Below are 288,358 nucleotides of genomic sequence, written 5' to 3'. Positions count from 1 at the left end.
GTAAAATTATTCTAGAACAAAATCTAGTGAATATTCAGCTGGAGTCAAATGTCAAAAAACTTTATTATGAAATGGCAGGAAATAATTAAAGCTTTCCCCCAAAAGCACATAGTTTATCCTTTCAGATATTATATTCATTTAGTAGAGCCGGGATACTTCTCTTTCTTATTTGAAAGAGAAGAAACAATTGCCAGGGAAGGGATTAATGGCTAGTACTGTCTGGTTTGAGGGCCCTTCCCCCCCCCTTTCCCCCTCTATTCCCTTCTTACATTTGAGTGATTTGTTTCATTGTGTTTGCTAGGCTTCAATAGTGAAATTTAACAGTAATGTATATATGTCTCTTGCATGAGACTTTGCTCTCTTGATTTGCTTTTCTTTTTCTGTTATGATGTACATTACTTTATTATTCTCCAATAAAAAGATCTGGGTGGGCTTCCATGTAGGCCTGGGAGACTCAGTTTTCGTAACTTCTGCGTTCCTTTGATTCGAGAACATCCCGCCAGACAACCCTTGGGCTTAGACTTATTATCCCACGGTAGGAAAGCTCTGTTTCCACCTGTGACTGTGGCTATGATAGAGTCCTGTCCCGGACCAAACAGGGACTTACCCTTGAATAACAGCAGTTTAGATTTAGACATGTTATACACTGACCAGGATTTTAGCCACAAGGCCCTCCTAGCCAGAACCGCAAAGTTAGAGTTTTTTATGTTAATGCAGATAATCTGTAGAATTGGCGTCCCTGATGAAGGCGTTTTCCAACCGTAGGGATGTATGTGATCCTGAATCTCCTCTAATGGCGTTTTCACCATAATCAGGTCTCACCAGAATTTGGCAGCCCCCATAACTGCAGCAATACCCACTGTAGATTAAAATAATGTACCAGACTAAAAATACAGCATCCTGAGGTATCCCTCAAGCTTTCTGTCAAGAGGATATCTGAAGGAAGGACTGTCCTTAAGCGGGATAGTTGTGTGCTTGGCTAGTGTGGATATAGCGCCACCCACCTTAGGTACACTGTTTTAGACCACCACGTAGGTAGGTGGAACAGGAAACAAACTCTAAAAAGCCATCCAAGGGGAAAACTGAATGCCTGGCTTCTCTCATTCCTTGGAGATAATTTCAGATATAATGGGTGGTACAGGAAAAACATCAGGGTCCCTAGGCCTAAATACTGATTCCAGTCTCTGGACCTGTTCGTCCTCAGGCAGCTTTGCCACTGGAACGCCTAGGGTAGATAGAACCCTCTTCAACAGGAGCCTGAGCTGCTCCACTTTGAAGAGGAGTTGGAAGAAGACTTGAAAGATGATACTATTAGGTTCAGAGTGGCCAGAGGAAGGCAGTTCACCTTTAGAATTAAAAGGGATAGTCTACTTGAGTATTGTTATTGTTTAAAAAGATGGATAATCCCTTTATTACCCATTCCCAAATTCTGCATAACCGAAATGGTTATATTAATATACTTTTTACCTCTGTGATTACCTTTAATCTAAGCCTCTGCAGACCGCCCCTTATCTCAGTTATTTTGACAGACTTGCATGTTATCCAATCAGTGCTGTCTCCTAGGTTACTCCACTTGCATGAGCACAATGTTATCTATATGTCACACATGAACTAATGCCCTCTAGCTGTGAAAAAACCCTGTGAAATACATTCAGATAAGAGGCGGCCTTTAAGGGCTAAGAAATTAGTATATGAGCCTAACTAGGTTTAGCTTTGAACTAAGATTAACAAGAGAACAACGCAAATGTGATGATAAAAGTAATTTGGAAAGTTACTTAAAATTGCATGCCCTATCTGAATTATGAAAAGTTTAATTTTGACTAGACTGTCCCTTTAAGGGTTCATCCTCAGAAGCCTGCCCATAACTGTCGGTTGTGGCCTCCACACCTGGGCTACGTATAGGAGAATAATGTTTAAAGTGATGGTAAACTTTAAATAATCAAATGCAATAAATGTAATCTTTGCCATTAAAAAATGTGTACCTTTTTTTTTGTTTTTAATCCATCTGTGAAAGGATTAAATTAGTGCATATAGTAATGTTTCTATTACAATGTTATGTCGGCCCACATGAATTCACTTTTTTTTTTATGACAATTCCAGTGAACATCCAATCAACATATGTGTCATTTGACAATCTTGAAGTTCAGCCCCTTTAAAGCCCATACAAAGCCTATGTAGAGTGTGGGTGGGACTGCTCTATACAGCACAGTACAGCCAAAAGAGGGAATGAAGGAGGGAGGAGGAACATACAACACCAATTAGGATTATAAACCTTTTATTATAAATTATATATATATATGCACATTTTAAAAAAAATAATAATGTGGTTTTCTTGCAAACTAATATATTTTTTATTGCAACATTCTTATAGTCTGAATTTTACCATCACTTTAACCTTTCTTTTCCTCTTCCCCGACACCTGACTAGTGCTCAGGGCAGTAGACACAGCAGCCTGTATACGGACTGTGAGGTTATCAGGTAAAGTGCCTACCCAAGCCAGATTCGGGCCACTCTTTGCACAGCACTCTGGAGCAACTGAAGTTACATTAATGGGCTGATAGACAGGAATATCTGCATCGGCCAAAACCTGAGAAGCTGCAGTAGGACCTGCAGGCGATAGAACATGCGAAAACGTATCCGCAGTTTGACCGCTTGGGCCTCCTAAATAAGATGTCAGTACATAAGTCAGGCAGCAATTGCATAGTTGCATCAGGGGATAAACAGTGATAATAAGCATAGATTTACTAATTTTCAATAGAAGATTCCTCCAGACTCTCTATTAAGATAGTCATCCATTATAAGTGCCATGAAATAAATGTGTAATAGCACTCGTGAACCTTACAGCCGGGTATTTGGGTCCCAAAGCACAAAACACTGTTCCTTTGAAAGGCCCTGTTTAGGGTGTCTTACCACCTCTGGATAGACCAAGTCGAGTTGCAACCACTCTCCCACAGGATTGTCAACTTATCCTCCAAAAGAATAGTGGTTCGCCTGGCCAAAGTGGAAAAAGCTGCATCTACCTTAGAGATAGTTTCCCAGATCTCTGTATTAACAAAAATCCAGCAAAAAAAAGCGCTCTTAGCCCATAGATAAAAAAAAAGTCCAAAAAGTATTTATTAATCCATAATAAAAGCAGAAAATCGGTCTGTATAAGAAATACAAACAGTTCAGGTTGATGAACAGGTACACAGCGCAGACGCGTTTCGTGCACATGCGCACTTGATCACTGCTTACCTGTGCACCTGTTCATACTAGAATTTTAAAGAGATTTCACAATATATATTACAACAACCTGAACATACGCCTAAAACTTTGGTATGGCTTGTTTAAGAGTCTGAAAATCAGCTCAAATGTTATCTGAAAATAAGCAAAACTATACATTTTTAAAAAAACACACCCAGATGGGCTATACAAATGGATCATCTAATGTCCCTTTAACGGCAAGTAGCAAGCAAGCTAAAACCTCACTCTTAGAGTGAATATAATCCTTAAGTTTTGGAGAAAGTTCAGATGAACTATCCTGGGAGCATCTGTGATAGGGTAAAAACATGTGCACAATATTTCTAATTGCTAAAACAGTAAACAGGATTTTACTTTGCTTCAGACTCTGCACACGATCTTCAAAGATGAGCAGACACACACCAGAAAATCATTACAAAGCAAACTGGAAGGTGTTAAAGTATCAGGGTCTCCCTTCTAGATGATCGGCTGCCAAACCAAAGGCCTGAGCTGCACCAGTTTGCTCCATATTACCAGTAAGGAAATAGCTCAAGTATCACAGATCGACTAAAGCAAATAAGCAGTATAAAGCACAAAAATATTTAACCCCGAAGGGAAGACAAGACACAATGTAAAACTGATTAATATTCAATTAGGTAAACTGTAACCTAACGTAGGTCAAATAAGCACCAGAAAAACAGCAAACCGCACATAGGGCTACCCCAATTTGAAGCCAAAGTCTGATGATCAGACTGTCTTACCACCTCCACCAGTCCTGAGAGCCTACCTACATGCTGAAAATGTTACAGCTATAGAAAAACAAACACACAGAGGCGGCTCATTAGCACACCTGAGCTACCAGCGAGCGCTAAAGCCAATAACTTAAAAGTAACAAATAGAACTTGCTTCTGAGCTGTACACAGAATGTTCTTTCACCTGCGCTACATTTCTGAGCAAGCTAAGCCTACCACACTAAATTTATACACCAAAATAAAACCACCTTTGGTTTTTAATGTTAAAGTGCAACAAACTACTATTATAAGGTTTATTGTGTATAATTATGTCCCCAGACTGAAGCATGTGAACATTTTTATACAAATAGCTGGTGGGCTATGATCAGCTGCTTGCTTCCAGTAGACTAGCCCATCCTAGTCAGTGCGAGCACAATGTCAAGGATCCAAGTCCGGGGGATAGGTGGGCAAGTCAACATTTCACCTGGGAAGGGCTGTGAATCCACAAGGAGCAACTCACTGCAGACCAGGTTTATTGGTGGACATCTCACTGAGAAAAGAACTTTCACCTCGTGGCCGATTACTCCTTGTCTACCCCTCTAAACGACAGGTTACTGCAAGGAGGAACTGGGCCTCAGACCAGTTAGAGCACTGGTTTTCAAACCTGTCCTTAGGCATCCCCAAAAGGCCAGGTTTTTTAGGATTACCTTGGATGAGAGCAGGTAAATTAACCATGTTTACTAATCAGCTGATTTTGTCTGTGCTCCAGTTCAGATATCCTCAAATTGTTTCCGGTTCGGTTTTCAAACCTGTCCTCAGGCCTCCCTGTGAGTAAGAGGGCCCCTTTTTAATATAACATGTCTGTGTGTTTAATGCAATGTTTAAGAGTTTCCTCCCTTTAACAGCTTCACAGAATTACATACAATTCGGTGACCCAGAGTGCGGATGTCCCAGCTATTATTTAAAAACTCAATGAGGCTGTCTAATAAGAAATTTGTAAAACTACTTAATGCTTTTAGCCTTACATGGCGCAAAAAGATTTTCATGTTCCTTTCATCTATTGAATTAGTGAAGTACTATACTTTGAAACATGGCTGTCAATAAATGTTTTAGCACAGATAAGTGGGAATAGGTATGCAGCCAATCCCCTGAAACTACTTGCCCCAGCTTTCAAAAGGATTGCATGGTATAAAATAAAAAAAAAATGTATGCTTACCTGATAAATTATTTTCTTTCCTGGCATGGAGAGTCCACAAATCCATTCAATTACTAGTGGAAATTCAACTCCTGGCCACCAGGTGGAGGCAAAGCACACCCCAGCAGAGCTGTTAAGTATCACTCCCACTTCCCATAAAACCAAGTCATTCAGCCGAAAGAAGCCTCAGCTGAAGCAAAAATATAAAAAAATCTATTTTTTTTTATTGCAACGAGGACTCAGAGTTACCTAACAAAACTGATTCACAGAGGTCTCATCTTTAAAGGCCCATGAAGAGGAGACAGCCCTAGAGGAGAGAACCGAGAGTCTCTCAGAAGAATGTTGTCCAGCTGACTCTTATGCCAACCCAATAACACTTATCAGCCAAAAGAAAAGAAGCAGCTCTGATAATCAGAGAAAATATATATATATTATATATAATATATATATATATATTATATATAATATATATATATATATATATATATATATATATATATATATATATATATATATATATATATATATATATATATATAAAGCAGTAGATTGACAAAAGTCTTTAGTTGCCTGAAAATGAAATCTCAGGGCACGCACAACATCCAGGTTGTGAAACAAACGTTGCTTCTGATAAGAAGAATGAAGATAGAACAAAGGTACAACAAGCTCCTGAGCAATATCGCGGACCGGTACCACCAAAGGAAGAAAACCTAATTTGGTACGAAGGATAGCCTTATCCACATGAAGGCGGATCACACTGCAGAGCAGCTATAGAGGTGGTCAAGCGCATCACCTTTGCAATGGCATACAAGCAGCTAAGTCACACTATAAAGCAAGTTTTTACAGTTCTAACATAAGCAGATAAAAAGAAAAAACATTTTCAAATTTTTAGCGTTTTTCAAGATGGCTGCCAAACCATATGACTAATACTTTCAACACAAACAGATAACTCTAGGTCACAATATATGGTTATACAGCAAATTTCACAGCTTTAACATAAGCGGTTGCAAAGAAAACACATTTTCAGAATGGTCACGTAAACCAATATGGCTGCCACAGCTTGTGACCAAATCCTTCAACATGAACAACTCTGACCCTAGGTCACGATATAAGGTTATACAGCAAGTTTCACAGTTCTAGCATTATCGGTTGCAGAGAACATATATTTTCGAAATTTTCACGTAAAAAACAAGATGGCTGCCAGATCTTATGATATACAGCCTCCATATTATGCACAATAGTCCTCACCATAGATGTCAAAAAAACATGGCAAAAATAAAGCATTCTTGTAAAAGGTTTTTTGTTTTATTATTAATTAAAAAATATCGTTATGCATTGTTGAACAATTCAAAATGGCTGCCAAACCACATGACGTATCAACTTCTCAAACAAATCTGAATGTTAGTCATAAGGTAACTCTATAAACAAAATTTAAAGTCTGTCCCATAAGCGGTTTCAGAGATTTTTTGTAGTTTTTAAAAACAGCGGATACAAAACAAAATGGCCACTATAGACCTCTACAATTTCCAGAAGTTTCATGAAAATTTGCAAATATTTAATTTCACGAAGGCGACCGCACAATGCGAATTTTTACTGCAATATTGCCTTTAGGGGTCATGACTGTGTAATCATGTCTACTACACTGTAATAAAATTAAATAGTGTAAACATAATGCATAAAGTGCAAATTTACGCGGTTAAACAACGAGAAAAATCATAGCAGCCATGTTTATGGAAAAATCGTAGTTTGAACAAACTTGGTAGAGGACCTTGCAAGGAGCACATGTGCAAAATTGCGCTTCATTGCACTCAGCTGTTTCAGAGAAGATGATGTTTGAATATTTTCACAAAATTCAAGATAGCTGCTACCCAGCATGTGACTGAGGCACTTCTTTTGAGCAATAGCAAATCTAGGTCATAGCAGCACTAAGCACAGCAAGTTTCAAATTTGTAACAAAAGCCGTTCCAGAGCTAAAGATTTTTTAAGCGTTTGACCAAATTAGTCGCAAAAATCAATATGGCTGCTAGACCATGTGACCTATGAGTTCAGTGTTGCATGAGATTTAGCAGAGTACCAGCATACTTTACCTGTACCAGCATACTTGATTTTTAAGTGATTTGCACTAACAGTTTAAAAGTTATGGGCAATAGAAAAAGCGGCGGAATAATAATACAAATTATAATAATCCTGACAATAACAATAGGTTGTCCAACAACTACATTGCTTGCTACTTAATTAATATCAACAGAGTGCAGATACTCAAACGGAGCTTGTTGCAGAACCCTAAGAACAAGAATAAGGCTCCATGGAGGAGTAACCAATTAGATACAGGCCTGATCAAAACTTGAACAAAGGACTGAACATCTGGCCAGTCCGCCAGACGTAGAATCGAAAGGGTAGCAAACTGACCTTTCAGAGAACTGACAGACAAGTCCTTCTCCAGGCCCTCCTGAAGAGAAGACAGATGTAGGAAAAATTAGCACCTTGGCGAGCATAGCGTCTACCCTCCTAATACAGAGGCCCCATTTCCACAAGAAACCGTGGAAACGATTCAGCCAGAATAGGACCAAATACAGGATTAGCTGTAAGCCACCGGGTCCCACTAGAAATATCCTTGAGAACGCTACATGAAAAAGAAAATTTATGCTTACCGGATATATTTATTTCTTTTTTGACACGATGAGTCCATGGATCATCTTAATTACTAATGGGATATTCACCTCCTGATCAGCAGGAGGAGGCAAAGAGCACCACAGCAGAACTGTTAAATAGCTCCTCCCTTCCCACCCACTCCAGTCATTCGACCGAAGTTAGGAAGAGAAAGCAAAAGTCAAGGTGGAGAGGTGTCTGAAGTTTACAATAACCCACATCCTGTCTAAAAACACAGGGCGGGCCGTGGACTCATCGTGTCAAAAAAGAAATAAATTTATCAGGTAAGCATAAATTTTCTTTTTTTAAGACACAATGAGTCCACGGATCATCTTAATTACTAATGGGATTCAATACCCAAGCTAGAGTACACAGATGATACGGGAGGGACAAGAGAGGGAACCTAAACTGAAGGCACCACTGCTTGAAGAACCTTTCTACCAAAAGCTGCCTCGGCCGAGGCAAAAGTGTCAAATTTGTAGAACTTTGAAAAAGAGTGGAGAGGACCAAGTTGCAGCCTTGCAAATCTGTTCCACAGAAGCTTCGTTTTTGAACGCCCATGAGGAAGCAATAGCCCTTGTGGAATGAGCCGTAACCCTCTCAAGAGGCTGCTGTCCAGCAGTCTCATATGCAAAACGTATGATACTCTTCAGCCAAAAAGAAAGAGAAGTAGCCGTAGCTTTCTTTCCCTTATGTTTTCCTGAGAAAACCACAAACAAAGAAGAAGACTGACTAAAGTCCTTAGTCGCCTGCAGGTAAAGCACGGACCACGTCCAAATTGTGCAGAAGTCTTTCCTTCTGAGAAAAAGGATTAGGACACAAGGAAGGAACCACAATCTCCTGATTAATGTTCCGATCAGAAACAACCTTAGGAAGATATCCTAGTTTAGTACGTAAAACTACCTTATTTGAATGGAAAATAAGATAAGGAGACTCATACTGCAATGCCGAGAGCTCTGACACTCTCCGAGCAGAAGAAATAGCAACAAGAAATAAAACTTTCCAAGATAACAACTTAATATCTAAGGAATGCATAGGCTCAAACGGAGCCCCTTGAAGAACTTTTGAGCACTAAATTAAGACTCCATGGAGGAGTAACTGGTTTGAACTCAGGCCTGATCCTGACTAAGGCCTGACAGAATGATTGAACATCTGGAACATCCGCCAGACGTTTGTGTAATAAAATAGATAAGGCCGAAATTTCCCCTTTAGAGAACTTGTCGATAAACCTTTCTCCAAACCCTCTTGGAGAAAAGACAAAATTCTAGGAATCATAACTCTAATCCATCAGTAGCCCTTGGATACACACCAATAGAGATATTTACGCCAAATCTTATGATAAATCTTTCTAGTTACAGGCTTATGAACCTGAATCATTGTCTCTATAACAGAGTCAGAAAACCCCCGCTTGGATAAAATTAAACGTTCAATCTCCAAGCAGTCAGCTTCAGAGAAACTAGATCTGGGTGAAGGAAGGGCCACCGAATCAGAAGGACTTTCCTCAACGGAAGCCTCCAAGGTGGTATAGATGTCATCTCCACCAGGTCTGCATACCATATCCTGCGAGGCCAGGCCGGTGCTATGAGGATCACCGAGGCCCTTTCCTGTTTGATTCGAGCAATGACCCGAGGAAGAAGCGCAAACGGAAGAAATAAGTATGCTAAACTGAAGGTCCAAGGAACCGTCAGAGAATCCATCAGTTCCGCCTGGGAGACCCTGGACCTCAACCCATATCTCAGGAGCTAGGCAATCTGTCAAGATGCCATGAGATCCAATTCCGACTGACCCCACTTGAGAATCAGGCTGGAGACCACTTCCGGATGGAGTCCCCCTCCCCTTAGAGAAAAGCCTGCCTGATCAGAAAGCCTTCTCCCATATGTCCATCCCTAGGTTGTGGATCGTCGACATGTAGCTAGAATGGGCCTCGGTCCACTGAATTATCTTGGTTACCTCTGTCATCGCTAAGGAACTCCTCGTTCCTCCCTGATGATAGATGTAAGCCACTGAAGTTATGTTGTCTGACTAGAACCTGATAAACTGGACCAAGGCTAACTGAGGCCAGTCCAGAAGAGCATTGAAGATCACTCTAAGCTCCAGAAAGTTGATAGGAAGAACAGACTCTGAGTCCAAACTCCCTGAGCCTTTAGGGAACTTCAGACTGCTCCTCACCCTAGAAGGCTGGCGTCTTTTGCACAATCACCCAAAAAGGTCTACGAAAGCAGGTTCCTTGGGAAGATGATCCAAAGACAACTACCATGGAAGAGAATGCCTGGTCTCCTGATCCAGTAGTATTCATGGAGACAAATCTGCAAAAACTCTGTTCCATTGCCTGAGCATGTTTAACTGCAGAGGTCTGAGATGGAACTGAGCAAACGGGATGATGTCCATTGCCACCATCAACCCTATTACCTCCATGTACTGAGCCACTGATGGCCGAAGAGTTGATAGGGAATCTAACATAGATCCCAGAAAATGACCTTAAATTTAGGACCCAGGAATTCTTTCCCCGATTTACCTTCCACTCGTGAGAACGCAGGAAGGAAATACCATGTCCGTGTGCGAACTTGTTTGATGAAACAAAATCACCTGGACTGGGATGACAACTAAATATGATGCTGCAACGCACCATGAAAATTCTGTAACTGTGGCAAGACCGAAAAAAAGAGCCACAAACTAGAAGTATTCGTCCAGAAAGGCAAACCATAGGGACTTGTGATGATCCCATAGATGGGAACATGCAGATACCCGTCCCTTAAAACTTGTCAGAAATTGATTCTCCAGGATCAAAGGAAGTATTCACAAATAAATTCCACCTAGAAGGACGGTACTGTTTAGATTTCAGAAATCTAATGTTGGTCTGAAGGTTCCCTCCTTTCTGGGAACCACAACCAGATTGAAATAAATCTCAGACCCTGTTCCTGAACAGGAGTTATCACTCCCCGAGACGACTCCTAACCAATAAAAGGAACCCTTTCTCCTATCTGATTCCAGATAATAAATATATATATATATATATATATTGGGTACTTGTAAAACATGGCTAACCACCCATAAGGGTCTCAAGATGCTGTTCATTTTATTGACCTTACTGGGGATCAAACCTGCAACCCTTGGGTTGATACCGAATACAGCCACAGTGCCCAAGCATGCAGAGCTATCTGCCCTAAGCACCATCTGTCCGAATAGATCCAGACCACGTATGAACTAGTATGCTGCCACAAAAGGTAGCAATACCAACCTGGGTATTACTTTGAGCAAACCCACTACCCAAACATCTAAAGAATCCTGAAAGAGAATAGCTATCCTTTATAGGGATAGAAGTCTCCTCCTGAGGTCCTCTAACAAAAACCTCTCAGTCAAAATAGGAAATGTACATAAAAGGGATTTACCCAATTTTAAAATTAACAACGACCGAAATGTCGGTCCAGAGTAGCTAAAAACTCCTTAGTAATAACTGGAGAAGAGCAAGCTTAAAACTGAAGATACTACTTTAGTATCAGCGTGAGTTATCATACCGTCAGAAATGAGATCTTACTACCGAAGTATCCCATTTCTCATGTAACTTGGAGGGAACCTCTAAGAAAGTAATCTACAGTGACAGAAACCTCACTCACGGAATATTAATTCTTCCTCTTGCGCTCTCCCTGCAGCATGGGAAAAGCCGACAACACACCTGACAAGCACAGATGGAAACGATGTCTTGCAAGATAATCCCAAGAGGAGTCATGAAGGAAGCGTAGGGCACTGGATGAATGGACACTAAGATTTTAGGACACTTGAGGAGAAGGCTGCAGAAAATGGTGAACATTGCCCGAATGCTTCTGAAACATCCAAGGCAATGTTGGCTCTGAAAAATCTTTTTTTTTTTTTTTTTAAACAAAAATCTTATAATACATGGGGAACAGAAGACTTTGGTCGTTCCACAGAAGTATCAAGACATAACGTGTGAATAATCTCCTTATTCGCTTTTTTTTCAATAAAACTGAATATCAATACAAAAATTAGTGACTTTAAATGATAAAGGAAACGTTCTAACCTTGTTCCCTTACATTGTGCATACCATTGATAAGGAGAAAATGCCTCTTGGACCTTGTTGAACTAACAATTTGTTTTATTAAAAACGGATGGTACTGTCTCTTTAAATGTTACATGCACTGTTTTATTTTTAACAAATAAAGATTCTTTATAGATATAAAGATCTCCAGACCTCATTTAAATTTTGTAGGGAAATCATCCAGACATCGGATGAAACCTAAATAAATAGTAGTCTTCCTGACTACTGTAAGCATAAATTTGGTATTGCATGTAAAGCCTCTCTGCTGTATTAAACAACACAGCAGAGAAGGCATCCTGACTCTCAACACGCTAGACCCGTACTGTGTGTGAAGCCTCTCTGCTGCATGATTCACAATGCAGCAGAGAAAGCATCCGTAACACTCAATATACTTAAGTCGTAGTGTCTATGAGAAGCCTCTCTGCTGCATGATTCACAACGCAGAATCCTCATTAAACAATTTCACTTGAACCATTTCACTTGCATGTAGTATTGCCGCAGAGTGGAACAGCGCAAACAGTAGGTCCATACCCCCACAAGACAGCCAATCAAAGTGTACCTTAGGAGAAGGCACGCATTTGGGGTTAACCGCTGAAGAGACGCTGTGGATCAGAGATCGCTCCAAGACCGGCAGATACTGGCATTTCTACCAGCGGGCTGCACACGGATGCAAAGCCGACAAAGAAAAGGAGCAGCAAAGTGACCAAGAGTACTGGTCGGAAGATTACAGAACAGAATTCATCGGAAGGACTTTCATCAGAAGGAAGGAGATAAAAGTTAGATACCTATACATACAAACAAGTGCACTTGTTAGCTAAGCATAGACACCGCAACTTGGCTGAAAAGCCCAGACCGCAAAAAGACATGCTTTTTTTCTAGCATCTCATCTATATATTTTTCCAATACAATTGTTGCCACTATTTCTTACGTGGAATACAAAGTTGTCTTCTCTTTTTTTTTAATCAAATGTATGAACCATTGTTTGTCCTTTTTTAACAAGACGTTAACCCCCCAAGGGACTCTTTAGAGTACAGGTTGCCCTCAGTTTACGCCGGGGTTAGGTTCCAGAAGGAATGGTTGTAAATTGAAACCGTTGTAAATTGAAACCCAGTTTATAATGTAAGTCAATGGGAAGTGAAGGAGATAGGTTCCAGGCCCCTCTCAAAATTGTCATAAATAACATCTAATACATTATTTTTAAAGCTTTGTAATGAAGACTTTAAATGCTAAACAGCATTATAAACCTAATAAAATAATCACACAACACAGAATATATAATTAAACTAAGTTAAATGAACAAAAACATTTGCTAAACAGCATTATAAACCTAATAAAATAATCACACAACACAGACTTCACTTGCATTTTTCTGCAAACGGTTCTTTCTATGCATTCCAATCTGGACTGATTTATAGACAGGAAGATCTTGTTCCTTTGAAATCTGCTCGATAGCTCAGGTCTGGTTAAACTGATTAATTTCAGCTTGCTTGGCTTTGCTGCAACACAAGCGGACAGCTCCACCTACTGGCTATTTTAATAAATGTACTGCTTCTCAATGCTTTTCAATAGCAGTCACATGACTGGAAAAAAAGGTTGTTATTCTGAAACGGTGTAAATTGAACTGTTGTAAAACGAGGGCCACCTGTATTCATATATTTTAGTAATTATTATATTATCCATACAAATTTTTAATTTTTATAGACTATATAAGGTTGGCCAACTGATTAGATTGCATCCATTAAGGTGTTTAATTTTGTTTGATCTGTAAAATTTGGGAAATCGTTTAAAGATTCTATTTGACCTGCTTTTAATGTCTCCCTAAAAACATAATTTATGTAAGAACTTACCTGATAAAATCATTTCTTTCATATTAGCAAGAGTCCATGAGCTAGTGACGTATGGGATATACATTCCTACCAGGAGGGGCAAAGTTTCCCAAACCTCAAAATGCCTACAAATACACCCCTCACCACACCCACAAATCAGTTTAACGAATAGCCAAGAAGTGGGGTGATAAGAAAAAAGTGCGAAAGCATAAAAAATAAGGAATTGGAATAATTGTGCTTTATACAAAAAAATCATAACCACCACAAAAAGGGTGGGCCTCATGGACTCTTGCTAATATGAAAGAAATGAATTTATCAGGTAAGTTCTTACATAAATTATGTTTTCTTTCATGTAATTAGCAAGAGTCCATGAGCTAGTGACGTATGGGATAATGACTACCCAAGATGTGGATCTTTCCACGCAAGAGTCACTAGAGAGGGAGGGATAAAATAAAGACAGCCAATTCCGCTGAAAAATAATTCACACCCAAAATAAAGTTTAAATTTTATAATGAAAAAAACTGAAAATATAAGCAGAAGATTCAAACTGAAACAGCTGCCTGAAGTACTTTTCTACCAAAAACAGCTTCAGAAGAAGAAAACACATCAAAATGGTAGAATTTAGTAAAAGTATGCAAAGAAGACCAAGTTGCTGCTTTGCAAATCTGATCAACCGAAGCTTCATTCCTAAATGCCCAGGAAGTAGAAACTGACCTAGTAGAATGAGCTGTAATCCTTTGAGGCGGAGTTTTACCCGACTCGACATAAGCATGATGAATTAAAGATTTCAACCAAGATGCCAAAGAAATGGCAGAGGCCTTCTGACCTTTCCTAGAACCGGAAAAGATAACAAATAGACTAGAAGTCTTTCGGAAATTCTTAGTAGCTTCAACATAATATTTCAAAGCTCTAACTACATCCAAAGAATGCAAAGATTTCTCCTTAGAATTCTTAGGATTAGGACATAATGAAGGAACCACAATTTCTCTACTAATGTTGTTGGAATTCACAACCTTAGGTAAAAATTCAAAAGAAGTTTGCAACACCGCCTTATCTTGATGAAAAATCAGAAAAGGAGACTCACAAGAAAGAGCAGATAATTCAGAAACTCTTCTGGCAGAAGAGATGGCCAAAAGGAACAAAACTTTCCAAGAAAGTGATTTAATGTCCAACGAATGCATAGGTTCAAACGGAGGAGCTTGAAGAGCCCCCAGAACCAAATTAAAACTCCAAGGAGGAGAAATTGACTTAATGACAGGCTTTATACGAACCAAAGCTTGTACAAAACAATGAATATCAGGAAGATTAGCAATCTTTCTGTGAAAAAGAACAGAAAGAGCAGAGATTTGTCCTTTCAAGGAACTTGCAGACAAACCTTTCTCCAAACCATCCTGAAGAAACTGTAAAATTCTCGGAATTCTAAAAGAATGCCAGGAAAAATGATGAGAAAGACACCAAGAAATATAAGTCTTCCAGACTCTATAATATATCTCCCTAGATACAGATTTACGAGCCTGTAACATAGTATTAATCACAGAGTCAGAGAAACCTCTTTGACTAAGAATCAAGCGTTCAATCTCCATACTACATATAATTTAAGGATTTGAGATCCTGATGGAAAAAAGGACCTTGCGACAGAAGGTCTGGTCTTAACGGAAGAGTCCACGGTTGGCAAGAGGCCATCCTGACAATATCCGCATACCAAAACCTGTGAGGCCATGCTGGAGCTACCAGCAGAACAAACGAGCATTCCTTCAGAATCTTGGAGATCACTCTTGGAAGAAGAACTAGAGGCGGAAAGATATAAGCAGGATGATACTTCCAAGGAAGTGATAATGCATCCACTGCTTCCGCTTGAGGATCCCTGGATCTTGACAGATACCTGGGAAGTTTCTTGTTTAGATGAGAGGCCATCATATCTATTTCTGGAAGTCCCCACATTTGGACAATCTGAAGAAATACCTCTGGGTGAAGAGACCATTCGCCCGGATGCAACGTTTGGCGACTGAGATAATCCGCTTCCCAATTGTCTATACCTGGGATATGAACCGCAGAAACTAGACAGGAGCTGGATTCCGCCCAAACCAGAATTCGAGATACTTCTTTCATAGCCAGAGGGCTGTGAGTCCCTCCTTGATGATTGATGTTTGCCACAGTTGTGACATTGTCTGTCTGAAAACAAATGAACGATTCTCTCTTTAGAAGAGGCCAAGACTGAAGAGCTCGGAAAATTGCACGGAGTTCCAAAATATTGATTGGTAATCTCACCTCCTGAGATTCCCAAACCCCTTGTGCCGTCAAAGACCCCCACACAGCTCCCCAACCTGTAAGACTTGCATCTGTTGAGATTACAGTCCAGGTCGGAAGAACAAAAGAAGCCCCCTGAACTAAACGATGGTGATCTGTCCACCACGTCAGAGAGTGTCGTACAATCGGTTTTTAATATATTAATTGAGATATCTTTGTGTAATCCCTGCACCACTGGTTCAGCATACAGAGCTGAAGAGGTCGCATGTGAAAACGAGCAAAGGGGATCGCGTCCGATGCAGCAGTCATAAGACCTAGAATTTCCATGCATAAGGCTACCGAAGGGAATGATTGTGACTGAAGGTTTCGACAAGCTGATATCAATTTTAGACGTCTCTTGTCTGTCAAAGATAGAGTCATGGACACTGAATCTATCTGGAAACCCAAAAAGGTTACCCTTGTCTGAGGAATCAATGAACTTTTTAGTAAATTGATCCTCCAACAATGATCTTGAAGAAACAACACAAGTCGATTCGTATGAGATTCTGCTAAATGTGAAGACTGAGCAAGTACCAAGATATCGTCCAAATAAGGAAATACCACAATACCCTGTTCTCTGATTACAGACAGAAGGGCACCGAGAACCTTTGTAAAAATTCTTGGAGCTGTTGCTAGGCCAAATGGCAGAGCCACAAACTGGTAATGCTTGTCTAGGAACGAGAATCTCAGAAACTGATAGTGATCTGGATGAATCGGAATATGCAGATATGCATCCTGTAAATCTATTGTAGACATATAATGCCCTTGCTGAACAAAAGGCAGGATAGTCCTTACAGTTACCATTTTGAATGTTGGTATCCTTACATAACGATTCAATATTTTTAGATCCAGAACTGGTCTGAAGGAATTCTCCTTCTTTGGTACAATGAAGAGATTTGAATAAAACCCCAGCCCCTGTTCCAGAACTGGAACTGGCATAATTACTCCAGCCAACTCTAGATCTGAAACACATTTCAGAAATGCTTGAGCCTTCGCTGGATTTACTGGGACACGGGAAAGAAAAAATCTCTTTGCAGGAGGCCTTATCTTGAAGCCAATTCTGTACCCTTCTGAAACAATATTCTGAATCCAAAGATTGTGAACGGAATTGATCCAAATTTCTTTGAAATCTGCCCCCTACCAGCTGAGCTGGAATGAGGGCCGCACCTTCATGTGGACTTAGGAGCTGGCTTTGATTTTCTAAAAGGCTTGGATTTATTCCAGACTGGAGATGGTTTCCAAACTGATACCGCTCCTGAGGATGAAGGATCAGGCTTTTGTTCCTTGTTGTGACGAAAGGAACGAAAACGATTATTAGACCTAAATTTACCTTTAGATTTTTTATCCTGTGGTAAAAAAGTTCCTTTCCCTCCAGTAACAGTTGAGATAATAGAATCCAACTGAGAACCAAATAATTTATTACCCTGGAAAGAAAGGGAAAGCAGAGTAGACTTAGAAGACATATCAGCATTCCAAGTTTTAAGCCATAAAGCTCTTCTAGCTAAAATAGCTAGAGACATATACCTGACATCAACTCTAATGATATCAAAGATGGCATCACAAATAAAATTATTAGCATGCTGAAGAAGAATAATAATGCTATGAGAATTATGATCTGTTACTTGTTGCGCTAAAGCTTCCAACCAAAAAGTTGAAGCTGCAGCAACATCCGCCAAAGATATAGCAGGTCTAAGAAGATTACCTGAACACAAGTAAGCTTTTCTTAGAAAGGATTCAATTTTCCTATCTAAAGGATCCTTAAAGGAAGTACCATCTGCCGTAGGAATGGTAGTACGCTTAGCAAGAGTAGAGACAGCCCCATCAACCTTAGGGATTTTGTCCCAAAATTCTAATCTGTCAGATAGCACAGGATATAATTGCTTAAAACGTTTAGAAGGAGTAAATTAATTACCCAAATTATTCCATTCCCTGGAAATTACTTCAGAAATAGCACCAGGAACAGGAAAAACTTCTGGAATAACTACAGGAGATTTAAAAACCTTATCTAAACGTTTAGATTTAGTATCAAGAGGACCAGAATCCTCAATTTCTAATGCAATTAGGACTTCTTTAAGTAAAGAACAAATAAATTCCATTTTAAATAAATATGAAGATTTATCAGCATCAACCTCTGAGACAGAATCCTCTGAACCAGAAGAACCATTATCAGAATCAGAATGATGATGTTCATTTAAAAATTCATCTGAAAAATGAGAGGTTTTAAAAGACTTTTTACGTTTACTAGAAGGAGGAATAACAGACATAGCCTTCTTAATGGATTTAGAAACAAAATCTCTTATGTTATCAGGAACACTCTGAGTATTAGATGTTGATGGAACAGCAACAGGTAATGTAAGTTTACTAAAGGAAATATTATCTGCATTAACAAGTTTGTCATGACATTCAATACAAACAACAGCTGGAGGAACAGCTACCAAAAGTTTACAGCACACTTATCTTTGGTAGCTCCAGCACCAGGCAGCGATTTTCCAGAAGTATCTTCTGACTCAGCTTCAACATGGGACATCTTGCAATATGTAATAGAAAAAACAACATATAAAGCAAAATTGATCAAATTCCTTAAATGACAGTTTCAGGAATGGGAAAAAATGCCAGTGAACAAGCTTCTAGCAACCAGAAGCAATAAAAAATGAGACTTAAATAATGTGGAGACAAAAGTGACGCCCATATTTTTTTAGCGCCAAATAAGACGCCCACATTATTTGGCGCCTAAATGCTTTTGGCGTCAAAAATGACGCCACATCCGGAACGCCGACATTTTTGGCGCAGAAGAACGTAAAAAATGACGCAACTTCCGGCGACGCGTATGACGCCGGAAACAGAAAAAAAATTTTGCGCCAAAAAAGTCCGCGCCAAGAATGACGCAATAAAATGAAGCATTTTCAGCCCCCGCGAGCCTAACAGCCCACAGGGAAAAGTCAAATTTTAAGGTAAGAAAAAATTGTTTCAAATGCATTATCCCAAATATGAAACTGACTGTCTGAAAATAAGGAATGTTGAACATCCTGAGTCAAGGCAAATAAATGTTTGAATACATATATTTAGAACTTTATAAAAAAGTGCCCAACCATAGCTTAGAGTGTCACAGAAAATAAGACTTACTTACCCCAGGACACTCATCTACATGTTGTAGAAAGCCAAACCAGTACTGAAATGAAAATCAGCAGAGGTAATGGTATATATATAAGAGTATATCGTCGATCTGAAAAGGGAGGTAAGAGATGAATCTCTACGACCGATAACAGAGAACCTATGAAATAGACCCCGTAGAAGGAGATCATTGAATTCAAATAGGCAATACTCTCCTCACATCCCTCTGACATTCACTGCACGCTGAGAGGAAAACCGGGCTCCAACCTGCTGCGGAGCGCATATCAACGTAGAATCTAGCACAAACTTACTTCACCACCTCCATAGGAGGCAAAGTTTGTAAAACTTATTTGTGGGTGTGGTGAGGGGTGTATTTGTAGGCATTTTGAGCTTTGGGAAACTTTGCCCCTCCTGGTAGGAATGTATATCCCATACGTCACTAGCTCATGGACTCTTGCTAATTACATGAAAGAAAAGGGATTAACATCAATGTGATCGTGATAAACCTCTACTACAGGGAATATTCAACAACAAAGTAATTTAATTATATGTAGACAAAGGGGCTTCTTTATACATACAAAATTTGTTTTAAACATATAGGTATATATATTTATATTTTAACAAACTAGTATCCATTGTTACAATACTCAAAGATTTTATAATCATTTTAATAAAAGTAATTTTTTGAAACACTTGGTGATTAACAGCATTTTTTCTCTTCATATGGGGTATTAGCTTAGAGTGCTCGTTTCTTTTCTCCCCTAATTTTGAAAATGATTCACAACGCAGCAGAGAAAACTCCCTCTCTTGTGTAAAGGGAAGGAGCAGACTTAACTAGTACCCAAAACAGGTCCTGCCTGTCATCTAGGATACAACGTATCCGCCAAAACACTCAAGGGCTAAACAAATTCTTAAATTCCAGCAATGCTAGAAAAACTGAGAATAAACAAACTAAGGAGTATACACTCCGTGGCTTAAATTTTGTCTCAAAATTATCGGGGGAATAACACCCATAATGTCCCATGTGACAAAACGTCTTCTAAGAGTTTCTATAACAACCCAGAGCTCTAAAAACTGAAAACTATTCGGAACGGAATAGAATGCAAAAGAAAATAGGCAAGTGCCCAAATATGTTAGCTGAAAAGGGAGCGTACAAACCAAAACCAGGTCCAGTCTGTCTCACGACACAATCCCCCATAGAGCTCGGAACTGGGATTCTAATAAAGAATAAAAAAAAATGTAAATCAAGACGATAAGGAATAGTAACACCACTCCTCTCCACTCGTCTAGTCAAGATTGTCATCTGATTTAGAGGATTGAGATTCAACTGACTGATCAGTACTGGGAACCACCTCCAACATCGCCAATACCTCTCTCAGAAGCAAACGCAGGCATGCCAATCTAAATCTAAACACTATGCCCTCTGCAGTCGGAGGATTCAAGTCTCAGAGGAAATGCATCCCCAGAGGAATGATCAGACACAATCGTCATTTTACACGACGGTCCTTGGGCAGGAGAACCTGGATTAACCCTTCGCTTGCACGCAGAAAGAAGAGGTAGCATCGCTAAGGCCGTAGAGATAGCCATGCAGAACTGCGTAGTAACCTCTGGTGGAAACAAACCCCTAACAGGCGAAGGGAGAGCGGAAAAACTGCATATGTAGGAACAGAAGAATCTAGGGAACTGAACTCACTGGATTCAGAATCCTCAGAGGCGGATGGCTCAGGGGTCTCTGACATCCCAACATTGGTTGATGAGAACACCATATTGCGGCATACGGAACATAATTGAGAGGGCTGGAATACCTAGGCCTCCTCACAATATACACAGGTATCATTCTGTCTCGGAGGGATCCCCCTCTAAAATATCAGAATCCTGCATAACTAAGTTATATTATTGAAAGAGAAAAAAAAACAGCTGGCACCTTATACCCCAATGGCTGGGGTACTCACCACCTCCTATGACCCAGACAGGTAGAGAAGACGCTCCTCTCCGCAGACACCTGGTCAGGAATTTAAAGCGGGAATAAATGTGACCACTCCTGGTTACACGGTGATCATGCAGGACCGCCCCTGCTAAGAAAAGGCGTGCCAGCTTAATAAAAACTGTGCAGCTCTCAAAATGAAAGTAACCTGTACATTTCGTATCAGCCAGTGAACCCAAACGTTCTTACACATAAGCAGTCAAAATCATAACAAACATGATTAAAAAAATCTCCACTGAGCAAGTAACCCCACTTAGGAGATATTAACCCTTGATTCCATAAAGATAAAGGAGTCCCACTGAGACCCCCTATCTTCTGTTTTCTTCCCACTGAGACCCTGTCTATCGTTATGAGTGAAAAAATCAAACAATCTTACAGCAACACGGTCCTTCAAGTTTGACAAATTGTAGCAGCGCCTCTGACATGGACTTGAGTGAAGAAAAGCAGGCAGCAAAACTTGTCAACTTCGACTTCCTAAAGGAAGAATCCGACAAAAAACATGAATACAAAGAACAAAACATGCCCTCCACAGAGAGAGAGTATCGAATATGAGAGACATAAATAAAAGCGCTACTCTCAATAAGAGAAAAACCATTGCTCCTACAGTATATATACATAAAATATAGAAGGCGAAAATAAATATATTGGTGTCCAAAAAGACACTTTTAAATTGCATCTAATACAATAGATGCAAGGTTCAGAAATAGAGAACAAACTCTCTATTAAAGACATATTACGTCTACATACTAAGACAAGGAGAAAAACATAATTTATGTAATAATTTACCTGATAAATTCATTTCTTTCATATATTGGCAAGAGTCCATGAGCTAGTGACATATGGGATATACAATCCTACCAGGAGGGGCAAAGTTTCCCAAACCTCAAAATGCCTATAAATACACCCCTCACCACACCCACAATTCAGTTTAACGAACAGCCAAGCAGTGGGGTGATAAAGAAAGGAGTAGAAAGCATCAACAAAGGAAATTTGGAAACAATTGTGCTTTATAAAAAAAATCATAACCACCATAGAATTTATGAGAAGAACACCATGAAATGTAAGTCTTCCAAACTCTATAATAAATCTTTCTAGAGACAGATTTGCAAGCTTGTAACATAGTATTAATCAATGAGTCAGAGAAACCTCTATGACTTAGTACTAAGCGTTCAATTTCCATACCTTCAAATTTAATGATTTGAGATCCTGATGGAAAAACGGACCTTGAGATAGTAGGTCTGGCCGAACGGAAGTGGCCAAGGCGGGCAACTGGACATCCAAACCAGATCCACATACCAAAACCTGTGTGGCCATGCTGATTGTTCCATGATGATTTTGGAGATCACTCTTGGAAGGAGAACTAGAGGCGGGAATGATAACACCAAGGAAGTGTCAGCGCATCCACTGCTTCCGCCTGAACATCCCTGGACCTGGACAGGTATCTGGGAAGTTTCTTGTTTAGATGAGAGGCCATGAGATCTCTCTCTGGAAGACCCCACAACTGAACAATCTGAGAAAACACATCTGGATGGAGAGACCACTCCCCTGGATGCAAAGTCTGGCGGCTGAGATAATCCGCCTCCCAATTGTCTACACCTGGGATAAGCACAGCAGAGATTAGACAAGAGCTGGATTCCGCCCAAACAAGTATCCAATATACTTCTTTCATAGATTGGGGACTGTGAGTCCCACCCTGATGATTAACATATGCCACTGTTGTGATATTGTCTGTCTGAAAACAAATGAACAAATAAAATATTAATTGGTAATCTCGCCTCTTGAGATTTCCAAACCCCTTGTGCTGTCAGAGATCCCCAAACAGCTCCCCAACCTGAAAGACTCGCATCTGTTGTGATCACAGTCCAGGTTGGCCGAACAAAAGAAGCCCCTTGAACTAAACGATGGAGATCTATCTACCATGTCAGAGAGTGTCGTACATTGATTCAGCATACAAATCTGTAGAGGTCTCATGTGAAAACGAGCAAAGGGGATTGCGTCCGATGCTGCAGTCATGAGACCTAAAACTTCCATGCACATAGCCACTGAAGGGAATGACTGAGACTGAAGGTGCCGGCATGCTGCAACCAACTTTAAACGTGTCTTGTCTGTTAGAGACAGAGTCATGGACACTGAATCTATCTGGAAGCCTAAAAAGGTGACCCTTGTCTGAGGAATCAAGAAACTTTTGGTAAATTGATCCTCCAACCATGTTTCCAAAGAAACAACACTAGTTGATTTGTGTGATTTTCTGCAGTACGCAAAGACTGAGCTAGTACCAAGATATCATCCAAATAAGGAAACACTGCAATACCCTGTTCTCTGATTACAGAGAGTAGGGCACCCAGAACCTTTGAAAAGATTCTTGGAGCTGTTGCTAGGCCAAATGGAAGAGCAACAAATTGGTAATGCTTGTTTAGAAAAGAGAATCTCAGAAACTGATAATGTTCTGGATGAATCGGAATATGAAGGTATGCATCCTACAAGTCTATTGTGGACATATAATGTCCTTGCCGAACAAAAGGCAGAATAGTCCTTAGTCACCATCTTGAAAGTTGGTACTCTTACATAACGATTCAAAATTTTCAGATCCAGAACTGGTCTGAATAAATTTTCCTTCTTTGGTACAATGAATAGATTTGAATAAAACCACAAACCTTGTTCCTGAGGAGGAACTGGCATGATTACCCCTGAAGACTCCAGGTCTGAAACACTTCAGGAAAGCCTGAGCTTTTACTGGATTTACTGGGATACGTGAGAGAAAAAAATCTTCTCACAGGAGGCCTTACTCTGAATCCTATTCGATACCCTTGAGAGACAATGCTCTGAATCCATTGGTTTTGGACCGATTTTATCCAAATATCCTTGAAAAACCTTAATCTGCCCCCTACCAGCTGAGCTGGAATGAGGGCCGCACCTTCATGCGGACTTAGGGGCTGACTTTGGTTTCCTAAATGGCTTGGATTTATTCCAATTTGAGGAAGGCTTCCAATTGGAAGCAGATTCCTTGGGGGGAGGATTGAGTTTTTGTTCCTTATTCTGACGAAAGGAACGAAAATGGTTAGAAGCCTTAGGATTAAAAACCTAAGGGTAAATCTGAGGCAGAAAAACTCCCTTCCCCCAGTGACAGTTGAAATAATAGAATCTAACTGAGAACCAAATAAATTATTACCTTGGAAAGAAAGAGATAGTAATCTAGATTTAGATGTCATATCAATATTCCAAGATTTGAGCCACAAAGCTCTTCTAGCTAAAGACATGGATCTAACATCAATTTTGATAATATCAAAAATGGCATCACAAATAAAATGATTAGCATATTACAGTAAGCGAATAATGCTAGATAAGTCAGAATCCAATTCCTGTTGCGCTAAATTCTCCAACCAGAATGCAGCCGCAACATCAGCCAAAGAAATTGCAGGTCTGAGAAGATGACCTGAATATAAATAGGCCTTCCTTAGATAAGATTCAAGCTTCATATCTAAAGGATCCTTAAAGGAAGTACTATCTTCCATAGGAATAGTGGTACGTTTAGCAAGAGTAGAAATAGCCCCATCAACTCTATAGATTTTGCTGGTAAAGGATACAATTTTTTAAACCTTGAAGAAGGAATAAAAGTACCTGGCTTATTCCATTCCTTAGAAATCATATCAGAAATAGCCTCAGGAATGGGAAAAACCCCTGGAGAAACCACAGGAGGTTTAAAAACAGCATTTAAACGTTTACTAGACTGAACGTCAAGAGGACTGGTTACCTCAATATCCAAAGTAATTAACACTTCTTTTAATAAAGTACACATATACTCTATTTTAAATAAATAAGATTTGTCAGTGTCAATGTCTGAGGAAGGATCTTCTGTATCAGATATATCCTGATCAGAGATAGATAAATCAGTATGTTGTCGGTCATTTTTCTGACCGTTTTGGTTTCCGGCTGGAGGCGGGGCGTACAGGTATCTGCAGGTGAAACTGCAGGTGAAACCGGAGCTCCGTGCCTCATAGCATCGCCAGCACATGCTTTTACCCTTGGCCGGTTACAGGCTTGGGTTATTGGGAACTTTGTATCCTGCATACGGAAGCTAAACTATATAGCCTAATTGTGCACAATGGCTAGTGCACGCCATTCCTTAAGGCATACCTAGATACTTGGCTAATCAGTTCCAGAGCATCTCAACTGAAGCACAGCGGTTCCTGTCTGTTTGCTGCGGGAGAGTTCCAGTCCCGCGCTCCTGAGGTGGACTCTACTGATAATCCTGGCTACTTGAGCCCCACAGTTACTATGCTTAAGCTTTTTGGTTATACTCGCTCAGAGGTGCGTGGTTACACCTGGAATTAGGAGCGATTTACCTAGCCTACCGGGTCTGGCGAAAAGCTTAAAGCAGTACTCTTACCTGGAGCGAGACGGGGGAGCGGCTGTCCGCACTGCAGAGGATCCCCGCCTGCAGGACTGCTCTTTGCTCCGGGGTGCCCCACGGCAGTTGATCTTGTTCCCGGTCGGTGCTGGGTGCAGAGAACGCTGACTGAGCGGGTGCCGGGCGACGTCACAAGCAAGAAGCCGTTTTTCTTTTTCCGGAGTTAACAAGACGCTAAGCTCCTGCCACGGATATCAAGCACAACGAGAGGCCGGAAGGTAATAGAGGTTCCCTCAGTCATTTGGGAGACTGCAAGAGGCCATAAGTCCACAGAAGATTGGGAGGTAGTGGCACATCCCTGCGCCCTGGGTCTGCAGACACTCGGAGGTCTGCCCTAAAACCAGCACACAGCACACGGATATAACAGCTGAGAGCAACACTGTGGGAGATCGAGGCTGGATGTCGGGCCTTGAACATAGGCTACAGGTGAGCTGTTTGGCTCTGTTTACAGACTTCTGGGATTTTCTATAAAAGTGTGCCTATGTGGTCCCCTGAAGGCTGCCGTTGCCACTGAAGCCGCTTATATTAGTGATAAGACTCACTCTTGCTTGTTATAACCATTTGACTGGCTGTCAATGAAACATAGGTTATACCTGGTACAGCAAATGCCCTCTTTCACCAGACTAGGTTGTGCAAATACAAAAGGCTTTATGGACAGTTTGTTTCTATAAGAAAAGCCTATAGACTTTACCTCTGCACGCCTGGGACCACCTAATAACTACTATATAATGTCTGTTATTGCTATTAATATTTGATGTGGGTCTGCTTTAACTGTGCCGCATATAAATATAGTTGGGGCAATATATGAAACCCTAAACTTGTATAGATATACGGCTACTATAGTATTGGACGACTCCAATTTTAATATAAGTTACTGTAGCACAGAAACTCTCCTGTAACACTGTTCTACTATATACAAAGTTCTAAATTTTATTGTTTTTAAGGAGAGGAGGGAGGGAAGGGAGGGGCGGGGAATGGACACTTGAAATTTAAGCACTATAGCCCTTTAGAGCAAGTAGCGCTACACTTGGTTTGGTATAAACGATAGCACTTAATAGGTTTCCAGAGCACTATAGCACCTTAGATCAGGTAGAGTTACACACCTGGTTTTATACAAAAAGCTAGCACTTATAATTTTTACATTTATTTCCACCATAAATTCACATGTTTTATTAAGCTTAAAATATTAGCTGTTTTGTAAAACTTTTTCCCAAACATGCAGCGTTAAATTTAAGGACACTGAGATCATTTACTACGTACACACATATCTATTAGTAAAGGTATATATACATAAGCCACTGGTGGTAGCATTTCTTACTGGACTAGTATATAATTAGAAAACTCTTACTTAGTCTCAAAGGGCGGAGCCATAAAACTTAAATGTTACGCCTAAACCAATTTTGGTGCAGAATTAGAGAATACTATAACCTGTGCTGAGTCAAATACTACACTCAGGAAACTAGAATCGTTTTTTTTTTTTTTTTTGAACCCTGACTGGTTCTCCATATCGGCCTAAGCTACTATAGTTAGTAGAAGAGGTAATTTCAAATAAACATACGTCCTGTTCATGGACAAATATACATATCAAAAGAGCTCTCCTTCCAATATGCCTCCCAAAGCTAAGGAAAAAAAGGGGAGCGGTAGGAACCTGGACTCTAGTATTGCTTCCCCCCCAGACAAAAGTATTTCTAATCTGCCTTCTATTAACTTAAAAGAATTTGCAACTGAAGTTGCAAAAATCCTGACACCACAATTTGACATGATTAAACAGGAGATCAGAAACGAGATATCTAGTCTCACCTTAGAGGTCAGACAGTTTTCATAAAGATTAGATGAAATGGAGACTAGAATCTCGGACCTGGAAGACAGACTTAATGTAGTGGATCCAATTTTGGATAATCACAATAAGATTATTACCTCCATGCAAGCCAAGATCGAGGATCTTGAGGATCGCTCGAGACAAAATAACCTTAAAGTGATTGGTCTACCTGAATCTCCAGAGTATCAAGATTTAATGAATTTTGTCACTACTACACTACCACAAGCCTTGCAGATTCCGGTTCCTGCCGTTCCCTTTCAGATTGAAAGGGTCCATAGAATAAGCCAACGACGGGATCACAATGAGACTGCAAGACCTAGGCCAGTAATCTTCAAATTTATGAATTTTCAAGACAAATTACTATATCTCAAACATTACAGGAAATGTGGTTCTCTCTCTCTAGGCCCCCATAAACTACTCATGTTTCAAGATTTCTCTTCGGAGACACTAACAAAGAGAAGAGATATGTCTTTTTTTATGGGAGACTGCAGAGAGACAACTACAACATAAGGTTGATATATCCGGCAAAGCTAATAGTTTTGAAAGATGGTGCCACACACACACTTAACAATGTCATGGAGGCGGAGAATTTCTGTAGGGAAGCTGGGGTACCATGAAGAACTATATAGCCCTAGTAGGTAGATGCTTGAAGTGATTAAACCAGAATACAGGCTTTTAAGAGTTACGCATTTGTTAATTACGCAGTTGCACTTCCTGATTGGCCTTGTAGCAGGGATGGTAAATGTGGGGAGGGGGCGGGAGGGGGGGTGTTGGGAATGTGGTGTCCTTTTTTTTTTTTTTTTTGTGTGTGCCTGTTTTTCTTTTTCTCTCCTCCCTTTACTCTTCGCCTCTTACCCCCTTACTTTAGATATGTCACTCTTCGAGATGGGGTATTGCGATTCCTCATAGAAATGATATTATTACGAGTCACCTGCTCCCGCTTGCTAGGGATTTAGATGAGTAGTGCTATTAACCTTAACTTACTATCTTGGAATATAGGTGGTATTAATTCACCTATCAAAAGAAAAGCTATAATAAAATATTTGGGGAAATTTAATCCAGACATAGTTCTTCTTCAAGAACTACATCTAAATGCCATTGAAGTACCCAAACTTAAAGCTAAATGGGTGGGGGAAGTGGTGGCAGCCTCATTTACCTCAAGGAAGCGGGGGGTGGCAATTCTATTAAATCGGAATTTAGAATATCAAATAATCAACATTGAATCTGACCCTGAGGGCAGATTTTTAATATTGGAAGTGGAAATTAGGAACATTAGATATATACTTTATAATATATATGGACCCAATCAAATCGATCACAAGTTCTGGGCAGCTCTCACTGTGAAACTACACAGATTCATAGGGTTAAATTTAATCATTGCGGGAGACTTTAATCTACTAGCTGATCCCATCCTCGATAATTCTAAGAAAAGGATATTAGATAGTAGAAGCAGGAAAGTGAGGATTTTCCAGAAATTGTGTTCCCATCTAGGCGTGGTTGATTTGTGGCGGGTACAAAACCCGGATGTCCGTGCCTATACATGTGTCTCTCAGGCCCAACGTTCCTTTTCTCGGCTTGACTACTTTCTAGTCTCCGAGGCACTATTGGTCCAAAATTGGGTTACAAGAATCGACGACATAGTCATTTCAGACCATGCGGTTATAGCGCTGAAATTAGTTTCGGGTCAAAAACATATCGGCAAGAATCATATTTATTTCCCCAGATATCTGTCCAATAACGTCAAGTTTCAGAATCATCTACGTTTAAAGTGGGCAGAATATTGTAATAACAATGGGGACTATATAGACAAAATCGAGACATTTTGGGAGGCCTCTAAGGCCGTCTTGCGTGGTGAGATTAAATCCTTCTCTCGCTATTGGACAAAAAGCTGCAGCTTAGTGTCCAGGCAGTTAGCCAATCGTGTTAAGAACTCATACCGAGCGTATATCCATAGACATACTAGAGAACACTGGGAAGCATACATTTCAGCTAAGGCACTGCGAGATACACACATAAAACAGATTAATGCCCAGGAAGAACTTAGATTGAAAGCAAAATATGGAGGTTTTACAGGCAGATCGGCCAAGTTCCTAGCTAGATTGGTTAAATCCTCGCCCAGACATGTAATAGCTTCTATTAAGCAAGGAAATAGGAGATACACGAATCATGCTGATATAGAAAAAGTATTTTTTGAGTTTTTTAAGGATCTATATAGGCAAGAGTCAATTAAACCTGACAAAAAAGAAACTTTCTGGGGTAAGATTAAAGTACCACGTTTATCTATGGAGGCCAGAGATGCCATTAATGCGCCTATTACCGGGGAGGAGATATTGTGGGCAATTAAGAATGCGAAATCCAATAAAGCTGCTGGACCAGACGCGCTCCCTATTGAATATTATAGAATTCTACAAACCGAGATAATGCCTATACTAATTAGACTATTTAATTTCTATTTTTCTGACAATACGAAATGTTCCACATCTTTTACAGCAGCAAATATCTCATTGATCCCGAAAAAGGGCAAGGATCCCGAGCTGCCAAGCTCTTTCAGGCCTATCTCGATCTTAAACACCGATAATAAGCTGCTCGCAGCAATTGTTTCGGCACGTTTGAAACCCCATATGGGTGACTTAGTTCATGAAAATCAATCAGGTTTTATGCCCGGCCGTAACCCCGTAAGGAATATGAGGAAATTATTAATCCTGATTGAGTTCTACTGGAATAAACATAAGGCTACGGTACTCCACGAGAATATAGATAAGGCCATCTTAACGGTCGATGCGGAGAAGGCCTTTGATAGGGTAAGCTGGGAGCATTTATTCGCCACGCTGGATCAATTCGGCTTTACGGGTTCATTTAACAATTATATACGCTTAATTTATAGCACACCCTCTTCCGCTGTGATTATTAATAATGTATCTACCCAAAGTTTTGACCTATTCAGAGGGACTAGACAGGGCTGCCCACTTTCCCCCTTCTTGTTCAACCTTAGTGTTGAACCATTGGCAATTAGATTACGGCAAGAACTGGATGGGATCTCCCTTGCAGGGGAGAAGCTGGTCCTTTTACTCTACGCGGACGACCTCCTAGTATTTCTGTCTAACCTTGAGGTCTCCCTGCCCATCTTACAGAGTATCACTCAAGAATTTGGAGAAATCTCTGGATTTAAGATCAATATGTCTAAATCAGAACTAATGTGGCTATACAAGAAACCCACACTGGATATTACCCACCCTTTTCAAGAAGTCTCCCAGATTACATATCTTGGACTAAGACTATCTAGTAACTCGGAGGACTGGTATAGGTCAAATCATAGGTTTGTGATAGAGGCTTGTAAGAAAAAGCTGGAGGAATGGACCATGCTTCCAATATCCCTATCTGCTAGAGTGACCCTAATTAAATCAGTTATCTTTCCAAAACTTCTATACATTCTGCAGAATATCCCCTGGTTTTTGCACAAGAAAGATATCACTATATATAACAAGGCCTGCTCCAAGTTCTTGTGGATTGCCTCACATAGGCTAATGAATTCTAAGGTATCAGCTGGTTTGGCGCTTCCCAACATTCAGATATATAACTTGGCCATCATAGCTAGATTTGCATTGGATTGGTTAACGGGGAAGGGACAAATTACCTTGTATACCTGGGAATCTAAGATTGCGGCCCCCTTCCAGCTGAAGGCTCTATTACACTGTCCATTTACCTCAATTCCATCTAATATATTCTATCTCGGTACTTTTAAGAATGTCATTGGGGCTTGGCAAAAACTATGCGTTGAAGCAGGTAATTCACCTTATGTTTCCCAATATCTACCTATTGCTGGTAACCCTGAGTTTGGTCCAGGTCTCTCTAATCAGGTATTTAAGGAGTGGGAGTCTAAAGGCCTCCAAACAATGGGGCAAATACGAGATATAGGGGGTCACTCATTACTATTTCAAGAAATTGCAACGAGATTTTATCTAGGTGCGCGCGAGTTTTACGCCTATCTCCAAGTTAGACACTTTCTTCAGGAACTTTGTAGGAAATAATTGGTCCATGGGCGACCTGCAGGCTTTGATCTCCGCTTATGCGGCAGGCATATACGCAGTTTCCCCTTTGTACCTACTTTTAAATCAGAAAGTTTCCAATCTACAAGTGAGTGAGATGGTAGCCAGGTGGAGGAGTTATTTTCCGGATATAAATGAGCAGACCATTGTGGGGAGCTTTAAAATAATCCAACAGAGCTGGGTCCCGACATCATGGAGGGAATCACAGATGAAGATTGGATTGCAGAGGTATCTTACCCCTAAGGTTTTATCCAAATGGTACAGAACAAGAGTTACCTGCTCTAGATGTCTATCTTCAGAGGCTGATATCTTCCACTGTTTATGGAGCTGCCCAAAATAAGGCAATACTGGGGGAAAATTATATTTTGGATGATGAGGGTCCTGAAATTAGATCATAAAATAACTCCAATAGAGGTTTTCTTTCGGGTCAAATTTCAGGGTAGAGTTAAGAACTATAACCTAATAAATACCATTATAGTAACAGCACGTAATCTAATTTTTAAAACATGGAAAGCATCCGTTGCACCTACAATGGCGCAATTTAAAAAGGCATTGAGTAGCCAACTTATATCAGAGCAATTTAATGTACCATACCCACAAGAAAAACATGTAACGGGATTCTTTAAAAAATGGGAGATTTTTGTTAGATCTCTACCTCTCTTACAGCAAAAAAAGCTCATTAAGCCATTTAGAAATCTGGAATTTGTCCAGATGAACATATTAGCAGGCCATTTTCCCGTAGAATGGGCGGAGACCAGTGACTGAGTATCTGTCGGAGGGGGAGGGGGGGAGAGAGGGGGAGGAGAAATTCAGGTACCCCTTTTTTTTTTCAATTTTGTTTTGCTTTTATTGTATTGTTTTGTTTTGCATTGTTTTGTTTTTGCATTGTTTTGTTTTGCATTGTTTTATTTTGTTTTGTCCTTGTTTGTCTGGTCTTGGTCAATTGTCCAATGGTCGCAGTTGTTTGTGGGGGGGGGTGATATAGAAGAAAACAACAAAGATATAGGAAATAATCCACTGATAAAAGTTATGTGGTCACTATATGCACGTTTTTTTTTTTTTTTTTTTTGTTTATGCATGTATATGCCCGACTTAAAGACTTTGGAATGACTTGAATTGATGTACGGGCCTTTTAAATATTTACACACTTATTTATTTATTTGTATATTTGGATTCATTGTTGTTAATTAACTTTTTTTTTGCTCATCTGATATAATGTGACACCTATTGGTTAAATGTGATAACAATTGTTATTGTAGTAAATCCCTATGTCTTTGATATAAATAAATACTTAAAAAAAAAAAAGATATATCCTCAGCAGAAGAGGATAAATTATTATGTTGTTGGTCATTTGAAATTTCATCAACTAAATGAGAAGTTTTAAAAGACCTTTTACGTTTATTAGAAGGTGGAAATGCAGACAAAGCCTTCAGGATAGAATCAGAAACAAATTCTTTAAAATTTACTGGTATATCATGTACATTAGAAGTTGAAGGAACTGCAACTGGCAATGTACTATTACTGATGGAAACACTATCTGCATGTAAAGGTTTATCATGACAACTATTACAAATGACATTCAGCGAAATAATTTCTACAATTTTACAGCTTTGGTAGAACCGATGTCAGGCAGCAATGTTCCAGCAGAAACTTCTGAGGCAGGATCAGATTGAGACATCTTGCAAAATGTAAGAGAAAAAACAAAGCAAAATTATCTATTTCCTTATATGACAGTTTCAGGAATGGGAAAAAAACAGAATTTATGTTTACCTGATAAATTACTTTCTCCAACGGTGTGTCCGGTCCACGGCGTCATCCTTACTTGTGGGATATTCTCTTCCCCAACAGGAAATGGCAAAGAGCCCAGCAAAGCTGGTCACATGATCCCTCCTAGGCTCCGCCTACCCCAGTCATTCGACCGACGTTAAGGAGGAATATTTGCATAGGAGAAACCATATGGTACCGTGGTGACTGTAGTTAAAGAAAATAAATTATCAGACCTGATTAAAAAAACCAGGGCGGGCCGTGGACCGGACACACCGTTGGAGAAAGTAATTTATCAGGTAAACATAAATTCTGTTTTCTCCAACATAGGTGTGTCCGGTCCACGGCGTCATCCTTACTTGTGGGAACCAATACCAAAGCTTTAGGACACGGATGAAGGGAGGGAGCAAATCAGGTCACCTAAATGGAAGGCACCACGGCTTGCAAAACCTTTCTCCCAAAAATAGCCTCAGAAGAAGCAAAAGTATCAAACTTGTAAAATTTGGTAAAGGTGTGCAGTGAAGACCAAGTCGCTGCCCTACATATCTGATCAACAGAAGCCTCGTTCTTGAAGGCCCATGTGGAAGCCACAGCCCTAGTGGAATGAGCCGTGATTCTTTCGGGAGGCTGCCGTCCGGCAGTCTCGTAAGCCAATCTGATGATGCTTTTAATCCAAAAAGAGAGAGAGGTAGAAGTTGCTTTTTGACCTCTCCTTTTACCGGAATAAACAACAAACAAGGAAGATGTTTGTCTAAAATCCTTTGTAGCATCTAAATAGAATTTTAGAGCGCGAACAACATCCAAATTGTGCAACAAACGTTCCTTCTTTGAAACTGGTTTCGGACACAGAGAAGGTACGATAATCTCCTGGTTAATGTTTTTGTTAGAAACAACTTTTGGAAGAAAACCAGGTTTAGTACGTAAAACCACCTTATCTGCATGGAACACCAGATAAGGAGGAGAACACTGCAGAGCAGATAATTCTGAAACTCTTCTAGCAGAAGAAATTGCAACTAAAAACAAAACTTTCCAAGATAATAACTTAATATCAACGGAATGTAAGGGTTCAAACGGAACCCCCTGAAGAACTGAAAGAACTAAGTTGAGACTCCAAGGAGGAGTCAAAGGTTTGTAAACAGGCTTAATTCTAACCAGAGCCTGAACAAAGGCTTGAACATCTGGCACAGCTGCCAGCTTTTTGTGAAGTAACACAGACAAGGCAGAAATCTGTCCCTTCAGGGAACTAGCAGATAATCCTTTTTCCAATCCTTCTTGAAGGAAGGATAGAATCTTAGGAATCTTAACCTTGTCCCAAGGGAATCCTTTAGATTCACACCAACAGATATATTTTTTCCAAATTTTGTGGTAAATCTTTCTAGTTACAGGCTTTCTGGCCTGAACAAGAGTATCGATAACAGAATCTGAGAACCCTCGCTTCGATAAGATCAAGCGTTCAATCTCCAAGCAGTCAGCTGGAGTGAAACCAGATTCGGATGTTCGAACGGACCCTGAACAAGAAGGTCTCGTCTCAAAGGTAGCTTCCAAGGTGGAGCCGATGACATATTCACCAGATCTGCATACCAAGTCCTGCGTGGCCACGCAGGAGCTATCAAGATCACCGACGCCCTCTCCTGATTTATCCTGGCTACCAGCCTGGGGATGAGAGGAAACGGCGGGAACACATAAGCTAGTTTGAAGGTCCAAGGTGCTACTAGTGCATCCACTAGAGCCGCCTTGGGATCCCTGGATCTGGACCCGTAGCAAGGAACTTTGAAGTTCTGACGAGAGGCCATCAGATCCATGTCTGGAATGCCCCACAGCTGAGTGACTTGGGCAAAGATTTCCGGATGGAGTTCCCACTCCCCCGGATGCAATGTCTGACGACTCAGAAAATCCGCTTCCCAATTTTCCACTCCTGGGATGTGGATAGCAGACAGGTGGCAGGAGTGAGACTCCGCCCATAGAATGATTTTGGTCACTTCTTCCATCGCTAGGGAACTCCTTGTTCCCCCCTGATGGTTGATGTACGCAACAGTTGTCATGTTGTCTGATTGAAACCGTATGAACTTGGCCCTCGCTAGCTGAGGCCAAGCCTTGAGAGCATTGAATATCGCTCTCAGTTCCAGAATATTTATCGGTAGAAGAGATTCTTCCCGAGACCAAAGACCCTGAGCTTTCAGGGATCCCCAGACCGCGCCCCAGCCCATCAGACTGGCGTCGGTCGTGACGATGACCCACTCCGGTCTGCGGAATGTCATCCCTTGTGACAGGTTGTCCAGGGACAGCCACCAACGGAGTGAGTCTCTGGTCCTCTGATTTACTTGTATCTTCGGAGACAAGTCTGTATAGTCCCCATTCCACTGACTGAGCATGCACAGTTGTAATGGTCTTAGATGAATGCGCGCAAAAGGAACTATGTCCATTGCCGCTACCATCAAACCGATCACTTCCATGCACTGCGCTATTGCTCTGCGCGCCACAATAGCAAACCCAGAATTCTTAGCCGCTAACCTAGCCAATTGCAAAGTGGCGTCTAGGGTGAAAGAATTAGCCAATTTGAGAGCATTGATTCTGTCCATAATCTCCTCATAAGGAGGAGAATCACTATCGACCGCCTTTATCAGCTCATCGAACCAGAAACATGCGGCTGTAGCTACAGGGACAATGCATGAAATTGGTTGTAGAAGGTAACCCTGCTGAACAAACATCTTTTTAAGTAAACCTTCTAATTTTTTATCCATAGGATCTTTGAAAGCACAACTATCCTCTATGGGTATAGTGGTGCGTTTGTTTAAAGTGGAAACCGCTCCCTCGACCTTGGGGACTGTCTGCCATAAGTCCTTTCTGGGGTCGACCATAGGAAACAATTTTTTAAATATGGGGGGAGGGACGAAAGGAATACCGGGCCTTTCCCATTCTTTATTAACAATGTCCGCCACCCGCTTGGGTATAGGAAAAGCTTCTGGGAGCCCCGGGACCTCTAGGAACTTGTCCATTTTACATAGTTTCTCTGGGATGACCAACTTTTCACAATCATCCAGAGTGGATAATACCTCCTTAAGCAGAATGCGGAGATGTTCCAACTTAAATTTAAACGTAATCACATCAGGTTCAGCTTGTTGAGAAATGTTCCCTGAATCAGTAATTTCTCCCTCAGACAAAACCTCCCTGGCCCCATCAGACTGGGTTAGGGGCCCTTCAGAACCATTATTATCAGCGTCGTCATGCTCTTCAGTATCTAAAACAGAGCAGTCGCGCTTACGCTGATAAGTGTTCATTTTGGCTAAAATGTTTTTGACAGAATTATCCATTACAGCCGTTAATTGTTGCATAGTAAGGAGTATTGGCGCGCTAGATGTACTAGGGGCCTCCTGAGTGGGCAAGACTCGTGTAGACGAAGGAGGGAATGATGCAGTACCATGCTTACTCCCCTCACTTGAGGAATCATCTTGGGCATCATTGTCATTGTCACATAAATCACATTTATTTAAATGAATAGGAATTCTGGCTTCCCCACATTCAGAACACAGTCTATCTGGTAGTTCAGACATGTTAAACAGGCATAAACTTGATAACAAAGTACAAAAAACGTTTTAAAATAAAACCGTTACTGTCACTTTAAATTTTAAACTGAACACACTTTATTACTGCAATTGCGAAAAAACATGAAGGAATTGTTCAAAATTCACCAAATTTTCACCACAGTGTCTTAAAGCCTTAAAAGTATTGCACACCAAATTTGGAAGCTTTAACCCTTAAAATAACGGAACCGGAGCCGTTTTTAACTTTAACCCCTTTACAGTCCCTGGTATCTGCTTTGCTGAGACCCAACCAAGCCCAAAGGGGAATACGATACCAAATGACGCCTTCAGAAAGTCTTTTCTAAGTATCAGAGCTCCTCTCACATGCGACTGCATGTCATGCCTCTCAAAAACAAGTGCGCAACACCGGCGCGAAAATGAGGCTCTGCCTATGATTTGGGAAAGCCCCTAAAGAATAAGGTGTCTAAAACAGTGCCTGCCGATATTATTATATCAAAATACCCAGAATAAATGATTCCTCAAGGCTAAATATGTGTTAATAATGAATCGATTTAGCCCAGAAAAAGTCTACAGTCTTAATAAGCCCTTGTGAAGCCCTTATTTACGATCTTAATAAACATGGCTTACCGGATCCCATAGGGAAAATGACAGCTTCCAGCATTACATCGTCTTGTTAGAATGTGTCATACCTCAAGCAGCAAGAGACTGCTCACTGTTCCCCCAACTGAAGTTAATTGCTCTCAACAGTCCTGTGTGGAACAGCCATGGATTTTAGTGACGGTTGCTAAAATCATTTTCCTCATACAAACAGAAATCTTCATCTCTTTTCTGTTTCTGAGTAAATAGTACATACCAGCACTATTTCAAAATAACAAACTCTTGATTGAATAATAAAAACTACAGTTAAACACTAAAAAACTCTAAGCCATCTCCGTGGAGATGTTGCCTGTACAACGGCAAAGAGAATGACTGGGGTAGGCGGAGCCTAGGAGGGATCATGTGACCAGCTTTGCTGGGCTCTTTGCCATTTCCTGTTGGGGAAGAGAATATCCCACAAGTAAGGATGACGCCGTGGACCGGACACACCTATGTTGGAGAAATGCAAATAGCATAGCCCTCTGATAGAGAAAAAGGCAAGAGGCAAACATCAATGGGGTATTGAAATAATGAAAAAGTTTGGCGCCAAGTATGACGCACAACGTAACAAACTTTTTTTGGCGCCAAAAATAACTGGAAATTACACACTCGTGTCACTAATGACGCAACCGTGGGAAAGCTCTCGGCGTCAAGTATGACGCCAGAAATGACAAAGTTGCGTCAGACGTATTTTTTCGCACCAAAAATATTTTTGCGCCAAGAATGATGCAATAAAGTTTAGCATTTGACACACCCGCGGGCCTAATACCGCCCGCAATTTGCAAGAAGTAGTCAATTGAAAAAAAAAGACTAAACCCCAGGTAAGAAATACATTTAAAAAAAAAAAAATTTATGCTTACCTGATAAATTTATTTCTCTTGTGGTGTATCCAGTCCACGGGTTCATCCATTACTTGTGGGATATTCTCCTTCCCAACAGGAAGCTGCAAGAGGACACCCACAGCAGAGCTGTCTATATAGCTCCTCCCCTAACTGCCACCCCCAGTCATTCGACCGAAGACTAGCAAGAAAAAAGGAGAAACTATAGGGTGCAGTGGTGACTGTAGTTTAAAAATAAAAAAACCTGCCTTAAAATGACAGGGCGGGCCGTGGACTGGATACACCACAAGAGAAATAAATTTATCATGTAAGCATTAATGTTGTTTTCTCTTGTAAAGGTGTATCCAGTCCACGGGTTCATCCATTACTTGTGGGATACCAATACCAAAGCTTTAGGACACGGATGAAGGGAGGGACAAGGCAGGAACTTAAACGGAAGGCACCCCTGCCTGTAAGACCTTTCTCCCAAAAATAGCCTCCGAAGAAGCAAAAGTATCAAATTAATAGAATTTAGAAAAGGTATGAAGCGAAGACCAAGTCGCCGCCTTACAAATCTGTTCAACAGAGGCCTCATGTTTAAAAGCTCATGTGGAAGCTACTGCTCTAGTATAATGAGCTGTAATTCTTTCAGGAGGCTGCTGGCCAGCAGTCTCATAAGCTAAGCGTATTATACTTCTTAGCCAAAAACAGAAGTATTTTGGCCTCTCCTCTGTCCAGAGTAGACAACAAACAAAGCAGATGTTTGACGAAAATCCTTCGTAGCTTGTAAATAAAACTTTAAAGCACGAACCACATCAAGATTGTGTAATAGACGTTCCTTCTTTGAAGAAGGATAAGGACATGTGAAGGAACAACAATCTCCTGATTGATATTCTTATTAGATACCACCTTAGGAAGAAACCCAGGTTTGGTACGTAACACTACCTTATCTGCATGGAAAATCAGATAAGGGGAATCACACTGTAAAGCAGATAACTCCGAAACTCTTCGAGCCGAGGAGATAGCTACAAAAAACAGAACTTTCCAAGATAAAAGCTTAATATCTATGGAATGTAAAGGTTCAAACGGAACCCCTTGAAGAACCTTAAGAACTAAATTTAAACTCCATGGAGGAGCAACAAGTTTAAACACAGGCTTGATTCTAACTAAAGCCTGACAAAACGCTTGAACGTCTGGAACCTCAGCCAGACGTTTGTGCAAAAGGACAGAGCAGAAATCTGTCCCTTTAAGGCACTAGCTGACAATCCCTTCTCCAATCCTTCTTGGAGAAAAGATAATATCCTAGGAATCCTGACCTTACTCCATGAGAAACCCTTGGATTCACACCAATGAAGATATTTACACCATATCTTATGATATATTTTCCTGGTGACAGGCTTTCGAGCCTGAATTAAGGTATCAATGACCGATTCGGAAAAACCACGCTTTGATAGAATCAAGCGTTCAATCTCCAAGCAGTCAGACGGAGAGAAATTAGATTTGGATGTTTGAAGGGACCTTGAAGTAGAAGGTCCTGCCTTAGCGGCAGAGTCCATGGTGGAAAGGATGACATGTCCACCAGATCTGCATACCAAGTCCTGCGTGGCCACGCAGGGGCTATCAAGATCACCGAAGCTCTCTCCTGCTTGACCTTGGCAATCAGACGAGGGAGCAGAGTAAACGGTGGAAACACATAAGCCAGGCTGAAGGACCAGGGCGCTGCTAGAGCATCTATCAGCGCTGCCTTGGGATCCCTGGACTTGGACCTGTAACAAGGAAGCTTGGCATTCTGACGAGACGCCATGAGATCCAGTTCTGGTTTGTCCCATAGTTGGATCAACTGGGCAAATAGCTCCGGATGGAGCTCCCACTTCCCCGGATGAAAAGTCTGCCGACTTAGAAAATCCGCCTCTCAGTTCTCTACTCCTGGGATATGGATAGCTGAGAGATGGCAAGAGTAAACCTCTGCCCATAGAATTATCTTTGAAACCTCCAACATTGCCAGGGGGCTCCTTGTTCCCCCCTGATGGTTGATATAGGCAACAGTCGTGATGTTGTCCTACTGAAATCTGATGAACCTGACCGCAGCTAGCTGAGGCCAAGCCTGAAGAGCATTGCATATCGCTCTTAGTTCCAGAATGTTTATCGGAAGGAGGGCCTCCTCCTGAGTCCATGAACCCTGAGCCTTCAGGGAGTTCCAGACTGCACCCCAGCCCAGAAGGCTGGCATCTGTCATTACTATAGTCCATTCTGGCCTGCGGAAACTCATTCCCTTGGACAGATGGACCCGAGATAGCCACCAGAGAAGAGAATCCCTGGTCTCTTGATCCAGATTTAGTAGAGGGGACAAATCTGTGTAATCCCCATTCCACTGATTGAGCATGCAAAGTTGCAGTGGTCTGAGATGTAGGCAGGCAAACGGAACTATGTCCATTGCCGCTACCATTAATCCGATTACCTCATACACTGAGCCACTGACGGATGAGAAGTGGAATAAAGAGCACGGCAGGAAGTTAGAAGTTTTGACAACCTGACCCCTGTCAGATAAATCTTCATTTCTACTGAATCTATCAGAGTTCCTAGGAAGGAAACTCTTGTGAGAGGGGAGAGCGAACTCTTTCCTTCGTTCACCTTCCACCCGTGAGACCTCAGGAATGCCAGAACAATGTCCGTATGGGACCTGGCGATTTGAAAAGTCGACGCCTGTATCAGGATGTCGTCTAGGTAAGGGGCCACTGCTATACCCCGCAGTCTTAGAACCGCCAGAATGGACCCTAGAACCTTCGTAAAGATTCTTGGTGCCATGGCTAACCCGAAGGGAAGAGCCACAAACTGGTAATGCCTGTCTAGGAAGGCGAACCTGAGGAACTGATGATGATCCCTGTGTATCGGAATATGTAGATAAGCATCCTTTAAATCCACGGTAGTCATATATTGACCCTCCTGGATCATAGGTAGGATGGTTTGAATAGTCTCCATCTTGAAGGATGGGACCCTGAGAAATTTGTTTAGGATCTTGAGATCCAAGATAGGTCTGAAAGTTCCCTCTTTCTTGGGAACTATAAACAGATTTGAATAGAAGCCCTGCCCCTGTTCCTCCTTTGGAACTGGGTGGATCACTCCGATAACTAGTAAGTCTTGAACGCAATGTAAGAATGCCTCTCTCTTTATCTGGTTTGCAGATAATTGTGAGAGATGAAATGTCCCCTTTGGAGATGAAGCTTTGAAATCCAGAAGATATCCCTGGGAAACAATCTCCAGAGCCCAGGGATCCTGGACGTCTCTTGCCCAAGCCTGGACGAAGAGAGAAAGTCTGCCCCCCACTAGATCCGGTCCCGGATCGGGGGCTACTCCTTCATGCTGTCTTAGAGGCAGCAGCAGGCTTTTTGGCCTGTTTCCCCTTGTTCCAAGCCTGGTTAGGTCTCCAGACTGGCTTGGACTGGGCAAAATTTCCCTCTTGTTTTGTAGAAGAGGAAGATGAGGCTGCGCCACTCTTGAAGTTTCGAAAGGAACAAAAATTAGTCTGTTTGGTCCTTAACTTGTTGGACCTATATTGGGGAAGGGCGTGGCCTTTTCCTCCAGTAATATCAGCTGACCATGATTTAAGCCATAGCGCCCTACGCGCCTGAATGGCAAAACCTGAATTTTTAGCCGTTAGCTTGGTTAAATGAAAAACGGCATCAGAAAAAAATGAATTGGCTAACTTAAGAGCTTTAAGCCTGTCAAGGATATCATCCAACGGGGTCTCTACCTGTAGAGCCTCCTCCAGAGACTCGAACCAGAAAGCCGCTGCAGCAGTGACTGGAGAATAAAGAGGCTGGAGAATAAAACCTTGTTGTATAAAGATTTTCTTAAGGAAACCCTCTAATTTTTTATCCATAGGATCTAGGAAAGCACAACTGTCCTTGACAGGAATAGTTGTACGCTTAGCTAGGGTAGAGACTGCTCCCTCCACCTTAGGGACCGTCTGCCACAAGTCCCGTGTAGCGGCATCTATAGGAAACATTTTTTAAAAGCAGGAGGGGGAGAGAACGGTACACCTGGTCTATCCCATTCCTTAGTAATAATTTCTGAAAACCTCTTAGGGATTGGAAAAACATCAGTGTAAACAGGCACTGCAAAGTATTTGTCCATTTTACACAATTTCTCTGGGACTACAATGGTGTCACAGTCATCCAGAGTCGCTAAAACCTCCTTGAGCAACACGCGGAGGTGTAAAAGCTTACATTTAAATGCTGACATTTCAGAGTCAGACTGAAGTAACGCCTTCCCTGAATCAGAGAAGTCACCCACAGATAGAAGCTCTCCTACTTCAACTTCTGCACATTGTGAGGGTATATCAGACATAGCTACTAAAGGGTCAGAGAGCTCTGTATTTGTTCTAGCCCCAGAGCTGTCTCGCTTTCCTTGTAACCCTGGCAGTTTGGACAATACCTCTGTGAGGGTATGATTCATAACTGCCGCCATGTCTTGTAAGGTAAACGCATTGGACGCGCTAGATGTACTTGGCGTCCCTTGAGTGGGAGTTATAGGTTCTGACACGTGGGGAGAGCTAGATGGCATAACCTCCCTTTTGTCAGTCTCAGAAACCTCAGGTGATATCTTAAAAAGCCATAATATGGTCTTTATAACTTATAGAAAGGTTAGTGCATTTGGTACACATTCTAAGAGGGGGTTCCACAATGGCTTCTAAACATAATGAAAAAGGAGTTTCCTCTATGTCAGACATGTTTAACAGACTAATAAATGAGACCAGCAAGCTTGGAAAACACTTTAATAAATGTGAAAAAAGCAATAATATAAAAACGGTACTGTTCCTTTAAGAGAAATAAACTAGCACATAAACTATGAAATTTTTACAGTGTGTATAAGGGACTAAAACAGCATTGCACCCACTTGCAAATGGATAATTAACCCCTCAGGCCCAAAAACGAATTAGAAAAACATTAAACCTGTTAACAAACAGTCACACTGCCACAGCCCTGCTGTGGCTCCTACCTGCCCTTAAATATGATTTTTGCAGGAACAAAACCCTCTATAGAGGTCCTATAAGCCAGAGGACTCCTTCAGGGAATCTGGATGTCTCAGACTGAAAACGAAAATAGGCCCCTCCCGCCATGCACTCAAAGTCAGAGGGCCTTAAAAAAGTACTCCTAGGAGTAATCTAACAAGCCATGTGGAAACTAGGCCCCAAATAAAGATTTATCACCCTCAGAGAAAAAACGTTTTTATTTATAAATCATGCAAACGTTTTTACACTAAGTAATATAGGTATTAACATGAATATTATCCCTTTTTGCAAGCATGATCCCAGTTGTTGTTAAATCACTGTATCAGGCTTACCTTAAATATACCAGGCACTGTCAGCATTTTCTAGACCATATCATCTCTCTAGAAATAAATATACTGAACATACCTCAAAGCAGGCAATCTGCAGACCGTCCCCCCAACTGAAGTTTTCTTTCCATACTCTTCAGTTATGTGTGAGAACAGCAATGGACCTTAGTTACAAACCGCTAAGATCATCAAACCTCCAGGCAGAAGTCTTCTTCCAATTTCTGCCTGAGAGTAAAAACAGTACAACGCCGGTACCGTTTAAAAATAACAAACTTTTGATTGAAGGTAAAAACTACACTAAGTCACCACATCTCTCTTGATACTTCCTTTCTTGTCGAGAGCTGCAAGAGAATGACTGGGGGTGGCAGTTAGGGGAGGAGCTATATAGACAGCTCTGCTGTGGGTGTCCTCTTGCAGTTTCCTGTTGGGAAGGAGAATATCCCACAAGTAATGGATGAACCCGTGGACTGGATACACCTTTACAAGAGAAATGTTTATATTCCCCAAATATGAAACTGAAAGTCTGCAGAAGGAAATTCATGAACCTGACTCATGGCAAATATAAGTACAATACATATATTTAGAACTTTATATAAATGCATAAAGTGCCAAACCATAGCTGAGGTGTCTTAAGTAATAAAAAATATACTTACCAAAAGACACCCATCCACATATAGCAGATAGCCAAACCAGTACTAAAACAGTTATCAGTAGAGGTAATGGTAAATTGAGAATATATCGTCGATCTGAAAAGGGAGGTAGGAGATGAATCTCTACGACCGATAACAGAGAACCTATGAAATAGACCCCCGTTAGGGAAAATCATCTTATTCAATAAGCGATACTCCCTTCACGTCCCTCTGACATTCGCTGTACTCTGAGAGGAATCCGGCTTCAACAAGCACATATCAACGTAGAAATCTTAGCACAAACTTACTTCACCACCTCCATAGCAGGCAAAGTTTGTAAAACTGAATTGTGGGTGTGGTGAGGGGTGTATTTATAGGCATTTTGAGGTTTGGGAAACTTTGCCCCTCCTGGTAGGATTGTATATCCCATATGTCACTAGCTCATGGACTCTTGCCAATTACATGAAAGAAATTTGCAAATGTTTTATTTCACAAAGGCGACTGCGCAATGCGAATTTTAACTGCAATATTGTCTTTAAGGGTTATGACTATGTGTAATCATGTGTCTATTTTTACAATATTTAACAATATTACAGTGTAATAATGTATAAAGTGCAAAATTACGCAATTAAATGGCGATAAAAAGGTTAATGTCTCACCAACAAACTTGGTAGAGGACCTTGCAAGGAGCATATGTGCAAAATTGCGCTTTATTGCACTAAGAGGTTTAAGAGAAGATGTTTAAAGATTATCGCAAAATGCAAGATGGCTGCTACATCATGTGACCAAGGTACTTCTGATGAGCAATGGCAAATCTAGTTCATAGCAGCACTGAGCACAGCAAGTTTCAAAGTTGTAACATTAGCAGTTCCAGAGATAAAGATTAAGCGTTTCTCGAAATTTGTTGCAAAAAGCAATATGGCTGCGTAACCTTATGACCTGAGTTCAATATTGCATGATATGTAGCAGAGCAATCAGCTGTACCAGCATACCCGATTTCAAGAGCTTTGCTTTAGCAGTTCAAAAGTGGCGGAATAATAATAAAAATAATAATAATAATTATAATCCTGACAACAATAGGTTGTCCTGCAACTTCGTTGCATGGCCACCTAAAAATTATATTTCTATAACAGTGTTGGTTAGGCAAAACTGGGAAATGGGTAATAAAGGGATTATCTTTCTTTTAAAACAACAATTCTGGTGTTGACTGTCCCTTTAACAGCTCTGCTGGGGTGTTCTTTGCCTCCACCTGGTGGCCAGGTTAGTTAGGCTAGTATTTGAATGGATTCATGGACTCTCCATGCCACTGGAAAGAAATTATACTAAAGGGGAACAAGAGGTGAGCAGAGATTTGCTGCTGACCTTCGTGGTCTAAGGAGGAAACCCATCTTTAACCTCTTGCACCTAAACAATGTAGATCTATATCATGCGGTACATAGCCAAGCGTACCACATAACTTAGATCTACATTGCAGCTTCAGGAAGGCCCCATCCAGCAGTCTCCACTGTTTTGATCTCTGCATGACAGGAAAAAAAAAAGTTGGAGGCTCCTAAAGAACGATTGTAGGGGATCCCAGAGAAGCTATTACATGCCACCATTTTGCTGCCATATGCAATCATAAAAATTTTGTTTTCTACAAACTGGGTTTCTCACTGAAATTATTTACATTCTACTCGTGCAATCATGACACAAATGATTGTACAAGTAGAATGTAAATAATTTCAGTGAAAACCCAGTTTGTAGAAAACAAAATTTTTATGATTGCATATGGCAGCAAAATGGTGGCATGAAATATACCAAATTGGACCTTAAACAATTACCTTGAGTTATTTACTTAAAAGGCACAGTCTACACCAAAATTTTTATTGTTTTAAAAGATAGATAATCCCTTTATTACCAATTCCCCAGTTTTGCATAACCAACAGTTATATTAATATACTTTTAACCTCTGTGATTATCTTGTATCTAATCCTCTGCAAACTGCCCCTTTATTTCAGCTCTTTTGACAGACTTGCAGTTTAGCCAATCAGTGCCTGCTCCCAGATAACTTCACGTGCACAGTTTTATCTATATGAAATACATGAACTAACACCCTCTAGTGGTGAAAAACTTAAAATGCATTCTGAAAAGAGGTAGCCTTCAAGGTCTAAGAAATTAGCATATGAACCTCCTAGGTTAAGCTTTCAACTAATACCAAGAGAACAAAGCAAAATTGGTGCTAAAAGTAAATTGGAAAATTGTTTAAAAACAGAATTTATGCTTACCTGATAAATTACTTTCTCCAACGGTGTGTCCGGTCCACGGCGTCATCCTTACTTGTGGGATATTCTCTTCCCCAACAGGAAATGGCAAAGAGTCCCAGCAAAGCTGGTGCCATGATCCCTCCTAGGCTCCGCCCACCCCAGTCATTCGACCGACGGACAGGAGGAAATATATATAGGAGAAACCATATGATACCGTGATGACTGTAGTTAGAGAAAATAATTCATCAGACCTGATTAAAAAACCAGGGCGGGCCGTGGACCGGACACACCGTTGGAGAAAGTAATTTATCAGGTAAGCATAAATTCTGTTTTCTCCAACATTAGTGTGTCCGGTCCACGGCGTCATCCTTACTTGTGGGAACCAATACCAAAGCTTTAGGACACGGATGAAGGGAGGGAGCAAATCAGTTCACCTAAATGGAAGGCACCACGGCTTGCAAAACCTCCCAAAAATAGCCTCCGAAGAAGCAAAAGTATTAAATTTGTAAAATTTGGCAAAAGTGTGCAGTGAAGACCAAGTCGCTGTCTTACATATCTGGTCAACAGAAGCCTCGTTCATGAAGGCCCATGTGGAAGCCACAACCCTAGTGGAGTGAGCTGTGATTCTTTCAGGAGGCTGCCGTCCGGCAGTCTCATAAGCCAATCGGATAATGCTTTTAAGCCAAAAGGAAAGAGAGGTAGAAGTCGCTTTTTGACCTCTCCTTTTACCAGAATAAACAACAAACAAGGAAGATGTTTGTCTGAAATCTTTAGTAGCCTCTAAATAGAATTTTAGAGCACGGACTACGTCCAAATTGTGTAACAAACGTTCCTTCTTTGAAACTGGATTCGGACACAAAGAAGGTACAACTATCTCCTGGTTAATATTTTTGTTGGAAACAACTTTCGGAAGAAAACCAGGCTTAGTACGCAAAACCACCTTATCTGCATGGAACACCAGATAGGGCGGAGAACACTGCAGAGCAGATAACTCTGAAACTCTTCTAGCAGAAGAAATTGCAACCAAAAACAAAACTTTCCAAGATAATAACTTAATATCTACGGAATGTAAGGGTTCAAATGGAACCCCTTGAAGAACTGAAAGAACTAGATTTAGACTCCAGGGAGGAGTCAAAGGTCTGTAAACAGGCTTGATCCTAACCAGAGCCTGAACAAATGCTTGAACATCTGGCACAGCTGCCAGTCTTTTGTGAAGTAAAACAGATAAAGCAGAGATCTGTCCCTTCAGAGAACTTGCAGATAATCCTTTCTCCAAACCTTCTTGTAGAAAGGATAGAATCTTAGGAATTTTTATCTTGTTCCATGGGAATCCTTTAGATTCACACCAACAGATATATTTTTTCCATATTTTATGGTAAATTTTTCTAGTTTTCTGGCTTTCTAGCCTGAATCAGAGTATCTATTACAGAATCTGAAAACCCACGCTTTGATAAAATCAAGCGTTCAATCTCCAAGCCGTCAGTTGGAGGGAAACCAGATTCGGATGTTCGAATGGACCCTGAAAAGAAGGTCCTGTCTCAAAGGTAGCTTCCATGGTGGAGCCGATGACATATTCACCAGGTCTGCATACCAAGTCCTGCGTGGCCACGCAGGAGCTATCAAGATCACCGAGGCCCTCTCCTGATTGATCCTGGCTACCAGCCTGGGGATGAGAGGAAACGGTGGGAATACATAAGCTAGGTTGAAGGTCCAAGGTGCTACTAGTGCATCTACTAGGGTCGCCTTGGGATCCCTGGATCTGGACCCGTAGCAAGGAACCTTGAAGTTCTGACGAGACGCCATCAGATCCATGTCTGGAATGCCCCATAATTGAGTTATTTGGGCAAAGATTTCCGGATGGAGTTCCCACTCCCCCGGATGGAATGTCTGACGACTCAGAAAATCCGCTTCCCAATTTTCCACTCCTGGGATGTGGATCGCAGACAAGTGGCAGGAGTGATCCTCCGCCCATTGAATTATCTTGGTCACTTCTTTCATCGCCAGGGAAGTCCTTGTTCCCCCTGATGATTGATATATGCAACGGTCGTCATGTTGTCTGACTGAAACCTTATGAATTTGGCCTTTGCTAGTTGAGGCCAAGCTCTGAGAGCATTGAATATCGCTCTCAGTTCCAGAATGTTTATCGGGAGAAGAGACTCTTCCCGAGACCATAGACCCTGAGCTTTCAGGGATTCCCAGACCGCGCCCCAGCCCACTAGGCTGGCGTCGGTCGTGACAATGACCCACTCTGGTCTGCGGAAGCTCATTCCCTGTGACAGATTGTCCAGGGTCATCCACCAACGGAGTGAATCTCTGGTCTTTTGATCTACTTGAATCGTCGGAGACAAGTCTGTATAATCCCCATTCCACTGTCTGAGCATGCACAGTTGTAATGGTCTTAGATGAATTCGTGCAAAAGGAACTATGTCCATTGTTGCAACCATCAATCCTATTACTTCCATGCACTGCGCTATGGAAGGACGAGGAACAGAATGAAGTACTTGACAAGAGCTTAGAAGTTTTGTTTTTCTGACCTCTGTCAGAAAAATCCTCATTTCTAAGGAATCTATTATTGTTCCCAAGAAGGGAACTCTTGTTGACGGGGACAGAGAACTTTTTTCTTTGTTCACCTTCCATCCGTGAGATCTGAGAAAGGCTAGGACGATGTCCGTATGAGCATTTGCTTTTGACAGGGACGACGCTTAAATCAGGATGTCGTCCAAGTAAGGTACTACTGCAATGCCCCTTGGTCTTAGAACCGCTAGAAGGGACCCTAGTACCTTTGTGAAAATCCTAGCAGTGGCTAATCCGAATGGAAGTGCCACAAACTGGTAATGCTTGTCCAGAAAAGCGAACCTTAGGAACTGATGATGTTCCTTGTGGATAGGAATATGTAGGTACGCATCCTTTAAATCCACGGTAGTCATAAATTGATTTTCCTGGATAGTAGGTAGGATCGTTCGAATAGTTTCCATTTTGAACGATGGTACCCTGAGAAATTTGTTTAGGATCTTTAGATCCAAAATTGGTCTGAATGTTCCCTCTTTTTTGGGAACTATGAAAAGATTGGAATAAAATCCCATTCCTTGTTCTCTTATTGGAACTGGATGTATCACTCCCATCTTTAACAGGTCTTCTACACAATGTAAGAATGCCTGTCTCTTTATTTGGTTTGAAGATAATTGAGACCTGTGGAACCTTCCCCTTGGGGGTAGTTCCTTGAATTCCAGGAGATAACTGAGAAACTATTTCTAGCGCCCAAGGATCCTGAACATCTCTTGCCCAAGCCTGAGCAAAGAGAGAAAGTCTGCCCCCCACTAGATCCGGTCCCGGATCGGGGGCTATCCCTTCATGCTGTTTTGGTAGCAGTGGTAGGCTTCTTGGCCTGCTTACCCTTGTTCCAGCCTTGCATTGGTTTCCAGGTTGGTTTGGGTTGTGAAGTATTACCCTCTTGCTTAGAGGATACAGAATTAGAGACTGGTCCGTTTCTGCGAAAGGGACGAAAATTAGGCTTATTATTAGCCTTAAAAGACCTATCCTGTGGGAGGGCGTGGCCCTTTCCCCCAGTGATGTCTGAAATAATCTCTTTCAAATCAGGTCCAAATAATGTTTTACCTTTGAAAGGAATGTTAAGCAATTTTGTCTTGGAAGACACATCCGCTGACCAAGACTTTAGCCAAAGCACTCTGCGCGCCACGACAGCAAACCCTGAATTTTTCGCCGCTAATCTAGCTAATTGCAAAGCGGCATCTAAAACAAAAGTTAGCCAATTTAAGTGCTTGAACTCTGTCCATAACCTCCTCATACGAAGATTCTTTACTGAGCGATTTTTCTAGTTCCTCGAACCAGAAACACGCTGCCTTAGTGACAGAAACAATGCATGAAATTGGTTGTAGAAGGTAACCTTGCTGTACAAAAATCTTTTTAAGCAAACCCTCTAATTTCTTATCCATAGGATCTTTGAAAGCACAACTATCTTCGATAGGAATAGTAGTGCGTTTGTTTAGAGTAGAAACCGCCCCCTCGACCTTGGGGACTGTCTGCCATAAGTCCTTTCTGGGGTCGACTATAGGAAATAATTTCTTAAATATAGGGGGGGGAACAAAAGGTATGCCCTTTCCCACTCTTTATTTACTATGTCCGCCACCCGCTTGGGTATAGGAAAAGCGTCGGGGGGCACCGGAACCTCTAGGAACTTGTCCATCTTACATAATTTCTCTGGAATGACCAAATTGTCACAATCATCCAGAGTAGATAACACCTCCTTAAGCAGTGCGCGGAGATGTTCTAATTTAAATTTAAATGTCACAACATCAGGTTCAGCTTGATGAGAAATTTTTCCTGAATCTGAAATTTCTCCATCAGACAAAACCTCCCTCATGGCCCCTTGAGATTGGTGTGAGGGTATGTCAGAACAATTATCATCAGCGTCCTCTTGCTCTTCAGTGTTTAAAAACAGAGCAATCGCACTTTCTCTGATAAGTAGGCATTTTGGATAAAAGATTTGCTATGGAGTTATCCATTACAGCCGTTAATTGTTGCATGGTAATAAGTATTGGCGCACTAGATGTACTAGGGGCCTCCTGTGTGGGCATAACTGGTGTAGACACAGTAGGGGATGATGTAGTATTATGTTTACTCCCCTCATTTGAGGAATCATCTTGGGCAATATCATTATCTGTTGCATTACTGTCCTTACTTTGTTTGGACACTATGGCACAATTATCACATAAATTTAAATGGGGAGACACATTGGCTTTCATACATATAGAACATAGCTTATCTGATGGTACAGACATGTTAAACAGGCTTAAACTTGTCAACAAAGCACAAAAAACGTTTTAAAATAAAACCGTTACTGTCACTTTAAATTTCAAACTGAAAACACTTTATTACTGAATATGTGAAAAAGTATGAAGGAATTGTTCAAAATTCACCAAAATTTTACCACAGTGTCTTAAAGAGCTTTAACCCTTAAATTAACGGAACCGGAGCCGTTTTTACATTTAACCCCTATACAGTCCCAGAATGAGGCTCCGTCTATAACTAGAAAGGCCCCCATCTGAAAAAGGTGTCCAACACAGTGCCTGCCGTTTTTCTAAACGTTCCCCAAGATTATAATACCAATAATTAGTTAGAATCTGCATAAAATGCCTAGTAAAGCAATTGTTTTAGCCCAGAAAAATGTCTACCAGTTTTTAAGCCCTTTTTGAAGCCCTTTATTCTTTTATGTTTAACTAAGAAAATGGCTTACCGGTCCCCATGAGGGGAAATGACAGCCTTCCAGCATTACATGGTCTTGTTAGAAATATGGCTAGTCATACCTTAAGCAGAAAAGACTGCTAACTGTTTCCCCCAACTGAAGTTACTTCATCTCAACAGTCCTGTGTGGAAACAGAAAAGGATGAAGATTTCTGTTTGTAAGAGGAAGATGATTTTAGCAGACAGTAACTAAAATCGATTGCTGTTTCAGAGTAAATAGTACATACCAGCACTATTTTAAAATAACAAACACTTGATAGAAGAATAAAACTACATTTAAACACCAAAAAACTCTTAACCATCTCCGTGGAGATGTTGCCTGTGCAACGGCAAAGAGAATGACTGGGGTGGGCGGAGCCTAGGAGGGATCATGTGACCAGCTTTGCTGGGACTCTTTGCCATTTCCTGTTGGGGAAGAGAATATCCCACAAGTAAGGATGACGCCGTGGACCGGACACACCAATGTTGGAGAAATTACATGCTCTATTTGAATCATGAAAGTTTATTTTGGCCTAGACTGTCCCTTTAATATAATATTTTGAGGGGGAACTTCAGGGCAGCGGCCATGACTGGTCGCAATATTGAATGCTGCTCCAGCTATACTTTCTTATTTTTGCTTCTTTTAGATTCTTAAAGGATTACTAAGTATTCTCTACTAGATACTGAATTTTCTCAGATTGCTGACAGCAAAAATGCTCTGGAGCTTTAGCTGAGCTGTCTGTCTCAACAGATAAAATGCTCTACCTCACTCTTCTGACCACGAGCAGCAAACGCAGAAACTTATGCTTAGTTTAATGCTGCCCCATTATCACATTTGCATCATATTTATGTCCACTTACTAGATGTTTATCTGATGCTTGTAATATTTACCAACGTTCACGCCTTCTCTGCAAACCACATGGAAGATACAATGATGTCAGAGACTAATTTTCAATAGCAATGTTAACCTACTTATCCTGTATGCACCCATAAGGTCGTATTGGTTTGTTTCATGTGTGCTATGAGGTAGCTACTGCAGGTGTGTCAGTTTATGTGTATTAATATTTTCATGCTCTAATGCTGTTGCTAATGATTATATGGTGCTGCATATTGGAGTATAACTCTAGTGATACATCTTGTACATCAAAGGACTATGTGTTTATTCTTTTTTGTAACTTTTATGTAGTGTATTTACTTCTTTATATGACTAATTAAGTGATAAGTCTAGAACTAAGCTGTCTGCTTTACTTATATAGTTCAGATATACAAAGGTAAACTTTCAATAGAGCACTACCTAGCAATGAGGCGAGGTTATATGTTCCTAAGATTATAATTTTGTTAGAGATGTAAAATCTTTGTCAAACCACTTCAGCCTATAGATAGCAATGCTTTTGGCAATGCAGTGTTTCCTAGACCCACATTACTTCATGCAATGCACTTGCTTTACTTTGGATGTCAGTATTTCACAAATATGGTATATACATTTATGTTATGTATGGGTATGTGTGCTCTATGTATATAAACCGTACACTAAGCATCATAGTATAATCTTTTTCTTTTAGAAAGGGTTCCAAGAGTGAGGGCCACTTCACTCGAAGGTTGATATCTGTCCCCAATCTCTACCCCTTCTTTATACTTGTAGCCAGTGGTCCAAGAGTGGCCACTAATTTTGATTTGGGATATTTAACTACTAATTTTTAAAATATTCCTGGGGGTTTCTTTTAAGGTTCACTTAGTTTAGTTCTGCATATACCTCTAACCAATATAAAATGTATAGACCATAGTAAGTCTTTGTATATCCACTATTTATGGAATGTCTTTTTTATAGATGTCACATATAGCTGGACATACAATATTCATGGCTCAGTTGATATTGAAGCAACCAAGAACACACAAACTGAATGCACACAAAGAAAATGAATTTGTTTAATTATCTTTATTACTTTAATCAATCATACAACATTAAGTCAGTGTTTAAAGTGGAGACAGGGGATTAACTATTTCAATTACAAGTGCTTAGTTGTAATCAAGCTGCATTGACAAGTGTGAAAGTTGTAAAAATTGTAAAATGTGCTATACAGGGAATTGGCAAGACAGATTCCAATCTGATATTACTAGTTAAAATCCTTTTTAAATGTCTATAGTGATGTAGGAAATACATACACACCTAATCAAAATCTGAAAATTGAATACAAAACCCCCTTGTTAAAATTGTCAACACTTGAAGATTAAAAAATAGGAGTTTGCAACTTAAGGCTTTTTAAATATTCTAAAGCAAAAAAAAAAAAAAAAAAAAAAGTAATAATTTTATTAATAATTCTTCCCACAAAAGCCAGTCTTTTTTTTTGTTGTTAAAACAGTTAAAATGGATCAAAGTGGACTGGTCATAAAATAGGCAGAGTTGAGACATAGAAAACAAATAAAAAGGAAACACATTGATAATAAACACATTATATAGGTTCATATTATATATTTAAATAAAAACACATGTGCTGTATTATAGAAGTCCAAACTACTCACACTGGTAGACTGGCACTTTCTTTTAAATGAAAACTATAACCCTATCAAGTGCAACAAGTGATTAGAGGGTAAACCTTGTGACTGAGATTAGGCATGGATAGAGAGAAAAAGAAGATTTTTTTTTTTAAAATTGCAACATGTTCAGTTAATTACAAATTCAATTTTGCAAATGTGGCATCTTATGTCCTTTTACACCCCTTCCTCCTCTGAATCCTCCTCGGATGCTTTGGGAAAGAGAAAAATAAAATTAGTGAACGTTCCAGTCTGAGGTGATCTGTGCCATAAATCTTACTGCTAGTTTGTAATGGGGGGGGGGGGGGGAAGAGATATGGGTGAATACACACACCACAAACTCACTTTCAAGATCATCCATATGAGCCTGGAGGGTTCTTGCAAGATTTATAAACTGAAAGGGAAAATAAAATTTATATATGCATATATACTTTTATTTATTTAAGTCCGATAATGTACTGTGTACATTTACTCACTCTGACTCTGTTGCTGGCTTCATTTGCAGCTCCCAGCATATCGGAAAATCGCTGCTCACATAAATGCAGCAACACAACTAGGTACAGCCCAGAGCTGATAAATTCATACTCTGCCTACAGAAAGATTATACAATATTAAGAGGATGGAAACAGACACACAAATATATAAAACAGAACATAAATATATAAGAACACATAAAAACAAAATGTATGCTTACCTGTCAATGTCTTTCTTATCGGGCATGAAGAGTTCACAACGTCATTCCAATTACTAGTGGGATATTCAACTCCTGGCCAGCAGGAGGAGGCAAAGAGAACCACAGCAAAGCTGTTAAGTGTAACTTCCCTTACCTATAATACCCAGTCATTCAGCCAAAGGAAAATGGAAAAAAGAAACACATGGGTGAAAATGTGCCTGTGGTTACTCAAAAAAAGATAAATTATGCTTACCTGATAATTTTATTTCCATCGAGGGGAGGAGAGTCCACAGCTTCATTCATTACTATTGGGAATTAAGAACCTGGCCACCAGGAGGAGGCAAAGACACCCCAGCCAAAGGCTTAAATACCTCCCCACTTCCCTCATCCCCCAGTCATTCTGCCACGTGAACAAGGAACAGTAGGAGAAATATCAGGGTAAAAAAGGTGCCAGAAGATATCTTTAGGGCCGCCCAACGGAGATACGGGCGTGAGCCGTGGACTCTTCCCCTCAATGGAAATGAAATTATCAGGTAAGCATAATTTAGGTTTCCCATCTAAAGGGGAGGAGTTTCCACAGCTTCATTCATTACTATTGGGAACATATACCCAAGCTCTAGAGGACACTGAATGAAACCGGAAGGGTAAAAGGCAGACCCTAATCTGAGGGCACCACAGCCTGCAAAACCTTTCCCCCAAAAACAGCTTCTGCAGAAGAAAAAAACCCATCAAATTTGTAAAACCTTGTAAAAGTGTAAGGAGGACCAGGTAGCCACCTTACGAATTTGCTCCATAGAGGCCTCATTCTTGAAGGCCCAAGACAAAGCCACAACTCTAGTTGAATGAACCGTGATCCTCTGAAGAGGCTTATGTCCCACTGTCTCATAAGCCAAGCGAATTAAGCGCCTCAACCAAAAAGACAGTCGCAGAGGCCCTTTGCGCTTCCCAAAATACACCACAAAGCTGTAGACTGTCTGAAATCCTTTGTAGCCTGAAGGTAGAACTTCAAGGCACGAACCACATCCAGGTTATGAAGTAACCTCTCCTTTGAAGAAGGGTTAGGACACAAAGGAACAACTATTTCCTGACTGATGTTACGGTTAGACACCACCTTGGGGAGAAACCCCAACTCAGTGCGAAGTACAGCCTTATCCGCATGAAACACCAGATAAGGAGGATCACATTGCAAGGCAGCTAGTTCAGATACTCTGCCGATGCAATAGCCAACAGGAAGAGAACCTTCCAGGACAGAATCTTAATGTCAATGGAATGCAGAGGTTTAAAAGGAACCCTCTGCAAAACCTTAAGGACCAAGTTTAAGCTCCAAGGTGGAGCCAACTATCTAAAGATAGGCCTGATTCTAGACAGAGCCTGAACAAAAGATTGAATGTCAGGGAGCTCAGCGAGTCTCCTATGCAACAAAACTGATCATGCCGAAATCTGTCCCTTTAAAAAGGAACTAGCGGCAAGACCTTTCTCCAAACCATCTTGGAGAAAAAACTGAATCCTGGATACCTTCACCTTATGCCAAGGATATCCATGCTTCTCACACCAGGACAAGTAAGTCCTCCACACTATATGGTGGATGCGACGAGTGACTGATACTCTCATTCAGGCAAGGAAGCCAATCACACTTTCTGAAAAGCCTAGGCGTTCAATCTCAATGCAGTCAGCCTCAAAATCTAGATTTCGATGTTGAAAGGGACCCTGTGAAAGCAGATCCCTGCGACAGGGTAACCTCCATGGCAGAGAGAATGACATCCCCACCAGATCCGCAAACCACATCCTCCGCGGCCACAAAGGAGCAATCAGAATGGCCGGGGCCTGTTCCTGTTTGATGCATGCCACTACGCAAGGTAGAAGTGGTAATCCCCAAGGAACCACTAAGGCATCTATCAGCTCAGCCTGGGGATACCTGGACCTCGACCTGTATCGAGGTAGCTTGCAATTGAGTCTGGACGCCATGAGGTCTATTTCCGGTGCTCCCCATCTATGACAAATCTCCACAAACATGGGGTGAAGAGACCATTCCCCCGGATAGAAGGATTGTCTGATGAGAAAGTCTGCTTCCCAGTTGTCCACACCTGGAATGTGAATCGCTGAAAGCGAGCAGTCATGGGATTCCGCCCACTCCAGAATCCAAGACACCTCATGAGGAAGCTCATCGTACCCCCCTGCAATAGATCTGAATGATCGCCGTTCCACTGTCTCAACATGCACAATTTAAGAGGTCTGAGATAGAACCTGGCGAATGGGATGACATTTATGGTTGACACCATGAGACCCATCAGCTCCATACACTGAGCAGACAGGCTTGCGGAGGACTGAAGGGCAAGACAGGACGCAAATTTCCTGTGCCGCTGGTCTGTGAGAAATATCTTCATGGACAATCTATTGTGCCCACAAACTCCAGCCTGTTGCTGGGAACCAGGGAACTCTTTCCTGAGTTGATCTTCCAACTGAGATTGAAGCAGAAGAGCCCTCGAATGATCCTCTGCAAGGCTGAGCGACGGCGCCTGAACTAGGATGTCGTTCAAGTAAGGCGCCACCGCAATGCCCCTGGATCTGGCTACTGCAAGCAGCGCCCCCAGAACCTTTGTGAAGACTCTAGGGGCTGTCGCCAGACCAAAAGGAAGGGCCACAAACTGGAAGTGTTGGTCCAGAAACGCAAATCTTAGCAACTTGAAGTCTAAAGTCGTCATGAACTGTCCCCTCTTGAACTAGGGGCAAAATAGATCTGATCGTTTCCATTTTGAACGATGGAACACTCAGAAACTTGTTCAAACACTTTAGGTCCAGAATCAGGCGGAATGTGCCTTACTTCTTTGGAACGACAAAAAGGTTGGAATAGTACCCAAGACTGTCTGCTAGGGTTACTGGTACGATAACCCAGAGAGAGGCGAGATCTCTCACACTCTAGAAAGGCCTCTCTTCTCTGGTCTTGAAGACCGGTTTGACAGGAGGAATCTGCCCTCGGCAGATGGGATCTGAACCCTATCCTGTAACCCTGAGAGGCCATTTCTAGAAGCCAAGGGTCCTGAACGTCCTGCAATCATGCGTCTGAGAATAGAGATAATCTGCCCCCTATGTGATCTGGAGACCGGTCTGGGGCCGCCCCTTCATCCCGATTTAGTCTCAGCTGGCTTCTTGCTCTACTTGGACTTGTTCGAAGATTGAGCCAGCTTCCAAGATCCCTTGGACTGGTCCGCTTTCGTGGAAGGTTGCTGGCGCTGGGCCTTGTCCGCACGAAAGGGACGAAAACATAATTTATGTAAGAATTTACCTGATAAATTCATTTCTTTCATATTGGCAAGAGTCTATGAGCTAGTGACGTATGGGATATACAATACTACCAGGAGGGGCAAAGTTTCCCAAACCTCAAAATGCCTATAAATACACCCTCACCACACCCACAATTCAGTTTAACGAATAGCCAAGAAGTGGGGTGATAAAGAAAGGAGCAAAAGCATAAACAAAGGAATTGGAATAATTGTGCTTTATACAGAAAAAATCATAACCCCCATAAAAAGGGTGGGCCTCATGGACTCTTGCCAATATGAAAGAAATGAATTCATCAGGTAAGTTCTTAGATAAATTATGTTTTCTTTCATGTAATTGGCAAGAGTCCATGAGCTAGTGATGTATGGGATAGTAATACCCAAGATGTGGAACTCCACAGAAGAGTCACTAGAGAGGGAGGGATAAAAAATAAAGACAGCCAATTCCGCTGAAAAAAATTAATCCACAACCCAAATCATAAGTTTTAATCTTATAATGGAAAAGAAAAAAACTGAAATTATAAGCAGAAGAATCAAACTGAAACAGCTGCCTGAAGAACTTTTCTACCAAAAACTGCTTCTGAAGAAGCAAATACATTTACTAAGTTCAACCATTTTGATGTATGCAAAGAAGACCAAGATGCTGCTTTGCAAATCTGATCAACTGAAGCTTCATTCTTAAAGGCCCAGGAAGTGGAAACTGACCTAGTAGAATGAGCTGTAATCCTCTCAGGCAGGGATTTACCCGACTCAAAATAAGCGTGATGAATCAAAAGCTTTAACCAAGATGCCAAAGAAATGGCAGAAGCCTTCTGACCTTTCCTAGAACCAGAAAAGATAACAAATAGACTAGAAGTCTTCCTGAAATCTTTAGTAGCTTCAACATAATATTTCAAAGCTCTCACCATATCCAAAGAATGTAAAGATCTTTCCAAATAATTCTTAGGATGGGGACACAAAGAAGGGACAACAATTTCCCTACTAATGTTGTTGGAATTCACAACTTTAGGTAAGAATTTAAATGAAGTCCACAAAACTGCCTTATCCTGATGACAAAAAAAAAAAAATCTGAAAAGGAGACTCACAAGAAAGTGCAGATGATTCAGAAACTCTTCTAGCAGAGAGATGGCCAAAAGGAACAACACTTTCCAAGAAAGTAATTTAATGTCCAAAGAATGCATATACTCAAGCGGTGGAGCCTGTAAAGCCTTCAAAACCAAATTAAGACTCCAAGGAGGAGAAATTGATTTAATGACAGGCTTGATACAAACCAAAGCCTGTAAAAAAAAAAAAAAAAAACAATGAATATCAGGGAGTTTAGCAATTTTTCTGTGGAATCAAACAGAAAGAGCAGAGATTTGTCCTTTCAAGGAACTCGCAGACAAACCCTTAACCAAACCATCCTGAAGAAACTGTAAAATTCTAGGAATTCTAAAAGAATGCCAAGAGAATTTATGAGAAGAACACCATGAAATGTAAGTCTTCCAAACTCGATAATTCTTTCTAGAAACAGATTTAGGAGCCTGCAACATAGTATTAATCACTGAGTCAGAGAAACCTCTATGACTAAGCGTTCAACTTCCATACCTTCAAATTTAATGATTTGAGATCCTGATGGAAAAACGGACCTTGAGATAGGTCTGGCCTTAGTGGAAGTGGCCATGGTTGGCAACTGGACATCCGAACAAGATCCGCATACCAAAACCTGTGGGCCCATGCTGGAGCCACCAGCAGTACAAATTGATTGCTCCATGATGATCTTGGAAATCACTCTTGGAAGAAGAACTAGGTAGGTTGATAATTCCAAGGAAGTGTAAATGCATCCACTGCTTCCGCCTGAGGATCCCTGGACAGGTACCTGGGAAGTTTCTTGTTTAGATGAGATGCCATCAGATCTATTTCTGGAAGCCCTCACATCTGAACAATTTGAAAAAAAAAACACATCTGGGTGAAGAGACCAGTCTCCCGGATGTAAAGCTTGAGGACTGAGATAATCCGCTTCCCAATTGTCTATACCTGGGATATGGACCGCAGAAATTAGACAGGAGCTGGATTCTGCCCAAACAAGTATCCGAGATACTTCTTTCATAGCTTGAGGACTGCGAGTCCCACCCTGATTGACATACGCCACAGTTGTGACATTGTCTGTCTGAAAACAAATAAATGGCTCTCTTCAATAGAGGCCAAAACTGAAGAGCTCTGAGAATCGCACAGAGTTCCAAAATATTGATTGGTAATCTCGCCTCTTGAGATTTCCAAACCCCTTGTGCTGTCAGATCCCCAGACAGCTCCCCAACCTGAAAGACTCGCATCTGTTGTGATCACAGTCCAGGTTGGACGAACAAAAGAGGCCCCTCGAACTATACAATGGTGATCTAACCACCAAGTCAGAGATAGTTGAACATTGGGATCTAAGGATATTAATTGTGATAGCCTTGTATAATCCCTGCACCATTGGTTCAGCATACAAAGCTGAAGAGGTCTCATGTGAAAACGAGCAAAGGGGATCGAGTCCGATGCTGCAGTCATGAGACCTAAAACCTCCATGCACATAGCTACTGAAGGGAATGACTGAGACTGAAGGTTCCAACAGGCTGCAACCAATTTCAGACGTCTCTTGTCTGTTAGAAACAAAGTCATGGATACTGAATCTATTTGGAAACCTAAAAAGGTTACCCTTGAGGAATCAAATAACTTTTTGGTAAATTAATCCAACCATGTCTTTGAAGAAACATCACTAGTTGATTCGTGTGAGATTCTGCAGATTGTAAAGACTGAGCAAGTACCAAGATATCGTCCAAATAAGGAAACCCCGCAATACCCCGCTCTCTAATTACAGAGAGTAGGGCACCGAGAACCTTTGAAAAGATCCTTGGAGCCGTCGCTAGGCCAAAAGGAAGAGCAACAAATTGGCAATGCTTGTCTAGAAAAGAGAATCTCCGGAACTGATAGTGATCTGGATGAATCGGAATATGAAGATATATGTCCACAATAGACTTACAGGATGCATAATGCCCTTGCTGAACAAAAGGCAGAATAGTCCTTATAGTCACCATTTTGAATTTTGGTACTATTACATAACGATTTAAGACTTTTAGATCCAGAACTGGTATGACTGAATTTTCTTTCTTTGGGACAATGAACAGATTTGAATAAAACCCCAGACCCTGTTCCTGAAAAGGAACTAGCACGATTACCCCAGCCTGTGCTTTCTCTGGGTTCACTGGAATGCGTGAGAGAAAGAAACTTCTCACAGGCGGTCTTACCCTGAAACTTATTCCGTACCCCTGAGAGACAATGTTCTGAAACCAACGCTTTTGGACTGAATTTATCCAAACATCCTTGAAAAATTTGAATCTGCCCCCTACCAGCTGAGCTGGACTGAGGGCCACACCTTCATGCGGACTTGGGTGCTGTTTAGATCTCTTAAATGGCTTGAATTTATTCCAGATTGGAGGAAGGCTTCCAATTTGAGACAGATTCCTTAGGGGAAGGATTACATTTCTGTTCCTTATATTGTCGAAAGGAACGAAAATCGGTTAAAAGCTTTAAATTTACCCTTAGATTATTTTTTTTTATCCTGAGGCAAAAAAGCTCCCTTCCCCCCCAGTGACGGTTGAAATTATAGCCTTGGAACTAAAGATGACAATGTTGATTTAGAAGTCATATCAGCATTCCAAGATTTAAGCCATAAAGCTCTTCTAGCTAAAATAGCTAAAGACATATCTAACATCAAATCTGATAATATAAAAAAAATGGCATCACAAATGAAATTATTAGCATGTTGAATTCATTTAACAATGCTATACACATTATGATCTGATACTTGTTGCGCTAAAGTTTCCAACCAAAAAGTTGAGGCAGCTGCAACATCAGCCAAAGAAATAGCAGGCCTAAGAAGATGACCTGAACATAAATAAGCTTTCCTTAGATAAGATTCAAGCTTCATATCTAAAGGATCTTTAAAAGAAGTACTATCTTCCGTAGGAATAGTAGTACGTTTAGCAAGAGTAGAGATGGCCCCATCAACTTTGGGGATCTTTTCCCAAAACTCCAATCTATCAGTAGGCAAAGGATACAATTTTTTAAACCTTGGAGTAAAAGTACCCAGTCTATTCCATTCCTTTGAAATCATATCTGAAATAGCATCAGGAACTGGAAAAACCTCTGGAATAACTACGAGGTTTATAAACCTAATTTAAACGTTTACTAGTTTTAGAATCAAGAGGACTAGTCTCCTCCATAGCAAATGCAATCAACACTTCTTTTAATAAAGAACAAATATACTCCATTTTAAATAAGAGGATTTGTCAGTGTCAATATCTGAGGCAGGATCCTCTGAATCCGACAGATCCTCAGAGATAGATAAATCAGTATGTTGTCGGTCATTTGAAAATTCATCAACTCTGAGAAGTTTTAAAAGACCTTTTACGTTTAATAGAAGGCGGAATAGCAGACAAAGCCTTCTGAATGGAATCAGAAATAAATTCTCTTAAATTTACAGGAATATCCTGAGCATTAGATGTTGATGGACCAGCAACATGTAATGAACTACTACTGATGGAAACATTTTCTGCATGTAAAAGTTTATCATGACAACTATTACAAACCACAGCTGGAGGAACAGTTACCACAGGTTTACAACAAATGCACTTAGCTTTGGTAGAACTGATATCAGGCAGCAGGATTCCAGTAGTAGATTCTGAGACAGGATCAGATTGAGACATCTTGCAGTATGTAAAAGAAAAAACATAATTTATGCTTACCTGATAAATTCCTTTCTTCTGTTGTGTGATCAGTCCACGGGTCATCATTACTTCTGGGATATAACTCCTCCCCAACAGGAAATGCAAGAGGATTCACCCAGCAGAGCTGCATATAGCTCCTCCCCTCTACGTCACTCCCAGTCATTCGACCAAGAATCAACGAGAAAGGAGAAACCAAGGGTGAAGTGGTGACTGGAGTATAATTTAAAAGATATTTACCTGCCTTAAAAAAACAGGGCGGGCCGTGGACTGATCACACAACAGAAGAAAGGAATCAGGTAAGCATAAATTATGTTTTCTTCTGTTATGTGTGATCAGTCCACGGGTCATCATTACTTCTGGGATACCAATACCAAAGCAAAAGTACACGGATGACGGGAGGGATAGGCAGGCTCATTATACAGAAGGAACCACTGCCTGAAGAACCTTTCTCCCAAAAATAGTCTCCGAAGAAGCAAAAGTGTCAAATTTGTAAAATTTGGAAAAAGTATGAAGCGAAGACCAAGTTGCAGCCTTGCAAATCTGTTCAACAGAGGCCTCATTATTAAAGGCCCAAGTGGAAGCCACAGCTCTAGTAGAATGGGCTGTAATTCTTTCAGGAGGCTGCTGGCCAGCAGTCTCATAGGCTAAACGAATTATGCTACGAAGCCAGAAGGAGAGAGAGGTAGCCGAAGCCTTATGACCTCTCCTCTGACCAGAGTACACGACAAACAGGGAAGACGTTTGTCGAAAATCCTTAGTTGCCTGCAAGTAGAACTTGAGGGCACGAACTACATCCAGATTGTGTAGAAGACGTTCCTTCTTTGAAGAAGGATTTGGGCATAAAGAAGGAACAACAATCTCTTGATTGATGTTCCTGTTAGTGACTACCTTAGGTAAGAACCCAGGTTTAGTACGCAGAACTACCTTATCTGAATGAAAAATCAAATAAGGAGAATCACAATGTAAAGCTGATAACTCAGAGACTCTCCGAGCCGAAGAAATAGCCATTAAAAATAACACTTTCCAAGATAACAACTTTATATCAATGGAATGAAGGGGTTCAAACGGAACTCCTTGTAGAACGTTAAGAACAAGGTTTAAACTCCATGGCGGAGCAACAGTTTTAAACACAGGCTTGATTCTAGCTAAAGCCTGACAAAAGGCCTGGACGTCTGGATTTTCTGACAGACGCCTGAGCAACAAGATGGACAGAGCTGAGATCTGTCCCTTTAATGAACTAGCCGATAAACCCTTTTCTAAACCTTCTTGTAGAAAGGACAATATCCTAGGAATCCTAACCTTACTCCAGGAGTAACCTTTGGATTCGCACCAGTATAGGTATTTACGCCATATCTTATGGTAAATTCTTCTGGTAACAGGCTTCCTAGCCTGTATCAGGGTATCAATAACCGACTCCGAAAAACCACGTTTTGATAAAATCAAGCGTTCAATTTCCAAGCAGTCAGCTTCAGAGAAGTTAGATTTTGATGTTTGAATGGACCCTGTATCAGAAGGTCCTGTCTTAGAGGTAGAGACCAAGGCGGACAGGATGACATGTCCACTAGATCTGCATACCAAGTCCTGCGTGGCCATGCAGGCGCTATTAGAATCACTGATGCTCTCTCCTGTTTGATTTTGGCAATCAATCGAGGAAGCAGTGGGAAGGGTGGAAACACATAAGCCATCCCGAAGTTCCAAGGTGCTGTCAAAGCATCTATCAGAACCGCTCCCGGATCCCTGGATCTGGACCCGTAGCGAGGAAGTTTGGCGTTCTGGCGAGACGCCATGAGATCTATCTCTGGTTTGCCCCAACGTCGAAGTATTTGGGCAAAGACCTCCGGATGAAGTTCCCACTCCCCCGGATGAAAAGTCTGGCGACTCAAGAAATCCGCCTCCCAGTTCTCCACTCCCGGGATGTGGATTGCTGACAGGTGGCAAGAGTGAGACTCTGCCCAGCGAATTATCTTTGATACTTCCATCATTGCTAGGGAGCTTCTTGTCCCTCCTTGATGGTTGATGTAAGCTACAGTCGTGATGTTGTCCGACTGAAACCTGATGAACCCCCGAGTTTTTAACTGGGGCCAAGCCAGAAGGGCATTGAGAACTGCTCTCAATTCCAGAATGTTTATTGGCAGGAGACTTTCCTCCTGATTCCATTGTCCCTGAGCCTTCAGAGAATTCCAGACAGCGCCCCAGCCTAGTAGGCTGGCGTCTGTTGTTACAATTGTCCAGTCCGGCCTGCTGAATGGCATCCCCCTGGACAGATGTGGCTGAGAAAGCCACCATAGAAGAGAGTTTCTGGTCTCTTGATCCAGATTCAGAGTAGGGGACAAGTCTGAGTAATCCCCATTCCACTGACTCAGCATGCACAATTGCAGCGGTCTGAGATGTAGACGTGCAAAGGGTACTATGTCCATTGCTGCTACCATTAAGCCGATCACCTCCATGCATTGAGCTACTGACGGGAGTTGAATGGAATGAAGGACACGGCATGCATTTAGAAGCTTTGTTAATCTGTCTTCTGTCAGATAAATCTTCATTTCTACAGAATCTATAAGAGTCCCCAAGAATGGAACTCTTGTGAGAGGAAAGAGAGAACTCTTCTTTTCGTTCACTTTCCATCCATGCGACCTTAGAAATGCCAGAACTAACTCTGTATGAGACTTGGCAGTTTGAAAGCTTGAAGCTTGTATCAGAATGTCGTCTAGGTACGGAGCTACCGAAATTCCTTGCGGTCTTAGTACCGCCAGAAGGGCACCCAGAACTTTTGTGAAGATTCTTGGAGCCGTAGCCAATCCGAATGGAAGAGCTACAAACTGGTAATGCCTGTCTAAGAAGGCAAACCTTAGATACCGGTAATGATCTTTGTGAATCGGTATGTGAAGGTAAGCATCCTTTAAATCCACTGTGGTCATGTACTGACCCTTTTGGATCATGGGTAAGATTGTCCGAATAGTTTCCATTTTGAACGATGGAACTCTTAGGAATTTGTTTAGGATCTTTAAATCCAAGATTGGCCTGAAAGTTCCCTCTTTTTTGGGAACCACAAACAGGTTTGAGTAAAACCCTTGTCCTTGTTCCGACCGCGGAACCGGATGGATCACTCCCATTAATAACAGATCTTGTACACAGCGTAGAAACGCTTCTTTCTTTATTTGGTTTGTTGACAACCTTGACAGATGAAATCTCCCTCTTGGGGGAGAGAATTTGAAGTCTAAAAGGTATCCCTGAGATATGATCTCTAACGCCCAGGGATCCTGAACATCTCTTGCCCAAGCCTGGGCGAAGAGAGAGAGTCTGCCCCCCACTAGATCCGGTCCTGGATCGGGGGCCCTCGATTCATGCTGTCTTAGGGCAGCAGCAGGTTTCCTGGCCTGCTTGCCCTTGTTCCAGGACTGGTTAGGTTTCCAGCCTTGTCTGTAACGAGCAACAGATCCTTCCTGTTTTGGTGCAGTGGAAGTTGGTGCTGCTCCTGCTTTGAAATTCCGAAAGGGACGAAAATTAGACTGTCTAGCCTTAGCTTTGGCTTTGTCTTGAGGCAGGGCGTGGCCCTTACCTCCTGTAATGTCAGCGATAATTTCTTTCAAACCGGGCCCAAATAAAGTTTGCCCCTTGAAAGGTATATTAAGTAATTTGGACTTAGAAGTTACATCAGCTGACCAGGATTTTAGCCACAGCGCCCTACGTGCCTGAATGGCGAATCCTGAGTTCTTAGCCGTAAGTTTGGTTAAATGTACTACGGCCTCCGAAATGAATGAATTAGCTAGTTTAAGGACTCTAAGCCTGTCCGTAATGTCGTCCAGCGTAGCTGAACTAAGGTTCTCTTCCAGAGACTCAATCCAAAATGCTGCCGCAGCCGTAATCGGCGCGATGCATGCAAGGGGTTGCAATATAAAACCTTGTTGAACAAACATTTTCTTAAGGTAACCCTCTAATTTTTTATCCATCGGATCTGAAAAAGCACAGCTATCCTCCACCGGGATAGTGGTACGCTTAGCTAAAGTAGAAACTGCTCCCTCCACCTTAGGGACCGTTTGCCATAAGTCCCGTGTGGTGGCGTCTATTGGAAACATCTTTCTAAATATTGGAGGGGGTGAGAACGGCACACCGGGTCTATCCCACTCCTTAGTAACAATTTCAGTTAGTCTCTTAGGTATAGGAAAAACGTCAGTACTCGCCGGTACCGCAAAGTATTTATCCAACCTACACAATTTCTCTGGTATTGCAACAGTGTTACAATCATTAAGAGCCGCTAAAACCTCTCCTAGTAATACACGGAGGTTCTCCAATTTAAATTTAAAATTTGAAATATCTGAATCCAATCTGTTTGGATCAGAACCGTCACCCACAGAATGAAGCTCTCCGTCCTCATGCTCTGCAAGCTGTGACGCAGTATCAGACATGGCTCTAGTATTATCAGCGCACTCTGTTCTCACCCCAGAGTGATCACGCTTGCCTCTTAGTTCTGGTAATTTAGCCAAAACTTCAGTCATAACAGTAGCCATATCTTGTAATGTTATCTGTAATGGCCGCCCAGATGTACTAGGCGCCACAATATCACGCACCTCCCGGGCGGGAGATGCAGGTACTGACACGTGAGGCGAGTTAGTCGGCATAACTCTCCCCTCGCTGTTTGGTGAAATTTGTTCAATTTGTACAGATTGGCTTTTATTTAAAGTAGCATCAATACAGTTAGTACATAAATTTCTATTGGGCTCCACCTTGGCATTGGAACAAATGACACAGGTATCTTCCTCTGAATCAGACATGTTTAACACACTAGCAAATAAACTTGCAACTTGGTTACAATCTTATTTAACAAAAACGTACTGTGCCTCAAAGAAGCACTAAACGATTAAATGACAGTTGAAATAATGAACTGAAAAACAGTTATAGCATCAATCCTTGAAAACAACACAACTTTTAGCAAAGGTTTGTTCCCATTAGTAAAGTAACAATTAAATTTGAAACGTAAAAATTACAGAGCAACGTTTTTAATCACAGTCAATATATAAGTCTCACAGCTCTGCTGAGAGAATCTACCTCCCTCCAAAGAAGTTTGAAGACCCCTGAGTTCTGTTAGAGATGAACCGGATCATGCAGGAAATACAAGAGTAACTGACTGGAAATTTTTGATGCGTAGCAAAGAGCGCCAAAAACGGCCCCTCCCCCTCACACACAGCAGTGAGAGAGAAACGAAACTGTCACAATTAAAACAAGCAACTGCCAAGTGGAAAAATAATGCCCAAACATTTATTCACTCAGTACCTCAGAAAATGCAAACGATTCTACATTCCAGCAAAAACGTTTAACATAATAAATACCTATTAAAAGGTTAATGTACTTTTTACAGAGTAATTCCAGTGAAGTACCATCCCCAGAATACTGAAGTGTAGAGTATACATACATGTCATTATAACGGTATGGCAGGATTTTCTCATCAATTCCATTCAGAAAATAAAAACTGCTACATACCTCAATGCAGATTCATCTGCCCGCTGTCCCCTGATCTGAAGCTTTTACCTCCCTCAGATGGCCGAGAAACAGCAATATGATCTTAACTACTCCGGTTAAAATCATTGTAAAAACTCTGGTAGATTCTTCTTCAAACTCTGCCAGAGAGGCAATAACACGCTCCGGTGCTATTGTAAAATAACAAACTTTTGATTGAAGTTATAAAAACTAAGTATAATCACCATAGTCCTCTCACACATCCTATCTAGTCGTTGGGTGCAAGAGAATGACTGGGAGTGACGTAGAGGGGAGGAGCTATATGCAGCTCTGCTGGGTGAATCCTCTTGCATTTCCTGTTGGGGAGGAGTTATATCCCAGAAGTAATGATGACCCGTGGACTGATCACACATAACAGAAGAAAACAACATATAAAGCAAAATAATCAATTTCCTTATATGACAGTTTCAGGAATGGGAAAAAATGCAAACAGAATAGGCCACTGACATAGATAAAAGAGACCACAGGCAAAAGGAATGAGGTCTTAAATAATGAAAAAAAAAGGTTGGCATTTTTTGGTGCCAAAAACGTCCGGAACGTAACTCAAGCGTCATAGATGACGCAACCTCGAGAAAAGACTCGGCGCCAACTAAGACGCTGGAAATGACGAATTTGCAAACAAACGTAATTTTTACGCCAAAAAAGTCTTGCGCCAAAAATGACGCAATAAATTATAGCATTTTGCGCTCTCGCGAGCCTAATACAGCCCACATTTTAGAAAACCTCAGATAAGATTTTTTTTTTTTATGCATTTCCCAGATATGAAACTGACATTCTGCAAAAAGGAAATATACTGATAAACCCGAATCATGGCAAATATAAGTACAAACATATATTTAAAACTTTATATATAAAGTGCCAAACCATAGCTGAGAGCGTCTTAAGTAAAAGAAACATACCTACCAAAAAGACACCCATCCACATATAGCAGATAGCCAAACCAGTACTGAAGCGAAAATAAGTAGAGGTAATGGTATATAAGAGTATATAGTCGATCTGAAAAGGGAAGTAGGAGATGAATCTCTACGACCGATAACAGAGAACCTATGAAATGGATCCCAGTTAGGAAGACCATTGCATTCAATAGGTGATACTCCCTTCACATACCTCTGACATTCACTGTACTCAGAGGAATCAGGCTTCAAAATGCTGAAAAGCGCATTTGAACGTAGAAATCTTAGCACAAACTTGCTTCACCACCTCCATAGGAGGCAAAGTTTGTAAAACTGAATTGTGGGTGTGGTGAGGGGTGTATTTATAGGCATTTTGAGGTTTGGGAAACTTTGCCCCTCCTGGTAGGATTGTATATCCCATACGTCACTAGCTCATGGATGGACTCTTGCAAATTACATGAAAGAAATATCATGTATAACCCCCCCCTGTTCAATAATCCCCCTTCCAGGAATATTAACCCTTGATTCTGTAAAGATAAAAGGCGCCACACTGTGACCCTGTCTTCTATGCTATTAATAAAAAATTAAATGATCTTACCAGAATCTATGCCGTGGAACAGGAACACAGCCCTTTAAGTGTGACAGGTCAGTAGCCTCGCTCCTGATATGGACTTGACGAGTTTTGCTGCCTGCTTTCTTCACTCAACGCTGATTGCTTATGGAGCCGTTGAGTCGGGATGGTTTTGCAGAAAGACTCTCCCTTTCGCTCCAGGCTCTCATTGAGAGGCTGACAGGACTACTTAAAACTCCAGTCCCACTGCGAAGAGTACTACCCTCCATAAGAGACTACTCTGAAACTCCGGCACTCCTCTGCCATCCTCCTGTGACCAAAGGCAAAGAATGACTGGGATATGAGGGAAGTGGAGGAGGTATTTAAGCCTTTGGCTGGGGTGTCTCTGCCTCCTCCTGGTGGCCATGTTCTTAATTCCCAATAGTAATGAATAAAGCCATGGACTCTCCTCCCCTTTAGATGGAAAACCGCCGAATTATAATTAAAGAGGGCGGGGTCGTGTACCCTCCATACCTGGAAAGAAATTTATCAGGTAAGCATAAATTTTGTTTTCTTTCATGTGGCATGGAGAGTCCACAACGTTATTCTAATTACTAGTGGGAACCAATACCCAAGAAAGAGGGCACTGAATAAACAGGGAGGGAGAACAAGGCAGGAGGACCTAAACAGAAGGTACCACCGCTTGAAGAACCTTTTCTCCCAAAAGAGGCCTCAAATTTGTAGAATTTGGGAAAAGTAGGCAAGGAGGACCATGTTGCTGCCTTCAAATCTGTTCAACAGAAGCTTCATTTTTGAAAGCCCAAGAAGTAGATAGCCCTAGTGGAATTAGCCATAATTCTCTTAGGAGGCTGCTGTCCAGCAGTCTCAAAAACAAAACAAATCATACTTTTAAAGGGAAAGAGTAGTGGAAGTGGCCTTGGACCCTTACGCTTTCCAGAGAAAACAACAAACAGGGCAGAAGATTGCTGAAAATCTTTAGTAGCTTGTAAGTGAAACTTTAGAGCACGCACATCCAAGTTATGCAAAAGAGGTTCCTTAGGAAAAGAATTAGTACAAAAAAGGAGGAACAATTATTTCCCAGATTAATGTTTTGATCCACCACCACCATAGGGAGAAACTATTTTAGTACAAAGTACCGCCTTATCTGCATGAAAAATAAGGTACGGGGAAATCACACTGCTGAAAGCTCAGAAACTCTGCGAGCAGAAGAAAAAGCAAGGAGAAACAAAACCTTCCAAGATAACTTTATATCAACCACATGCATTGGCTCGAAAGGAGCCGGCTGTAAAACATTAAGAACTAGGTTAAGGCTCCAAGGAGGACCAACAGGTTTAAACACAGTCCCGATTCCGACCAGAGCCTGAACAAAAGCTTGAACATCTGGTAAATCTGCCAGAAGTTTGTGCAAAAGAATAGACAGTGCAGAAATCTGACCCTTCAGAGTACTGACTGACAAACTTTTCTCCAGGGGGAACCTTCACCCGACTCAAGGAGAAACCCTTAGCTTCGCACAGAAAAAACATAATTTATGTAAGAACTTACCTGATAAATTCATTTCTTTCATATTAGCAAGAGTCCATGAGCTAGTGACGTATGGGATATACATTCCTACCAGGAGGGGCAAAGTTTCCCAAACCTCAAAATGCCTACAAATACACCCCTAACGACACCCACAATTCAGTTTAACGAATAGCCAAGAAGTGGGGTGATAAAAAAGTGCGAAAGCATATAAAATAAGGAATTGGAATAATTGTGCTTTATACAAAATCAAAACCACCACAAAAAAAGGGCGGGCCTCATGGACTCTTGCTAATATGAAAGAAATGAATTTATCAGGTAAGTTCTTACATAAATTATGTTTTCTTTCATGTAATTAGCAAGAGTCCATGAGCTAGTGACGTATGGGATAATGATTACCCAAGATGTGGATCTTTCCACACAAGAGTCACTAGAGAGGGAGGGATAAAATAAAGACAGCCAATTCCTGCTGAAAATAATCCACACCCAAAATAAAGTTTAATGAAAAACATAAGCAGAAGATTCAAACTGAAACCGCTGCCTGAAGTACTTTTCTACCAAAAACTGCTTCAGAAGAAGAAAATACATCAAAATGGTAGAATTTAGTAAAAGTATGCAAAAAGGACCAAGTTGCTGCTTTGCAAATCTGATCAACCGAAGCTTCATTCCTAAACGCCCAGGAAGTAGAAACTGACCTAGTAGAATGAGCTGTAATCCTCTGAGGCGGAGTTTTACCCGACTCAACATAGGCAAGATGAATTAAAGATTTCAACCAAGATGCCAAAGAAATGGCAGAAGCTTTCTGGCCTTTTCTAGAACCGGAAAAAATAACAAATAGACTAGAAGTCTTTCGGAAAGATTTAGTAGCTTCAACATAATATTTCAAAGCTCTAACAACATCCAAAGAATGCAACAATTTCTCCTTAGAATTCTTAGGATTAGGACATAATGAAGGAACCACAATTACTCTACTAATGTTGTTGGAATTCACAACTTTAGGTAAAAATTCAAAAGAAGTTCGCAACACCGCCTTATCCTGATGAAAAATCAGAAAAAGAGACTCACAAGAAAGAGCAGATAATTCAGAAACTCTTCTGGCAGAAGAGATGGCCAAAAGGAACAAAACTTTCCAAGAAAGTAATTTAATGTCCAATGAATGCATAGGTTCAAATGGAGGAGCTTGAAGAGCCCCCAGAACCAAATTCAAACTCCAAGGAGGAGAAATTGACTTAATGACAGGCTTTATACGAACCAAAGCTTGTACAAAACAATGAATATCAGGAAGAATAGCAATCTTTCTGTGAAAAAGAACAGAAAGAGCAGAGATTTGTCCTTTCAAGGAACTTGCGGACAAACCCTTATCTAAACCATCCTGAAGAAACTGTAATATTCTCGGTATTCTAAAAGAATGCCAAGAAAAATGATGAGAAAGACACCAAGAAATATAAGTCTTCCAGACTCTATAATATATCTCTCTAGATACAGATTTACGAGCCTGTAACATAGTATTAATCACAGAGTCAGAGAAACCTCTTTGACCAAGAATCAAGCGTTCAATCTCCATACCTTTAAATTTAAGGATTTCAGATCCTGATGGAAAAAAGGACCTTGAGACAGAAGGTCTGGTCTTAACGGAAGAGTCCACGGTTGGCAAGAGGCCATCCGGACAAGATCCGCATACCAAAACCTGTGAGGCCATGCCGGAGCTACCAGCAGAACAAACGAGCATTCCTTCAGAATCTTGGAGATTACTCTTGGAAGAAGAACTAGAGGCGGAAAGATATAGGCAGGATGATACTTCCAAGGAAGTGATAATGCATCCACTGCCTCCGCCTGAGGATCCCGGGATCTGGACAGATACCTGGGAAGTTTCTTGTTTAGATGAGACGCCATCAGATCTATTTCTGGAAGTTCCCACATTTGAACAATCTGAAGAAATACCTCTGGGTGAAGAGACCATTCGCCCGGATGCAACGTTTGGCGACTGAGATAATCCGCTTCCCAATTGTCTATACCTGGGATATGAACCGCAGAGATTAGACAGGAGCTGGATTCTGCCCAAACCAGAATTCGAGATACTTCTTTCATAGCCAGAGGACTGTGAGTTCCTCCTTGATGATTGATGTATGCCACAGTTGTGACATTGTCTGTCTGAAAACAAATGAACGATTCTCTCTTCAGAAGAGGCCAAAACTGAAGAGCTCTGAAAATTGCACGGAGTTCCAAAATATTGATCGGTAATCTCACCTCCTGAGATTCCCAAACTCCTTGTGCCGTCAGAGACCCCCACACAGCTCCCCAACCTGTGAGACTTGCATCTGTTGAAATTACAGTCCAGGTCGGAAGCACAAAAGAAGCCCCCTGAATTAAACGATGGTGATCTGTCCACCACGTTAGAGAGTGTCGAACAATCGGTTTTAAAGATATTAATTGAGATATCTTTGTGTAATCCTTGCACCATTGATTCAGCATACAGAGCTGAAGAGGTCGCATGTGAAAACGAGCAAAGGGGATCGCGTCCGATGCAGCAGTCATAAGACCTAGAATTTCCATGCATAAGGCTACCGAAGGGAATAATTGTGACTGAAGGTTTCGACAAGCTGCAATCAATTTTAGACGTCTCTTGTCTGTTAAAGACAGAGTCATGGACACTGAATCTATCTGGAAACCCAGAAAGGTTACCCTTGTCTGAGGAATCAAAGAACTTTTTGGTAAATTGATCCTCCAACCATGATCTTGAAGAAACAACACAAGTCGATTCGTATGAGATTCTGCTAAATGTAAAGACTGAGCAAGTACCAAGATATCGTCCAAATAAGGAAATACCACAATACCCTGTTCTCTGATTACAGACAGAAGGGCACCGAGAACCTTTGAAAAAATTCTTGGAGCTGTAGCTAGGCCAAACGGTAGAGCCACAAACTGGTAATGCTTGTCCAGAAAAGAGAATCTCAGGAACTGATAATGATCTGGATGAATCGGAATATGCAGATATGCATCCTGTAAATCTATTGTGGACATATAATTCCCTTGCTGAACAAAAGGCAAGATAGTCCTTACAGTTACCATCTTGAACGTTGGTATCCTTACATAACGATTCAATATTTTTAGATCCAGAACTGGTCTGAAGGAATTCTCCTTCTTTGGTACAATGAAGAGATTTGAATAAAACCCCATCCCCTGTTCCGGAACTGGAACTGGCATAATTACTCCAGCCAACTCTAGATCTGAAACACAATTCAGAAATGCTTGAGCTTTCACTGGATTTACTGGGACACGGGAAAGAAAAAATCTCTTTGCAGGAGGTCTCATCTTGAAACCAATTCTGTACCCTTCTGAAACAATGTTCTGAATCCAAAGATTGTGAACAGAATTGATCCAAATTTCTTTGAAAAAACATAACCTGCCCCCTACCAGCTGAGCTGGAATGAGGGCCGCACCTTCATGTGGACTTAGAAGCAGGCTTTGCCTTTCTAGCAGGCTTGGATTTATTCCAGACTGGAGATGGTTTCCAAACTGAAACTGCTCCTGAGGATGAAGGATCAGGCTTTTGTTCTTTGTTGAAACGAAAGGAACGAAAACGATTATTAGCCCTGTTTTTACCTTTAGATTTTTTATCCTGTGGTAAAAAAGTTCCTTTCCCACCAGTAACAGTTGAAATAATAGAATCCAACTGAGAACCAAATAATTTGTTACCCTGGAAAGAAATAGAAAGTAGAGTTGATTTAGAAGCCATATCAGCATTCCAAGTCTTAAGCCATAAAGCTCTTCTAGCTAAGATAGCTAGAGACATAAACCTGACATCAACTCTGATAATATCAAAAATGGCATCACAGATAAAATTATTAGCATGCTGAAGAAGAATAATAATATCATGAGAATCATGATTTGTTACTTGTTGCGCTAAAGTTTCCAACCAAAAAGTTGAAGCTGCAGCAACATCAGCCAATGATATAGCAGGTCTATAAGAAGATTACCTGAACACAGATAAGCTTTTCTTAGAAAGGATTCAAATTCCTATCTAAAGGATCTTTAAACGAAGTACCATCTGACGTAGGAATGGTAGTACGTTTAGCAAGGGTAGAAATAGCCCCATCAACTTTAGGGATTTTGTCCCAAAATTCTAACCTGTCAGACGGTACAGGATATAATTGCTTAAAACGTTTAGAAGGAGTAAATTAATTACCCAATTTATCCCATTCTTTGGAAATTACTGCAGAAATAGCATTAGGAACAGGAAAAACTTCTGGAATAACCACAGGAGATTTAAATACCTTATCTAAACGTTTAGAATTAGTATCAAGAGGACCAGAATCCTCTATTTCTAAAGCAATTAATACTTCTTTAAGTAAAGAACGAATAAATTCCATTTTAAATAAATATGAAGATTTATCAGCATCAATCTCTGAAACAGAATCCTCTGAACCAGAAGAGTCATCAGAATCAGAATGATGATGTTCATTTAAAAATTCATCTGTAGGGAGAGAAGTTTTAAAAGATTTTTTACGTTTACTAGAAGGAGAAATAACAGACATAGCCTTCTTGATGGATTCAGAAACAAAATCTCTTATGTTATCAGGAACATTCTGCACCTTAGATGTTGAAGGAACTGCAACAGACAATGGTACTTTACTAAAGGAAATATTATCTGCATTAACAAGTTTGTCATGACAATTAATACAAACAGCCGGAGGAATAGCTACCAAAAGTTTACAGCAGATACACTTAGCTTTGGTAGATCCAGCACTAGACAGCGATTTTCCTGTAGTATCTTCTGACTCAGATGCAACGTGAGACATCTTGCAATATGTAAGAGAAAAAAACAACATATAAAGCAAAATTGATCAAATTCCTTAAATGACAGTTTCAGGAATGGGAAAAAATGCCAAAGAACAAGCTTCTAGCAACCAGAAGCAATGAAAAATGAGACTTAAATAATGTGGAGACAAAAGCGACGCCCATATTTTTTTTTTTTAGCGCCAAAAATGACGCCACATCCGGAACGCCGACATTTTTGGCGCAAAATAACGTCAAAAAATGACGCAACTTCCGGCGACACGTATGACGCCGGAAACGGAAAAGAATTTTTGCTCCAAAAAAGTTCGCGCCAAGAATGACGCAATAAAATGAAGCATTTTCAGCCCCCGCGAGCCTAACAGCCCACAGGGAAAAAGAGTCAAATTTTTGAAGGTAAGAAAAAATGAATAATTCAAATGCATAATCCCAAATATGAAACTGACTGTCTGAAAAATAAGGAAAGTTGAACATTCTGAGTCAAGGCAAATAAATGTTTGAATACATATATTTAGAACTTTATAAACAAAGTGCCCAACCATAGCTTAGAGTGTCACAAAAAATAAGATTTACTTACCCCAGGACACTCATCTACATGTATGTAGAAAGCCAAACCAGTACTGAAACGAGAATCAGCAGAGGTAATGGTATATATAAGAGTATATCGTCGATCTGAAAAGGGAGGTAAGAGATGAATCTCTACGACCGATAACAGAGAACCTATGACATAGACCCCGTAGAAGGAGATCACTGCATTCAAATAGGCAATACTCTCCTCACATCCCTCTGACATTCACTGCACGCTGAGAGGAAAACCGGGCTCCAACTTGCTGCGGAGCGCATATCAACGTAGAATCTAGCACAAACTTACTTCACCACCTCCATCGGAGGCAAAGTTTGTAAAACTGAATTGTGGGTGTGGTGAGGGGTGTATTTGTAGGCATTTTGAGGTTTGGGAAACTTTGCCCCTCCTGGTAGGAATGTATATCCCATACGTCACTAGCTCATGGACTCTTGCTAATTACATGAAAGAAAAGGTATTGGCGCCATACCTTAAGGTAAATCCTGCAAGTAACAGATTTACGAGCCTGAAGCATAGTATCAATGACCGCTTCCGAAAAACCACATCTAGACAGAACTAGGAGTTCAATCTCAAAGCAGTCCGCTTCAGAGAATCCAGATTTGAATGGAAAAATGGACCCTGAATTAGAAGGTCCTTCCTCAGAGGTAACCACCAAGGTGGAAGAGATGACATCACCAGATCTGCAAACCAGATCCTGCAATGCCAGGCAGAAGCAATTAGAATCAGACGCTCTCGGCTGCTTGATATGAGCAATGACTCATGGAAGGAGAGCATCTGGAGGCAACAGGTATGCTAGACCGAAATCCCAAGGATCCGCCAAAGCATCTATAAGGGCGGCCTGAGGATCTCTTGATTTTGAACCGTATTTTCGTCAGAACGCCAAGCTTCCAGATGTCATCAGATCCAACTCTGGAACCTGCCACCCGAGAGTTATCCTTGAGAACACTTCAGGATGGAGAGTCCACTCCCCAGGATGAAAAAAGTCTGTCTGCTCAGAAAATCCGCCTCCCAATTGTCCACTCCTGGAATGTGGATGGCAGACAATTGTGAGCTTCTACCCACTGAGTACCTTGGCAATGAAGGAGTTGACTCGCATTCTCCAGAGTTGCTCCCTGGTGGTTGATGTAAGCCGCTAAGGTGATGTTGTCAGACTGAAATCTGATAAATCGGACTAAAAATAGAGGCCAAGATGTTTATTGGAAGAGAAGACTCTTCCCCAGACCAAAGGCCTTGAGCTTGGCGTCCATAGTTACAATCACCCAGGAAGGGCTCAGGAAGCAAGTTCCCAGAGACAGATGTTCATGTGAAATCCACCACGAGATAGCTTCTTGTTTGGGGATGCAGATTTATCCTCTGCATGTCAATGGAATGGAGACCATTCAGATTTATCGCAAAGCTGCAGAGGTTGTACATAGAACCGAGCAAAAGGAATCCTGTCCATGGAAGCCACCATCAGACCTATCACCTCCATGCATTGAGCCACTGATGGACAAACAGACTGGAGAGAAAGGCAAGAAGCCAGAAGTTTGGATTTTCTGACATCCGTCAGGAAAATCTTCACGGACAGGGAATTTATTATTGTCCCTAGGAAACACACTCTTGTAGCAGGAACAAGAGAACTCTTTTCCAGATTTACCTTCCACTCATGGGAACGTAGAAGACTTGAATCCTATTTTGTAACCCTGGGATACTATGTCCACAGATCTGGGACGTTGTGTATCCAAGCCTGTCGAAAAAAATGAAAGCCGCCTCCAGGATCATATCGGGGGTGGCCCCAATTTAGAGTCAGCTGAAGGCTTCTTGTTTTGCTTTCCCTTATTCCAAGGCTGGCTGGACTTCCAAGAGGACCTGGGATGGGTCTGGTTTGGAAGAAAGAGGAAAATTGCAAAAGGAACGAGAATTAGAAGTCTGTCAAACCTTAGGTCTATTCTTCTTGTCCTGAGGTAGGAAAGATCTCTGAAATTATTTCCGCCAGACCAGGACCGAATAGGTTTTTACCTTTATAAGGTAGAGCCAAAAGCTTGGCCTTGGAAGAAACATCAGCCAACCAAGATTTTAACCACATAGTTCTACAAGCTAGGAATGTGAAGCTAGACATCTTAGTTCCCAGTCTAATTACCTGCATGTAGGCATCACAGATAAAAGTATTGGATAATTTAAGAGCCTTGATACTATCTTGAATCTCCTCAATCGTAGTCTCCTCTGATATCAGATCAGACAGGGCATCGCAACTGTAGAAAAACTTGCCACAGTTTGCCACTAATCCTTGATGGATGTACATCCTCTTTAAGTAAGCCTCTAGCTTCTTATCCATGGGATCTTTAAAGGCACAACTATCCTCTATAGGAATAGTAGTTATTTTGGCTAGAGTAGAGAGCTCCTTCTACCTTAGGCACGGCCATAAATCACAAATGGAGTCAGCAACAGGAAACCTCTTTAAAAACACAGAAGGGGGAAAGATACCCCTGGCTTATACCATTCCTGAGCTATAATGTCAGACATTTTGTCGTCTGGAACAGGAAAGACATCCTCAGAAGAGGGAGAATCATAAACTATTAAGTTTAGAAGACTTTTTAGGGTGGACAGCAACCAAAAGGATCAGAGTCTCAGGATAATGCTGTTCATGACATGCCTCCGCTTTCTCCTCAGATATTTGGTTCTGAAGGGAGTAATTTATTTTTAAATTTTAACATCTTAGATGAGCATGAGGAACAAAATTGCATACGGAACACAATTGGAGCCTCTAAACAAAGTAAACATTTATCTAACGTAATAGGATTAATCCTGTTCTGTATAAAATAACTGATTACCACTAATAACGATAAAAATGAAATTATATAATTCTTTTAAGCAATAAAAGGAATATACTTAGAAAGGCAAACCTCACACACTTCTATGCCCACAGGCAACAAAAGCGTCCTACTGTACTGAGGAGTGATATACACCACTAGTATAAGGGAAAAAACTCAGTGGATAAGGGTCCTCTTATAAAGAGACGATCCGATCGTTACAAGTTACCAGCCGCAATAGTAGACACTATCCTACAAACTCAGCTCTTCAGATGCGACCGCAACAGAAGAGTGGAGCATCACGTGAGCGGCAAAAAAAAAAAAAAAAAAAAAGAAGTAAAAGCACGTGTTCCGTAACGGCTGTGACAGACAGAAATAAAACTTTTTAGAACCTATTATACCCTATAGTATAAATCCCTACTGACAGTCAAATAAAATATCAGGGGAGAATAAAACCTAAGCTCTCCTTCAGTCAGTCTCATATTATAAGTCTTAACAATTTGCTATATATTAACCCCTTAGTCTCCTAAACATACAAATGTGCCTGTAAGAAACTGCCCAATATTTTTTATCTAGTATATATTATTAAAAAAAAAAAAAAAAAAAAAAAAAAAAAAAGGAACAGAGTAACCAACTCTGGCTTTCTGCAAAGGGCTAGGAAACATGTTATAAGTAAAGCAAAGACCACCTCACCGGCTTCTAACTGCTAAAAGCCACCACTACTATTAAAGAGATTGACGTGGTCAAAGCTAAACCCCAATCCTTGCTTGCAGGGAAAAATACCCATAAAATGATTAAATATCTTTAGACACCAACTCTGCACATCCTCCATTGACAGAGGCAAAGAATGACTGGGGAAAATGGGTAAGGGAAGTTACACTTAGCAGCTTTGCTGGGGTGCTCTTTGCCTCCTTCTGCTGGCCAGGAGTTGAATATCCCACTAGTAATTGGAATGACGTTGTGGACTCTCCATGCCATAGGAAAAAAATAGAATACACACACAGTGCCCTCAACTAATATTGGCACCCTTGGTAAATATGAACCGAGAGGATTGCGAAAAATGCTCGTTTAACCTTTTGTAAAAAAAAAAAAAAAAAAAGGAGAGAGAAAACAAAAATGCTCTGTTCAAGAATATCATAAAATTAGAAAACAGTTTTATCCTCTGACAGAAAAACAGCCCCAAAACATTAAAAGAGCCAACATCATATTTAACAGTGGGCATGGAGTATTTTTCCATATGGCTTACCGCAAACATAAAGGGGAATAAAACCTGTCCCTGACTCAAAAATTCCTCTAGGGATATAGTGACCATTAGTGCTTAGACTAACTTCTGAGAGGGTTAACAGAGACCGAGAGATTGGAGAGGAAGTGATAGCATTAAGAAAGAGTGGAGAAAAAGTGAAGAAAAAAAATATATAAATATGGCATGAGAGAGAAGAGAGGGTAAAAACAGAATTTATGTTTACCTGATAAATTACTTTCTCCAACGGTGTGTCCGGTCCACGGCGTCATCCTTACTTGTGGGATATTCTCTTCCCCAACAGGAAATGGCAAAGAGCCCAGCAAAGCTGGTCACATGATCCCTCCTAGGCTCCGCCTTCCCCAGTCATTCGACCGACGTAAAGGAGGAATATTTGCATAGGAGAAATCATATGATACCGTGGTGACTGTAGTTAAAGAAAATAAATTATCAGACCTGATTAAAAAACCAGGGCGGGCCGTGGACCGGACACACCGTTGGAGAAAGTAATTTATCAGGTAAACATAAATTCTGTTTTCTCCAACATAGGTGTGTCCGGTCCACGGCGTCATCCTTACTTGTGGGAACCAATACCAAAGCTTTAGGACACGGATGATGGGAGGGAGCAAATCAGGTCACCTAGATGGAAGGCACCACGGCTTGCAAAACCTTTCTCCCAAAAATAGCCTCAGAAGAAGCAAAAGTATCAAATTGTAAAATTTGGTAAAAGTGTGCAGTGAAGACCAAGTCGCTGCCTTACATATCTGATCAACAGAAGCCTCGTTCTTAAAGGCCCATGTGGAAGCCACGGCCCTAGTGGAATGAGCTGTGATTCTTTCAGGAGGCTGCCGTCCGGCAGTCTCATAAGCCAATCTGATGATGCTTTTAAGCCAAAAAGATAGAGAGGTAGAAGTTGTTTTTTGACCTCTCCTTTTACCAGAATAAACAACAAACAAGGAAGATGTTTGTCTGAAATCCTTTGTAGCATCTAAATAGAATTTTAGAGCACGGACAACGTCCAAATTGTGTAACAAACGTTCCTTCTATGAAACTGGATTCGGACACAAAGAAGGTACAACTATCTCCTGGTTAATATTTTTGTTGGAAACAACCTTCGGAAGAAAACCAGGCTCAGTACGTAAAACCACCTTATCTGCATGGACCAGATAGGGCGGAGAACACTGCAGAGCAGATAACTCAGAAACTCTTCTAGCGGAAGAAATTGCAACCTAAAACAAAACTTTCCAAGATAATAACTTAATATCTACGGAATGTAAGGGTTCAAACGGAACCCCTTGAAGAACTGAAAGAACTAGATTAAGACTCCAGGGAAGAGTCAAAGGTCTGTAAACAGGCTTGATTCTAACCAGAGCCTGAACAAACGCTTAAACGTCTAGCACAGCTGCCAGCCTTTTGTGAAGTAAAACAGATAAAGCAGAGATCTGTCCCTTCAGAGAACTCGCAGAAAATCCTTTCTCCAAACCTTCTTGTAGAAAGGAAAGAATCTTAGGAATTTTTATCTTGTTCCATGGGAATCCTTTAGATTCACACCAACAGATATATTATTTCAATATATTATGGTAAATTTTTCTAGTTACAGGCTTTCTAGCCTGAATAAGTATCTATTACAGAATCTGAAAACCCACGCTTTGATAAAATCAAGCGTTCAAACTCCAAGCAGTCAGTTGGAGGAAAACCAGATTCGGATGTTCGAATGGACCCTGAATAAGAAGGTCCTGTCTCAAAGGTAGCTTCCATGGTGGAGCCGATGACACATTCACCAGGTCTGCATACCAAGTCCTGCGTGGCCACACAGGAACTATCAAGGTCACCGAAGCCCTCTCCAGATTGATCCTGGCTACCAGCCTGGGAATGAGAGGAAACGGTGGGAATACATAAGCTAGGTTGAAGATCCAAGGTGCTACTATTGTATCACTTGGTCTTAGAACCGCTAGAAGGGACCCTAGTACCCTTGTGAAAATCCTTGGAGCAGTGGCTAATCCGAATGGAAGTGCCACAGGTAATGCTTGTCCAGAAAGGCGAACCTTAGGAACCGAAAATGTTCCTTGTGGATAGGAATACGTAGGTACGCATCCTTTAAGTCCACCGTGGTCATGAATTGACCTTCCTGGATGGTAGGAAGGATCGTTCGAATGGTTTCCATTTTGAATGATGAAACCCTTAGAAACTTGTTTAGAATCTTGAGATCTAAAATAGGTCTGAATGTTCCCTCTTTTTTGGGAATTATGAACAGGTTGGAGTAAAAACCCATCCCTTGTTCTCCTAATGGAACAGTATGAATCACTCCCATGCTTACAGGTCTTCTACACAGTGTAAGAATGCCTGTTCGAAGATAATTGAGACTCGTGGAACCTTCCCCTTGGGGGTAGTTCCCTGAATTCCAGGAGATAACCTTGAGAAACTATTTCTAGCGCCCAAGGATCCTGAACATCTCTTGCCCTAGCCTGAGCAAAGAGAGAAAGTCTGCCCCCCACCAGATCCTTCCCAGATCGGGGGCCAACACTTCATGCTGTTTTGGTAGCAGTGGCAGGTGACTTGGCCTGCTTACCCTTGTTCCAGCCTTGCATCGGCCTCCAGGCTGGCTTGGTTTGAGAAGTATTACCCTCTTGCTTAGAGGGTGTAGAATTTGAGGCAGGTCCGTTTCTGCGAAAGGTAAGAAAAGTGGACGCATTAGGTTGTCCCATTGCAGTTGTATGCTCGAGAGAATCCTAACACTTAAAGTTATGGCCCGTACAGGGATCAAACCCACGACCTTGGCATTATTAGCACCATGCTCTAACCAACTGAGCTAACCGGCCCTTTCTGAAATAATCTCTTTCAAGACAGGGCCAAACAGTGTTTTACCCTTGAAAGGGATGTTAAGCAAAAGCGCTCTGCGCGCCACGATAGCAAACCCTGAATTATTCGCCGCTAATCTAGCTAATTGCAAAGCGGCATCTAAAATAAAAAGAGTTAGCCAATTTAAGAGCTTGAACTCTGTCCAAAACCTCCTCGTACGAAGATTCTTTATTGAGCGACTTTTCTAGTTCTTCGAACCAGAAACACGCAGCTGTAGTGACAGGAACAATGCATGAAATTGGTTGTAGAAGGTAACCTTGCTGAACAAACATCTTTTTAAGCAAACCCTCTAACCTTTAATCCATAGGATCTTGAAAGCACAACTATCTTCTATAGGAATAGAAGTGCGTTTGTTTAGAGTAGAAACCGCCCCCTCGATCTTGGAGACTGTATGCTATAAGTCCTTTCTGGGGTCGACTATAGGAACTAATTTCTTAAATATAGGGGGGAGGACAAAAAGGTATGCCGGGCCTTTCCCACTCCTTATTTACTATGTCCGCCACCCGCTTGGGTATAGGAAAAACATCGGGGGGCACCGGAATCTCTAGGAACTTGTCCATCTTACCTAATTTCTCTGGAATGACCAAATTGTCACAATCATCCAGAGTAGATAATACCTCCTTAAGTAGTGCGTGGAGATGTTGAAATTTAAAAGTTACAATATCAGGTTCTGCTTGTTGAGAAATTTTCCCTGAATCTGAAATTTCTCCCTCAGACAAAACCTCCCTCCTGGCCCCTTCAGATAGGTGTGAGGGTATGTCAGAACAGATATCATCAGCGTCCTCTTGCTCTTCAGTGTTTAAAACAGAGCAATCACGCTTTCTCTGATAAGTAGGCATTTTGGAAAAAATGCATGCAATAGAATTATCCATTACAGCCATTAATTGTTGTATGGTAATAAGTATTGGCGCACTAGATGTACTAGGGGCCTCTTGTGTGGGCAAAACTGGTGTAGACACAGAAGGGGATGATGCAGTACCATGCTTACTCCCCTCATTAGAGGAATCATCTTGGGCAATATCCTATCTATGGCATTATTATCCCTACATTGTTTGGACATTATGACACAAATATATCACATATATTTAAATGGGGAGACACATTGGCTTTCATACATATAGAACATCGTTATCTGATGGTTCAGACATGTTAAACAGGCTTAAACTTGTCAACAAAGCATAAAAAACGTTTTACAATAAAACCGTTACTGTCCCTTTAAATTTCAAACTGAACACACTTTATTACTGAATATGTGAAAAAGTATGAAGGAATTGTTCAAATTTCACCAAAATTTCACCACAGTAACTTAAAGCCTTAAAAGTATTGCACACCAAATTTGAAAGCTTTAACCCTTAAAATAACGGAACCGGAGCCGTTTTTACATTTAACCCCTATACAGTCCCAGGTATCTGCTTTGCTGAGACCCAACCAAGCCCAGAGGGGAATACAATACCAAATGATGCCTTCTATAAGCTTTTTCAGTGGTTCTTAGCTCCTCACACATGCATCTGCATGCCATGCTTTCCAAAAACAACTGCGCATTAGAGGCGCGAAAATGAGGCTCTGTCTATGACTAGAAAAGGCCCCCAGTGAAAAAGGTGTCCAATACAGTGCCTGCCGTTTTTATTAAAACAATCCCCAAGATTTAACAACTATTAAAAGAAATAATCTGCCAAATATACTTAGTAAAGTAATCGTTTTAGCCCAGAAAAATGTCTACCAGTTTTTTAAGCCCTAATGAAGCCCTTTATTCTTTTACTTAAACTAAGAAAATGGCTTACCGGTTCCCATAGGGAAAATGACAGCTTCCAGCATTACCGAGTCTTGTTAGAAATGTGTCATACCTCAAGCAGCAAAAGTCTGCTCACTGTTTCCCCCAACTGAAGTTAATTCCTCTCAACAGTCCTGTGTGGAAACAGCCATCGATTTTAGTAACGGTTGCTAAAATCATTTTCCTCTTACAAACAGAAATCTTCATCTCTTTCCTGTTTCAGAGTAAATAGTACATACCAGCACTATTTTAAAATAAACTCTTGATTGAAGAATAAAAACTACATTTAAACACCAAAAAACTCTAAGCCATCTCCGTGGAGATGTTGCCTGTACAACGGCAAAGAGAATGACTGGGGAAGGCGGAGCCTAGGAGGGATCATGTGACCAGCTTTGCTGGGCTCTTTGCCATTTCCTGTTGGGGAAGAGAATATCCCACAAGTAAGGATGACGCCGTGGACCGGACACACCTATGTTGGAGAAAAGAAATTGGAATGAGGCAGCAGTGTAGAAAGAGGCAGCAGTGGAAAAAGATTTTTGTATTCCACACCCAAAAACTCTACTAAAAGCCATTATTTCAAAGCAAACAACTTTGCCCAAATGGATGAGACTTGGCATAAGTGTGTGCTCAATGCAACCTCCACTAAAATGCTGATCAAGCTTAGAGCCAGCTGCAGATTGTTAGGCATTGGCAGTGACTAAAACCTGAATCATAGCCTAAATTATACACTCCACTACCAGCCCTAAGCAGGAACAGTTTGTGTGGGTGCACACAAAAAAAAAAAAACACACCACCACGAACCAGCGATAGCAAATGTTTCTAGAAAAAAGTAACTACACATGTACTTCTATTCACTTGTGCACTGACGTCTAAACTGCTATGCCCTCAAAGTTTAAAGGCATGTAACGTTTTCAGAACACTAACTCTTTCATTTGCATGAGCATGGTAGAGTTCTTTAATGTCAAAATCTTCCAGGTTGAGTTCGAGTTTCTCTTTACATAGCTCACAGGTAGTTATGGTTTCCAATGAAGAACCTAAAAAAAAAAATAAAAAAAAAATTGTTGTCAGCAGACACTGACCTTTGCACAAAGACAAATCGCATTTAAACAAAAAAAAAAAAAGTGGCAGCCCCCCCACAAAAAAATATCCCTTTATTACCCATTCCCCAGTTTTGCATAACCAACACCTATAATATACTTTTTACCTCTGAATACCTTGTATCTAAGCCTCTACAGACTGCCCCCTATATCAGTGCTCTTTACAAACTTGCATTTTAGCCAATTAGTGCAGCTTCATAAATAACTCCACAGGATTGAACACAACGTTATGCATGTGTCAAACTAGCCCTGTCTGGATGTGAAAAGCTGATAAAATGCAACCTGCAGGGTCTAAGCAAGTCAGAAATTTAGAGGTATAAAGTCTATTAATATAACCATGCTGGTTGTGCAAAGCTGGAGAATGGATAGTAAAGGCGCTATCTTTTTAAACAAACAAAAAAAAAAAAAAAAACACCACACACCACATCAAGTAGACTATCCCTTTAAGGCTTAGATTATTTTTATTTTTTTTACCCAGAAATAACCTAATAAATTTTATTTATTTCTTGACACGGATCATCTTCAATTACTGTTGGGAATATCACTCCTGGCCAGCAGGAGATAGCAAAGAGCACCACAGCAGAGCTGTTAAGTATCACTTACCTTCCAACAACACCCAGTCATTCGACCAAAGGAAAAGGAGAGAAAGGAAACACCACAAGGTGCAGAGGTATATATATATATATATATAAAAAACTAGTCGGGGGGGGGGGGGGGGGGGGGGGGGAAAGCCACAGACTCACCGTGTCAAGAAATAAAATTCATCAGGTAAGCATAAATTCTTTTCTTTCCAATGACATGGCGAGTCCACGGATCATCTTAGATTACTGTTGGGAATCAATACCCAAGTTAGAGGACACATGATATGGGAGGGACAAGACAGGTAACCTAAACAGAAGGCACTACTGCTTGAAAAACCTCTCTCCCAAAAGAAGCCCGAGCCGAGGCATTATCAAATTAATAAAAAAAAAAAAAAAAAAAAAAAAAAAAAAGTTAGAAAAAAACTTTTCCACAGAAGTCTTGGGGGCTGCTGTCCAGCAGGCTAATAAGCCCTATGATTAACACTTTGCAACCAGAGAAGAAAGTGAAAGGAATTTTCCAGCAATTATGTTTACCCAGAAAAACAAAACAATGCAGAGAACTGACAAAAGTCCTAATATGGTAGATAAAATGATAAACCCCGCACAACATCTAGGATGTGTAAAAGCCGATCTTTATGAAGAGAAGTATAGGACAGAGAAAGGGAACAACAATCTCCTTTCTGTCCAAAAGGACCCTAGAAGAAAACCCAAACTTAGATAAGGTAGTTCTCTGTACCAACAGTAAATACGAGATAAGGAGAACCACACTGCCACGCTGAGAATCTGGAACTCTTAGCAGAATAAAGCAAAAAGAAATAAAAAAAACCCCCCAAACTTAAACACAGGCCTGATACTGACCAGGACCTGATAAGGATTGTACATCTGGCCTGTCCGCCAGATGCTAGACTAAGAAGAGTACATAGCTACAGCTGGATTTGAACTCTTGACTTTCAGCTTATAAAGCAGCAAAGTTCACCATTAAGCCATCGTAGGATACCATCTGCCAAATGGAATTAGCCGAAATGTGACCCTTGAGAGATAACTCCTTAAAATGTGCTTCAGAGATTACTTGGCACAAAGTATGAATGTATTGGGTACTTGCAAGAGCTGCCAATCACCCGCAAGGGTCTCAAGGCGATGCTCATTTTATCGACCTGAGGAGGATGAAAGGTTGAGTGGACCTCGCTGGGGATGAACCTGCAACCCTTGGGTTGCTACAGAGCTCAAACACAGTGCCTTAGCAAGCTATATTAAGATACAAACATTCAATCTCCAAGTCGTTAACTTCAGGGAACGAAAATTTTTGCTGACCTTCCGAAACGACATTCACTAAATCCGCCTACAGATCTTGCGATGCCACGCAGGAGCAACTAGAAAAACCACACTCTCCCTCTTGAGCTGAACAAAGACTCATGGAAGGAGAATAACCCAAGAAAAATGGTAAGTCCATCTGAAGTTCCAAAGAACTGCCAGAATATCTATCAGAAAGGCATGAAGATCTCTTGACCTCAAACAAATTAGGGAACTTGGTGTTTTGACAAAACGCCATCAGAACCAATTCTGGTAAGCCCAAATTGGTTGTGAACCTGAATACCACCTCCGGATGGAGGTACCACTCCCTGAGATGGGATGTCTGAACAGAAATACCGCTTCCCACATGTCCACTTCAAAAAAGTGGATGGCCGATAGACAAACTGAGCACCTGCCCACAGAAAAAGTCTGAAACACTTCCTACATGACTAAGAAAATGATGAGCCACAGAGGCTATACTGTCTCAAGGCACTGCTCAGATTAGAACCCGCTAAACTGGGCTTGGACACTGGGGCCAAAATTCAGATCATTGTAACTCACAATTCCCAAATGATGAAAGGGAGAGCAGTCCCACAGAACCAATATCCCTGTGCCTTCAAAGAGTCCCGGAGTCCTCCCAGCCCAGCAGGCTGGTGATCACAATCACAAATGCCCAGGAAGGTCTCCGAAACAGGAGTGCTGAGACAGATTTCTGAAAAACCACCACAGGAAGAGACTCGGTCGTCTATTCCCAGAGACATCCGAATAATTCCTATTCCTCTGAGAGCTCTGCAGTTAGGCATGCTTAGTCAAACGAAATACCACAATGGATGATGTCCATGGAAGCCCCATCATACCAATTGTCTCCATACACTGAACCGCATGCTGCCAAACAGTAGACTGAAGAGAGCAGGATTGGTTTTTCTGTCAGAAGCATGTGCATCGATAGGAAAACAATTCCCCTCTGTAGCCGAGATAAGGGACTTCTTTCCCAGCTCCACTTCCAAATGTGAGCAAGATAAAAAACTTCCGAATGAGATTTTGCTTGAAGGATGGCGCCTAACCAAAAGGTCAGTCAGGCAGGCCGCCACTGCAATCCCAGAACCATTGTTAGAAAACTCAGGAAGGTGGGCAAAAGTCATTGTTGAGCCACAAACTAAAAACGTTTGGTCAGAAAGAAAAATAAGAAACCTTTAATGGGAACCTGAAAGTATGCATCCTTTAGGACTAAGGTCATTATAAACTGACACTCTGCACCAAGGAAGAATGGAGTGAATAGTCTCCATCTTGAAGGACAGTACTCAAACGGTTTAGACAATCTAGTTCTAAATTACGCCACAAAGTTCCCCCTGTAACCACGAACAGAATGGAAAATAACAATCCCTGTTCCAAAACAGGAACATCACTCCCAGGGAGTAAGACCCTGAACACATTACAAGAACAAGTCTCTTCATATCCGACTACAGATAATCCTAAGAGGTAAAACCTGCCCCTGGGAGGAAAGGGTTGAATTCCAAATCGAAATTTAGAGCTCTAGGAACTTTCGTAATCCAGGTAACAAAGACTGAGATAGATTGCCCCCCCCCTTCCAATAGGATCTGATCCTGGCTAGGGATAAACCCTACCTGCTGAATGAGAGATTTAGCTGAGAGTTTCTTTAACGAAAGACATTAGTGACAGAAAGAAAAAATTGGCCTTTCACTGGAATCAGACCAGGCCCCGTATTTACCAAAGGATGCCGCACATGTCCATAAAGGTCTCCATCCTGTAGGAGCATCTATCTTTATCCGAATAATAGAGGCTCCTATAACCAAGTACCATGCTGATAAAGGAGACAGTTTAATACAGACAGCAGATGGGGAAAAAAGGAATCCTTGCCTTCTACCATACCTGAGAAATTCTAGCATAATCGAGAATAGGAGAAATCTTTACCAATGAAACCTAGTGTATATAAAAATTACAAGATTCTTGAGGAGTGACAACGACAGGAAAGTCGAAGTCTACCAAGTAGCCTACCCTTCTTAAATAAAACCCAAAGGTGTTCAGGCTTGAATCTGAAGAGAATAACTTCAGTACCAGATGAAGGCGTTATAATGTCCAAATCGAAATCTTAACCCTCAGAAGCTACCGACAAGCCTCCTTAATGGAGTATAAGAAGGGCAATATGTGTAGCAGCAAGTGGAGACCTTACTATCTGATTCATTAAATTTCCTCTTGCGATTTCCCTCTAAAAAAGGAAAAGCAGACAGAGCCACAGATGCCAGAAGATACCTGGGTAGACAATATTGCAAGCAAATAACTCCTACAGGAGATCGAGAGGAACCGCAGGGCACTGCATGTGACATTTGCAGAGAAAGCTGTGGCATAGCCTTAACAGCATCATCCAGGGAGACATGAGGCTAAAATATTTTTTGGATTAAATATTTAAAAATAAGTATTAAACATGATACTGTCCCTTTATATATTTTTTTATTTTAAAAAGTAATATTATACAAGAACAGGCCACTGTTCCAGGTCTTAACAAGAAGAAATTATTCATTAGATTATAATACTTCCTTAAATCAAAGGAAAATAACAAACCATGTATATGTAAGTGAAAACTATTTAAAATAGTATATCATTCAGCCCAATCCCCCAAGTATAACCAGGACAATGAAACTTATTAACAGGTTGGAAACCAAACCTGAGCTGCCAAGGAAAGAGGAAGACAAAATTCCTTCCTCCCTAAATTTAATTAATTCATCCTCTTAGATTGACAGATGAAAAACAGACAGTTCAAGCATCTTTATTATTTAAGCTTCCTGCTTATTGTGACATTGTAACATTTACATTTCATCCTCACCGGCTTAAACATTAGAAGTGCTTTCAATTTTGCAGCTGTTTCTGCACGAACTAAACACAACATACGAGGCAGGCAGAACGTTAGCTCTGTCCCGCTCTCTGCCGGAGAACGGGGCGGAGAAGACAAGCACTCAACCACCTCTAAAATGGCGCCGCTCTGAAAGTAAAGAAGAAGGCATGGCCAAAACAGAATGGAGCGCTACTAAACTCCCTCTAAAAAAAAAGGCTTCTTGAAAGACTCCCAGAAGCATGTCAAACAAAAATCACAAATAAAAAAACCACTGCCACCCTCGCACAGCTCCCATAAGAGAAACAGCGGAGCAGGGGAATCCCAGAAATACACTGCGTCACATCATGATGTATAACACTATGAAACCCCTAAAGAATGATGCCAAGTACACACTCTTAACAGTCCCAGATTCATTCTCCCGGAACCTCCCAATGAACAAGGGAACTGAATAGGGTTACCTATTTTAAATAAAATGATAAAATATACTCCTTGAAAATATAATTAGTCCCACAGGTAGTCAACTCCTTCCTTGCTAAGAAGGAAGAGAACAGTCCAGGTCACATGCATAAAGTGTATGCCACTGCCGAAACATCCATAAGGATTTGTCCCAATTAAGAGCAGAGGGTTTTAAACCTTTCAGTGACAGCCTTCTAGCCCCAGAACAGCAAAAGGCACTTACCTGCATTCTAGCCGTCCAGCAGTCAGACTCACAAAGTTTGAGAGGATGCCGCTCCTCACAGAGACCTGTGTAAAAAGGAGACAGTAAGCTTACTCAGGCTTTCTATACCAGGGCAGCAACATGTTAGGAACTTGTAAAGTGGGCTTTGCTGCATTTTCCTAACTGCTTTAAAGCCACCACAGTCCTGCTGGAGACACTAACGTGGAATACAGCTATACCCAGCTTGTGATGGAAGGCCATAAAAAAAAAAAAAAAACTTGATAGAAGAATCTTAATCAGGATATCTCATTACTTCACCTCTTCCTTGTACTAGAGGCAAAGAGAATGACTGGGGGTTGTGGGAAGGGAAGTGATACTTATCAGCTCTGCTGTGGTGCTCTTTGCTTCCGCCTGCTGGCCAGGAATGATATTCCTAACAGTAATTTAAGATGATCGGTGGACTCACCGTGTCATTAGAATTTTTTTTTTTTTTTTTAAATGTCCTCTTTTTTTGTATTAACTCTTATGGTCTTCTGTGCTAACAACTGTTAAGTCAATCTTCCTTAACAGCATAAAACAAAGTTAAAGTGAATGTCAATTTTCAGCAATGAGTGCCCGGTTTTTAAAAATACTTTTAAAAACAGGGGCACTTTCATTGATGAAAATTTACATTGCACCGGATTTGTAGAAATACTTACCTTTTACTTCTGCAAAGCCGGATCAATGATCCCCCGCCTTCTACTTCCTGCAGTACAACCACAGCAATGACGAATCACAGCCGGGCATCACGAGATAAACGCTCTGGGGTGCAAGCCATGATTGGAGGAAGCCGGTTTTGTCATTTCTGACATCAGTACAGAGGAACTGAGGCTGTGATCGGCGATCTGGCTTTGCAAAAGTAAAAAGGTAAGTATTTCTACAAATCGGGTGCAATGTAAATTTTCATCAATGAAAGTGCCCCTGTATTTAAAAGTATTTTTAAAAACCGGTAACTCGTCGCTGAAAATTGACATTCACTTTAGGTTGGCATGGGTCATACATTGCCCTATGACTTCAGATGCCAATACTGCCCAAGGAACAACATAATTCTCCAATCTGAATCATACAAATAAAACAACACACACACAGGGCAGGCATATTGTACCCAGTGTGTACAAGTCTTCCTGTGCATTAGAGAGATAGTAAATGGTTGCAAAATAAAAAAAAAAAATTGTTGAATCTACTATTGATATTTGCATTTTAAAATTTAATTTAACATAATTAAATTAGACAACCCAAAAAGGCTATTCTGGAAAAGATTTACTATGATTGCCATTCCAAGTAGCACCAAATGTCAGCCAACTGCTCTATTCACAAAAAAGCAGACCGTACAAAAACACTAAGGTTCACGGCAATTTAATATTATTTGGTGTTCCACTGCAGCAGAAAGTTTTTTTTGTTTTGTTTGTTTTTTAACTCGGTTCTTATAAAAAACTAACAAAAGCACTTCTTAGGTTGGTTATGTCTGTGCAGGCCAACAACATTTGAATTCACTTATTATAAATCTATGCTTACCAGAATTTATTTTTGCATGCAACCATTTCTTCATACATTCCTGATGGACATACTGCAGACTTCCTGCACATTTACAAGGTTCTATAAACGGATTGGATGGAGTAGATACTCCCATCTGGCAAATCCTACACAAGTCTCCTTCGTCATCTTCAGAATCTTCTAAAAGAAGGCTTTAAGAGGGAGGAAGAGACAGGTCTAGGTTGAAACAAGCAATTAAGCCTGGTAGGAAACTCCTAACAAGCATAAGAAGGTTGTACTATTTTAGATACACAGAAATTTAGCACTAGAGGGTTTTTGTTTAAATTATTTAAATTAAAGGATTTAAATTAATAAGCATGACTATCCCCTTGTGCCATATGGACATGGTACCATGTCACACAGTACTTTGCCCAGCATACTTTGTTGACATATTACCTACAACCGACACTGGCAGCAGGAGCTGCAACCTGGGGCAGAAGGCATCTCCCTTGATATGGAGAGGGAGCACTGCTTACCATATAAAGCTAGAATGCTAATTGACACAGTGTCACTGTGTGGGAGGAAGGGTCAGGACAATAAATAATTATACATTTTCTTTCATTAGATGAGAGTCCACAGTGCTATAAATGATTGACTTGAATTACTAGACACTGCTGCCTGCAGGACCTTTCTGCCGAAGGCGGCTTCCAAGGAAACCTCAAAAAATGTAAAATTTGGAAAAAGTATGTAAAGACCACCCATGTTGTAACTTTGCAAATCTGTTCCAAAGCCCAGGAAGTAGCAACTGATCTGGTTGAATGAGCGGTGTGTTTTGATGCAGACTTTCCCGCCACCAAGTAGGCTTTGTGAGTTTTCTTTTTAAGCCACAAAGCTAAAGCTGCCTTCTGACCCTTAAGAGGGGCATTGGAATAGTGAACAAACAGGCTAGAAGATTGTCTAAAGTCTCCAGTAGCCTGAATGTAAAACTTTAACACCCCAACTACATCAAGATTATGTGGAAGTCTCTCCATAGGGCTAGATTTATCAAAGGCTAGGCGAACTCTGTATGTGCCTCACCTGTAACTGCGCCCCAGCTCGCCTCCGGAGAAGCACACATGTGCGTCTGAATTTATAAAAAATATAGATGTAACTTTGTGCAGGTGAGCTGGAGCGTAATGATAAATTTCGCCTGTCGGAAACAGCATTTACTCCCTATTTACTCTCTATCACAGTACATCCCTATAAATATTTACGCCGCCATGTTTTGGTTATTAAAAAAACGTTTAAGTAAATATTTAGCTTATATTTATATTATATAAATGTTTCTGTGCTGTTTTTGCCATATGTTGATAATTTAAGATCGCAAAAATAAATAGATCAATATATCGATATATATATAAAACTGTTGGTACCCATATGTGCCAGGGGAAGCGCAAATTTCTGGCAATAACAGTCTCTTCTTGGTGCCGAGTCTTTGAAAAATTAGTTAAAAGAAGATAGTACTGCATCACAAGATGTAAAAGCATGTATTATAATGGTGTTCGCCTCAGTCTGTATGGCGAAATATACAACACGCAATTGAAGCCGAAATTGCAGTTACCTATGGGTGCAAAATAATGATAAATAAGAAACTGGGCGTATTTGTAGGTTGGGCTGTTAAATTACTCTTATTACTAATGTATATTGTTGCACTTGGGAGCGCGCCTGTGCGAATACAAACTGAGTGCAAAGAAGTTTTTTTTTTTGCGCAATTATAGGCGCAGAGTGCTGTGATGAATAGGACGATCAGGTCGTATGCGCTATTTTGGACGGATTAAAGGAGAATGGCTTTGATAAATCTAGCCCATAGAATTAGAAAGATCGGGGCACAAAAGTAGTAACAATTTCCAGATTGGTATTTTCAGATAAAACCACTTTAGGAAGAAAATATATTTTGTAACTCAAAAGACAAAGCTGATAGTTCTGAAACTCTCCAGGCCAAATAAATAGCTAAAAGGAAAACTACTTTCCAGGATAAAAACTTAATGTCTATGGAATGCATAGGTTTGAAAGGAGGACCCTGGCCTGAAGCAATGAGAGAACCAGATTCCATGGAGGATAGGTCTGACAACCGGCCCAATTCTCACCAAAGCCTCAACAAAAAGATTGAGCATCTGTAAGTCTAGCAAATTTATTTTGTAAAATAACAGAAAGCTGAAATCTGGCCGTTCAAAGAACTGGCAGATAAACCCTTATTTAGACCATCCTGTAGAAATTGGAGAATTGAGCATGTACCAGTCAAAACATACCTTAACATTTTATGGTAATTTATTGAGTTACATGTTTCCTGGCCTAAATTAAAGATTTTAGCATCCGAGAAACCGCTGTGCTTAAGAATCAAGCATTAAAACCGCAATCCTGTCAAACTTAGAAAATTGAGACCTGGGTGGAAAGAGGACATTGAGACAATAGGTTCCGTCTGAGGAAGAAGCCCAAGAGAAGAACTGGGCATCTGAATCAGATAAGAGTACCAGGTCCTGCAGGGCCAAGCTGGCCTGGAGCTATTAGAAAGACTGAAGCAGATTCTTGCTTGATCAGAGCAATTATTCTAGGGAAAAAAAACAAATGGAGGGAACAGGTAAGCCAGAATAAAGTTCAAAGGACAGGCTAGGCCATCTATCATGTGCACCTTTGGGTCCTTGAATCTGGCACAATAAAGAGGTAGTTTGTGGTTCAAGCAAGAAGCCATGAGGTATATCCCTGGAAGACCCCATCTTGACACTAGCCGATTGAAAATCAGCTTATGAAGAGCCAACTCTCCCAGATAAACTGACAACTGAAATAGTGTGCCTCCCAATTCTTTACACCTGGGAAGTGAATTGCAGACAGACTACATTGATTCTGTTACACTCAAATTAGAACTTTTAAGACCTCTTGCATAGCTAAGGGATTGCAAGTCCCTTCTCAATTTATATATATTCCACCGTCATGACCTTTATCTACTTTCAGTCAGACACTTTTCCTTCTTCAGAGGCTAAGCTTTGAAAGTTTAAGAGGACGTACTGGGGCCACTGTTGCAGAAGAGCACAAGCTCTTTAAAGCATCTGGGTTCTGTTAAGGACAAACGCATCAACAGTCTATTGAAACTCCCAGAAAGGAAACCGTGGTGGCTGGAGTGAGAGATAGAAAATCCTAGCGTTTGTGAAATGCTAGGATTTACCAGTGCAACAAATAAAAGGGGACTTCTCCGTCATGAAGTATAATACTTCATGTTGAAAGTTCCTTTGACTGAAGCGTTCGCCGCGCTGAGCGCCTCAGGTAGCCCACAGCAGAACGCTATTTTGCTGTGAGGTGATATTAGCCAATAGCGTGCTAGCCATCGGGCATAATGCCAGCTGGCCTGCACAGATATTGGCTAAAAGGTGGAAACGTCACCTCACAGCAAAATAATGTCTACCGTGGGCTGCGTGAGGATATCAGTGTGGTGAACGCTTCAGACAAATAAAAGGAACTTAAGGCATGAAGAATTTTATACTTCACGATTTAAAGTCCCCTTTATTTGTTCCACTGGTAAATCCTAGCGTTTCACATACACTATAATTGAATATCACTTGGAACAGTCAACTCAAAATGTGTTATTTTTTTAAAAAGAGAGATAATCCCCTTATTACCCATTCCCCAGCCAACATTGTTATATTTATATACTTTTAACCTCCGATTACCTTGTATCCAAGCCTCTTGACAGCCCCCTGATCACATGATTATCCATTGACTTGAATTTTAGCCGTGTTGTGCAAAACCCACAGGCGTGAGCACAATGTTATCTATATGGCCCATATGAACTAGCAGTGTCCTGTTGTGAAAAGCAAATAAAAGCATAATTTATGCTTACCAGATAAATCATTTTCCTTCCAGATAAGGAGAGTCCACGGCTTAATTTCTTACTGTTGGGAAACACAACACCTGGCCACCAGGAGGAGGCAAAGACAAACCAGCCAAAGGCTTAAATATCGCTCCCACTTCCTCATTACCCCAGTCATTCTGCCGAGGGAACAAGGAAAAGTAGGAGAAACATTAGGGTAAAAATAGGGCCAAAAGAATAAATAGGCGACCGCCCAAAGACAAGAAAACAAACAAACAAAAAAAACGAACAGGGGCCGTGGAATCTCCCTATCCGGAAGGAAAGGAATTTATCTGTTAAGCATAAATTATGTTTTCCTTCCTAAGATTGGGAAAGTCCACAGCTTCATTCCTTACTGTTGGGAAAACTATACCTAAGCTCCAGAGGACACAAGGAATAGCGGGAGGGGGAAAAAAAAGAAAAAAAAAAGGAAGAGGCGGACCCTTTTCGGAGGGTACAACAGCCTGCAAAACCTCCCGAAAGCTGCTTCAGCCGAAGCAAAAACATCAAACTTGTAAAATTTTGAAAAAAATATGTAAGCAGGACCAGGTAGCTGCCTTCCAAATCTGATCCAGAGGCCTTGTTCTTAAAGGCCCAAGAGGAAGCCACTGCTCTAGTGAAATGAACCGTTATACTCTCAGGACGACGATGTCCCGCTGTCTCTTAAGCTAAGCTGATGACACTCCTTAAGCAAAATGATAGGGAAGTAACCGTCTACCCCTTACGCTTCCCCAAATAGACAACAGAGGAATATTGTCTAAACTCCTTAGAAGCCTGAAGATAGAACTTCAAAGTGTGAACCACATCCAAATTGTGAAGCATTCCATCGATTGAGGATAAGGACACAAGGAAGGAACCACAATCTCTTGATTGATGTTGCGATCCAACACAACCTTAGGAAGAAAACCTAATTTAGTACGTAAAACTGCCTTATCTGCATGACAAATCCGATAAGGGGGCTCACAATGCAAAGCAGAGATCTCAGAAACTCTGCACGCAGAGGCAATATCCAATAGAGAGAACCTTCCAAGATAATTTATTGTCAACGGAATGCAGAGGCTCAAATGGAACCTGTTGCAAAACCAGAAGAACAAGATTTATGCTCCAAGGAGGAGCCCCAGATCTAAACTCAGGTCTGATCCTAATCCGTGCCTTAACAAAGGACTGCACATCTGGAAGCTCAGCATGTCTCTTGTGCAATAAAACAGACAGGAACAAAATCTGTCCCCTCTGGGAACTAGCAGAAAGGTCCTTCTCCAGCCCATCCTGGAGAAGATAAGATCCTGGCAACCTTAACTCTGTGCCAGGAAAAACCACGCTCTTCACACCAGAATAAGTAGGTCCTCCACACCTTGTGGTTGATATGCCGAGTAACTTGTTTACGAGCTTGAATAAGAGTATTAACACTCAGAAGCCTCTCTTGGCTAAGACTAAGCGTTCTATCTCCACACAGTCAGCCTCAGAGAATCTAGATTTTGATGAACAAATAGACCTTGTATCAGCAGGTCTCTGCGACAAGTTGACGTCCACAGAGGAGATGAGGACATTCCCACTAGATCCGCAATCCATGTCCTTCGCGGCCACAATGGAGCAATCAGTATTACTGATACCCGCTCCTGCCTGATGCACGCCACCACTTGAGGAAGAAGCGGTAATGGAGGAAAAACATCCAGGGCACTGCTAGGGAATCTATTAGATTCGCTTGGGGATCCCTCGACTCGTACCTGGGTAGCTTGGTATTGAGAGAGGACACCATGAGATCTATGGTATCGAGACGGGATGAAGAGACCATTCCCCTGGATGGAAGGATTGCCTGCTGAGAAAATCCACCTCCCAGTTGTCCACACCAAGAATTTGTACCTTTGACAGTGAACAGCTGTGAGTCTACGGCCACTCCAGAATCAGATACTTCACCTCTTATTTCCTCCCCCCCCCCCCGATGGTTGATGTAAGCCACCAAGGTTATATTGTCTGATTGGAATCAGAGACAAACCCAGACGTGGCCAAGCCTTGTGATTTCCTGGCACCCCAAACAGCTCCCCATCCGGATAGGCTTGTGTCCGTAGTCACAATCTCCCAGGATGGTCTTAAGAAGCATGTCCCTCGGGAAAGAGGATCTGGACAGAGCCACCAAGAGAGCGTTTCGCTCGACTGGCTGTCTAATACAATCTGTTGAGACGGATCTGAATGATCGCCGTTCAACTGCCTCAGCATGCACAGTTGTAAAGGTCTGAGAGGGAACCTGGCAAAAGGAATGATGTCCATGCAGGACACCATGAGACCAATCACCTCCATACACTGAGCCACAGAGGGACTCATGGAGGTCCGGAGGGCAAGACATGCCGAAGTTAGCTTGCAACGTCTCTGGTCTGTTAGACTCCATATCCATGAGGATATTTCTATTATAGTACCCAGGAATTCTACCCTGGTACTTGAGATAAGAGAACTTTTTTCCAAGTTTATCTTCCATCTATGTGATCGAAGAAGACTAAGAAGGGACTCCGAGAATTCTTCCGATAGATGAAAGGATGGCGCTTGCACCAGAAAATCATCCAAGTATGGGGCCAATCGGAAAAAACCCGAGTTATGGGAAAGGCTAGAAGAGTCCCCAGAACCTTCGCAATGATTCTTGGAGCAGTAGCTAGGCCAAGCGGAAGGGCAAGGAACTGGAAGTGTTGGTCCAGAAATGCAAACCACAGGAACTGAAAGTGTTACCTGTGGATTGGAACATGAATGTAGTCCTTCAGATCTATAGTGGTCATAAACTGGCCTCCTGATTAAAAAAAAAGGATGGACCTTATCAACTCCATCTTGAAGGGAGGGACACTGAGAAATTTGTTTAAGCACTTTAGGTCCAGAATTGGGCGTAAAAGTTCCCTACCTCTTTGGGACCACAAAAAGGTTTGACAAAAACCCCAAACCTCTTTCTTCGATAGGCACAGAGACAACAACTCCTGAGGAGGATAGATCCTGAATGCAACCTAGAAAGGCATCCCTCTTTTCTGAACTAGTAGACAGATTTGAGGCAGATGAGATTTGAAGCATCTCTTGTATCCCTGAGATGCCACCTCCAGGACCCACTGATCCTGTACGTCCTTTAACCAGGCATCAGAAAAAAAACCCAAGTCTGCCCCTACACGATCCAGTCCCGGATCGGGGGCCGCCCCTTCATGGCGATTTGTTTTTGGCAGGCTTCTTATTCTGCTTGGATTTATTCCAAGACTGAGCCGGCTTACAAATACTATTGGGTTGCTCGGGCTTGGAGGATTGTTGTCATTGGGATTTGTCAGAACGAATATTAGAAGATTGTCGTCCCTTAGACTTGTTATCTTGTGGTAGGAAGGCACCCTTGCCTTCAGTAACCATTATTTCTACAGAGTCCAGGCCTGGACCGAATAAAATATCTTTCCCTTGAAGGAAAGAGGAAGGAGTATGGACTTAGAAGTCATATCCGCAGACCAAGACTTCAACCAGAGTGCCCGGCGGGCTAGGACTGCAAAACAAGAGGCCTTTGCATTTAGGCGAATAATTTGCATGTTCGTATCACAGATAAAAGAATTAGAAATTTTGTCTTGAATATCCTTGAGGGGAGACTCCACCTCAATGAATTCAGACAGTCGCACCAGTAGGCAGCTGCTCCGGCAACTGCAGCCGTTGGTTGAAACAAAAATTCTGTATGTTGGAAAGGTCTCAGAAAGGTTTCCCTTTTCTTATCCAACGGCTCTCTGAACGAAGAACTATCCTCAAGAGGTATAGTAGTACGTTTAGCAAGCGTAGAGATAGCACCATCCACCTTTAGAATGGAGCCCCACAAATCCAGTTGAGAGTACGGGACCAACTTTTTAAAAGTAGGCGAGGGGGGGAAAGAACCTATTCTTTCCCATTCACTCTGAATAATGTTTGCCATCTTAACCAGCACAGGAAAAATCAAAGGAACTTTCCTGTCTTCGCAAACTAATTTAGGTATCATAGGTTCTTCAGGCAGCACAGCATCTGGAACCTCTAACGTAGACAGAACCTCCTTTAATAAAAAAATGCAAGTGCTCAATATTAAATCTAAAAGGATGGTTCTTCCGCAGCAGGAGGCTTAAGACGCCAAGGACTCAGACCCAGAAAGTTCATCCTCTGAAGCTACAAAGGTGAACTCATTGGATAACTGGGACATAATAGCTAAATCAGACAAATATTTAGATGACTCCGGGTCAGGAGAGCTATGTTTAACCTTTCTCTTACGTTTGTAGAGCACAGTAATGCACTGAGGGCCGCAGACACCTCCGTTTGTAAATGTGCGGCAAAGTCCGCAGGAAGAAGGCCCCTCCGGATGGAGGATTAGATGTGCTACGGGAACTGCATGTGGAGTGGATAATGTAGCAAGTGTAGTAATCTCACGGGACACCGACTCCTAAGAGGTAGACGGCTTAGAAGGACTAAGAGCCTTAGCAAGCTTGTCTCCCTTCTTAGACTTTATAGTGTTAAGGTATGTGGAAAATTGAGTGGGCAGGAAACCCATGGGCTCCTCACAATATAAACCGGTATGATTTAGTACAGAAGGACTACCTTCTAACATGTCAAAGTCCTCCATAGCTCAGGTTATACCCACAGAAGGACACAAATAAAAACTTTTTTTTATTATAGAAAACTGCACCTTTATACTCCCAATGACTGGGGCACACACCACCTCCTAGACCCAGAGAGTTAACAGAGGAAACGCTCTCTTCAAGTTCAAGTGTAAGCCGGATCGGAGGAAATTAACATAGACCACACCTGATCACATGGAGTGCAGTACTTTCCTTGTTAATACAAGTCGGGCAAGTAATAAGCTGTGCAACACTTTCAAAAACAAAACTGAAACTTAAGTGAAACCTGTTTGTTCCAGCCAAAAACAAACAAACAGTCTATAAGCACAGGAGAAAAAAACAAACAAACACACAAAGCATTTAGCAGCGCTCCTGACATGGACTTGAGTGAGAAAGCAGGCAGTGAAACTCGTCAACACCAATTGCTTAGGAGCCGTTAGCAGTAGTCTGGATGGTATCGAAGAAAAAAAAAACTTTCCCTGCATCTCCAGACTAACTCATCACTGAGAGGTTGACATGACTACTTAAAACTCCAGTCCTATCTCAAAAGGTCAGATATCCTTTTTCAGGACTCTCCGAATCTTCTGACATTTCTCTGCCACCTCCTAACATGACGAAAGGCAAAGAATGACTGGGGTAATGAGGAAGTGGAAGGGATATTTAAACCTTTGGCAGGGGTGTGTCTGCCTCCTCCTGGTGGCCAGGTGTAGCGTTTCCCAACAGTAAGGAATGAAGCCGTGGACTCTCCCCATCTTAGGAAGATAAGCATGCAATTAAGAGAGTCGATAACAAAATTTATGTTTACCTGATAAATTACTTTCTCCAACGGTGTGTCCGGTCCACGGCGTCATCCTTACTTGTGGGATATTCTCTTCCCCAACAGGAAATGGCAAAGAGCCCAGCAAAGCTGGTCACATGATCCCTCCTAGGCTCCGCCTTCCCCAGTCATTCGACCGACGTAAAGGAGGAATATTTGCATAGGAGAAATCATATGATACCGTGGTGACTGTAGTTAAAGAAAATAAATTATCAGACCTGATTAAAAAACCAGGGCGGGCCGTGGACCGGACACACCGTTGGAGAAAGTAATTTATCAGGTAAACATAAATTCTGTTTTCTCCAACATAGGTGTGTCCGGTCCACGGCGTCATCCTTACTTGTGGGAACCAATACCAAAGCTTTAGGACACGGATGATGGGAGGGAGCAAATCAGGTCACCTAGATGGAAGGCACCACGGTTTGCAAAACCTTTCTCCCAAAAATAGCCTCAGAAGAAGCAAAAGTATCAAATTGTAAAATTTGGTAAAAGTGTGCAGTGAAGACCAAGTCGCTGCCTTACATATCTGATCAACAGAAGCCTCGTTCTTAAAGGCCCATGTGGAAGCCACGGCCCTAGTGGAATGAGCTGTGATTCTTTCAGGAGGCTGCCGTCCGGCAGTCTCATAAGCCAATCTGATGATGCTTTTAAGCCAAAAAGATAGAGGTAGAAGTTGCTTTTTGACCTCTCCTTTTACCAGAATAAACAACAAACAAGGAAGATGTTTGTCTGAAATCCTTTGTAGCATCTAAATAGAATTTTAGAGCACGGACAACGTCCAAATTGTGTAACAAACGTTCCTTCTATGAAACTGGATTCGGACACAAAGAAGGTACAACTATCTCCTGGTTAATATTTTTGTTGGAAACAACCTTCGGAAGAAAACCAGGCTCAGTACGTAAAACCACCTTATCTGCATGGACCAGATAGGGCGGGGAACACTGCAGAGCAGATAACTCAGAAACTCTTCTAGCGGAAGAAATTGCAACCTAAAACAAAACTTTCCAAGATAATAACTTAATATCTACGGAATGTAAGGGTTCAAACAGAACCCCTTGAAGAACTGAAAGAACTAGATTAAGACTCCAGGGAAGAGTCAAAGGTCTGTAAACAGGCTTGATTCTAACCAGAGCCTGAACAAACGCTTAAACGTCTGGCACAGCTGCCAGCCTTTTGTGAAGTAAAACAGATAAAGCAGAGATCTGTCCCTTCAGAGAACTCGCAGAAAATCCTTTCTCCAAACCTTCTTGTAGAAAGGAAAGAATCTTAGGAATTTTTATCTTGTTCCATGGGAATCCTTTAGATTCACACCAACAGATATATTTTTTCCATATATTATGGTAAATTTTTCTAGTTACAGGCTTTCTAGCCTGAATAAGTATCTATTACAGAATCTGAAAACCCACGCTTTGATAAAATCAAGCGTTCAAACTCCAAGCAGTCAGTTGGAGGAAAACCAGATTCGGATGTTCGAATGGACCCTAAGAAGGTCCTGTCTCAAAGGTAGCTTCCATGGTGGAGCCGATGACACATTCACCAGGTCTGCATACCAAGTCCTGCGTGGCCACACAGGAACTATCAAGGTCACCGAAGCCCTCTCCAGATTGATCCTGGCTACCAGCCTGGAAATGAGAGGAAACGGTGGGAATACATAAGCTAGGTTGAAGATCCAAGGTGCTACTATTGTATCCAATAGAGTCGCCATGGGATCCCTGGATTTGGACCCGTAACAAGGGACCATGAAGTTCTGACGAGAGGCCATCAGAACCATGTCTGGAATGCCCCATAATTGAGTTAGTTGGGCAAAGATTTGCAGATGGAGTTCCCACTCCCTGGATGCTCCTCCATCGCCAGGGAACTCCTTGTTACCCCCTGATGGTTGATATATGTAACAGTCGTCATGATGGCTGATTGAAACCTTATGAATTTGGCCTTTGCTAGTCGAGGCCAAGCCTTGAGAGCATTGAATATCGCTCTCAGTTCCATTATGTTTATCGGGAGAAGAGAGTCTTCCCGAAACCATAGACCCTGAGTTTTCAGGGGTTCCCAGACCGCGCCCCAGCCCACCAGACTGGCGTCGGTCGTGACAATGACCTATTCTGGTCTGCGGAAGCTCATTCCCTGTGACAGGTTGTCCAGGGTCAGCCACCAACGGAGTGAACCTCTGGTTATTTGATCTACTTGTATCGTCGGAGACAAGTCTGTATAATCCCCATTCCACTGTCTGAGCATGCACAGGTGCAATGGTCTTAGATGAATTCGTGCAAAAGGAACTATGTCCATTGCCGCAACCATCAAGCCTATTACTTCCATGGACTGTGCTATGGAAGGAAGAAGAACAGAATGAAGTACCTGACAAGAGCTTAGAAGTTTTGATTTTCTGGCCTCTGTCAGAAAAACCTTCATTTCTAAGGAAACTATTATTGTTCCCAAGAAGGGAACTCTCGTTGACGGGGACAGAGAACTTTTTTCTATGTTCACTTTCCACCTGTGAGAACTGAGAAAGGCTAGGACAATGTCCGTATGAGCCCTTGCTTTTGACAGAGACGACACTTGAATCAGGATGTCGTCCAAGTAAGGTACTACTGCAATGCCCCTTGGTCTTAGCACCGCTAGAAGGGACCCTAGTACCCTTGTGAAAATCCTTGGAGCAGTGGCTAATCCGAATGGAAGTGCCACAGGTAATGCTTGTCCAGAAAGGCGAACCTTAGGAACCGAAAATGTTCCTTGTGGATAGGAATACATAGGTACGCATCCTTTAAGTCCACCGTGGTCATGAATTGACCTTCCTGGATGGTAGGAAGGAACGTTCGAATGGTTTCCATTTTGAATGATGAAACCCTTAGAAACTTGTTTAGAATCTTGAGATCTAAAATAGGTCTGAATGTTCCCTCTTTTTTGGGAATTATGAACAGGTTGGAGTAAAAACCCATCCCTTGTTCTCCTAATGGAACAGGATGAATCACTCCCATGCTTAACAGGTCTTCTACACAGTGTAAGAATGCCTGTTCGAAGATAATTGAGACCCGTGGAACCTTCCCCTTGGGGGTAGTTCCCTGAATTCCAGGAGATAACCTTGGGAAACTATTTCTAGCGCCCAAGGATCCTGAACATCTCTTGCCCCAGCCTGAGCAAAGAGAGAAAGTCTGCCCCCCACCAGATCCTTCCCAGATCGGGGGCCAACACTTCATGCTGTTTTGGTAGCAGTGGCAGGTGACTTGGCCTGCTTACCCTTGTTCCAGCCTTGCATCGGCCTCCAGGCTGGCTTGGTTTGAGAAGTATTACCCTCTTGCTTAGAGGGTGTAGAATTTGAGGCTGGTCCGTTTCTGCGAAAGGGACGAAAATTTGGCTTCTTTTTAGCCTTAAAAGACCTATCCAGAGGAAGGGCGTGGCCCTTTCCCCCAGTGATGTCTGAAATAATCTCTTTCAAGTCAGGGCCAAACAGTGTTTTACCCTTGAAAGGGATGTTAAGCAAAAGCGCTCTGCGCGTCACGATAGCAAACCCTGAATTATTCGCCGCTAATCTAGCTAATTGCAAAGCGGCATCTAAAATAAAAAAGAGTTAGCCAATTTAAGAGCTTGAACTCTGTCCAAAACCTCCTCGTACGAAGATTCTTTATTGAGCGACTTTTCTAGTTCTTCGAACCAGAAACACGCAGCCGTAGTGACAGGAACAATGCATGAAATTGGTTGTAGAAGGTAACCTTGCTGAACAAACATCTTTTTAAGCAAACCCTCTAACCTTTAATCCATAGGATCTTGAAAACACAAACTATCTTCTATAGGAATAGAAGTGAGTTTGTTTAGAGTAGAAACCGCCCCCTCGACCTTGGGGACTGTATGCTATAAGTCCTTTCTGGGGTCGACTATAGGAACTAATTTCTTAAATATAGGGGGAGGACAAAAGGTATGCCGGGCCTTTCCCACTCCTTATTTACTATGTCCGCCACCCGTTGGGTATAGGAAAAACATCGGGGGGCACCGGAACCTCTAGGAACTTATCCATCTTACCTAATTTCTCTGGAATGACCAAATTGTCACAATCATCCAGAGTAGATAATACCTCCTTAAGTAGTGCGTGGAGATGTTGAAATTTAAATTTAAAAGTTACAATATCAGGTTCTGCTTGTTGAGAAATTTTCCCTGAATCTGAAATTTCTCCCTCAGACAAAACCTCCCTCCTGGCCCCTTCAGATAGGTGTGAGGGTATGTCAGAACAGATATCATCAGCGTCCTCTTGCTCTTCAGTGTTTAAAACAGAGCAATCACGCTTTCTCTGATAAGTAGGCATTTTGGAAAAAATGCATGCAATAGAATTATCCATTACAGCCATTAATTGTTGTATGGTAATAAGTATTGGCGCACTAGATGTACTAGGGGCCTCTTGTGTGGGCAAAACTGGTGTAGACACAGAAGGGGATGATGCAGTACCATGCTTACTCCCCTCATTAGAGGAATCATCTTGGGCAATATCATATCTATGGCATTATTATCCCTACTTTGTTTGGACATTATGACACAAATATATCACATATATTTAAATGGGGAGACACATTGGCTTTCATACATATAGAACATCGTTATCTGATGGTTCAGACATGTTAAACAGGCTTAAACTTGTCAACAAAGCACAAAAAACGTTTTACAATAAAACCGTTACTGTCCCTTTAAATTTCAAACTGAACACACTTTATTACTGAATATGTGAAAAAGTATGAAGGAATTGTTCAAATTTCACCAAAATTTCACCACAGTAACTTAAAGCCTTAAAAGTATTGCACACCAAATTTGAAAGCTTTAACCCTTAAAATAACGGAACCGGAGCCGTTTTTACATTTAACCCCTATACAGTCCCAGGTATCTGCTTTGCTGAGACCCAACCGAGCCCAGAGGGGAATACGATACCAAATGATGCCTTCTATAAGCTTTTTCAGTGGTTCTTAGCTCCTCACACATGCATCTGCATGCCATGCTTTCCAAAAACAACTGCGCATTAGAGGCGCGAAAAACATAATTTATGCTTACCTGATAAATTCCTTTCTTCTGTAGTGTGATCAGTCCACGGGTCATCATTACTTCTGGGATATTACTCCTCCCCAACAGGAAGTGCAAGAGGATTCACCCAGCAGAGCTGCATATAGCTCCTCCCCTCTACGTCACTCCCAGTCATTCGACCAAGGACCAACGAGAAAGGAAAAGCCAAGGGTGAAGTGGTGACTGGAGTATAAATTAAAAAATATTTACCTGCCTTAAAAACAGGGCGGGCCGTGGACTGATCACACTACAGAAGAAAGGAATTTATCAGGTAAGCATAAATTATGTTTTCTTCTGTTAAGTGTGATCAGTCCACGGGTCATCATTACTTCTGGGATACCAATACCAAAGCAAAAGTACACGGATGACGGGAGGGATAGGCAGGCTCTTTATACAGAAGGAACCACTGCCTGAAGAACCTTTCTCCCAAAAATAGCCTCCGATGAAGCAAAAGTGTCAAATTTGTAAAATTTGGAAAAAGTATGAAGCGAAGACCAAGTTGCAGCCTTGCAAATCTGTTCAACAGAGGCCTCATTCTTGAAGGCCCAAGTGGAAGCCACAGCTCTAGTAGAATGAGCTGTAATTCTTTCAGGAGGCTGCTGTCCAGCAGTCTCATAAGCTAAACGAATTATGCTACGAAGCCAAAAAGAAAGAGAGGTAGCGGAAGCTTTTTGACCTCTCCTCTGCCCAGAGTAAATGACAAACAGAGAAGACGTTTGTCGAAATTCCTTAGTTGCCTGTAAGTAAAATTTTAGAGCACGGACTACATCCAGGTTGTGCAGTAGACGTTCCTTCTTTGAAGAAGGATTTGGGCATAAAGAAGGAACAACAATCTCTTGATTGATATTCCTGTTAGTAACTACCTTAGGTAAGAACCCAGGTTTAGTACGCAGGACTACCTTATCCGAATGAAAAATCAAATAAGGAGAATCACAATGTAAGGCTGATAATTCAGAGACTCTTCGAGCCGAGGAAATAGCCATTAAAAATAGAACTTTCCAAGATAACAACTTTATATCAATGGAATGAAGGGGTTCAAACGGAACGCCCTGTAAAACATTAAGAACAAGGTTTAAACTCCATGGTGGAGCAACAGTTTTAAACACAGGCTTAATCCTGGTCAAAGCCTGACAAAAAGCCTGGACGTCAGGAACTTCTGACAGACGTTTGTGTAACAGAATGGACAGAGCTGAGATCTGTCCCTTTAATGAACTAGCAGATAAACCCTTTTCTAAACCTTCTTGTAGAAAAGACAATATCCTAGGAATCCTAACCTTACTCCAAGAGTAACCTTTGGATTCACACCAATATAGGTATTTATGCCATATCTTATGGTAAATCTTTCTGGTAACAGGTTTCCTAGCCTGTATTAAGGTATCAATAACTGACTCAGAAAACCCACGTCTTGATAAAATCAAGCGTTCAATTTCCAAGCAGTCAGCTTCAGAGAAGTTAGATTTTGATGTTTGAAGGGACCCTGTATCAGAAGGTCCTGTTTCAGAGGTAGAGACCAAGGTGGACAGGATGACATGTCCACCAGGTCTGCATACCAAGTCCTGCGTGGCCACGCAGGTGCTATTAGAATCACTGATGCTCTCTCTTGTTTGATTCTGGCAATCAATCGCGGAAGCAACGGGAAGGGTGGAAACACGTAAGCCATCCTGAAGTCCCAAGGTGCTGTCAGAGCATCTATCAGGACTGCTCCTGGATCCCTGGATCTGGACCCGTAACGAGGAAGCTTGGCGTTCTGTCGAGACGCCATGAGATCTATCTCTGGTTTGCCCCAACGTCGAAGTATTTGGGCAAAGACCTCCGGATGAAGTTCCCACTCCCCCGGATGAAAAGTCTGACGACTTAAGAAATCCGCCTCCCAGTTCTCCACTCCCGGGATGTGGATTGCTGACAGGTGGCAAGAGTGAGACTCTGCCCAGAGAATTATCTTTGATACTTCCATCATAGCTAGGGAGCTTCTTGTCCCTCCCTGATGGTTGATGTAAGCTACAGTCGTGATGTTGTCCGACTGAAACCTGATGAACCCCCGAGTTGTCAACTGGGGCCAAGCCAGGAGGGCATTGAGAACTGCTCTGAATTCCAGAATGTTTATTGGCAGGAGACTCTCCTCCTGACTCCATTGTCCCTGAGCCTTCAGAGAATTCCAGACGGCACCCCAACCTAGAAGGCTGGCGTCTGTTGTTACAATTGTCCAGTCTGGTCTGCTGAATGGCATCCCCCTGGACAGATGTGGCCGAGAAAGCCACCATAGAAGAGAATTTCTGGTCTCTTGATCCAGATTCAGAGAAGGGGATAAGTCTGAGTAATCCCCATTCCACTGACTTAGCATGCACAGTTGCAGTGGTCTGAGGTGTAAGCGTGCAAAGGGTACTATGTCCATTGCCGCTACCATTAAGCCGATTCCCTCCATGCATTGAGCCACTGACGGGTGTTGAATGGAATGAAGGGTGCGGCAAGCACTTTGAAGTCTTGTTAGCCTGTCCTCTGTCAGGTAAATCTTCATTTCTACAGAATCTATAAGAGTCCCCAGGAAGGGAACTCTTGTGAGTGGAACGAGTGAACTTTTCTTTTCGTTCACCTTCCATCCATGTGAACTTAGAAATGCCAGCACTAACTCTGTATGAGACTTGGCAGTTTGAAAGCGTGAAGCTTGTATCAGAATGTCGTCTAGGTATGGAGCTACCGAGATTCCCCGCGGTCTTAGTACCGCCAGAAGAGCACCCAGAACCTTTGTGAAGATTCTTGGAGCTGTAGCCAATCCGAATGGAAGAGCCACAAACTGGTAATGCCGGTCTAGGAAGGCAAACCTTAGGTACCGATAATGATCTTTGTGAATCGGTATGTGAAGGTAAGTATCTTTTAAATCTACAGTGGTCATGTACTGACCCTCTTGGATCATAGGTAAAATTGTCCGAATAGTCTCCATCTTGAACGATGGAACTCTTAGGAATTTGTTTAGGATCTTTAAGTCCAGGATTGGTCTGAAAGTTCCCTCTTTTTTGGGAACCACAAACAGATTTGAGTAAAACCCCTGTCCCTGTTCCGATCGTGGAACTGGATGGATTACTCCCATTAACAAGAGCTCTTGTACGCAGCGTAGAAACGCCTCTTTCTTTGTCTGGATTGTTGACAATCTTGACAGATGAAATCTCTCTCTTGGAGGAGAGTATTTGAAGTCCAGAAGGTATCCCTGAGATATTATCTCTAGCGCCCAGGGATCCTGAACATCTCTTGCCCAAGCCTGGGCGAAGAGAGAAAGTCTGCCCCCCACTAGATCCGATCCCGGATCGGGGGCCCTCAATTCATGCTGTCTTAGGGGCAGCAGCAGGTTTCCTAGTCTGCTTGCCCTTGTTCCAGGACTGGTTAGGTTTCCAGCCTTGTCTGTAGCGAGCAACAGCTCCTTCCTGTTTTGGTGCAGAGGAAGTTGATGCTGCTCCAGCTTTGAAATTACGAAAGGAACGAAAATTAGACTGTCTAGTCTTGGCTTTGGCTTTGTCCTGAGGCAGGGCATGGCCTTTACCTCCTGTAATGTCAGCGATAATCTCTTTCAACCCGGGCCCGAATAAGGTCTGCCCTTTGAAAGGTATATTAAGCAATTTAGACTTAGAAGTAACATCAGCTGACCAGGATTTTAGCCACAGCGCCCTGCGTGCCTGAATGGCGAATCCTGAATTCTTCGCCGTAAGTTTAGTAAGATGTACTACGGCCTCCGAAATGAATGAATTAGCTAGTTTAAGGACTCTAAGCCTGTCCGTAATGTCGTCCAGAGTAGCTGAACCAATGTTCTCTTCCAGAGACTCAATCCAGAATGCCGCTGCAGCCGTGATCGGCGCAATGCATGCAAGGGGTTGCAATATAAAACCTTGTTGAACAAACATTTTCTTAAGGTAACCCTCTAACTTTTTATCCATTGGATCTGAAAAAGCACAGCTATCCTCCACCGGGATAGTGGTACGCTTAGCTAAGGTAGAAACTGCTCCCTCCACCTTAGGGACCGTTTGCCATAAGTCCCTTGTGGTGGCGTCTATTGGAAACATTTTTCTAAATATCGGAGGGGGTGAGAACGGCACACCGGGTCTATCCCACTCCTTAGTAACAATTTCAGTAAGTCTCTTAGGTATAGGAAAAACCTCAGTACTCGTCGGTACCGCAAAATATTTATCCAACCTACACATTTTCTCTGGTATTGCAACTGTGTTACAATCATTCAGAGCCGCTAACACCTCCCCTAGTAATACACGGAGGTTTTCCAGTTTAAATTTAAAATTTGAAATATCTGAATCCAGTCTGTTTGGATCAGAACCGTCACCCACAGAATGAAGTTCTCCGTCCTCATGTTCTGCCACCTGTGACGCAGTGTCTGACATGGCCCTAATATTATCAGCGCACTCTGTTCTCACCCCAGAGTGATCACGCTTACCTCTTAGTTCTGGTAATTTAGCCAAAACCTCAGTCATAACAGTAGCCATATCCTGTAATGTGATTTGTAATGGCCGCCCAGATGTACTCGGCGCTACAATATCACACACCTCCCTCTGAGCGGGAGATGTAGGTACTGACACGTGAGGCGAGTTAGTCGGCATAACTCTCCCCTCGTTGTTTGGTGAAATTTGTTCAATTTGTACAGATTGACTTTTATTTAAAGTAGCATCAATACAGTTAGTACATAAATTTCTATTGGGCTCCACTTTGGCATTGCAACAAATGACACAGGTATCATCCTCTGAATCAGACATGTTTAACACACTAGCAAATAAACTTGCAACTTGGAAATACAATTCAATTAGAATAATATTAAAACGTACTGTGCCTTTAAGAAGCACAGAAGATCTATGACAGTTGAAAATTAATAAATTGAAACAGTTATAGCCTCAATCCTTGTAAACAACACAACTTTAGCAAAGGTTTAATCCCATTAGCAAAGATAACAAATTCTGAAAGCAGGAAACAAATTACAGAATAAACATTTTTTATCTCAGTCAAACTATAATTCTCACAGCTCTGCTGAGAGAAATTACCTCCCTCAAAATAAGTTTTGAAGACCCCTGAGCTCTGTAGAGATGAACCGGATCATGCAGGGAATACAATGAGTTGCTGACTGAAATATTTGATGCAGTAAAAGCGCCAAAAAAACGGCCCCTCCCCCTCACACACAGCAGTGAGGGAGAACAGAAACTGTCAGAAAAACAGATTAAGCAACTGCCAAGTGGAAAAATAGTGCCCAAACATTTATTCACTCAGTACCTCAGTAAATGAAAACGATTTTACATTCCAGCAAAAACGTTAAACATAATCTCTAGTTATTAAACAGCTTTATGTATTTCTTACAGTGTAATTCTAGTGAAGTACCATTCCCCAGAATACTGAAGTGTAAAGTATACATACATGACATTATATCGGTATGGCAGGATTTTCTCATCAATTCCATTGTCAGAAAATAAAAACTGCTACATACCTCTATGCAGATTCATCTGCCCGCTGTCCCCTGATCTGAAGTTTACCTCTCCTCAGATGGCCGAGAAACAGCAATATGATCTTAACTACTCCGGCTAAAATCATAACAAAAACTCTGGTAGATTCTTCTTCAAACTCTGCCAGAGAGATAATAACACACTCCGGTGCTATTTTAAAATAACAAACTTTTGATTGAAGATATAAAACTAAGTATAATCACCATAGTCCTCTCACACATCCTATCTAGTCGTTGGGTGCAAGAGAATGACTGGGAGTGACGTAGAGGGGAGGAGCTATATGCAGCTCTGCTGGGTGAATCCTCTTGCACTTCCTGTTGGGGAGGAGTAATATCCCAGAAGTAATGATGACCCGTGGACTGATCACACTTAACAGAAGAAATGAGGCTCTGTCTATGACTAGAAAAGGCCCCCAGTAAAAAGGTGTCCAATACAGTGCCTGCCGTTTTTATTAAAACAATCCCCAAGATTTAACAACTATTAAAAGTAAGAATCTGCCAAATATACTTAGTAAAGTAATCGTTTTAGCCCAGAAAAATGTCTACCAGTTTAAGCCCTAATGAAGCCCTTTATTCTTTTACTTAAACTAAGAAAATGGCTTACCGGTTCCCATAGGGAAAATGACAGCTTCCAGCATTACCGAGTCTTGTTAGAAATGTGTCATACCTCAAGCAGCAAAAGTCTGCTCACTGTTTCCCCCAACTGAAGTTAATTCCTCTCAACAGTCCTGTGTGGAAACAGCCATCGATTTTAGTAACGGTTGCTAAAATCATTTTCCTCTTACAAACAGAAATCTTCATCTCTTTCCTGTTTCAGAGTAAATAGTACATACCAGCACTATTTTAAAATAACAAACTCTTGATTGAAGAATAAAAACTACATTTAAACACCAAAAAACTCTAAGCCATCTCCGTGGAGATGTTGCCTGTACAACGGCAAAGAGAATGACTGGGGAAGGCGGAGCCTAGGAGGGATCATGTGACCAGCTTTGCTGGGCTCTTTGCCATTTCCTGTTGGGGAAGAGAATATCCCACAAGTAAGGATGACGCCGTGGACCGGACACACCTATGTTGGAGAAAATGGCTTAGAAACATTCATAAATTTAGAGGTTTAAGTGTTAAAGTATATTAATACAGCAATGTTTGTTGTGCAAAGCTGGGGAATGGGTAGTAAAGGAGTTATCTAAACTTAAAACAACAATTTTAGTGTTGACTGGCTTAGTATTAGAATTGGATTTCTTACTCTTGATTTGGGCCAGGAAGAACAAGGATTTCATGCAGGCTTAGAGGAGTCTGTCTTCTGAGTTATCCAAGAGGATGTATCCTATTCCTGAGCAGAGCAAAAGTCTTCCACATGTTATATAAGGGTTAAAAAGGTTTCCCCCCATTCTTTTGAATGACCAATTCAGGGACCTGAAACACCTCAGTGGTTTTTGGAGTAGCAGAATTTTTTTTTTTTTTTTTTTAACTGGTCCACAGGTTTGTCTTCAGCTGGCTTTTCAGTTTTAAGAACCTCATGCAGCAAAAAGCAGAGATCATCCACATCACAGGCGCCTTCTCAGAGCACACTTCTGGAGAATGTGGGTATTTGATACTAAGAATGGGAAACCAATATCTTTATTAGAAGTAGTAGCAGTTTCCACAGACTTGCACTTACGCTCAAGGGTAAAATCAGTAGATAGACTGAGGACTGAGAAATTAATACTGTAGTACACCCCAAGGCAGAACATGCAGTGATCTGAGATGTCATCACAGAAAATGCAGCATGTCTGCAGAAAGAACAGGATACATGGAGGAATTGTTAGCGATTTAACTTTTCAGCGCTGCCCCACATTAGGCTGTTCTCTGGCTGCGCTGTCTGTGTAAGCAGTAGTGCATTGATTGACTGGCTCTCAGATGATTGTTTCAAGCCCATCCCCTAGCCTTTAACTGTCTACAAAGCTGTTTTTTTTAGAATGTAAGACGTTTGTATGAGCAATGCACCTTTTTTTATTACTACTTCTATATTGGACTATATTGCAGCTAATTTGCAATGCAATTTTCAACTACTGCACTATATTATAAAACTTTAAATATTGCTTTATTCTCCATTTAACTAACAAGTTGCAATTGAACTGGTGCTTTAGTGTAAATGCCTAATTTAAAATTGAATTCGATTTAAAAATGACCTGCAGAAAAATTCACTAAAAAAAAATCTAATCGCAGAAAGTGAAAAAAGTTCTGCCTCTGGGCTTAGAACAAATGCTGTTTGCAGAGGTACATGCATAACCTGAGATACACAACTATTGCATAACTGATTAGTCTTGACATACTGGCAGTTTTGCAAAACACACATGTATATTAAGTCGGGTTAAGATCAGTAGATCTGCCCTCGGACGATTCTGCCATAATTTAAGTGGGGACAAATGTGTCAGCTTCCATAACTACAGATAACTGCAGAAATTGTAAAACAAGAGTAGAAAATGACTCTGCTACTAAGCAGCTCTTATTTTTACCTCCAGGCTGAGAGAAAACATGGGAAATTGAAAATAAGTTTCCAAACAGACCCTATACAAACACCCTTACCAGCTCTTGTTATGTAGTACACCCCCACCAGGAACAACAACAAAAAAGTTAAGTCCTCAAATTTGTACAGAAGCTACATATGAATCTGCATTTCAGACAGACCAGCATGAGAAAGAACCAAAAATGGAAGGTGGATAAAATGGTCTGTCCCCTACCAGTAATGCCCTGTGACAGAAATTACAGTAAAAAGCTAAATATTTTTTAACAATTATAAAATTAGAGGTCCCAGGAGTGAGGAGATTAAAAAGCACTATACTCTAGTGCTCAGCAGTGAGCAGTTTTGTGGTTCTTAATGGCCACACACCTATTTGTTAAACTTTGTCCTCAAATAGCAATTTTTTGAGGGAAAAAGGAGGGCATAGGGAGGTCACAGCTTTACAGAAAAGGATCTGACATTTTATTCACAAAATACTTCAAATGTCAATCTGCAGGTAGGCTGAGTCAAAGGCTCTGCTATACTGTGTGTAAGTATCTACAAACAGCATACGGCTATGTGAATGCTGGTATCACTTACCAGAGAGAAGCACCCCTCCACTGAGCTTACCAGGCAAGAAAATAGAGCTGTAGCGAGTAGACAGACCTTCCAGTGCTGTATAGGCAACAGCAGAGGACCTGACAGGAAAGTACCTTAAGTCCTGCTGGAGGAGTGGCTAAGGGACATGTCCCCACAAAACCTGCAGGTAGTTGTGGCTGAAAATCCAACAGGGAATTACCTGATACTCCTATGGCCGTCCAAGGTCTCATAGGTTTGAGCTCTCAAATACAAAAACAGATCTTAAGGACGACCTCTGCCTCCCAGGTGGAGAGTGAAGATAAACTGGGTAGGGAGGTTAAAAAACAAACAAAAAAAACACAACTCCCGTGTTAGGGTTATTTGCCTCCACCTAGTGGCAGAAATTTCATCCCACATGTTATGGCACTGTGGGCTCATCTAATGAAAGAAAAAAGTTATTGTAAGCAGACTGGCTGCCAGAAACAAAGACGGCAGAAAATAATGGAGGGGGAGGGTGAAGAATGATCCCTACAGTACAGAAGAAACTTAAAAAGTGACATGATACAATTTTTTTTCTTTAAGGATTCAGATAAGACAATGTGATAAACAACTTTCCAGTTTAATTTGCTTAGTTGTCTTGGTATTCCTTGTTGAAAAGGATACCTAGGTAGGTTTAGGAGCTGATTGGTGGCTGCACATAAGCGTCAAGCGCCCAGTAGTCCATTACTGCTTTTTCAACAAAGAATGCAAAGCAAATTAAATAGAAGTAAATTGGAAAAAAAATATATATATTTTTTTAAAATTACAGGCTGTATCTGAATTCGAAAAACAAAAACAAAAAACAAACAAAAAACAAACAAAAAAAAACAACCCACAAAAAATGTAAACCTAAACTGCATACTGGCTGCCAGTACCTAAGATGGTGGTGACCAGTGTGAGGGGAATCCCTATACTACAGCAAATACTACCCTTTACAGCTGACCAACCCCTTCACTTCCAGGAATTTCAAAAGAATAAATGGCCTAATCCCCCCCCCCCCCCCCAAAAAAATACATAGTTTTCAGTTACATTCAACTATTTCTGCAATAGCAAAAATAAAAAAAATTCTCAAGTACTTTGGGTGTTAATTCTCTAAAATTTCCAGTAGTGAAGGAGTTAAGAGGGATGCAATATAAAAAAAATTTCTTTGAGTTTCCAATAAAATGTATGGGGAATTGATTGGGTTTATTTTTTTAACCTGAAATAGCTGGATTTGCTTATTGAAACCCCAACGTTTTAAACTTGCCCATTTAAAAAAATGACAAGAGCAGCAGACCTTTGCATCTCTTTCTATACACATATGTCAATACTATGGCACTGATGTTCTTTATGGGTATTATTTTTAATGGTCAGATCCAATTGTTTTAATTTCAAGAACTTTAAAGCAGCCATTTCGAAAACATTTAAAAACAAAGCTGGTTTAAATCAGTCATTGGGAAAACAGTAATAGGAAAAAAAAAAAAAAAAAAAATTACACACCACACTGTACAATGCCCTTTAAAAAAATTGAGAAACACTGATGCAAACAAGTGGAAGGCCTACCTTTCTTGTATTTTCTTAAGCTTCTCTGGATCCCTTGAAGTAATATTATCACTTTCTTGCCCATCACTTCCTCTACCTGCAGGAATAATATCTACTGTAATCATGACATTGTCTGATAAGGCATTACCAAGTGTTGCTGGCATGGCAAAATGTAGTAGTGAACTAGGAAGCATGCCTGAATTTCTCCTACTGAAGATTGAGTCACCTAAAGCACCATTTGAAGTGCTACTACTTGGGTCGGACAAGTATGACGAACTGACAGCATTATCTTGAGACATTCTTTGCGTCTCTTCTATCGTTGTTTCTTGAGAAGTCCTTCTGAAAGGATTGTGTGATCTATTCGTGTCAGAGGTAGAGGATGCTCTGGCAGTTTCATCCCTCCCTTCTCTTCTTCTTCTTGAAAAAAGTGGTGTGCATCTATTCCTGAAAGAATAAGGAAGCCATGAAGCAGGAGTCCTGGATTCAGAGTCCTCTGATCGGTAGCTCTCAGCATCAGAATCTGAACTGTTATTTGGCGATACAGTGGATAGGCCCCACCGCCTTCTTCTAAGAAATGCAAATCCCTGAGATTGCTCAGAAGACCGACTATCTAACACATCAGTATTTGGCGATACTGAGGTATGGGGTTGATCATCATTACTTAAATTAGGCTGCACGTCCACAGCATCCTGTGGTCTTGCATTCAGAGAATCTTGACTAGATCTTCTTGGGAAGAAGGTAGAGGACATACTAGAAGCAAGGCGAGACAGCAAGTGTCTTGTGGATCTCCTGCCATCCACCTCTGTAGGCTGCTCATTTATAGACCTTTGTGGAGGAGTTGGAGTTTTTACAGTGTTGACTTGAGTTCCTTCTTTCCTACCATTAACATCACTTAAATTAGATGGTGCATCCCTTTCGGATGAACCCAGTCCCCTCAAAGTTGAAGATCTTGAAGTCACTAATCTGGAGCTTCTGACTGAATCTTTATTGTACAATGAGGAACTAGGTTGTGAAGGCACCTGGCGGTTGAGAGATGAGTTAAGTCTCACTGTGCTTATGGAGTTATCTTTGGGTCTTGCACCTTGTGCATAAGAAGAAACTCTGTCCTGAAGCTCTAAAAAGATTAGAGGTGGGATGGGGAAGAACAAAAAAAAAATTAAAAATATTTACTTCTATGACGACTTTCTACAAAAGACGCTAAACACATTTATTCTCAATAAGTAACTTTAGGTATACGGTAAATGCAGGTATGACACTGCACAGGTTGAAACTTCTATAAATAATAAAATATAAAAAAGTGCACACAGGAGGTATTTGCTTCTGCAAACTACTGTGTTATGTGTACACTTATGTGTTAAGAGTGATTTTTTTTGTGATTACAAATGATTTGACATTTAAAAAGGTAGCAATGTACTCTTACGTGAGGGTGTCAAGTCCCCATTTCTTGAGCTATAGTCCATAAGACCATGAACTGACACATTTGGCCTCCTCTCTCTTTCTCTTAGAGAATCAGAGCCACCAGAACCAAGCATAACCGGTGATGTTCTAGGAAACCTTCCATACCTACTCGATTCTGAAAAACAAAAAAAGGAGAGTAGAATCTTTACTTGATCAAACTGCATGGGACAGTAAATCCACATTTATATGTAGCCTTAACACTTAATAAGTGAAATAAAGACTGACTTTCCACTAGATTTAGATGTAGACCACATGCACCTGTTAATTGCTCCTATATGTGACAATTCTCAACAGGTTGCTCAACATGCACTACTCTGTACAACTATGGCGATCTGCAATGTGTGGGAAGATACCATATTAGTAAAATAAAGGAGGAATGTTTTGTGCCTATGCATTGGCTAGACCAAAAAAACAGGACATTAAACATGTATTGAGCACCTGAAGTAGTGTAATTGGAGCCATTAGTTGTAGTTCGGATGCCAGAAAGAGCAGAACAGCCAGAGTATGATAGTTTTGGTCTCTTTGAATCCTGCTCTTGTTGCCGACTTTGAAGTACAGGATAGGTACCTCGAATTCTATCAGCAGGATCATACCAAGTTGGCTGAGTAGAAGATGCTGCCGACTAAAAAGTTAGAGAAAAACAAATATTAAAACCAAAACAAACAAACAAAAAAACACAGGTAAAGCAATTTTTGTTCTACCCATAAGTTTCTTAAAAAAAAAAAAAAATTATAAAAATAAATAAAGTGGGGGGGGACACACTTTTAAATTGAAAAATAAAATTTATGCATTTTAGTTTTCAAAAGGAACTTATTTGCAGTGTTTATGCATTAGCAAAAAATGCCTCTAGCAAACGCTATCACTATTATAGCAGCATAAGCACATGCTATTTGGATGCCTGGCACCAATGACTGCTTGCATGATGCCCACAGAAGTCACTGCATGCTCAAAGCTTGTGTGTTTGGCAATCTATGAAAGATATCGTTTTTACTAGAATATTTAACATTCCATGCATAATACAATATGCTCCTATTTAATATGGAAACAAGCAATGTAAAGGTATTAAAAAAAAAAAAAAAAAAAAAATGATTTTCCTTTAATGGTAAAAGAGTCCACAAAATCATATTCTTATATAAGGGAATTCATGTCCTGGCCACCAGGTGGAGGCAAATACACCCAAAACAAAACCTTTAAAGGGACACTATACCCAAACATTTTCTTTCATGATTAAAGTAGAGAATATTATTTTAAACATTCCAATTTACTTACATTACCTAATTTGCTTTATTCTTTAGATATACTTTAATGAAGAAATAGCAATGCACAAAGTGAACCAATCACAGGAGACATCTATGTGCAGCTACTAAGCATATCTAGATATGCTTTTCAGCAAAGAATATCAAGAGAATGAAGCAAAATAGATAATAGAAGTAAATTAGAAAGTTGTTTATAATTGTATGTTTTTTTTTTAAATCATGAAAGAAAAAATGTCCCTTTAAGTCAAAATACACTCTTAGAATTCAGATAGAGCATGCAGTTTTAAGACACTTTCCAATTTACTTTCATTATCAAATGTTGCAGATTTTATATTCACTTTCTGGGGAGCAAGATCCTACTGAGCATGTGCACAAGCTCACAGGGTATACGTATACTAGTCTGATTGGCTGATGTCTGTCACATGATACAGGGGGTAGGAAAATGGGAGTAAAAATAAAGATTAATTTTAAATAAAGCAGTAGATTTTTTTTTTCTGTGCTATTGCATTGCCTTATTTATACTGGTTAATTATGTAATTATACTGCATTGAGTTGTCCTTTAATTATCCCTCCAGGAGTTCAAACAAACAAACGAAAGGGAAAAGCAAAAGAGAGACAACAGGGGTAAAGTAAAGAGGTGTAACTAGAATTGCCACCACCAAAATTCAGGACGGGTTTGTGGACTCGCCAACAAGAAAAAAAATTTCAGGTAAGAATTTAAAATTCTCTCTTATGGTTGCGAGTCCATGAAATCCTATTCTTACATATGGGAATCTATGCGGAGTCCACAAAGAAGTTAGGGTGGGAAATGGGTAAGGCTGTCATCTAGATACTAGGGACCAACACTTGAAGAACCTTTCTCCCAAATGATGCCTCAGCCGAGGCAAAAACGACAAACTAGTAACATTTTGTAAAGTATGTAGAAAGGACCAGATAACAGCATTGCCAATCTGCTTAACTAAAGTCTCATTTTTAAAGACCCAAAAACAGGTGGAAACAGTAATACAATCCTTAGAAGAAGCAAGATTAGGCCAAAACGACAGTACAACAAATTTCAGATTTAGGATATCCATCAACACTTCCTCTAGGTAGGTAAACCTAATTTGTCTGTAGAACATTATCCTGTGAGACCCCAAATAAGGTGATTCATGCTGAAGAGCAGCCATTCTGAAACTCCACGTGCAGAAGAGATCGTCAAGGTTATTACCTTCAAGAAAAACAACTTTATGCCAAGAGAATGCATAGGTGCAAAAAGGAGCGTGATGTGTTCACCCCCCTCAAACTGAAAACAAGATTTAAAAAAGGGACATTGTACACTAGATTTTTCTTTGCATAAATGTTTTGTAGATCCATTTATATAGCCCATCTGTGGGTGTTTTTTTTAAAAATAAGCAAAACTATACATTTTGTACAAAAACAGTTCTGATTCTCCTAACCAAGCCCCAAAGATTTAAATGTATACTGATGTATACAGACTTCAGATTGTTTGTATAATGTATCTTCCTTCTGCAAGAGGCTGAAAGCAGACCCTACCCTGCATATGATGCACCAGTCTAACCTCATCAACGGTGCTAAAATGGAGAGCTTTCAAGTAGGGATGCACCGAAATTTCGGCAACCGAAATTTTCGGCCGAAAATGGGCCTATCCTATTTCGGCCGAAAGAGAGGCAAGCTGTCCGAAAATTGCATGTTACATTTGTGCCACACTTACACTTGCTGGCCGCCGCTAACCGCATCCACCCACACCTAAATTTAGACCGGTGTAACTAGAGGCTTTCTAGGCCATTAGGTTACTAAACTACATTTCCCACAATGCCACTCACGCATGAACAGCACAGCCTCCTCCCTCCCTTCCTATCTAGAGGAGTTTGTTTCAGAAGAATCTGCAGTGCGTGCACTTCCTGAAAGGCTCCGGTAACTATTTTGCCGATTTAGTGCTGCTGACCTTAGTGAGGAGGAAGAGTTGCTCCGGTGCAGGTTCAGCTCTGTTAGAGACAATGAAGGTTTGATTTACAGCAGCCTAAAAAACTTAGCAACCCCCCTCTATCTCCAGGCACTACAAAGCTGTAAATCAAACCTCCGTTGTCTCTAAGGGAGCTGAACTGCTGAACCAGAGCAACTCTTCCTCCACACTAACAGCAGGTTAAACTCTTCCTCCTTACTAAGCAGCAGCAGTTAACCCTTAGGCAGCAAAAACTGCAATACTCTAGTCCTCAATCAAAGTCCCATAGGCAGGATAATAGCATACGTGGAACACCTTCCTGATTTAATTTTAGTCAGCTGACATGGGTGAAGTTAAAATATATTTACTAATGCTGCTTTTAAGGATTTACTATTTTTTATGTTTTGTTATAGAGCACAAGTATTTAGCAAATGTTAAACTATTAGAACTGTCATTTACATAAGTGCCTTAAACAGAGAGCTGCCACTCACATATGTGAATGACAACTCTCTGTATAAAGCACTTATGTTACTGTCTTCTCTCTATAAAACACTTCTGTAAATTACAGCTCTGTATAAGCCTCTTCTATGAATGACAGCTCTCTGTATAATGCACTGCTGCTTATTACAGCTCTCTCTTTTCTATAAGGCACTCATGTGACTGACAGCTCTCTGAATAATGCACTTCTATTACTAATAACATCTCTCTGTATAATGATCTTACATTACTAAAAGCTCTTTGTATAAGGCACATCTGTTACTGACACCACTTTGTTGTATAAGGCTCTTCTGTTACTGTCTGCTCCCTGTATAATGAACTTCTGTTTCTGGATTCTCTCTATATAAGGTACTTATGTTACTGGCTGCTCTCTGTATAAGGCATTTCTGTGAATTACAGCTATGTGTACTATGAATGACAGCTCTCTGTATAAGACACTTATGTGAATCACATCTCTCTGTATAAAGCACTAAGGTACACTATTAATAGAGAGAGCTGTAATAAGCACCAGTGCATTATACAGAGAGCTGTCATTCACAGAAGAGGCTTATACAGAGAGTTGTAATTTACACAAGTGTTTTATACAGAGAGAAGACAGTAACATAAGTGCTTTAAACAGAGAGCAGCCAGTATCAGAAGAGCCTTATACAAAGTGCTGTCAGTAACAGATGTGCCTTATACAGAGAGATGTCAGTAACAGAAGTCTTATACAGAGAGATGTCAGTAACAGAAGAGGTTTATACAGAGAGCTGTTAGTAACAAGAGCCTTATAAAGAGAGATGTTAGTAACAGAAGAGGTTTATACAGAGAGATGCTAGTAACAAGAGCCTTATAAAGAGAGATGTTAGTAACAGAAGAGCTTTATACAGAGAGGTGCTAGTAACTGAATAGCCTTATACAGAGAACTGTCAGTAAAAGATGAGCTTCCAACAAATAAATATCAATAGCAAACTTAGAAGAGTCTTATACAGAGATTTGTTTAAATGGATAGGTAACCCAAAAATTTTCTTTCATAATTTAGATAGAGCATGTGTTTTTAAACAACTTTCTAATTTACTTCTATTAATTTTTTCTTGGTTCTCTTGGTATTTTTATTTTAAAAAGTTGGAATGTAAGCTTAGAAGCCAACCCATTTCTGGAGCACTATTTAATATCAACAATTATTCTTCATTCAGTCCTATATAATGGAAACAGATTTTTATTTATATTGGTTTATTAAGTTTATTTTCTGTCTAATTTTGGTGAGTTACTTTCAATAAAAGTGTGGTTATTTATTTTAATGGCTTGTAGTTTTTCATTTTAGAGTAATTAAATTCATTAAAAAGTCTAATATTATTAATACAATTATAGAAAAAACCTATTTTAAAATCATTTGGGAAAAAGGTCATTTTCGGTTTCGGTTTTCGGCCAAGGGCATCCTGAATTTTCGGTTTCGGTCCAGAATTTTCATTTCGGTGCATCCCTACTTTCAAGTAATTTTTTTTTTTTTTTTTTTTAATAAAAAGGTTTTACACTCGATTGTTATACCAGTAAAAAGGCTATCCAAAATGGCAGAATCCATTCCACGTACAGTCGGATCTGCCCAGATGCCAAAAATTGTATGGATAGATTTATGCCTATCTGATAAATTTATCTTTCCAGACAGGGAGTCCACAACGGCATTACAATTACTAGTGGGATATAAGACTCCGGGCCAGCATGAGGCGGCAAAGACCCCAGCAAAGCTGTTAAGTATAACTTCTCTTACCCATAATCCCCAGTCATTCAGCCGAAGGAAAATGTAAAAAGACGACAACAAGGGTATAGAGGTGCCTGAGGTTTACTAAAATAACAAAAAAACAAACTAATTATAAATTAAAAAGAGTGAAGGCCATAGACTCCATGTCCGGAAAGAAATTGCTGGCGTCATTCCAATTACTAGTGGGAACCAATACCAAAGTTAGAGGACACGGAATGTACAGGGAGTTGAAAAAGGCAGGAGGACCTAAAAAGAAGGCACCACAGCTTTAAGAACCTGTCTCCCAAAAGAGGCCTCTGCCGAGGCAAAAAGTATAAAATTTGTCGAATTTTGAAAAAGTATGCAGAGTGGACCAAGTTGCAGCCTTGCAAATCTGTTCCACAGAAGCTTCATTTTTGAAAGCCCAAGATGAGGAGACAGCTCTGGTGGAACGAGCCGTAATTCTCTAAGGAGGATGCCGTCCAGCAGTCTCATAAGCAAAACCAAATCATACTTCTTAACCAGATAAGTAAATTATCCCTCACACTTCCTCATTACACCAGTCATTCTGCAGAGGGAACAAGGAAAAGTAGGAGAAATATTGGGGTATAAATGGTGCCAGAAGAATAAAAATAGGGAAACACCCATAGACAAAAACAAACACAAGATCACCAGGAAGAGGCAAAAACACCCCAGCCAAAGGCTTAAATACCTCCCCCACTCCCCTCATCCCCCAGTCATTCTCCCGAGGGAACAAGTAACAGTAGGAAAAATATCAGGGTATAAAAAAAAAGGTACCAGAAGAATAAAAATGTAGGTCCGTCCAGCGGAGAAACGGGCGGGGCTGTGGACTCTCCCTATCCAGAAGGAAAGGAATTTATCTGGTAAGCATAAATTATGCTTTCCTTCCTAAGAGAGTCCACGGCTTCAATCCTTACTGTTGGGAAAACTACACCCAAGCTTTAGAGGACATTGAATGAATAACGGGACGGAACAAAAAGGAAGAGGCAGACCCTATTCTGAGGGCACCACAGCCTGCAAAACCTCTCTCCTGAAAGCTGCTTCAGCCGAAGCAAAAAACATCAAACTTGTAAAATTTTGAAAAAAGTATGTAAGGACCAGGTAGCTGCCTTAGAAATCTGATCCAAAGTGCCTTGTTCTTAAAGGCCCAAGAGGAAGCCACTGCTCTAATGGAATGAGCCGTTATCCTCTCATGAGGACGATGTCCCGCTGTCTCGTAAGCTAAGCGGATGACACTCCTTAATCAAAAAAAAAAAAATCAAAGTAGCCTTCTGCCCCTTATGCTTCCCCGATTAAACAACAAAGAGGAAGATTGTCTAAACTCGTTAGTAGCCTGAAGATAGAACTTCAAGGCGCGAACCACATACAAATTGTGAAGTAAGGGTTCCTTCAATGGAGGATTAGGACACAAGGAAGGAACCACAATATCCTGGTTGATGTTGCAATCTGACACAACCTTAGGAAGAAAACCTAATTTAGCACATAAACTGCCTTATCGGCATGAAAAAAAAAAAAAAAAAAAAAAAAAAAAAAAAAAAAAAATAAGGGGGCTCACATTGCAAAGCAGAGATCTCAGAAACAAAGCATGCAGAGGAAATTGCCAATAAAGAAAACCTTCCAAGATAACAATTTAATGTCAACGGAATGCAGAGGCTCAAACGGAACCTGTTGCAAAGCCCAAGGAACAAGATTTAGGCTCCAAGAAGGAGCCCCAGATCTAAAAAGTCTGATCCTAATCAGAGCCTTAACAAAAGACTGCACGTCTGGAAGCTCAGCCAGTCTCTTTTGCAATAAAACCCGACAGGGCCAAAATCTGTCCCCTCAGGGAACTAGCGGAAAGGCCCTTCTCCAGCCCATCCTGGAGAAAAGATAAGATCCTCACAACTTTAATTCTGTGCCAGGAAAAACCATGCTCTTCAAACCAGAACAACAATTTATGTAAGAATTTACCTGATAAATTAATTTCTTTCATATGGGCGAGAGTCCATGAGCTAGTGACGTATGGGATATACAATCCTACCAGGAGGGGCAAAGTTTCCCAAACCTCAAAATTCCCATAAATACCACACCCACAATTCATTTTAACGAATAGCCAAGAAGTGGGGTGATAAAGGAGTAAAAAGCATCAAAGGAATTTGGAAATAATTGTGCAAAAAATCCATAACCACCATAAAAAAGGGTGGGCCTCATGGACTTTTGCCAATATGAAAGAAATGAATTCATCGGGTAAATTCTTACATAAATTATGTTTTCTTTAATGTAATTGGCAAGAGTCCATGAGCTAGTGACGTATGGGATATCAATACCCAAGATGTGGAACTCCACTCAAGAGTCGCTAGAGAGGGAGGGATAAAATATAAACAGCCATTTTCCGCTGAAAAAATAATCCACAACCCAAAATAAAAAAAGTTATTCTCATAATGAAAAGAAACTTAAATCATCAGCAGAAGAATCAAACTGAAACAACTGCCTGAAGAACTTTTCTACCAAAGACTGCTTCTGAAGAAGCAAATACATCAAAATGGTAGAATTTAGTAAATGTATACAAAGAAGACCAAGTTGCTGCTTTGCAAATATGATCAACTGAAGCTTCATTCTTAAAAGCCCAGGAAGTGGAGACTGATCTAGTAGAATGAGCTGTAATTCTCTGAGGCGGGGCCTGACCCGACACCAAATAAGCTTGATGAATCAAAAGTTTCAACCAAGAAGCCAAGGAAATAGCAGAATCCTTCTGACCTTTCCTAGGACCAGAAAATATAACAAATGGACTAGAAGTCTTCCTGAAATCTTTAGTAGCTTCAACATAATATTTCAAAGCTCTCACCACATCCAAAGAATGGAAGGATCTTTCCAAAGAATTCTTAGGATTAGGACACAAGGAAGGGACAACAATTTCTCTACTAATGTTGTTAGAATTCACAACTTTAGGTAATAATTTAAATGAAGTCCGCAAAACCAACCTTATCCTGATGAAAAATCAGAAAAGGAGATTCACAAGAAAGAGCAGATAGCTCAGAAAATCTTCTAGCAGAAGAGATGGCCAAAAGGAACAACACTTTCCAAGAAAGTAGTTTAATGTCCAAAGAATGCATAGGCTCAAACTGAGAAGTCTAACGCCTTCAAAACCAAATTAAGATTCCATGGAGGAGAAATTGATTTAATGACTGGCTTAATACGAACTAAAGCCTGTACAAAACAGTGAATATCAGCAAGTTTAGCAATCTTTCTGAGAAATAAAACAGAAAGAGCAGAGATTTGTCCCTTCAAGGAACTTGCAGACAAACCCTTATCCAAACCATCCTGAAGAAACTGTAAAATTCTAGGAATTCTAAAAGAAGGCCAAGAGAATTTATGAGAACACCATGAAATGTAGGTCTTCCCAACTCGATAATAAATCTTTCTAGAGACAGATTTAGAAGCTTGTAACATAGTATTAATTACTGAGTCAGAGAAACCTCCAACTTAGTACTAAGCGTTCAATTTCCATACCTTCAAATTTAATGATTTGAGATCCTGATGGAAAAACGGACCATGAGACAGTAGGTCCGGCCTTAACGGAAGTGGCCAAGGTTGGCAACTGGACGTCCGAACAAGATCCGCATACCAAAACCTGTGTGGCCATGCTGGAGCCACCAGCAACACAAACGATTGTTCCATGATGATTTTGGATATCACTCTAGGAAGAAGAACTAGAGGCGGGAAAATGCAAGCAGGTTGATAACACCAAGGAAGTGTCAGCGCATCCACTGCTTCCGCCTGAACATCCCTGGACAGGTATCTGGGAAGTTTCTTGTTTAGATGAGAGGCCATGAGATCTCTCTCTGGAAGACCCCACATCTGAACAATCTGAGAAAACACATCCGGATGGAGAGACCACTCCCCTGGATGTAAAGTCTGACGGCTGAGATAATCCGCCTCCCAATTGTCTACACCTGGGATATGAACCGCAGAAATTAGACAGGAGCTGGATTCCGCTCAAACATGTATCCAAGATACTTCTTTCATAGTTTGGAGACTGCGAGTCCCACCCTGATGATTGACATATGCCACCGTTATGATATTGTCCGTCTGAAAACAAATTAACCGTTCTCACTTCAACAGAGGCCAAAACTGAAGAGCTCTGAGAATTGCACGGAGTTGTAAAATATTGATTGGTAATCTCGCCTCTTGAGATTTCCAGACCCCTTGTGCTGTTAGAGATCCCCAGACAGCTCCCCAACCTGAAAGACTCGCATCTGTTGTGATCACAGTCCAGGTTGGCCCGAACAAAAGAGGCCCCTTGAACTAAACACTGGTGATTTAACCACCACGTCAGAGAGTGTCAAACATTGGGATGTAAGGATATTAATTGTGATATCTTTGTATAATCCCGGCACCATTGATTCAGCATGCAAAGCTGGAGAGGTCTCATGTGAAAACGAGGAAAAGGAATCGCGTCCGATGCTGCAGTCATGAGGCCTAAAACTTCCATGCACATAGCCACTGAAGGGAATGACAGACTGAAGGTGCCGACATGCTGCGACCAATTTTAAACGTCTCTTGTCTGTTAGAGACAGAGTCATGGACACTGAATCTATCTGCAAACCTAAAAAGGTGACCCTTGTCTGAGGAATCAAGAAACTTTTTGGTAAATTGATCCTCCAACCATGTTTTCGAAGAAACACTAGTTGATTCGTGTGAGATTCTGCAGAACGTAAATACTGAGCTAGTACCAAGATATCGTCCAAATCAGGAAACACAGCAATACCCTGTTCTCTGATTACAGAGAGTAGGGCACCCAGAACCTTTGAAAAGATTCTTGGAGCTGTTGCTAGGCCAAATGGAAGAGCAACAAATTGGTAATGCTTGTCTAGAAAAGAGAATCTCAGGAATTGATAATGTTCTGGATGAATTGGGAAATGAAGGTAAGCATTCTGCAAGTCTATTGTAGCTATATAATGTCCTTGCTGAACAAAAGGTAGAATAGTCCTTATGTAAGAGTACCAACTTTCAAGATGGTGACTATAACTATTCAAAATTTTCAGATCCAGAACTGGTCTGAATAAATTTTCCTTCTTTGGGACAATGAATAGATATGAATAAAAAAAAAACCAGACCTTGTTCCTGAAAAGTAACCAGCATGATTACCCCTGAAACCTCCAGGGCTTTTACTGGATTCACTGGGATGCGTGATAAAAAAAAAAAAAATCTTCTCACAGGAGGTCTTACTCTGAATCCTATTTGGTACCCCTGAGAGACAATGCTCTGAATCCATTGATTTTGGTTTCTTAAAAGGCTTGGATTTATTCCAATTTGAGGAAGGCTTCCAATTGGAAACAGATTACTTGGGGGAAGTATTAGGTTTTTATTCCTTATTTTGACAAAAGGAACGAAAACTATTAGAAGCCTTAGATTTACCCTTAGGTTCTTCCCCCCAGTAACAGTTGAAATAATAGAATCCAACTGAGAACCAAATAAATTATTACCTTGCAAAGAAAGAGATAGTAATCTAGACTTAAATCGTGGAATGCTGATATGACATCTAAGTCACAAAGCTGTTCTAGCTAAAATAGCTAAAGACATGGATCTAACAAATTTTGATAATATCAAAAATAGCATCACAAATAAAATGTTTAGCATGTTGTAGTAAACGAACAATAAGTCAGAATCCAATTCTTGCGCTAAATTCTCCAACAAAAAAGTTGAAGCAGCTGCAACATCAGCCAAAGAAATTGCAGGCCTAAGAAGATGACCTGAATATAAATTGGCTTTCCTTAAGATGAGATTCAAGCTTCCTATATAAAAGGATCTTTAAAGGAAGTACTATCTTCCATAGGAATAGTGATTCGTTTAGCAAGAGTAGAAATCACCCCATCAACTTTAGGGATCTTTTCCCAAAACTCTATTGAAATTGCTGGTAAAGGATATAATTTTTTAAACCTTGCAGAAGGATTAAAAGGAGTACCCGGCTTATTCCATTCCTTAGAAATCATACCCGAAATAGCATCAGGAATAGGAAAAACCTCTGGAGTAACCATAGGTTTAAAAACAGCATTTAAACGAATGCTGGTTTTAATATCAAGAGGACTAGCTTCCTCAATATCCAAAGTAATTAACACTTCTTTTAACAAAGAAGGCATATACTCCATTTTAAATAAATAAGTAGATTTGTCAGTGTCAATGTCGGATGAAGAATCTTCTGAATCAGATAGATCCTTATCAGAGGTGGATAATTCATTATGTTGTCGGTCATTTGAAATTTCATCAACTTTATGAGAAGTTTTAAAAAAGACCTCTAACGCTTATTAGAAGGTGGAAATGCAGACAAAGCCTTCTGAATAGAATCCGTAACAAATTCTTTAAAATTCATAGGTATATCATGTACATTAGAAGTTGAGGGAACTGCAACCGGCAATGTACTATTACTGATGGACACTATCTGAATGTAAAAGTTTATCATGTCAACTAATACAAAATGACATTAGGAGATATAATCTCCACAAATGCAGTTAGCTTTGGTAGAACCGATGTCAGGCAGCAAAGTTCCAACAGATACTTCTGAGGCAGGATCAGATTGAGACATCTTGCAAAATGTAAAAGAAAAAAAACATATAAAGCAAAATTATCAATTTCCTTATATGACAGTTTCAGGAATGGGAAAAAATGCAAATAGCATAGCCCTCTGACATAGAAAAAGGCAAGAGACAAAAGCAATGGGGCAATAAATAATGAAAAAATTTGGCGCCAAGTATGACGCACAACGTAACTGAAATTTTTTTTGCCGCCAACCATGTCCAGAAATGACACTCGCGTCACCAACGACGCAACCCTGTGTGAAACCTCTGCGTCAATTACAACGCCGGAAATGACGAACTTGCATCAACAGACGTGCCTTTCGCGCCAAAATTCTAGCGCCAAGAATGACGCAATAAAGTGTAGCATTTGGCGCACCCACGAGCCTAAGTCAGCCCGCAATTTGAAACAAAGTAGTCAATTGAAAAAAAAAAAAAAAGGAGGACTAAACCCCGGGTAAGAAAAATTTCTTAATATTTACTTTTCTCAAATATGAAACTGACAAACTGCAAAAGGAAATACATGAACCTGACTCATGGCAAATATAAGTACAATACATATATTTAGAACTTTATATAAATGCATAAAGTGCCAAACCATAGCTGAGGTGTCTTAAGTAATAAAAAACATACTTACCAAGACACCCATCCACATATAGCACATAGCCAAACCAGTACTGAAACAGTTATCAGTAGAGGTAATGGTATATGAAAGCATATCGTTGATCTGAAAAGGGAGGTAGGAGATGAATCTCTACGACCGATAACAGAACCTATGAAAAAGACCCCAGTTAGGAAAATCATTGCATTCAATAGGTGATACTCTCCACGTCCCTCTGACATTCACTGTACTCAGAGGAATCGGGCTTCAAAATGCTGAGAAGCGCATGTCAACGTAGAAATCTTAGCACAAACTTACTTCACCACCTCCATAGGAGGCAAAGTTTGTAAAACTGAATTGTGGGTGTGGTGAGGGGTGTATTTATAGGCATTTTGAGGTTTTGGAAACTTTGCCACTCTTGGTAGGATTGTATATCCCATACGTCACTAGCTCATGGACTCTTGCCAATTACATGAAAGAAAAATTAGCTACCCTTAAGGCCTTAATTCTTTCTTGAATCACGTTGAGGGGACCCTCCACCGCGATCAACTCAGATAAGTAGTCGCACCAGTAGGTAGCCGCTCCAGCAACCGCCGCTGCCAGTTGAAACATCTTTCTTAACAGAGTTTCTATCTTCTTATCCATGGGCTCTTTAAACAACAAACTAACTATCTTCAAGTGGAATAGTAGTACGCTTATCAAGTGTAGAGATAGCGCAAACAACCTTGGGGATGGAACCCCACAACTCCAATTAATAGTCCAGAACCTGGAATAATTTTTTAAAGGAAGAAGGGGAAAAAATGAGGAACCAAGTCTTTCCCATTCATTCTTAATGTTTGCCATCTTTACGGGAACCAGGAAAGTCTGTGGTATAACCCTGTCCTCGTAGACCTTATCCAATTTAGGAATCTAAGTTTCCTTAGGCAATTTAGGCTCTGGGACCTCTAAAGTAGCCAAAACTTCCTTTAGTAGAAAGCGTAAGTGTTCAATCCTAAATCTAAAGTCTGGTTCCTCCGCAGTCAAATGCTTAGAGGCAGCAGATTCCGACCCAGAAAGAGCATCCTCTGAAGTATCAGAAGCGTCATCAGATAATCTTGTATCAGATAAATGCAATAAATTAGTAGATGACCCTGGGGAGGAAAGCAATATTTGACCTTTCGCTTGCACTTAGCAGGGCGAGGTAAAGCACTAAAGGCCGCAGACACTGCCGTTTGTAACTGCTCAGCAAAGTCTGGCGGTAAAAGGGCCCCTCCAGATAAAGGATTAGGAGTGCTACAGGAAGCTGCATGTGTATTAGGAGAGGACTGTAGGGTGCACACCTCACGGGACAGAGACTCCTCAGAGGTGGAAGGCTCAGTGGTACTAAATATATTCACTTTGACATTATTACATTATCAAGGCATGTGGAACATAATTGAGCAGGCGGGTATACCGTGGCCTCCTCACAATAAAGACAGGTATTAGACTTGGGTAGAGGGAGTACCCTCTAACGCATCAGAATCCTCCATAGCTTGCGCTAATAAAGCAGACTATTGATACCAAGATAAAACGGCACCTTTACACCCCCAATGGCTAGGGCACTCACCACCTCCTATGACCCAGGCCCAACAGAGAAACCGCTTTGTCGCCTGTAAACCGTACGGTCAGGAAAAAGGAAATCAGTGTGACAACACCCGGTCATGTAGAGAGCAATGCAGGACCACCCCTGCTATAGGAGAAAAAAAAAAAAAAAAAAGGGCCAAGCCTTTCAGGCTGCGCAGCTTACCGAAATAAAAGTAAAACCTGTACGTTACAACATCTGCCTGAGCCTCATCTCACACATGTCGCAGCATAATCATAATAAATTAAAATTATGTGATTAATTCCCTTTGTTCAATAATCCTCCTCCGGAGATATTAACCCTCGATTCCATACAGATAAAAAGGAGCCACACTGTGACCCTGTCTTCTTGAGTTAAATGTGTATTAAACAGGATACGATCTTGCTGGAATCTATGCTGTGGAACAGAAACACAGCCTCTCAAGTTTGACAGTCTTGTAGGATCGCTCCTGACATGGACTTGAGTGATGGAAGCAGGCAGTGAGCAGGAGCTGTTAATACGAGTCTGGATGGGTTCGCAGAAAGACTCTCCCTGCATCTCCAGACTCTAACCTTGGCCAAAGCTCTCACTGAGAGGCTGACAAGGCTCCTTAAAACTACAGTCCCATTCCGAAGAGTAAATACCCATCATAAGGAACTACTCCGAATCTTCTGACACTTCTCTGCCAACCTCCTGTGATGAAATGCAAAGAATGACTGGGATATGAGGGAAGTAGGGGGAGTATTTAAGCTTTTGGCTGGGGTGTCTTTGCCTCCTCCTTGTGGCCAGGTTCAGGTTTTCCTAACAGTAAGGAATGATGCCGTGGACTCCACATAAGAAGAAAAAAAAAAAAAAAAGTTAACCCTACTGCCGCAGGCCTGCAGACTAAATAGTTGACAGGGTAAATTGAAAGGCACTGCAGTGTCACAAAACAAAACAAACAGTGGCTCATAGCAGCTGTTCACTCACTGTGCAATCTGTACTCCATAATAAAGGGTAGGCTCATGAAGAAGGAATTTCCATTACCTATAATCTCCTTTCCAAATAAGACTACCAGATGAGCTGTAAAGGGTTCGGTTAATGCTGGTATCAGATGCACAGCGGAACGTATGTACAAACCACCACACTCCCTTAGGAAGGCAACTAGCTTGTAAGAAGTAGTGGAAGGAAAAAGTAAAATGGACTTGCCCCATCTACTGCTACACTTTCTTTTCATCTACAGGACTGCTGCGATTGCTGACAAGCAGTTTAACCAACACTGCAGGATAGTCAGGGAGTATAAAAAAGGAAATTTATGCTTTCCTGATAAATTTTTTTTTTTTTTTTTTTTCTTTTCCAACAAGCTTTATTGAGAAAATTAAAGGTTTTACAATTGCCATGGAAAACATCCGGCATAGCATAGTTACATCAATCATAAAAGTAACAAAATCAACTGATATTCAAAGTCCTGTGATGCATGATAAAACTGACCTCATGGATGCATCTCAATGGAACCAAATAGCTTGTGAAAGAATTTTTTTTTTTTTTTTTTCAAACCGTGTGGATTCAAAAAACCACTGAACAAATAAATGAATAGTCTATGCTACGCAACATAATTCTAGGGATATGAAGTCTTGCAAATACATATACGCTCAGATAGATAATTGTCAACAGGGTGAAGAATGTGTGGTAGGGTCCAAGTTCCCAAGCACCCAAGAGAGGTGTTCCCTATATGATATCAAAAGTGATTATAATTAAATTAAGCAAGTGCTGGTGTCTCGCTTTTGGTCTTAGCTGGTCGGGGGAGTGATCTGGTGTGTGTGTGTGTGTGTGTGTGAGTGAATGTATGTTTCCCAGAATAGCAACATGGCACAATAAAAGTCCATCCTGCTCGTGTTTTGGTAGTGGAATTTTTCTAGGGACAAGAGAAGCGTAACATTTTGTGACCAAGCTTTCTGAGTTGGTACACTGCGCTGTTTCCATAGTCTGGGGATTAGCCGTTTTGCTCCGCTTAACATAATATATAGTAAGACTTGTCTGTATTTACATTTGATCTTGGGTGGTTTATTAAATAGAAACGTTAAGGGATTGAAAGGGATGTCTACTGAGAGAGCCTTTTGGATTTCTCTATGGATGTCTCGCCAGAAGGGCTGGATTAAGGGGCAATCCCACCAAATATGCAGGAGTGTCCCATAAATTTCTCTTTTTACGATATGACGAGTCCACGGATTTCATCCTTACTTATGGGATATCGCCTCCTGGTCAGCAGGAGGAGGCAAAGAGCTCCACAGCAGAGCTGCATAAATAGCTCCTCCCTTCCTCCCCAACCCAGTCATTCGACCGAAGTTAGGAAGAGAAAGAAAAAGCCAAGGAGCAGAGGTGACTGAAGTTTAACAAAAATAAAAACCGGTCTTTAGAAAAAAATAACAGGGTGGGCCGTGGACTCGTCATATTGTAAAAGAAATAAATTTATCAGGTAAGCATAAATTTCCTTTTCTTTTACAAGATATGACGAGTCCACAGATTTCATCCTTACTTATGGGATACAATACCAAAGCTATAGGACACAGATGAAAGGGAGGGACAAGACAGGGACCTAAACGGAAGGCACCACTACTTGAAAAACCTCTCTCCCAAAAACAGCCTCAGATGAGGCAAGAGTATCAAATTTAAAAAAAAAAATTAAGACATGACCAAGTTGCGGCCTTGCAAATCTGTTCAACAGAAGCATCATTTTTAAATGCCCATGAGGAAGCCACAGCCCTAGTAGAATGAGCCGTAATTCGTTATGGAGGTTGCTGTCCAGCAGTCTCATATGCAACACGGATGATACTATTCAGCCAATAAGAAAAAGGTAGCCGTAGCTTTCTAACCGCTACATTTCCCAGCAAAAACAACAAATAATGAAGATATTTGACGAAAATCCTTAGTCGCCTGCAAGTAGAACTTCAAGGCACAAACTATGTCCAAATTATGTAACAGACGCTCCTTCTGAGAAGAAGGGTTAGGACACAAGGAAGGAACAACAATTTACTGATTAATATTCTTGTTAGAAACAACCTTAGGAAGAAAACCAGGTTTGGTACGCACCACCACCTTATCAACATGGAAAATAAGATAAGGAGAATCACATTGTAAAGCCGAAAGCTCAGAAACTCTGCGAGCAGAAGAAATAGCAACCAAAAATAAAACTTTCCAAGATAACTTAATATCTATGGAATGCATGGGTTCAAACGGAACCCCTTGAAGAACCTAAGAACTAAATTCAATCTCCAAGGAGGAGCAATTGGTCTAAACACAGGCCGTATTCTAGTCAGGGCCTGACAAAAAGATTGAACATCTGGAACATTTGCCAGACGCTGGTGTAACAAAATAGACAAAGCAGAAATCTGTCCCTTTAAGGAACTTGCTGACAACCCTTTCTCCAATCCTTCTTGGAGAAAAGATAAAATCCTGGGAATCCTAACCCTACTCCATGAGTAGCACCAATAAAGATATTTACGCCGTATCTTATGGTAAATCTTTCTAGTAACAGGCTTGCGTGCCTGAATCAAGGTATCAATGACCGCATCAGAGAACCCCAGCTTAGATAATATCAAGCGTTCAATCTCAAAGCAGTTAGCTGGGGAAGGAGAGCAAACGGTGGAAACACATAAGCTAGGTTGAACGACCAAGGCACTGCCAAGGCATCTATCAGTTAGGCCTGAGGATCCCTTGACCTGGATCCGTATCTCGGGAGCTTGTTTCTGACGAGACGCCATCAGACCCAATTCCGCTCTGCCCCACCTGAGAATCAGGGTGGCAAAGACCTCCGGATGGAGTTCCCATTCCCCCGGATGAAATGTCTGTCTGCTCAAAAAAAAAATCTGCCTCCCAGTTGTCCACTCCCGGGATGTAGATTGCTGACAGATAAGAGTGAGCCTCTGCCCACCAAATTATCTTGGATACTTCTGTCATCGCTAAGGAACTCCTTGTTCCTCCCTGATGATTGATGTAAGCTACAGTCGTGATGTTGGCCGACTGAAATCTGATGAATTTGGCCGAAGCCAACTGAGGCCAAGCTTGAAGCGCATTGAATATTGCTCTCAACTCCAGAATATTGATGGGAAGTAGACTCCGACCGAGTCCACACACCCTGAGCCATCAAGGAATTCCAGACTGCACCCCATCCTAGTAGACTGGTGTCCGTTGTCACTATCACCCATGAAGGTCTGCGGAAGCACGTCCCTTGGGACAGATGATCCAGCGACAACCACCAAAGAAGAGAGAGTCTCTTGTCTCCTGATCCAGAACTATCTGAGGAGACAAATCTGCATAATCTCCATTCCACTGTCTGAGCACGCTCAGATGTAGAGGTCTCATATGAAAACGAGGAAGCGGAATGATGTCCATTGCCGCCACCATCAATCCAATTCCCTCCATGCACTGAGCCACTGATGGCCGAGGATTGGACTGAAGGGTTCGGCATGTATTCAGAATCTTTAACTTCAATCAAGAAGATTTTCATGGATAAAGAATCTATTAGAGTTCCCAGGAAAGGAACCCTTGTCTGTAGAATTAGTGAACTCTTTTCTAGATTCACCTTCCACCCATGAGTCCTTAGAAAAAAGGACAGAACCATGTCTGTATGAGACTTTGTCAGTTGGTAAGACGCCTGGATTAGAATATCGTCCAGATAAGGCGCCACTGCAATGCCCAGCGGTCTGAAAACCGCTAGCAAAGACCCTAGAACCTTCGTGAAGATCCTGGGTGCCATGGCCAACCGAAGGGAAGAGCCACAAACTGAAAATGTTTGTCCAGGAAGGCAAACCTTAGAAACTGGTGATTATCTCTGTGGATAGGAATGTGAAGATATGCATCCTTTAAGTCCACGGCAGTCATATATTGACCCTCCTGGATCAATGGAAGAATTGTCCGAATCGTCTCCATGTTGAAGGATCGGACTCTGAGAAACTTGTTTAGACTCTTGAGATCTAAAATGGGTCTCAACATTACCTCTTTTTTGGGAACCACGAGTGAGTAAAACCCCTGCCCCTGTATTGGAACGAGACAAATTACTCCCATAGTGGAGAGGTCTTATACACAACATAAGAACGCCTCTCTTTATCTGGTCTACAGACAATCGTGAAAGAAGAAACCTTCCCCTTGGGAGGGAATTTTTGAACTCCAGTTGATAGCCCTGGGACACAATTTCTAGTGTCCAGGGATCCTGAACATCTCTTATACAAGCCTGGACAAAGAAAGTCTGACCCCTACTAGATCCGGGCCCGGATCGGGGGCCGCCCCTTCATGCCGTCTTAGGGGCAGCAGCGGGCTTCTTAGGTTGTTTACCCTTGTTCCAAGCCCGGTTGGGTCTCCAGATGGGCTTGGCTTGTGCAAAGGTCCCTTCCTGCTTAGCGGAAGGGGAAGGGACTCCCTTGAAATTTAGAAAGGAATGAAAATGACTTATCCTGAGGGAGGAGGTGGCCCTTACCTCCCGTAATGTCAGAAATTATCTCTTTCAATTCAGGCACGAAAAGGGTCTTTCCCTTGAAAGGAATAGCCAAAAGCTTGGACTTAGAAGACACATCTGCAGACCAAGATTTTAACCATAAGGCACTGCACGCTAAAATGGCAAAACCTACATTCTTAGCCGCCAATTTGGCGATCTGAAGGGTGGCATCTGTAACAAAAGAATTAGCCAACTTAAGGGCCTTAATTATATCTATTATCTCCTCTAAAGAAGTCTCAGTCTTCAGAGACTCTTCTAAGGCATCAAACCAAAAGGCAGCCGCAGTTGTGACTGGTACAATGCAGGCCGTCGGTTGTAAGAGAAACCCTTGATGAACAAATGGCTTTTTTAGAAGACCCTCCAACTTTTTATCCATAGGGTCTTTGAAAGCACAACTGTCCTCAATCGGGATAGTCGTACACTTAGCCAGGGTGGATATAGCTCCCTCCACCTTAGGGACTGTTTGCCAAGAGTCCCGCACGGTGTCAGATATAGGGTACATTTTCTTAAACATAGGGGAAGGGGAGAACGGGATAACCGGTCTTTCCCATTCCCGTGTAACAATTTCCGAAATTCTCTTAGGAACCGGAAAAGCATCGGAATAAGGAGGAACTTCCAGATATCTGTCCATCTTACACAATTTCTCTGGAGGTACCACAATAGAGTCACAGTCGTCCAGAGTCACTAAAACCTCCCAAAGTAACAGGCGGAGGTGTTCAAGCTTAAATCTAAAGGACATGACGTCCGAATCTGTCTGGGGCAACAGTTCCCCCTCAGACAGTGTCTCCCTACCCCCCCAATTCAGGGGTCTGGGAGGGTACATCAGAAATAGCCATCAAAGCATGAGAAGTCGCAGGGGCCCCATGGGTTTCTGCCCTGCTACATTTGCCTTGCAACACTGGCAACTTAGACAAAACCTCTGAGAGTAGATGACATAACTGCAGCCATATCCTGCAAAGTGAAAGAAGCAGACGCCGTTGAAGAAAATGGCGTCGTTCGTGCAGGCGTTAAAGGCTGTGACGCTTGGGGAGAAGGCATACCCTGAATCTCATTGGTTTGAGAACATTCTTTAGACATATCTTTATTAAAAAATATTTTCTCTTTACATTGTAAGGCTGTCTCAACACAAGTGTCACGTAGTGTAACAGGGGGTTCCACAAAGGCATCCCAACACATAGGACATGTATTTTGTTCAAGGTTGTCATGGATGACCTAACAAAAAGCAATCTTGGTCAAATCACTAAAAAAAAAAAAAAAAATCTGTTGTACCGTCTCTAAGAATAGAAATCTGAAGCTTATAATAGATTTATTGTATTTAGGATTCAATACGAAATAAAGTTTAAGCACAAAGGCAGAGGGTCAATTACACATGTGTACAATGGTTATAGAAGTATTGTACAGTTTTACTTTTGCAAAATTACACAGTCACCCCGCCACAGCTCTGCTGCGGCTCCTACCTGCCTCCTGACCAAGCTCAAACACCGCCACACTATGCACCTAAGTCACTTGTAATTCCCTCTCAAGCAGACTTAGGGAGGGAGACTACACTGCCACTGGAATAGGGAGAGCTGCGCTGTCAGAAAACACCTCAAACTGCCGCCAAGAACCGGAGTCTTGTAAATAAATTATACATCCGTCCCCAGCGTCAGCCAGCCCGTTGTACACAAATCCCAGTGCTTCTAGGTCCCACATACGTGCTAGAGTGTCTGGTAATAGCGCATACCTATATAACAAATTTCCAGCGTTTTTAAGCTAATTCCGGTCCGTCCCTTCGAGTGTCTGGAAACATAAAATGAACCGGCTATGTACGCATACCCCAGTGCTTTTAGGTGATGCAAAACTGCCCTTGTGTCTGGGGAAAAGTATAAAGGGAGCCCTCTATTCTCCAATATATATATGGTCAGTACAGTTAGTCTGAGATATGCCATAGGCCAGAATAAAAAATGCACTTGCCTCTATGCTGAAGGTACAGCATGATAACTTCACAGCATCAAGAGGTCCAATCTTCCTCCTGATGTCCTGTGAAATAGCAGGGTCTTGGTTACAACTTCAAAAGACCATATACAGATAATGCAGCACAAATATGGGAGGCGCAGTGGATACAAAAATCCCCCAGTTCCCATAGCCTAGAAGACTATTCAGAAGCTGCTCTGTAATAAAAACAGCACACAATTGAACCGTTTGATAATAAAAAAAACTCTTGATTGAAGAATCTAAACTAACACCTCACTTTACCTCTTCCTATCACTAACACAGGCAAAGAGAATGACTGGGTTGGGGGGGGAAGGGAGGAGCTATTTATGCAGCTCTGCTGTGGAGCTCTTTGCCTCCTCCTGCTGACCAGGAGGCGATATCCCATAAGGATGAAATCCATGGACTCGTCTTATCTTGTAAAAGAAAGTATTTTAGTGGGGGAGCCCTGGGATCTTCCCTGCAACACCTGTGAAAGGATGACTCCAATACTCAGATTTACACGGTCATATGGAAAAAAACTCCCCTAACCCGCTCTTGAAGGAAACAATCCATTGAGGATACTATAGAAATAAATCTTGCAGAGCACCTCTAATCTCTGCCTACCTCCTAGACGAAGCAAAGAACTACGGGGAGGGAAGGGGGAGGTTAATTTAAGGTTTGTTGTTTGGGGTGTCTTTGCCACCTCCTGGTGGCCAGGAGATTAATTCCCATATGCAAGAATAGGATTTTGAGGACTACCATTAGAAATATATTTCATGGATGTAATAGTTATTCTTGGATTTGCACAATAAAGAAATTAGGAATAGGTTTGCTTATTTAAAAGAAAAAAAAAAAAAAAAGCCACACACACAAAATAAAACCATCTAGTTGGAAGGACAACAATTTATTCAGCAGCAAACCATGCAGCAAACAGAGCAAAGCCAGAAAAATTACTTACTATCCGACTTCTGCTTCCAGTTATGCTACTGGACAAATTACGATCATGAGTTCCTGAATACCGTTGATATGAGGATGATGAAGAAGCCTTCCAGGAAGGCTCAAGGCTATCCCTCTCCCTGAAGGTCCAGTCTCTACTAGAAGTACGCAAAGCACTGGAGTCCTAAAGAAAGCAAACATTTATCTTGAATGGAGAGTAAATAAAACAGACATGTACATTTAAGTCAGTTTAAGAGTCTCTCTCTCATAATGAAAGTGAGGTATGCAGGCTCATCCAATTTAAAACGGGCATGTTCAATGAGCAAAACCCATGTCAAACAAACAAACCAAAATGAGCCCTTTCCTATACATTTCCAATGACTTGCTATATTTTCCTCATCTTATTTAACGCACAGAGGAACGTTACAGAACTGGGGTGGGCAGAGCCAGCATGGCCGCAAGAGAGTGAGCTCTGTAAAAGCTAATCTAAAGCACTGGTTTTCAAACCTGTCCTCAGGCCTCCAACAGTCCAGGTTTTCTCGATTACCTTGGATGAGAGCAGGTAAAATAACCATGTTTACTAATCAGCTGATTATTTCACCTGTGCTCTAGTTCAGATAACCTCAAAATGTAGCCATAATACGCCACTGAGAGAGAGACAGGGTACCAAACAGTTAAAGGATATGGGCACTAACAACCGTGGTCACATCTTGATGCGGATATACACAACACACGCCATCTTGAATATATCAAGAATGTTCATTTCATATAACAAGGGCTGAGTGGTTTAACCAGCCCACATAACGTGTGAGATAGATATAATTTTCTAAATTATTCTTCAAACCCCATTCCAATGCTTAAATGAAAAACTTTTCTCACTTATTCAAGAATCTAAAAAGGGCACTTTGTACAGTAGGTGGTGACCTGAATGTCACTTTAGACCTTTGTCTAGACTCAAAATTAAATTCCAATACTCCTTTAAACCTCCAAACAATCTGCCAAAACATTAAGCAATTAGGCCTTACAGACCCATTGAGTTAACATCTTGTTCAACGCAACTACACTTTTTACTCAACATCATGGTCACAATACTCACACCTTGACTACATATTAATAGATCAAATGAGCTTATCAATACTTGGAGATACAGACATTGTGTGTGTGTGGTCAGACCATTCTTCAGTCACACTCACACACAATCCCTCTGTAAAAAGATTGAGGCAAACTTACAGAAAACTAACGTCACTGATAGCTCGACACTGAAAAGCAGTTTATCCACATGTATGTGGGTGGCTTGAGCTTCAGATCTATTTAAATTTTATAATAAATTTAAGAATAATAATTTTAGAATAATAGTTACTTAAGGGACAGTCTATTCCAACAATCCCCCCCCCCAACAATAGATTAGATAGGGGGGGGAAATAAAAATTCTTCAGTTTTACACAGCCAACATTGTTCTCTATCTATATATTTTACCTCCGACTACCTTCTATCTAAAGCCTCTGACAGCCCACTTATAGGACTTATCAATTGACTTGCATTTTAGCCTATTAGTGCAGTCAGCCAAAACTCCACAGTAGAGAGAACAATGTTATCCATATAGCCCACATGAATTAGTAATTTGAAAAGCTAAAAAAAAGACACAAAAAAAAAACGTGATAATAAGAGGCTGCCTGTAGTGGCTTAGAAACAGGCAGAAATTTAGAGGTTTAAATGTTATAAAAGTATTAATATAACAATGATGGTTGTGTAAAGGTGGGGAATAGGTAGTAAAATAGGATATTTATGCTTACCTGATAAATTGATTTCCTCTACGATACGAGTCCACGGATTTCATCCTTACTTGTGGGATATTATCCTCCTGCTAACAGGAAGTGGCAAAGAGCACCACAGCAGAGCTGTATATATAGCTCCTCCCTTCCCTCCACCCCCAGTCATTCGACCGAAGGTTTAGGAAGAGAAAGGAAAAGCTAAAAGGTGCAGAGGTGACTGAAGTTGAAAATTAAAATATAATCTGTCTCAAAATGACAGGGAGGGCCGTGGACTCGTATCGTAGAAGAAATCAATCAGGTAAGCACAAATTTCCTTTTCTTCTACAAGATACGATGAGTCCACGGATTTCATCCTTACTTGTGGGATACAATACCAAAGCTACAGGACACGGATGAAAGGGAGGGACAGGACAGAGACCTAAACGGAAGGCACCATTGCTTGAAGAACCTTTCTCCCAAAACCAGCCTCAGAAGAAGCAAAAGTATCAAATTTGGAAAAAGTATGAAGAGACGACCAAGTCGCAGCCTTGCAAATCTGTTCAACAGAAGCATCGTTTTTTTAAAAGGCCCATGTGGAAGCCACAGCCCTAGTAGAATGAGCCGTAATTCTTTCAGGAGGCTGCTGTCCAGCAGTCTCATATGCCAGGCGGATGATACTCCTCAGCCAAAAAGAGGTAGCCGTAGCTTTCTGACCTCTATGCTTTCCAGAACAATGAAGATGATTGACGGAAATCCTTAGTCGCCTGTAAGTAAAACTTCAAGGCACGGGCCACGCCCAAGTAATGTAATAGACGCTCCATAGAAGGATTAGGAAACAAGGAAGGAACCACAATTTCCTGATTAATATTCTTATTTGAAACAACCTTAGGAAGAAATCCAGGTTTGGTACGTAAAATAACCTTATCAGAATGAAATATAAGATAAGGCGAATCACATTGCAACGCTGAAAGCTCAGAAACTCTTTGAGCAGAAGAAATAGCAACTAAAAACAGAACTTTCAAAGATAACAATTTAATATCTATGGAATGCATGGGTTCAAACGGAACCCCCTGAAGAACTAAATTCAAACTCCAGGGAGGAGTAATTGGTCTAAATACAGGCTTAATTCTAGATAGAGCCTGACAAAAAGACTGAACATCTGGCACATCTGCCAGACGTTTGTGAAGCAAAATTAACAAAGCAGAAATTTGTCCCTTTAAAGAACTTGCTGATAACCCTTTCTCCAATCCTTCTTGGAGAAAGGACAGAATCCTGGGAATCCCAACTTTACTCCATGAGTAACCCTTGGATTCACACCAATAAAAGATATTTACGAAATATCTTATGATAGATTTTTCTAGTGACAGGCTTTCGAGTCTGTATCAAAGTATCGATGACCGAATCAGAGAATCCTCGCTTAGATAAAATCAAGCGCTCAATCTCCACGCAGTCAGCTGCAGAGAAATTAGATTTGGATGTTGGAAAGGACCTTGAATGAGAAGGTCCTGTCTCAAAGGAAGTTTCCACGGTGGCAGAGACGACATGTCCACTAAATACGCATACCAAGTCCTGCGTGGCCACGCAGGCGCTATCAGGATTACTGAAGCTCTCTTGTGTTTCATTCTAGCAATCACGCGTGGAAGGAGAGGAAACTGAAAACACATAAGCTAGGCTGAACGACCAAGGCATCTATCAGTTCGGCCTGGGGATCCCTCAACCTGGATCCGTAATGTGGAAGCTTGGCATTCTGACGAGATGCCATCAGATCCATTTCCGGTCTGCCCAATTGGCGAATCAATGAAGCAAACACCTGCGGATGGAGTTCCCACTCCCCCGGATGAAAAGTCTTAGAAAATCCGCTTCCCAGTTTTCTACTCCTGGGATGTAAATTGCCGACAGATAAGAGTGGGCCTCCGCCCATTGGATGATCTTGGATACTTCTATCATCGCTAAGAAACTCCTTGTTCCCCCCTGATGATTGATATATGCCACAGTCATGATGTTGTCCGACTGGAACCTGATGAATTTGGCCAAAGCCAACTGAGGCCATGCCTGAAGCGCATTGAATATCGCTCTCCGTTCCAGAATATTGATTGGAAGTAGAGACTCCACCTGAGTCCAAACACCATGAGCCCTCAGGGAATTCCAGACTGCGCCCCAGCCCAGAAGACTGGTGTCCGTTGTCACTATCACCCACGAGGGTCTTCGGAAACATGTCCCCTGGGACAGATGATACAGCGAAAACCACCAAAGAAGAGTCTTTGGTCTCTTGATCCAGATTTATCTGAGATAAATTCGCATAGTCCCCATTCCACTGTCCAAGCATGTACAGTTGCAGTGGTCTGAGATGAAAGCGGGCAAACTGAATGATGTCCATTGCCGCTACCATTAATCCAATGACCTCCATACACAGCCACTGATGGCCGAGGAATGGACTGAAGTGCTCAGCAAGTATTTAGAATCTTTGTTTTTCTGACCTCCGTCAGAAATATTTTCATGTCTACCGAGTCTATCAGAGTCCCCAAGAAGGGAACCCTTGTCCGTGGAACTAGTGAACTCTTTTCTATGTTCACCTTCCAACCATGAGTTCTCAGGAAAGACAATACTATGTCCGTGTGATATTTTGTCAAATGATAAATTGACGCCTGAATCAGAATATCGTCCAGATAAGGCCCCACTGCTATGCCCCGCGGTCTGAGAACCGCTAGAAGAGACCCTAGAACCTTTGTGAAGATTCTGGGTGCTGTGGCCAACCTGAAGGGAAGAGCCAAGAACTGATAATGTTTGTCCAGGAAGGCAAACCTTAGGAACTGATGATGATCCTTGTGAATAGGGATATGAAGGTATGCATCCTTCAAGTCCACGGTAGTCATATATTGACCCTCCTGGATCATTGGTAAGATTGTTCTTAGAGTCTCCATCTTGAATGACTGAACTCTGAGAAATTTGTTTAGACACGAGATCTAAAATGGGTCTGAAAGTTCCCTCTTTTTTGGGAACCACGAAAAGATTTGAGTTAAACCCCTGCCCCTGTTCCAGTTTTGGAACGGGACAAATTACTCCCATGGTAGAGGTCTTTTACACAGCGTAAGAACGCCTCTCTTTATCTGGTCTACAGATAATCGTGAAAGATGAAATCTCCCTCTTGGGAGAAAATCCTTGAATTCCAGTTGATATCCGTGGGTCACGATTTCCAGTGCCCAAGTGTCCTGAACGTCTCTTGCTCAAGCCTGAGCAAAGAATGAAAGTCTGCCCCCTAGTAGAACCGGTCCCGGATCGGGGGCCGCCCCTTCATGCTGTCTTTACAGCAGCAATGGGCTTCTTGGATTGTTTACCTTTATTCCAAGCCTGGTTGGGTCTCCAGACTGACTTGGATTGAAAAAAAAATTCCCTTCCTGCTTTGAGGAGGAAGAGGAAGCAGAGGGTCCTCCTTTAAAGTTTCGAAAGGAATGAAAATTATTTTGTTTACCCCTCATCTTAACCGACTTATCCTGAGGTAGGGCATGGCCTTTACCTCCAGTAATGTCAGAAATGATTTCCTTCAATTCAAACCCAAATATAGGGTCTTAACTTTACAAGGAATAGCTAAAAGCTTAGATTTTGATGACAAATCAGCAGACCAAGATTTGAGCCATAACTATCTATGCGCTAAAATGGCAAATCCTGCATTTTTCGCCACTAGTTTAGCAATTTGAAAAGCGGCATCAGTAATAAAATAATTAGTTTGAGAGCCTTAATTCTATCGAAAATGTCATCTAATGAGTCTCAACCTTCAGAGACTCTTCTAGAGCATCAAACCAAAAAGCTGCTGCAGTAGTAACTGGAACAATGCAAGCCGTAGGTTGTAAAAGGAAACCCTGATTAATAAATAATTTCTTTAGAAGACCCTCTAACTTTTTATCCATAGGGTCTTTGAAAGCACAACTGTCCTCAATAGGTATAGTTGTACGCTTAGCCAGGGTAGAAATAGCTCCCTCCACCTTAGCGACCGTTTGCCAAGAGTCCCCAATGGTGTGATATGGGAAAAACCTGGTCTATCCCATTCCTTTTTTACAATTTCCGAAATTCTTTTAGGAACTGGAAAAACATCAGTGTAAGTAGGCACCTCTAGATATTTGTCCATGTTACACAATTTCTCTGGTGGTATCACAATAGTGTCACAATCATCCAAAGTTGCTAAAACCTCCCGAAGTAACAGGTGGCGGTGTTCAAGCTTAAATTTAAAAGGACATAATGTCCGAATCTGTCTGAGGTAACATTTCCTGAGTCTGAAAGTTCTCCCTCAGACTGCAATTCCCTGACCCCCAACTTAGAGCACTGAGGGTACATCGGAAATAGCCAATAAAGCATCAGAGGATTCAGTATTCACATTAATACCTGGCCTACTGCGTTTACCCTGTAACACTGGTAATTTAGATAATACATCTGTAAGGGTAGTTGACATAACTGCAGCCATCTCCTGCAGAGTAAAAGAATTAGACGCACTAGAGGTACTTGGCGTCGCTTGTGTGGGCGTTAAAGGTTGTGACACTTGGGAGAATTGGATGGCATATCCTGATTCTCTTCAGACTGAGAATCATCCTTAGGCACACTTTCTTTACCTATAATATGCTTTTTACAATGTAAGGCCCTTTCAGTACAAAAGGTACACAATGTAAGAGGGGGTTCCACAATGGTTCCAAACACATAGAGCAATGAGTTTCCTCAATGTCAGACATGTTGAACAGACTAGTAATAACCACAATAGTCGTTAAACACTATTTATTGAATGAGACTTTTTTTAAAAACGTGTACTGCGCTTTTGGAAAACATTGTGCGCTTTTTTTATTTCTTAAACTGCCTAAAAACGTTAAACGCTATCCAATAAGCTACACATATACAATAGTGCCAAAAATGATTGCACCCTAAGAGCAAAGGGTTAAATTAACCTCTAAAAGATTTTTATAGCAAAAAATGTATTCTATTTCAAAAAACGACCCCTGCACCTCGCCACAGCTCTGCTGTGGCGCCTACCTGCCCCCAGGGTACTGCAAAAAGACTCGACAACGATCCGGTTAACAGAACAGCAGTTTAGGCTCAACCGGAGCTAATGCCTGCTGCCAGAGTAACCGCATGTCTGAGCGTGTGAAAATAGGCCCCGCCCATCATGGACGACGTTCACCTTAGCCTGAACAACCGCATGGAAAGCGGTTTAGCAATAAGCCATGTGGTCCCCCAAACACAACCTCATAAAACAGCCATATAATTGTTATCTTCAAAAAAACAAAACTGTTAGGCTGCCTCTCCCAGTGTCTCTGATATATGCTGCAATAAGCCCCTTTGCTGCATTAAGCCCAGTACTGTGTCAATAAATAATACACACAGATTTTTCAGTAATACCCTCTGTTTCAACAGGTCTACTGCTTACCCCTTCCCTTGCAGGGAAAAAATGTCAGCCAGTTCTGATACACTAAGTCTCCTCAGAAATAAAAGACTGAACATACCTCAATGCTGTTTGTAGCATGAAACTGTTCTCCACACTGAAGATTTCTCTTGTACTACCTTCAGCTCTGTGGGAACCAACATGGATCTTAGTTACATCCGCTAAGATCAACCTCAGGGTAGAATTCTTCTTCCATATCCTCCCTGAGGAAAATAGTACTCACCGGTACCATTTAAAATAAAAAACTTCTTGATTGAAGAAACTAAAACTAACACCTCACTTTACCTCTTCCTAGTACTAACCACAGGCAAAGAGAATGACTGGGGTGGAGGGAAGGGAGGAGCTATATATACACAGCTCTGCTGTGGTGCTCTTTGCCACTTCCTGTTAGCAGGAGGATAATATCCCACAAGTAAGGATGAAATCCGTGGACTCGCATTCTTTTTAAAACAATTCTGGTGTAGACTATCCCTTTAAAGTGAATGTATCTCCGGATACAGAGAGTCCACGACGTCATCAATTACTAGTGGGAATATCATTCCTGGCCAGCAGGAGGCAAAGCTGTTAAGTGTCACTCCCCTTCCCACAATCCCCAGTTATTCGAACCGAAAGGAAATGTAATAAACACAAAAGGTGTAGATGTGCCTGAAGTTTAGTAAAAAAAAAAAAATAAGTCTTAAATGTAAGGGTGGAGTCGTGGACCCTCCATATCCGGAAAGAAAGAAATCAGGTAAGCATAAATTTTGTTTTCTTTCCTAAGATATGGAGAGTTCACAACATCATCAATTACTAGTGGGAACCAATACCCAAGCTAGAGGACACAGATGACTAGGGGAGGGAAAACAAGACAGGCAGACCTAAACAGAAGGCACCACTGCTTGAAGAACCTGTCTCCCAAAAGAAACCTCTGCCGAGGCAAAAATATTCAAATTTCAAAAATTATGAAAAAATATGCAGAGGGGACCAAGTGCAGCCAATCTTTTCCACAGAAGCTTTGGATGGAGAGCCCAAACCACCTCTTTCATGGCTAAGGGGCTCAGAGTTCCTCCCTGGTAGTTGATGAAAACCACTGAGGTGATGTTTTCTAACTGGAACCTGAAAAACCAGGCAAAGGACAACTAAGGCCATCAGAGCATTGAAACTCAACTCCAAGGTGTTTATGGAGAGAGCAGACATCTCTTGAGTGCATAGTCCCTGTGTCTTTAACAAGTCTGCCCCACAGCCAAGCAGGCTGACTTCCTCTGCCTAATCACCCAGGATGATCCACGGAAATATGTGCCCTTAATCAGATTCTCCTGAGAAGATCACCACAGGAGAGTCTGTCGACTTTATAAATCTATCCTCTGAGACAGATCAGAATACACTGTTACAAGGTCTGAGCATATATAACTGCAGGGCTGTCAAATGGAATCAAGCAAAAAGTGACCATCAGGCCAAATATCCATACATTGGAATACTGATGACCGAAAGATTGCAGGGAAAGACCAGAGGAAATCATTTTGAATTTTCTGACCTCTGGCAGAATTTTTTTTCCCATATTGATAGGGAATCTATTATGGTCCCTAATTAGAACCCAGAAAACTAAAAATACTCAGACATCCTGAATGTCTGTTCTACTTGTGTAGTGGTAGAAAAGCTCCCTTTTCCACCCTAAAAATCAGAAATTATTTCTGCCAGACCAGGGCCGAACAAGGTCTTACCCTTGTAAGGAAGCATCAAAGGCTTGGCTTGATTGACAGACAAAGACATTGCATGGGAGCACCAGAAAAAAAAAAAAGAATTGGCTAAGTTGAGAGCCTCAATCCTGCCTTGAATCTCCTCCAAAAGGAGAAAACCAAATTAAATCAGACAAGGCGTCTGAAAACAGATGAACCTACATCTAGTACAAATAAACCATCAGTTATTTGCCAATGAGACCCTTAAAAGAGCAGTACTCTTCTCAATATGGATCATAGTCATCGTAGCCAGAGTAGAAAAGGCCCCTTCTACTTTAGGCACTGTGCAACATTTAACTTTAATGGCGATAGCGACAGAAACATCTTTTTAAAGACGGGAGACAGGTACCCCTACATCTCCAATTCCTGTGAAAAAAACTCCATTGCACAGTCTGGAACAGGAAACACCTCCACACAGGCAGGAACATCATAGCAGTAATTAAGTTTTCTAGATTTCTAGGGTTGACAATGACAGGTGTATCAGTCGTCCAAAGTAGCCAATACCTCCTTTAACAGTACATGAAGGTGTTCACGCTTAAAATTTCAAATTTACTTCTTCAGTAGCAGATAAATTATACTGTCCGAATCCAAGATTTCGCCCTCAGAGGCTACTGGCATATCCTCCTCAGACTTATGAGGAATGGCAACCTGTGTAGCAGGAGATGGAACAGAAACCTTACTATGTGAATATCTAATTTTCCTTTTGCGATTTCTCTTCAAAAAGGAAAAGCAGATAAAGCTGCATATACCGCAGAAGATACATGTGTAGCAATTTCTGCAGGCAAATAAACTTCTCCAGGAGACTGAAAGGAAATGCAGGGCACTATGTGTTACCATTAAAAAAGGGACACTGAACCCAAATTTTCTCTTTTGCGATTCAGATAGAGCATGACATTTTAAGCAACTTTCTAATTTACTATTATCAAAATTTTCTTCATTCTCTTGGTATCTATTTGAAATTGAAGAATGTAAGTTTAGATGCCGGACCATTTTTGGTGACCAACCTGGGTTGTTCTTGCAGATTAGTGGATAAATTCATTCACCAATAAAAAAAAAAAAGTGCTGTCCAGAGTTCTGAACAAAAAAAAAAAAAAAAAAAAAAAAAAAAAAAAAAAAAGCTTAGATGCCTTCTTTCAAATAAAGATAGCAAAAGAACAAAGAAAACGTAATGAGTAAATTAGAAAGTTGCTTAAAATTGCATGCTCTATCTGAACCATGAAAGAATGAATTTGGGTTGTGTACCTTTAAAGCTTGGGACGACAGAGGAGAAAGGATGATGCGGTTAGGCATTACCACAGCTAAGACACATGAGGCTTAAAACAATAAGTTTAGATTAAGTTTTTTTGTAACAAAGATAAACATGAGGAACAGAATTGCCAAACAGACAATTTGGACCCCAGTAAACAAAAAGCATTTTTGCATAGAAACAGACCCCTGTTCCAAAATCATGAGAACTGCCCCATCTTAACTTATTTTGGTCTTTTCTAATAAGTAAAATAAATACAACTATCACTTTAAATATTGACCACTTACTAAGATTACTATAGTAAATACAACAAATAAAGGCTTCTTAAAATAAGGACTTTTCTGCAGAGAAGAAAAAGCCACTTTAAACTTAGGCGATCAACTATGTAAAAAAAAAACAAAAAACCCACAAGACTATGACTCAGACTGCAGCTCTACCGTTCTGTTATTTAAAAGCTGCATGCATATGCAACCTAAATCTTGCACATATATTATCTTCTGAGGGCAACTTTAATTGCTTGGCTGACGTACAGAGTAACAACGGATAATGTAGTAACGTTTTAATCCACCTTATGCAAAAACATTGGAGAAAGCAATGTGGAAATAAGGGGGTGAACATAAAAAAAAAAACAGAATTTATGCTTACCTGATAAATTACTTTCCCCAACGGTGTGTCTGGTCCACGGCGTCATCCATTACTTGTGGGAATATTCTCTTCCCCAACAGGAAATGGCAAAGAGCACAGCAAAAGCTGCCCATATAGCCCCTCCTCAGGCTCCGCCCCCAGTCATTCGACCGACAGTTAGGAGAAAGAAAAAAAAAGGAGAAACTATAGGGTGCCGTGGTGACTGTAGTGTATAGAGAAATAAATTTTTGAAACCAGATTAAATAAAAAACCAGGGCGGGCCGTGGACCGGACACACCGTTTGAGAAAGTAATTTATCAGGTAAGCATAAATTCTGTTTTCTCCAACATTGGTGTGTCCGGTCCACGGCGTCATCCATTACTTGTGGGAACCAATACCAAAGCTTTAGGACACAGATGAAGGGAGGGAGCAAATCAGGTTACCTAAACGGAAGGCACCACGGCTTGCAAAACCTTTCTCCCAAAAATAGCCTCCGAAGAAGCATAAGTATCAAATTTGCAGAATTTGGCAAAAGTGTGCAGAGAAGACCAAGTCGCTGCCTTACATCTGATCAACAGAAGCCTCGTTCTTGAAGGCCCATGTGGAAGCCACAGCCCTAGTAGAGTGAGCTGTGATTCGTTCAGGAGGCTGCCGTCCGGCAGTCTCATAAGCCAATCGGATGATGCTTTTTAGCCAGAAAGAAAGAGAGGTAGCAGTAGCTTTTTGTCCTCTCCTCTTACCAGAATAAACAAACAAAAGATGAAGTTTGTCTGAAATCCTTTGTTGCGTCTAAATAGAACTTTAAAGCACGGACCACATCTAAATTGTGTAACAAACGTTCCTTCTTTGAAACTGGATTTGGACACAGAGAAGGAACAACTATTTCCTGGTTAATATTCTTGTTGGAAACTACTTTTGGAAGAAAACCAGGTTTAGTACGCAAAACAACCTTATCTGAATGGAACACTAGATAAGGTGGATCACACTGCAAAGCAGATAATTCAGAAACTCTTCTAGCAGAAGAAATAGCAACCAAAAACAGAACTTTCCAAGATAGTAACTTGATATCTATGGAATGTAAAGGTTCAAACGGAACCCCTTGAAGAACTGAAAGAACTAAAATTTAGACTCCAAGGAGGAGTCATGGGTCTGTAAACAGGCTTGATTCTGACCAGAGCCTGTACAAAAGCTTGTACATCTGGTACAGCTGCCAGTCGTTTGTGTAACAAAACAGATAAAGCAGAAATCTGTCCTTTTAGAGAACTCGCTGACAACCCTTTATCCAAACCCTCTTGGAGAAAGGAGAGAATCTTAGGAATTTTAATCTTACTCCAGGAGAATCCCTTGGATTCACACCAACAGATATATTTTTTCCATATTTTATGGTAAATCTTTCTAGTCACAGGTTTTCTGGCTTGAGTATCTATCACTGAATGTGAAAACCCACGCTTGGATAAAATCAAGCGTTCAATTTCCAAGCAGTCAGCTGCAGAGAAACTAGATTTGGATGTTCGAATGGACCTTGTACTAGAAGATCCTGTCTCAAAAAGGTAGCTTCCATGGTGGAGCCGATGACATTCACCAGGTCTGCATACCAAGTCCTGCGTGGCCACGCAGGAGCTATCAGAATCACCGAGGCCTTCTCCTGTTTGATCCTGGTTATGAGCCTGGGAAGGAGAGGGAACGGTGGAAACACATAAGCTAGGTTGAACGACCAAGGCGCCACTAATGCATCCACTAGAGTCGCCTTGGGATCCCTGGATCTGGACCCGTAGCAAGGAACCTTGAAGTTCTGACGAGACGCCATCAGATCCATGTCTGGAATGCCCCATAATTGAGTCAACTGGGCAAAGACCTCCGGGTGGAGTTCCCACTCCCCCGGATGAATAGTCTGACGACTCAGATAATCCGCCTCCCAGTTGTCTACTCCTGGGATGTGAATTGCAGATAGATGGCAGGAGTGATCCTCCGCCCATTTGATGATCTTGGATACCTCTCTCATCGCCAAGGAACTCTTTGTTCCTCCCTGATGGTTGATGTAAGCTACAGTCGTCATGTTGTCTGACTGGAATCTTATAAATCCGGCCTTCGCTAGTTGAGGCCAAGCCCGGAGAGCATTGAATATCGCTCTCAGTTCCAGGATGTTTATCGGAAGAAGAGACTCTTCCCGAGACCATAGACCCTGAGTTTTCAGGGAATCCCAGACCGCGCCCCAGCCTAATAGACTGGCGTCGGTCGTGACAATGACCCACTCTGGTCTGCGGAAACTCATTCCCTGAGACAGGTGATCCTGAGTCAACCACCAACGGAGTGAGTCTCTGGTCACCTGGTCTACTTGAATCTGTGGAGACAAGTCTGCATAGTCCCCATTCCACTGATTGAGCATGCACAGTTGTAATGGTCTTAGATGAATTCGAGCAAAAGGAACTATGTCCATTGCTGCAACCATCAATCCTACTACTTCCATGCACTGAGCTATGGAAGGCTGTAGAATAGAGTGAAGAACTTGACAAGCGTTTAGAAGCTTTGACTTTCTGACTTCTGTCAGGAAAATCTTCATTTCCTTTAAATCCACGGTAGTCATATATTGACCCTCCTGGATTGTAGGTAAAATTGTTCGAATGGTTTCCATTTTGAACGATGTAACTGAGAAATTTGTTTAGAATCTTTAAATCCAGAATTGGTCTGAAAGTTCCCTCTTTTTTGGGAACTACAAACAGGTTTGAGTAAAACCCCTGACCTTGTTCCACAGTTGGAACTGGGTGTATCACTCCCATCTTTAACAGGTCTTCTACACAATGTAAGAATGCCTGTCTTTTTATTTGGTCTGAAGATAAGCGAGACATGTGGAACCTTCCCCTTGGAGGAAGTTCCTTGAATTCTAGAAGATAACCCTGAGAGACTATTTCTAGTGCCCAGGGATCCGGAACTTCTCTTGCCCAAGCCTGAGCGAAGAGAGAGAGTCTGCCCCCTACTAGATCCGGTCCCGGATCGGGGGCTACCCCTTCATGCTTTCTTGGTAGCAGCAGCAGGCTTCTTGGCCTGTTTACCCTTGTTCCAGCCTTGCATTGGTTTCCAAGCTGGTTTAGCCTGGGAAGCGTTACCCTCTTGTCTAGAGGCTGCCGAGTTAGAAGCCGGTCCGTTCCTGAAATTACGAAAGGAACGAAAATTGGACTTATTCTTAGCCTTGAAAGGCCTATCCTGTGGGAGGGCATGGCCCTTCCCCCAGTGATGTCTGAAATAATTTCTTTCAATTCTGGCCCAAAAAGGGTCTTACCTTTGAAAGGGATATTAAGCAATTTTGTCTTGGAAGATACATCCGCCGACCAAGCCTTCAGCCAGAGCGCTCTGCACGCCACAATTGCAAACCCTGAATTTTTCGCCGCTAATCTCACTAATTGCAAAGCGGCATCTAAAATAAAGGAATTAGCTAACTTAAGTGCGTGAATTCTGTCCATGACTTCCTCATATGGAGTCCCCATATTAAGCGACTTTTCTAGTTCATCGAACCAGAAACACGCCGCCGTAGTGACAGGAATAATGCACGAAATTGGTTGGAGGAGGTAACCTTGCTGAACAAAAATCTTTTTAAGCAAACCGTCCAATTTTTTATCCATAGGATCTTTGAAAGCACAATTGTCCTCAATGGGAATAGTTGTGCGTTTGGCTAGCGTAGAAACTGCCCCCTCAACCTTAGGGACTGTTTGCCATGTGTCCTTCCTTGGGTCGACCATGGGGAACAATATCTTAAATATAGGAGGTGGGACAAAAAGGTATGCCTGGTTTCTCCCACTCATTCACTATGTCCGCCACCCTTTTAGGGATCGGAAAGGCATCAGGGTGCACCGGGACCTCTAAGAATTTGTCCATCTTGCACAATTTTTCTGGAATGACCAAAGAGTCACAATCATCCAGTGTAGTTAGCACCTCCTTAAGTAATGCGCGGAGATGCTCTAACTTAAATTTGAACGTCACAACATCAGGTTCTGCCTGTTGAGAAATTCTTCCTGAATCTGAAAGTTCTCCCTCCGACAAACCCTCCCTCACTGCCACTTCTGACTGGTGTGAGGGTATGACAGATAAATTATCGTCAGCGCCTTCTTGCTCCACTGTATTTAAAACTGAGCAATCACGCTTTCTTTGAAATGCTGGCATTTTGGATAAAATATTAGATATGGAATTATCCATTACTGCCGTTAATTGATGCATAGTAACAAGCATTGGCGCGCTAGATGTACTAGGGGTCGCCTGCGCGGGCATAACTGGTGTTGACACAGAAGGAGAGGATGAAGTACTATCCCCACTAACTTCATTTGAGGAATCATCTTGGGCAACCTTATTAAATGTGACAGTACTGTCCTTACTTTGTCTGGACGCCATGGCACAATTATCGCATACATTTGAAGGGGGGACCACCTTGGCCTCCATACATACAGAACATGATCTATCTGAAGGTACAGACATGTTAGACAGGCTTAAACAGGCTAATAATGCAAAAAAACAGTTTTTAAACAAAACCGTTACCGTCTCTTTAAATGTTAAACAGAGCACACTTTATTTCTGAATGTGTGAAAAACTATGAAAGAAATATCCAATCTTTACCAAATTTTCACCAGTGTGTCTTAAAGCCTTTAAAGTATTATTTTCAAGCTTTTAACCCCTTAAATGAGGAAACCGGAGCCGTTTAATCAATTAACAATTTTTAACCCCACTACAGTCCCAGCCACAGCATTTGCTGAGACTTCACCTGTCATTAGGGGTTATACGATACCAAATTAAGCCTTCCAGGATCGTTTTCATTGATCACCAGATCGTCTCACATGCAGCTGCATGCACTGCATCCAAAAGAAACTGCGCAATTATGGCGCGAAAATGAGGCTCTGCCTACTATAGTGAAAGGCCCTTCCTGACTGGAAAGGTGTCTAAACGACTGCCTGGCGCCTAAAAACGTTCCCCAACAATAAGTTTTAGAAATCACTTCAAACTTCATAAAAAACTTAAATAAAGCAATCAATTTAGCCCACAAGAGTGTCAACCAGTGTATAGCCCATAATAAGCCTTCATTCTGTTAAGAGTCTAAGAAAATGGATTACCGATCCCAAAGAGGGGAAATGACAGTCTTCTAGCATTACACAGTCTTGTTAGAAAATGGACTAGTCATACCTTAAGCAGAAAAGTCTACAAACTGTTCCCCCCAACTGAAGTTCTCTGGGCTCAACAGTCCTGCGTGGGAACAGCAATTGATTTTAGTTACTGCTGCTAAAATCATACTAGTCTTTTAAACAGAACTCTTCATCCCTTTCTGTTTTAGAGTAAATAGTACAAACCGGCACTATTTTAAAATAACAAACTCTTGATAGAAGAATAAAAAACTACAACTAAACACCACATACTCTTCACCATCTCCGTGGAGATGCTACTTGTTCAGAGCGGCAAAGAGAATGACTGGGGGGCGGAGCCTGAGGAGGGGCTATATGGGCAGCTTCCCATTTCCTGTTGGGGAAGAGAATATTCCCACAAGTAATGGATGACGCCGTGGACCGGACACACCAATGTTGGAGAAAAAGTAGCTGTGCAGCTACATCACCACTATGTGGCTATCAGGGAAGCAACTGGATCAGATACCTACTTATATCCGTGGTGTGTCTGGTTTTGAGCTGATCATTTTTACATCCCCATTACCTATCATGCATGAAATAAATAATAAATTATTTTTATTATTAGTATTAGTATATGAAGCGCCATCATATTCTGTCCATGGATAGAGTTCATTTAAATAAAATATAAACTTCTAAGAGACAGGACAAAATTTACAAACAAATACAGGAGGAATTGAGGGCCCTATTCCCGTGGGAACTTACAATCTAGAAGGGTAGGAGGATGAGAAACAGGAGGTGAGGACTGCAAGATTGAATGAGAAAAATGTTAAGTAACAGAAATATTATTGAATTGGGTGGTAGACTTCTCTGAACAGAAACGTGTTCAGAGAGCATTTAAAGGAAGAAAGATTAGGGCAAACCCTGACAGCACAAGGGAGAGTGTTCCAGAGGGTAGGTGCTGCACGACAGAAGTCCTGCAATCTAGCATGAGAGGAGGTGATAGTCACAGCTGCAAGGAGCAGGTCATTGTTGGATCTTAGTGGGCGGGTTGGAGTAAACTTGTTGATGAGAGGATAGGTAGAGGGCGCGGTGTTGGTGAGCGCTTTTTATGCAAGGGTGAGAATTTTGAATTCAATTCCGCTGTGAATGGGGAGCCAATGAAGGGACTTGCAGAGAGGTGCAGCAGATACAGAGCGACGGGAAAGGTGGATCAGCCTGACAGAGGCATTTAGGATTGATTGAAGGGGGGGGAGAGGCGGGAAAGAGGAAGGCCAGTAAGTTATTGCAGTAGTCAAGTCGGGAAATAACAAGGGAGTGGATTATATGCTTTGTGGTGTTAGCGCTCAGAAAAGGGCAAATCTTGGAAATATTGCGTAGATGGTTGCACCAGGATGTAGAAAGCAATTGAATATGGGGGACAAAGGATAGATTTGAGTCAAGTGTAACTCCGAGGCAGCGGACTTGGGGCGATGGGAAAATAGTGATGTCAACAGGGATAGAGAAGAAGAAGAAGTCGGCGTAGAGCTTGAGGGGGGATAAGGAGGAGCTCAGTCCTGGACATGTTAATATGTAGGTGGTGAGAGGCCATCCAGGAAGAAATACCAGATAAGCAGTCGCTGACATGTGAAAGGACAGAGGGAGAGAGAGCAGGGGTGGAGAGATAGATCTGGGTGTCGTCAGCATAGAGGGGATATTTGAAGCTATAACTGTTGATAAGTTTACCCAGCGAAGAAGTATAAATGAAGAGTAGAGGACCCCGAACCGATCCTTGAGGTACTCTGACAGTGGCATTGAAGAGGAGGAGTCACCGGCAAATGACAGAAAAAGATGTGAGAGAGATAGGAGTGAATCCAGGAGAGAGCAGTGTCAGAGGCCAAAAGAGCCAAGGGGGTGGTCAACTGTGTTGAAGGCAGCTGAGAGGTCAAGTAAAATGAGTATAGAGTAGTGGTCTATATTTTTAGCAGAAAGAAGATAGTAACCTTGGTAAGGGCAGTCTCAGTTGAGCGTTTAGGCCGGAATCCGGATTGCTGGGGGTCAAACAAGGAGTTGGCAGACAGGAAGTGGGTTAGGCGATTGTAAACCAGTTTTCCAAGGAGTTTTGATGTTAGTGAAAGCAGTGATATGGGGCGGTAGCTTTCATGAGAATTGGGGTCGAGGGAGGTTTTTTTTTTATTATTTTTTTTTTTTTTTTTTTTTGGAGTGACTTTTGCGTGTTTGAAAGAAGATGGGAATGAGCCAGTAGAGAGATAGATAGGTTGAAGATAAGGGTAAGAGCAGGAGTGAGGGTGGAAGATAGGGGGAGTATTAGATGGGAAGAGATGCAGTCGAGCAGGCAGGTAGTGAGGAAGAAACTTCATTCTCAGTGGCTGGATGGAAGATGCAGAGGGAGTAACTGGGCCTGTTGGAATATTGCAGGTTGGTGTTGGGATGTTGCTTCAGATAGTATGTGTTTTGTTTAAAAAGTAGTCTGCCAGTTCTTGAGCAATAAAGACAGATGGGGGGGGGGGTTGAGCAGGTGGTTAGAGGAGAGTTTAAAAAAGGTGGAGGACAAGTCTCGTTTGGGGTTTGAGGAAAGAGTAGATATGAGAGAGAAAGTAGTTTTGCTTGGCTAAGTGAAGGGCAGAAGTGTATGAGCGAAGAATAAACTTAGTGTATGAAATCAGGTTTAGAGTAAGTTTTCCTCCAGACACGCTCAGAAGTACGGGAGCATTTTTGCAAATAGCGTGTACCTTGGAGCTAAACAGTGCCAAGAGCGGGGCAAACATCGGGCTCAGAAATAACTTGAAATGGCTCCGCTCCCAAAGAAGAAGGAGGCAGAGTCACAAGAACTGCAAAGAAATTAAGTGTGCAGCTAGAACGGTGCACTTCATTCTCAAAACAGTTGATCATCTAAGGACTCCTGTGCGTTACACCCTTCCAAAAATTAACAAACTATTACAGAAACCACTTGGGAGGCCGATTGTCTCAGCGATAGGGTCACTACTACAACCCATCGCTACCTTTGTGGATTATTTTTTACAGCCTATGGTTGCCAACATGCCCTCATATCTCAAGGACTCGGCCTCTCTACTGTCGTTGTTAGCCACTATGGAGGGTGTTTCATCGAACGGATCTACTTGTTACACTTGACGTGACATCTTTGTATACTGTTATTCCCCATCAGGAAGGTGTCCAGACTATATCCAGACAACTGGCTAGATACCCATATGTGGGACCACCAGCAGAGTTTTTACTACATCTTAGACCTCTGTCTCAGTACAAATTACTTCAGGTTCGAAAGTAAGTTTTATCTTCAACTAAACGGGAACAGCGATGGGGTCCAATGTGGCCCCATCTTACGCCAACCTTTATATGGCAACTTTCGAGGAATTTGAGACAGACTTGTTTAGGAATGAGTACATTAAGGTCTTTAGAAGGTACATAGATGACCTTTTCCCGAATTGGAGTGCCCATGATTTAGGGCAATGGTTTAACCAGCTTAATTCCTCTAATGAGGCATTAAAATTCAAGATGCAGTATGACCTGAACCAAAATGATTTTTTGGATGTGCGCTTGTACAAGGGAGATGGCATGATCCAATCAACTTTGTTTCGTAAGGAGACCGACCGTAATGCATTTCACAAGTTGCAGCTGCAGAGGGTAGCCAGGAACAACTCAGAGAAGGATAATAAGATGGTTCAACTATCAGAGATGCAAAATCGATTTGAAGCCCGGCAATACCCAGTTAACTTACTTCGCGAACAGTGCCTCTCTATACTTAATGATCTTAAAACACCAAGATCTGAAGAGAACAGAATGACTTTTGTAACCACCTATACGGGTGATAAAAATGGAATGGCTTCAGCTATTAAAAAAAAAAAAAAACACTGGGAAATCATTAGCAGTGACAACACTTTGCCTCTTAATTCACCGGCACCAAGAATAGGATATAGGAGGACTAGATCCCTTAGGGACCATTTAGTCCTGACCGATCCGCAAAGATCATATAAGAAGTCGACATCGCTGGATATGAATAAACCTGGCGTATACCGCCGTTTGGGATGCACCACCTGTGGAGGGCTGATCACCGGCTCCTCATTCACGCACCCCTACAAGAGGAAGATTAACAAACATAGGTACAGGCTAACGTGTACCACTACATATATTATTTATTTACTTCATTGCACATGTGGCCTGTACTATGTCAGAAAGACTGTTTATGACTTACTTACCCAATGGCAAACCATTGCTCAGCCATTAGGTTGGCGATAAAAAATGGGGGTTCTGAACAACCTGTCGCCAGACATTTCCAGCTACTACAACATAAGGTGTCGGATCTGAAAAACACGATTATCGATCACATTCCCCCTCTCTCCGGGGGGGGAAAGAGACCGAAACAGAGCACTCTTACAGAGGGAGACCAGGTGGACGTATTATTTACAGACACTGGTGCCAAAGGGCCTGAATACCAACCTGGATTGGCAGGCATTCCTATAAAATGTTTAATGCTAATCATTTGTTCTGCTAAATTCTGTTATCTGGACTCTTGTCTTTTGAGTGGTCGTAGATCCAGATACATTGAGAGCTATTTGTCTGATTTGAGATATTCTGGTATTTTCTAAAACAAATATGTATATATTTATACTCATTTTTATTATGTTCTCCTCCTAAAGAACTTAACATATATTGTCATTTTCCGTGTGTCCTGCCTGATCCAATTTTGTTTTCTTCTGTTTTGGCATTTGGAGTTGCTATGGCAACCAATTGTGAGAACACTTTGGATTATGGCCACACTCACTGATGAGAATAAACAACAAGTGTATTCGTGTATTTCCATTGCATATGAATATTTCTTATTACTGTTTTGCATCTGCCCACTATGACTGACATGTCCTGCATATAATTATGAGACTGCCGTATAGACTTTGGTGTCATTAGGTTGCTATGGTATCCACATTATTTAATACATGTGAAATAGACAATTTAAAATGTTTTGTATGATCAGGCTTACTCAGATTTGCTTTTGTATTTTTGCCTTTTGCCTTATTTGTTAGCTTGGATTTTGTTGTTATAAGTACGCTTTTGCCTCTTATACTTTCAGCGTGTTGTACATAAACATATGGAGGGCTTTTCCTATTGGGGGATCGTTGTATCACATGACTTGCACGGACTTGGGATTTCCCTTGCTGAGATTTGTTTAGATAGGTTGCTATGGCAACCGCGCGCGGTCCGTGTAACTCATGGGAACAGTAATGACTGCCTATTCTAGGTCTATACCCGGTTTCATTTGACCCTCTAATCGCACACTCATTTTTGTCCATTTTGTTTTTGTTTGTTTTTAACATAGTGTGCACAGTAATTGGAACTGACCAGGCCCACGTTGCCCGGGATGATGACATCACTTCCGGGGGCGGAGCTACCCAGGAGAGCGTGGATGCACAGCCAGTTCACTCAGTGTTTGGTGTATTTAATGGTTGTAGGGTAAGTAATTTATAAACACTTTTTGTCTGAAGACTGACTATATTATGTCCAAAAACGTTTACTGAATAAAAGGGATTGTTTAAAGTTCCCTTGGTGTGCGCTTGTTCTACATGCATGCTTATCTTTTTTGCTGCACCCAGGGCATTGGATTCCTGTTCGCTTGGAGTGTACATACATACACATACATATATACATATATATATATACATACATATATATATATATATATATACATATATATATATATACATATATATATATATATATATATATATATATATATATATATATATATATATATATATATATATATATATATATATACACACACACACATATATATACACATATACATATATACACATATATACAGGGAGTGCAGAATTATTAGGCAAATGAGTATTTTGACCACATCAACCTCTTTATGCATGTTGTCTTACTCCAAGCTGTATAGGCTCGAATGCCTGCTACCAATTAAGCATATTAGGTGATGTGCATCTCTGTAATGAGAAGGGGTGTGGTCTAATGACATCAACACCCTATATCAGGTGTGCATAATTATTAGGCAACTTCCTTTCCTTTGGCAAAATGGGTCAAAAGAAGGACTTGACAGGCTCAGAAGTGTCAAAAATAGTGAGATATCTTGCAGAGGGATGCAGCACTCTTAAAATTGCAAAGCTTCTGAAGCGTGATCATCGAACAATCAAGCGTTTCATTCAATATAGTCAACAGGGTCGCAAGAAGCGTGTGGAAAAACCAAGGCGCAAAATAACTGCCCATGAACTGAGAAAAGTCAAGCGTGCAGCTGCCAAGATGCTACTTGCCACCAGTTTGGCCATATTTCAGAGCTGCAACATCACTGGAGTGCCCAAAAGCACAAGGTGTGCAATACTCAGAGACATGGCCAAGGTAAGAAAGGCTGAAAGACGACCACCACTGAACAAGACACACAAGCTGAAACGTCAAGACTGGGCCAAGAAATATCTCAAGACTGATTTTTCTAAGGTTTTATGGACTGATGAAATGAGAGTGAGTCTTGATGGGGCAGATGGATGGGCCCGTGGCTGGATTGGTAAAGGGCAGAGAGCTCCAGTCCGACTCAGATGCCAGCAAGGTGGAGGTGGAGTACTGGTTTGGGCTGGTATCATCAAAGATGAGCTTGTGGGGCCTTTTCGGGTTGAGGATGGAGTCAAGCTCAACTCCCAGTCCTACTGCCAGTTTCTGGAAGACACCTTCTTCAAGCAGTGGTACAGGAAGAAGTCTGCATCCTTCAAGAAAAACATGATTTTCATGCAGGACAATGCTCCATCACACGCGTCCAAGTACTCCACAGCGTGGCTGGCAAGAAAGGGTATAAAAGAAGAAAATCTAATGGCATGGCCTCCTTGTTCACCTGATCTGAACCCCATTGAGAACCTGTGGTCCATCATCAAATGTGAGATTTACAAGAAGGGAAAACAGTACACCTCTCTGAACAGTGTCTGGGAGGCTGTGGTTGCTGCTGCACGCAATGTTGATGGTGAACAGATCAAAACACTGACAGAATCCATGGATGGCAGGCTTTTGAGTGTCCTTGCAAAGAAAGGTGGCTATATTGGTCACTGATGATTTGTTTTTGAATGTCAGAAATGTATATTTGTGAATGTTGAGATGTTATATTGGTTTCACTGGTAAAAATAAATTATTAAAATGGGTATATATTTGTTTTTTGTTAAGTTGCCTAATAATTATGCACAGCAATAGTCACCTGCACACACAGATATCCCCCTAAAATAGCTATAACTAAAAACAAACTAAAAACTACTTCCAAAACTATTCAGCTTTGATATTAATGAGTTTTTTGGGTTCATTGAGAACATGGTTGTTGTTCAATAATAAAATTAATCCACATACATACATACATACATACATACATACATACATACATACATACATACATACATACATACATACATACATACATACATACATACATACATACATACATACATACATACATACATACATACATACATACATACATACATACATACATACATACATACATACATACATACATACATACATACATACATACATACATACATACATACATACATACATACATACATACATACATACATACATACATACATACATACATACATACATACATACACTTCTATACCTTAATATTACCCCTTTCCCTATTATTGATGGTTCTATATCCTATATCAACTAGATGTATATGCCATATATATGATTAATATGTTTCCATAGCACTCAAAAGGCACACACACCTCAACGATCTTGCCCTACACATACCAGGATAACAGCTCACCCAGTGAATTCCGTGTCTCCCATTCCCAAAACTGTTATGTTTAAACCGCTGTAGTCAGTGGTAACCTAACTGCTGATACAGTACAATAAGGGGGAAAATAAAAAGCGCTATCAAACATGTTTATGTAAAAAAAAAAAAAAAGTATCTGGGGATGATTCCCACAATAAAGAAAATAAACCCCATACGTCTCACAAATATAAAGTGCCTGCCACTGCCTAAAAAAAAAATAAAAAAAAAAATCCTTTCCCCAAAGGATTAAAAATGTCCCAATAACACTGCAGGCTTTTTTAACACTTCTTAGTGCAAATCTTCCCCCCTAGAAGACAAAATATGCACTTACCTGCAATCTAGCTGTCGGAGAGGAAGACAGCTCACAAGGCGTGAAAGGACACATACTCCTTAGAGAGACCTGTGGAAAAGAGAAAGAACAGAGTAAACCTACTCTGGCTTTCTAACATGGGCAGCAAATAGGTTAGGAATACACAGCAAGGCCCACCTCACAAGTTCCTAACTGCTTTAAAGCCACCACTACCCTACAGCTAGACCCAAAAATCTTGCTTGAAGCGAAGAAATCCAATTTTCTTCAGACACCAAAACTTCACCTCCTCCATTGACAGAGGCACAGAGAATGTCTGGGGATTATGGGTAGGGGAGTGACACTTAACAGCTTTGCTGTGGTGCTCTTTGCCTCCACCTGCTGGCCAGGAGTGATATTCCCACTAGTAATTGATAACGTTGTGGACTCTGCATATCTTAGGAAAGAAATGAGATTTTGATTCATCAAATGTGTAGGATATACTTATCTTCTGAGATTCACCTTATCTGAAAAGTTCACCTTGTAATGTTAGAACGGTAAACGCCATTCCACCGCCCGCCATATTCGTTAATTGACAGAGGACTTCTGCAATCCACTAATCATCGTTTCCCACATGGGGTGTTCAGCCCCTTTGCACAAACGTCACACTGGGGAACGACGACAATTAGTGGATTGCAGAAGTCATCTGTCAATCAATTGACGAATATGGCGGGCGGAGGATTGGCACTTACCGTTCTGGCATTACAAGGTGAAAATCTCAGAAGATAAGTATATCCTACACATTTTTAATTTTTCCTATGACTAGATCAACTATGCTCAAGTTTACATTAAGGCTAAACAAACTCACCTTTTTTGTAGATGCTAAAATTCTTTGGGAAGATTTTCTTGGGAAACCAAAATTACTACGACAGCACTTAGATCTCACCAAACACAATCAACACATAAAAACCCAACACAGAAATTCCTAGATCACTTAAAGGTGCCCATTTCCGCTCTCCTAGCCCTTCCCCCCACCCACACACCTTATTTCTACTTCTCTCCTTATTCTAACCACAAACCGTTCATTACAAATATGAAATATTCTTTTTGCACAGCGACTGATACCTGGAATCCAATTCATCAACTAACATTTTACCTTCACGTGCTAGGACAAAGTCGACTTAGAAATATAAATGACTTAATCCAGCAAGAAAGAGCAGAAATATCACCATCAAGAGGACTTTCTTCATAAGGATCAGAAATATATAAACCTGAAACTTTAAATCTGACAGTGAGCCCACTTATTCGTGCACAGTTTTAAAATGTTGTACCGTTGCTATGTAGTACCATATCTTTATGGTTTCCTATCTCTGTATCATTGCAACGAATATAGGTCTACAATCTTAAAAAAAAAGTTATTTGTGCTTTTCATACAGAGGAGACAGATGTCACTAAAAGGTGGTGGTGTGGGTGCCTTTCAGTCTTTAAAAAGGTGAGTTTCAGTCTCTCGTTATGGTAGACAGTATGGCTGCACGATTAACCGCCGCAGTTTAAAAACCGCGAGAGTACGCAATTTAAAAAAATAATATTCAGACAGTCATGAAAACAGAGGTAGAAAGGGAGGATGAGAGGCGGACCAGTGTGCAGCCGTGGGTGGATCTTAGAATGCCCGTCAAACTGCCATTTTGGAAGAGATTGAAGAGTGTGTGAGAGTCATCTGGGAGTGGTGTGGCGGTGGTACAGCTCAAAGTTAGAGCAATAAAGTGAGTATTATACAAAAACTTTAAAAGTGCCTTACTGACTATTTTGTGGTGTGTATTTTTATGCTCCACGAGTGTATTGGACATTAAGAAACATGTACAGTAAGATTCTGTAGTGATAAATGTTATTGAAAAATTAAGGTGTTATAGTAATGTTTAATAAAATTGCGATTAAATCGCAATCGTGTTTTTTTTAAATTGCGATTCCACCCACCCCCCCACCCATCCCTAGTAGACAGCCTAAACACAGACAAGGACTGACATGGTTGACTGTCAGATCAGTTTATGCCACTTAACTTATTGGTACATTGTGCAATTAACATTGCACATTAGGCAGATGCTATTTTTAGGGTTGCTGTTAGTAACTAAAATCTTCCAGGGTAAAATCTGAAGAATAGCTTGATAAATTGACAGTATGAGTAACTCTGTATAAGTTGCACATATGCTCAAAAGGCAAAACCATGTCCATTCAGTATGGAAATTCCAAGATGTAGATTATATATTTGGGGGGGGGGGGGGGGGGGTATTCCATGATTTCCCAACATATGATCGGGAACCTAAATTTATTTCAAACACACACATACTAAAATAGGGCACTGCTGTAGCAAAAGGTATCTGACACTAGAACGCCCACAATCACGTGGTGCAAAAATGCTGCTGAGCATGTTATACCCCTTTGCAGTTTAAAGTGAACGTAAATTTTGATGCTAAAATGCCCGGTTTTAAAAAAATTTGATTAAAAAAAAAAAAAGGGGCACTTTAATTCATCAAAATTTACATTTCACTTGTGTTGTGAAAAAAATACTTACCTTTTAATCTTGACAGCTGCTCCAGCTTCCTCCACCCACCGCAAAGCCTCTTCCCGGGTCTAAAATGATGAATCCGGCTTCCTCCAATCATGGCATTGAATCAGACACTGGATCCCCCCCCCCGGGAGCCGCGATTGGAGGATATGATCGATCCATCATTTCTGACGTCAGAAATGGCTTGCAACGACCGGGGGAAGCTGGAGCAGCTGTCAAGTTTAAAAAGGTAAGTATTTATTGTGAAATGTAAATTTTTATGAATTAAAGTGCCCGAATAAAAAAAAAAAAAAAAAAAAAAAAAAAACACACACCACGGGCACTTTAGCATAAAAATTTACATTCACTTTAACAGTACTGAAGCTGCAAGTCTGTGTTAAAGATACATCCTCTAAAGAATTTGACTACAATTTCTCAATAGAATGAACCTTTATGTTGTGGTGCCATGCAGCCTGAGATTCACAGCAGAAACAGCACCACATATATCATAACGGATCCTCTTCCAGGCTGTTGGAGGATGCAGTTGACCTAACAGCTACTGAGACATAAGTCATTGTGTCACTTCTGCTGCTTTGTTGTCCATGAATGGTAAAGAAACTACTACTGCAGTCAATTGGCACCCTGCAACGAAATAGAGCATTTGCACAGCTGGCCTAGCAGGGTAAGTTTAAAAGGGACAGTCTACACCAGAATTTATATAGTTTAAAAAGACAGATAATTCTTTATTACCCATTCCCCAGTTTTGCATAACCAACACGGTTATATTAATACACTTTATATCTGTGATTACTTTGTTTCTAAGCCTCTGCAGACTGCCCCCTGGCAGACATGCATTTTAGCCAATCAGGGCTGACTCATAAATAACTCCACGGGAGTGAGCAGTGTTATCTATATGACACATCTAGCTGATGGTTTCCTAGTCAAAATACAATGAGATAAGAGGCAGTTCAATGGCTTAAAAATTAGTATACGATTCTGACTAGGTTTAGCTTTCCACAAAGAATACCAAGAGAGCAAAGCAAATTTGATAAAATTGCATTGCAAAGTTGTTGTTTTTTAAATGGCATGCCCCATTTGACTCATGAAAGTTTAATTTTGACTAGACTGTCCCTTTAAGTGTGCTGTTTTCCAAAGGATTGTTCTGGTTCACATAGCGATTCCAGTGGTTTGTCATATCAGGCCCGATTTCTTAAAATTCGGCAGCATTTGTAAGGCACGATCACTCTGTGCAGCCTCCCAGAACATAGCTTTGCTGTAGTAGCATCATCTGATTTCAATCCCTGAACATGAGACAATTTCAGGAATACCACAAGAGCAGTAGTGCATACAGCACCCTACAAACCCCACATGTACATATCTGGTTATGAAAAGGCATGTTTAAATGCAAGTGCTGAGGCGTCTAAACAAGTTTATTTGATGTAATGTATTGTGGATAGTTAAAAGCCTTCTTAAAAAGGGAAATAAAACAAGTTTGGATAGACACAAACTAATACTACTAATACTAAGTACTTTACCTGCAAATTTATACTGCAGTGCCTCGCCATTAAACCTCTCTTTTAAGTTTCCAAATTGTACAGCTCTAACTCCTCCCACACAATTATTTTTATGGCTGCATCTATAGCCACCATTGACATGGTAGAATGCAAGACTTTAACAGTCATTCTCTGCTGGAGCATGCCTAAAAGCAAATAAGCTGCTGGGAACTCCGTTAACATACAATGCCTTTGTTGCTAATGCTAAGCACTGATAAGGAGGGGTGGATCAGGCTTCTCCAGATAGCATGGCTTTGTTGCTTCTTTAAAAAAAAAAAAAAAAAAAAAATGTATACAATACTTGCCAGCAATTTTTAAACTTTTTTTATGCAAATTAGCCCTTTTAGAATATGCACAGATCTTAACATGTTTTATGGCACTTTAAGTAGGATACACATAGCAGCCAAGACAATGTCTATGTAACACTTAGACAATTTAATCTAAAGTTTGCATATTATACAATTAGTTTTATGAAGTATTTTTAGAATATAATTGGTGGATCATATGTTCTGAAAACTCTGGAATATAGTTAGGGAGAGTGAAAAACCATTTAAGGACATAAAATAAAAGCAGTTGGAGGCTCAAGATTATCTGCAAAATCAAAAGTATTTAGCACTACAAAGCATGCATCCCCCCCAAACACTGATGATATGCTCCAAAGTAGTACTCAAGTGTGGAGGTTTAAATATACATTTGCCCTTTTCCTGTAATTTAGGTCTAAAGAGAATTTTCAAACCTTAAAAGGGACACTGAACGCAATTTTTTTTTATTTCGTGATTCAGATAGAAAGTTGCTTAAAATGTCATGCTCTGAATCACAAAAGAAAAAAATTGGGTTCAGTGTCCCTTCAACTAAATTTATGATGGGCTTCATACTTACAACTCTGCCACATATCTTTCCCTAATTTGCAGTTTGATCACATATCTTTTCTGCTGAAACCAACAAAATCTCCATTGTTTAACAGTCCCAGTGACTGGCTGTCTTCTGCAAAAGCTAGTCTGGATGAACTCTTCAAATGGAAGTTTGCTGCAATTTATTTTTCAATGGTCAGTGTTAATCTGTTTTAATAATGTTCATACAAAGATAGGTTAATGTATTTGTGTGTACGGTCTCTAAGCAGCCTTCTGCACTTAAAAGGACAGAAAGAGAATGTCCATATAGTTTACCTTAAAGGGACAGTATACTAAAATAGGTATTGTTTTAAATAGATAACTCCTTTACTACCCATTCCCCAGGTTTGCACAACCAACATTGCTAGGTTTATATACAATGACTTGATAAAGCCCCCAGTGGCGAAACGCGTTGACCAGGACTAATCCTAACTTTGCTCTGTGCAGATTTCGAAATTAAAAAACGATAGCAGCCCTCAAAGATGGAAATCCTGTGAAGTCCCAACACTAGCCATTTGGAAGGGCCAGGTCTCTTCTCTCTTACAGATAGAAAGATAACAATACATGAAAAACGGAAATATGGAAACATATGAGGCAATGGTGGAACTTTGGAATCCTACAACTTAAGACACCAAATTAACCACTGAAACACCCTCCCCCATTGAAAATACACAGGGACACCCCCCCTTTTTTTCCCCCTTCTCTCTCCCCTTCCTTCCCCCTCCCTCTTTCTGTATGACAACCATCCTCCACCACTCCTCATGCTCTAGGACAGCTTTTCTTAACTCTCTCCCTATACTATGTACAAGACTTTGACAGAAACACTTTGAACACTTACAAAGTGACAACTTGACGGACCACTTCAGGGGCCAGAGACCAGGAGGTGGACCCCTATTGCTCTTTTCTATTATAATTTAAGTACAAGTTGTTAATTCTAAAAAATTAAAAATGAGCTGTACAAACATGGCAGGAGAAGTCTGCAAAGGACTTGATAAGATGAACTTCTTTGACATCTGAGGCTAATGACTCATCAAGGCAACGTCCTAGTCTTTTTACATCTTGATATTTATGAAAACCTGTTTTGACTTCGGATCCTGTATGATTTCTCCTGGTGTATTTTTCTTTTTTCTCACTATTGCATGTTAAAAAAAGCTAAATAAAAAATTTTAAAATTAAAAAAAAAAAACACAATTATAACAGAACAGTTCCACTACAACAAACTTTGTATCACACCACTACTAGTGGTATTCACCATTGATAGAAAAGATAGATGCCTGCAGAGCGCAACCCGTTGCCAACAAAGTTGCTACAAGTTGTTGCCATCTGTTTCATTATCTTTTACCGTGGGTGAGGATGCCCAGACGGCCTATCACATGACCGCATCTACTAGAAAGATAAACAAACAAACCGCTGTGAATGTATCAACTGGAGAGGTTTTACTATTCACTACCAAACGCACCTAACGGAATGTTACACCAACTACTGTGATCGCACAGTCCTGAGAGGTATTTGGCTCACGATTACTACAGCAACCAGAAAGGTATACAGACCGCTGCATCTGCACCAATCTGAGATACACTTAAACCTCTAATACTGTACTAATCAGGGAGGCATAAAGACAGTGGAGATGTTGTGCTTAGAAGCAATGATACAAAGCCACCTAAAATTTGAGGTATCTGTACATCATCTTTGTTTCATCAGTTAAACGAAAAACATAACTTTTTCCAAAGGAAACACTGCACCAATAAGGTACCTTATTTACAAATTAATTTTAATATAGACTGCCTTTTTTCCCCAAGTCCATAAAGACATTGAATATACTGCTACTTGTGTATACAACCTCATAACTTTGTACTGGCTCTTTGGAGACAAAAAAGTCTTTTCCATTTTTGCACTAGTGGCCACCTTCTAAATTGGGCGAAATAGATATCTCATTTCAAGGGAGACATCCCTTGTGTATATTTTAAACGTTTGATCTATGTTTTAGTAAAATATAATCTTGTCATTTTAAAAGGGCATCCGAGTTTTATTTAAATCCAATATTACCATATTTACAATAGTGCATTTATATTTGTTCCCAATCACCACCCCAGGTTCATATTTTGTTTTCTACACTTATACTTTGATTTTTTTTAATCTGCACATATCGAATACTATAACTGACTGACGCTAGGCACGCCCTCCAGGCAGCAATCCCATTCAGGAAGCGTGTTAGGCTTCAGTACAGCCAAACAGCTAGGGTGTTCCATGCTGTCCTAACGGTGCCAAAACGTTAACCATTCCCCAGTTTTGCAAAAACAAAGCCTCTGCAGACTGCCCCCTTTATATCAGTGCTTTTTACAAACTTGCATTTCAGCCAATTAGTGCTGACTCGTACATAACTCCAAGATAGTGAGAACAAAGTTAAATGTGTGCTATATAGATAACTGCATTTTATTAACTTTTCACAGCTATACACTGAGGTAAGAGGTGGCCTTCAAGGGCTTAGAAATCAGCCTATGAGCCTACCTAGGTTTAGCCTTCAAAGAATACCAAGAGAACAAAGCAAATTTTATAAGTAAATTGTTGTTTGTTTTTTTAAATTGCATGCTCTATCTGAATCATGAAAGTTTAATTCTGACCTGTAGGGGAAGACAGGTTGTCTGACTTGTCTTTTTAACATTTTTGAATAACTTTTGTAGTTTTTATTACCAGTTTTGGAGTGAGTGCTTGCCGTCCTTTTTCTCCTTTAATTCTGACCTCCCTATCAGTGAAAGCAAGAGATGAGATTTTTATTCCCCTTCACAAAGTCTAATTCCCCATTTTCTTAGTGTTATAAGGAAGCTAAGAATATTTGAGTAAAGTAATATTAGCAGACTCCTTTAAAATGAACAATACCTTAATTATTACACTTAATATTTTCTCATCTGTGTTTTCAACACCCTCAGTTCTAAAGACCAAAAGTGGGACAGGAGAATGACATACTGCAAGAAATGTCTTTTGGGAGATTAAATTAAAATTGATATAAATTTGATATATTTTAAGAGTGAAAACAGCAGATGTTTTAGATTTTATTTGTAGCATGGATTTGAGCTTTTATACCATCAAAATTAGATACAACCCACAACATCATGCAAACTGGAAGGCATGTACTGGAACAGGCTTAAAGTTGTGGTAAATCCTAGAGTTTGTGAAACACTAGGATTTACCATTGTAACAAATAAAGCGGACTTATTCTGAAAGCTCATTTATTTGTTTGCAGCTTTTGCTGCACTGAGCTGCTAAGGCAGCCCACGGCAGAACGCTATTTGGCTGAGAGGTGACATGAATGAAAGCCCCCTTTATTTGTTCCAATGGTAAATTCTAGTGTTTCACAAATGCTAGGGTTTATCATCACTTTAAGGCTATGATTATGGCAGAACACAAAAATACTTAAAGGACCACTCAATGCAGTAGAAGTGCATAATAAAAAGACAATGACTTTACACCAACGTTAAATAAGTAGTATTTTTTTGTTTTCTTAAAGCTGACAAATGTATTTCCCCCCCCCGATATCATGTGACATACATCAGCTAATCACAGACTAGTATACTTGCACCTTGTGCACATGCTCAGTAGGATCTTGCTCCCCAGAAAGTGTTAAATTGGAAAGTGTCTTAAAACTGCATGATCTGTCTAAATCATAAGCGTTTATTTGGAATTGTGTCCCTTTAATGCTCTCACTACACAGTACCATTTAAAAGAAAAGCATCAATACTATTAGTTAACCCCCCCCCTCTTGTTGTCCAATTAGAGATAGGAGATACACACACAGCTGAGATAGCAATTAAAACAAAAAAAAAACAAAAAATGGAAATTTTCGGAAAAAAAAAAATTGAATACAGCATGGAGTCGTTTTACAAATAGAGTCATTTTGTTACACTGGGAATATGGAATGCAGTGTATATGAAAGTATTATGCTTGAAATAAAATTACAGCTTAATCGGTAGATACATAGTGCTGCACTGATTTTTTCCTTGTACAGATATTCCATCACACTCATATGCTGACTCTAAAAGAGGCTTGCTCAAGGAATGTCTGCTTGGCAAACGGTATGATGGTCGTAATAGTTTAAAAGCTTCCTGCTAATATGCATTTTCAGTTATTGAAAATGCAGATCCAGAAGCATATATTGCTCTTGCAAGAACTTGATTAATTTTCTCCTGATTTTCAGGTGTAATTTTATCTATAAATGAAGGTATTGTGTATTTTTTAGAGAGACAGTAATTTGCAACTGAACTGATGATGCTGGAGAAGAAACCCTGTGCTAATGCAGAAGCAGCAGAAAGTGTTTCTGGAAAGAACTTTGGAGGAAAAAAAGCTCCTTGCACTCTCATTATGGCACTCAATATTTAATTCATAAAGTAATTTTTTTGTTTAAATGTCTTACGTCACCTCTGGCCTGCAAAGATGTGTTTTGTCATCCTTGTAGCATTTGTAACACAATATTTCTCCTCACAGTATTTGCAAATTGCAGCTTTGCTCTCAGCAGAAATAGAACTGTGGAAATGTTCCCAAACTCTAGATGTTGGTCTCATTTTACTGAGAGCAGGAAAAAACAACAATTTACTGGCAAGACTATAGGTAAACATTATGCTGTGATGGAGAACATTCATAGGAATCATTTAGATAAAGGTTAAGGATAAACTAATTTCTCAGACAAATGTAAGGCCTGAGAACAGAAACCATCATCTACTGTACACCAACAATCACCCACTGTGGGAGGAACCGCCTTATAGTGAAGCAACTCGCTTTCTTTTCACTTGCCAGTGCATTTAACAACTTGAAAATATGTTTGAACTCAAGATATATTAGGTGTGCAATAGCGCCAAGTTTACAGTTTTTATTGAATACTGTGCTAGTGTTACAGTACCTATAAAACCGTGACAATTACTGCAGTCAAATTTGCCAGACTAAGACAGAGTGCACTGCAGAGCTGTAAAGAGACCGAACTGCGCAAAACCAAATGGTGCTAGTTGCCTTTCTCCCAATCTCATGATAATTACAGCACTGATTAAAAATCCTTAAAAAGGTTGAACTTCAGACCCATATTAGCGCTGTATTAGTGAAGTGTTGTAAAGCCAGGTTTACCTGTAAAGCAGTGGTCTCAAAGTACCAGTCCTGTTTAATAGGTTAATTATTCATTTGGCCTCAATATTTTAGGGTTCCAAGAAGTGTAACTAGTTTGTGTTCTATATAGGCACCCACAAGATAAATATAATGACAAGCATGCTTTGTCCAGTGTAGACTCCCATTATACACTGCTTGGATAAATGTCACTTTTATTCAGTTTCAGCATGATCACTTGACACTCACAAGATAAAAACATAATTTATGTAAGAACTTACCTGATAAATTCATTTCTTTCATATTAGCAAGAGTCCATGAGCTAGTGACGTATGGGATATACATTCCTACCAGGAGGGGCAAAGTTTCCCAAACCTCAAAATGCCTATAAATACACCCCTCACCACACCCACAAATCAGTTTAACGAATAGCCAAGAAGTGGGATGATAAGAAAAAAGTGCGAAAGCATAAAAAATAAGGAATTGGAATAATTGTGCTTTAAACAAAAAAATCATAACCACCTCAAAAAGGGTGGGCCTCATGGACTCTTGCTAATATGAAAGAAATGAATTTATCAGGTAAGTTCTTACATAAATTATGTTTTCTTTCATGTAATTAGCAAGAGTCCATGAGCTAGTGACGTATGGGATAATGACTACCCAAGATGTGGATCTTCCACGCAAGAGTCACTAGAGAGGGAGGGATAAAATAAAGACAGCCAATTCCGCTGAAAAATAATCCACACCCCAAAACAAAGTTTAAATCATATAATGAAAAAAACTGACATAAGCAGAAGATTCAAACTGAAACAGCTGCCTGAAGTACTTTTCTACCAAAGACTGCTTCAGAAGAAGAAAACACATCAAAATGATAGAATTTAGTAAAAGTATGCAAAGAAGACCAAGTTGCCGCTTTGCAAATCTGATCAACCGAAGCTTCATTCCTAAATGCCCAGGAAGTAGAGACTGACCTAGTCGAATGAGCTGTAATCCTTTGAGGCGGAGTTCTACCCGACTCCACATAAGCATGATGAATCAAAGACTTTAACCAAGATGCCAAAGAAATGGCAGAAGCCTTCTGACATTTCCTAGAACCAGAAAAGATAACAAATAGACTAGAAGTCTTTCTGAAATCTTTAGTAGCTTCAACATAATATTTCAAAGCTCTAACTACATCCAAAGAATGCAACAATCTTTCCTTACAGTTCTTAGTATTAGGACACAATGAAGGAACCACAATTTCTCTACTAATGTTGTTATAATTCACAACCTAAGGTAAAAATTTAAATGAAGTTCGCAACACCGCCTTATCCTGATGAAAAATCAGAAAAGGAGACTCACAAGAAAGAGCAGATAATTCAGAAACTCTTCTAGCAGAAGAGATGGCCAAAAGAAACAAAACTTTCCAAGAAAGTAATTTAATATCCAGCGAATGCATAGGTTCAAACGGAGGAGCTTGAAGAGCCCCCAGAACCAAATTCAAACTCCAAGGAGGAGAAATTGACTTCAGGCTCTGGTTCGTATAAAACCTGTCATTAACAAAAACAGAATTTATGTTTACCTGATAAATTACTTTCTCCAACGGTGTGTCCGGTCCACGGCGTCATCCTTACTTGCGGGATATTCTCTTCCCCAACAGGAAATGGCAAAGAGCCCAGCAAAGCTGGTCACATGATCCCTCCTAGGCTCCGCCTACCCCAGTCATTCGACCGACGTAAAGGAGGAATATTTGCATAGGAGAAACCATATGATACCGTGGTGACTGTAGTTAAAGAAAATAAATTATCAGACCTGATTAAAAAACCAGGGCGGGCCGTGGACCGGACACACCGTTGGAGAAAGTAATTTATCAGGTAAACATAAATTCTGTTTTCTCCAACATAGGTGTGTCCGGTCCACGGCGTCATCCTTACTTGTGGGAACCAATACCAAAGCTTTAGGACACGGATGAAGGGAGGGAGCAAATCAGGTCACCTAAATGGAAGGCACCACGGCTTGCAAAACCTTTCTCCCAAAAATAGCCTCAGAAGAAGCAAAAGTATCAAACATGTAAAATTTGGTAAAAGTGTGCAGTGAAGTGTTTGACAAGAGTTTAGAAGTTTTGTTTTTCTGGCCTCTGTCAGAAAAATCCTCATTTCTAAGGAGTCTATTATTGTTCCCAAGAAGGGAACCCTTGTTGACGGAGATAGAGAACTCTTTTCTACGTTCACTTTCCATCCGTGAGATCTGAGAAAGGCCAGGACTATGTCCGTGTGAGCCTTTGCTTGAGGAAGGGACGACGCTTGAATCAGAATGTCGTCCAAGTAAGGTACTACTGCAATGCCCCTTGGTCTTAGTACCGCTAGAAGGGACCCTAGTACCTTTGTGAAAATCCTTGGAGCAGTGGCTAATCCGAAAGGAAGTGCCACGAACTGGTAATGCTTGTCCAGGAATGCGAACCTTAGGAACCGATGATGTTCCTTGTGGATAGGAATATGTAGATACGCATCCTTTAAATCCACCGTGGTCATGAATTGACCTTCCTGGATGGAAGGAAGAATTGTTCGAATAGTTTCCATTTTGAACGATGGAACCTTGAGAAACTTGTTTAGGATCTTGAGATCTAAGATTGGTCTGAACGTTCCCTCTTTTTTGGGAACTACGAACAGATTGGAGTAGAACCCCATCCCTTGTTCTCCTAATGGAACAGGATGAATCACTCCCATTTTTAACAGGTCTTCTACACAATGTAAGAATGCCTGTCTCTTTATGTGGTCTGAAGACAATTGAGACCTGTGGAACCTCCCCCTTGGGGGAAGCCCCTTGAATTCCAGAAGATAACCTTGGGAGACTATTTCTAGTGCCCAAGGATCCAGAACATCTCTTGCCCAAGCCTGAGCGAAGAGAGAGAGTCTGCCCCCCACCAGATCCGGTCCCGGATCGGGGGCCAACATTTCATGCTGTCTTGGTAGCAGTGGCAGGTTTCTTGGCCTGCTTTCCCTTGATCCAGCCTTGCATTGGTCTCCAGGCTGGCTTGGCTTGAGAAGTATTACCCTCTTGCTTAGAGGACGTAGCACTTGGGGCTGGTCCGTTTCTACGAAAGGGACGAAAATTAGGTTTATTTTTGGCCTTGAAAGACCTATCCTGAGGAAGGGCGTGGCCCTTACCCCCAGTGATATCAGAGATAATCTCTTTCAAGTCAGGGCCAAACAGCGTTATCCCCTTGAAAGGAATGTTAAGCAATTTGTTCTTGGAAGACGCATCCGCTGACCAAGATTTCAACCAAAGCGCTCTGCGCGCCACAATAGCAAATCCAGAATTTTTCGCCGCTAACCTAGCCAATTGCAAAGTGGCGTCTAGGGTGAAAGAATTAGCCAATTTGAGAGCACGGATTCTGTCCATAATCTCCTCATAAGGAGGAGAATCACTATCGATCGCCTTTTCTAGCTCATCGAACCAGAAACACGCGGCTGTAGTGACAGGGACAATGCATGAAATTGGTTGTAGAAGGTAACCTTGCTGAACAAACATCTTTTTAAGCAAACCTAATTTTTTATCCATAGGATCTTTGAAAGCACAACTATCTTCTATGGGTATAGTGGTGCGTTTGTTTAAAGTAGAAACCGCCCCCTCGACCTTGGGGACTGTCTGCCATAAGTCCTTTCTGGGGTCGACCATAGGAAACAATTTTTTAAATATGGGGGGAGGGACGAAAGGTATACCGGGCCTTTCCCATTCTTTATTTACAATGTCCGCCACCCGCTTGGGTATAGGAAAAGCTTCTGGGGGCCCCGGGACCTCTAGGAACTTGTCCATTTTACATAGTTTCTCTGGGATGATCAAATTCTCACAATCATCCAGAGTGGATAACACCTCCTTAAGCAGAGCGCGGAGATGTTCCAACTTAAATTTAAATGTAATCACATCGGGTTCAGCTTGTTGAGAAATTTTCCCTGAATCTGAAATTTCTCCCTCAGACAAAACCTCCCTGGCCCCCTCAGACTGGTGTAGAGGCATTGAATAATAAAAACTACAGTTAAACACTAAAAAACTCTAAGCCATCTCCGTGGAGATGTTGCCTGTACAACGGCAAAGAGAATGACTGGGGTAGGCGGAGCCTAGGAGGGATCATGTGACCAGCTTTGCTGGGCTCTTTGCCATTTCCTGTTGGGGAAGAGAATATCCCGCAAGTAAGGATGACGCCGTGGACCGGACACACCTATGTTGGAGAAACAATGATTATCAGGAAGATTAGCAATCTTTCTGTGAAAAAGAACAGAAAGAGCAGAGATTTGCCCTTTCAAGGAACTTGCAGACAAACCTTTATCTAAACCATCCTGAAGAAACTGTAAAATTCTAGGAATTCTAAAAGAATTTAGAAAAAGCAAAAAGAAAGAAGATTCCACAAAATAAGTGCAATCTCAAAGTCTAGGATACAAAGCACATATAGACACAGGACCAGAAGATTCAATGCAAAAACAATAATTCTTTATATGTGAATATATATATATATATAAAGTGCATAAAAAAACACACATATATGTACAGTTCAAAACATACAATACATCAACCATACAAATACATTCATACTCATAACAGTAAAAAGGTTACCTGTCTATGATAAGTGGCGATGTGCTTACGAAGCATATATATTTGCAAAGTGACTTTATGGCTTTCTGTTCACTAAGAGAAAATGCACCAATGAAATGTGTATAGTACTTATATCCTTTTTACTGCAACTGAGCTTTTGCTACAGAGACTGCGCTTTGTTATTGTTGCAATACTGATAAGGAATGAACTTTGCTTTACTGCTTGACTGCTAACATTTACACAGAACATCTGGATGTTTGGACAGGACTGAGCTTTATGAGTCTAACATATTAATTTACATTGCACTGACGATCTTTTGCAATAACGCTATGATTCTTGCTTCATGACATCTGGCTTATTCAACTAACTGCATGATTTCAAAGTTATTTCCTGTGCAATTTCTGCTCTATGATGGTTGGCTTATGCAATTAACTGCATGTATTCTAAAGCATCCTAAAGTTTGCTCCAATATTTTGTTAAAATTGGAAATTACAGTCTCTGGACTCATATGGTGCACCTTATTAATAATAAGTTGAAAACCTCTTGCTGCTCAATTGGGGTACCCCTTTTTACTGTTATGAGTATGAATGTATTTGTATGGTTGATGTATTGTATGTTTTGAACTGTACATATATGTGTGTTTTTTTATGCACTTTATATATATATTCACATATAAAGAATTATTGTTTTTGCATTGAATCTTCTGGTCCTGTGTCTATATGTGCTTTGTATCCTAGACTTTGAGATTGCACTTATTTTGTGGAATCTTCTTTCTTTTTGCTTTTTCTAAATATGTTTTTCTAGGTTGCACTATAGCGTTTATTACTATTATTCTAGGTGAGCTTTACTAAAAAACCCTGTTTTGTAATTCTAAAAGAATGCCAAGAAAAATGATGAGAAGAACACCAAGAAATGTAAGCCTTCCAGACTCTATAATATATCTTTCTAGATACAGATTTACGAGCCTGTAACATAGTATTAATTACGGAGTCAGAGAAGCCTCTATGACTGAGAATCAAGCGTTCAATCTCCATACCTTCAAATTTAAGGATTTGAGATCCTGATGGAAAAAAAGGACCTTGCGATAGGTCTGGCCTTAAACGGAAGAGTCCACGGTTGGCAAGTAGCCATCCGGACAAGATCCGCATACCAAAACCTGTGAGGCCATGCTGGAGCCACCAGCAGAACAAACGAATGCTCCTTTAGAAACTTGGAAATCACTCTTGGAAAAAGAACTAGAGGCGGAAAGATATAGGCAGGATGATACTTCCAAGGAAGTGACAATGCATCCACTGCTTCCGCTTGAGGATCCCTGGATCTGGATAGATACCTGGGAAGCTTCTTGTTTAGATGAGAAGCCATCAGATCTATTTCTGGAAGTCCCCACATTTGGACAATCTGACGAAATACCTCTGGGTGAAGAGACCATTCGCCCGGATGTAATGTTTGGCGACTGAGATAATCGGCTTCCCAATTGTCTATACCTGGGATATGAACCGCAGAAATTAGACAGGAGCTGGATTCCGCCCATACAAGTATTCGAGATACTTCTTTCATAGCCAGAGGACTGTGAGTCCCTCCTTGATGATTGACATATGCCACGGTTGTGACATTGTCCGTCTGAAAACAAATGAACAATTCTCTCTTTAGAAGAGGCCACGACTGAAGAGTTCTGAAAATCGCACGGAGTTCCAAAATGTTGATTGGTAATCTCGCCTCCTGAGATTCCCAAACCCCTTGTGCTGTCAGAGACCCCCATACAGCTCCCCAACCTGTAAGACTTGCATCTGTTGAGATCACAGTCCAGGTCGGGAGAACAAAAGAAGCCCCCTGAACTAAACGATGGTGGTCTGTCCACCACGTCAGAGAGTGTCGTACAATCGGTTTTAAAGATATTAATTGTGATATCTTTGTATAATCCCTGCACCACTGGTTCAGCATACAGAGCTGAAGAGGTCGCATGTGAAAACGAGCAAAGGGGATCGCGTCCGATGCAGCAGTCATAAGACCTAGAATTTCCATGCATAAGGCTACCGAAGGCAATGATTGAGACTGAAGGTTTCGACAGGCTGAAACCAATTATAGACGTCTCTTGTCCGTCAGCGACAGAGTCATGGACACTGAATCTATCTGGAAACCTAAAAAGGTTACCCTTGTCTGAGGAATCAACAAACTCTTTGGTAAATTGATCCTCCAACCATGATCTTGAAGAAACAACACAAGTCGATTCGTATGAGATTCTGCTAAATGTGAAGACTGAGCAAGTACCAAGATATCGTCCAAATAAGGAAATACCACAATACCCTGTTCTCTGATTACAGACAGAAGGGCACCGAGAACCTTTGTAAAAATCCTTGGAGCTGTTGCTAGGCCAAACGGCAGAGCCACAAACTGGTAATGCTTGTCTAGAAAAGAGAAACTCAGAAACTGATAGTGATCTGGATGAATCGGAATATGCAGATATGCATCTTGTAAATCTATTGTGGACATATAATGCCCTTGCTGAACAAAAGGCAGGATAGTCCTTATAGTTACCATTTTGAATGTTGGTATCCTTACATAACAATTCAATATTTTTAAATCCAGAACTGGTCTGAAGGAATTCTCCTTCTTTGGTACAATGAAGAGATTTGAGTAAAACCCCAGCCCCTGTTCCAAAACTGGAACAGGCACAATTACTCCAGCCAACTCTAGATCTGAAACACATTTCAGAAATGCTTGAGCCTTCACTGGATTTATTGGGACACGGGAAAGAAAAAATCTTCTTGCAGGAGGCCTTATCTTGAAGCCTATTCTGTACCCTTGTGAAACAATATTCTGAATCCAAAGATTGTGAATCGAATTGATCCAAATTTCTTTGAAAAATCGTAATCTGCCCCCTACCAGCTGGGCTGGAATGAGGGCCGCACCTTCATGTGGACTTGGGAGCCGACTTTGGCTTTATTCCAGACTGGAGATGGTTTCCAAACTGATACCGCTCCTTTAGGGGAAGGATCAGGTTTTTGTTCCTTATTGTGATGAAAGGAACGAAAAAGATTAGCAGACCTAAATATACCTTTAGATTTTTTATCCTGTGGTAAAAAAGTTCCTTTCCCCCCAGTAACAGTTGAAATAATAGAATCCAACTGTGAACCAAACTATTTATTACCCTGGAAAGACAGGGAAAGCAAAGTTGACTTAGAAGACATATCAGCATTCCAAGTTTTAAGCCATAAAGCTCTTCTAGCTAAAATAGATAAAGACATATACCTGACATCAACCCTAATGATATCAAAGATGGCATCACAAATAAAGTTATTAGCATGTTGAAGAAGATTAACAATGCTATGAGTATTATGATCTGTTACTTGTTGTGCTAAAGCTTCCAACCAGAAAGTTGAGGCTGCAGCAACATCCGCCAAAGATATAGCAGGTCTAAGAAGATTACCTGAACATAAGTAAGCTTTTCTTAGAAAGGATTCAATTTTCCTATCTAAAGGATCCTTAAAAGGAAGTACTATCTGCAGTAGGAATAGTAGTACGTTTAGCAAGAGTAGAGACAGCCCCATCAACCTTAGGGATTTTGTCCCAAAACTCTAATCTGTCAGATGGCACAGGATATAATTGCTTAAACCGTTTAGAAGGAGTAAATGAATTACCCAAATTATTCCATTCCCTGGAAATTACTTCAGAAATAGCATCAGGGACGGGAAAAACCCCCAGAATAACTACAGGAGGTTTAAAAACCGTATTCAAACGTTTAGATTTAGTATCAAGAGGACCAGATTCCTCTATTTCTAATGCAATTAAGACTTCTTTAAGTAAAGAACGAATAAATTCCATTTTGAATAAATATGAAGATTTATCAGTATCAACCTCTGAAACAGAATCCTCTGAACCAGAAAAATCATTATCAGAATGATGATGTTCATTTAAAAACTCATCTGAAAAATTAGAAGTTTTAAAAGACCTTTTACGTTTACTGGAAGGAGGAATAACAGACATAGCCTTCTTAATAGATTTAGAAACAAAATCTCATATGTTAACAGGAACACCCTGAATATTAGATGTTGATGGAACAGCAACAGGTAATGGAACATTACTAAAGGAAATATCTGCATTAGCAAGTTTGTCATGACATTCATTACAAACAACAGCCGGAGGAACAGTTACCACAAGTTTACAGCAAATACACTTAACTTTGGTAGATCCAGCATCAGGCAGCAATTTTCCAGAAGTATCTTCTGATTCAGGGTCAATCTGAGACATCTTGCAATATGTAATAGAAAAAAAAAAAACATATAAAGCAAAATTGATCAAATTCCTTAAATGACAGTTTCAGGAATGGGAAAAAATGCCAATGAACAAGCTTCTAGCAACCAGAAGCAAATAAACAATGAGACTTAAATAATGTGGAGACAATAATGATGCCCATATTTTTTGGCGCCAAAAAAAGACGCCCACATTATTTGGCGCCTAAATGCTTTAAGCGCCAAAAATGACGCCACATCCGGTGACGCCGACATTTTTGGTGCAAAAAATGTCAAAAAAATGACGCAACTTCCGCCGACAAGTATGACGCCGGAAATGACAAAGAAAATTTTTGCGCCAATAAAGTCAGCACCAAAAATGACGCAATAAAAAGAAGCATTTTCAGCCCCCGCGAGCCTAACAGCCCACAGGAAAAAAAGTCAAATTTTTAAGGTAAGAAAAATTGATGATTATTCATATGCATTATCCCAAATAATGAAACAGACTGTCTGAAATAAGGAATGTTGAACATCCTGAATCAAGGCAAATAAATGTTTAAACACAAATATTTAGAACTTTATATAAAAGTGCCCAACCATAGCATAGTCATAAAAATAAGACTTACTTACCCCAGGACACTCATCTACATGTAGTAGAAATCCAAACCAGTACTGAAACGAGAATCAGTAGAGGTAATGGTATATATAAGAGTATATCGTCGATCTGAAAAGGGAGGTAAGAGATGAATCTCTACGACCGATAACAGAGAACCTATGAAATAGACCCCGTAGAAGGAGATCATTGAATTCAAATAGGCAATACTCTCTTCACATCCCTCTGACATTCACTGCACACCGAGAGGAAAACCGGGCTCCAGCCTGCTGCGAAGCGCATATCAACGAAGAATCTAGCACAAACTTACTTCACCACCTCCATGGGAGGCAAAGTTTGTAAAACTGATTTGTGGGTGTGGTGAGGGGTGTATTTATAGGCATTTTGAGGTTTGGGAAACTTTGCCCCTCCTGGTAGGAATGTATATCCCATACGTCACTAGCTCATGGACTCTTGCTAATTACATGAAAGAAATGTACACTAAGTCTATAGATTACAGCTCCTACCATGCACTACTACTTGGATAAATGTCACTTGCAGTTTCTATTATATCCAGTTCCAGAGCACTCACTCTGGAACTGGATACAATGGCCTCCGGATACAATGAGCTCGATACCCCTCCTGTTCAGTGTACTTGAATTGTATTTCAGGATTTGCTAGTTTTCAGCTGAGAGAACTTGCAATGATTTGAGACTGTACATAAAGTCTCAGAAGTCTTAAGGAATTCATGTTATTTAGTTTGAATACCATGTCATAGTCATTAATTTATCATTGTAAAAGAACCATTTCACACTTTTTCCGGGGGAAAAAAAAAAGTTTAACCCAATTTCTTTTTTCCAGGCCTTTCCATCTCTATATCAAACTCACATTTAGTCAGGGTTAGAAAATTAGAAACACTGAAACTCAAACTACAGTGTAGGCCTAATTGGGTGGGGGGGGTGAAAAAAAAAAAAAAAAAAAAGACTACTATTATGTTGTCTCACAAAGTGTTGTACTAAAGGGGTGGACGAAGTACCCATAATTAATGTTAAGAAGTATTTCCTAATTCATGAGCATATATCTCTGGTCGTAAGACACACATATTAAACCCGACATATGACATGTGGTATTATAAATAACTGACTAAATGTGAGTTTGATACTGTGCTTTAATCAATGTATAAATGTGTAACTATTTCACCTTAATGTGCTGTATATATAGAGGTACATTATCTCTTTAAAAAAGGGGGGGGGGGTGGAAAAATAAAAAAAAAAAAAAAAGTGTTTTCACCAATACTATTGATGCTATTCTTTTAAATAGTAATGTGGATTGTGAGCATTGAAGCTAGGATTACGGCATAACACGAAGTTTCTGTTCCCATACATTCCTTCCAGTTTGCATGATGTTTTGAGTTTCATCTTGTTTTAATTTCATGGAATACAGGACTTTTTTAGGATACAAGAGGCATTAGTCTTTCTTTGATTGTATGCTACCAGCTGGAGCGGAGGGTTCATTGACACTCCTGGAACCAATGAACTTCAGCAATGCAGTTTTTCCACGTTACCGTTTGAGCGATTATTGTCCTGTGTAGAGGACGCCAGAAGTGGCTTTGTCAGGCTATGGAGCCGAAGACGCTTACAGGTCAGACCGGCAGCAGGTAGAGACAATTTGGGAATGGTTTACCAAGCCGTAGGATCAAGTACTTCCCTGTGAAGAGGACCAGCAGTTATCCCACTCACTTATAACGGTAGGAGATTTATGAACTATCCTATGTTGTCTTTGGAATGACATTCATGTAGTTAATAAACCTGGACAGATTCAAATGCTATTACTTTTCACTATGGATGGTCTGTTTTTGTTATTTATATCTATACAGATATTTGTGGGAGGCGAATTCTTTTCTGTGTCATTTACCACTCGCATATTTATATATAAAAGAAAACAAACATTCACCCCAGTTTCCTCAGCATACAGCACATTCACTGAAGCTAGGGGCATGCAAATATTTGAACTCACATGTGAGAAATGATATGGTTCTTAACCACTTCACTCTGTTCAGAAGTTCCATGCCGTCCTAACAGCGCTAGGCTTTAACACTGTTAGAACGGCTTGAAATAGCCTACCTTTTTTGGCATTGTGCAGCCACCTTCTTTTAGGCAATGGCAAATCGGACTGGGGGGGGGGGGTGTCTAGCATCAACTAGCGAGTGATTTAATGTTTCAAGGAATATTTACATCCCACTTGGCCTCAGCATGAAGGGGTTAAACACCAGAACTAAATCCCAAATATCTGAGCTTGAGTAGTAGAAAAAGCCTCAATGTTTCAGTAACAACCGATTAAGAGCTGCCAATACCCAACAGAGACCAATTCCATTCATAGATGTCAGTTTTACCAGTGTAAAATTGAACAAAGCTTACCTTCTAGTTTATCTGACCGAAGCCATGTACATGGAATGTATGCAAGCTTGATGCCGACTGCCTATAAATGGCATGAATTGATATCTTTCAGTACAGCTGCTGAGAGTTTAAATGATCCAAACTGAGGGATAAACCAATTCATCTTTTGGGCCACAAACTTAGCACTGTATTAATGCATCAAAGTCCAAGTGCTACCAGTACAGTTACCTGACATGCTATCCCTGAATAAAAAGATTAGCAAAAAGGAATGCAAATATCAGGACTTTGTCACAAGGTATTAATAATCTGAAGAGAAATTCCTTCCCCTCCTACACCCCAAATAGATTTAAAAAATTTGTTTGCTCAAGGGTTGTTTTTAAATATTACAGGACAGATGTCAAAACTACATTTCCTAATTTTGAAGCAAATATGGAGCAAGCACAAAATGCCTGGAACTAAAGCCTACTTTAAATGGCAGTTCAAAATTTACAACTACAGCAGCATAACAACAAGTGGCTGATGCATTAGCCAATAAAATAAAGCTACAGTTTTGGAAGTGTCAAAAGTTTCTCAGAACATTAAATTAAATCTCATTAATACGAGCAATGTTTTTATTTTTTTTATATCCTCTTGTGATGCTCCAAATAAGGATACTGCTGCTCTTGTTCGCCAACCAGTTGTATCCTTAAAGGGACAGTCTACACTAGAAGTTGAGGTTTTCAAAGATAAATATCTTTATTACCCATTCCCCATTTTTGCATAACCAACACAGTTATATTAATTGTTAACACAAAACTGTGTAAATAGGGGCACTATCACTTTAAAATTGTGAAATTCTGCACAAGTAAAGACTTAGATGCTTGGTGTGAATAGATACTCAAAGTGTCTACGAAAAACAAAGTGTAAAAAGGGGCACTATTACTTTAGGATTAGCCAATCTACAATGACTGGGGAAACAAATATTTGGTATAAATTGTTACTCAGAATTGCAATAAGTGATATGTAAATACAAATTACAATAATGCATATATAAAATATAACCTATATAGATATACTTTAAGGAGCAAAATAAAATAAAAAAAAAGTATATATTTGTTAAATAAAAGTCCAATTGAAATGTGTTTGTGAAAACAGAGTTTAACAGATTGCTCTCCTCAGGGTAATGGCCATCCACTTCAAAACAGATCTATAGAAAAGGAAGAAGGCGCCAATATAGCGCGATTCTGCAGATATATGCTAGATATACAATTTTGAATCTAATACACTCACATGTATTCAAGCACTGTAATGTCGTGCAAACTAAGCAGACCGGATCCTCTGAGTTGTCCGGTAAACTCTCTCCAGGTATATACAGTATATGACAGGAGCAACTCCAAAGGAGTGTGTGTTGCACTCTGATGTGTGCTCTATAAATATAAGACAATCCCCACATAGCATAATACTGTATGAATAAAAATATTTTGCCAATAGGTGGATAAATTACACTCACTTGCAAGTAATTACCATTTTTATCAGCCTGTGGAAACAGTAACATTACTGAGAAACGCGTTGCTGTATTTTATCTGTGTGTTTAATAAACACTTGTTTTTAAGTTTTCCAAAGTTACTTGCTATTTTTGATCCACTTTTTTCCCCCCCACAATAACAAACCTTTGTGGTTGTTAACCACACCCTGAACTCAGCAAGCAAGCTGAATGATACACCTGGTTTCACTTGATCGTGGAGGAGAGCTTTCCAGACAGCTCAGAGGCTCTGGCCTGCCTAGTCTGCACTACATTACAGTGCTAGACCACAAGTGTAATTATCCACCTATAAGCATAATACTGTATGAATAAAAATATTTTGCTATGTGGGGATTGTCTCATATTTATAGAGCACACAGAGTGAAACACACTCCTTTGCATTTGTTGCTGTCATATATACCTGGAGAGTTTATCGGACAACTCAGAGGATCCGGTCTGCTTAGTTTGCACTACATTACAGTGCTTGAATACATGTGAGTGTATTTGATTTAAAAAAATTGCATATCTAGCATTTATCTACAGAATCACGCTATGTTGGCGCCTTCTCCCTTTTCTATAGAACAGTTATATTAATATACTTTTTACCTCTGATTACCTTGCATCGAAGCATCTTCTGGCAGCCCCCTGATCACGTCTATTATCTATTGACTTGCATTTCAGCCAATTAGTGCAGTGTCTGCCACAAGCCACGGGTGTGATCACAATGTTATCTATAGGGCTTACATGAACTAGCACTCCCCTTTTGTGTAAAGCTCATACAAATGCATGTTATAAGAGGCTGTCTTTAATGGCTTACAAACAGGCAGACACTTAGAGGTTTAAAGGTTATAAAGTATATTAATGGAACAATGTTAGTAGTAGATAGCTGAGGGATGGGTAGTAAAGGGATTATCTATATTTTTAAACAAAAAAATTGTGTTGACTGTCCCTTTAACTAGAATAAGTGTTGCATGATTGAGGCTTTGCCTTATTTAACCCTCTTTTAAAAAAGGGATCTAGTTTATAAATGCATTGGTTTAAATGAAGGAATTTTTATACTAGAATGTCCCTTAATCAGGAAATGAAACCATTTCAGACAGCAATTCCGGTTTATGTTGCATAATGGTTTAGCCCTCTTAAATGTAGAGAGACAAACTAAAAAAAAATTGTTTCAAATTATTAAATGGTTTATTACCTTAAAGTCCGAGTCATGCCTTAGTGAACTGTCTCTTGAGTGATAGAGTTCACCAAGACCATCTCTGTATCTTCTTGCATTTAAGGGAGAGGATGTGGAAGGCTGAACATTTATCCTTCGGGGTAATCTTGATGGCTTTGGTTCCATTTTAATATAGTCTGTTTAAACCTGCACAGGAAAATAAACCCAAATATGAGTAAGACTAATATTTAAAAAAAAAAAAAAAAAAAAAAATATCCTATTACACACATACCTTGGTCATGTCTTTTAAACACTAAAATTACACAGTACTACGCAAAAATCTTAGGCCACCATTAGATTTGTTTTAGCAACTGTATAATTGCCATATATCATATCAGTCTCTATTAGAATACAACCAGAAAATACAGGATTTGTATTATGTATTATATCGGTCTATCCAGAGGCAGAACTTTTTTCAACTTTATGCAAAGATTTATTTAGTGAGTTTTTCTGCAGGTCATTTTAAGTAAAATTCAATTAAAGGGCCATAATACCCAAAAGTTTAAACACTTGAAAGTGATGCAGCATAGCTGTAAAAAGCTGACTAGAAAATATCTCCTGAACAACTCTATGTAAAAAAGAAAGATATTTTACCTCAAAAGTTCCTAAGTAGCCACCTCCCATTGTAAAGGATTTCTAAGCAGCATTTTAGTGTGTATGTCCCGGGACATCTGAAAGGATGAGCATCATGCACTCTCATATTATTTCACCAATCAGGTAAAGGAAGCTTACTATGAAATCTCATGAGAGTTAAGTCAAATCTCATGAGATCACAGAGTTCATGACCTCAGCACTGCTGATGCTGATTGGCTGCTGTTCATTTCTTCATTTTTTTTTTTTTATTTTACCTGCAGCTGGGAGCAGGTGAAGTATAACTTTTTACACAGAACTTACTCTGCTGAGCTGAGGAGATTGTGAGGTAAAATATCTTCCTTTTTTACAGAGATGCTCAGGTGATATTTTCCCGTCAGCTTTTTACAGTTATACTGCATCAGTTTCAAGTGATTTAGCATATGAGTATTATGTCCCTTTAAGTTAGGTAGCTACACTAAAGCACCAGTTCAATTGCAATGTGTTGGTTAACTAAATAAAACCATTAACATTTTATAATGTTAAAAATGCAGCAGTTGAAAATTGCATTGCAAATTAGCTGCAGACAAAAAAAAAATTAAACTGTAAAATGTCTCTTGAATAAATTTGTTTCCTTTTCTCTTTATCTAACATAAAAATGTAGTAATAAAAAAGGTGCAATGCTCATAAGAACGTCTTACATTCAGAACAGCTTTGCAGACTGGGAAAGGCTAGGGGAGGGTTTAAAAAAATCTGAGACAGTAAATAATCAATGCACTGCTGCATATATGACAACTTCAAACAGCACTTTGTTAAGGAAAAACTTACAAAGTGCAATCAGAGCACAACTCTGTTTGAAGAGAACCGTCTAATGTGGAGCAGAGCTGCAAAGTTAAAGCACTAACAATACTTGTATGGGTTCTGTTCTTTCTGCAGACATGCTGCATTTTCTGTTCTGCCATGGGGTGGATACATACATATTCTATAGGCTAAAGTGCCAAGTATTTGCGACCTCCCTCTAACACTTGAGCAACAGCAGCAACCTGGTTCTTGTAAACATAAATGGAACCCTCATTAATGCCATGCTAATGTCAATGCTAACACCTGTATTTGTCCTACTATTTCATGTCAAAATAACTACTGTGAAAAAACAGAATTTATGCTTACCTGATAAATTACTTTCTCCAACGGTGTGTCCGGTCCACGGCGTCATCCTTACTTGTGGGATATTCTCTTCCCCAACAGGAAATGGCAAAGAGTCCCAGCAAAGCTGGTCACATGATCCCTCCTAGGCTCCGCCCACCCCAGTCATTCGACCGACGGACAGGAGGAAATATATATAGGAGAAACCATATGATACCGTGGTGACTGTAGTTAGAGAAAATAATTCATCAGACCTGATTAAAAAACCAGGGCGGGCCGTGGACCGGACACACCGTTGGAGAAAGTAATTTATCAGGTAAGCATAAATTCTGTTTTCTCCAACATTGGTGTGTCCGGTCCACGGCGTCATCCTTACTTGTGGGAACCAATACCAAAGCTTTAGGACACGGATGAAGGGAGGGAGCAAATCAGGTCACCTAAATGGAAGGCACCACGGCTTGCAAAACCTCTCTCCCAAAAATAGCCTCCGAAGAAGCAAAAGTATCAAAATTGTAAAATTTGGCAAAAGTGTGCAGTGAAGACCAAGTCGCTGCCTTACATATCTGGTCAACAGAAGCCTCGTTCTTGAAGGCCCATGTGGAAGCCACAGCCCTAGTGGAGTGAGCTGTGATTCTTTCAGGAGGCTGCCGTCCGGCAGTCTCATAAGCCAATCGGATAATGCTTTTAAGCCAAAAGGAAAGAGAGGTAGAAGTCGCTTTTTGACCTCTCCTTTTACCAGAATAAACAACAAACAAGGAAGATGTTTGTCTGAAATCTTTAGTAGCCTCTAAATAGAATTTTAGAGCACGGACTACGTCCAAATTGTGTAACAAACGTTCCTTCTTTGAAACTGGATTCGGACACAAAGAAGGTACAACTATCTCCTGGTTAATATTTTTGTTGGAAACAACTTTCGGAAGAAAACCAGGCTTAGTACGCAAAACCACCTTATCTGCATGGAACACCAGATAGGGCGGAGAACACTGCAGAGCAGATAACTCTGAAACTCTTCTAGCAGAAGAAATTGCAACCAAAAACAAAACTTTCCAAGATAATAACTTAATATCTACGGAATGTAAGGGTTCAAACGGAACCCCTTGAAGAACTGAAAGAACTAGATTTAGACTCCAGGGAGGAGTCAAAGGTCTGTAAACAGGCTTGATCCTAACCAGAGCCTGAACAAATGCTTGAACATCTGGCACAGCTGCCAGTCTTTTGTGAAGTAAAACAGATAAAGCAGAGATCTGTCCCTTCAGAGAACTTGCAGATAATCCTTTCTCCAAACCTTCTTGTAGAAAGGATAGAATCTTAGGAATTTTTATCTTGTTCCATGGGAATCCTTTAGATTCACACCAACAGATATATTTTTTCCATATTTTATGGTAAATTTTTCTAGTTACAGGCTTTCTAGCCTGAATCAGAGTATCTATTACAGAATCTGAAAACCCACGCTTTGATAAAATCAAGCGTTCAATCTCCAAGCCGTCAGTTGGAGGGAAACCAGATTCGGATGTTCGAATGGACCCTGAACAAGAAGGTCCTGTCTCAAAGGTAGCTTCCATGGTGGAGCCGATGACATATTGACCAGGTCTGCATACCAAGTCCTGCGTGGCCACGCAGGAGCTATCAAGATCACCGAGGCCCTCTCCTGATTGATCCTGGCTACCAGCCTGGGGATGAGAGGAAACGGTGGGAATACATAAGCTAGGTTGAAGGTCCAAGGTGCTACTAGTGCATCTACTAGGGTCGCCTTGGGATCCCTGGATCTGGACCCGTAGCAAGGAACCTTGAAGTTCTGATGAGACGCCATCAGATCGATGTCTGGAATGCCCCATAATTGAGTTATTTGGGCAAAGATTTCCGGATGGAGTTCCCACTCCCCCGGATGGAATGTCTGACGACTCAGAAAATCCGCTTCCCAATTTTCCACTCCTGGGATGTGGATCGCAGACAAGTGGCAGGAGTGATCCTCCGCCCATTGAATTATCTTGGTCACTTCTTTCATCGCCAGGGAAGTCCTTGTTCCCCCCTGATGATTGATATATGCAACGGTCGTCATGTTGTCTGACTGAAACCTTATGAATTTGGCCTTTGCTAGTTGAGGCCAAGCTCTGAGAGCATTGAATATCGCTCTCAGTTCCAGAATGTTTATCGGGAGAAGAGACTCTTCCCGAGATTGGTGTGAGGGTATGTCAGAACAGTTATCATCAGCGTCCTCCTGCTCTTCAGTGTTTAAAACAGAGCAATCGCGCTCTCTCTGATAAGTAGGCATTTTGGATAAAAGATTTGCAATGGAGTTATCCATTACAGCCGTTAATTGTTGCATGGTAATAAGTATTGGCGCACTAGATGTACAAGGGGCCTCCTGTGTGGGCATAACTGGTGTAGACACAGTAGGGGATGATGTAGTATCATGTTTACTCCCCTCATTTGAGGAATCATCTTGGGCAATATCATTATCTGTTGCAATACTGTCCTTACTTTGTTTGGACGCTATGGCACAATTATCACATAAATTTAAATGGGGAGACACATTGGCTTTCATACATATAGAACATAGCTTATCTGAAGGTACAGACATGTTAAACAGGCTTAAACTTGTCAACAAAGCACAAAAAACGTTTTAAAATAAAACCGTTACTGTCACTTTAAATTTCAAACTGAAAACACTTTATTACTGAATATGTGAAAAAGTATGAAGGAATTGTTCAAAATTCACCAAAATTTCACCACAGTGTCTTAAAGCATTAAAAGTATTGCACACCAAATTTCAGAGCTTTAACCCTTAAATTAACGGAACCGGAGACGTTTTTACATTTAACCCCTATACAGTCCCAGAATGAGGCTCTGTCTATAACTAGAAAGGCCCCCATCTGAAAAAGGTGTCCAACACAGTGCCTGCCGTTTTTCTAAACGTTCCCCAAGATTATAATACCAATAATTAGTTAGAATCTGAATAATATGCCTAGTAAAGCAATTGTTTTAGCCCAGAAAAATGTCTACCAGTTTTTAAGCCCTTTTTGAAGCCCTTTATTCTTTTATGTTTAACTAAGAAAATGGCTTACCGGTCCCCATGAGGGGAAATGACAGCCTTCCAGCATTACATGGTCTTGTTAGAAATATGGCTAGTCATACCTTAAGCAGAAAAGTCTGCTGTTTCCCCCAACTGAAGTTACTTCATCTCAACAGTCCTGTGTGGAAACAGCAATCGATTTTAGTTACTGTCTGCTAAAATTATCTTCCTCTTACAAACAGAAATCTTCATCCTTTTCTGTTTCAGAGTAAATAGTACATACCAGCACTATTTTAAAATAACAAACACTTGATAGAAGAATAAAACTACATTTAAACACCAAAAAACTCTTAACCATCTCCGTGGAGATGTTGCCTGTGCAACGGCAAAGAGAATGACTGGGGTGGGCGGAGCCTAGGAGGGATCATGTGACCAGCTTTGCTGGGACTCTTTGCCATTTCCTGTTGGGGAAGAGAATATCCCACAAGTAAGGATGACGCCGTGGACCGGACACACCAATGTTGGAGAAAGGTCTATTATACCAGGTTTTTGCAAGACATGCTTGAGCATTACATACACGTGGTATGAGTTTAATTCATTGGAAGATTGCTAATAAGACCAACTTTCTATTACATCATTCCAATAAAAATTTCAAAGATCACAGAATTTGTCAGACATAAAATCATACTTTTGCATCAGTAAGGCCACTCTCAAAGGGAAATCAGCAAACAAACTGAATACTCAAGATGTGGTATTCAAGGTTATATAGAAATTTGAAGAATCAGGAGAGGTCAAGGATAAAAAAGGACTGGAAGGCCAAGAACGTCAAAATCTAATGAGAGGTTCCTTAGAGTTTCTTCTTTGAGAGCCCGTTCTAAGTCCAGTAAGGACATGGCTCAGCACCTCAGCTTCATCGGGATGCCAAGTTGACCCTTCTACAGTCTGAAGAAGCTTGATCAGCAATAGTCTTTGTGGAAGGGTAGCAGCAAAGAAACCACTTTTATTTCGGAAAGGGAACAGGGTGAAAAAGCTAAGATATGCTAAAGCACAAAGATTGGAATGAAGATCAGGGAGAAAGTTTTATAGAGTGACCAATTCCAAGTTTGAAATTTTGGGTCCAATCATCGACAATATGTGAGGAAAAGTTGGAGAGAGAGAGAGAGAGAGAGAGAGAGAGAGAGAGAGAGAGAGAGAGAGAGAGAGAGAGAGAGACGGAAGAATTTGAGCTTGCGGCCTTCAGTGAAACAGAGGGTCTGTTCTGGTTTGGAGCTGCATTTCTGCCAGTGGTGTTGGCATTATTGGCCGAATTGATGGGATCATGAATGCTGAAAAGTAGACAGGTTTTAATTCATCTTGCTAAGCCCTCTTCATCTTCCCAGCATTTCCGTGGCTTGGTGAGGTCACCAAGCACATGCGTGGTAACATCACCAGCAACCCCAGAATCCACAGGCAATGCCAGAGCCCTAAACCATCAGGTATTCGGTAAGAGTGCAGGGGATCCGCAATGAGCTCTAAGAGAACCCCCCCCCCAATGACATGTGGTAGTCATCCACAGTAAATACATTATGCAGATGACCACTATCATGCACACTTAAAGGGACACTGTACCCAAACTTTTTCTTTCATGATTTAGATTGAGCATGAAATTTTAAGCAACTTTCTAATTTACTCCTATTATCAAATTTTCTTAATTCTCTTGGTATCTTTATTTGAAATGCAAGAGTGTAAGTTTAGATGCCGGCCCATTTTTGGTGAACAACCTGGGTTGTCCTTGCTGATTGGTGGATAAATTCATCCACCAATAAAAAAGTGCTGTCCAGAGTACTGAAACAAAAAAAAACAAAAAAACAAAAAAAAAAAAGCTTAGATGCCTTCTTTTTCAAATAATGATAGCAAGAGAACGAAGAAAAATTGATAATAGGAGTAAATTAGAAAGTTGCTTAAAAATGCATGCTCTTTCTGAATTACAAAAGAAAAAAATTTGGGTTCAGTGTCCCTTTAAGGGATTAATGAAACAAGAGCATGTTTATGCATAACTCATCCCTATACACAGTTTGCTGCCTAATAAATGAGCTGTGCATGCTGTCTCATACATAGAGACATTTTTCAGAACAAAAATCTGTTTATGGGTTAAAGAAGAAAAAAAAATTAAACCTGAAATTCGCCTACACACTTCATTAATTTAAAGGGACAGTAAATACCTTCATATTTTTTTTATATTAAAAATATTTAGCTCTCATTTTTATGTAATTTAGCACTGAAAATTGAGCCATTTTTAATTCTCAGAACTTGAAATTCACCTGCTGACTTCTCAAGGTCAACCCTTCAATATACATGTCCCAAACTGGCTTAATCATTTAACTGATGAAAAATGTACTTTATGACAGTGACTAGCATTGATTGGGCTAAAGTCCAAATTGACAACCAAATGAGATGTCCTTTAAATTACAAGGTATTTAGTGTACCTTGTAAACTTAAAGTGATAGTAAAAGTGATTGAAAACTTGAGCATAGTCACTCAAGTTATAGGAAAGATTTAAAAAAAAAAAAATATATATATTTATATCTCATCTCATTCATCAAAATGTGTAGGATATACTTATTATTCTGGCATTACAAGGTGAAAATATCAGAAGATAAGTACCGTTCCTCTGCCCGCCATATTTATTAATTGATTGACAGTTGACTCATCTGCATTCCACAAATTATTATTCCTCCTCCACAGGGTTGTCAGCCTTTTTGCACAAACGTCACGCCTGAGGAGGAAAATGATTTGTGGATTGCAGATGAGTTATCTGTCAATCAATTGACAAATATGGCAGGCGGAGGAACGACACTTACCGTTCTGGCATTACAAGGTGAAAATATCAGAAGATAAGTATAGCCTACACCATTTGATGAATGAAAGTCTCATTCAGGTTTTAAATTCTTTGTAAACGTGAGCATAGTTGCTCAAGTCATAGAAATCACGAGCATCTTATGATTATATAATAAAAAAAAGCAGGTCATGTGTAATATATTTTAAATTTATGCTTGGTAGTATTTTCCCCACACCGCTTTATATGCAAGACTACATACATGTCAGCATCTCCCTTTTTCAGCATACTATAGCATAAAATATACATTACTAGTGCTTCCTCCTTGGCCACTACTAAATCCTCTGTACTAGAAGCAAGGTAAGATGTTCCAATCATTTCAATACCTGCTTGGTTTTAGATCTCAACATAAAAAAATAAAAATTAAAAAAAAAAATGTTTTGCCTATGATAACTTTGTTAGCCAAGAGCAGTCTAACAGTAATCTTAAAGATGTTTTACCAAATTAATTGCGATTGACTTACATATGCGTTCAGCTAGTTCCCAGTAGTGCACTGCTGCTCCTTCAATAAAGGATACCAAGACAATGAAGCAAAATTGATAATAGAAGTAAATAGACCATTAAGTTGAGTAAACAGAAGGACCCCCGTTTTCAAGTCTTGGTGGTAGCAGCTCAAGTGTCTGACTCTACAACATATGAATCATTTTCTAATCCTAGGTCAAAGGCTTGCCTGAAGTAAGCTGTTAAGAATCCAAAGGTTCGTCAGAATTTGTTAAACTGTTATTTCCAAATTGTTTTAACACACTCACACACACACACACACACAGACTGAGTATCCCAGCTTGCTGATACAACATTCTCAAAAATACATACAAGCAAGCCAATGAGATGAAAAGGGCAATTTGAGAGAACAACTAGAACTGGCAGTGTTGAGGACAGAACCGGCCTCGCATACTATTCATGAATCCAGAGATTCTTCTGTACTCAAACCATATGCTGAAAGAAGGGCATTTAGGCATGTAATGTGGTTTTGAGATAAATTTAAAATATAAAAGCTTGTAGGCAGTACCAACTGCCAAGAATCCAGTCTGCAAAGTATTGAACATCTGGTCTACAGGCCCTGCGTTAAGCAATTGTTGTGCTACTGCCTTATTTGGATCAGGACTACGAGGCAATTAGAGCTGCTCTGTAAAGGTTACATACTCATCCCTGAAGGAAGAAAGTTTGGACATTAAAAAAGGGACATTGTGTAGAAGATCCATTTATAAAGTCCACATGGGGGTGTTTATTAAAAAATAAAAATTATAGTTTTGCTCCTAACCAAGCCCAGCAGTGTCAGACAAAATGCTTCCGAAAAAGAGAGAAAAAAAGAGAGAGAGAGAAAAAAAGAGAGAGAGAGAAAAAAAGAGAGAGAGAGAAAAAAAGAGAGAGAGAGAAAAAAAGAGAGAGAGAGAAAAAAAGAGAGAGAGAGAAAAAAAGAGAGAGAGAGAAAAAAAGAGAGAGAGAGAAAAAAAGAGAGAGAGAGAAAAAAAGAGAGAGAGAGAAAAAAAGAGAGAGAGAGAAAAAAAGAGAGAGAGAGAAAAAAAGAGAGAGAGAGAAAAAAAGAGAGAGAGAGAAAAAAAGAGAGAGAGAGAAAAAAAGAGAGAGAGAGAAAAAAAGAGAGAGAGAGAAAAAAAGAGAGAGAGAGAAAAAAAGAGAGAGAGAGAAAAAAAAGAGAGAGAAAGAAAAAAAGAGAGAGAGAAAAAAAGAGAGAAAGAGAGAGAGAGAAAGAGAGAGAGAGAAAAAAAGAGAGAGAGAAAAAAAGAGAGAAAGAGAGAGAGAGAAAGAGAGAGAGAGAAAAAAAGAGAGAGAGAAAGAGAGAGAGAGAAAAAAAGAGAGAAAGAGAGAGAGAGAAAGAGAGAGAGAGAAAAAAAGAGAGAGAGAAAGAGAGAGAGAGAAAAAAAGAGAGAGAGAGAGAGAGAGAAAGAGAGAAAGAGAGAAAGAGAGAAAGAGAGAAAGAGAGAAAGAGAGAAAGAGAGAGAGAAAGAGAGAAAGAGAGAAAGAGAGAAAGAGAGAAAGAGAGAAAGAGAGAAAGAGAGAAAGAGAGAAAGAGAGAAAGAGAGAAAGAGAGAGAGAAAGAGAGAAAGAGAGAAAGAGAGAAAGAGAGAAAGAGAGAAAGAGAGAAAGAGAGAAAGAGAGAAAGAGAGAAAGAGAGAAAGAGAGAAAGAGAGAAAGAGAGAAAGAGAGAAAGAGAGAAAGAGAGAAAGAGAGAAAGAGAGAAAGAGAGAAAGAGAGAAAGAGAGAAAGAGAGAAAGAGAGAAAGAGAGAAAGAGAGAAAGAGAGAAAGAGAGAAAGAGAGAAAGAGAGAAAGAGAGAAAGAGAGAAAGAGAGAAAGAGAGAAAGAGAGAAAGAGAGAAGAGAGAAAGAGAGAAAGAGAGAAAGAGAGAAAGAGAGAAAGAGAGAAAGAGAGAAAGAGAGAAAGAGAGAAAGAGAGAAAGAGAGAAAGAGAGAAAGAGAGAAAGAGAGAAAGAGAGAAAGAGAGAAAGAGAGAAAGAGAGAAAGAGAGAAAGAGAGAAAGAGAGAAAGAGAGAAAGAGAGAAAGAGAGAAAGAGAGAAAGAGAGAAAGAGAGAAAGAGAGAAAGAGAGAAAGAGAGAAAGAGAGAAAGAGAGAAAGAGAGAAAGAGAGAAAGAGAGAAAGAGAGAAAGAGAGAAAGAGAGAAAGAGAGAAAGAGAGAAAGAGAGAAAGAGAGAAAGAGAGAAAGAGAGAAAGAGAGAAAGAGAGAAAGAGAGAAAGAGAGAAAGAGAGAAAGAGAGAAAGAGAGAAAGAGAGAAAGAGAGAAAGAGAGAAAGAGAGAAAGAGAGAAAGAGAGAAAGAGAGAAAGAGAGAAAGAGAGAAAGAGAGAAAGAGAGAAAGAGAGAAAGAGAGAAAGAGAGAAAGAGAGAAAGAGAGAAAGAGAGAAAGAGAGAAAGAGAGAAAGAGAGAAAGAGAGAAAGAGAGAAAGAGAGAAAGAGAGAAAGAGAGAAAGAGAGAAAGAGAGAAAGAGAGAAAGAGAGAAAGAGAGAAAGAGAGAAAGAGAGAAAGAGAGAAAGAGAGAAAGAGAGAAAGAGAGAAAGAGAGAAAGAGAGAAAGAGAGAAAGAGAGAAAGAGAGAAAGAGAGAAAGAGAGAAAGAGAGAAAGAGAGAAAGAGAGAAAGAGAGAAAGAGAGAAAGAGAGAAAGAGAGAAAGAGAGAAAGAGAGAAAGAGAGAAAGAGAGAAAGAGAGAAAGAGAGAAAGAGAGAAAGAGAGAAAGAGAGAAAGAGAGAAAGAGAGAAAGAGAGAAAGAGAAAGAGAAAGAGAAAGAGAAAGAGAAAGAGAAAGAGAAAGAGAAAGAGAAAGAGAAAGAGAAAGAGAAAGAGAAAGAGAAAGAGAAAGAGAAAGAGAAAGAGAAAGAGAAAGAGAAAGAGAAAGAGAGAGAGAGAGAGAGAGAGAGAGAGAGAGAACAGCCCCTCTCAATACAAGTCATCCAGTATAATAGATGAATAAGACATGCGGCACCCCATTTCATAGGAAAAATCAGTATAAGCACATACCCCAGTGATTCCTAACGACAGTGTCAATGAAGCGGAGGCCCACACAAGGAAAGAATTGCAATACATCTGAGCTCAGTGGCATCCACCATGCGGAAAAGGCAAGAAATACTCACCCGTCTGCTACTGTAGCTCCACCTCTCCCAGGAGAGCAAAGCATGGCAAGCGATGGACTTTCCCAGGCAACAAGGTAAGGTAGCCACAACTCCAGTGTGGATGTATAATCTTGCACTCTTCGTCCTCGCTGTCAATGTGTGTCCGGGTCTTCCAGGTATGACGTAATCCAAGGGGCGTTACAAGGCACTGGTGAAAAACAGAATTTATGTTTACCTGATAAATTACTTTCTCCAACGGTGTGTCCGGTCCACGGCGTCATCCTTACTTGTGGGATATTCTCTTCCCCAACAGGAAATGGCAGAGCCCAGCAAAGCTGGTCACATGATCCCTCCTAGGCTCCGCCTACCCCAGTCATTCGACCGACGTTAAGGAGGAATATTTGCATAGGAGAAACCATATGGTACCGTGGTGACTGTAGTTAAAGAAAATAAATTATCAGACCTGATTAAAAAAACCAGGGTGGGCCGTGGACCGGACACACCGTTGGAGAAAGTAATTTATCAGGTAAACATAAATTCTGTTTTCTCCAACATAGGTGTGTCCGGTCCACGGCGTCATCCTTACTTGTGGGAACCAATACCAAAGCTTTAGGACACGGATGAAGGGAGGGAGCAAATCAGGTCACCTAAATGGAAGGCACCACGGCTTGCAAAACCTTTCTCCCAAAAATAGCCTCAGAAGAAGCAAAAGTATCAAACTTGTAAAATTTGGTAAAAGTGTGCAGTGAAGACCAAGTCGCTGCCCTACATATCTGATCAACAGAAGCCTCGTTCTTGAAGGCCCATGTGGAAGCCACAGCCCTAGTGGAATGAGCCGTGATTCTTTCGGGAGGCTGCCGTCCGGCAGTCTCGTAAGCCAATCTGATGATGCTTTTAATCCAAAAAGAGAGAGAGGTAGAAGTTGCTCTTTGACCTCTCCTTTTACCGGAATAAACAACAAACAAGGAAGATGTTTGTCTAAAATCCTTTGTAGCATCTAAATAGAATTTTAGAGTGCGAACAACATCCAAATTGTGCAACAAACGTTCCTTCTTTGAAACTGGTTTCGGACACAGAGAAGGTACGATAATCTCCTGGTTAATGTTTTTGTTAGAAACAACTTTTGGAAGAAAACCAGGTTTAGGACGTAAAACCACCTTATCTGCATGGAACACCAGATAAGGAGGAGAACACTGCAGAGCAGATAATTCTGAAACTCTTCTAGCAGAAGAAATTGCAACTAAAAACAAAACTTTCCAAGATAATAACTTAATATCAACGGAATGTAAGGGTTCAAACGGAACCCCCTGAAGAACTGAAAGAACTAAGTTGAGACTCCAAGGAGGAGTCAAAGGTTTGTAAACAGGCTTAATTCTAACCAGAGCCTGAACAAAGGCTTGAACATCTGGCACAGCTGCCAGCTTTTTGTGAAGTAACACAGACAAGGCAGAAATCTGTCCCTTCAGGGAACTTGCAGATAATCCTTTTTCCAATCCTTCTTGAAGGAAGGATAGAATCTTAGGAATCTTAACCTTGTCCCAAGGGAATCCTTTAGATTCACACCAACAGATATATTTTTTCCAAATTTTGTGGTAAATCTTTCTAGTTACAGGCTTTCTGGCCTGAACAAGAGTATCGATAACAGAATCTGAGAATCCTCGCTTCGATAAGATCAAGCATTCAATCTCCAAGCAGTCAGCTGGAGTGAAACCAGATTCGGATGTTCGAACGGACCCTGAACAAGAAGGTCTCGTCTCAAAGGTAGCTTCCAAGGTGGAGCCGATGACATATTCACCAGGTCTGCATACCAAGTCCTGCGTGGCCACGCAGGAGCTATCAAGATCACCGACGCCCTCTCCTGATTGATCCTGGCTACCAGCCTGGGGATGAGAGGAAACGGCGGGAACACATAAGCTAGTTTGAAGGTCCAAGGTGCTACTAGTGCATCCACTAGAGCCGCCTTGGGATCCCTGGATCTGGACCCGTAGCAAGGAACTTTGAAGTTCTGACGAGAGGCCATCAGATCCATGTCTGGAATGCCCCACAGCTGAGTGACTTGGGCAAAGATTTCCGGATGGAGTTCCCACTCCCCCGGATGCAAAGTCTGACGACTCAGAAAATCCGCTTCCCAATTTTCCACTCCTGGGATGTGGATAGCAGACAGGTGGCAGGAGTGAGACTCCGCCCATAGAATGATTTTGGTCACTTCTTCCATCGCTAGGGAACTCCTTGTTCCCCCCTGATGGTTGATGTACGCAACAGTTGTCATGTTGTCTGATTGAAACCGTATGAACTTGGCCCTTGCTAGCTGAGGCCAAGCCTTGAGAGCATTGAATATCGCTCTCAGTTCCAGAATATTTATCGGTAGAAGAGATTCTTCCCGAGACCAAAGACCCTGAGCTTTCAGGGATCCCCAGACCGCGCCCCAGCCCATCAGACTGGCGTCGGTCGTGACGATGACCCACTCCGGTCTGCGGAATGTCATCCCTTGTGACAAGTTGTCCAGGGACAGCCACCAACGGAGTGAGTCTCTGGTCCTCTGATTTACTTGTATCTTCGGAGACAAGTCTGTATAGTCCCCATTCCACTGACTGAGCATGCACAGTTGTAATGGTCTTAGATGAATGCGCGCAAAAGGAACTATGTCCATTGCCGCTACCATCAAACCGATCACTTCCATGCACTGCGCTATGGAAGGAAGAGGAACGGAATGAAGTATCCGACAAGAGTCTAGAAGTTTTGTTTTTCTGGCCTCTGTCAGAAAAATCCTCATTTCTGAGGAGTCTAATATTGTTCCCAAGAAGGGAACCCTTGTTGACGGAGATAGAGAACTCTTTTCCACGTTCACTTTCCATCCGTGAGATCTGAGAAAGGCCAGGACAATGTCCGTGTGAGCCTTTGCTTGAGGAAGGGACGACGCTTGAATCAGAATGTCGTCCAAGTAAGGTACTACAGCAATGCCCCTTGGTCTTAGCACAGCTAGAAGGGACCCTAGTACCTTTGTGAAAATCCTTGGAGCAGTGGCTAATCCGAAAGGAAGCGCCACGAACTGGTAATGCTTGTCCAGGAATGCGAACCTTAGGAACCGATGATGTTCCTTGTGGATAGGAATATGTAGATACGCATCCTTTAAATCCACTGTGGTCATGAATTGACCTTCCTGGATGGAAGGAAGAATAGTTCGAATGGTTTCCATCTTGAACGATGGAACCTTGAGAAACTTGTTTAAGATCTTGAGATCTAAGATTGGTCTGAACGTTCCCTCTTTTTTGGGAACTAAGAACAGATTGGAGTAGAACCCCATCCCTTGTTCTCTTAATGGAACAGGATGAATCACTCCCATTTTTAACAGGTCTTCTACACAATGTAAGAATGCCTGTCTTTTTATGTGGTCTGAAGACAACTGAGACCTGTGGAACCTCCCCCTTGGGGGAAGCCCCTTGAATTCCAGAAGATAACCTTGGGAGACTATTTCTAGCGCCCAAGGATCCAGAACATCTCTTGCCCAAGCCTGAGCGAAGAGAGAGAGTCTGCCCCCCACCAGATCCGGTCCCGGATCGGGGGCCAACATTTCAAGCTGTCTTGGTAGCAGTGGCAGGTTTCTTGGCCTGCTTTCCCTTGTTCCAGCCTTGCATTGGTCTCCAAGCTGGCTTGGCTTGAGAAGTATTACCCTCTTGCTTAGAGGACGTAGCACTTTGGGCTGGTCCATTTCTACGAAAGGGACGAAAATTAGGTATATTTTTTGCCTTGAAAGGCCGATCCTGAGGAAGGGCGTGGCCCTTACCCCCAGTGATATCAGAGATAATCTCTTTCAAGTCAGGACCAAACAGCGTTTTCCCCTTGAAAGGAATGTTAAGTAGCTTGTTCTTGGAAGACGCATCAGCTGACCAAGATTTCAACCAAAGCGCTCTGCGCGCCACAATAGCAAACCCAGAATTCTTAGCCGCTAACCTAGCCAATTGCAAAGTGGCGTCTAGGGTGAAAGAATTAGCCAATTTGAGAGCATTGATTCTGTCCATAATCTCCTCATAAGGAGGAGAATCACTATCGACCGCCCTTATCAGCTCATCGAACCAGAAACATGCGGCTGTAGCTACAGGGACAATGCATGAAATTGGTTGTAGAAGGTAACCCTGCTGAACAAACATCTTTTTAAGTAAACCTTCTAATTTTTTATCCATAGGATCTTTGAAAGCACAACTATCCTCTATAGTGGTGCGTTTGTTTAAAGTGGAAACCGCTCCCTCGACCTTGGGGACTGTCTGCCATAAGTCCTTTCTGGGGTCGACCATAGGAAACAATTTTTTAAATATGGGGGGAGGGACGAAAGGAATACCGGGCCTTTCCCATTCTTTATTAACAATGTCCGCCACCCGCTTGGGTATAGGAAAAGCTTCTGGGAGCCCCGGGACCTCTAGGAACTTGTCCATTTTACATAGTTTCTCTGGGATGACCAACTTGTCACAATCATCCAGAGTGGATAATACCTCCTTAAGCAGAATGCGGAGATGTTCCAACTTAAATTTAAACGTAATCACATCAGGTTCAGCTTGTTGAGAAATGTTCCCTGAATCAGTAATTTCTCCCTCAGACAAAACCTCCCTGGCCCCATCAGACTGGGTTAGGGGCCCTTCAGAACCATTATTATCAGCGTCGTCATGCTCTTCAGTATCTAAAACAGAGCAGTCGCGCTTACGCTGATAAGTGTTCATTTTGGCTAAAATGTTTTTGACAGAATTATCCATTACAGCCGTTAATTGTTGCATAGTAAGGAGTATTGGCGCGCTAGATGTACTAGGGGCCTCCTGAGTGGGCAAGACTCGTGTAGACGAAGGAGGGAATGATGCAGTACCATGCTTACTCCCCTCACTTGAGGAATCATCTTGGGCATCATTGTCATTGTCACATAAATCACATTTATTTAAATGAATAGGAATTCTGGCTTCCCCACATTCAGAACACAGTCTATCTGGTAGTTCAGACATGTTAAACAGGCATAAACTTGATAACAAAGTACAAAAAACGTTTTAAAATAAAACCGTTACTGTCACTTTAAATTTTAAACTGAATACACTTTATTACTGCAATTGCGAAAAAACATGAAGGAATTGTTCAAAATTCACCAAATTTTCACCACAGTGTCTTAAAGCCTTAAAAGTATTGCACACCAAATTTGGAAGCTTTAACCCTTAAAATAACGGAACCGGAGCCGTTTTTAACTTTAACCCCTTTACAGTCCCTGGTATCTGCTTTGCTGAGACCCAACCAAGCCCAAAGGGGAATACGATACCAAATGATGCCTTCAGAAAGACTTTTCTATGTATCAGAGCTCCACACACATGCAGCTGCATGCCATGCAGTTCTCAAAAACAAGTGCGCCATACCGGCGCGAAAATGAGGCTCTGACTATGATTAGGGAAAGCCCCTATAGAATAAAGTGTCTAAAACAGTGCCTGCCGATATTATTTAACAAAAAATACCCAGATTAAATGATTCCTCAAGGCTAAATGTGTGTAAATATGATCGATTTAGCCCAGAAAATGTCTACAGTCTTAATAAGCCCTTGTGAAGCCCTTATTTACGATCTTAATAAACATGGCTTACCGGATCCCATAGGGAAAATGACAGCTTCCAGCATTACATCGTCTTGTTAGAATGTGTCATACCTCAAGCAGCAAGAGACTGCTCACTGTTCCCCCAACTGAAGTTAATTGCTCTCAACAGTCCTGTGTGGAACAGCCATGGATTTTAGTGACGGTTGCTAAAATCATTTTCCTCATACAAACAGAAATCTTCATCTCTTTTCTGTTTCTGAGTAAATAGTACATACCAGCACTATTTCAAAATAACAAACTCTTGATTGAATAATAAAAACTACAGTTAAACACTAAAAAACTCTAAGCCATCTCCGTGGAGATGTTGCCTGTACAACGGCAAAGAGAATGACTGGGGTAGGCGGAGCCTAGGAGGGATCATGTGACCAGCTTTGCTGGGCTCTTTGCCATTTCCTGTTGGGGAAGAGAATATCCCACAAGTAAGGATGACGCCGTGGACCGGACACACCTATGTTGGAGAAAGGAGGGTTGCTTCGCTGCATCCAAGGGGGTGAGAAGCAGATGCCGGGGGAATCTAGGACCAGGGCAAAAATTAGACTCCTTGTAGTTTGTAAGGCAGTAAAAGGAAAAAAATAGAAGCCTAGGATCTGGAGTGCTTAAAAATATATATATTCCAAACTTTAAACGATAGGCCAAAATTTGCCAATTCAGGAAACATAGGACTAACAGATCCTATGCGTTTCAGCAGATGCCGTATTCATAGATCAGACAAATGCTTGTGTTATCCGTCTGTCCATATGCAAGGAAGTGGGTCTTCCTCTTTTGGGTGTCCCAGCCCAACCTCATCCACTGTGTTAAACTGATAGTTTCTTATTAAGTTTAAAATGTTTTATACATCAGTATCTGTGCATATTCTTTATAGAAGTGTCTATTACATGCAGTTATATGAAAATTAGTGTAAAACGTCCCTTTAAAGCATGGTAACAAAAAGGTTACACTGGTGTTATTCGACACTAACATCAAGCAGACAGTGGATCAGAGAGCTCGATATTACCATCACGTAGGACCTAAAGATCATGAGTAGTTTATGCAGCTGTGCCCAAGAGAAACACAGGGCTAAGTGCATGATTAAAAGCCCAAAACAGAACTGAAAGCTGGGGAGCTTGCATACTTTACACAGCTAAAAGGGCACAAGTGCATGAGACAAGGCATACAACTGGAAGTACTACATCACAACCATAACACCTATAATCCTGTGTCACCTTTCGCTTTAGCTTCTTCAAGACCAGGGTGACCTTGTGCAACACAGGGTCAGGATCAACACTGATGTGTGCACAACAAGCTTGAGTATACACCCTACCCTAACTGCCTAGAAAATAAGCTGGCTCCATCTGATCGGTGTCCTATCAAAGCTGTCAATTTTGACAGTAAGTAGGTCAGAGGATAGAAACACTGAAAAACTAAATTTATGATTACCTGATTAATTTATTTCCGGACATGGAGTCCACGTCATTCCAATTACTAGTGGGATATTGAACTCCTGGCTGGAAGGAGGAGGCAAAGAGCACCCCAGCAAAGCTGTTAAGTGTAACTTCTCTTACCCATAATCCCCAGTCATTCAGCCAAAGGAAAATGGAAAAAGAAGAAACTAGGGTAAAAAAGGTGCCTGAGATTAACTTAGAAAAAAACAAAAAAAAAAAACACGAATTATAATTAAAGAGGACAGTGTCGTAGACTATCCATGTCTGGAAAGAAAGAAATCAGGTAAGCATGAATTTTGTTTTCTTTCCTATGACATTGAGAGTCCAAGACGTCATTCCAATTACTAGTGGGAACCAATTCCTAAGCCAGAGTACACTGAATGAACAGGGAGGGAGAACAAAGCAGGAGGACATAAACAGAAGGCACCACCGCTTGAAGAACCCGTCTCCCAAAAAAGAGGCCTCTGCCGAGGCAAAAGTAACAAATTTTAGAGTACGCACAACATCCAAGATATGCAAAAGACGTTCCTTAGGGAAAGGGATTAGGAAAAAAAAAGAAACAAATATCCTAATTAAAGTTTCGACCCGACAACACCTTAGGGAGAAACCCCAATTTAGTACAAAGGACCGCCTTATATGCATAAAAAAGATAGACAATCACACTGCAGAGCTGAAAGCTCAGAAACTGCCAGCGGAAGAAATAGCAAGAAGAAACAAAACCTTCCAAGATAATGTTATATCAACACAAAGTGTCAAATTCTGTCCACAATAAGAATCCTTAACTATGAAGGATTACTATGTCCCAGCAAAGATCCATATGAGGATTAATCTGTTAAGTGCTGCTGTCCTTCAATACCTAGAAGACAAAGACACTTAAATTAGATCCAGCTGCAGGACAGTTGCTGCTCCTTAGATGTGGTAGGTACTTCACTCCCCGTCATAGACCTGTAGGAAAAGAAAGAGCAGAGTAACCAACTCAGTTACCCTTTTTTATAGAAATTCAAAGTGTTAAAAGTAAAGCAAAGAGGCAGGAGCCGGCCACGATCCAACATGGTTGCTTCTAGTTAGAGCTCAGACAGTGACCGCACATAAAGGCAGAAGAATGTCAGTGAGATTACGTTTTCAACCCAATATATCACAGCCTACAAGGAATATCCTCACGGAGCCATGGGATGTGCAAAAACGGGACGAAATAAGAAGCAAATTAAGCTGAATCACTGGAGGCAGAGAATCGTGGTCCAGCTCGCACACATCCTGCAACACAGTAATAGCTCAGATCTCGGGCGCCACATTTGAAGACACAAACAAAAAGGGGGGAGAGTCCCAACTAGATACGTTCCTATAGATATGTAGATTGCCTTAAATAATTGCACCAGATAAGCTGCAAAAAAGCAGTCCCAATATATTCAATTGTAAAAATATTTGTAAAACAGCTTCTGTCTTTGAGGATACCAAGAAGTGATTAACCCTCTTTGGGATATATAAATATCGATGTATGTTGAACCAGTTCAATGCCCGGTATGCCAGTAATATTATAATATAAACACATAGTAAAAGCCCGTGGTCAATTTAAACCACTGTTGCACTTCTCACACTTAGATCTTTACAAAGTCACAATGACCTCTCTATGGCGGTAATGTAGGTACACACTGGTATACGCCAAACAATCCACATCACAGTGAAAGTATAACAAATGATAATAGCAAGTTCAGGAGTTCCAGCTTGGGTCCCAAACACTCACCGGCTAGCGTGCTCTGCCGGGCAACGGCCCGTCCACCTTCCGCGGAGTGAGCGTCCTCGCTGAATGCCGGGCGTCGTGTGTAAGTTGGGCTTGACTCAATCTTACCTCCTGATTGGTCCCCTTGGAATCACGTACCTCCTAGGCTCGCCTGTTGCAATCCATAGGTGAAATACAGGGGTCCGTTTCTCTGGGCGATAAGCACTCCTCCTTTCGGCTATACCGGGCAAGGACTCTGCTGATAACCGTACTTATCTTCCGCTTCTCGGTAATCTTTGTCCAAGACACATCCGGCAAGCAATGCAGCCAAGGTGTTAGAGAGTGGCAATAATGGGATACCACAGAAAAGAATAAACTTTCGCTAAACACCTTTAAAAGTAAAAATAAACTTTTATTTGACTTTGTTAAAATAAAATAACATTGAGAGAAGGGATAAAGATCTGTACACAGGGATCTTTATCCCTTCTCTCAATGTTATTTTAGCAAAGTCAAATAAAAGTTTATTTTTTACTTTAAAGGTGTTTAGCGAAAGTTTATTCTTTTCTGTGGTGCCACATTGGAAGATCAACAGTGAGTTAAACCTTCCCACACTACAGTCAGTTCTGGGTTCCGTATAATGATTTTTACAGGTTATAACAAAACATAATGATGTAGATAAGGTCCCTTCAACCTCTGTTGGTACACTTAGCAATCCTTATTATATATTCATTTTCAGGAATTGGGGTCAGTAACAGTCATGTACTATACACACTTAAAACTCATTTAGCATATTCATAAAGTGTGACAGACCGGCTCCGGTCCATAGAGAGAGCTTTTAATTGCGGTATAACTATAACACTCGTATCAGCATATAGGCTTGAATAATATATCTTAGTAGTTAGTCACCGCCGCTCCTCTCCTCCTCAGACACTGGCCCGAATCCTGTCAGTTGTGTACTTTCCGGGACCTTGTTCACGCCCCACGTTGCAGAGCTCTACCCAGATTAAAAGGTACCGGTAGTATTCCAAGAAGAAAAAGACTCACCCGGGGAACTCTTAAAATCCAAATTTCTTTATTTCCATTCACAATACATTAAAATTTCTTTCTTTGCAGCAGCACAAGTAAAAAGGATTCTCCGTGCAGCCGTTTGTCAGACACACGTTAATCCACTGAAGTAGCGTCAAGGAGTCAGCTGACACGTTTCGGCCAATAGCCATAGTCAAAGCTGTTTGACCCCCTCACACACCTTCGTGTTATAAAACAAGTAGTAACACACCATTGGTTAAAAAAAAAAAAAAAAAAAAACCATGACGCTACTAGTTTTAATTGGTTACATTTTCCAATCTATTCAGCCAATGCTCTTTTATGTTTAATTTGTATTAACACTTTACGCTTAGTTTCATATTGCCGCTGCTAACATTGTTAACTCACATTTACTGTATTCTACTGATGCTTTATTATCTACCAAGATAAAAACCATGTTATACTGTTGGTGTTAGGAATTGTGAGAATACATGATTGATTAAGCGGTTTATCTCCTACTCTCCATTAACCGTTAAATCCATAGTCCAGCATCATGTATTTAATAAGAACGTGACAGACATTTTGTGATTATACCTCGTACTTAGTGTTCTTTAAACTATCGTGGCTTAGTTGAGTGATTTGGTCTAAAACACCATAGGTTATTCTTATTAGTTTATTTTACGATTTACATTTATTGAGTATTAGATTTACACTCCATATTTCGGATATGTGGCATAGTTAGTCCTATCATGAAATTGAGCTTATTTAATTTCCCTAAATACTAACTCTCAAGCTTACTTATTATTTAGTGTTTGATGTTTAGTAATATTCTTTACATCTATTGGTTGCGGACTTCCACACCATATTACAGATATGTGGCATGTTTAGCTCTTATATCACACATTTGTTTGGTTCCTTTTTCCAATCTTACTTATTGTTTGATAGTATCATCTATTCCTCAAAAGTTTTGCTTTCTTATTTTCTAAAGGAACTTGCTGACATTTATTCTTAAGTTCTTGGAAGTTTAATGATGGATGTATGACAGATGAACCTTTCAAATACTTAAAGGGACACTGAACCCAAAATTTTTCTTTTGAGATTCAGATTGAGCATGCAATTTTAAGCAACTTTCTAATTTACTCCTATTATCAATTTTTCTTCGTTTTCTTGCTATCTTTATTAGAAAAAGGCATCTAAGCTTTTTTTGGAGTTCAGAACTCTGGACAGCACTTTTATTGGTGGATGAATTTATCCACCAATCAGCAAGGACAACCCAGGTTGTTCACCAAAAATGGGCCGGCATCTAAACTTACATTCTTGCTTTTAAAATAAAGATACCAAGAGAATGAAGAAAATTTGATAATAGGAGTAAATTAGAAAGTTGCTTAAAATGTCATGCTCTATCTGAATCATATTTAATTGGGTACAGTGTCCCTTTAATAGTTTACTGCCAGAAGTTAATAACATCGGACTCAAGATTTAAGCCTTTAGGAAATCTTGTCTGCAGTTTGATCATCCAAAACACTTCTTGTTTAGCTAAAATGTAATTTATATCTCCTCCCCTATTGGGTACCCTCACTTTCTATGATGGTCCATCTTAGAGAATTTGGGCTTTTTGCGTGTTTCCTTGAGAAATGTTCAATTAATGGTGTTGTCATTGTGCCAGTTTTTATATTTGTGATGTGTTCACGTATTAGACTTCTCACCTCTCGGGTCGTTAACCCTGTGTATTGTACATTACATATTTGGCATGTTAGTAGGTATATGCAATTTATTGCCCTACAATTCAAACATTCACGTTGGTTAAAAATTCTTCCAGTGGCTTCACTCCTAAGATGATTTCCAGGGGTAAGGTATTCACATGCTGTGCATGTGTGATTACTACATGGAAAAACACCTACACAACTTAGCCACAAACTCGTGGTTACCTTCTTTTCCTGTAGTTTTGTGGGTGCTACAATATTATCTATTGTCTTGGCTCTTCTATATGAGAATTGACATCCTCTTTTTGCAACATTTGCCAGAAGGTCATCTGCACTCAATATAGAAAGGTTCTTCTTTATTATGTCACAGACTGTGCGATACTGATCACTATAGTCAGTGACAAAACATATACCTTTGTCAGGATTACTCTTGCCCACTATTTTAGGTTTAGTTTGAAGCAGACTTTCCCTTTCCTATTTCTCCTACCATTTTATTTACATTTGTTACCATTGATGCACTATAAGCTCTCCATTTTAATCTTCTCTAGATCCTTAGCTTGCTTGTTGTACTCATCTTTTTTGGTACAGTTCCATCTTAACCTTATGAACTGACCTTTGGTGATTGCCTTAAAAATGCCCTTAGGATGACAACTTTTCACATGGAGTACTGTATTTCCAGAAATTGGTTTTCTGAAAATAGTATTCGTGACTCCTTCCCTCTCTGATCCTGTGATCTTTATATCTAGGTACTCAATACTCTTCCTCTCATAGTGGTGGGTAAAGCTGATGCCTACAATATTGTTATTCAATTTATTTACAAATATCTCTGCAGAGTCCTTGTCTCCATCCCAGATTACAATCAAGTCATCTATAAACCTTCTATAGAATTTTATTTGATCCTGTTGGCATCCACCATCACCAAAGATGTGGAACAGCTCCCATCAACCCATAAAGAGGTTGGCGTAAGGGGGGGGGGGGCAAACTTGGCCCCCATAGCTGTTCCACACCTTTGGAAGTAGTAGGTGCCTTCAAACAGAAAAAAAATTGTGTGTCAAAAGGAACTTGGTTGTGGCTAGTATAAATTTTATACAAACATATTCACCTGATCTCTTCAGAAAAAAAAAACCTCAATGGCCTCTAGGCCCTTATCGTGTTGTATGGACTTGTATAGTGCTTTTACGTCTATAGTAAGCCTTCCAAACTGTTCCTTCCATTCAAAAATATCCTTTGTGCCTCTCAAATAGCTATATAGGGTAAACACAATCGGTTGTAGGATTGAGTCGAGCCATTGTGATAATCTCTCTGTTATAGACCCTATTCCACTCACTATCGGTCTTCCTGTTATTTCCACAAGGGACTTATGCACGTTGGGCAGGTGATTAAAAATTGGGACAATAGGCCACTCTATTATACATCATGCTCAGTAGTGCAAAACAACTAATCCCAAGACTCTGGAAGCAGAGCAGGATCCCGTCCAAACAGGACTGGTCCCAAAACGTCACACTTCTTCTGTCTCTAGAGAGATATCACTACCTCAAAACCGAAAGAATGGACTTTTATTGCGCAATGTCCCTATACTGGGAAACATACATCCACACTGACACTATTACTACCCCCGGTTAAACAACCCCAAATTGACACTTACATATAAACCAATTTACTGGAACACCAAGGAACCACAGGCCACTACATATCCCCAAGTCGCATCTAAGCACACCCTGCCCTACCTATTCCTGCTCTAACCTAACACCACTAACACCTTTAGGGCTTTGTTTCACTACACACACTATCCCACAGCACCTAGACACAATCTATATAGCCATAAAAAAAAAAAAAAAAAGGAGCAGATCCTGGACACCTGATCCCTTATAGATTTGAACATTCCCAAACCCCCAAGAAGTACATTTAGAAGTAACTGAATTAATATAAAACATCTGGCAAACGCAGAAAACACCGAATTGGGAGTGCCCTCACGCCCAGCCACCTTAAAAGAAATTATGCATAGAAATTTGTACTTGAAACAACATGTGTAGATTCAGACAATGTGTAGCAATGTTTAGGTTTATATGTTATAAAAGTTAGAAGTTTTGGTTTTGAGTAAAAAGAAGAAAACCCCGCAAGCTTAAAAAAAACTCCAGAGAGACATAAAGAACCTCGACTGTGATGGACTTATGTTAAGTCACACTTAAATATCACTTGTATCATTTATTTGTCCTTGTATATTCTAAACTGTATCATTTATTTGTCCTTGTATATTCTAAACTGAATGTCTCTTTACTCATTTGTAAAACAACTTTTATATTTTTCAATAATAATAATAATAAAGCTTGTTTGAAAAAAATAAAAAATTGGGACAATAGGATGTTCTACCATTAAATATTGTGCTGTTTCTTGATTGAATAAGCCCAATTCCCTACCATCATCTATTAGATTTCTTAATTCCCTAGAAAACCTATTTGTTGGATTGTTAGAGAGTTTAATATACTGGGAGGTGTCATTTAGTCTGAACGCTTCTTCTACAAACCATTCTCTATCCATGACTACAATGGACCCTCCTTGATCCGCATTTCTGATAATAATGACCCTATTATTACTAAGCTCCTGGAGAGCTTTTCTTGAATGTTAAATTATTCTTATTGTTAGTATTGACCCCGTTAAAGAGCTCAGTACGTTCTCTCAATTCTTCTCTGGAATGTTACCAAAATAGGGCCTCTGTCTTGTATGGGATAAAAGTTTGATTTATTTTTGAAACTTGGTAATATTCTGTTCATGTGAGTCTTGTATATCTGGTGTATTCTCTGAGAGAAGGGTCTCTAAAGCGACCACCCCAGAGGCAGAACTTTTCTTCACTTTCTGCGATGAGATTTTTTTTTAGTGAAAACATTTTCTGCAGGTCATTTTTAAATAAAATTCAATTTTAAATTAGACAGTTACACTAAGGCACAAGTTCAATTGCAATGTTTTTGTTAACTGAAGAATAAAGCAATTTTTAAAATTTAATAATAAAGTGCAGTAGTTGAAAATTGCATTAGCTGTATTCAAAAAAAGAAAAACATTAAAATGTCTCTTGAATAAATCTGTTTCCTTTTTTCTTGGTCTAACATAGAAATGTAGTAATAAAAAAAGATGCAATGCTCATAGTAACGTCTTACATTCAGAATAAACAGCTTTGCAGACTGGAAAAGGCTAGGGTGCGGGTTTGAAAAAGAATTCTCTGAAAGCAAGTCAACAAGCAATGCGCTGCTGCTTTGCAGCGCTACTGCATATTTGACTGCTCACTTCAAACAGCACTTTGCTCTGGATGCACTGTGCTAAGGAAAACTTACACAGTGCAGCCAGAGAACAGCTCTGTTTAAAGAGAACTGTCTAAAGTGGAGCAGCACTACAAAGTTCAAGCTCTAACAGTTCCTGCATGTCTCCTGATCGTTCTGCAGACATGCTGCATTTTCTATGATGACATCTCAGATCACTGTATGTTCTGCTTTGGGGGCGACCACATCACAGGTTTCTGTAAAAGACACCTCTCTCATTTAACACACCATCCTCACTATTGGCAAAGTGTTTTCTTAAGGTAAGATTTCTAATTAGGCCATTTACATCAATCAATGTTTGAAATAAATTAAATGATGTTGACTGTGAAAAGTCTAGACCCAAGGACAATACTTTATTTTGTTCAAATGTCAAAATGTGTTTAGAAAGATTTAATATACACTCTTTATTTGTATTGCGTCTGTTTGTGATCTCCCCCTGCTGCCTCTGCGTAACTGATATCTCTCCTGCGGGCAATTGTTGTAGTTCTGTCTGATCCAATCCTCTTTGTTTACTCCTCCTCTTGCTCCTCTACCTCTTCCTCCCCCTCTGGGGCATGGGAAAAACTGGTTCTATATCATTCTCCTCTAGTGCCCCATCTGATAATTAGGAGGGAGTGTCAACATATTTATTAAACCGTCTCCCTCTAAATCTATTGTAACCTCTATTGGAATTATACAACCTTTTTCTCTGTTGAAATTTATCTTTCTTATTCCAAATGTATACACTATTATCATAGTCCATCTGGTCACGTAGATTCTTCCCATGTTTAATCTGCATCAGTAGTTTTGCTTCAGCTACTGTCTTATGTAGTATACCATCAAATTTGGAATAGCTTTCTTCATCCCTTTTATGTAGTTCTTGTTGTGTGATCTTAATCATTTCCTTAGTTGTTATCTGCTGTCCATTCTTAAAGTCAATGATCATTTTTATTAATTTCAATGAACAGTCCGTTAATATTATGTTCCACTTAGTGATAAAGTCCACATCTGTTGAGAAGGTTGGGAATTTATTAATACGTAATCCCTGTGGAACCATCCCTAAGGAGTCGTACCTTTCCAAGATCCAAATATCCCAACTTAAACTTTTTTCCTTAATTAAAAGTTTCCATATCAAATTGACTTAGTGTTAAATATGATTTGTCAGTTGAAAAAATACTCTCCAATTCAGTGATGTTACAGTCACGTTCCTTTGTCAAATTTTAGTGAGTAAAAAGTCAGACATATCTTGCATTTGGTAATCCATGGCATGTACTAGACGCTACTGGTCTGTTGTAGGAAGGTAGTGGGTGAGATGTACCTTTAAATCTCCAAAGTAATATAAACAGCGAGTTAAACCTTCCCACACTACAGTCAGTTCTGCGTTCCGTATAATGATTTTTACAGGTTATACCAAGACATAATGATGTAGATAAGGTCCCTTCAACCTCTGTTGGTACACTTAGCAATCCTTATTATATATTCATTTTCAGGAATTCGGGTCAGTAACAGTCATGTACTATACACACTTAAAACTCATTTAGCATATTCATAAAGTGTGACAGACAGGCTCCGGTCCATAGAGAGAGCTTTTAATTGCGGTATAACTATAACACTCGTATCAGCATATAGGCTTGAATAATATCTTAGTAGTTACTCACCGCTGCTCCTCTCCTCCTCAGAGACACTGGCCCGAATCCTGTCAGTTGTGTACTTTTTTTAAATCGTAAAATAAACTAATAAGAATAACCTATGGTGTTTTAGACCAAATCACTCAACTAAGCCACGATAGTTTAAAGAACACCAAGTACGAGGTATAATCACAAAATGTCTGTCACGTTCTTATTCAATACATGATGCTGGACTATGGATTTAACGGTTAATGGAGAGTAGGAGATAAACAGCTTAGGAATGGTGAGAATACATGATTGACTAACACCAACAGTATAACATGGTTTTTATCTTGGTAGATAATAAAGCATCAGTAGAATACAGTAAATGTGAGTTAACAGTGTTAGCAGCGGCAATATGAAACTAAGCGTAAAGTGTTAATACAAATTAAACATAAAAGCATTGGCTGAATAGATTGGAAAATGTAACTAAATGAAACTAGTAGCGGCATGTTTTTTGTAACCAATGGTGTGTTACTACTTGTTTTATAACACGGAGGTGTGTGAGGGGGTCAAACAGCTTTGACTACGGCTACTGGCCGAAACGCATCAGCTGACCCCTTGACGCTACTTCAGTGGATTAACATTTGTGTCTGACAAACGGATGCACGAAGAATCCTTTTTACTTGTGCTGCAAAGAAAGAAATTTTAATGTATTGTGAATGGAAATAAAGAAATTTGGATTTTAAGAGTTCCCCGGGTGAGTCTTTCTTCTTGGAATGCCACATTGGAAGAGGCAGATCCTCCAAAAAGTAGTCTGAAACGATATTGTAGGGGATAGAGAGCTGAAAGGGCTGGGTCCAGAAGCGTGTTGGTCGCTATATATGCAGAGCAGTAGCAACATTAAGGACAGCTGAATGGGATTGTAATGCTAAAACCTCAGGACAGACAAGGTTTGGTTGTACAAGTACAGAGATCAGTGAATGGGGACATAAAACTTTTACAGTGTGGCAAAATAAAAGATTCTATTGGAGCATCCTATCAAGGGTCTTGCATTATACACTTCAGCTCAGAATTCTTTTATGCACCGTTGCAATGGCGGCAAAAAAAACTCCTAAGTGTTCAAACCGAACGGGAGGGACACTTAAAGGGACACTCAGGTTTTATTAAATTTTCATGATTCAGATACAGCATGTAATTTTTAACAACTTTCCAATTTACTTCCATTAAAAAAAATGTGCACAGTCTTTTATATTTACACTTTTTTTGAGTCATCAGCTCCTACTGAGCATGTGCAAGAACTCAAACTATACGTATATGCATTTGTGATTGGCTGATTGCTATCACATGGTACGGGGGAGTGGAAATATATGTAACTTTGAAATGTGTTAGAAAAGAATCTACTACTCATTTGAAATTCAGAGTAAATGTTATTGTATTGTCTTGTTACCATGCATTTGTTGATTATGCAAATCTGCTGTGTTTACTGGTCCTTTAACTCCTATTTTAAATCTATGGAGCATCAATCTGCAGATGAGGGGGAAACCTCTGTAATTGATAATATAACCAACACCTCACAAGCTAGAGAAGATTCACTCATTACAAAGGCTGACCTGAGAAATTTAACAACCAAATCTGATCTCATTTTTTATGACACAAGTCAGCAAGGTTATTAAAGATGGAATAGCCGAGGTGAAAAGGGATATGAGCGAGTTAGGAAACTGAGTGCTCTGCCTAGAAAAGCACACGGAAGAGTTGGTTTACAATTTCATTCTGCTGTTTTAAAGCAGAGGACATATGATCTGCTGACATCTCCAATTGATAATGCAAGTTGGACTTGGATAATAGGAGCTGCCGTTGTAATCTTAGGATACGCAGGGTCCCTGAGAAAATCCTCCCCGCTCAAATTTCTTCATATCTGCATTACTTATTTAAATTCTTACTGGGTACGGATTTAAGAGACACTATTAGTTTGGACATGGCACATAGAGCCTTAAGGGCAAAGCCCACGGCTACAGCAGCGCCGAGAGACATTACCATGTGCTATCATAAATTTGGGGACAAAGAGCGCATTTTACAAGCTGCGAGGAAAAAAGCTCCTATAAGATTTGGTGAGGACCCAAACCAAATATATACTGATCTGAGTCCGATCACACTTGCAAAACGGAAGGAGGCGAGATAACTCACGCTACACCAGCAGGACTTGGGGATCCAGAACAGGTGGGGATTCCCATTTACGATTATTGTATCAAAAGAATATAAAACCTTTACTTATAAGAAACCCGATGACCTGAAGCAGTTTTGCAAAAAATTGGATATCCCTCAACCATCACTCCCCAGGATTTCAGTAAATGATCAAAATGAGCAATTAAAGAAAACTACACCCAAACCCCAAAGCTCAGGATGGACCTCTATACCAGCTAAGAGACGAAATACCGCCTTGTGGTCAAAATTGACAATGGAAGCAGCTTCGGATCCAGCCTGATCCTTACCAAAACAATAACATTGTAACATGGAAAGATTAGGGAGTGCTCCTTGCTATGGAACATTCACTGCACTGACATTTTATTTTGGTTTTCAAACTTTGAATCACATTTGGATGCCTGAAAGGAGATGGTCTGCAATTGATTTTGCCAAATTTTTCTCCCCTGTAATACGAAGTAGCAATCAGCTGCTCCACAATGTTATTTAGTATAGGGAATGTTTGAAACATCAGTTTAGTCTGTATTTTCAATGTATTGTTTATTTTTAGTGCTCACTATCCAGAAACTTGTAAATAGATGCTGTCTACCTATGCATTATAAAATGTCACTAAGAGGTTCCAGTTATGCTCATGACCCTTTCCTGGTAGAGAAGGTTAGGACAACCGCCATGATCCTGCAGACCAGTCCATCTTCTCACATATGACTCATGCATGACACAAAGATTAACATAGTAACACAAGATGTCAAGGGTTTTAACTCTCCCACAAAGAGATCCATAGCATTACGGAGTTTCGCTAAACATAGGGATTCTATAATATTTTACAGGAAACATACCTTCCTAACATCAGCGGAGCCTAGATGTAGATCTTAAGATTTCCCAAATGGATTCTTTCACAAAGGTATAAGTTGTAATCCTTTTTCATAAACTACTACATTTTCAGATATTAAATAGGGTGACAGATAGTGAGGAGAGAATATTGATCTTGGTAGGCCTTTTTAATAGACCAGTAACGCTGGTAAACACATACACTCCCAATTCTGGGAGGCATAGGTTCTTTCAACGGCTCTCATCCCTGGTGATGGAACATAAAAAAGGAGTTTTGATTTTAGGTGGTGACCTGAATGTCACGCTTGACCCGAAACTGGACGCGTCCTCAGGACACACCCAACCCCAAGCTAGACCCCATAATATAGTGTACAGATTTATAGAACAATTAGGCATAATAGACACAGAGTGCAGCATCCAACCCAGCACAATTATACCTTTTTCTCACACCCTTGGTCGGTCTACACCAGACTGGATTATTTGTTCATAGATCGGAATCACCTCTCACAATTAAGAGAATCCGATATTCAGCCTAAAGGTGTGATCAGACCATTCGGAAGTATATGCCGAGGTAGACTGGCCAGACTGACCGTTGATCCCGTTTCAATGGAGGATGGATGATTCATTGTTGCATTACCCAGATACCTTAGAATCTATAGACAAATTGCTTTAATTTTAAATTAACACTATAGCAGATTCTTCCCCAGGGAGCGTGCGGGAGGCACATAAGGCGGTAATAAGGAGGGAATGTATTAAAATTAAGTTATACAAGTGGAAAATATATAAAGCCACCATAGTTTCCTTGACAGATTAGGAGCCTGGAACTTAAACATAAGAACAATCTGAAAAATAAAAACACTTTTACAGCTTGCTAATGAGACAAGATTTACACTCTTACTAAAAGAAGCTCAAAGAAAAGCCTCATACCTTAGAAAGTCCTTTTTCTATGAGAATAAGAGCAGGCGCGTCCTTGGCGAGATTTTTAAAGACAATTGATTAAAACACAGATAAAACTTCAGACAACATATATACATAAAAGCCAGGAAATAGCAAACCTCTGGTACATATTATGAAAAAGTGTACAATCTCAGCACATGTGAGGATCCAGAGCATCTGGAAAAAAATGAAGGAATACCTTAAGACAGCGGATGTCCCTAAATTAATGAATAGCGACAAAGATAAATTAGGAGCAGCCAAAACACATTACAAGAAATTCTAAAAGCAATCGCAAGTTTACCTTCCGGGAAAAGTCCAGGGCCGGACGGGTTTACAAACTCATACTACAAAAAATTTTAAGAAATAATTGCACCACACCTACAACATCTTTTTAAAAATTAGACAGTGGACAGGAGCTACCCAAAGAAATGCTATTGGCACATCTCAGTTATACCGAAAAGAAATAAACTGCCTACAAACCCGGGCAGCTACAGGCCAATCTATGTTAAATACAGACGTAAAGATATTGGGGAAAATTCTTGTACAGTGTTTGACGGGTCTTCTGGGAGACATTGTCCACTGATCAAGTGGGCTTTGTCCCCTGCAGAGAGGAAATGGACAATAGTGTTAGAACCCCGACGCTGATGTCCTATTCCAAAAAGGCTATACTGGCGGTGATCCTCGCGACCGACGCGGAAAAAGCGTTTGATCGGATCAATTGGCAATTTTTAAAAGAAACATTATCAACATTTGGAATTGGCCCCAATATGATAATATGGATCCTTAGTTTGTATTCCGCCAGCTGCAAAGGTAAAAGCAAACTGTCTGCTCTCTAAATCTTTCAACATTAGGAAATGAACAAGACAGGGGTGTCTCCTGTCCCCTACATTTTTTATACTGACCATGAAGATCATGGCAGCACACATCAGAGCAAATAATACTATTAAAAATAAAAAAGGTATCAACGTAGGCCAATAGTTTCAAAGTTGGGTTATGCGCAGATGATGTGCTCTTCACAACAACATCGCCAGCAATTACAATCCCGGCAATATTAGAGCTTAAACAATTTTGGCCAGTTTTCCAACTTCTTAGTTAATCCACAAACATCAGAACTGCTAAACATTTCACTGCCCCATAGGGAATATCAAACACTAGCTAAAATATGTCCTTTCAAATTAAGTCACTAAAATACTTAGGGATCCAGCTCTCGACATCAGAGACAACTTTATTCAACAGCAATTTCCTGACATTGCTGAATACAGTACAACAAGATCTAAAAAAATGGGAGGTAAAGCCAATTCGGCTGGTGGGGGCGTGTCCAGTGTATAAAAAAAGGACAACTTTACCTAGGATTCTCTATATAATGCAAGCGCTCCCAATAGGAGTACCTAACTGGTTCATAGCTCAAATACAGAAACATAAGTGTGTTTGGGGTCAAAGTAAACCTAGAGTCGGTAAAGACACGATGTATAGAGCCACTAGAAATAGAGGTTTAGGACTGCCATGTATAGCTAGATATTTGGAAGCCATTACCTTACAAAGAATATTATATTGGCATGGGGAGGGACAAACTAAAGCATGGGTGGCATTGGATTATTACATTTTAAGGGTTCCATCAGTAGGGACACTATGCTGGGTACCGAAGGCTTAGAGGCCCCCCACAGAGCTCAGATTACGAGATATATAAAAATGTGTTTGTCACATGGGACAACATTATTACACAAAATAAGCATGTTACGGGATTAGGTCACCACTTTTTCCCATACCCATAAATGCAGAACTTATAGGTGGTTTGGATAAGGGCTATCAGAGACAGACGGAGTGGGGCTATACTACCCCCATAAAGGACTTTATTTTGGAGGGTACCTTATTGGATAGAAGGGATCTGGGAGAGGTAGCAGGAGGTAACTACTCTAGTTGGCTCAAGTATGCACAACTGTTACACTTTATACAAACTTCACCATTCAGAACTGAAAACTCGAGGGAATCGACTCCTTTAGAAAAGCTATGCTATACTATGATAATAACGCTGCATGCCTTGTCCCTCAAGAAAATTACTACAATGCCTGAAAGACAAACTACTCAGCATACACGATCATGTGGCACGATGACTTGGGAGTGCACTTGGACAGGAAGGAATGGAACAGGATATTTAATACTAGACAAGCTTCTACCTCCCCACAACTGTTGGAACTTAATTTCAAGGTAGTCTTAAGATGGTACTTGACACCTACACTTAATATATAGCACAGCCAGCAACAAATGTTGGAGAGGCTGTAACATTAGGGAATGTTACAAGCACATGTGGTGGGGTTGTGTTAAAATTAAACCGCTGTGTGAGGGAATAGATACACACTTTAAAAAAATCTTGACTACGGACTTTGTCCTAACCCCTAGAATAGCTCTCTTAAAAGGACCTACCAAAAATCGCATGTAGACTGAGACGGACCCTACTACCGATAGGGCTGAATGGAGCTAAAGCTTTAATAGCACTGAAGTGGAAAACTCACAACACACTAATGGGTCGCATGTTGACGGAGAAAATATCCGATTTACTTATGTGACGGATCCCTGGCTACCCCGGCTGGGTAGCTCCGCCAAACAGGTCCTTCCACTACCTGGAACAAGCTGCTATGTAGCCCAGGAAAGTGATTCTAGCAGGAGCCCACCTAAATGACTAGACAGACTAGCATTCAGGTGAAATAAGAACTGATTTTATTGAAAACACACATCTCATCTTGATAAGACAAAGGACAATCCCACAATTTTCCCGCCATTCCCATCCCTCCAGACGGACCAGCACCTCCATAGCAGCCACAGTCCCTGGACACAGGGGTGGCGGTTTTGGGGTGATCCCGGTGGCACTTCCAGGGTGTCATTTTAAAGGCACAGTCTAAAAAATCAGCATGATTCGTTACTGGGGACCAGAGTTGAAGTCCATTGAAATTATGGGGTTAGGGGTGTCCAAAACCCCCGGTTCCCAAAAGGAGCTCCCTTCCAATAATTTCCCCAGCTCTTGTCCTTCTTAGGGGCTACCAATCCCTAAAAAGAGCAGAGCTCTAGGGCAAAGGGCTGCTGGAGCGACCAGGAGTAAAGTTAGCGGGTGTCCTGCGGCCGACCGGGAGTTCCAGGAGCCCGCCAGCCTGAGAGGGTTTAGGCAGGTGTCCTTTGTGAGGTGGCCAACCGGGAGTTCCAGGAGCCCGGCCAGCCTAGGAGGGTTTTCCCGGTCATAGACCAGCTCTTCTCTTAACACAAAAACAAGCCAACAAAAGCAAACAAAAAGCTTCTGGAGATTGTGGTTGCTCTGAGGAGCCCAAAACCACTGAGAAACAGGGGCGAGGTTGTAGGGGTTCAATCTCTACAGTCCAGTATCCGTGACAACTTACATTAGAAGAACAAAGATTTCTCAAACGACATAAATTGGATGATATTCGTAATATAAAGTTTTTATGGGAAGAATCTCTAATTGGTATATGATTTAATGACATTAGTAGGAAGGACGGGTCTGGAACCAACAATAGGGAATTACTCAGAATGGATCTTCTGTACAAGGTATACAGCGATAAACCAAGTGATGAATGATAGCTAAGAGAGTGAGCAAAGTTAGAGTATTTGGTTAAATTATTTTTGATTGAATTTTAGCTGTTAGGCTAGTTTTAGTCTCCTTGATAGATGGTTATATTTGTCTCTAATACAAGCCTTATTGAAGTATCGTTGACTGACAAAAGAGATTGTTAGAAAGAGGAATGTGATAATGTAAAACATGCATTGATTTGATACTGTACCACAGTGAATCCAGAAAAAAAAAAAAAAAAAAAAATTATATATATATATATATATATATATATATATATATATATATATATATATATATATTTTGTTTATATACTTTTTCTTGTGGGGAAAAAATAAAAATTAAAGCAAAGACAACATTGCCACCTTTTAACTGCTAAAAGCCACCACTACTCTTACTAAAGAGATTGACATGAACACAGCTAGACCCTAATCCTTGCTTGCATGGATAAGTACCCATAGAAGGGATTAAAGGGACACTGAACCCAATTTTTTTTCGTGATTCAGATAGAGCATGCAATTTTAAAACAACTTTCTAATTTACTCCTATTATCAATTTTTCTTCTTTCTCTTGCTTTCTTTATTTGAAAAAGAAGGCATCTAAGCTATTTATTTGGTTCAGAACCATGGAAAGCACTTGTTTATTGGTAGGTTAATTTACCCACCAATCAGCAAGAACAAGTGTGTGTTCACCAAAAATGGGCCGGCATCTAAACTTACATTCTTGCATTTCAAATAAAGATACCAAGAGAATAAAAAGAATTTAATAGGAGTAAATTAGAAAGTTGCATGCTCTACCTGAATCACGATAGAAGAAAAAAAAAAAAGTGGGTTCAGTGTTCCTTTAAATATCTTCAGACACCAAACTCGCACATCCTCCATTGACAGAGGCAAAGATAATGACTGGGGATTATGGGTAAGGGGAGTTACACTTAAAAGCTTTGCTGGGGTGCTCTTTGCCTCCTCCCGCTTGCCAGGAGTTAAATCTCACTAGTAATTTGAATGACAGTGTGGACTCTCCATGTTATAGGAAAGAAATCTACAGTCACTCACTGTTCTTTGGAACCTATGGGATTCAGGAATATATGGGCAGATATTCCATTTTAGGCATCTTGATCTCGTAAGCTCCAAGTGCACAGGCATATATTTGTTAGAGGTATAAGAGGTTTGTTTTTCTGACAGTATTACTACAAATGTGGGGCTGTCTTTATCTGGACACCTTGTTATATCCGTATTTCCTGATTGTATTACTCAAAGCACAGATAAGTTTGGGCAACAATTAAAGTGGAATAAGATAGTACAGTGACAAAATGACTGGGATAGGAAGGCATGTGCCTGAATTTGTAGAGCCCCAAGTAACACCCAAAACTAAAAATACCAGGACCATCAGGGTCCTAGGACCCAGAAAGTAGATGGTGCTCTTTAGGGAAACTCCAGAGTAATCTGGAATGAGCTAGAGAGATTGCTGTAAAATGGCTATCAGTAGTGACTCATCTGCAGTTTGCTGGGAAAAAAAAAAAAAAAAAAAAAGTGTAATAGTTGGGAGCCTTACATTACAAAAGTCCCAACAAGCACACAAAAAAAAAAATAAAAAAAAAAAAATAAAATAAAAAAAAAAAAAAAAACACTAAATCTGTCTGCTAAGTATATTGGTTGGCTACTTTACTGCTAGCATATATTTGTTAAGCCCTGACTTACCTTTTCTGCAATGGGTGTTTCCCTGTACCGCATTGGAGTTCAGGAAGTAGTAGGAAATTCAAAAAGAGGAACATAGTAAATATTTACACTGTGATAGAACGGAACAGTGACACCTGCAGGTAGAAATTAAAAGTGCAGGCTTTTTTTTTTTTTTTTTTTACTGTTATGGCCGGTCTTTCTGCAGACACACAGTTTCTGCGATGAGATCGCACATCGTTCTGCCTTGGGGCAAACAAGATACTCAAGATGCGAGTATTCAAGTGGTTATAAAGAAAATTGAAGAATCAGGAGAGGTCAAGGGGAAAAAAAAAAATCAAGAAAATTTTCAAAATCTGATGAGAAGTTTCTCAGAGTTTCTTCTTTGAGAGAGACAGGAAGACGTCCAGCAAGGACCTGGCTCAGCATCTGGCATCTTCATCTGAATGCCAAGTTGACCCTTTTACAGTCCGAAGAAGCTTGATCAGCAGTAGTCTTTGTGAAAGGGTAGTAGCCAAGAAACCCCTTTTTCGGAAGGGGGAACAGGGTGAAAAGGCTAAAATATGCTAAAGCTTACAAAGATTGGAATGAAGATCAGTGGAAAAGAATATTATGGAGTGACTTATCCAAGTTTGAAATGTTTGGGTCTAATTATCGAAAATGAGACGAATTGGAGAGAGATGGAAAAGTGCATGCAGCCTTCAGATGAACATGGTGGAGGGTCTGTCCTAGTTTGGGGCTGCATTTCTGCCAGTGGTGTTGACAATGTTGTCCGAATCGATGATCATGAATGCTGATAAGTACAGACTGGAAAGCGCTGATTGGGAATTACTTTATTTTTCAGCATGATAACAATCCGAAGCACACTGATAGTGTAATGAAATCATATTTGGAGAGAAAACCCAACAGATAAAACACTGGCAGTCATGGCCTCCATAGTGTCCATTTGAAAGAAGCCTGGTATAGTTAAAGATGTGCTTAGTGTCAAGGGAGGTCACACTAAATACTGATTTTTGAAGAAGCCGTTTTGTTCTGAGATATAGATATATATTGAGAGCAGATTGCACTCCAAGCTAACAAATGTTCCAATACCCTGGGGGTGCTGCAAAATAGGCATACAAAACAGAAAAAACAAAGCGCACTCCTAGGGAACCTTTTTCAAATCCTTTTACTGGTGAACGTTTTCGGACGTGATATGTCCGAAAACGTTCACCAGTAAAAGGATTTGAAAAAGGTTCCCTAGGAGTGCGCTTTGTTTTTTCTGAGATATATATAGATATATATATAGTGTACAAGAGACCGGAATAAATATGGATTATCATGGTGGCCTAAGACCTTTGATAGATATATCCCCCAGTTTTTTCTCTCTCATGATTCAGATAGAGAATGTATTTTAAGCAACTTTCTAATTCACTCCTTTTTTCCTCTGTCTGTTCTCTTGGTGTCCTTATTTGAAAAGCAGGAATGTAAGCTAAGGAGCCAGACCATTTTTTGGTTTAGCACCCTGGGTAGGGCTTGCAGAATGGTATCTGCATTCCTGCTTTTTAAACAAAGATACAAAGAGAACAAAGAAATAAACAGAAGTAAATTAGAAAGTTGTTTAAAATGTCATGTTCTATATGAATCATGAAAGAAAAAGAAAGAAAAATACATACATTTGGTTTTCATATCCATTTAAAAAACACTAGTTTAAAAAACCTGCTGCTAGAAGTGGTTTTGCTTTAAGCAACTTTAAAAGGGACAGTAAACAACGTATAATCACAAGTAAGTTCTGTTGCTATAGAATAACATAGCCAAGTCTTAAAGGGACATGAAACCCAAAGCATTTCTTTCATGATTCAGATAGAGAATACAATTCCAAACAACTTTCCCAATTTACTTCTATTTAATTTGCTTCATTCTATTGTTATCCTTTGCTGAAAAGTTTGTCTAGGAAAGCTCAGGAGCAGCAAAGAACCTATGTTCTAGCTGCTGATCGGTGGATGCATATATTGGCTTACCCATTTGTTCACTTAGAAACCAGTAGTGCATTGCTGCTCCTTCAACACATGATACCAAGAGAATGAAACAAAATAAATAATCTAAGTAAATTAGAAAGTTGTTTCAAATTGTATTTTTTGGGGGTTTCATATCCATTTAATGTTTTAAAAACAAATAAACTATTGATTACTAATTGCAGTAAAAAGGCTAACTGCACCCACCATTTGCCTTATCTGGAGCAGCCAATCCAGGATTTAGTCTGCAGACAGCAAGGCTAGCCACTACCATAAAATTAGTATTAAGCACTCGGTTTTGCAGTTACCAGCTAAAGCCAATTAGTGAAACATATGTAGCAGAGTTAGAGTTGATAAGTCAGCAGGGTGTTTTCTCATGCTCTAAGAATAAGAAATTGCTAAATAACAAAAAGGAGACAAAATAAATAAAAATATTGCAAACGTGTTTTGTTTATATAAAACTATCAAGATGTGGATAAATGAGCTTTGAGCCAAGTTGACCAACCAGAATTTGGACACAACCAACCTGCAAAAACTCATTTCAGAGAGGTGACTTCACCCGCTACTGCACCGCCCCCCTCCCTCCCTCCCAGTTATATATTGGACAAATTGAAACCCTAAATAAGATAGAGACTTATCATTAAAGTAGCTTCCCACTAAAGTCACACACAAAAAAAAGTAGCTTTATTGCACAACCACATACAACAAACCTATATTTCAGTGACCGTACGCTTGTTGAATGCTTAAATATTTTAGAATACAAAGTTTAATTATGTGCAGTTAATAAAGTAGTATTTGGGTTTCATTTTATTAAAATCAGTGGGGGGCTTTTTGGTTACTGATGCTTTGAGAGTTCTATAATGTCCAGCAACTAAAAGCATTCCTTAAAGAAACACTTTTCTGAATTTGGGCCACATTGGATCATGGTACTTGGAGTTTCAGGGAGATTGCATTCCATTTGCTGGCATCAGGGAGCAGCTATTACAATCAGGGAGACCCCCTGAACTTCAGGGAGAGTTGGGATGCATACATACGGTACCAAGAAACGATACAACTTTTTATCACAAAGATATATAACACGAACACATATATAAAAAGTAAAAAAAAAAATTACCAATGCAGGAAGTACTGAGACAAATCGCCTTCAAAGTATCACAGGGCAAAGTGTGACAGAACTCAGTTAAATATAAACACCTTTCCAAGTGTGAGCAAGCGCAAACCAAAGCAGCCACTGTTTTCCCCTTTGGGCATTTGATAGCCTCCTCCCCAAATACCTCCACAGAGCAGACAGCAAACAAGCTGACTCCTCAACAGAGCGGTAGGCCGCTTCAAAATGGCTGTTTTCACCCCGCAGTAGAAAACAATTTTTATAGAACATGTTAAAAACTTATTGTGAAAAGTATTAATCCGATATATATATATATATATCTATATTCAACCTCTTCATTAACCTGGTGGCTGCCAAAAAGGCCTGCAACTTATCACATAGCAATAGGTTGCGATCCAAGACCCATGGTGCCAAGTATTAACGTAGAACGGTGGCAAGCAGCTGAAGAAAAAGAAAACCCATCAACACGCAGCGAATGTACACCCTCACCTCTCTTGTAATGTTTCTTTCAGCCCCCTTTGGACCCTCGTAGATATGGCGTCCACTTTTATTGTCAAATAGCACCACCTCCAACAGTTACGTGATGAAGTGAGTCAAAAGCATTCTCGGATAGCTACTCCTCTCAGCATTCTTCCTGGTACGCAAGGGTTATGAAAATCTATTGGCAGACATTTTTGTTGTGGGTGAACTGTAAATTGTAAGCAGAAAAGTGTTCAAATGAAGATTTTCTGCTTCTACTTTGATAAAAATTTGCTAAAATACCCAGAATGTTACGACACATCAATATATTGAAGTTTATTTAAAAAACTACGGAGGTGTATAAGGTTTCAGTTGTGAGTTATAAGCAAGGGTTACAAACACTTCCTTATTTCGAGGGATCTCCTTTATTTTCCCAAACATTTTTACATTCTCCCAGGCTCCCTTATTTTTACATGTAAAATCTTAATTTCAAATATTTATCTTGCAGTCTTATTTAGTTAATTTGTATGTATCTAATAGTTAACGTCTTTACTCCTACTGTGTCTAAATGAGAAACAGAGTTCACAGATTTTATTTTCAGTAACCACTGAATTTTTTTAGATTCATTAGTACCTTATTTTCTTTAAAAAGTTGGCAACTCTACTTATAGTAGTAATATAAATAACCATAGGATAATGTTTTAAGAAACTATAATTTAAAAAATAAATGTTCACACATCACCACACCATGTGCAGAATATACAGATGTTGTACAATACAAAGTTAGGATTCTGTCCTTTTTTTTACGTTATTTGTATCCCTTCCCCAGGTCCTTGATAAGAACGTCTGAGCTGCCTTAGAAGCTAATTTTGCAGTTTTCAGAGGAACAGACCACTGCATTTTTTAATATCATTCTTTCATTTTTGTTGTAGATTCTGAAAAGCTCAGCATATATGCAATAATATCTAAAAAGATCCACCAGTATTATGAGGGCTGTCACATGATTCTAGTGTAACCCTGTAACCTCTCACCTTATGTGCGTGAATGGTATCTGTATCCCCAAGGGGCTTCAAAGCCACCACCCTCTGTACTGAACTGTTTGCTTCTCCATATAGCTATTCATCCACACTGCTGTTAGCAATATTCACTGCCTCAAGCATGTGGATGAGGTCAGTGCTCGATTTAAAGTTATAGTAAACTGGGTTTATAAAGTGCATTTACATTTATGCACTGTACACAGATTCATTTCATACGTTTTGTTTAAATACGATCTCTAGAAAAGTATACCTTTTAAGTTTAACCCCTTAAGGACCAGCGACGTACCCTGTATGTCACTGGCCTTTTTTTGGGACTTGATTGTTTTATAGCACGGTCTTACCACCAGCGTTGAGACTGCTCTATTCCACAAAGCCTGCTGGAGGGAGGGCATTAATAGCGTGTTCTTGCTAGACTTGTGCTATTATGTCCTGAAAAACCCTTAACGACCAGTGACATACAGGGTACATTGTGGTCATTAAGGGGTTAAATCCTACCTCAACTTTGTCAGCCAGCTGTCACCATCTATTTTTTTATTTATTTATCAATGATAATGCAGCCCATGCAAAGTTGTACCTCCCTTTCCTCACAATAGTAGTACACTCATGTGCCTGTGAAGGAAGAAGATTCTGTCCTATTCTCTTAAAAAGTTGCTGATCTGGTCCATCTTTCTAAATTTCAGATTACTATATTTCAAAGTCCATTCCTGTTTTTACATTACTGACTAAGATCCAGTCCAGTCTGCTTCTGTACCTGTTCTATCCATGCAAACATTACCTCTCTATAAGGTCCAGTAGACACATCAAGGCCTATATATTGCAAGAGATGGAACCTTACAGAATGTAAAGGCTGAACCAAACAGCATAATGCTAACTAATCACAAAACTGAATTAATACAGAGAACTGATTTTTAATTCCACCAATCAAGCATGCACTATTTGAGCTTCATTAAATTCTTCAATTTAAACAAACCAGCCAGAGTGTAAGTGTACAAAATGGCATTGCCAGATAAGTACACTTGAGGTACCCAAAGGAATGCCAGGGCTTTCTCCGTAAGTTTTACCTATACTTTACCACTGACCGCAAATACGTGATCATTCAGAATCCATCCAGCATTTAACATATCATCTCTTTACTTTATGCTTCATTCACTGATTATTTTGATGTTCTGTGTCATAGGGAAACAGCTGGTTGACGTTTATAGGACATTAACCTCCAGGACATACTGTCGTTTATTACACAATTGAGTTCCTCACACTGAGAGATCATGGAACCCAGAAGCTCAGGTGAATGGTAATTATAAAGTATATCTGAACAAATAAAGTTTAGCTACCAATACACCTGCTATACTCAGACATCCCAACTCTCCCTGAAGTTCAGCGAGTCTCCCTGATTGTAATAGCGGCTCCCTGATGCCAGCAAATGGAATACAATCTCCCTGAAACTCCAAGCACCATTATCCAATGTGGCCCAAATCCAGAAAAGTGTTTCTTTAAAAGAACAGTCTAGTTAAAATTAAAATTTCATTATTCAGAGAGGACATGTAATTTAAATAAACTTTCCAATTTACTTTTATCATCAAATTTGCTTTTTTCTCTTGGTATTCTTAGTTTACAATAAAAATATGAACATAAAGGTGTCAATCTGTGGTATCTGGAAAAAAGCAAAACAGTCACTCGTCAAGGTGATTAGACCATCCAAGAAGCACATGTAGTGTAATAGCTCAAAGGGGTGAGACTTAATAAACATCATGCATTTTATCCTCTGGTGAGACACACTTAGCCTATACACCTTCCGTATATATCACAGACCAGGTGAATGGCTATAGATCAGTATGTCTTATGCACCAAAACTTCTGGCTAACAAACTTCCAGGACAGCCTGGGTCAAGATAGAAAATTGCGGCACAAGCCGTTGATATTTCACTCACCCCTAGCAGTGTCGTGCCTGGTTACCCCGGTTAGTCGTCATTCACAGGAGAAGGGAACCAGAATTAGGGAGCATTTATCCTATATTTCTGGTGAGAAACCGTGCTCGGCCCTTTCCAGACATTTTTTGGATTTTCACTATGGAGATGTCACAACCTTCAAATGGCAAGCGATTGAGCAGATCCCAAGAACCCCTAGGGGAGGAGACAGGCTGTCCAACTTATGTAGACAAGAAACCTACTGGATATTCAGGCTTACTTGCTTGGTGCCAGTGGGATTCAATTCCGAACATGACATAGTTAACTTCTGGCATAGATAAGGTGATCATGAATTGATGCCATGGGGATATGCTCACTCAGTTTAGTTCATAGTCTCATGTCCCCCTTTTTTTCACATGTCCATGTTAGCATTATGTGTAGACAGGTGCCCATTATTTGTCCATACTTCTAGAAATTGATCCTCACTAAAAAGTGCCACATACTAGTGTGGGTGGGTCCTAGATATGTTTAAATAGTACTCTTCCTTTTTAGGGATTAATTTATGCTCCTAATCCATTATCTTTTATTTCCAATTTATATTTCTAGTTTTAAAGAAAAATCTTTTTCTATTTTGAATTGGAAATTTTAAATTGTCTCTGGAAATATTAGTTGTTCATACATAAGAGCTGTACATAATGTGAGGTAGTGGGGTTTTTTCTTTGTCTTTGTCTTTGTTAGGTTGTATATATTATATTAGGATGTTTATGTACCTTTAATATCTATTACCATGCTAAAATTAATAGTGGGTTACTGGTGCCATTCTTTTGTTTTTTTTGCTTTTGGGTGTGCATTATAATTTGTTCTGTGTATTGCTATCACCTAGGGGTTAATATCTAACACATCAACCAGGTTCTACATTTAGTCCTAATATGTGGGTTAGCATTTAGTTTTTCTGTCAATATATCTAAGTTTGCTAATTACTATAGAGTGTATCATTACGTAGCAATTGTTATTAACCAATCACTGTGGTTTTAGCTCCTTTTAAAGGTGACTACATGTGTGTCATATTATGTCTATGATTACGGTCCTGTGAGACCGAAACCGGTCAGACGTTTGCTTGGCTGCATTCTGTAATCCTGTTACATGCTGTGATTACTCCACCAACTCTTTTTTAATTTTGTAATTTAATAAAGTGTTTGATTTTTAAGTAGTTTGCAGACCTACACTTTTTCCTTTTTTGATATTCTTAGTTTACACTAAACCTAGGGAGGCTCATATGCTACTTTCTAAGCCCTTGAGGGCTGCCTCTTATCACATGTTTTTTAAATTTATTTTGAACACAAACTGCTAGATTACGAGTCTTGCGTTAGGGTTAAAAAGCAGCGTTGAGAGGTCCCAACGCTGCTTTTTAACGCCCGCTGGTATTACGCGACTCGAGCATACCGCAAATCCCCTTACGTCAATTGCGTATCCTATCTTTCCATGGGATTTGCCTAACGCCGGTATTACGAGTCTTGGAAAAAGTGAGCGGTACAGCCTCTCCTGTCAAGACTGATACCGCATTTAAAAGTCAGTAGTTAAGAGTTTTATTGGCTAACGCCGTAACATAAAACTCTTAACTAAAGTGCTAAAAAGTACACTAACACCCACAAACTACCTTTTAACCCCTAAACCGAGGCCCCCCGCACATTGCAAACAGTTAAATAATTTTTTTAACCCCTAATCTGCCGACCGGACATCGCTGCCACTGTAATAAATATATTAACCCCTAAACCGCCACACTCCCGCATCGCAAACACTAGTTTAATTTTATTAACCCCTAATCTGCCATCCCTAACATCGCCGACACCTACCTACATTTATTAACCCCTAATCTGCCGATCCCAACGTCGCCGCCACTATATTAAATGTATTAACCCCTAAACCTAAGTCTAACCCTAACCCCCCTAACTTAAATATAATTTAAAATATTCTAAACAAAATTACTACAATTAAATAAATTATTCCTATTTAAAACTAAATACTTACCTATAAAATAAACCCTAAGCTAGCTACAATATAACTAATAGTTACATTGTAGCTATCTCAGGGTTTATTTTTATTTTACAGGCAATTTTGTATTTATTTTAACTAGGTACAATAGTTATTAAATAGTTATTAACTATTTAATAACTTCCTAGTTAAAATAAGTACAAATTATTCCTGTAAAATAAACCCTAACCTAAATTACAATTACACCTAACACTACACTATAATTAAATTAATTACCTAAACTAACTACAATTAATTACAATTAAATTAAATAAACTAAAGTACGGGAAAAAAACCACTAAATTACAGAAAATAATAAAATAATTACAAGAATTTTAAACTAATTACACCTAATCTAATCCCCCTAATAAAATAAAAAAAGGCCCCCAAAATAATAAAAATCCCTACCCTATACTAAATTACAAATAGCCCTTAAAAGGGCTTTTTGCGGGGCATTGCCCCAAAGTAATCAGCTCTTTTACTTGTAAAAAAAAATACAATACCCCCCCAACATTAAAACCCACCACCCACACACCCAACCCTACTCTAAAACCCACCCAATCCCCCCTTAATAAAACCTAACACTACCCCCTTGAAGATCACCCTACCTTGAGACGTCTTCACCCAACCGGGCAGAAGTGGTCATCCGATCCGGGCAGAAGAGGACCTCCAGACGGCCAGAAGTCTTCATCCAGACGGCATCTTCTATCTTCATCCATCCGTAGCGGAGCGGGTCCATCTTCAAGACATCCGATGTGGAGCATCCTCTTCCATCCGATAACTAACACTAAATGACGGTACCTTTAAGTGACGTCATCCAAGATGGTGTCCCTTCAATTCCGATTGGCTGATAGAATTCTATCAGCCAATCGGAATTAAGGTAGAAAAAATCCTATTGGTTGATGCAATCAGCCAATAGGATTGAAGTTCAATCCTATTGGCTGATCCAATCAGCCAATAGGATTGAGCTCGCATTCTATTGGCTGATTGGAACAGCCAATGGAATGCAAGCTCAATCCTATTGGCTGATTGGATCAGCCAATAGGATTTTTTCTACCTTAATTCCGATTGGCTGATAGAATTGAAGGGACGCCATCTTGGATGACGTCACTTAAAGGTACCGACATTTATTGTTAGTCATCGGATGGAAGAGGATGCTCCACGTCGGATGGCTTGAAGATGGACCCGCTCCGGATGGATGAAGATAGAAGATGCCGTCTGGATGAAGACTTCTGCCCGTCTGGAGGACCACTTCTGCCCAGTTGGGTGAAGACGTCTCAAGGTAGGGTGATCTTCAAGGGGGTAGTGTTAGGTTTTATTAAGGGGGGATTGGGTGGGTTTTAGAGTAGGGTTGGGTGTGTGGGTGGTGGGTTTTAATGTTGGGGGGTATTGTATTTTGTTTTTACAGGTAAAAGAGCTGATTACTTTGGGGCAATCCCCCGCAAAAAAACCTTTTAAGGGCTATTTGTAATTTAGTATAGGGTAGGGATTTTTATTATTTTATTTTTTTTATTTTATTTTATTAGGGGGATTAGATTAGGTGTAATTAGTTTAAAATTCTTGTAATTATTTTATTATTTTCTGTAATTTAGTGTTTTTTTTCTTCGTACTTTAGTTTATTTAATTTAATTGTAATTAATTGTAGTTAGTTTAGGTAATTTATTTAATGATAGTGTAGTGTTAGGTGTAATTGTAACTTAGGTTAGGATTTATTTTACAGGTATATTTGTATTTATTTTAACTAGGAAGTCATTAAATAGTTAATAACTATTCTACCTAATTAAAATAAATACAAAGCTGCCTGTAAAATAAAAATAAACCCTGAGATAGCTACAATGTAATTATTAGTTATATTGTAGCTAGCTTAGGGTTTATTTTATAGGTAAGTATTTAGTTTTAAATAGGAATTATTTAGTTAATAATAGTAATTTTATTTAGATGTATTTAAATTATATTTAAGTTAGGGGGGTGTTAGGGTTAGACTTAGATTTAGGGGTTAATATATTTATTATAGTGGCGGCGACGTTGGCGGCGGCAGATTAGGGGTTAATAAGTGTAGTTAGGTGGCAGCAACATTGGGGGCGGCAGAGTAGGGGTTAATAAATAAAAAGTAGGTGTCTGCGACATTGGGGGCGGCAGATTAGGGGTTAATAAATATAATGTAGGGTTCGGCGATGCTGGGGGCATCAGATTAGGGGTTCATAAGTATAATGTAGGTGGCGGCAGTGTCCGTAGTGGCAGATTAGGGGTTAATAATATAATGCAGGTGTCGGCTATATCAGGAGCGGCAGATTAGGGGTTAATAAGTGTAAGATTAGGGGTGTTTAGACTCGGGGTTCATGTTAGGGTGTTAGATGTAGACATAAAATCTATTTCCCTATAGGAATCAATGGGGCTGCGTTAGAAGCTGAAAGCAGCTTTTTTGCAGGTGTTAGACTTTTTTTCAGCCGGCTCTCCCCCATTGATTCCTATGGGGAAATCGTGCACGAGCACGTTTAGCCAGCTCACCGCTACCGTAAGCAGCGCTGGTATTACAGTGAGATATGGAGCAAAATTTTGCTCTATGCTCACTTTTCTGAGGCTAACGCCGGGTTTTGAAAAACCTGTAATACTAGCGTTGTCTTAAGTGAGCGGTGAGAAAAAAATGCTTGTTAGCACCGCACCCCTGTTACCGCAAAACTTGTAATCTAGGTGAAAGAGACTAAAAGTACACGTGGGCCATATAGATTAACACTGTGTTCAGGCACAGAAAGTTATTTAAGGTTTAGCACAATACAATGCTAAATGCAAGACAATAGATAATAAACAGTCACAGTCATGTGATCAGGGGGCTGGAAGAAGGTTCCTAGATACAAGGTAATCACAGAGGTTAAAAGTATATTAATATAACTGTGTTGGTTATGCAAAACTGGGGAATGGGTAATAAAGGGATTATCTATCTTTTAAAACAATAACAATTCTATTGTAGACTGTCCCTTTAAGGAATGCCTTTAGTTGCTGGGACGTTATAGAACCCTTAAAGCATGCATCAGTAACCAAAATGCCCCCCACTGATTCTAATAAAATAAAAACACAAATGCTACCTTATTTACTGCACGTAATTAAACTTTGTATTCTAAAATATTTAAGCATTCAACAAGAGTATGATCACTAGAAAATAGGTTTGTTGTATGTGGTTGTGCAATAAAGCTACATTTTTTTAATGTGACTTTAGTGGGAAGCTACTTTAATGATAAATCACTCTCTATCTTATTTAGGGTTTCAAGGTGTCCTATATATAATTGGGAGGGGGGGGTAGTGGCGCAGTAGCGGGTGAAACCACCTCTCTGAAATGAGTTTTTGCAGGTTGGGATGTCTGTATACTAGATAGTCTGATCTCCATGTTCCTTCTAATAGCTGCCCACTTTTCAGAAAGAAAAGCTGAGGTGATCCAAACAACACCCACCCTTGCCTTGTTGTACTTCTAAAAATCACATATTAGAAGCACAAGAACTACTCAAATTAAGTTCTAGTCCCTGTAACATTCATATCTCTATAAACAAGCATTTTGATGATTCAGGCCTCATGACAATACTGATAATTATAGTAATAGTAAATCCTAGCGTTTGTGGAACACCAGGATTTACCAATGCAGAAAATGAAGGGGACTTTCAGTCATGAAGTATAAAATACTTAATGCTGAAAGTTGCTTTATTTGCAGCATTCGCCGCGCTGAGCACCTCAGACAGCCCACAACAGAATGCTATTTTATCACGGAGGGGATTTTAGCCAATAGCATGCTAGCTATCTGGCACAATGCCAGCTGTTCCGCATGGCTATTAGCTAAGAGGTGGAAATGTCACCTCACTGAAAAATAGCGTTTTGCCGCGGGCTGCCTGAGGAGCTCAGCATGGCGAACGCTTCAGACAAATAAAGGAACTTTCAGCATTAAGTATTTTATACTTCATGACTAAAAGTTCCCTTTAAGCAGTGCAGAATCTGTTGGTGCTCTACAAATACATGATTATAATAATTTGTTCCCCTGGTAAATCCTAGCGTTTCCCAAACGCTAGAATTTACTATCACTTTAGTCAATCTCGGACAAATCTTTATTCCATACCTCTTAAAGGGACATTAAATTGCTGAGTACAACTACAAAACAATGGTTATCACTCACTGTGCTATTGTTTTTCCTCTTGTGCTTGCAGCTGTCTTCAAAGTAATTCTCTTATTTTAACCCCTTACAAGTATTAGTGAAACTCTGCATCTTCATACTTGGTGCCGCGATCTCTGAGCTTATATTTGTTATGTAAAAACAAACTACAAAAATGTAAGGCTCCTGCTGCTATTATGTGAACTAAACTGAAGTGAAAGGTACAGCTGTCAAAAAGCAGATCTGTGCAAATGCACTGCTCCTATCACAGGATGCAACAATACGGGAGCTACAAGATGGTGGCGCCCAGTATAAAATGTAGAGCTTTACCAACTAGATTCTGTAATGAGGCAAAATAAGAGAACAAATTTAAATAGAGCTGCAGGTACAGGAGGGAAAACAATAGCTGAGTAGTAACCGTGCTACTGTACCAAGCAGATTAATGTCCCTTTATGAGCAAGCAGTATCCAGCCTCTGTTACAGCTTTATATGGAAAACCCATTGGTTATGGGATCATTAATGGAGTGATAGGGTCATGACTCAAACCATTCGTCTTTCTGTTGTAGTACTGCATCAAGTTTATATCATATTTAGGGCCAGACTACAAGGGCCACAATAAAAGTAAAGTTCAAGTAATATTGGGTTTATCGCAACTGTTTGCGTGCTTCAGATGTATTGTGCGTATTACAAGTTTAAAGTAAACGCAATTGCTTGAGTGCAATTGAACTTAGCGCACGTTGGGATAGCCTGACCTCGGAGAACTGGTTAACTTTTTCGCGAGTCAAAAAAGTGTCAGAAAACACATAAAAAATACATGTAAAAGTACATTTACACTCATAATAACACCATCTAATAAAAAATATTTAAAAAAAATATTGAATAAGAAAGTTATAAGGGCTCAAAAATATGAAGTCTCAAGTGTTAGAAAAAAAAAGGCAGGCAAATGGCTTTAACATAGAGATACATACATATACATATTTAAATATATGTATATACAGTATATATATATATATATATATATATATATATGTATGTACATATTTATTTATATGTTTATATATGTATTTACAGATATATATATATACACACACACATATAAACATATAAATACATATGTATACACATATACCGTATATAGAGCAGATATTCCTATATACAGGGAGTGCAGAATTATTAGGCAAATGAGTATTTTGACCACATCATCCTCTTTATGCATGTTGTCTTACTCCAAGCTGTATAGGCTCGAAAGCCTACTACCAATTAAGCATATTAGGTGATGTGCATCTCTGTAATGAGAAGGGGTGTGGTCTAATGACATCAACACCCTATATCAGGTGTGCATAATTATTAGGCAACTTCCTTTCCTTTGGCAAAATGGGTCAAAAGAAGGACTTGACAGGCTCAGAAAAGTCAAAAATAGTGACATATCTTGCAGAGGGATGCAGCACTCTTAAAATTGCAAAGCTTCTGAAGCGTGATCATCGAACAATCAAGCGTTTCATTCAAAATAGTCAACAGGGTCGCAAGAAGCGTGTGGAAAAACCAAGGCGCAAAATAACTGCCCATGAACTGAGAAAAGTCAAGCGTGCAGCTGCCAAGATGCCACTTGCCACCAGTTTGGCCATATTTCAGAGCTGCAACATCACTGGAGTGCCCAAAAGCACAAGGTGTGCAATACTCAGAGACATGGCCAAGGTAAGAAAGGCTGAAAGACGACCACCACTGAACAAGACACACAAGCTGAAACGTCAAGACTGGGCCAAGAAATATCTCAAGACTGATTTTTCTAAGGTTTTATGGACTGATGAAATGAGAGTGAGTCTTGATGGGCCAGATGGATGGGCCCGTGGCTGGATTGGTAAAGGGCAGAGAGTTCCAGTCCGACTCAGACGCCAGCAAGGTGGAGGTGGAGTACTGGTTTGGGCTGGTATCATCAAAGATGAGCTTGTGGGGCCTTTTCGGGTTGAGGATGGAGTCAAGCTCAACTCCCAGTCCTACTGCCAGTTTCTGGAAGACATCTTCTTCAAGCAGTGGTACAGGAAGAAGTCTGCATCCTTCAAGAAAAACATGATTTTCATGCAGGACAATGCTCCATCACACGCGTCCAAGTACTCCACAGCGTGGCTGGCAAGAAAGGGTATAAAAGAAGAAAATCTAATGACATGGCCTTCTTGTTCACCTGATCTGAACCCCATTGAGAACCTGTGGTCCATCATCAAATGTGAGATTTACAAGGAGGGAAAACAGTACACCTCTCTGAACAGTGTCTGGGAGGCTGTGGTTGCTGCTGCACGCAATGTTGATGGTGAACAGATCAAAACACTGACAGAATCCATGGATGGCAGGCTTTTGAGTGTCCTTGCAAAGAAAGGTGGCTATATTGGTCACTGATTTGTTTTTGTTTTGTTTTTGAATGTCAGAAATGTATATTTGTGAATGTTGAGATGTTATATTGGTTTCACTGGTAAAAATAAATAATTGAAATGGGTATATATTTGTTTTTTGTTAAGTTGCCTAATAATTATGCACAGTAATAGTCACCTGCACACACAGATATCCCCCTAAAATAGCTATAACTAAAAACAAACTAAAAACTACTTCCAAAACTATTCAGCTTTGATGTTAATGAGTTTTTTGGGTTCATTGAGAACATGGTTGTTGTTCAATAATAAAATTAATCCTCAAAAATACAACTTGCCTAATAATTCTGCACTCCCTGTATATATATCTGTATATATCTATACCTATATATAATCATGTATATATATATATATATATATATATATATATATATATATATATAGGTACATATATATATTGTACCAAAATACCATCAGATATATGCAGAAATATGTATTTATGAATAAATAGAACATATATTGTGCTATGTGAACTATTCATATTTTCATGTAGTTAAATACTGCTCCACTTGTAATCTGGTCCTTAATGTCTGCGATTTAGCCAATTTTCTAATTATTCTCAGACTCCCATGCAGGCCTGTCAATTCACACAGTCCCATCATGTAACACAAGTTTTTCTGCTTTTCCTCCCGATCACACAACAGTATATCACACAGATTTCAAATTGGAAGGAATGCCTGTCAGATGCTGGATTAGTGGCCACACTGTTTTCTCTAAACTGAACACACAGTGCTCTAAATATGATAGGACTGGAGGCAGAGAAGATTGGTAACCTATCCACAGGCACTTCAGTGCTTAGATTAGCAGCATGTTAGACAGTGCTCTGAAGGCTTTTACTTTTTTCAAAAAGTAAATGCTTATAGTTCTTCAAAGTAAGATGTCCAAAACAGAGCAGTGTATATTATTTTATGTTTCCTTATGTATGTGGGGCATTTACCTTTTTCATACACAAAAGTAAGTAATTGCATTGTAAAAAAATATTAATTAAAATATTAATTTTGACTTTCCACCTAAATGCTATGGAAACCAACATTGGCACTGTACTATTATTATTATTATTTAAAAAAAAAAAACTTTCATGTAACCATTACAATGCAAGCATGGCCAAAATAATAAAGTAAACAATGCTGTCCTTCATTTTTAGGAGGCAGTGTCCAACACATTAACCTTTTTTGCAATATCCTGAGTCTCAATCATTCCTATCTTCACTATATATTATCATAGATTCCCATACACAAAATAAATCCTCTCGTTTATATAATATTATAGTAGTGGTGTTTGCTAAATCATAAAAGTATTGGATTTTAATTTCAATAATATTAAAACTTGTGATAGCAGTTTACCAATATCTTGCTATACAAAGACGAATTGCTGTACATATCATCCTAATCAACTTAATGTGAAGTCATGGGCCCCTATTTAAGAAAGTCTGGCGGACCTGATCCGACAGTGCGGATCAGGTCCGCCAGACCTCGCTGAATACGGCGAGCAATACGCTCGCCGTATTCAGCATTGCTCCAGCAGCTCACAAGAGCTGTTGGTGCAATGCCGCCCCCTGCAGACTCGCGGCCAATGGGCTGCCAGCAGGGGGTGTCAATCAACCCGATCATACTCGATCGGGTTGATTTCCGGCGATGTCTGTTCGCCTGCTCAGAGCAGGCGGACAGGTTATGGAGCAGCAGTCTTTGTGACTGCTGCTTCATAACTGCTGTTTCTGGCAAGCCTGCAGGCCCCAAGGAGTTCCCTTTATTGGAAAATGTAATAACACTATTTGTGGTGTTAGATCAATATCCTTCTCTGAGATCCTACTTAGTAATTGGGATGTCCATATCCAAAAATTCCTGCCATGTCTACAATCCCACCACATGTGAAGGTATGTCCCTCGTTTATTACTTCCTCTGTTATATACCAATTCTGTAGTTGGATTATGTGATTTCCAACTGTCTGGAGTAAAAATGCCACTTGCATAATACCTTTATAAAATTTTCTTGTAAATTTGCTTCTATAGAGAATGAAGTTCCTGGCTGTATTAAATTGCACGCATTTATCCGCCTTTTACACAAAAATCCATTTCGCTCTCGAAGAGCTGTAGTTAACAGTATTGTGCAACATAAAGGTTTCACGGAAACACCTCAAAAATGAATTACAAAGTACACTTACACTCATATTAACACTGTCTAATAAAACATATTCAAAAAAAGTATTGCACACAAAAGTTATAAGGGTTTACAGATACAGGATCTCAGGTGTTAGGGAAAAGAAGCCGACGCAGGAATTTTACATTGACATATATACACATACATAGAGAAACATGGATTTGTAGGTATAGACAAGTACTTTTTTCGAGGATAATACGTCATGGACTTTGCTCAACATATTATGGTTTTGTGGGGGGGTTTTCTATTTGTCTTCTCCATTGACTTATGGGGAATACGTGAACGTGCATGCAATTTCAATGTTTGCATTACGTGACTTAACGTGAGCGCAAAATAAGTTAATTTGCAACTTGTAATAGCTACGCAACCCCAAATGCGAAAAAGCCATAATGAGCGGGATTTTCGCAACTTATTTGCCACGCGACTTGTAATCTTGCCCTATATTGGGTATATGTCAGGTATTGGTGTTTTTTTACTGTGTCTGCAATGCAATATAATCCCTTATTTGCCCAAATATATTTTTAAATTCTATAAATACATCAAGCGTTATCAATGGTATAGCTATGGAACAACGATCTTTCGGTTTGATACGTTTTGTCAGTTTGTCCCAAATGTATAGCGAATATTGAATAGAGATAAAATGTTTATTGGCCAGTGGTCTATTTGATTTTTGAGACCACATCTTTTTATAATTTGGTCTAACATTAATAACATTTTCTCCATGTTAACCTATTTTATGTCATCTAAATTTGCATGTCATAAGGTGGTTTGAGTCAACCGAGCAGCATGATAATAAGCCACTAAATCTGGCACCCCTTCTCTGCAACTTCTCTTATGTCAAAGCATGGCCATTTTATTTATTCTTGGTTTTCTAGAGTTCCAAATAAAGATTAAAATATCCCTTAACGTGTGAAGATCCTTCACCCCCACTGGAATTGGTAAAGATCTAAAAAAAAAGTAAAATAGTCGAGGCAAGAGACATTTTAGAGACAATAATCCTTCCCAGGAAATAAATATTGGTTTTCATCAATTTTACCATATCTTTTTTTAATTGAGATAATAATGGTTGTTAATTTAATTTAAAAGTCCCCTCTAACCAGAGGTTTGAATCTTCCAAACCTTCCTGGAAACCAGGATCTTCTTGTACTAAATCCAAAAGCCCAACTCAAATCAGAAACCTGTATCAGACCTCCATGGAAACGGTTTAATCTGACTCACGTTCTATAGGATCCTGTAAAGGTGGCTGCCTTTGTTCAATGTGTTCAAGACTTAGAGGATGTAGGAGTGATCCAACCTGTTCTAATATGTCAACAGGTTCAGGGTTTCTACTCCAACCTCTTCATTGTCCCAAAGAAGGAAGGCACTTACCATCCTATTTAAGACTTAAAAACTTAAAGGATTCATATCTGCATATTAGAATTCAAAAGGATCACTTCCAGTTTCTAAGGTTTGCTTTTCTCAACAAGCATTACTAATTTGTAGACCTCCTCTTCGGTTTGGCTACAGCTCCTCGCATCTTTACGAAGGTTATAGGGGTTCTCTTCACAGTAGTCAGAGCTCAGGGAATCTTTGTTGCTCCTTATTTGGATGATATATTGGCCCAAGCTCTGTCTCTTTCTCTGGCTAGTGCTCATACCCACAGAATGGTATATTTTCTTCAGGAACATGGATGGGAAATCAATGTCCCTAAAAGTTCATTATCACCAGCCACAAGGCTGGTCTTTCTGGGTGTGATAATAGCCCCGGTTCAAATGCACTTATTTTTCACAGAAATAAATTTCAGACTGCCTGTCTTTTCCTACAGATGGCTCATTCTCAATCTGTAGCACAATGTATGGAAGTAGTGGGTCTTATGGTAACAGTGTCAGACGTGGTACCTTTTGCTCACTTTCATCTTCGTCCTCTCTAATTTTCTATGCTTCAACAGTGGTCAAAGCATTGTTTCTATCTTTAACAGCACATAAAGCCCAGTTCTTCAGTTAAACAATCTCTCTCATGGTGGAGGGAAAGTCCCTATTTGATCCTTGTAGCTTCTTTTCTTTGGCCTATCTGGATTATAATCACTACAGACACAAGTCTGATAGGTTGGGGCACTGTTTGGGAATCTCGAAGGGCACAGGGAGTATGGTTCCCTCTGGAGGCGAGGTTACCTATCAACATCCTCGAACTTTGTGGGATTATTCTGGCCCTTTAATCTTGGCCCCTACTCAAACAGGAAAAATTAATTTGATTCCAGTCAGACAACATCACTCATCAGGGAGGGACACAAAGTCCCTTAGCTATGCAAGAGGTTTCTCACATTCTGTCTTGGGCAGAGGAAAACCACTGCACCCTATAAGCCATTCACATTCCGGGAGTGAACAATTGGGAATCAGAATACCTACAAATCAGTCAGTCCGTCAATCCGATGGAATTGTCTCTTCTTTAGGACGTGTTCGATCAACTAGTCCTGAGGTAGGATCTTCAAGAAATAGACATAGAGAGAAGCGTGCTCTGAGAAACGAATAACCGGCTTAATAACTTTTTATCCTGTTCTATGGCAGTTTACCACCTGCCCAGTAATGCTTTTTACAGAGTAGAACTTTCCTGTAGTTTATCAGTCTGATCCCTCCTATTAAGGTCATTGCAGTGCCAAAATACCAGGTAATTCCTTTCTGAACAAGGAACACAGCAACCCCAGACGATCGTTTCGGCCTTCATTGAGCCTTATCAGTGAGATGTAGCCATATTCCTCTAAGCACACTGATCAAGGAGTCCTCGTCTGGATGCCCCTTTTTACCTTAGGGAAACATAATACACATGAAATAGATCTTATGGTGTCCAGATAGAACCACAAACGTCCGGTATATTTTGCCTTTGAAACTTTCATTTGGCCTATCTATTTTCTCAGTTTGTTCTTCTTCCAAGAGTCATTGCAAAAATCAAACAGGAATTTGCTTCTGTAATTGTCATAGCTCCGGCATTGTCACGCTCTTCAAGGGAGCAGGTTCAGGTGTTGGAAGCTGTTGTGCAGAGGTGTCAGGTTCTGGGGTTAAAGTTGTGTTTTGGCTGCGTGAGTCTTTCCTTTTTGACATAATTAAACTAGTACAAGGATTTTAGGAAATAAAGGTGAAGGTTTTATTGATAGATTAGCAATGCAGACAGATGCAAACTAGATAAAAGGCAAAGTCTCTGTGTGCAGAGAAGAGTACAAAGTAACTTGGTTCAGACAGTCTTAAAGCAGACAAAAATTTAAATAAACTGTAGACAAGAAACTTGGCAATAGCAGGCAAGATACGTAGATATGCTGTAGACCAAAAGTTGTCAATAACAGGTAGGATATGAAGAGATGCTGTAATCAGGTAACTTTGTAATAACAGGCAGGATACTTGCATATGCTGTAGACTGGAACTCTGTAGTAACAGGCAGGAATGCAGCTCTTTGTAATAACAGGCAGGAAGTAACAGGTAACAAGCAAGCAAAAGTACCTGAGGCAGTCCTTAGGAAATATCAGAGAATTAGCCAAGGTCAAATACAAGGAAATCAGTCCAGAAACAAAACACAGTGCTAAGGGAAAATCCAGAAGAGTAGTCTCAAAATGAAGCAGAAATCAAGCACCAGGAAATCCAACAAATCTGTATTCAAACAGGAATCTGGAACAGAGCTCTGTCAGAGTGCAACACTCAATGTCAAGGCCCAGAACTGAAAGCAAACCTACCTAATATAGTAGGATACTGATTATATGATTTGTTACAGCTAGTAGGCAGGTGGAACCAGAGAGCCAAAGTTGCAGCAAACAGAATACCAATATTCTCAGCCTATCAACAAGCCATCTGGTGGTGAAGAGGTAAGTCAGCAGGCTGGGAAACAACTGCAGCAGAAATTGAAACAGGTCCCAGGTTCAATTCTATGCTGGATCATGACAGCACCCCCTCTTCTGGGCATACATAGGCCTAGATTTAGAGTTCGGCGGTAGCCGTCAAAACCAGCGTTAGAGGCTCCTAACGCTGGTTTTGGGCGCCCGCTGGTATTTGGAGTCAGTGATTAAAGGGTCTAACGCTCACTTTTCAGCCGCGACTTTTCCATACCGCAGATCCCCCTACGCCATTTGCGTAGCCTATCTTTTCAATGGGATCTTTCTAACGCTGGTATTTAGAGTCGTTTCTGCAGTGAGCGTTAGAGCTCTAACGACAAGATTCCAGCCGCCTGAAAATAGCAGGAGTTAAGAGCTTTCTGGCTAACGCCGGTTTATAAAGCTCTTAACTACTGTACCCTAAAGTACACTAACACCCATAAACTACCTATGTACCCCTAAACCGAGGTCCCCCCACACCGCCGCCACTCGATTAAAATTTTTAACCCCTAATCTGCCGACCGCCACCTACGTTATATTTATGTACCCCTAATCTGCTGCCCCTAACCCCGCCGACCCCTGTATTATATTTATTAACCCCTAACCTGCCCCCCACAACGTCGCCGCCAGCTACTTACAATAATTAACCCCTAATCTTCCGACCGCAAATCGCCGCCACCTACGTTATCCCTATGTACCCCTAATCTGCTGCCCCTAACACCGCCGACCCCTATATTATATTTATTAACCCCTAATCTGCCCCCCTCAACGTCGCCGACACCTGCCTACACTTATTAACCCCTAATCTGCCGAGCGGACCTGAGCGCTACTATAATAAAGTTATTAACCCCTAATCCGCCTCACTAACCCTATCATAAATAGTATTAACCCCTAATCTGCCCTCCCTAACATCGCCGACACCTACCTTCAATTATTAACCCCTAAACTTCCGATCGGAGCTCACCGCTATTCTAATAAATGGATTAACCCCTAAAGCTAAGTCTAACCCTAACACTAACACCCCCCTAAGTTAAATATAATTTTTATCTAACGAAATAAATTAACTCTTATTAAATAACTTATTCCTATTTAAAGCTAAATACTTACCTGTAAAATAAATCCTAATATAGCTACAATATAAATTATAATTATATTATAGCTATTTTAGGATTAATATTTATTTTACAGGCAACTTTGTAATTATTTTAACCAGGTACAATAGCTATTAAATAGTTAAGAACTATTTAATAGTTACCTAGTTAAAATAATAACAAATTTACCTGTAAAATAAATCCTAACCTAAGTTATAATTAAACCTAACACTACCCTATCAATAAAATAATTAAATAAACTACCTACAATTACCTACAATTAACCTAACACTACACTATCAATAAATTAATTAAACACAATTGCTACAAATAAATACAATTAAATAAACTAGCTAAAGTACAAAAAATAAAAAACAACTAAGTTACAGAAAATAAAAAAATATTTACAAACATAAGAAAAATATTACAACAATTTTAAACTAATTACACCTACTCTAAGCCCCCTAATAAAATAACAAAGCCCCCCAAAATAAAAAATTCCCTACCCTATTCTAAATTAAAAAGGTTACAAGCTCTTTTACCTTACCAGCCCTGAACAGGGCCCTTTGCGGGGCATGCCCCAAGAATTTCAGCTCTTTTGCCTGTAAAAGAATAAATACAATACCCCCCCCCCAACATTACAACCCACCACCCACATACCCCTAATCTAACCCAAACCCCCCTTAAATAAACCTAACACTAAGCCCCTGAAGATCTTCCTACCTTGTCTTCACCATCCAGGTATCACCGATCCGTCCTGGCTCCAAGATCTTCATCCAACCCAAGCGGGGGTTGGTGATCCATAATCCGGTGCTCCAAAGTCTTCCTCCTATCCGGCAAGAAGAGGACATCCGGACCGGCAAACATCTTCTCCAAGCGGCATCTTCGATCTTCTTCCATCCGGTGCGGAGCGGGTCCATCTTGAAGCAGGCGACGCGGATCCATCCTCTTCTTCCGATGTCTCCCGACTAATGACGGTTCCTTTAAGGGACGTCATCCAAGATGGCGTCCCTCGAATTCCGATTGGCTGATAGGATTCTATCAGCCAATCGGAATTAAGGTAGGAATTTTCTGATTGGCTGATGGAATCAGCCAATCAGAATCAAGTTCAATCCGATTGGCTGATCCAATCAGCCAATCAGATTGAGCTCGCATTCTATTGGCTGTTCCGATCAGCCAATAGAATGCGAGCTCAATCTGATTGGCTGATGGGATCGGCCAATCGGATTGAACTTGATTCTGATTGGCTGATTCCATCAGCCAATCAGAAAATTCCTACCTTAATTCCGATTGGCTGATAGAATCCTATCAGCCAATCGGAATTCGAGGGACGCCATCTTGGATGACGTCCCTTAAAGGAACCGTCATTAGTCGGGAGACATCGGAAGAAGAGGATGGATCCGCGTCGCCTGCTTCAAGATGGACCCGCTCCGCACCGGATGGAAGAAGATCGAAGATGCCGCTTGGAGAAGATGTTTGCCGGTCCGGATGTCCTCTTCTTGCCGGATAGGAGGAAGACTTTGGAGCACCGGATTATGGATCGCCAACCCCCGCTTGGGTTGGATGAAGATCTTGGAGCCAGGACGGATCGGTGATACCTGGATGGTGAAGACAAGGTAGGAAGATCTTCAGGGGCTTAGTGTTAGGTTTATTTAAGGGGGGTTTGGGTTAGATTAGGGGTATGTGGGTGGTGGGTTGTAATGTTGGGGGGGGGTATTGTATTTATTCTTTTACAGGCAAAAGAGCTGAAATTCTTGGGGCATGCCCCGCAAAGGGCCCTGTTCAGGGCTGGTAAGGTAAAAGAGCTTGTAACTTTTTTAATTTAGAATAGGGTAGGGAATTTTTTATTTTGGGGGGCTTTGTTATTTTATTAGGGGGCTTAGAGTAGGTGTAATTAGTTTAAAATTGTTGTAATATTTTTCTTATGTTTGTAAATATTTTTTTATTTTCTGTAACTTAGTTCTTTTTTATTTTTTGTACTTTAGCTAGTTTATTTAATTGTATTTATTTGTAGCAATTGTGTTTAATTAATTTATTGATAGTGTAGTGTTAGGTTAATTGTAGGTAATTGTAGGTAGTTTATTTAATTATTTTATTGATAGGGTAGTGTTCGGTTTAATTATAACTTAGGTTAGGATTTATTTTACAGGTAAATTTGTTATTATTTTAACTAGGTAACTATTAAATAGTTCTTAACTATTTAATAGCTATTGTACCTGGTTAAAATAATTACAAAGTTGCCTGTAAAATAAATATTAATCCTAAAATAGCTATAATATAATTATAATTTATATTGTAGCTATATTAGGATTTATTTTACAGGTAAGTATTTAGCTTTAAATAGGAATAAGTTATTTAATAAGAGTTAATTTATTTCGTTAGATAAAAATTATATTTAACTTAGGGGGGTGTTAGTGTTAGGGTTAGACTTAGCTTTAGGGGTTAATCCATTTATTAGAATAGCGGTGAGCTCCGATCGGAAGTTTAGGGGTTAATAATTGAAGGTAGGTGTCGGCGATGTTAGGGAGGGCAGATTAGGGGTTAATACTATTTATGATAGGGTTAGTGAGGCGGATTAGGGGTTAATAACTTTATTATAGTAGCGCTCAGGTCTGCTCGGCAGATTAGGGGTTAATAAGTGTAGGTAGGTGTCGGCGACGTTGTGGGGGGCAGATTAGGGGTTAATAAATATAACATAGGGGTCGGCGATGTTAGGGCAGCAGATTAGGGGTACATAGGGATAACGTAGGTGGCGGCGTTTTACGGAGCGGCAGATTAGGGGTTAAAAGTGTAATGCAGGGGTCAGCGATAGCGTGGGCGGCAGATTAGGGGTTAATAAGTGTAAGGCTAGGGGTGTTTAGACTCGGGGTACATGTTAGAGTGTTAGGTGCAGACGTAGGAAGTGTTTCCCCATAGGAAACAATGGGGCTGCGTTAGGAGCTGAACGCTGCTTTTTTGCAGGTGTTAGGTTTTTTTTCAGCTCAAACAGCCCCATTGTTTCCTATGGGAGAATCGTGCACGAGCACGTTTTTGATGCCGGCCGCGTCCGTAAGCAGCTCTGGTATCGAGAGTTGCATTTGCGGTAAAAATGCTCTACGCTCCTTTTTTGGAGCCTAACGCAGCATTTGTTTGAACTCTCGATACCAGAGTTAAATTTATGGTGCGGCCAGCAAAAAACCCGCGGAGCGTTAACAGCCCTTTTACCGCCGAACTCTAAATCTAGGCCTTAGCATTCTCGTATAGCTCCAGATCTTTGATGTGTACCAGAGTGCCATCAGAGGCATAAGTACAATCACTGGGTATTATCTTTTTTGAAGGGTTCTCCAGAAGAGGATTCTGGGGACTGAAATTAGTATAGAGGGCCCCAACTGGACATATCTTTGGTTTCTGTGCAGTTCTAGGCTTGTAGATTCTGAAGAGGTGGGTCTGAGGAACAGAAGGTAAAGGATCTTTTTTCCAAACAGCAGTTTGACGCACCGTCCCTTCAGTCTCAGAAACAGTATCATCTTCAATGGTAGAATAGTTAGACATTTCTTCTGAAATAGATAAAGATAAGAATGTAGCTGGATTTGGTAGGTAAGTCTCAGGATTAGTAGTACTAGGATTATGTGGATGACATATTAGTACTTCACAGGGATCAGAGTCTTTGGAAGGTGCAGTCCTAGGCTGATTAAGTGGGGGATGTAAAACAATAGAACCCACGCAGAGCTCATCCCCAGAGGAATCCAAAGTTTGATTAAAAGTCTGACTTCCTCTCTGTAGCCTGTCCATCTGATGAATCAGGACTTAGAGACCCCGGAACGGACTTCTTAGGGGGTTTCACTGGACAAAAGAATATTACATGCCCTGTAGCTCCACAATAGAAACATAAGCCATTAGATCTCCTTCTGGCCATGTCATGAGTGGAAAGAGGGTTTGACATCATCTTTGGATTGGTAAGAATACAGTCTTTGGGGTAGTGGACACAGGAGTAGGAGTGCCCAAACCAGATTTTTTTTTATTGATAAAGTCTTTCAGGCTATCCTGTAAAGTCTGTAATCCTGCAGTAAAATGTTGGGTAAGTGACTTCAATGCATCCGGAAGTGACTTTAGAATATGGTTAAGTTGTAGCAGATCAGAATCCACAGACAAAATTTACTCTGACGCTTCAGTCAAAGAATGGATCACCTCTGCAAGCTCCAATGTAGGGCCTTGGCATTCTGTCACGCTCTTCAAGGGAGCAGTTTCAGGCGTTGGGAGCTGTTGTGCAGAGGTGTCAGGTTCTGGGGTTAAAGTTGTGTTTTGTCTGTGTTAGTCTTTATTTTTTGGCATAATTAAACTGCTACAAGGGTTTTAGGAAACAAAATGTGTGCAGACAAGGATACAAAGTAACTTGGTTCAGAAAGTCTTAAAGCAGGCAATAATGTAAATAAAATGTAGACAGGAAACTTGCCAATAGCAGGCAGGATACGTAGACATGCTGTAGACCAAAAGTTGGCAGTAACAGGCAGGATATGAGGAGATGCTGTAATCAGGTAACTTTGTAATAACAGGCTGGATACTTGCATATTCTGTAGACTGGAACTCTGTAGTAACAGGCAGGAATGCAGCCTAAATATGATTTTCTATTGAAGGTAGTGTCTTCAGAAAATATCAGGAAATTGTTCTTCCTTCTCTGTGACCAAATCCTTCTGACCTTAAGGAACGGCTTCTTCATTTGCACCTCTTAGCCCTGCTTTTTGTCTTTCCTTCCTCTCTCCTCTGCTCGGCTATACATAAGCTGAATGGGGTAAAGAGGTGGGAGGGATTGAAGCTGTTGTGAGGGTTCTTGACCTCCTTCTAGTGGCAGGAAATACATCCCACATGTTATGGACACCTATGGACTCTACTCATCCTGAAAAAAAGAAATTTATCAGTAAGTATAAATTCTTGTTTTTCGTTTATCCCCTTAATGCCGGTATTTATTTGTTACATCGGAACAAAGTTCTGATGTAAACAAATAAGTTAAAAATTTAAATCATGCGATCGCGTTATTTCAATGATGGGATCGGGTCTAGGGGGGAGTGCCTATGGTGCTAGGCACGTCCTCCAGTCCTCGATCCATGTTAGGAAGCCATAGCTGCTTCAGTACAGCAGAACGGCTAGGATGTTCCATGCTGTCCTAACGGCGCTATAGCCCAGCGCAGTTAGGGGGGAATGTAACGTCCTAACAGCGGGAAGGGGTTAATAACTTTTCCAATTATCTTTCCAGTTATATCAGAAAATTCCTGATTTAATTATATACCTTTAAAAATATATACATAATTATGAAATTATTGGGTGGTGAACTATTTCCAGTTTAATAGGTTAAAGAGATATGATAACCCAAAAATTTTCTTTTGTGATTCAGATAGAGCATTACATTTTACAAAGGTTTCCAATTGAGCTTTTCTTGCTTAATTCTTATGATATTCTGTGTTTCAGAGATACCTAGGTAGGCATCTGGAGCACTACATGTCAGGAAATAGTGCTGTAATCTTGTGCTCTTGCAAATGGATAACATTCTTGCAAAACTGCTACCATGTAGTGCTCCAGAAATTGTCTGGCTCCTAGTTTACATCCCTGCTTTTCAACAAAAGATACAGAGAGAATGAGAAAAATGATAATAGAAGTACATTAGAAAGTTGTTTAAAGTTGCAGGCTCTATCTGAATCCTGAAAGAAAAATTTGAGTTTCTTATCCCTTTAATATTCATATTTGATCAAATTTAATTATAACCTTAATAATTACAATTTAAATATATATATTTTTATATTTATTTGACATAAAAAGAGCCGAATGAGCTTTTTAACTAGCTATTTATTGACAGAATTAAGAAATTATTGTAAAATTACCAAAAAAGAAAAAAATATATGGAATAAAAATGTATCATATTCCACAAAACAGGTAGAATTTTAATTGTGGAAAATAATCTAAATAATAATAACTATGACCAAATGTATATTTTTTTATTATTTTCGATAATTTTAAGGTTGTTATCTGCAGCTGTGTCTAATCAATTGGGTAACTTTAATTTGGTATTTGGTTTAGCAGAATCACACTTGACCCCCCCCCCCTTTCTCTTTAATGCAGGGATCCCTCCTCACCCTCCCACATCCCTGATCCCTCCCAAATAGCTCTCTAACCCACCCCTCCCACTGCTTACTGCCATTTTCGGTATTGGCAGACATTTTGTCAATACCAGTTTAGGGCTTTTTTTTTTTTACCTCCCCCTCTAACCAACAAGTAATCTCTATAGTGTAGGGACCCCCCCTCTTAGTGTTACTTTTTTTCTGTAGTGTAGAGACCCACTGCTCCCTCCCCTTTTTCCCTCTCACGAACGCCGCCCACCTGCCGCCGATAGTCATCTCCTACCACTCCCCATGATCAATGCTTCCTTACCATATGAAGGCAGATGCCTTCTGCCCCCAGTTGGTGTTGAATACAGGTACTACGTCAACACAGTTCTCTGGGCAAAGTAATGTTTAACATATTACCTATGTTCATTTGGCTCAAATAGTCAAATAGAGCATGCAACTTTAAACAACTTTCAAATGTACTTCTATTATTTACTTTGCTTTGTCATTTTTGTTGTTGTTGAAAAGCATACCTAGGTAGACTCAGGAGAAGCAATGCACTACTGGGAGCTAGCTGCTGATCGATGGCTGTACATGTATGTTATGTCCCTTTTTAGGTCTATTTCTTAACTTTGTATATTTATTTTATAAACTTGTTGCTGTTAAGTAGAGGCATGTTTTTCTGTAGACACGAATTCACAGTTTTGAGAACTACAAAAACAGTAATATGTGATACTATCTTGTAGATAGAAAAAAAGCCTCATACGACATAATTAAAAAAACCACACATATACTGTATATACACACACATACTAATCCACACACATACATATACAACATTAAGCCCCTTCCAGTCCAACACCTTGTCATATACCAAATCCCTGTTTAAATCACTGTTTAAACATTTTCTTTTACAAGATATGACGAGTCCACGGATTTCATCCTTACTTATGTGATATCGCCTCCTGGTCAGCAGGAGGAGGCAAAGAGCTCCACAGCAGAGTTGCATAAATAGCTCCTCCCTTCCCCCCCCCCAACCCAGTCATTCTCTTTGCCTGTGTTAGTGATAGGAAGAGGTAAAGTGAGGTGTTTGTTTTAGTTTCTTCAATCAAGAGTTTATTATTTTTAAAGTGGTGCCACAGTGTGCTACTTTGTGCTGGGGTGTAGCCCAGACCAAATCACTCTCTTCAGTTAAAAAGAGAAGCATTTGGTGGCTTCAAAGCAATGGGAACTGGTGGGACATAATTCTCACTGCGCCTCCCATACTCCGATGCTGCCCTTTCTGTGATGGCCTAAGCTGGATCTAACTCAGGCTTCATCTTTCTGCAGGACTACAGGAGGGACCCAATGGACCTCTGAACCCTGTTGAGGCTGTCTTGCTGTCGGACAGCATAGGAGGTAAGTGCAGTTTTTATTTTTCTATAGGATATTCCTCAAAATATACCTCAGGGAATTCTGCACATACATTTATTTATGGAATAAGGGGCTCTGTCAGTGAAGAGCTTTTTCCTGACAGCTTATCGCAGTTTTTTCTTGTATGAGGACTGGGTCTTTCTTTACAAGCTGGCTGCACATGTTTTTATTTCATTACACACTGCAAACTCAGTTTTGTTATCACTCCCGGGGGATTTAGCTCACAAGGTCATGGCCATATTTAGCTGCTACCCACTGCATGATAGGTAATGTGGAACAGTGGTGTGGACACCGGTGGTGTCTTGTTATATTTAATGGCGACCAGGAGCTGTTTTTTTATTTGATTCGGTATGGACTGTTTTTGGAAACAATAAGCTATCGGTTTGTTTAATATTACTGTTTTTGGGGCTCCAATGCACTTGGGGCTATATAACAGTTCTAGTGAGGTTTATACCGTCAATATATGTGTTTGATCATGGCGGCCGGGAGTTAGCTGGCGTTACGCCCACGAGGGGCGGAGTTAACACAGAGCGCCAAAGTAAAGGGCGCCAAGTCCGCTTCTTCCTCCTTACTACTGTGTGTTACGGAAGTGGAGGACTTTGATTGTGGAATAGCAAGCATGGGAAGGAATCTAATTAAATGCGTTTCCTTTTTAGGTTACTTCCGGTTTCGGAAGTCCTGACACTGTTGTTCATTTTTGAGCATAATGTAAAACAGTACTTTAGTGTCATAAAAGGTTCCCTGCTTGTCCGTGTCAGATCATCCGTTGACTTGGAATGACAGTACTCATATTTTCTCGTCATTTAACATTTAAAGAGACAGTATTAAATGGTTGTTCTACATTCTGTTTCTAAAGCATAAGCTGTTAACATGATCAATCCATGACTCATTTGACACAGATGGTTTTATAGTTTAACCCTAATAGTGTCCAAGATGACTATGACCCACGGGCAGTACTCTGCAGTTCCCTGCTAGGATTTCATGGCAATATCTAATTATAAGCAATGTTCATATTGTCATTGAATTTTCTGCATAATTTGCATGCAAGGCATTCCTTTTAAATTAAAGAGGCAGTAACATTGTTTCTCTGAAACTTTTATTGCATGATTTGCAGGGGCTTAATTGTTTATTCATCCCTTATAAAGTTGGATGGTACAACATATATTAAGTAGGTCATAGACACAAAGTCGTGTCACTTTCAGATTTAAAGAGACATTGCTGTTCATGGTTTTCAGCCATTTATTTGTTGCATCATCCCTTCTGAAATAAACTTTTGTCATCTTTTTTCTGGCTCCTTGCCTACATCCTAAGTTGGCAGGTATCCACATTTATATGTACATTTATGCTGCTATGTGATGCAAGATTGCACGCGTCTTTCATTTGCTTTGGTACAGTATCTAGTCCCTGTTCTTACGAAGGACGGTAAGGGACATTTTTCTTAGAACATTACTGCTGTTTCCTTGGTGTGCAGTCATCATTTGTGACTTAGGATGGAACTGCAGCACACAGCACCAGAGTGTCCTTTAAGATGTAAAAGGAATTAATCCTCTTAACTGCGCATGTTCAGTAAAAAAAATTCTGATATTTCCTTGCAGAGTGCCAAGTCGGCGGCTAAGAGCTCATGATTTTCCGTCTTAGCTCGCAGTACCTTAAGGAGTAGTTCTTTTTGGAACTGGTTGTTTAGTCTGACCATTTCCGGTGATTCTGTATCAGTCTTGGGAATTGCTACAGTTCAGTGTACAAACTTTTTATTAAAACTGTAGTGTAACTGTTATAATACTGCCTGAAACAGTACACATTATTTCTGTTATGAAATTAATATATCAGCATTTGTAATATGCTGTGTTGAGTACAAATATGGTCCAATAAACAAACCAAGTCCATTTGGAGAATCGCCCAGTTTTGAAACAAGGATAAGCAATCCAAGAAGTCCGCTGCTACTACCAAGATAGCATGGTGGGGCGGCCCCCGATCCGGGATCGGATCTAGTAGGGGGCAGACTTTCTCTTTTGGTCCAGGCTTGGACAAGAGACGTTCAGGATCCCTGGACACGAGAAATCATGTCTCAGGGGTATCAGTTGGAGTTCAAAAGATTCCTTCCCCAGAGGAAAGTTTTCTTCTTGCATGATTGTCTGTAGATCAGATAAAAGAGGCGTTCTTACGTTGTGTAAAAGACCTCTCCTCCATGAGAGTAATTTGTCCCGTTCCAATACAGGAACAGGGGCAGGGGTTTTACTCAAACCTTTTTGTTGTTCCCAAAAGAGAGGGAACGTTCAGACCCATTTTAGATCTCAAGAGTCTGAACAAGTTTCTCCGAGTTCCATCCTTCAAAAGATGGAGACTATTCGGACAATTCTTCCATTGATCCAGGAGGGTCAATTTATGACTACCGTGGACTTAAGGGATGCATATCTTCATATTCCTATCCACAGAGATCATCACAAGTTCCTGAGGTTTGCCTTTCTGGACAAACATTTTCAATTCGTGGTCTTTCCTTTCGGTCTGGCCACGGTAGCCAGAATTTTCACTAAGGTTCTAGGGTCTCTGCTGGCGGTTCTCAGACCGCGGGGCATTGCAGTGGCACCTTATCTGGACGATATTCTGATACAGGCGTCGTCTTATCAACTAACAAAGTCTCATACCGACATTGTTCTGTCTTTTCTAAGGACTCACGGGTGGAAGGTGAACCTAGAAAGGAGTTCACTAATTCCACAGATAAGGGTTCCGTTCCTGGGAACTCTAATCGACTCTTTGTTCTTGAAAATATGTTTGACGGAAGTCAGAAAGTTAAAGATTCTGAATACATGCCAATCCCTTCAGTCCAATCCTCGGCCGTCAGTGGCTCAGTGCATAGAGGCAATTGGATTGATGGTGGCAGCAGTGGACATCATTCCGTTTGCCCGTTTTCATCTCAGACCTCTACAACTGAGAATGCTCCGACTATGGAATGGAGATTATGCAATTTTGTCTCCTCAAATAGATCGGGATCAGGAGACAAGGGACTCTCTTCTTTGGCGGTTGTCGCAGGATCATCTGTCCCAAGGGACGTGCTTCCGCAGACCCTCATGGGCGATAGTGACAACGGACACCAGGCTAATAGGATGGGGTGCAGTCTAGAATTTTCTGAAGGCTCAGGGTGTGTGGACTTGGTCGGAATCTCTACTTCACATCAATATTCTGGACTATGTTCCGTCATAGCATAGTGGTTAGCATCCCTGACTGGCAAGTAGATGGTCAAAAGGTTTGAATCTACCCATGGGGGCTGTTTATTTTATTGAGAGCAATATTCAATGTGCTTCAGGCTTTGGCCAAATTCATCCGATTCCAGTTGGACAGCATCACGATTGTGGTTTACATCAATCATCAGGGAGGAACAAGGAGTTCCTTAGCGATGACAGAAGTATCCAAGATAATTCGATGGGCGGAAGCTCACTCTTGTTATCTGTCAGCAATCTACATCCCAGGAGTGGACAACTGGGAAGCGGATTTTTTGAGCAGACAGACGTTTCATCCGGGGAATGGGAACTCCATCCGGAGGTCTTTGCCAACCTGATTCTCAGATGGGGCAGGCCGAAGCTGGATCTTATGGCTTCTCGTCAGAATGCCAAGCTCCCGAAATACGGATCCAGGTTCAGCGATCCTCAGGCCGAACTGATAGATGCCTTGGCAGTGCCTTGGTCGTTCAACCTAGCTTATGTGTTTCCACCGTTTGCTCTCCTTCCTCGGGTGATTGCTCGAGTCAAACAGGAGAGGGCCTCGGTGATTCTCATCGCTCCTGCGTGGAAGCTTCCATTGAGGCAGGACCTTCTCATTCAGGGACCCTTCCATCTTCCGAATCTATTTTCTCTGCAGCTGACTGCTTGGAGATTGAACGCTTGAATTTATCTAAGCGAGGGTTTTCTGATTCGGTCATTGATACTTTGATCCAGGCACGTAAGCCTGTTACTAGAAAGATTTACCATAAGATATGGTGTAAATATCTTTATTGGTGCAAATCAAAGGGCTACTCATGGAGTAAGATTAGGATTCCTAGGATTTTGTCTTTTCTCCAAGAAGGATTGGAGAAAGGGTTATCAGCAAGTTCCTTAAAGGGACAGATTTCTGCTTTATCTATTTTGCTACACAAACGTCTGGCAGTTATTCCGGATGTTCAATCCTTTTGTCAGGCTCTGACTAGAATCAGGCCTGTGTTTAGACCAATTGCTCTTCCTTGGAGTTTGACTTTAGTTCTTAAGGTTCTTCAAGGGGTTCCTTTTTAACCTATGCATTCCATAGATATTAATTTGTTATCTTGGAAAGTTTTATTTTTGGTTGCTATTTCTTCTGCTCGCAGAGTTTCTGAGCTTTCAGCGTTACAATGTGCTTCTCATTATCTTATTTTTCATTCCGATAAGGTAGTGTTACGTACCAATCCTGGTTTTCTTCCTAAGGTTGTTTCCAACAAGAATATTAATCAGGAAATTTTTGTTCCTTCATTGTGTCCTAATCCTTCTTCTAAGAAGGAGCGTATGTTACATAACTTGGACGTGGTCCGTGCCCTGAAGTTTTACTTGCAGGCAGCTAAAGAATTTTGTCAATCATCTTTATTATTTGTTGTTTTTTTCTTGAAAACGTAGGGGCCAGAAAGCTATGGCTACCTCTCTTTCTTTTTGACTGAGGAGTATCATCCATTTTGCATATGAGAGTGCTGGACAGCAGCCTCCTGACAGAATTATGGCTCATTCTACTAGGGCTGTGGCTTCCTCATGGGCATTTAAAAATGATGCTTGTGTTGAACAGATTTGCAAGGCTGCAACTTGGTCGTCTCTTCACACTTTTTTACAAATTTTACAAATTTGGTACTTTTGTCTCGTCCGAGGCTGTTTTTGGGAGAAAGGTTCCTCAAGCAGTGGTGCCTTCTGTTTAGGTTTCTGTCTTGTCCCTCTCTTTCATCCGTGTCCTATAGCTTTGGTATTGTATCCCATAAGTAAGGATGAAATCCGTGGACTCGTCATATCTTGTAAAAGAAAAGGAAATTTATGCTTACCTGATAAATTTATTTCTTTTACGATATGACGAGTCCACGGCCCACCCTGTTATTTTTTAAGACAGGTCTTTATTTTTGTTAAACTTCAGTCACCTCTGTTACTTGGCTTTTCCTTTCTCTTCCTAACTTCGGTCGAATGACTGGGTTGGTGGGGGAAGGGAGGAGCTATTTATGCAGCTCTGCTGTGGAGCTCTTTGCCTCCTCCTGCTGACCAGGAGGCGATATCCCATAAGTAAGGATGAAATCCGTGGACTCGTCATATCGTAAATGAAATAAATTTATCAGGTAAGCATACATTTCCTTTTTTTTTTTAATGAACACACACACATATATATATATATATATATATATATATACTCTACACTTGTAATCTAGGTCCTAATTAAAGCCATGAATATACACTACACTTGTAATCTAGGTCCTAATTAAAGCCATGAATATACAGCTTCATGCTACATAATAACACACTAATTGTTATTTCAGGAGGAATAACCTTTGGATTATATTATAAAGAGGTACCACTCGGCTAGATTACGAGTTTTGCGGTATGAGTGAAAAAGCAGCGTTAAGGCTCATGACGCTGCTTTTTCACTCCCCCTGGTATTACGAGCCTTGCAGGTTTAGGGGCACCGCACACTTTGGCCGTACAGCAAATTAACTTACGCAATTTGCGTAAAGTCTTTTTTCAATGGGACTTCCATAGCACCGGTATTACAAGCTTTTTCTAGGAGGTAAAAAAGTGAGCGGTACAGTCCATCCCGCAAGATTCGTAACGCATTCTAAAGTCAGTAGTTATGAGTTTTACGCTACAGAGCAGTAACATAAAACTCATAACTAAAGTGTTAAAAAGTAAACTAACACCCATAAACAACCTATTAACTCCTAAACCGAGGCCCTCCCGCAGCGCAAACACTAAAATAAAATTATTAACCCCTAATCTGCTGCTCCGGACATCGCCGCCACTATAATAAACATATTAACCCCTAAACCGCCGCACTCCCGCCTCGCAAACACTAGTTAAATATTATTAACCCCTAATCTGCCGCCCCTAACATCGCCGCCACCTACCTACATTTATTAAGCCCTAATCTGCCGCCCCCAACGTCGATGCCACTATACTAAATTTATTAACCCCTAAACCTAACACCCCCTAACTTAAATATAATTAAAATAAATCTAAATAAAAATTACTATCATTACCTAAATAATTCCTATTTAAAACAAAATACTTACCTGTAAAATAAACCCTAAGCTAGCTACAATATAACTAATAGTTACATTGTAGCTAGCTTAGGGTTTATTTTTATTTTACAGGCAAGTTTGTATTTATTTTAACTAGGTAGAATAATTACTAAATAGTTATTAACTATTTACTAACTACCTAACTAAAATAAGTACAAATGTACCTGTAAAATAAAACCTAGCCTGAGTTACACTAACACCTAACCTTACACTACTATTAAATAAATTACCTAAATTAAATACAATTACCTAAATTGCAAAAAAAATAAACACTAAATTACACAAAATAAAAAAAGAAATTATCAGATATTTAAACTAATTACACCTAATCTAATAGCCCTATCAAAATAAAAAAGCCCCCCCAAAATAAAAAAAAAACCTAACCTACAATAAACTACCAATAGCCCTTAAAAGGGCCTTTTGCGGGGCATTGCCCCAAAGAAATCGGCTCTTTTACCTGTAAAAAAAATACAAACAACCCCCCAACAGTAAAACCCACCACCCACACAACCAACCCCCCAAATAAAATCCTAACTAAAAAAACTTAAGCTCCCCATTGCCCTGAAAAGGGCAATTGGATGGGCATTGCCCTTAAAAGGGCATTTAGCGCTTTTTCTATTGCCCAAACCCTAATCTAAAACTAAAACCCACCCAATAAACCCTTAAAAAAAACTAACATTTATAGTGCAAAAGTCACATGCTCTTATTCATTAGAGCATGTAATTGTAACACTACTAAACCTACAAGTCTAAAGGTTATGATCGCAATTGCCAGAGCAAGTTACGTAAACACGATTGCGAGATTATGCTGTTTTTTTATGCTCAAATCCACAAATGGCATGCTGTTTAAATTACTGCAAATTAGTTTTTTACACTCACCATATTTTCTATGGGTGGCGTTGAGCAGCAATGTCCATTCGTATAACAAGTTGAAAGTAAATGCAATCGATCAAAAGCAATCACATTTAACGCTCAAACTTTTAAAGCAACCTGAAAGATTGCGTAAAGAGTTTGGCCAAAGGAAACAGTTTCACTAAATTACACTATTAACCCCTAAACTGCCATATAGCACACCCCAAAGTACCCCACTAAACTATTAACCCCCTAAACCGCCACAACCCCATTGCAAAATACCCCTCTACATTATTAACCCCTAAACCGCCACAACCCCATCGCAAAATACCACTCTATACTATTAACCCCAAATCACCACAATGCCTACCGCAAAGTACCCGACTACACTATTAACCCCTAAACCGCCACAACCTTCATCGTAAAATACCACTCCACACTATTAACCCCTAAAGCGCCACATAGCCCATTGCAAAATACCCCTTCACTATTAACCCCTGAACCACCGTATATATTTATACATATATATATACAGACACATATATACATACATACAAATTTGTACATACTCACATACAAAGCCGCACACATACATATACACTCTTCCCAGTCAAATACCTTATCATATACTATATGCTTTTATATCAAATTTAACAAATTTATTTAAATAATATATATATATATATATATATATATATATATATAAATAGCATAGTTTAAAATTTTAGTAAGAACTCCACTATTTCACTTTTGGTCTAGAACACCTTCGGATTAGCACACCTTTGGGTTAGCACTCCCCCATTGAAGTCTATTATGTGATAGATTTAGAGCACCTGAGCTATCCAACGTCCAGGAGTTACCTCGCCTTAGGCTTTTGCTTGAGCACTAGTATTTTACTCTCAGCTTGTAATATGAGAGTAAAAATGGAAGTCTATGGATTGCACTCTAGCAATGTTAGCGCACCATAGCGCTAACATTTTTATGCTCCATTTGTAATCTAGGCCTTTATCAGCACACAAACAAAGGCTTTATACAAATATGGGACAGTTGAATACAATTTCTCAATACATTTCAACAGATTTATGTACTCTTTTTTTTTTTTTTAAACAGGCTTTTGTATTTCAAGATGTTTTAGAATGGAACATGTAGGTGTACATAAGAATTTATATTCTAGATTCATTAAACCATTAAAGGGACAGTCTACACCAGAATATGTATTGTTTCTTTCATGTAATTAGCAAGAGTCCATGAGCTAGTGACGTATGGGATATACATTCCTACCAGGAGGGGCAAAGTTTCCCAAACCTTAAAATGCCTATAAATACACCCCTCACCACACCCACAATTCAGTTTTACAAACTTTGCCTCCTATGGAGGTGGTGAAGTAAGTTTGTGCTAGATTCTACGTTGATATGCGCTCCGCAGCAGGTTGGAGCCCGGTTTTCCTCTCAGCGTGCAGTGAATGTCAGAGGGATGTGAGGAGAGTATTGCCTGTTTGAATTCAATGATCTCCTTCTACGGGTCTATTTCATAGGTTCTCTGTTATCGGTCGTAGAGATTCATCTCTTACCTCCCTTTTCAGATCGACGATATACTCTTATAAATATACCATTACCTCTGCTGATTTTCGTTTCAGTACTGGTTTGGCTTTCTACAAACATGTAGATGAGTGTCCTGGGGTAAGTAAGTCTTATTTTCTGTGACACTCTAAGCTATGGTTGGGCACTTTTTTAATAAAGTTCTAAATATATGTATTCAAACATTTATTTGCCTTGACTCAGGATGTTCAACATTCCTTATTTTCAGACAGTCAGTTTCATATTTGGGATAATGCATTTGAATCAAATATTTTTCTTACCTTAAAGATTTGACTTTTTTCCCTGTGGGCTGTTAGGCTCGCGGGGGCTGAAAATGCTTCATTTTATTGCGTCATTCTTGGCGCGGACTTTTTTGGCGCAAAAAATCTTTTCTGTTTCCGGCGTCATACGTGTCGCCGGAAGTTGCGTCATTTTTGACGTTCTTTTGCGCCAAAAAATGTCGGCGTTCCGGACGTGGCGTCATTTTTGGCGCCAAAAGCATTTAGGCGCCAAATAATGTGGGCGTCTTATTTGGCGCTAAAAAAATATGGGCGTCGCTTTTGTCTCCACATTATTTAAGTCTCATTATTTATTGATTCTGCTTGTTCACTGGCATTTTTTCCCATTCCTGAAACTGTCATTTAAGGAAATTGATCAATTTTGCTTTATATGTTGTTTTTTCTCTTACATATTGCAAGATGTCTCACGTTGCATCTGAGTCAGAAGATACTTCAGGAAAATCGCTGTCTGGTGCTGGAAATACCAAAGCTAAGTGTATCTGCTGTAAACTTTTGGTAGCTATTCCTCCAGCTGTTGTTTGTATTAATTGTCATGACAAACTTGTTAATGCAGATAATATTTCCTTTAGTAATGTACCATTACCTGTTGCAGTTCCATCAACATCTAATATTCAGAATGTTCCTGATAACATAAGAGATTTTGTTTCTGAATCCATCAAGAAGGCTATGTCTGTTATTCCTCCTTCTAGTAAACATAAAAAATCTTTTAAAACTTCTCTTTATACAGATGAATTTTTAAATGAACATCATCATTCTGATTCTAATGACTCTTCTGGTTCAGAGGATTCTGTCTCAGAGATTGATGCTGATAAATCTTCATATTTATTTAAAATGGAATTTATTCGTTCTTTACTTAAAGAAGTACTAATTGCTTTAGAAATTGAGGATTCTGGTCCTCTTGATACTAAATCTAAACGTTTAGATAAGGTCTTTAAATCTCCTGTGGTTATTCCAGAAGTTTTTCCTGTTCCTGGTGCTATTTCTGAAGTAATTTCCAGAGTATGGAATAATTTGGGTAATTCATTTACTCCTTCTAAACGTTTTAAGCAATTATATCCTGTGCCGTCTGACAGATTAGAATTTTGGGACAAAATCCCTAAAGTTGATGGGGCTATTTCTACCCTTGCTAAACGTACTACTATTCCTACGTCAGATGGTACTTCGTTTAAGGATCCTTTAGATAGGAAAATTGAATCCTTTCTAAGAAAAGCTTATCTGTGTTCAGGTAATCTTCTTAGACCTGCTATATCATTGGCTGATGTTGCTGCAGCTTCAACTTTTTGGTTGGAAACTTTAGCGCAACAAGTAACAGATCATGATTCTCATAATATTATTATTCTTCTTCAACATGCTAATAATTTTATCTGTGATGCCATTTTTGATATTATCAGAGTTGATGTCAGGTTTATGTCTCTAGCTATTTTAGCTAGAAGAGCTTTATGGCTTAAAACTTGGAATGCTGATATGTCTTCTAAATCAACTCTACTTTCCATTTCTTTCCAGGGTAACAAATTATTTGGTTCTCAGTTGGATTCTATTATCTCAACTGTTACTGGTGGGAAAGGAACTTTTTTACCACAGGATAAAAAATCTAAGGGTAAAAACAGGGCTAATAATCGTTTTCGTTCCTTTCGTTTCAACAAAGAACAAAAGCCTGATCCTTCATCCTCAGGAGCAGTTTCAGTTTGGAAACCATCTCCAGTCTGGAATAAATCCAAGCCTTCTAGAAAAGCAAAGCCAGCTTCTAAGTCCACATGAAGGTGCGGCCCTCATTCCAGCTCAGCTGGTAGGGGGCAGGTTACGTTTTTTCAAAGAAATTTGGATCAATTCTGTTCACAATCTTTGGATTCAGAACATTGTTTCAGAAGGGTACAGAATTGGTTTCAAGATAAGACCTCCTGCAAAGAGATTTTTTCTTTCCCGTGTCCCAGTAAATCCAGTGAAAGCTCAAGCATTTCTGAAATGTGTTTCAGATCTAGAGTTGGCTGGAGTAATTATGCCAGTTCCAGTTCTGGAACAGGGGATGGGGTTTTATTCAAATCTCTTCATTGTACCAAAGAAGGAGAATTCCTTCAGACCAGTTCTGGATCTAAAAATATTGAATCGTTATGTAAGGATACCAACGTTCAAAATGGTAACTGTAAGGACTATCTTGCCTTTTGTTCAGCAAGGGCATTATATGTCCACAATAGATTTACAGGATGCATATCTGCATATTCCGATTCATCCAGATTATTATCAGTTCCTGAGATTCTCTTTTCTGGACATGCATTACCAGTTTGTGGCTCTGCCGTTTGGCCTAGCTACAGCTCCAAGAATTTTTACAAAGGTTCTCGGTGCCCTTCTGTCTGTAATCAGAGAACAGGGTATTGTGGTATTTCCTTATTTGGACGATATCTTGGTACTTGCTCAGTCTTTACATTTAGCAGAATCTCATACGAATCGACTTGTGTTGTTTCTTCAAGATCATGGTTGGAGGATCAATTCACTAAAAAGTTCATTGATTCCTCAGACAAGGGTAACCTTTCTGGGTTTCCAGATAGAGTCAGTGTCCATGACTCTGTCTTTGACAGACAAGAGACGTCTAAAATTGATTTCAGCTTGTCGAAACCTTCAGTCACAATCATTCCCTTCGGTAGCCTTATGCATGGAAATTCTAGGTCTTATGACTGCTGCATCGGACGCGATCCCCTTTGCTCGTTTTCACATGCGACCTCTTCAGCTCTGTATGCTGAATCAATGGTGCAGGGATTACACAAAGATATCTCAATTAATATCTTTAAAACCGATTGTACGACACTCTCTAACGTGGTGGACAGATCACCATCGTTTAATTCAGGGGGCTTCTTTTGTTCTTCCGACCTGGACTGTAATTTCAACAGATGCAAGTCTCACAGGTTGGGGAGCTGTGTGGGGATCTCTGACGGCACAAGGAGTTTGGGAATCTCAGGAGGTGAGATTACCGATCAATATTTTGGAACTCCGTGCAATTTTCAGAGCTCTTCAGTCTTGGCCTCTTCTGAAGAGAGAATCGTTCATTTGTTTTCAGACAGACAATGTCACAACTGTGGCATACATCAATCATCAAGGAGGGACTCACAGTCCTCTGGCTATGAAAGAAGTATCTCGAATTCTGGTTTGGGCGGAATCCAGCTCCTGTCTAATCTCTGCGGTTCATATCCCAGGTATAGACAATTGGGAAGCGGATTATCTCAGTCGCCAAACGTTGCATCCGGGCGATTGGTCTCTTCACCCAGAGGTATTTCTTCAGATTGTTCAAATGTGGGAGCTTCCAGAAATAGATCTGATGGCGTCTCATCTAAACAAGAAACTTCCCAGGTATCTGTCCAGATCCCGGGATCCTCAGGCGGAAGCAGTGGATGCATTATCACTTCCTTGGAAGTATCATCCTGCCTATATCTTTCCGCCTCTAGTTCTTCTTCCAAGAGTAATCTCCAAGATTCTGAAGGAATGCTCGTTTGTTCTGCTGGTAGCTCCGGCATGGCCTCACAGGTTTTGGTATGCGGATTTTGTCCGGATGGCCTCTTGCCATCCGTGGACTCTTCCGCTAAGACCAGACCTTCTGTCGCAAGGTCCTTTTTTCCATCAGGATCTCAAATCCTTAAATTTAAAGGTATGGAGATTGAACGCTTGATTCTTGGACAAAGAGGTTTCTCTGACTCTGTGATTAATACTATGTTACAGGCTCGTAAATCTGTATCCAGAGAGATATATTATAGAGTCTGGAAGACTTATATTTCTTGGTGTCTTTCTCATCATTTTTCTTGGCATTCTTTTAGAATTCCGAGAATTTTACAGTTTCTTCAGGATGGTTTAGATAAAGGTTTATCTGCAAGTTCTTTGAAAGGACAAATCTCTGCTCTTTCTGTTCTTTTTCACAGAAAGATTGCTAATCTTCCTGATATTCATTGTTTTGTACAAGCTTTTGTTCGTATAAAACCTGTCATTAAGTCAATTTCTCCTCCTTGGAGTTTGAATTTGGTTCTGGGGGCTCTTCAAGCTCCTCCGTTTGAACCTATGCATTCATTGGACATTAAATTACTTTCTTGGAAAGTTTTGTTCCTTTTGGCGATCTCTTCTGCCAGAAGAGTCTCTGAATTATCTGCTCTTTCTTGTGAGTCTCCTTTTCTGATTTTTCATCAGGATAAGGCGGTGTTGCGAACTTCTTTTGAATTTTTACCTAAGGTTGTGAATTCCAACAACATTAGTAGAGAAATTGTGGTTCCTTCATTATGTCCTAATCCTAAGAATTCTAAGGAGAAATCGTTGCATTCTTTGGATGTTGTTAGAGCTTTGAAATATTATGTTGAAGCTACTAAGTCTTTCCGAAAGACTTCTAGTCTATTTGATATCTTTTCTGGTTCTAGAAAAGGCCAGAAAGCTTCTGCCATTTCTTTGGCATCTTGGTTGAAATCTTTAATTCATCATGCCTATGTCGAGTCGGGTAAAACTCCGCCTCAAAGGATTACAGCTCATTCTACTAGGTCAGTTTCTACTTCCTGGGCGTTTAGGAATGAAGCTTCGGTTGATCAGATTTGCAAAGCAGCAACTTGGTCCTCTTTGCATACTTTTACTAAATTCTACCATTTTGATGTATTTTCTTCTTCTGAAGCAGTTTTTGGTAGAAAAGTACTTCAGGCAGCGGTTTCAGTTTGAATCTTCTGTTTATGTTTTTCATTAAACTTTATTTTGGGTGTGGATTATTTTCAGCAGGAATTGGCTGTCTTTATTTTATCCCTCCCTCTCTAGTGACTCTTGCGTGGAAAGATCCACATCTTGGGTAGTCATTATCCCATACGTCACTAGCTCATGGACTCTTGCTAATTACATGAAAGAAAACATAATTTATGTAAGAACTTACCTGATAAATTCATTTCTTTCATATTAGCAAGAGTCCATGAGGCCCGCCCTTTTTTGTGGTGGTTATGATTTTTTTGTATAAAGCACAATTATTCCAATTCCTTATTTTATATGCTTTCGCACTTTTTTCTTATCACCCCACTTCTTGGCTATTCGTTAAACTGAATTGTGGGTGTGGTGAGGGGTGTATTTATAGGCATTTTAAGGTTTGGGAAACTTTGCCCCTCCTGGTAGGAATGTATATCCCATACGTCACTAGCTCATGGACTCTTGCTAATATGAAAGAAATGAATTTATCAGGTAAGTTCTTACATAAATTATGTTTTTAAAAGATAATCTCTTTATTACCCATTCCCTAGTTTTTTGCATAACCAACACAGTTATATTAATACACTTTTTACCCGTGTGATTAACTTGTATCTAAGCCTCTGCAAACTGCCCCTTATTTCAGTTCTTTTGATAGACTTGCATTTTAGCCAATCAGTGCTGGCTCCTAGGAACTCCTTGTGCGTGAACACAGTGTTATCTATATGAAACACATGAACTAACACCCTCTAGTGGTGAAAAACTGTCAAAATGCCCTGAGAGAAGAGGCGGCCTTCAAGGGCTTATAAATTAGCATATGAACCTCCTAGGTTTATCTTTTAACTAAGAATACCAATAGAACAAAACAAAATTGGTGATAGATGTAAATTTGAAAATGGTTTGAAATTACACGCCCTATCTGAATAATGAAAGTTTGTTTTGGACTAGACTGTCTCTTTAACCCTTTGAGTGCTAATGACATAGAGTTTCCCACTCTGGTGCTAATGACGGCTCAGAGCCGTCACTAGCACTCTCCCACCTTGAGGGAGATCTGGGGGCTCCCACCTGCTCCTACCCCGGAGATCGGCCTGTAGAGTGACAGGAATCGCCGGGGCTTCCCGTTTTGCGTGGTCAACTTTATTTATTCTTAACAATTTTAAGTATAGGAGCAGGGCGCATGCTGCTTAGAAGCCTGTATCTCAGGCATCTAAGCAGCTACAGACCACTAAGACCCACCATTGGAAAGGTAATCGCCTAAAATCCTGTTACAGAAGATGATATAAGTTAATTTAATTGTATAAAAACACTTTTACAGTAATATTTTAACAATGGCATTCCAAAGGCATTAATATTGCTCGACACATATAGCAATGGTTTGGGAACATAAGAGGTTCATTTTAAACATATATTGTTATTTGCATTGAAGGGTACAGGACAGTTTTATGCAACTAAAAGCTATTTTAACCGCCAACGCTTTTAAGTAGGGTTGCACTCATACCGATACTAGTATCTGTGCTGATACCATGTATTTGCATGAGTACTTGTACTCCTGCAAATGCACTGATACTTAAACCGATACCTCCAATTCCTACCCATACGCCATCTTGTGGCGTTTTTCAAACTGCATGTTCCCATTTCATTTTAAGCTGGAGTGGAGACTTAACTAACAATTGTTCACTTCTATGCATGTTCTGCTAAATTGCTGTTATTTGTATTAGTGTACGTCAGATCAGTGCTCCAAAAGCTGCTACTTTACAGGTGGGAGCCTACCTGGGAGAGATCACTATACTGAAAAAGGGGTAGTGTACAAGCGCTAAGGTAATCCCCAAGCTGTATCCAAACAGAGATCCTAACCAACCTCCAAAAAATATGCACAAGTAGTAAGAAGTGAATACAGCGCCAACAAGAGGCCAAGGGATAAATATACTCACAGAGAGATAAAAGAAGATTATTTAATGAACCATGTTCAAAGCATCAGTAATAAAAAAACTATATATAAAAAATGTAAAAAGCACATATAAATAAAATTACAAATACACTAATATCTTACAGAAGCGGCTCAAAGGGCCAAAGCTGATAATTACAATAAAAACAGAGGTAATAACAGGTGATCAGTGTGAGCGGTACACCAGAATAAGAGTGTATACTAATAAAACAGAATTAGCCTAAGTACAACTATAACAAGTGCATCAAGCAAAAAACTAATAAACAATAATACAAACAATAGTGTTCAAAATTAGTGTTTCAAAAATAGTGTTCCAAAAAATAGAAAAATGCACTGCAGTGCAAAAAAAAGGGGGGTAGCAAAATAATTGTATAGATACAATCAAATAGTGAGTGAGTTCAAATGGATATAAAAATGCTAGCTACTTAATCCAGTGAGGTTAAGATATAATTAAATAAAATACACAATATGCAATAACATAAAAAATAAAATATAATCCAAAAAAGTGTTCAAAAAGTTGATCAACAAATGTTAGTGAAGAACAAAAATAAGTCAATCAAAACTAAAAAATGGGTGATGAAAAGCAAGGTGAAAGTGAGGAAATTGATTCCTTCCAATGTTAGTTACTTTAACAGATCCAAATTCCTGAGTGTGGTAGCTGAAGTAGCTGATTGGATCCTAGCACCTGTCAGCTGCTCCTATGGTATCCTAAAAAGTGTCCCTGTAAAAAAAGAAATTCACAACATAGTGTATCCAATATGCGAATGAAGTAAAGATTAAAGTAATGCTTACCAATATGTCAACGCGTTTCTGCCCTCAAAAAAGGGCCTTTCTCAAGAATCAATTTCCTCACTTTCACCTTGCTTTTCATCACCCATTTTTTTCCATTTTTTAGTTTTGATTGACTTATTTTTGTTCTTCACTAACATTTGTTGATCAACTTTTTGAACACTTTTTTGGATTATATTTTATTTTTTATGTTATTGCATATTGTGTATTTTATTTTTTATGTTATTGCATATTGTGTATTTTATTTAATTATATCTTAACCTCACTGGATTAAGTAGCTAGCATTTTTATAGAGATCACTATACCTCATTCAGACAAACCCCTGAAGTACTGGGCAGTTAATAAATTGAGATTTAAAGGGACACTGAACCCAAATTTTTTCTTTCGTGATTCAGATAGGGCATGCAATTTTAAGCAACTTTCTCATTTACTCCTATTATCAAATTTTCTTTGTTCTCTTGCTATCTTTATTTAAAAAAGAAGGCATCCAAACTTTTTTCTTGGTTCAGGACTCTGGACAGCACTTTTTTTATTGCTGGATGAATTTATCCACCAATCAGCAAGGACAACCCAGGTTGTTCACCAAAAATGGGCCGGCATCTAAACTTACATTCTTGCATTTCAAATAAAGATACCAAAAGAATAAAGAAAATTTGATAATAGGAGTAAATTAGAAAGTTGCTTAAAATGTCATGCTCTATCTGAATCACAAAAGAAAAAAATTGGGTTCAGTGTCCCTTTAATGGCCCAAACATATCTTTCTGACCCATGCAGTAGTGTGAAAAGTGAAAGACTGTTCAGCTTAGTGTCAAACGTCCTTGCTAATAGCAGAAACAGACTTATAGCTGAACATGCAGAGATGCTTCTGTCCCTAATAAGAACTTCCCACTAACGTTTGAAAAAATATTCTAATTGCTAGATTGCTTGTTATACTGCTAGTTCTCATCTTGCACAATTATGCTCAAAACATACTGTACTCTGAGGAACATCCTTAGCGAGGGCTGGACTGGGAATAAAAAGCAGCCCTGAAAAAATATGAAGACCAGCCCTATTTTCTGTTGAGTCAGTAGAATGCAAATGCCCCATTTTTCTCAAAGGGGATTACTGGGATATTCCTTCCCCAATATTATTTTCAGAATTAAATTATATTACTTTGTATTAAGTGCAAATGTTAGATTGATGAGTTATATAGGCACCCTACAACCCAATTGCATCCAGCAATCACCCCTTTAAATTGTAGCTTTCCAGTCCCAGCTGCTGCAGCTGTTATTTATTGTTGTTATTATTAATATATTTTCTCCAACATTGGTGTGTCCGGTCCACGGCGTCATCCTTACTTGTGGGATATTCTCTTCCCCAACAGGAAATGGCAAAGAGTCCCAGCAAAGCTGGTCACATGATCCCTCCTAGGCTCCGCCCACCCCAGTCATTCTCTTTGCCGTTGCACAGGCAACATCTCCACGGAGATGGTTAAGAGTTTTTTGGTGTTTAAATGTAGTTTTTATTCTTCTATCAAGTGTTTGTTATTTTAAAATAGTGCTGGTATGTACTATTTACTCTGAAACAGAAAAGGATGAAGATTTCTGTTTGTAAGAGGAAGATGATTTTAGCAGACAGTAACTAAAATCGATTGCTGTTTCCACACAGGACTGTTGAGATGAAGTAACTTCAGTTGGGGGAAACAGTTAGCAGACTTTTCTGCTTAAGGTATGACTAGCCATATTTCTAACAAGACCATGTAATGCTGGAAGGCTGTCATTTCCCCTCATGGGGACCGGTAAGCCATTTTCTTAGTCAAATATAAAAGAATAAAGGGCTTAAAAAAGGGCTTAAAAACTGGTAGACATTTTTATGGGCTAAAACGATTGCTTTATTGGGGCATATTATGCAGATTCTAGCTAATAATTGGCATTATAATCTTGGGGAACGTTTAAAAAAACGGCAGGCACTGTGTTGGACACCTTTTTTAGTCTGGGGGCCTTTCTAGTTATAGACTGAGCCTCATTTTCGCACCATTACTGCGCAGTTGTTTTTGGAGAGCAAGGCATGCAGATGCATGTGTGAGGATCTAAGAATCACTAAAAAAGCTTCTAGAAGGCGTCATTTGGTATCGTATTCCCCTCTGGGCTTGGTTGGGTCTCAGCAAAGCATATAGCTGGGACTGTATAGGGGTTAAATTTGAAAACGGCTCCGGTTCCGTTAATTTAAGGGTTAAAGCTCTGAAATTTGGTGTGCAATACTTTTAATGCTTTAAGACACTGTGGTGAAATTTTGGTGAATTTTGAACAATTCCTTCATACTTTTTCACATATTCAGTAATAAAGTGTTTTCAGTTTGAAATTTAAAGTGACAGTAACGGTTTTATTTTAAAACGTTTTTTGTGCTTTGTTGACAAGTTTAAGCCTGTTTAACATGTCTGTACCATCAGATAAACTATGTTCTATATGTATGAAAGCCAATGTGTCCCCCCATTTAAATTTATGTGATAATTGTGCCATAGTGTCCAAACAAAGTAAGGACAGTAATGCCACAGATAATGATATTGCCCAAGATGATTCCTCAAATGAGGGGAGTAAACATGATACTACATCATCCCCTACTGTGTCTACACCAGTTATGCCCACACAGGAGGCCCCTAGTACATCTAGTGCGCCAATACTTATTACCATGCAACAATTAACGGCTGTAATGGATAACTCCATAGCAAATCTTTTATCCAAAATGCCTACTTATCAGAGAAAGCGCGATTGCTCTGTTTTAAACACTGAAGAGCAAGAGGACGCTGATGATAACTGTTCTGACATACCCTGACACCAATCTCAAGGGGCCATGAGGGAGGTTTTGTCTGATGGAGAAATCTCAGATTCAGGAAAAATTTCTCATCAAGCTGAACCTGATGTTGTGACATTTAAATTTAAATTAGAACATCTCCGCGCACTGCTTAAGGAGGTGTTATCTACTCTGGATGATTGTGACAATTTGGTCATTCCAGAGAAGTTATGTAAGATGGACAAGTTCCTAGAGGTTCCGGTGCCCCCCGACGCTTTTCCTATACCCAAGCGGGTGGCGGACATAGTAAATAAAGAGTGGGAAAGGCCCGGCATACCTTTTGTTCCCCCCCCTATATTTAAGAAATTATTTCCTATAGTCGACCCCAGAAAGGACTTATGGCAGACAGTCCCCAAGGTCGAGGGGGCGGTTTCTACTCTAAACAAACGCACTACTATTCCTATCGAAGATAGTTGTGCTTTCAAAGATCCTATGGATAAAAAATTAGAGGGTTTGCTTAAAAAGATTTTTGTACAGCAAGGTTACCTTCTACAACCAATTTCATGCATTGTTCCTGTCACTACGGCAGCGTGTTTCTGGTTCGAGGAACTAGAAAAGTCGCTCAATAAAGAATCTTCGTATGAGGAGGTTATGGACAGAGTTCAAGCACTTAAATTGGCTAACTCTTTTGTTTTAGATGCCGCTTTGCAATTAGCTAGATTAGCGGCGAAAAATTCAGGGTTTGCTATCGTGGCGCGGAGAGCGCTTTGGCTAAAGTCTTGGTCAGCGGATGTGTCTTCCAAGACAAAATTGCTTAACATTCCTTTCAAAGGTAAAACATTATTTGGACCTGATTTGAAAGAGATTATTTCAGACATCACTGGGGGAAAGGGCCACGCCCTCCCACAGGATAGGTCTTTTAAGGCTAAAAATAAGCCTAATTTTCGTCCCTTTCGCAGAAACGGACCAGCCTCTAATTCTGCATCCTCTAAGCAAGAGGGTAATACTTCACAACCCAAACCAGCCTGGAAACCAATGCAAGGCTGGAACAAGGGTAAGCAGGCCAAGAAGCCTACCACTGCTACCAAAACAGCATGAAGGGATAGCCCCCGATCCGGGACCGGATCTAGTGGGGGGCAGACTTTCTCTCTTTGCTCAGGCTTGGGCAAGAGATGTTCAGGATCCTTGGGCGCTAGAAATAGTTTCTCAAGGTTATCTCCTGGAATTCAAGGAACTACCCCCAAGGGGAAGGTTCCACAGGTCTCAATTATCTTCAAACCAAATAAAGAGACAGGCATTCTTACATTGTGTAGAAGACCTGTTAAAGATGGGAGTGATACATCCAGTTCCAATAAGAGAACAAGGGATGGGATTTTATTCCAATCTGTTCATAGTTCCCAAAAAAGAGGGAACATTCAGACCAATTTTAGATCTAAAGATCCTAAACAAATTTCTCAGGGTACCATCGTTCAAAATGGAAACTATTCGAACGATCCTACCTACTATCCAGGAAAATCAATTTATGACTACCGTGGACTTAAAGGATGCGTACCTACATATTCCTATCCACAAGGAACATCATCAGTTCCTAAGGTTCGCTTTTCTGGACAAGCATTACCAGTTTGTGGCACTTCCATTCGGATTAGCCACTGCTCCAAGGATTTTCACAAAGGTACTAGGGTCCCTTCTAGCGGTTCTAAGACCAAGGGGCATTGCAGTAGTACCTTACTTGGACGACATCCTGATTCAAGCGTCGTCTCTGTCAAAAGCAAAGGCACATACGGACATCGTCCTAGCCTTTCTCAGATCTCACGGATGGAAGGTGAACAAAGAAAAAAGTTCTCTGTCCCCGTCAACAAGAGTTCCCTTCTTGGGAACAATAATAGATTCCTTAGAAATGAGGATTTTTCTGACAGAGGTCAGAAAATCAAAACTTCTAAGCTCTTGTCAAGTACTTCATTCTGTTCCTCGTCCTTCCATAGCGCAGTGCATGGAAGTAATAGGATTGATGGTTGCAACAATGGACATAGTTCCTTTTGCACGAATTCATCTAAGACCATTACAACTGTGCATGCTCAGACAGTGGAATGGGGATTATACAGACTTGTCTCCGACGATTCAAGTAGATCAAAAGACCAGAGATTCACTCCGTTGGTGGCTGACCCTGGACAATCTGTCACAGGGAATGAGCTTCCGCAGACCAGAGTGGGTCATTGTCACGACCGACGCCAGCCTAGTGGGCTGGGGCGCGGTCTGGGAATCCCTGAAAGCTCAGGGTCTATGGTCTCGGGAAGAGTCTCTTCTCCCGATAAACATTCTGGAACTGAGAGCGATATTCAATGCTCTCAGAGCTTGGCCTCAACTAGCAAAGGCCAAATTCATAAGGTTTCAGTCAGACAACATGACGACCGTTGCATATATCAATCATCAGGGGGGAACAAGGAGTTCCCTGGCGACGAAGGAAGTGACCAAGATAATTCAATGGGCGGAGGATCACTCCTGCCACTTGTCTGCGATCCACATCCCAGGAGTGGAAAATTGGGAAGCGGATTTTCTGAGTCGTCAGACATTCCATCCGGGGGAGTGGGAACTCCATCTGGAAATCTTTGCCCAAATAACTCAATTATGGGGCATTCCAGACATGGATCTGATGGCGTCTCGTCAGAACTTCAAGGTTCCTTGCTACGGGTCCAGATCCAGGGATCCCAAGGCGTCTCTAGTAGATGCACTAGTAGCACCTTGGACCTTCAACCTAGCTTATGTTTTCCCACCGTTTCCTCTCATCCCCAGGATGGTAGCCAGGATCAATCAGGAGAGGGCCTCGGTGATCTTGATAGCTCCTGCGTGGCCACGCAGGACTTGGTATGCAGACCTGGTGAATATGTCATCGGCTCCACCATGGAAACTACCTTTGAGACAGGACCTTCTTGTTCAGGGTCCATTCGAACATCCGAATCTGGTTTCCCTCCAACTGACGGCTTGGAGATTGAACGCTTGATTTTATCAAAGCGTGGGTTTTCAGATTCTGTAATAGATACTCTGATTCAGGCTAGAAAGCCTGTAACTAGAAAAATTTACCATAAAATATGGAAAAAATATATCTGTTGGTGTGAATCTAAAGGATTCCCATGGAACAAGATAAAAATTCCTAAGATTCTATCCTTTCTACAAGAAGGTTTGGAGAAAGGATTATCTGCAAGTTCTCTAAAGGGACAGATATCTGCTTTATCTGTTTTACTTCACAAAAGACTGGCAGCCGTGCCAGATGTTCAAGCATTTGTTCAGGTTCTGGTTTGGATCAAGCCTGTTTACAGACCTTTGACTCCTCCCTGGAGTCTAAATCTAGTTCTTTCAGTTCTTCAAGGGGTTCCGTTTGAACCTTTACATTCCATAGATATTAAGTTACTATCTTTGAAAGTTTTGTTTTTAGTTGCAATTTCTTCTGCTAGAAGAGTTTCAGAGTTATCCGCTCTGCAGTGTTCTCCGCCCTATCTGGTGTTCCATGCAGATAAGGTGGTTTTGCGTACTAAGCCTGGTTTTCTTCCGAAAGTTGTTTCCAACAAAAATATTAACCAGGAGATAGTTGTACCTTCTTTGTGTCCGAATCCAGTTTCAAAGAAGGAACGTTTGTTACACAATTTGGACGTAGTCCGTGCTCTAAAATTCTATTTAGAGGCTACTAAAGATTTCAGACAAACATCTTCCTTGTTTCTTGTTTATTCTGGTAAAAGGAGAGGTCAAAAAGCGACTTCTACCTCTCTTTCCTTTTGGCTTAAAAGCATTATCCGATTGGCTTATGAGACTGCCGGACGGCAGCCTCCTGAAAGAATCACAGCTCACTCCACTAGGGCTGTGGCTTCCACATGGGCCTTCAAGAACGAGGCTTCTGTTGACCAGATATGTAAGGCAGCGACTTGGTCTTCACTGCACACTTTTGCCAAATTTTACAAATTTGATACTTTTGCTTCTTCGGAGGCTATTTTTGGGAGAAAGGTTTTGCAAGCCGTGGTGCCTTCCATTTAGGTGACCTGATTTGCTCCCTCCCTTCATCCGTGTCCTAAAGCTTTGGTATTGGTTCCCACAAGTAAGGATGACGCCGTGGACCGGACACACCAATGTTGGAGAAAACAGAATTTATGCTTACCTGATAAATTACTTTCTCCAACGGTGTGTCCGGTCCACGACCCGCCCTGGTTTTTTAATCAGGTCTGATGAATTATTTTCTCTAACTACAGTCACCACGGTATCATATGGTTTCTCCTATATATATTTCCTCCTGTCCGTCGGTCGAATGACTGGGGTGGGCGGAGCCTAGGAGGGATCATGTGACCAGCTTTGCTGGGACTCTTTGCCATTTCCTGTTGGGGAAGAGAATATCCCACAAGTAAGGATGACGCCGTGGACCGGACACACCGTTGGAGAAAGTAATTTATCAGGTAAGCATAAATTCTGTTTTATTGTAGTATTTTTATTTATAAACATGTTCTGTGAACATTGTGGCAACAAGCACATAAAACTATTTTATTATTTCAAAATGTCTTTTGAGATACAGTTCATAATTATAAAGAAGCGATCTTAAATCATTAGTCTGTATTGTGCTTGGTAAACTGTCATGACATAAAAAAGTTAATTGGTATCGGTGAGTATTTGAAAAAAAGTATCAGTACTTGTACTCGTCTTACAAAAATGTTTACATCATTTACATTATCTGCATCATGTATATCATTCTGACGTTACGTATTTATTTTGACAACTGTTTTGTTTTTGTTTATATGTATGAAAATGTGACAGCATAATCCTGTAAATGTACATCGCTTATTCTATGTTATGGATCTTGTCACCTGATATGTACATCCTGTAACTGGTTATTTTCAATCAATAAAGCTGTTTTGAAAAAAAAAAAAATGGGATCGGTGCAACCCTTCTTTTAAGGCTCACAAAGAGAGATGTCAATACCAGCAATGCGGGTTTATGTATGTAATTGTGGCAGTCATATGATACTGTTGCTCTTTTGTGATAGCAGCTCCCACAGGGAGTAATAGGTATCAGTATTAATTGGAAGCTGCTGTACTGCTTGAACCTCTGTTTGTTGGCTCATGACATCTAAAGGTACCAACAGTTTCTGCAACATTATTGTACACTGTCTTAAACACGTCTTTTCTTCTTCTGTTTATAATTAGGCTGCAAATTATTTTTAGGTTGTTGACTCATTATTGCAACTGATACACTGTCCTCATTTTTGAATTAATGCCCTCTGCATTTAGGATTAGTCGGGTAATTCAACCTATAAAAATAAGGTTCAAATAATGGAAACATAAACAATTGAGGAAAGACTGAAAATTAAGTAAAAATTAAAAGACGCAATTTAGGAGGTCATTAATATGAATTTAAGGTCTTAGTTTTGATTGAATAGGAAAAGTTCAGGCCCTCTTCCCGTATTATGGAGGTTTAGCCTAAGTGCCACAGGAGTATTTAAAGGGACATGAAATCCAACATTTTTCTTTCATGATTCAGATAAGAGAATACAATTTTAAACAACTTTCAAATTTACTTCTGTTATCTAATTTGCTTCATTCTATTTATATCTTTTGTTTAAGAAGCAGCAATGCCCTACTGGGATCTTGCTGAACGCATTGGTGAGCCTATAACCTCATAAATATATGTGCAGCCACCAATTAGCAGCTCCTAAGCCTATCTAGGTATCCTTTTCAACAAAGGACACTATGAGAACAAAACAAATTAGATAATAGTAAATTGGAAAGTTGTTTAGAATCACATTCTCTAACTGAATCATGAAAGAAAACATTTGGGTTTCATGACCCGTTAAGATCCCTCATTGGATAATTGATTTTCAGACCTTACCTCAGTGTTAAACGGACATGAAACACAACATTTTTATTTCGTGATTTAGAAAGAGCATGCAATTTTAAACAACTTTCTAATTTACTTCTATTATCTAATTTGCTTTATTCTCTTGATATCCTTTGCTGAAAAGCATATCTAGAAAGGCTCAGTAGCTGCTGATTGGTGGCTGCACATAGATGCCTCGTGTGATTGGCTCACCCATGTGCAATGCTATTTCTTCAACAAAGGATATCTAAAGAATGAGGCAAATAAATAATAGAAGTAAATTGGAATGTTGTTTAAAATTGTTTTCTCTACCTGAATCATAAAAGAAAAAAAATTAGGTTTAGTGTCCCTTTAAGGTTAAAGTGAAAGTCAATCCTAGCATTTTACAAACGCTAGGATTGACTATTGAAACAAATAAAGGGGACTTTCATTCATGAAGTATAAGACACTTCATGTAGAAAACAGAATTTATGTTTACCTGATAAATTTCTTTCTCCAACGGTGTGTCCGGTCCACGGCGTCATCCTTACTTGTGGGATATTCTCTTCCCCAACAGGAAATGGCAAAGAGCCCAGCAAAGCTGGTCACATGATCCCTCCTAGGCTCCGCCTACCCCAGTCATTCGACCGACGTTAAGGAGGAATATTTGCATAGGAGAAACCATATGGTACCGTGGTGACTGTAGTTAAAGAAAATAAAATATCAGACCTGATTAAAAAAACCAGGGCGGGCCGTGGACCGGACACACCGTTGGAGAAAGAAATTTATCAGGTAAACATAAATTCTGTTTTCTCCAACATAGGTGTGTCCGGTCCACGGCGTCATCCTTACTTGTGGGAACCAATACCAAAGCTTTAGGACACGGATGAAGGGAGGGAGCAAATCAGGTCACCTAAATGGAAGGCACCACGGCTTGCAAAACCTTTCTCCCAAAAATAGCCTCAGAAGAAGCAAAAGTATCAAACTTGTAAAATTTGGTAAAAGTGTGCAGTGAAGACCAAGTCGCTGCCCTACATATCTGATCAACAGAAGCCTCGTTCTTGAAGGCCCATGTGGAAGCCACAGCCCTAGTGGAATGAGCTGTGATTCTTTCGGGAGGCTGCCGTCCGGCAGTCTCGTAAGCCAATCTGATGATGCTTTTAATCCAAAAAGAGAGAGAGGTAGAAGTTGCTTTTTGACCTCTCCTTTTACCTGAATAAACAACAAACAAGGAAGATGTTTGTCTAAAATCCTTTGTAGCATCTAAATAGAATTTTAGAGCGCGAACAACATCCAAATTGTGCAACAAACGTTCCTTCTTTGAAACTGGTTTTGGACACAGAGAAGGTACGATAATCTCCTGGTTAATGTTTTTGTTAGAAACAACTTTTGGAAGAAAACCAGGTTTAGTACGTAAAACCACCTTATCTGCATGGAACACCAGATAAGGAGGAGAACACTGCAGAGCAGATAATTCTGAGACTCTTCTAGCAGAAGAAATCGCAACTAAAAACAAAACTTTCCAAGATAATAACTTAATATCAACGGAATGTAAGGGTTCAAACGGAACCCCCTGAAGAACTGAAAGAACTAAATTGAGACTCCAAGGAGGAGTCAAAGGTTTGTAAACAGGCTTGATTCTAACCAGAGCCTGAACAAAGGCTTGAACATCTGGCACAGCTGCCAGCTTTTTGTGAAGTAATACCGACAAGGCAGAAATCTGTCCCTTCAGGGAACTTGCAGATAATCCTTTTTCCAATCCTTCTTGAAGGAAGGATAGAATCCTAGGAATCTTAACCTTGTCCCAAGGGAATCCTTTAGATTCACACCAACAGATATATTTTTTCCAAATTTTGTGGTAAATCTTTCTAGTCACAGGCTTTCTGGCCTGAACAAGAGTATCTGCATACCAAGTCCTGCGTGGCCACGCAGGAGCTATCAAGATCACCGACGCCCTCTCCTGCTTGACCCTGGCTATCAGCCTGGGGATGAGAGGAAATGGCGGGAACACATAAGCTAGTTTGAAGGTCCAAGGTGCTACTAGTGCATCCACTAGAGCCGCCTTGGGATCCCTGGATCTGGCCCCGTAGCAAGGAACTTTGAAGTTCTGACGAGAGGCCATCAGATCCATGTCTGGAATGCCCCACAGGTGAGTGACTTGGGCAAAGATTTCCGGATGGAGTTCCCACTCCCCCGGATGCAATGTCTGACGACTCAGAAAATCCGCTTCCCAATTTTCCACTCCTGGGATGTGGATAGCAGACAGGTGGCAGGAGTGAGACTCCGCCCAAAGAATAATTTTGGTTACTTCTTCCATCGCTAGGGAACTCCTTGTTCCCCCCTGATGGTTGATGTACGCAACAGTCGTCATGTTGTCTGATTGAAACCGTATGAACCTGGTCCTCGCAAGCTGGGGCCAGGCCTGGAGCGCATTGAATATCGCTCTCAGTTCCAGAATATTTATCGGTAGAAGAGATTCTTCCCGAGACCAAAGACCCTGAGCTTTCAGGGATCCCCAGACCGCGCCCCAGCCTATCAGACTGGCGTCGGTCGTGACAATGACCCACTCTGGTCTGTGGAACATCATCCCTTGAGACAGATTGTCCAGGGACAGCCACCAACGGAGTGAGTCTCTGGTCCTCTGATTTACTTGTATCTTCGGAGACAAGTCTGTATAGTCCCCATTCCACTGACTGAGCATGCACAGTTGTAATGGTCTTAGATGAATGCGCGCAAAAGGAACTATGTCCATCGCCGCCACCATCAACCCGATCACTTCCATGCACTGAGCTATGGAAGGAAGAGGAACGGAATGAAGTATCCGACAAGAGTCCAGAAGCTTTGTTTTTCTGGCCTCTGTTAGAAAGATCCTCATTTCTAAGGAGTCTATAATTGTTCCCAAGAAGGGAACCCTTGTTGACGGGGATAGAGAACTCTTTTCCACGTTCACTTTCCAGCCGTGAGATCTGAGAAAGGCCAGGACAATGTCCGTGTGAGCCTTTGCTTGAGGAAGGGACGACGCTTGAATCAGAATGTCGTCCAGGTAAGGTACTACTGCAATGCCCCTTGGTCTTAGCACCGCTAGAAGGGACCCTAGTACCTTTGTGAAAATCCTTGGAGCAGTGGCTAATCCGAAAGGAAGCGCCACGAACTGGTAATGTTTGTCCAGGAATGCAAACCTTAGGAACCGATGATGTTCCTTGTGGATAGGAATATGTAGATACGCATCCTTTAAATCCACCGTGGTCATAAATTGACCTTCCTGGATGGAAGGAAGGATAGTTCGAATGGTTTCCATCTTGAACGATGGGACCTTGAGAAATTTGTTTAAGATCTTGAGATCTAGGATTGGTCTGAACGTTCCCTCTTTTTTGGGAACTATGAACAGATTGGAGTAGAACCCCATCCCTTGTTCTCTTAATGGAACAGGATGAATCACTCCCATTTTTAACAGGTCTTCTACACAATGTAAGAACGCCTGTCTTTTTATGTGGTCTGAAGACAACTGCGACTTGTGGAACCTCCCCCTTGGGGGAAGTCCCTTGAATTCCAGAAGATAACCCTGGGAGACTATTTCTAGCGCCCAAGGATCCAGAACATCTCTTGCCCAAGCCTGAGCGAAGAGAGAGAGTCTGCCCCCCACCAGATCCGGTCCCGGATCGGGGGCCAATATTTCATGCTGTCTTGGTAGCAGTGGCAGGTTTCTTGGCCTGCTTTCCCTTGTTCCAGCCTTGCATTGGTCTCCAAGCTGGCTTGGCCTGAGAAGTATTACCCTCTTGCTTAGAGGACGTAGCACCTTGGGCTGGTCCGTTTTTACGAAAGGGACGAAAATTAGGTCTATTTTTTGCCTTGAAGGGCCGATCCTGAGGAAGGGCGTGGCCCTTACCCCCAGTGATATCAGAGATAATCTCTTTCAAGTCAGGACCAAACAGCGTTTTCCCCTTGAAAGGAATGTTTAGTAGCTTGTTCTTGGAAGACGCATCAGCCGACCAAGATTTCAACCAAAGCGCTCTGCGCGCCACAATAGCAAACCCAGAGTTCTTAGCCGCTAACTTAGCCAATTGCAAAGAGGCGTCTAGAGTGAAAGAATTAGCCAGTTTGAGAGCATTGATTCTGTCCATAATCTCCTCATAAGGAGGAGAGTCACTATCGAGCACCTTAAGCAGTTCATCAAACCAGAAATATGCGGCTGTAGTGACAGGGACAATGCATGAAATGGGTTGTAGAAGGTAACCCTGCTGAACAAACATCTTTTTAAGCAAACCTTCTAATTTTTTATCCATAGGATCTTTGAAAGCACAACTATCCTCTATGGGAATAGTGGTGCGTTTGTTTAAAGTAGAAACCGCTCCCTCGACCTTGGGGACTGACTGCCATAAGTCCTTTCTGGGGTCGACCATAGGAAACAATTTTTTAAATATGGGGGGAGGGACGAAAGGAATACCGGGCCTTTCCCATTCTTTATTAACAATGTCCGCCACCCGCTTGGGTATAGGAAAAGCTTCTGGGAGCCCCGGCACCTCTAGGAACTTGTCCATTTTACATAGTTTCTCTGGGATGACTAAATTTTCACAATCATCCAGAGTGGATAATACCTCCTTAAGCAAAATGCGGAGATGTTCCAATTTAAATTTAAATGTAATCACATCAGATTCAGCCTGCTGAGAAATGTTCCCTAAATCAGTAATTTCTCCCTCAGACAAAACCTCCCTGGCCCCCTCAGATTGGGTTAGGGGCCCTTCAGAGATATTAATATCAGCGTCGTCATGCTCTTCAGTAACTAAAACAGAGCGGCCACGCTTACGCTGACAAGGGTTCATTTTGGCTAAAATGTTTTTGACAGAATTATCCATTACAGCCGTTAATTGTTGCATAGTAAGGAGTATTGGCGCGCTAGATGTACTAGGGGCCTCCTGAGTGGGCAAGACTCGTGTAGACGAAGGAGGGAATGATGCAGTACCATGCTTACTCCCCTCACTTGAGGAATCATCTTGGGCATCATTGTCATTATCACATAAATCACATTTATTTAAATGAATAGGAATTCTGGCTTCTCTATCTGGTAGTTCAGACATGTTAAACAGGCATAAACTTGATCAGAAAGTACAAAAAACGTTTTAAAATAAAACCGTTACTGTCACTTTAAATTTTAAACTGAACACACTTTATTACTGCAATTGCGAAAAAACATGAAGGAATTGTTCAAAATTCACCAAATTTTCACCACAGCGTCTTAAAGCCTTGAAAATATTGCACACCAATTTTGGAAGCTTTAACCCTTAAAATAACGGAACCGGAGCCGTTTTAAGCTTTAAACCCCTTTACAGTCCCTGGTATCTGCTTTGCTGAGACCCAACCAAACCCAAAGGGGAATACGATACCAAATGACGCCTTCAGAAGTCTTTTATAAGTATCAGAGCTCCTCTCACATGCGACTGCATGCCATGCCTCTCAAAAACAAGTGCGCAACACCGGCGCGAAAATGAGACTCTGCCTATGCTTTGGGAAAGCCCCTAAAGAATAAGGTGTCTAAAACAGTGCCTGCCGATATTATTAAATCAAAATACCCAGAATAAATGATTCCTCAAGGCTAAATAAGTGTTAATATCAATCGATTTAGCCCAAAAAAAGTCTACAGTTTAAATAAGCCCTTGTGAAGCCCTTATTTACAATCGTAATAAACATGGCTTACCGGATCCCATAGGGAAAATGACAGCTTCCAGCATTACATCGTCTTGTTAGAATGTGTCATACCTCAAGCAGCAAGAGACTGCAAACTGTTCCCCCAACTGAAGTTAATTGCTCTCAACAGTCCTGTGTGGAACAGCCACGGATTTTAGTTACGGTTGCTAAAATCATTTTCCTCATACAAACAGAATTCTTCATCTCTTTTCTGTTTCTGAGTAAATAGTACGTACCAGCACTATTTGAAAATAACAAACTCTTGATTGAATAATGAAAAACTACAGTTAAACACTAAAAAACTCTAAGCCATCTCCGTGGAGATGTTGCCTGTACAACGGCAAAGAGAATGACTGGGGTAGGCGGAGCCTAGGAGGGATCATGTGACCAGCTTTGCTGGGCTCTTTGCCATTTCCTGTTGGGGAAGAGAATATCCCACAAGTAAGGATGACGCCGTGGACCGGACACACCTATGTTGGAGAAAGCTCCTTTATTTGTTTCAATCGATCGCCACTCTTAGCTTCTACAGCAGTCCACGGCTAAAAAAATTTTTTTGCTAAGAGGTGACATTTTCACCTCTTAGCCAATAGCCATGCAGTAAATCCGGCTTGGCGCCCATAGGAGCCAGATTTACCGCACGGCTATTGGCTAAGAGGTGAAAACGTCACCTCATAGCAAAAAAATGTTTTAGCCGTGGGCTGTTGTAGCAGCTAAAAACGGCGATCGATTGAAACAAATAAAGGAGCTTTCTACATGAAGTATCTTAAACGTCATGAATGAAAGTTCCCTTTATTTGTTTCAATAGTCAATCTTATCATTTGTAAAACGCTAGGATTGACTTTCACTTTAAACTAATGAGAGTGCTCACAAAACCCAAGACATTTTTTTTATTTATAGGCTTTTTTTTTTACCCTTAGGGTGCGGCATTGTTATTTCAATTTTTTTTACAGCTATTACTACCCCTTTAGACATATTTCAGCAGTCAGCTATCCCTTTTGAATGAAGTTTATATGCTATCAGTACAACATATAATATAATTGCTTTAAGCTTGACTGTATTAT

At 40.4% G+C, this 288,358-nt stretch overlaps 1 protein-coding gene and 1 non-coding gene across 3 annotated transcripts; both read right to left on the bottom strand.

The window, feature by feature from the left end:
- Nucleotides 1-53,455: 53,455 nt before the first annotated feature.
- Nucleotides 53,456-231,612, bottom strand: MARCHF7 (membrane associated ring-CH-type finger 7). 2 transcript variants are annotated; one of them, XM_053698345.1, is made up of 12 exons: nucleotides 231,545-231,611; nucleotides 230,545-230,743; nucleotides 190,162-190,329; nucleotides 141,700-141,861; nucleotides 119,592-119,775; nucleotides 119,116-119,268; nucleotides 117,717-118,809; nucleotides 93,330-93,499; nucleotides 86,223-86,332; nucleotides 54,547-54,660; nucleotides 54,416-54,464; nucleotides 53,456-54,282 (listed from the first exon to the last, which is right to left on the bottom strand). In XM_053698345.1, the coding sequence occupies exons 3-12, from the start codon at nucleotides 190,306-190,308 to the stop codon at nucleotides 54,248-54,250; spliced, it is 2,217 nt and encodes a 738-aa protein (XP_053554320.1). In that variant the 5' UTR covers nucleotides 190,309-190,329; nucleotides 230,545-230,743; nucleotides 231,545-231,611; the 3' UTR covers nucleotides 53,456-54,247. The 2 variants fall into 2 exon arrangements, with proteins under 2 accessions (XP_053554320.1, XP_053554321.1); XM_053698346.1 differs by lacking the exon at nucleotides 141,700-141,861 and having other exon boundaries at nucleotides 231,545-231,612.
- TRNAI-AAU (transfer RNA isoleucine (anticodon AAU)) lies at nucleotides 83,414-83,487 on the bottom strand. The gene has a single exon. It is a non-coding gene; the product is annotated as a tRNA-Ile (tRNA).
- Nucleotides 231,613-288,358: the final 56,746 nt, after the last annotated feature.

The sequence above is a fragment of the Bombina bombina genome, chromosome 1 (genome assembly GCF_027579735.1).
Source record: "Bombina bombina isolate aBomBom1 chromosome 1, aBomBom1.pri, whole genome shotgun sequence".
Classification (NCBI taxonomy): domain Eukaryota; kingdom Metazoa; phylum Chordata; class Amphibia; order Anura; family Bombinatoridae; genus Bombina; species Bombina bombina.
This window is presented reverse-complemented; position numbering and strand designations above follow the sequence as displayed.

Coding starts and splice junctions, on each gene's coding strand:
- MARCHF7 (XM_053698345.1), bottom strand. CDS start 190,308: ATGGAACCAAAGCCATCAAGATTACCCCGAAGGATAAATGTTCAGCCT. Junction 119,776..141,699: donor CTGGAAGCAGAAGTCGGATA/GTAAGTAATTTT, acceptor CTAACTTTTTAG/TCGGCAGCATCTTCTACTCA. Junction 118,810..119,115: donor TGGGGACTTGACACCCTCAC/GTAAGAGTACAT, acceptor TAATCTTTTTAG/AGCTTCAGGACAGAGTTTCT.